At 39.1% G+C, this 288358-nt stretch overlaps 2 protein-coding genes across 6 annotated transcripts; one reads left to right on the forward strand and one right to left on the reverse strand.

Moving 5' to 3' along the window:
* Positions 1 to 65268: 65268 nt before the first annotated feature.
* PRR16 (proline rich 16) lies at positions 65269 to 238426 on the reverse strand. 5 transcript variants are annotated; one of them, XM_054809380.1, is made up of 4 exons: positions 237971 to 238103; positions 131083 to 131264; positions 117601 to 118360; positions 65269 to 68962 (listed from the first exon to the last, which is right to left on the reverse strand). In XM_054809380.1, exon 3 carries the CDS (start codon positions 118307 to 118309, stop codon positions 117602 to 117604), a length of 708 nt encoding a protein of 235 aa, XP_054665355.1. In that variant the 5' UTR covers positions 118310 to 118360; positions 131083 to 131264; positions 237971 to 238103; the 3' UTR covers positions 65269 to 68962; position 117601. The 5 variants fall into 5 exon arrangements, 4 of the variants coding, with proteins under 4 accessions (XP_054665355.1, XP_054665353.1, XP_054665352.1 ...); XR_008574633.1 differs by lacking the exon at positions 131083 to 131264 and having other exon boundaries at positions 117466 to 118360; positions 237971 to 238426; XM_054809378.1 differs by lacking the exon at positions 131083 to 131264 and having other exon boundaries at positions 65269 to 68875; positions 237971 to 238426.
* Positions 145310 to 153241, forward strand: LOC129199237 (uncharacterized). The gene has a single exon (XM_054809376.1). The coding sequence runs from the start codon at positions 148097 to 148099 to the stop codon at positions 149261 to 149263; it is 1167 nt and encodes a 388-aa protein (XP_054665351.1). The 5' UTR covers positions 145310 to 148096; the 3' UTR covers positions 149264 to 153241.
* Positions 238427 to 288358: the final 49932 nt, after the last annotated feature.

Here is a 288358-nt window from a genome sequence, read left to right on the forward strand (position 1 = left end):
AAAAAATGAGAATGAGAAAGTCTAATGGCAATGATAGTAGACTGAATGTGTGAACTTGCATACTCATAATCAAGGAAAAAAAGTCAGAAGTTGCATAAAGTTAGTAACCAAACACCCATATATACAATGATACCTGCTTCTAAGATTTATCACATAGAATTTGATTATTACACAAGTTCTCAAGAGAACTAAAACTGACAATACATACAAACAATAATCATGTGCACACAGTGATTCCAGTGGGTATAGAACCACTTCATGAATAGAAGCAATGGACTTGAAAGAAAAATACCATGAACATAGTACATATGCACTGATATATTTTATGGACTGACAAAAGCTAACAGAATAACCCTTACTCCTTAATATATTTAAATAAATATTATTTAAAATATGATTTGCAATGATACAGTTTGCAGAATATTCAATTCTCCCTTTCCCCCCACTATGTTTTACCAAATATAACCCCAAGCCTTTAGTAATTTTCTGTAGATAAACTAAAGATCAAGTATAAAACGATAAATGGATGATTAGCTGAATGAGTAACAAGTGAGATGTCACTAAGTCCAGTCACTGTCATGGCATTTTGCACTTTGTTGTAATTAGAAGTCTTGTTGTCCTTAATTTACCTGTATTGATAAAATTGAGTGGGTGTGGACTTAGAAGACTGGAGATTGCTTTGGCAAACAAAAGGTGGTTGTTTGCTTCGCACAAGCAAGATACTATGAAAATACAGCTCAAAGTAAAAACAAACAAACAAACAAACAAACAAAAATCCACAAATCAAAAAACAACCATGCACAACTTTTGCATATTAAGTTTCTGCTAGCTAAAAAAAAGCTTTTTATCTCAGATAATCAGTGGACTTAAAAATATTTAAAAAAAAATTAGAAAAAAACCAGTAAAACCCCAAACAAAACCATTTACAACCAAAAAGCTCTCCTCATATGTATATGATATCAAACTTTCTCTGCAAGAATCATAAAGAATAAAGCTTTTTGGGTTTTTTTTCCTTTTATTTTCTCTTTTTTTTTTTTTTAATTTGACAGAATGAAATTCAATTAAAGGACTGATTAAGCTAAGTTAAGTCTATGTACTGGTTGGAAAAAGAAATAAAAAGGCAATTTTTTTTCCCAAACACAACAGCTTGAGATCCAAAGGACTCCTAATCCTCCCAGTTTACCCAATACTGCTTTTTTCTTCATCATAAATATTTTAGCCATGTTCCTTTCAGATTATTTAGCGCGAATAGAAAAATCTGTATATGTGGAAGAATGCATCTCTCTAGAATGCTCTTTCAGGTAAAAATTCTTATACATTTTCTTTTTTTTTTTATTTTAAATATGAAATAGTGGAGTATTTTGTGACACAGATCTTAGACTGTGTCTTAGTTGTTTATGAGGAAGGATTCTGGGACAGAACTTAGAAGCTGGGGTCTGTTTACAAGAGACAAAACACAAGTTAAGGAAACAGTGATAAAAATATTTATGAGGTAAGGCATGTGTGTCAAGTTATTGGCACTAGCTGATGCTAATTGTTTCTAGCTCAAAGAAGAATGTTTTCTTAAGCCATTTATGTATACTGTTTTCTGCTCTCCTTAAAGTAATATTAACTGCAGCATTGTCAATTCATTAATGTATTCAGGAGTCTGCCGCAGTCATGATATTTAATATTTGTAGCAATACAATCATCTTTGTTACCATCTGTCATTACCACTTTTGATTTTCCTTTGCTATTTCTACAATTTAATTTAATGTCAAGTTTTTTTAATGTATAAATTTTCTTCCAGTTTGTATGGTTCTGACCCTAGCACAACTTTCCTCAGTAAGAACTATTACTTATATTATTTATAACTAACTTCTTTTCAACCTCAGAATAGATAATATCTTTTCTGATACTTTATTATTATTATTATTATTATTATTATTATTATTATTATTATTATTAAATTTAGATTTCCTTTAGAATTACATCTAACCGGCAGATTTGGTGTGCATTATTGCCCAGCAGAATGCTAGGTTTTCTGTCTGGATATAATCAAGAGGATTAGATTTTTCTCTGCAAATACTGTATTGTGTTTTCAGATATCTCATTCATCTTTGCACCAGAATCCTATTTATGGGTAGTAAGAGAGTTACTGTATTCAATGTGATATTTCAGTCACTAGCTGTGGGATTCATTTGTCTATCTGAACATTTGTCTATCATCTGATTCATTTGTCTGTCTGTCTATCTAAAAACCTCATTTACACTACAGATGTGTACATCTGACCAATTCCTCTAGGCTACCTATAATCTCCCCCTGTCATTAATGTAAACTGAAGAAGGGTTCTAGGGTGATATTCATCTCAACATAAGGCAGAAGTCTGAACACATGAACTATTGTTTAAAATGACAATTTTTCCATATTTACTATAGAGAACTTTTAAGGGGAATACCTTAGAATTACTTTAGGTTCTTGAAGTCAGGCAGTTTTTTGATAAATAATCTTTAATTTTGATTTTTGCAAAATAGCAGATCTGTCTGAATATTGGACTTGGGTTTGGTTTGTGTTTTCTTCTATGACAATGAAGTGGTTTATACCACATATTTAAAGCAATTAATTCAGCAGATTTCTCTACAGAGTCTCAATTTTTACTTATTTAATTTTCTTACTTGGCGGATTTGTGTGGATTTGTGGTTGGGTAAATTAGCTTGCCTTATTATTGTCTTGCTTTTCTTCTACCATTTTCAGTATGTTCAATTTCTGTTCCAGAGCCATGTACATTGTTCTCTCTCATCCCAGAATTCTCAAAATTTTTCTTTTTCAGCTTTAAGATTAAACTGTGAAGTCCCATTACAGATTCACAAACACTGTACAACTGCATTAGTGGCTCAGAAGTTTCAAACCTGTTACAAAACCCTCAGCTGCTTGTTCTTTTTGTGTTTGTGGTATTTGTGTTTGGGGGGTTTTGTTTGGTTGGTTTGGTGGGTTGGTGGGGTTTTTTGTTTGGTTTGTTGTTGTTGTTTTTAAATATTAAAACTAACATCTCTGAAAAGCCATAAAGTTCTTTTACTAGGGTAAAAGAGTTTTTCTTCCTGTATTATAAAACTTTTCAAATTTCTTTATTTTGTCTGCTAGGTGGTTTGCTCTTCTTCAGTCATCTAGAAAACATGAATCCTATCTTCAGCTGCTGACCTAGAGGTCTTCAGAACAATGAGTCCTTTCAGGACGCATGAGAAAGACTGAAGAAGAGGCAACCTTTGCCTGGGCAGTCTGGTCAGTCTGGTCTTTCAAATGTCTTTTTATTTTAAAGATAGATATATGTCATTGAGTAAGATAGAATAAACATAAATGTGTAATCTCATGTAAAGTAATATGTAAAGTAAATTGTAATCCTTAAATGGTAAGTACTCCTTCAGTAATTCTGAATCCCTAGATCTCATATACCTGTGTCTTTCAAAGTGCTTTCTGTTTAATTTTCCATTTAGATCATCTTTCCTTATTAATATCACTAAATGTATCCACTTAGGGAGTTTTAACTTTTTTTCCCCTCATATTTTTAGACAGTGAACTATTTACAGTGTAGTCCTTATTAATGTTTCAAGCACTGTGAAGTCTTCTCTAGAAAAGCTACACACTGTATAAAAATTCACTTTTTAGGATGAGTTATCAGAAGTAGAGAGTCATTTACTGCACTTAAGTTTGGAAACGAGCCTCAGAAGGCAATACATCAAAAAACTAATACTACTGACATTTCTAACTCTTTTCAGAAGCAGTAAAAGAAATGCACTTTAAGTGTTTTCCATTGTATATAATACTCCAGTCAATTTATTTGCACTTGGGAAAAAAAACCACAATGGTATTTGTTCCAATTAGAAAAGAGCAGAGATTCAAAATGTGAGAGCAAACACAAGTGACCAAAACTTTCTCATTTTGGTACTTCTTAATTAGCTGGGCAATCTCCTAGAACAATATTTAATACTGTTATTATCAATTGAACTAAGATGTATAATCTCAGTAAATAATAATGTGAGATGAAACCTTCTCAGTAAGTGTAGCTTCTGTTTAGGAGTCTGTTTCTTGAAGATTCTAATTACCAAAAAATTATTTTCAGGTCAGATAAATTTTATTTTAGATAATCATCACTTTACCACTTAAGATATCTGAATTTTTCAACTGAAATTGTGGAAGACATAGTTACATTAAACCAGGATATTTTCTTTTCTTTTTCTTTTCTCCTTGCTCATTTTTTCTTCAGTTTGATTTTTCCCTCTCTCATTGATTAAAACTTTATGAAAGCTTAGTGAAAAGAATAATTTGGATACCGTTATGTCCACTCTAAAAAGTTACAGCTAATGAGTAATGGTTTACATTGACACAAAAAAAAAGAGCGCGTAGAAGAGGTAGGCATCCTACCAACTCACCGACATGTGAGTTACTGATCTCCTGAACGTGGAAACAATGCATGTATAAGATCAAAAGAATTTCAAATTTGCACAGTCTTTTGCAGTCCAACTCCTAAGAAGATGTCTTAATAACATTTCAGACTGTGTATGCCTTGCTCCCCCAAAATGTGCATTTTTATAAACCATCTAAATATAGCAAAACATAAGCCTAAATAATAAGATTGTAATATGAACTGATTTTCTTTTTGAGCACTTTGAATTATTTCTTACCACTTTTTCACATTGTATTTTTTTTGTTTATCAGAGAATAAATTAAATAACCATTCCTTGGAAATTCTGAAGAAAGCTTTTACTATGAATCATGGTTGGCTATGACCAGGAATAAAATATTTATGGTTGTCTGGAGAGATCATTCAGTCTTTCATGGCATACTGTTCTCTTATTTTCTCCTATAAAACTTTTAAAACCATTTTTATCCAGTAATTTCTGGATGCATTAATTCATTATACTCTCAAATTGCATTATTTCATGGCTGGTAAGTGCTTTTTATTAGTTATTGCTTGCATATGTCTAAACTGCACACTTATTCCCTGTCAAGGACATAGCAGTTTGTAGCAATAGAATGCTTAAGTAAAAGGAGAACTCCCAAAGGAAAAGCATAGTCATTGAATTAAATCAGTTCACAGAAAGAACTATTTCACCCTCTTGTTTCAAGAAGCTGAGACTGATATTATTATTATATCTCTAGGACATAATTTCAAAAGATGTAGTTGCAAAGCTAATGAGCTAGAATCCCGGAGAAAAATTAGATTGAGGTAGGCTTTCTTTACTTCTTTCAAAGTTTATGAATGTCACATAAATGACCTATTTTCTTATAATAACAAAAATATATCATGCAAATGTGGCATTACAGTGGTAACAATTTGTGAATGTAATTCTAGTTAGAACTTTGGGCTGAGTCCCAAGCCCCTTCTTTGTTTCATCAATTATCTAAGATATTCTTCCTCTCCAAGCAAACCCACTAAATTTAATTTTGAGTCTCACCAAACCCTAGCTAACATGCTGAGCTGGCTGGTCAGCACTCAGCCTCAGTAATATGTGAATTGCTTTTCCAGGAAGCAGTTATCTTGAAAACCCAACACCTCCCATGTGCCAAAGTCTCTAGGACTGCAAAGAAATCAACTTGCAAATACACAAAAAAGAAATTCCTAAATATATGCTTAACAAAGAAGTCCTAAAACACTGCTCCAAGACAAATAATGCGTACATCACAATTTCATCCTTTCCAAAGCTATAACATGCCAAACTTTGTTATTTTAGTCATACAATAATGACAGATTCTGACTAATATCTACATTTGTAAGCATATGAATTGATTCTAAATTTGGAGTGAATATATATATATAAAAGCATTATAAAAAATAAAATAAAATAAAATAAAATAAAATAAAATAAAATAAAATAAAATTAAATTAAAATAAAATAAAATAAAATAAAATAAAATAAAATACACCCCCACCCCCAAAAATGTTAAATAAGCAATCCAAGGCAGTATCCTACTTTAGATAAGTACCACTCCTACAACCATTATAAACCACTGGTAGGCAGATGCATTGAATGGTCACAATTTTTTTGTGAATTTTCTAAATACAAAAATAGGTGTTTGACTAGGTGACTGACACCAAGAAAATAGAAAATTTTTAATTGATTCTTAGTATACATTGGTCTTTTTGTAATTTTTCCTCCTATATTCCACAAATATCTCTGGAATAACTTCAAGTTCCAATAGAGAAGAAACCCCTACAACGGTGGTCAGGTACTCCTCTGTTCAACATAAGGAATTGCAGATTTCTGTTTACTCAGTAAAGAATGGATAATGGATGTTCTCCTGGGTTCTTTGAGTTCCAGGCATAAATGAATACTGGATTCATAAAACAGTGCATTTTGAAATAAATCTCGTTCATTCCCTACCAGACTTAAATTAGAATTTTTTCACAGAGTAACTAGAAGCATTTGCTTCTAGAAAAGATCAAAACTTAGGCCCAGGAAAAGTAACATAAAGAGATATTTTCTTACACATACATTTTTTAGTCTGTTCTCGTATGTCCAATTTTTATTTTAAACCGCATGACTTCACCTGATGCATTGTTTATAGACATAGAATTGCTCCCCAGCTCTCATTTTTGCATCTGCCATAGCTCAGTTTGTATAATCAGTGTCAACATGTGCCAACACATTTATAACAACTAACATTACTGAGAATAAAGGAAGAAACAGACATAACTGAAACCCACACTATTATTCATTATGGTTCTATCTACTTTATGAAGGAGTGCTGTGAAAAAAATATTGTGCTATTGCAGGCTATGGAAGCAGCATAATCACCTTGCCCAGATTCGTGTGTCAGCTTCTCCACATGACACTGTGCTTTTCTGTAGGTACATCTGTTATGATTTAACCCCAGCCAGCAACTAAGCCCCACGCAGCCGCTTGCTTACAGCCCCCCTGGTGGGATGGGGAAGAGAATTGGAAGAGTAAAAGTGAGAAAACTCATGGGTTGAGATAAAGACAATGTAATGGGTAAAGCAAAAGCCATGTGTGCAAGCAAAAGAAAGCAAGGAATTGATTCCCCAATTCCCATGGGCAGGCAGGCATTCAGCCATCTCCAGGAAAGCAGGGCTCCAGCACGTGTAACGGCAACTTGGGAAGACAAACACCATCACTCTGAACATTGCCCCTTTGCCCCTCGCTTCCTCTTCCCCCAGCCCCTTATATGCTGAACATGACGTCATGTGGTGTGGAATATCCCTTTGGTCAGTTGGGGTCAACTGTCCCGGCTCTGTCCCCTCCCAGCTCCTTGTGCACCCCCAGCCCACTCGCTGGTGGGATGGCATGAGAAGCAGAAAAGGCCTTGGCTCTGTGTAAACACTGCTCAGCAATAACAAAAACATCTTTGTATTCAACACTATTTTCAACACAAATCCAAGCATATCCCCATGCTATCTAATATGAAGAAAAATTAACTCTATCCCAGCCCAAACCAGCACAACATCCTAATATAATGCCTTCATTTACATAGTGACACAGAAATCAGTCAAAAAAAAAACCAAAGAAAAGGAAGCTTTTTGGATAAATGGATACCAGTTTTTAAGATTCTGCTAAAAGCCTGAAGTCCATGACATTTTTAAAGCCAAATCGTAAAGAAGTGACATCAGAAGATTTATAAACTGATTAACACAAGTGGGTTTTTTTTCTTCACCTGTTTTGACTCTTCTATTCAGAAAGAAATAACTACACCAACAAAACATCATGTTTTCTTTACTGCCTTTAAAGATTCTTGGAACTTAGTAATTTAAGGATGGGTCTTCAAATCCATTTGAATGAAAAATTTGAGCATATCTCTCATTTTGAACGATAGCCCACTCCTACACAGAGAAAGTGTCTTTGATGTGACCATATTCCATTAAAGGGCAATGAGATTTGGAAGCCTAATTCTTTTAGACCTTTGGAAATCTCAGCCCAAAGGAACAGAAAGAGATTAAAAAAATAATTCTATGATCTACCACATACCTTCTGGTTAGTTTATGAGATGAAATCTGCTTCCCCAAAATATCTCATGGAATACAGAGTCAGTACCTACTCGGGCCTGGCTTCTACTCTTCATTTGTAATTAAAAATAGTTACATGTGTTGGAATCTTTATGAACCAAGGGGACATAGATGTTATCTTATTGGTCACATGCATAGGGATGCAACAACACTCATTCTGCAATTTTACTCCCAAGAACTGGATTTTCTGTGCAGGTCCTCTGACTTTTTTTCTTTTTGTGGCAAAATCAGCTTTCAAAAGAACCTGAATTATTCTTCTCCCTTCTAAACACTCCAGCTTTGTTGGCCCACATGATGATGTTGTCGATGAATTGCAGACATTCAGTGGTATCATCCTATTCCAGTGCAGATTGGATTATTCCATGACAAATGGTAGAATTGTACTTCCACTCCTGGGGCAGTCAGTTCCAGGTGTATCGGACACCCCTCCACGTGAAAGCAAACAGTGGCCTGCCAAAGGAATTGAGAAAAACACATTGACAGTATCAGTTGCAGCATACCACTTGACTCTTCATGTTGGCTGTCACCAATCACCTCCTTATTTTCCATGTGCCTGAGCAGTCTCCAGGAGGATCTGGTCCATGATCTTGCCAGACACAGAGGTGAGACTGACCGGCCTGTAGTTCCCTGGGTCTTCCTTTTTACCCTTCTTAAAAATGAGGTTTGTGTTTCCCGTTTTTCAGTCAGTGGGAACTTTGCCGGACTGCCAGGACTTCTCAAATATAATGGAGAGTGGCCTGGCCACTTCATCCACCACTTCCTTCAAGACCTGCGGATGCATCTCATCAGGTCCCATGGACTTGTGCACCTTCAGGTTCCTTAGATATTCTCAAACCCAATCTTTTCCTACAAGGAGAAGGATTCTGATCTGCTCCTACAAGGAGAAGAATTCACAAGGGTTACATGCTTGTTCAAGTATAAAATCCCAGGCTATGCAAGGTGATAACTGCCCTAGGCACCTACCCAAATACTTCCACACACCCTGCCACACAGGCACCAGCTGCCTCAGGGCATATTTCAGTAACACCTCTCCCCAGAGTTTTCTCCTCTTACACCAGGATGACACCGGATTCCACAAACCTGACGATAAGCTGACAGTGTTAGTAGTATTAAACAGCTCACATAAGAGTGAACAAGGACCTCAGGAGCTTGCACAACAAAACCACCACATCAATCCTATATGAGAAGAGGAAGGTATATTCTCTCATCCTCTCCACAGCATAGTTACCTCAGCACAGTAAGGGCATCAATGCCAGGGCAAAGCACGTTGCCATTGTTTGTATTAACGTGTCTCCAAGCTCAGCAAAATACAGAGCTGAGCAGTGCAGCAAATAAACAGTAACCCTCACAGAAGCCTGCCAATTAATAACTACTATAGCTATAGCATACTCAATTCAAGACTTCCATTGTCTCAAGCCTCACACTGTGTGCCAAAAAGGACTGTGGTGGGTTGACCTTAGTAGGCCACCAGATGCCCACCAAGTTGTTATCTCATTCCCCCTCCTCAGCAGGACAGGGGGGGAGAAACTAAGATGAAAGACAAGATAAGGGCAGTTTAATGAAGAAAAGCAAAGGCTGTGCATGGAAACAAAACAAAGCAACAAGATTTATTCTCTACTTCCCATCAGCAGGTGATGTCCAGCCACTTCCTGGGAAGCAGGGCCCCAATACATGTAGAAGTTGCTTCAGAAGACAATCAGCTTAACAGCAAGTATACCTCTCCACTCTTTTAGCTTTTTTTTGAGCTCAACACCATATGGTATGGAATACCCCTTTGGTCACCTTGGGTTAGCTGCCCTGACTACGTCCCTTCCCAATCTCTTGCCCACTCGCAGCCTACTGGCCTTTTGGGGTTGGAGAGACAGAATTGATGCTGTGCGAACGTGGGGCCCGTAGGGTGACAATTTTTCAGATCAGGTCTACAAGCCGATCTGCTTGTAGACCCTCTCCTCACATGATGAGTGCTGTAGCCCTGACCACATCAGTGGCCATCACTTCAGTTATATATATTATGTCTTTCCTGTGTTGGAGGCACAAAACTGGACACAGTATCTAGAAGTGGTTCATTTATTGCCATTTGATTATTTCACTAGCTTTTCTAAATCCAGTGTCTTTTTCAACAGCTATTATATCTATTTTCACAAGTCATTATGATAATAATTAGAAAAACAGTGCCTTTCAATTCTATTCCTATGTACCTAATCATGAATCAGAACATTTTCAACTTTACTTTTTTTTTTTGTCTACCCAAGTGTGCCAGCTGCTTAACCTTGCCAAATACATTAATGACTCACCAGTCTTTAGGATAAAAGTTGGCTGGCAGTTATCCTGGTCAGCTTGCACCTTTTGAATGGTAATATAGCATTAATTTTCACCTAGACTTCATGGATTTCCTCAGTGTTCCAGGATTAGAGAAAGTTAATCATAGACTTTGTCAGCCGTCTCTTTCAGAGGCCATTTCTTCACATCTTCTGTTTGTAGATGATGTGTAACATCATTCTTATTTCATAAAAATCTCCAAATTACTTTTTAATCCTCACAGCAGTATGCTTAATTCCAAACATAAGACATAAATAATTAATAATTTAAATAATTTCAAAATTTTCTTTCCAATTTTGCCATCTTTATCAAAAACACGTATGTGAGTGGTATGATTAATTTTTACCACAATATAACTTTAAAAAGCCTCAATAGCCACACAGTAGCAACTACAGTCAACTATTCTCTAGTGCCTTTACAATAGCTTATGAAATTTCTCAGCAGCATGACTTTTACAACATCATTATATATTTCACCTCTTTTTCCCAATTAGTTATACATACTTTTTCTGGCTTCGGGAAAACTATTAGTGAACCAGAATGAAGTTTTAGACGTGTTTATTCCTTCTTATTCTTTGTTGAATCATGGCTACCTGTCCACACACAAAAAAAACCCCAAAGATTTTTGAGTTATCATCTATATTTTTCCACTTTTCTTTCCCTACTGACAAATCCTACTCATGTTTTAATGTAATTTTATTAATTCTTTATTTGAATTAGTTCTTGTGTAGTTTTAAATATGTGTTTTCCTTTGTGTATATGTACAGTTTCACTCATTCTTTATCTATCTTGAATATAAAGGAATCATGATCTCTAAGCAGCAAGCAACTTTCAGTTATAATATTTCTACATTGTTATAATTGTTAACATAATACTGCATACACTAAGTTCTTGTTAGATATAATGTAGAAACTTTCAGAATCTTTAATAATTATTTCCTATTGCCTACATGAAACCTACAACGTATTTCTCTTTAAGCTGAACTTTTTTGTAATGACAAAGTTCTCTTAAAATGTTGAAGATCAGGTCTGGAGTAAAATATTCAATCAATATTCTAATTGCCAGAATACTTTAAATGAAGCACTTGACATTGCTGCCATACACTTAAACACATACATATTCAAGATCCTTTGACGTTAAAATTATCAACACAGTTAAAAAATATGAATTTCTAACACAACTCCATTACTGCTGTCTGCAGTCACCTTATTCTATCCAAATAGAGATAAGAGCAGATATTCTAATAAACAAGTGAGATTCAAGTGAGATTCCATCAACTTCTTAAATTGTCAATTATAGCACATTTATCCTCAATGATGAGAAGACTCAATGCCTCTTGCTAATTTACTGAGACTCCAAACATTGGACAAAACCAAGAAAATAAGGTCTTCTCTTGAAATTTCTTACCACATTAGTTGGATGGGTTTGCAAGACCCGAAGCATGTACAACATTTAAAGCTTACATTTATGTTTGTATATATATATACATTTCTATGTACACTTATGGCTAAAACATGTTGATGATTTAACTCCCTCTTTAATGTTAGTGTTAAGTTGCTTCCTCCCTCCACCTGTGAGAATGCCTATTCTCATACCATAATGAATTCCAATGTTCTATAAACCCAAATCCTCAGTGTAACTCAAGCTGTGCCATCAATTCTTTCCTATATTTACTGCTTGCTTGTTTTTGCTGACAAAAATAGCCGTGATAAAATCATCTAGACTTTTGACTTCTTCTATGCTCTTCTAAATACAATCTTTGAAATGCCCCATAATATGTGTATTTAATAGTGTGTGCTGTGACCAATGCAGATTTCTCAGATAGCTCAAGAGAGTTTGATGTTCTTACTGTGAGAAGACAAACACACTATTATTTTTGTGAGTGTACATTGCCAAACTCTCTAGATGTTTTTTCTGATTACATAGTGACTACTGACATTTAGTTATCTTATTAGCATGGCTGAGGAAAAGAAATAGTCAACATAACAGCTTGCAATTAATATTATCTGTATTTACTTGTTGGTATTAATACCTACACTTCATTAAAAGGAATAAAAGCACTGCAACCACAATTATCATTTACCCAAAGCATATGCTTTGTATATACTTTAATAATGGAGGAAAAGGAAAAGCTTCAGGTAGATCGTGGTCTGTCAGTTCAAAGTCTTGTCAATTCAAAATACTGTTTGAGGGAGAGAGATAGGAACTATTATCTACTTCATAGTGACATCTGTTGGAGGGACAATACAGCTGAGCACAAGCAATCCAGGCAGTTCCTGGAATGTGTCAATGACAACTTTCTCCTCCAAGTGATAGAGGAGCCCACGAGGAGAGGTGCCGTGCTGGACCTTATTCTCACCAATAAGGAGGGCCTGGTAGGGGACATGAAGCTCAAGGGCAGCCTTGGCTGCAGGGACCATGAAATGGGGGAGTTCAGGATCCTCAGGGCAGCGAGGAGGGAGCACAGCAAGCTCAATACCTTGGACTTCAGGAGAGCAAACTTTGGCCTCTTCAGGGATCTGCTTGCTGGAATACCATGGGACAAAGCCCTGGAAGGAAAAAGGGCCCAAGGCAGCTGGCTAATATTCAAGCATAACCTCCTCCAAGCTCAGGAGGAGCAAGTCAGGCAAAAAAGCCCAGAGGCCTGCATGGATGAACAAGGAGCTCCTGGGCAAAGTCAAACACAAAAAAGAAGCCTACAGAGGGTGGAAGCAAGGGCAGGTAGCCTGGGAAGACTACAGAGAAACTGTCCGAGCAGCCAGGGAGCAAGTTAGGAAAGCCAAAGCCCTGATAGAAATTAGTCTGGCCAGGGATGTCAAGGACAACAAGAAAAGCTTCTATAGGTATGTCAGTGATAAAAGGAGGATGAGGGAAAATGTGGGTCCCTTCCAGAATGAAACGGGTGACCTGGTTACCCAGGATATGGAGAAGGCTGAAGTACTCAACGACTTCTTTGCCTCAGTCTTCACTGGCAAATGCTTGAGCCACACTGCCCAGGTCACAGAAGGCAGGGACTGGGACAATGCAGAACCGCCCACTGTAGGAGAAGATCAGGTTTGAGAATATCTAAGGAACCTGAAGGCGCACAAGTCCATGGGACCTGATGAGTTGCATCCACGGGTCTTGAGGGAACTGGCGGATGAAGCGGCCAGGCCACTCGCCATCATATTTGAGAAGTCCTGGCAGTCTGGCAAAGTTCCCACCGACTGGAAGAGGGGGAACATAACCCCCATTTTTAAGAAGGATGTGGTGGGTTGACCCTGCCTGGGGGCCAGGTGCCCACCAGAGCCGCTCTATCACTGCCCTCCTTCACTAGACAGGGGAGAAAAAGTATAATGAAAAGCTTGTGGGTCGAGATAAGGACAGGGAGAGATCACTCACTAATTATCATCACGAGCAAAACAGACTGAACTTAGAGAGGAAATTCATCCAATTTATTACTAAGCAAAACAGAGTAGAGGAATGAGAAATAAAATCAAGTCATAAAACACCTTCCCCCACCCCTCCCATCTTCCCGGGCTCAACTTCACTCCCGGCTTCAACCTCCGCCCCCCTCAGCAGCACAGGGGGACGGGGAGTGGGGGTTATGGTCAGTTCATCTCACGGTGTTTCTGACGCTTCTTCATCCTCAGGGGGAGGACTCCTCTCATCGTTCCCCTGCTCCAACATGGAGTCCCTCTCACGGGGTGCAGACCTTCATGAACTTCTCCAACGTGAGTCCCTCCCATCAGGTGCAGAGCTTCAGGAGCAGACTGCTCCAGTGTGGGTCCCTCACAGGGTCACAAGTTCTGCCAGCAAACCTGCTCTGGCCTGGGCCGCTCTCTCCACGGGGCCACAGGTCCTGCCAGGAACTTGCTCCAGCATGGGCTTCCCACGGGCCACAGCCTCCTTCAGGTGCCTCCACCTACTCTGGGGTGGGGTCCTCCATGGGCTGCAGGTGGAATCTCTACACCCTCTCATCCTTCCTCCATGGGCTGCAGGGGGACAGCCTGCTTCACCATGGTCTTCACCATGGGCTGCAGGGGGATCTCTGCTCCGGCACCTGGAGCACCTCCTTCCCCTCCTTCTGCACAGACCTTGGTGTCTGCAGAGTTTCTTACATCTTCTCACTCCTCTCTCCGGCTGCAAAAGCTCTCCCTAACTTTTTTTTCCTTCTTAAATATGTTGTCACAGAGGTGCTGATTGGCTTGGCCTTGGCCAGCAGCGGGTCCATCTTGGAGCCAGTTGGCATTGGCTCTGCAGACACAGGGGAAGCTTCTAGCAGCTTCTCACAGAAGCCACCCATGAACCGCCCCCCTCCCCCCCGCACCCCGCTACCAAAACCATACCATGCAAACCCAACACAAAGGAAAAAAAGGAAGACCCAGGGAACTACAGGCCGGTCAGTCTCACCTCCATGTCTGGCAAGATTATGGAGCAGATCCTCCTGGAGACTACGCTCAGGCACGTGGAAAATAAGGAGGTGATTGGTGACAGCCAACACAGCTTCACGAAGGGCAAATCGTGCTTATCAAATTTGGTGGCCTTCTATGATGGGGTTACAGCATTGGTGGACAAGGGAAGAGTGACAGCCGCCATTTACCTGGACTTGTGAAAAGCATGTGGCACTGTCCCGCATGACATCCTTGTCTCTAAACTGGAGAGACATGGATTTGATGGATGGACCACTCAGGGGATAAGCAATTGGCTGGATGGTCACACAAAGACTTGTGGTCAATGGCTCAATGTCCAAGTGGAGAACGGTGACGAGTGGTGTTCCTCAGGGGTTGGTACTGGGACTGGCACTGTTCAACATCTTTTTCAGCGACATGGACAGTGGGATGGAGTGCACCCTCAGCAAGTTTGCCAATGACACCAAGCCGTGTGGTGGGGTCGACATGCTGGAGGGAAGGGATGCCATCCAGAGGGACCTTGACAGGCTGGAGAGGTGGGCAGTGCGAACCGCATGAAGTTTAAGAAGGCCAAGTACAAGGTCCTGCACGTGGGTGGGCACAATTCCAAGAACGACTATAGGCTGGGCGAGGAATGGATTGAAAGCAGCCCCGAGGAGAAGGACTTGGGGGTGTTGGTGGACAAGAAGCACAACATGAACAGTGTGCGCTTGCAGCCCAGAAAGCCAGCCATGTCCTGGGTTGCATCAAAAGAAGTGTGACCAGCAGGTCGAGGGAGGTGATCCTGCCCCTCTACTCCACTCTGGTGAGACCCCACCTGGAGTACTGACTCCAGCTCTGGGGGCCCCAGTACAGGAGAGACATGGAGCTGTTGGAGACAGTCCAGAGTGTTAGGGTGAGGTTAACTTTTTAATTCTCTGTGCGGTAATCAGAAGTAACGACAATTACTTTAGAGGTTCAAACCAATCATAAATTTACTTAAAACTTGGTGGAAGTACAAAAGATAGAGGCTTGGCAAAAGTCATAACAATGCTCAAAATTTAGCAGAACTATGAAAGGTGAGAGTTTAGCAAAACATGTGACAATATTACCCTAATGTACCGAAAATTAAGTTAGAGACAAAGAGAGTGATAGAGAGGAAAAGAAAGAGAAAGAAAAGAGAGAGAAAGGGAGATAGAAAAGATATCACTGCCCTTGGATCCAGCGATGTTCTCTGCTCGTAGTTGTAGTCTTCAGGCGGTGGGCATGTGCCGAAAACTTGTTTCCACTTTTTATAACCCGATGTGCCCGCCCCATAGGCGGGGGTCTGTCATCACTGAGCAGGCACAGTACATGCTCAGGAATGTTCATAAAAGTTCTAGAAATGAGTCGGTGGGTTGTGGGGGTCCTGGGGACTCATTGCCCCCCCCCCCCCCCCCCCCCCTTCAGGGCTGACCAAGTGAGTGGTGATCTGTCACAGGCACATGGTGCACAGGGCACAGATGGTCTTTGTTTACGTGTTTTAGGAATAGAGGAGTGGTCTCACAAGACGTTATCCTGCCTCTGCAGGCTCCGTTCTTGTTCAACACTCCCGGGTCATCATCAGCCCATCCCTGTCCATGTCAAGACGGGTGTTTGCGACATTCACTTGTTATCAGGGCCTTACGCAGAGGAGGGCCACGAAGCTCATCAGAGGGCTGGAGCACCTCTCCTATGAGGACAGGCTGGGAGAGTTGGGGTTGTTCAGCCTGGAGAAAAGGCGGCTGCGGGGAGATCTAACTGCGGCTTACCAGTACCTGAAGGGGCCTACAGGAAAGCTGGAGAGGGACTGTTTATCAGGGAGTGTAGTGACAGGACAAGGGGTAATGGGTTTAAGCTGAAGGAGGGTCGATTTAGATTACCTGTCAAGAAGAAATTCTTTACTGTGAGGGTGGTGAGGCACTGGCACAGGTTGCCCAGAGAGGTTGTGGATGCCCCCTCCCTGGAAGTGTTTAAGACCAGGTTGGATGGGGCTTTGGGCAATGTGGTCTAGTGGAGGGTGTCCCAGCCCGCACCAGGGGGCTTGGAACAAGATGATCTTTGAGGTCCCTTCCAACCCAAACCATTCTAAGATTCTATGATTCTATGACTTTCAAAACCAGCAAGTCCATAGTAGCAGTAGTAATAATTGTAGTCATAATAGTAGAACCAATCCAGAAGTACCTTGTAATACAGATTGGAAGAGTGTGTCACTCTTACTGTTAGCATAGTCCATTATGGCAAGAATAGTACTGAGCAAAGTCACACAGGTCTGCTTTTTCCTGCATTTGAAATTAAGATCTTTCAAAAAAGAAAAACCAAAACAAAACAAAACAAAAACCAACAAAGAAAAACCCACAAAAACCCTCAAAGGCACCCCCCCCAAACAAAGAAACAAACCAACCCCTCCCCCCCAAACAAACAACCCCCCAAAACCCAGGCATACAAAAATACGCAATCTGTATTATTTTAAAGTATGAAATAATTCAGGAGTATGGATTTTTCTAGGTAAATGCCACAAGTTTGTGCTGAAGTAGTCTGTAGCTGTGAATTTTCACAAGAGATAATCAGTGGGAGATCAGCTGAGGAGGATTTGGGATAGGTGCTAGCAGTGTTATAAGGTTTTTGAGAAAGAGGCTACTGAAAGTCAATAGTGTTGCAGGGCTGAAAGTAACATTTCAGTTTTGTTACTTCTTTTTTTGCTACTTATCACTGGTTTTACATCTAAAGCCTGATGAAATCAACTGTTAATCAAATGGTTAAGAGAAAAGTTATTTCCAGTTACTCCTAATCTAGACTTAATAGATCTTTCACCTTAATATAATGCTTCAAAATTTGAATTGCTACTGTATCATTCTTGTAACAAAGACCACAAACCATAAAATCCTTATTTCCCCTATGAATTGTCTTTCACAATCCAATCACTGCCCAGATTAAATAATAACAACAACAACAACTATGACACCTACAACAGCAACACCCACAACCACCACCACCACCACCACAACAATATCATAGAACTAAGAGGTAAAAAAATTAGGTTTCTTGACAAGATAAATTGACACAGTATAGACAACTTCCCTGCATTTCAACTATTAGTTTGAAATACATCCTAATGCTCAGTTAATGTATTCTAGACAGCATAGTTGCCCTGTTAAGGTAAACTGATTTCTCTTAATATAGAGGCAGTAATACAAGCAGAAAATAATGGAAAACCATAAAATACATTGGTGACGTTGTTCTGTCAAAAAATTAATGAAAAATAAATGAATGTAATAAAATATTACAATTTGCTTCCAAGTCTAATTATGGAATAATTGTGAAATTCATGATGCCTATGTTGACACCTGCACCTGTTTATTCTGATAAACACTAATTAGCTATAGAAGATGTCTCCTCCTTAATACGCAGGATTACATACTTTTGTGAAAGCATTGTCATATTTTTCCATTTATTTCATCTTTTATAAGTACATGAGATATGAATAATAGTTAGATTACCCACTGTTGAAGCAGGCAGTATTTCCATGAGGACGGAGAATGTTCTATGTTTAATGCATATTAATTTCCTTCCTGCAATATGCTTTATTGGTAACTTGAATAGCAAATCTCAGTTTAATCTTCAAGCTGTCGAAGGTTTTCTCTTTAAACTTTCTTTTGCTCTTCTCCATAAATGCAAATGCCTAAGGGACAATGCAAAGCATCATTTTATAGCCGAAGCCAAGGATAGATCCTTCTACTATTTACTCAGTAGCAGAGCTGAGCTGAAAAATAAGAGACAGTGGTTTTGACCCTACTAGTAAGTATTGTTTTACTTGAAAGAATATAGTGGGTTATCAAGCCACATACCTAATGTTTTCATTGCTTGAGACTTGGAGTCGATCCTACTCTTGAAAATTACTCTTTAAAAAATTCCCAAACAACTCTGGGTCATTATTTTCAGTTAGGTAAAATAAACAAAATTATCAGAACGTTAAGAAGAGAAGGATGTTTAAAAATTACGCTTTTTATTTGTACCGCAGATGCCAGGCAACTTACTTTGACGTTTCTTATAAACACTTTTCTTTCTGCAAAGAAAAACAAGCACGAAACCAATGGAAACTCTGTAAACTCAAATCAGATCTTGCCATTATTACCCATGATAAGCAGTATTTCACTTTTCTGGTCCTTCCCTTCACCATTTTTCATAAAGAAGAATTGAAAAGTGTTTTGCAATATTTCACAAGCAGCACACTGCTGTTTGAAGGTGGTGATTTTGAGATTACACTTTGTATTGATTATCATAACAGATTAATAGAGGAAATTAATATGATTCATAATGCTGAAACTCCACCTTGTATCCATAGGTAATAGAACTGCAGTATCATAAAAATGATCATTGGGACTTTTGGATGTCATCTAGTCCAATCTCCCACCTGAAGGAGAGTAACAGCCAACAACAAATCAAATAAGCCATGGTTTTGCTGAGATGAGTCTTTCTAACTTCCAACAATGGAGAGCCCACAGCCTCTCTGGGTTACCTCGTCCAGTGCTAATTAGGCCATCACTAATATGATGCCATCCATACATTTTCTGGGAGTACCTTCTGCCTCATGACCAGGTCATTATTGAAGATATAGAGCAATACAGGCTGTATCATGGAACTCTGGGGTGCTCCCACTTGCAACTGGCTCCCGACCAGTTAATTGCTGAGCCAGCAATGACCTTTTAAGCATAGTGGGTGAGCTACATGTCAACCTACAAATAGTCCATTCCTCTAGTCTTTACCTTCTCAGTTTTCAAATGAGAATGCTGTGGAAGATAGTGTCAAAAGCCTGACTAAAGTTATGTTACATCTACTGTCCTCCTGCCTATGTAACCAGTCACAGAAGACAATCAGGCTGGTCAAATATGGTCTTCATAAAGCCTTGCTGACTGCTCCTGATTACACTGTTATCCTTTGCATGTCTGAAAAAGAAGGAAATAATTTGGAGTGATAAGCAAGATAGAAACCCAGCTTTTTACTTTTTCAACACATTGATAATTACCTACTATGCTTTATAAACAAATAAAACTTTTTCTGAAAAACTATTTCAAATTTCCTCCAGAGCCCCACAATGGCTGAAGATCCTGAAAATTAACTGAACTTCAAGGAATTTCTAAATCAAGAGTAGGGTCACATTGTGCTCAAAGTGGTTTCTAAAGGCCTTAAAACCTTCAACTAAAAATGATACAAACACAAGATTAAAGTGTTTCATTTTGGAGAGCAACTTGTGAAAACATTATTTGGAGCTAGGAGAACATGCTACTACTAATTAAGGGAAGTAAAGAGAGCACCAGGATGTGGTCTCCACCACTAAAGAGAACATTCACAACTAAAGCAGGTGTTATGCAAACTAAGTTTATCATGGTTAAGAGATTAATTACACAGACTATACAAATATTTCAGAGAAATATCTGAAATATCAGATGAAAATTTGCAAAGTTAAACTGCAAAAAAAAAAAAAAATCAAACCAAAACATTTCAAGAAATAAATTGAATTATGAAAGGCAGAGAACAGAGTTTCTGGAAATGGCGAGGTATTTATATAAACTATCTAGCCCAAATTGTCTACCACTTTATCTGTTAAGGTAAAATGCAATTACATCTCATACTTTCCCAAAGGTTTTCCCATATCTCTGACTTAAAATTGGGGTACCTGGAATACCCCAAAGTTCTCTAGGCTTGCAGAGCCAGGAGAGGATGAGTTTGCACTGCAGAGGAATTCGACTTGTGTGAGGACCCAAAGCAGTCATCTCAACAGAGTATGCTTTTGTGAAGAAGTAAAAGAAAAATAACCTTTATGCATTAAGTTATGCCAGAAATGCTATGGTGTAGAGGTCCTGATAACAAGTGAATATCGCAAACATCCATCTTGACCCAAGCAGGGATAAACTGACAATGCAGGAATGCTGAGGGAATGTCGAGGGAATGGCACAGACATCCGTCTCAGCCCAGGACAGAACCTGTGGAGGCAGGATACCATCCTGTGAGCCCCTTCCCCTATTCCTGAGACATGTAGACAAAAGACCATCTGTGTCCTGTGCGTGCGTGCCCAGGAAAGGCCATCATTCAGTCAACCCCAAAGTGTGGGCAGACAGTGAGACCCCCAAGACCCTCACAAACCACCAACTCATTTCTGGAACGTTCCTGAGCACACACTGCACCTGCTCAGTGATGACAGACCCCCGCCTATGCGGAGCATTTTGGGTTACAAAAAGGGGAAACACAAGCTCTCGGCACACGCCCACCACCTGAGGAATGCAACTACGAGCAGAGAACATCGCTGGATCCAAGGGTGGTGATATCTTTTCTTTTCTCTTCTCTTCTCTCTCTTTCTTTTCCTCTCTCTGTCTCTAACTTCATTTTTGGCATATTAAGATAATATCGTCACAAGTTTTGCTAAGCTGTTACCTTTCATAGTTCTGCTAAGTTTTAAGTATTGTTATACCTTTTGCCAAGCCACTGTCTTTTGTAGTTCCACTGAGTTTTAAGTAAATTTGTGATTTGTTTGAACCTCTAGAGTGATTGTCGTTACTCTGGATTACCGTGCAGAGAATTAAAAAGTTAACCTCACCCTAACCCACTGAGTGGGATGGGACACATGGGAGGCAATGGAAGAAAGCTTAATGGAATATGGTCTAAGTGTGACCAGAAACAACAGCTGTTTTTCTCTGCATACAGTAGTGAACATGTAGCCTAGAACAGCTCAATCAACTGAAAGGTACATCTTTTCATCTTAAGATTTGTGTATGAACAACCGTAAAGGAAATCAGAATATTAGGATTGTTTCTGCGAAGAAATAAAATGGAAAAAAAAAATTATATTACTACATAGGAACATCTTGAGTATCATTCCTCTCACTCCAAAAAACATATAGAAGAACAAAGAAAGGTTCAGAGAACAAGGATGATTAAATCAGTTGAACAACTTCTATATGAAAAGCTTTAGACCACCTATGACACTTCAGCATGAAAAAAAGACAACTGAGGGAAACGTGTCTGGCACAAAGGTAATAGGGAATGATTCCTCTCTGATGCTTCTGATACAAGATAATAAGACATTAAATTAAGCTAACATATACAAAGTTCAAAACAAAAAAAGCAGTACATAGTTCAGCTGTAGAAGTCTTTGCTACAGGAGACTGCCGGAGTTCAAATTTTACACGGGTTTAAAAATCCCTTTAAATTCTAGTAAAATAGAGTCAAAAAGCTCAGGGACTTCAAAAAGTTCTCAAGTCAAAAATCACTGGAGACTGGGAGAGTGGTAATTGGCACATGCCTCCATTCTATCCCTCTTTGTGACTCATGATGTTTAGCTACATTACTTTCTTTTTTTGGCTCAAAATTCTAGAATTTGACACTGTAATTTTAATTTTAGTTCTGTTTCAAAAAATTTTGTGAGCCGAGGCTCACAAAACCTGTGTGCATAACTTCATTAACTTCAATGGACCTATAATATTTGATTCTAAGTGCCATTTTAGTCACAAATGTCACATCCCGTAAGAAATCTTAACTTGCATTCCCTGTCACTTTTTACAAATCCTAAGAAACTTTTATTATTGAGTCAAAATAAAATTTCAAACTGTCCTCCAGTTTTACGCTACTTTGTTAATGACATCAGTATTGTATTTTGGTTTATATTGCTCAGCTAGATTCCAGTGGTCACAGGATCAATCCTCTATCTGGAAAATCTAACCTCATCACAGTATTCCAGAAGTTAAAGGGCAGCTACAAAGAGGATGGAGCCTCTCTTTTCACAAGGAGCCACATGGAGAGGACAAGGGAAAACAGGTACAAGTTGCAGTGGGGGAGGTTTCATCTTGACAGAAGAAAGATATTTTTTTACAGTAATAACAATTATTCACTGGAACAACCTTTCCAGGTATATCCCCATTGCTGGAGATTTTCAAGATGCAATTAAACAGGGTGGTAGGTCATTTTATGTAGGATCCCTTTCCCACAAAAGGCTGGACTGCAAGATCTTTTGAGGTTCCTTCCCAACCGGGTTGTTCTGTGATTCTATGAACAAACATCAGAAAATACTTTATTGGACTTCCAGACCTGAATTAATTGCCATTATCTTTTTTATTTTTTTTTAATTGAAAAGAAGTTGAAAACATGTGTTCCACAGCCAAAAACAATGGGTTATTGTTCTGTGCTTCATGATACGAATTTCTATGTAAACTCTCACAGATTATTTCCAACATTAGACTGAGTCTGGAAAATAATAACAGAGTATAAAAATTAATAAGAATTCAAAAGTAAAAACAAATTCAAAGGAACCTAATGTACTTATCAAGCAATTAGTAAAATGAGAATTAATCCTGCAATGCATTAAGCAACCTGAGTAACAAAAGTGTGGAAAGAAAACAGATTTCTAGCCTTCTGAATATTCTTTTCAAAATAAATTATTATGTATTCTGCAAGTCACATGTTTAGCTTATTACCTAACATAAATCCTTTACTACCCTATGCTGCATGCAAATGAAGGCAAAAAATTCTGTCAAAACATTCCATGGCTGCAATTTTTAAATGTGTTCATTAGAAGTGAATTGCAAGCAGTCTAAGTGAAAATGTCTGCATTGTTTCGAGGAATTAAAAAATGACATTCCAGACTTGACTGAATTCCAATTTCCTAATCAGTAGGCCTGCTTCAGGGTTGTGTCTAATTTTAAACACGGTAGTGAGCAGCTCGAGCTTGACATGGATATAGCAAGTTTCCTTGTTTTCTGTGAACAAATGATAACATTAGGCGTAAGGTCAGTGCAAACATTAATTCTAAGGTGAGAGCCAAGTTCCAAGCAATATATTGCCATCTATATTATTTTTCTTTTTTGCGTGTGTGTAATTCTGGTCTTCAGATTTTGATCAGAAGTAGGAAATATTTAATAAGAATAGGATCCATAATAAGATAGTTAGCCTAGTCTCTTTGAACTCAAGGATGGTATCTGAAATCTTGACTGAACTCCGCCTTAATCTGTCACCTACTAAAACTAAGTAAAAAATAGTTGAGTGCTCATGCCTAAAAGAAAAATGTTATTTATCTTCATTATGTCTGTCACCTACTAAGGAAAAAGAAGTAAATTCACATAAAAAGATACTGAATTGCTCAATAAACCATAGATTATGTGTTTATGTAGAGTATCTTGATGTATGACCTATTTTGTGACTCAAGCCTTGTCCCTTAACAGCTAGAGCTTTTGCTGGAAAGCGAAAGAATTCAGGAATTGATTTGAGACATATCAATTGCTTTAATAAAATGTAAAAAAAAAAAAAAAAAAAGGGACACTTCTTGCTAATAACATGGCCAGTGTTTAACTTTTATAATATTTCTTTTGCTGCGTTGCTGACATTCTCCTTACTATCCCATCCTGTGAGCCCATGTGGAAATTGAAACCTAACAGGACTCATTTTCTTTGAACTTCACATTATTTTACTTTTGTTCTACTATCACTTTCATATTTTTTCTTCTCATTTTGTCTATACATTCACAAGCTCCTATTTTCTGTCTCTCAACTTTCTATGACTGTTGTTATTCATGTCATATTAACACGCTTTATGGGTTTCTGCTAGGTGATTGCAGAAACCAGAAAAAAAATTTCCCATCTCCCAAAGAAACTTTATCCACTTCGTGAATGAATAAAGAGATTTTCCTTTATACTCAGAATACCAGAAATGGATAATTTTCCTTACTTGTCACTTGCCAGCCATATATATGCACAGGTATAATATGAAGAACTCCTTCCTGATGTAAAAAATAATGTGTTTCTCAGAGTAGTAATGATGCGGATGTTTGTAAGGATAATGATTACTGGGAAGCATGTGACTTTTAAAATAGAGTAGGGTAAAATTTTCAAGTATCTTCTGCATGAAACCACTTCACAGCAATTATAAACAAATTCAGTTTCAAAAAGATTCCAAAATAAAAATTGCTAAACTGTGCTACTCTAGTTAGAAGTAAAAATTTTGGGGGCTTAATAGTAGTGTTACTAAATAATAATAGTTTTTATTTTCCATAGACTTTTTTTTTATAAGAAGCAAGAATAACAAAAAATTGCTACCTCAAACTACCTCTGATTTTATTATTATGGTTTTATTTATATGTTTGATATAAAATATTATTTTATCATAGAATTATAGAATTTATCATAGAATTAGAGAATGGCCTGGGTTGGAAGGGACCTCAAAGATCATCTAGTTCCAACCCCCCTGCTATGGGCAGGGACACCCTCCACTAGACCACGTTGCCCAAAGCCTCATCCAACCTGGCCTTGAACACTTCCAGGGATGGGGCATCCACAACCTCTCTGGGCAACCTGTGCCAGTACCTCACCACTCTCATAAAGAAGAATTTCTTCCTAACACCTAATCTAAATCTACCCTCTTTTAGTTTAAACCCATTACCCCTTGTCCTGTCACTACACTCCCTGATAAACAGTCCCTCACCAGCTTTCCTGTAGGCCCCTTCAGGTACTGGAAGGCCACAATTAGATCTCCCTGGAGCCTTCTCTTCTCCAGGCTGAACAACCCCAACTCTCTCAGCCTGTCCTCATAGGAGAGGTGCTCCAGCCCTCTGATCAGCCTCGTGGCCCTCCTCTGGATTGGCTCCAACAGCTCCATGTCTCTCCTGTACTGGGGCCCCCAGAGCTGGGTGCAGTACTGCAGGTGGGGTCTCACCAGAGTGGAGTAGAGGGGCAGGATCACCTCCCTCGACCTGCTGGTCATGCCTCTTCTGATGCAGCCCAGGACACGGTTGGCTTTCTGGGCTGCAAGCGCATATTACTGGATCATGTTGAGCTTTTCTCAACATGTGTACGTAATGTGCCATTATGTATTTTTGTATTTCTGATATATAACCATATTTGTATCACAAATAGAATTATTTTAATTATTTCAATTTATTTATTTCAGAATTAGTTTCAGATCTTTATGAAGATATATATTATATTCTAACTTAGAAAAATACATGAGATTTATTCCGGGCAAATTTCATAGTGCATTCATTACCACTTACCCAGTGGTTTTGGAGTTCAGGATAATTACGTGTGCTTTTTTGCTTCACTTGTGCTTTTACTGGATGCACACTCAGACAAAGGTAGTTCGATAATTCTTCATTACCAGTTTTTTCATTGATACACAGAATCCACACAGAAGTTGTAATGCATCAGGCAGATTTTGTTGCATTCCAGGACAGTTTCAATCAACTTCCTTGGGTTTTGGATCAAGTTTTATTTACTTGTCATTGTGAGACAGACACCTGCAGCTACCTTATGTCAAAAGAACATTGACGATTAATTTTTTCCACTGTTAACTAGTTTTTGATCAGTGTAGCACAGAACACTAACAGTTAGAGAGTGAAAAAGGTATTTTTTTTCACATAAAACTAGTGAGCTACAAGTTAATCCAGCCAAATTTAATCAAATAAACCAAGCTACTTTTACAGCCAGATTGTTACCTTTGTAAAGCATAATGCTACCAGAAAATAAGTAAGTAAATAAATAAATAAAGGCAGAAAATCAGGGGCAGGATTTTTGTTATTGTTTTGATGAGATACAGAATTATGTTTCTAAAATATTTTTCAGAAAACTAATGAAATAAAAATTGGCAGTCAGTGTTGCCCTTTGCTGCTTTGCATCAGCTATGTCACAATGCGATGAGACCTTGTCTAATATGGATTTTGTCACCTTTTCTAAAATGCCAGCACCATTTGCTGTGCGTTATGATAATTTGCCTTGGAACTGCTGTCCCTTCCATCAGCCTTTTCTGTATTTGCCAATGCACATTTATTTTTTCACTTTTTTGTGTAAAAAGATGCTTGCAATTGATGTAAGCTGACCAAAGATGTCAGATTGCATGGGGCAGCTGCATTTTCACACAATATTTTTGTGAGCTTTTAAAATGGCAAATTGCTCTTCGTAATTCCTTTTTACATAACACAAAATTAAAGCAGAATAAGCTGAGGAAAACAATGTCTCTAGGCAGACAAGACATTATAGCATTTATTAGTGCAAATCTCATGAGAGATCGTATTACATTCTAATGGTTGTGCAAATTAAGCTAGTCCCATCATCATTTTTTACATAGGAGATAAAATAACTTAACAGCTACACCCATGTTCTAACTGCCCTCCCTGCTTCCTTTTCATTTTTCTTGAATCCCAAATACACATTGATACATTAGTATTTTGTGTGTCACACTTTTCTTTGGTACATCTTTGACCAAAACAAACAAACAAACAAACAAAAAATAAACAACAAGAAAAAAACTTAGCTTCTCTCTACAAAGAAATGTTCTGAACAGGAAGATCTATGTCAGTAAGTACAAATTTCCGTTCGACAGATTTAACATTTCAGTGTGGTCTCATGTATGCCCAGAGCATAATAAAATCACATTATTTCACTTTTTTTTTTTTTGATATCTCCTCTCAAAAAGCTGCAGGCATGAGGTTTCTAGAGCATAATCAGTACTTAAGATCCAGCTGTGAAAGTTGTTTGTTTACCTATCAGCAGCACAAGTGCACAGCCAGGGTCTTACTAGACATCTTGAACACCCAGTACAGTTTGATAGCTGAAATCCAGTTACTCCAAATTTGATATCCACAGATTCTGAAGGATTTTCATAAGTTCAATACGCTAAACCAGTCTTTGTACTCATTTTGCTCTGTGTGAACTCTCTAGGGATATTAAGAGTCCGGGGACTGTTGATCAACGTATTGAGCATAGTGCTGTACACAAAAGGGAGAAACTGCAAATAAAAACAAATCAAATAAGATATCTATCAAGAAAAGTCTTGAAATATTGTATTAATTTATTCTTGATAATTATTCAATTTCACACTTGTTTTTTTTCTTGGGGAGGAGAAACAGAAAGATGTTGCTACCTTTCTTCAGCCATTCAACATAATACAGGAAGAGCTTGCTATTTTCTTGGCATACATTTCATCAGTAAAATTTTTCATTAGTTCCAGCTGCACATTGCTTACCAAGGAAGGCAGGAAAGACGGCATCTTAGATAACTGGTCAGAGGTAGGTATTTTGAATACTTAAGACACTGCTGATATTCAACATACACTATGCTTTGAAATAATAAATATGAAATCCTCTTACTCTATGCTCTTCTTATGCAATGACTTTCAGAGCAGAACTTGCACTTTAAATAATAAGGTTTGTGTGCATAAATCCTGAATTTCTTTGAAATGTGCCTCTAAGGAACCACTGGCCTTTTCTATGTAGCTCTGCAACTGTAAAAGACTAGAGTCAGCCTCAGGGCCTCTCTGAATAAACATATTTTATTCAGCCTCTGGGATTGTGGAATGGAATAGGTGTTTTACTGAAAAGCAAACAGCAGTGACCCACTTCTCTTTACTTCAGTTTGCAAACACTGATTTATTTGAATCGATTGGTGTTGGGAGTCTTGATTTCCCCTATGTGGTTCACTTAATATGTTTTTCTGTTAAGCTTCTTATGATGGGAGCATTCGACCTGTTTCCTCCAAGAGGATAAACACGGCCTGATTAATCAGAACACAGTTATCACCAGGGCTCTTTACTCAGCAGCAGAGATGCCTGCACAGCTTCGTGACTTAACTCTGAGACCCATGCTTTTTTTTCTTCTCTGCTCAAGCCTATCTACACCTGTATATACTGGACTGCACGACAATTGTACCCTTATCCAGCAAGGTACCTCAGCCCCAGTGAAATCACATAGTAATAAGAGAAGAAATCATATGGTTTTTTCCATTGTACTTATTTACTAAAGTTTTCCTATCTACCCTCATTACTATGAACACTGACATCAAACAACAGAAACTGCACTCTATGAAGCTATTTTCACTTTTTGTATTTTTGCTTTTACTTACATTAACACTGGAGTTTTCATGTGTGCTATGAACCTAATGAAACTCAATGTATTTTACTATCAAAAAATACTCAAAGTATTTTACTATTTCATCTGGTGAGTGAACTGTGCTGTGTTAATTTTTATTTTGCTGTATAAATAGTACAGTGGAAAACTGTTCAGTTCATAACATTTTTCTCATTATTGTTATAATGTACCTTACAGTCTCATGCTGAAACAAAGGGGATTTCTTTTTTCTGTTCTTCAGTTTGAGGAACAGTTCTTTTTTCCTTACCAAAAAGATGAATGTCCTGAAAAGGCTGGGCCACATTTCAGGAGACTAAGCAAAGATTCTGAGTTAATATGTTAAATCTATTGAAAATATTATGTTCTTATTTCCCTTATACAAAAAGCTAAATCACAATAAATGGACTGGAATGAACTAGATTTTCTCTTAGGAAGCTCTACTTTCTAACTGACCCTGAAAATAAAAATGGTTCCTTTCCTTCCTATCTCCCTAAAACAGAATGCGTAAAAATACATACAGCTGTTTTATATTTTGAGTCAAGTCTTTCCCAATTTATTTATATGAGTTTCTGGCTTGTATAAATGGACAAGAAGACTAAAGGGCAGAATGCAGGCTCTTTGGCTCTTTAGTAGACTCAATTTATGTCTTATACTGATGAGCAACATAAAAAATTCTCGAAGTGCTTGGGTTATTTTTGGAAAGGAGAACCTCACACCAAAAGTAGTTTTGCAAGTTCACCATAAGGGATGGCATATGTGCATTAGAAATTTCTGCATAACTATTGAGGTTTCATCAGAACTTTCCTTCCTTCTTTCTGAAGCACAATCTTCCAAGTAAACTTCCAGAATTAACAATTCTGGGCTAACAACTGAGTTTCCCAACTCGCTATAAACAGGAAAAGGGATCCATTTAAAGTTTTCACATAATTTTAACCACATCACAAGAACGAATGAACTGGAAAGCTTTACAGAATAACAAAGAGGTCAAGGTTTGAGTTTGTGTCATTTTCAGTTCTACTGCTGATACAATTGAGGCTTTGTTAGCACCATGGATGGATGTACTCAATGCTCTTGCTTGTGTTATGCAACTTCTTTGACAAGAGAATTTCAGCCTCTGTCAGGTTGAAGGTACAGTGCAGGTATCAAGTATAGTGAAAAAAATCAAAAGACATATATGCAGTGGCAAACTGGGACTTAGATACTACCTTTATGATTAAACTAGCCTCAGTTTGTCAGCCACAGAAGATATGCCATGTGGACTTTAGCTACTTTTTCTTGAAGAGGACAGCACTTTATTTTACCCAAATGGAGGTTATCCGTCTTTAAGAGGAAAAAAAAAAAAAAAAAGAAAAGAAAAAAAGAAAGAAAAAAGAAAAAAAAAGAGAAACATGACTATAATTCTGGAATTACAAGTGGCTGGCATAAAGCAAAAAGTACGTACAATCTATATATTATGCAATGTCTCTAATTGTGTTAGAAGATCCTATACACACAAAAATTGTCAAGATAATCTACTTGAAAGCATATTTCTGTATACCAGGCCATTAAGTTGTTCATAAAAAAAAAAAAGAAAAAGAAAAAAAAGGAAAAAATAATTGAGCATTTTTAGCCCACCATCTCCTAGCCACTGTTGAGGCAGTGTGTAATCTTAATAGTAAGTATGCATTACAGCAAAAGAAAACTGGAAGATTACAATGTCATGCTTTTGCATATGTGTTGTTTAGATTCAGATTTTTTTAAGTCTTACAATATACTTTAATTTTTCAGTGAAAATTAAACACAAATTTAAGATTTGAGAATCTGAGCATCAATACCTAAAACACATTTTTCCCCCTCCTTTTTTCTCTTCTTTCTTCTTGGGGACATAGACCTAAAATTAAATCCCCTTCTGCCATACAAGGTCATGAAGAGGCCATCAAACTGTGAATTTAATACAGTTCAGCTGTTCACAGATAGTAAGATAATGGAATAGACAAAGTGAGCACATGCCCTTCTAAGGAGTGCAATCCAAATGTGCAGAAGAGTCTTCATATGCCATGCCCAAGGTTTCTGTATGTGTGTGTGTGTGTGTGCGTGAGAGAGAGAGAGAGAGGAAGGAAAATATGCCAAAGAAGAGAGCTAGGCTAATCTTTGCGTTCATAATATGAATCATTACCACCACGTAATTCAGTGACTCAATTCCTGCTCGATATTTGGCAGAAGTATAAGTACTTCATTTTTTAAAATTTTTTTTTCTTTCAAAATTACCAGTTTTTAATGCTAATTTCCTTAGGATAAAAGGTTGGGACATGATTTACCTGCATAGCAAATAGTATGGCCAAATATCATGGTTAGTTTTTCATCTTAGTTTAATTGCACTCCAGGACTTGAATTTGTCTTTAACTTGCTGATGCTGCTGTAGTAGATATGGGGTGAAAAAAAAAGGAGTTGGTTGCACTATTAGGTGTGTACAGCTTCAAAAGATGTATTGAACCAAGATTCATTTACCTCTACCTGCTGTTCAGACAGAATTTGAAGAGACTGCATCTCTTGTTAACTAACTCAGAAAACACTCCAGTGGTTTGATTTCTTTGTTTTCTGTTGTTTAAAGCTGAAGAAATCTTCTTACAACTGAGGTCATTTACAGACATACACACTTTAAACTATTGCTTTCAGACTACTTTAGTATATGTAAAGAGTATGAGATACGACACAAGCCACTAATATACTTGAGATTCAACAGAATAGCTCTTCTGTGTAAGGCTCATCACCAGTAATATTATTTAGGTAAGTGTCATCATTGAAAACCGTTGAATGAATATCTTGTGACTTGTTCACTTACCTTGCACAAAGCAGTCTCCTTTCCCATCCCAGCAGAGAGTTCAGTGTAAGCAATGAAATTACTACAGGCGTTACCTTTTTTATTTACTTGGATAAAACTGTCCCATGTAGTTACATGAACATAAGTATATGAGAATGAATATGTTTTTCTCAGGTTCAACTTATGAAAATTTTAGTCACTTTACTACTAACATTTTAGAATTTAGGAGGCAATTTTAATCACTATGTCACAGCATGGTAGACTAGATAAGCTGTTTAAGGAGGTTTGTTGATTTTGGGAAGACCTTTTTGGATATATTGGCTGACATCGCAATTATGTTGCAATAGATTTTGTAAACAACTGCATTGGACCCTCTCCCAGTGGAATGTCATGAATGATATCGCTCACAGTGCTTGTAGCTCTACAGACATATGACAGTGCTGAGATTAACATTATGTTTGCTTAGATATTATGATGATTTACAGTGATGTTCACCCTAAGATGAGCAAATGAAGAAGTTTCAGAGGTTACAGGGGTCACAGTAGTGACATATGAGGGGGAAGAGATATTTTTCTAGAACTAACTCTGCTATTCAGGTTTTCTTCTTTCTTTCTTTTTTTCTTTTTTTTTTTCCCTTCATGGTGTGCGTTTGGCCTATTCCTTTCTGGGAGCTGATCCATCAAACAAGTAATTTTAATTTAGATTAGATATTAGGAAGAAATTCTTTACTGTGAGGGTGGTGAGGCACTGGCACAGGTTGCCCAGAGAGGTTGTGGAGGCCCCATCCCTGGAAGTGTTCAAGGCCAGGTTGGATGGGGCTTTGTGCAACGTGGTCTAGTGGAGGGTGTCCCTGCCCACAGCAGGGGGGTTGGAATTAGATGATCTTTGAGGTCCCTTCCAACCCAAACCATTCTATGATTTTATGATTCTATGAAAAATCAAGGAGAACAAAAAAATACCCAAAAAATCAACCACCCACAAAGAATTTATCAGAAAGGGGAACCACAGGCAGAAGACAAGAAAAATGTAGGGTATAAAAGGGAAGGTATTTTTCTAGGCCATTAGAATCAGTCCCTTGATATATACAATCTACTTAATAAATGTTATCTGTTACCTTGCTATACTAGAACACTGTCCGAGGCTGTTCCAGCTTTTTATACATCACATGCTTTTATTCTGAATTCTTATAGCTGGTAGTCAGTAAGAGGGCCATGGAACAGGATTCTCTGAAGGTAGTGTGTATACAGAAAAATAGATACATTTTTGTAGAAACATGAAATGAAAGGAGCTCTGTGTAACTTAAACCCCAAATTAATATTCTATAGAGTTCTCTTTTAATAAGTCATTGCCACTGTATAACCTGCTGAATTAATGTGAGAATCTGAATGGTTTGGTGCATAGAAATTTATTGCCAAATTAAGAGGAGTGAAGAGACGAGCTAGAAGTATGACAAAAGCTCATTTAAAAAATATTTAAGACACTAATCTCAGCATGAAAGCAAGAAAGTACAAACGTGGATAGAACCAGATAGTTTGGGAATGAACTGAAATATAGTTCAAGGATGAACACACAGGGCCATAAGAAGTTTGCACACAAAACCCAACCATGATAAATACTCTAAGATAACATTCAAGAGTTAAAATATGCAAAAACTTAAATTGCAAGTTCAATTTTGACTTAGCTTCTTAAATATGTATATAACTTACAACACACACTGCAATAATCTTCACAAGTGAGCTTTTCTTTAATTCTGATTATCTGTAAATGTTTTGCTTGATCTCAGATGAATATATTGAACAAATTTAAGTCAATCATAAATACATTTTAGAATTATTGTTGGGCTTGGTTTGGTTAATGAGCCGAAAACTTATTCACAAATCTCCAAGAAACATGTTCAGTCAATCCACCTACCCAAAGAACTGCTTTTAGTTTGACAGAATGCAGTTTTCTACAGTGGAGTAGCTCTCAATTCCATATGTGTGATGAGAACTTCGATTTTTTCTAGGAAAACTGAGTACACAGCTGCCTTCAGTATTTTTAACCCCAAGAAGAAATTTATTTTACCTCTGCTTTTTCACCCACAAGCACAATTAATCTGTGCACCTCTGTTAAAAAGTACTACTTATTTAAGTGGCTGAGGCAAGAGCAGATGCGTTCTACAAAGTGTTAAATGGGGGGTATTTCTGCAAGAATACCCTCAGCTTCTGATCCAAGTATTGTATTTTTAGGTTGCAAAACCCGCCAGTTTGGCCATTCCTACATTTTGTGACGATATGAATATGAAGATATAAAGTGTTTCTTAAAAGAAATAGAAACATTGTTCTTAAAAATATGTGAGATTTTCTTTCACATGTGGGATTTTAAACAAATGAAGCCTGTAGATTTCACAGTTTTGGTTACTCTGTAGTATCATCACATACTGATGAATAAGGAGATAAAAATTTGTGTAGGCGTGTGGTTTCCTGGTTTTTACCTACATAGGATTTTTTTAATCAGTGACAGTGCTGGATTGTACTTCCCCTCTCACCACAAAGATGAAGAAGGAGGAAGGCTTCTGAGAAAGATTATATACAAAAAAAATTCCAGCAGCTGGGAGATCTGCCAGTGTCATTCCCTTGAAGTCAGCTCTCCAAAACACCTTAACAGTGTTCTGCTGGTCCCAAAAAGCAAGACATGAAGACAGAAAAATCTGGCTGTGTCTGCAACCCAGGCAACACGAGGGGAGTTCAAACAGCTGGCTGGCAAACAGTTGTAGATTACAGGATCCCAAAAATGTGCCTACTCACTCTCAGAGTGGAGGAAAGTCTTTTTCTCCCCTTTAAGTTAGGGCCTGGCTGTGTGCCACTCCCACCAGGGCCAACAGGACCCCATGGCGAAGGGGATGGGATGGTGGACTGCAGATTGTGGTACCCAGGCTGACTCATGTCCTGGCAAACAGAAAACTGAGGATGCGCGGGTGCCAAGATTGTGTTATCTCATTGATGTTTGCTGGCCTGCACCATCCGCAGCATCACTCACCATGCAGTTGCCAATCCCTGTTTACCTCTGTCTGGCACAAACAACTGAAGCCTGGCTTTCAAAGAGGGTTCTACTCCTGTATCAAAAATGAAAAATTGTGTTCAGAGTTTTAAAAGAAATTAGATGTTATTTGCTGGACAGTATTGGGTGAATGTCGGCTAGCTCAATGATGAAACCAAACCTGGAATCTTTGGAAAGCTTTACTGAGCTGTTATTGCTTTTTATTTAAAGTCTGCTTTGAATCATAACAGCAAGTTGTATTATATTTTGATCCTTTTTGTTTTTTTTTTTTTGAAAGCTTTGCAAAACTTCTAACACAACCTCTTCTGTCAGTTTGGCAGTTATCTTTTTTGAAAATGAATCAGCCTTTGATTTATTCAACATTAATCTAACCAGTGTTGTAGCCAGAAATTGTGTAAACTTTCAATGGATTTATTCATAATATATGCTCAGACACATTTAGCATCTCTTCAGACTAAATATTAATGTTTTAAATAATACCAAGATATAAAACTTTTGGAAACCAAACATAAGGAAAGCACTGACAAGGATTTGCTGAGACAGGAGTACGTTAAATAAATAAAGAGCAAAGTGTGTGAGAGAAGAATTATGTGTCACAATACCAACTGGGAAAGAAGGGAAAACTAATTCAGTGCAGATATAAGTAAAGGACAAGAACTGATGATATATGCAGTGATAAGTATGAGAACACAGCTAGTCTTCACCAGAAGAAAGCTGGTGTGGTCTCAAGTGGGTTGAGGGAGGTTCATGGGAGGACAATACGTCTGCTATGCTTCTGATCACACAGTGAGCTAAAATAACCAGCCCAAGAGAAAATGTTTCATTTTCTTGCTTGCTTTCCAAGTTAGTTTTCTGCTCTTTTGGGGAGCTGAATCAAATTATTCTGTGATCAGATAAGTGCCACAGGGAGGGTAAAGTAAAGTGGGCAGGAGAGAAGGAAACAGGTCATGCATCTTTCAGTGGAGAAGAATTGTTATTGTAACACAAGTTATCTTATGAAAATATACCCTCAGGGATTTGCTCGCAAAACCTCTTCACAGAAAAGCCAGTCTACTTCTGATATGCTTAAACCAAGGAAGGGTCTTGTTCTGCTTCTAATAGTGTCGGTAAATAAAACTGCCATGTGTTACTGAATATCACCTCCTGATAATCCAACAAAACAATCGTACCATAGATATCTCTCTGCCTAAAAGGTAGGATGACCCTTCTGGGACTGTTTCTTCCAGACTCCAGAGTATACACGTGAAATGGCAGATCTGCTTTTCAGTTTCTCTTTGAGAAATCAGTCCATGACCCTCCTCTAGGACTGTCTTAATTGGTGTATCTGGATTATTTTTCCCTGACTTTTAGCTGTAACACGTTGCAGTTCACAACAATGTGGCATTTCCAAAGGTTTTCACTGAATATGCTGTGAATGGCAGTTGGAATGTGAAGGCATAGTAGCAACTTTTTAAAATAAAAAGTGGGAGTGTTGGCCAAAAGGTGTACGCTCCTCCAAGACAAAATGAGTTTCGTACGTAAACTGTCTTACCTATGCTTGCTTTTTTTGTTCCATTCTTTATGCAAACTTGCATTGATATTTATGCCCTTGACTATTTTGCAAGTCAAGTGATGGACCACTTGCAGATTCAGTACTTGATCTTGCAGAATCCCAAACTAGCAAATCCACACAGATCAAAGCAATGCCATGTCAGATCAGATCTAGACTCAGGAAATGCACATTAACTCAAGAATTACATCTGAACTAATAATCCTGAAGTCTCAACAGGGCTCCAGAACTGTAACATCCCTGCACCATGTCTGGATTTAACCTAGATTACACCTGACAGCTTAGTGCTTCTGCCTTATGTTGATGTGTACTTTCCAGGCTAGGGTTAGGACAGATGAAGTCCATACCTCACACAAGCCCTCACTGACATTGTGTTATCAGTTTCTCTAGGCTTCATAAATCTTCTTCCCATATTCTAGGTTAGAGGACCGTTTCTGCTCAGTTATGCTTAATCTCTTTTTTCTACCCCTTGCCTGTATATCTCCTTTTATGACTATCTGAGTAGTAAATAACCCACCAAAATGAATATGCACACAAAAGCAGGCATCACGTTCATTAAAATAAAACTGATATTTCCCTGTCTGTCATCACACAAATTTACCATTGTCATCATGATGCCTTCCCATTGATGAAATTAATCCACATTTATAGTAAAGAACCCTTATCTTTTAAGGAGCCAGAGGCAATTTTTTCATTTGTCCACCTTTCTCACTGAGGAAAGCTGATGCAGGTATCAGTCATGGCAGAAAGACATAAATTACTCATGCAACAGAATGTGTCACTCATTTGAAAAACAGCATCATGTTGGCCTCCTAAGGCAAAAACTTTCCTTGTGGGTACTCGTACATACAGACCATTTGTGGCTGTATAGGACAGGTAATTCTTAGTAAACTGAAGCTCAGCTGCATTTTGAGAGCCCAAATTCTCTGTTTAACACTGTGGAGAAATGTGTTTCTGTATTTCTATTGGACTACTTGCACTGCTGGAAGCTACACTTTACAATTTAGAGTTTTCTTCTGGCACTTCTATCTCATGCTGCACAATTTTATTTTCTCAGAGACCACTGAAAGATACAAAACATTCATTTAGGATGGTGAGTTAGTTTAATAACATTGATCAAAGGAATTTCAGTTAAACTCAGTTTTGGCAACAATTTAACATTAACCCAGTCACGAGTTTCCTCTAGAACACTACAACATCTAATCTCATATAAACCAGTGACACTCTGACTTCAACATCTGGGAAACATTTGTGATATCTGATGCAGTTTCCTAGAGCAACAAAGACTTTGAGAAGGCAAAGGGTTCCTCAATACTTTGATATTGCAACATTGTGATTAAATGCCTTCAAATATTTAATACAACATAAGGATGTGACAAGACAGCATTCATCATCTTTCTTCTCTCGCCCCTTGGAGCTAACTGTGTTATCTGTAACCCTAAATCTTGCATTGGTTGCTACTTGAAGTCTAGGGGCTCTATGACCCTATTTGTTTGGTCAGAACACTTTTTTTATGCCTCATACTTTGCTGTCACTTACAATGTGAAAAGCTCTTGCAGAATCTGGTATATTTTATTTTGCTGCACCATTGTAGCTCAGTTGTAATTCAGAGAATATAGCCCATTCTCTTCAGGATTGTGTATCTATCAGATAAATGTAGCCTGCAAGTCCAACATGATTTATGGAAAGTTGCGGTTATAATGAATAGTCCTGCTAGAGAAAAATAGATTAAATTGTGCCCTAAGTTACATAAAAACCTATGAGTTTATGTCTGTAGTTCTCAGAGCTACTCCAAGTATAATTTAGGATAATTTGGGGCATGACCCTTTGTATAATTCAACATCTCTGTACTGATCTCAAGTCACTGTTTACAAATGCTCATTACATTAAAATATACTTCAAATAAAGGAAAATTACCATATAAATAACTTCCAGTCCTCATTCCCTTTCCTGTTTCCTACCTACCTAGACTTTTTCTTATTATATTTTCATACAAGAAATCATATGAAACTTAAATATATTTTATTATTATTTATATGTGAACTGATTTAATGCAACTTGGCTAAAAGAATAGAAATAGGTAATGAAATAGGCTGGTAAGGACACTCTCACTGAAGAGTCAAGTTTGTCTCCATTTCCATCTGAGCTCTGCAGTGTTTTGATGTAGAAGTTTTAAAAGTGCACAATAGCATCACACAATTTTGGCAATTGTTTTGTTTACTTATGGGACAATAGAATTTGACTTGCATGCCAGGATTTTGTCTACTTACTGTAACACTGAAACTGTAGTGATGTCAGTGAATAAAAAGAGGCTAGATACTGTAATTAATTAAAAAATATGGCATAGGTTATTTGTATTGACAATAACATACTGGTATTCTACCACCTTAATTTCTTTTGGGATACACTATTTGTACCATAGTCACACTGCAACCTTCACAATTTGGGATGCTAGGAAACAGGTTGATTCCTAGGTAGAGAAACCAGCAATGAGTAGTTTACAAAGGATGCCTATCCTTTTTCTCCTTACTCCCACCTCCTTCTCTACCTGCCTGGCAAGATATTTGCAGCACACACTACGTCTCAGCTGTGTTCCAGGCTGAGCTACACTTTTGGTCAGCAACACAAATGTCGCATTTCCCTCTCTACAGTCCTTGGAAACTTCACATCATTGAGCTCCTTGCCTTATGTCAGATTTGGCTGATGGTGGCCAAGAGTTCAAAAAGTGAGGCATGGAAGCAGATAACACAATTTCATAGGCCTTGCTTCCTCAGGGAACAAGGCAGGAAACCAAATGAAGAGCATAAATTTCAACTGAAATAAAATATCCTGTGGAATCATAAAATCTGTATGAGAAAGCTGATTCAGTGGAGACAGACTTTAAACAATAGATGAAGAATATAAACAATAGATCTGTTTTTCTCTCAAGGTTTCAAGAAAAAAAAAAAAATTAAAACTCTATTCACTTAAACCTGCACAGATTAGCACATCATTTAGAGGGCCAGACCTGTATTTTTCTGAATTTCTGCTAGTTGCTTTTTAATCTATGGTGTTTTAGGCAGAGATTTAACAGATGGTTTGGATTTTATCTAAGCAATCACAGCTGGCTTCTACATTGAAACCAACTCAAAACCTGAAATAAACACATCTGGATTAAAAAGATCAAACATTAAGTAAAATAATCTGAACTAGTGCCTGTTCCGCTTGGTTTGCTGAAAAGCGTATAAATAAAGGGAATGAAGGGCCTTTGATTACAAAGTCAGGACTAGCTACCTGATCCACTGTGACAACATCTGGAAGCCCATCTTCCCTTTCCTATGCCCTCTCCTTCTCTATGTCACTTTCCCTCCCCTCCTGGCATACACCACATAATCTAGTACAGTAAGAGATCTATTCAGAGCTCTCAATAGGAAGACTAGCCTCGTTTTATTGATTTACAGGCAGTAAGTTTGGTCTTAAAAGAAGACAGATACAACAACATTGTTTTTACTTCATTCCTGCTAAACATTAAATTCCAGAATGATATATTTTAGGTTGTATTAAGATGTAGAATAGTCTTTTGTATTAAGATATAGAATAGTCTCAAAAGCAATATTCTTCACTGAAATACACTTACTAATAAATAGGAAAGGGGAAAAAAATTATCTTCCCAGCCCTTAGTATTATTTTAAAATCCATGGTATAATTATGAGGTTCATTCGCTATTTTAACAGAAAGAACTGAAACAGCTGACTTCCAACATTTTGGTTCAGTCTCCTTGTAAGTGGATGAAGGTGTACTTTGCCCTGGCCTGAAAGCACTAGCACATTGGGGAAAATGGAATTTAGGTGCAATGTTCCAACTCCTTGCCATAAGGAATAATTGCATTCTACAGATACTCGAATTTTGGGATGGGCATTATTGCAGGAGACATAGTGACCACACAGAATACAAAGAAACAAAACTGCTTGGGCTGAAAATATACCTTGATCATTGCTCAGTGGCCAAAAGCTGAAAAGCTGCAGCCATATTACGTATTGCCAGCTAAGCTGCTGCATGTTGACATTCAAAATGAACGGTATAACCACTAGCAGAGCTAAAATTGGGATGCAGAAGTCCCTTGCTCCAAGAATAATACTTGGACATATCTGGGAAAACCTCTACTGTAACAACTACAGAATTAGAAGTTAATAAAAACTCTTTCCAAAGCATACTATTAGCCTGACAGAAATAGTATGTTTTGGGATGAATCATTCATCCTTTTAACAAGTCTGGTGCCTATTACATAGTGAACCAGGTGATTTATTTTGTTAAGCATTTTGCCAACAACCTCTTCCGAAGCTTCTGTACTCAGGGAGAAAAGAAACATTTTAAACATTTTCATTTTGGTGGAATAGACCATTTCATAAAGAACACAACAAAATGGATGGGATGAATGGTTTTTTCTTAAAAAAAAAAAGAAAGAAAAAGTTAATATACTACAAATATGGTAGTGGTGAACTGCAAAGGCTTTTTTTTGACAGTCCAGATCCCAGAAGGGAGACTACTTGATGGACACTCCTTTTCCTATTTGCATCTTCAAAAAGGCTAAGCAATTTTTAACATGAAAAGGAATATTAAGCAAGTATTCTATATTGCTTAAGTTATCTTAAAATGCAGTGCTGTAGCTGAAAACCAGGAAGCATGCCAGCATCTTATAATGAGATAACATTGCACAAACCGCCAGAAAATACTCTATGGATCACTTGTTTGAGATGTTATTTCAAAAACAGTACACTGTCCGAAAACATAGGCTGACTTTCATGCTCTCACAGCATAGCAACTGTCTCTGCTTCTTTTCTTATTACAGTGGTAATACAAAGTATCTTGGCTGCAGACTGAGATGACATATTTTATTATAGCTCCATTGTACACTTACTGCAAAGTCACCAATACATTATGCTTTCAATTTTTTTCTATGTAGAGGGATATGATTTTGCAGTTCTATTAATAATCTGTTAGAGAAATTAAGGGCTCAAAGCCAAAGAAAAGATAACCATTGTTATTACACCAAAAGATTTACGTAAGAACATAATGGGGTTTTAACATGAAATATACACTTTTTAACAGAAAGATTATGATGTTCTAGGTTACTGCAGTAGTGCATTTAAGAAATACCTTGCAACCACACACAATATAATTTCAGTATTAATGGCACTGTCAGACTGCTTAAAAACACTGTTGGAAGGAAGGAAGGAAGGAAGGAAGGAAGGAAGGAAGGAAGGAAGGAAGGAAGGAAGGAAAGAAGGAAGGAAGGAAGGAAAGAAGGAAGGAGGAAAAAAAAGAAAAACACTCTTTAAATATTTTGTAAGACATGCATTTGACTGAGACAAGAGATGCCTGAACCTTTTAGAGCTCTCTGCTAATAGCTGCCTGCGGCTTACAGGTAGTCAGTACAGATTCTTATCTGAAGCATACTTTTCTTTACCTACTTTATTCAATATAGGTGCAAGATATTTTGATATCCACTGTCATCAAAATATCACTGATATTCAGGTCAGTTAAGCCATTTTGATTACAGTCTTTTTGCTTCCTGTAGCCAACAAGAAAAAATACTTTTCTGGGATTTCTGCCGTTGAAGGCAGTTGTAACAATTTAGAAAAGTAGAACATGCATGTCCTTTACTGTCAAGATGGTGCATTATTTGGGGCTCTAGTGGAATGATTCCTGCTTCCAAATCTCCCAATGACTGTGGAAATGTCACTGACCCAAAAAAGCAAATGTTCAACCTAGACATGGTTTTCTAGCTGTGCATTACTGCCAGGATAAGTTAATTTTAAAAAAGGCAAATTCAGAGGGTGACTTTGAAAGTCTTCCAGAGACAAAAACAAATTCACGAGACAGCCATCACTCATTTAAGTAGACAGACAGACAAGAACTCATTTCTACTTAGGCTGTAACTTAAATTCCCAACCTGGCTCATATGCCCAAATACGTAGTAGGTATACTACATGCTGTAACTCTGCAGCTAGTATGTAGCTGCTATCTTGATGAAGCTGAGCAAAATGCATTCTTGATTAAAAGCTTTTCACTCGATAAAGTTCAGCAATAACCCAGGGCTCAAATTTTATTACTTTGGAGACATTTTTTCCCCGACAGGATGTAAGGGGGGGGGGGGGAGCGCTTTTTCTTGCAAGGAACTGATTAGATAGAATCAAGGGAATGGAAGAAAATAACTATTTTCTTGGTGGGTAATTTGTAAATATGCAAAAATTCCAAATTCTCACAATAAACTCAATTTGCAAAATAACTGATAGCAACAGTTATGTATGTCGCACTTATCAAGACCTGCACCAGACAAGGATCTTGGTATTTTAATCCACATTCTCATATGTGGATTAATAAAATTAATCTTGATAAAATTTGTCTCTAAATATTTTAATGTATCATGAAATTATTTTGATGGTATACTGAAAATAAGCTCTGGAACAGTGAGAATTTGTTCTTACTTACATCAAGGGCCTGATGTTCAACAAACCAGAGTACAGGATTCTGTCAAATTTAAACTGTTACCCGTAAACCCAAATGTATATGGTTTCTTGAAGATGATACATATAGAGTGACATGCTACTTAGTGGTGCTATATTGCTGGAAGGCTTTTGTGTGCATTTGTAACAACTGAAGTCAAATTACTTTTACAGCTGTGTTAAAAGATTGAGCACTTTTTAAAGAATAAAGAGAAGTAACATTCAATAGTATAAATACAACAGAGCTAAAGCCAGAAGGGTTTTTCTTCGACCCGGTATTTCTTTATCCTCTTTTTATAGCTAGGTACCTGAGATTCAGAGTTTATCTTATTTAAGCTTCTATAATTAAGACAGATGGAGTCAATACTTCCTGAATAGCCATCTCCTGTGTTGCAGGATGTTTTAAAATGCTGTTGGGGTTTTTTTTGCAGGTTAAGAAAGTAGTAGTGATCAGTGCAAGTGTCTTAAAAATTAGTGATGCTGATTGCTATTCCTCTGATAATCCTCTCTCTTATTTGGCGTGTAAAAATACAGCTTTAGAGTTATATTACAAGAATAATGAATCACAAGAATAACAAAATCTGGCATCTAGCTGTCATTGTAAGAAAGCTGAATATGGGAAAGCAAATAGTACTGATTTATTTCCAAACAATAATGGCACAATCATCCTCATAAATAAAATTAAATATTCTTTGCCTTCAGTATATATGTAGCCCTACTGAGTCGAAACCAGCAGCCTAACTCCTATATGGTATATACATTGTGAAATCAAATATGTATATTTAGGCCCAATACCAGACTAACTGAGCTTTAATTATCAAGTTAAAAAAATAACCTAACCCTGTAAACAAACACTGGGGTGTCAAAAGCTTTTCAATAAGAGATAAATGTGATGGTGCCATCAGAGTTTTTTCCAGTGGAACTGAGATTCAAGAAAAGTTCTGTTTGTGCAAACAAGCTTGCCTTCCCCTCCTGCCTCTTCATTAGCATTCTAAATGTAATTTATTAATTTAATTACTTTTCCCGCTTGGCCATATATCAGTGCTGCCTAAGTCAGTCTTCCTACTCTGTTTCTGGATCCTATTACTGCTCTTCCATTTAGTTTCTTTTGCATACACACCTGTGTGCATGAATTCAAAGCCTTTATATCCAGAGTATTTAAAGTCATGAACATTTTCATGTTTGGCTTCACTTTAGACTTATTTTTTCTATTAGATTTGCCATAAATGAAGGCTGTTAGCAAACTGACCCTCTTAACAAGGTTACCTCAAACTAAAATAAAACTCACACTTCACTCAGTGAATGCTTAGTGATGGCACTGAGCCTTCATAATTACCACTTAGAGTACTTATTTCAATAGAGGAAGTTGGAACCAGGGAAGCAAAGATGTAACAATTATTTGCAAGTATTCTTTGAGCCTTCCATATTCTGGACAGTCAGCCCATTCTACTGCCAGGTAGACCATTGCAGGTACGTATAATACGTATGCTTTATGAGTAGACCTACCTTCATCAGGAGAGCAGACTGCTGTGACATAAATAAGGACTGTGTTTCAAATATGTAGCCCAAATTTACTGTAGTAGACACACACAAAGGACTGTTTAGTATAAAGTCTGCCTTCTGAGAGCAGGTGTCGCTAGGCAGGAAATTCTGTGCAATCTCTTTTTCTTTCAAAAAATATTTGTTTTGTACAAAGTGAGGCTGTCTCAAAGATCTCTCATCTCCTAAGAAATAAAAACCTCCCTGCTGCCTAGTCACTTTTCTCAGAAGGCAAGGAAAAAAGTTGAAACTAAGTTTTCTACATCCTGCACATAGCCATAGAAATTGTGTATTTTCTTTGCAAGATTTATTCTCCCTTTTCAAGAAAGTATCTGTTTTCAGGAAAATATTTGGGCATAAGCAAGATGCTCCTTCTACCAGTAGATTGTCAGGGTACCAGCAGGACTCACCCTTGGTAAATAATCTGGATAATACCACCTCTTCTGTTAAGAGAAGAATGCTAGCATAAATAGTGTGTATGTGGATTGAATGCAAAAAACTGAACATGTTAAATGGCACAATAACCATCAGCTGAATTAAACAGTAAGGAAGGAATTAGAAACTTTAGACATGAAGAGAGAAGTACAAGAGTACATGAAGAAAGAAGTACAAGCCTGAAAAGAAGTACAAGAGAAGCAAGAAGATACCTAACCGTAGGGAGACACTTGGAGTGGAAAGAGCAGCAATCAAAACTCAATATGTACCTGGAATTCATATATTATCACCCCTATATAAGGCATGCTCCTGAGTTGAATATTTCTGTTAGATTGCACCTCATTGTGTATTTTGGCTTCCATGGTCCCATTCTGAAACAGCTGCCTTCTATAGCCTGCATTCATCCATTAAGTTATATATTATTGCTCAGACTCAACCAGAGAGGTTTCTTTCTATGTCTATAGAAGATCCTAGTTACTATATATGTAATTTTCAATAATGTCCTAATATTTATCATTACGATATACTATCAAATAATTTGCCTTTGCCTAGAGCTTTGTTTCTCAAAAAGGATTTATGGTTTTCCCTGAGGTTCTTGAATTCCAGCATGCAAGACATAGGAAAACATGCTCTGCAGAAACTGGATGTGAATTTAGAGGCATAGAAATCTTTTAAGTGTGGAATATGAGGTCTATTTCTGTATTTGAACTTCTATTAGCTTCTGAAAAGTTACTACAAGTGGTATTTAAGTCACGTCCTTTCTGCATGCATAATTACTAGCTAACAGAAAGTTACATTTTCTTTGTTGCTGGGAGAAGGGAATCTCAACCCTTCCCACTCCTACCAGTTTGACGCCAGTGCCAGCAACAGAAACTCAGAACTGGGAGAAGGATCACAGAACACCTGAAGTACAGCACAAAGGAATTCCAGCCAGCAAGTCAACTTCACTGGGGGCCCAACCTAAATGCCTCTGTGCAGACACACATAGCATGGGGAATAAACAAGAGGAGTTGGAGACATGTGCGCACACCTGCAGGGCTACGATCTCGTTGGCATCACGGAGTCGTGGTGAGATGGCCTCTATGACTAGAGTGTTGGAATGGAAGGATATAGGCCTTTTAGGAAGGACAGGCAGGGCAGACGAGGAGGGGGTGTCGCCTTCTGTGTCAATGACCAGATGGAGTTCATGGAGCTCTGCCTGGGGATGGAGGAGGAGATGACCAAGAGCTTAAGGGTTAGGATTTGAGGGAGGGCAGGGACAGGTGACGTTACAGTGGGGGTCTGCTACAGGCCACTTGAACAAGCAAACAGAGGATAAGGTCCTATGTAGACAGATAGGAGCAGCCTCATGTTCACAAGCCCTGTTCCTCATGGGCGACTTCAATCACCCTGATATCTGTTGAAGGACGACACAGCAGGGCACAAGCAATCCAGGAAATTCCTGGAATGCATTGACGATAACTTGCTTCTCCAGGTGATAGAGGAGCCAATGAGGAGACGTGCCATGCTGGACCTTGTTCTCACCAACAAGGAGGGGCTGCTGGGGAATGTGAAGCTCGAGGGCAGCCTTGGCTGCAGAGACCATGAAATGGGGGAGTTCAAGATCCTCAGGGCAGCGAGGAGGGTGCACAGCAAGCTCAATACCTTGGACTTCAGGAGAGCAGACTTCGGCCTCTTCAGGGATCTGCTTGGTAGAGTGCCGTGGGATGAAACCCTGGAGGGAAGAGGGGCCCAGGAAAGCTGGTTATTATTCAAGGGTCACCTCCTTGCGATGCATCTCAACAAAGAGGAAGTCAGGCAAAAATGCCTGGAGGCCTGCATGGGTGAACAAGGAGCTCCTGATGAACAAACTCAAATGCAAAAAGGAAGCCTACAGAAGGTGGAAGCAAGGGCAGGTAGCCTGGGAGGAATACAGAGAAACTGTCTAAGCAGCCAGGGATCAGGATAGCAGAGGTAAAGCCCCAGTAGAATTAAATGTGGCCAGAGACATCAAGGGCAACAAGAAAAGCTTCTATAGGTATGTCAGTGATAAAAGGAAGACTAGGGAAAATGTGGGCCATCACCAGAAGGAAACAAGAGACTTGGTTACCTGGGATATGGAGAAGGCTAAAATACTCAACAACTTTTTTGCCTCAGTCTTCACCAGCAAGTGCTCTAGCCACACCGCCCAGGTCACAGAAGGCAAAGGCAGGGACTGGAGAATGAAGAACCACCCACTGAAGGAGAAGACCACGTTTAAGACCATCTAAGCAACCTGAAGGTTCACAAGTCCATGGGACTTGATGAGATGCATCCGTGGGTCCTGAGGGAACTGGTGGATAAAATGGCTAAGCCACCATCCATCCATCCATCCATCCATCCATCCATCTCTGGGGCGACCTAATTACAGCTTTCCAGTATCTAAAGGGGGCCTACAGGAAAGATGGACAGGGACTGTTCATCAAGGAGTGCAGTGACAGGACAAGGGGTAATGGGTTTAAACTAAAAGAGGGTAGATTTAGATTAGATATTAGGAAGAAATTCTTTACTGTGAGGGTGGTGAGGCACTGGAACAGGTTGCCCAGAGACGCTGTGGATGCCCCATCCCTGGGTTGGATGGGGCTTTGAGCAACCTGATCTAGTGGAGGATGTCCCTGCCCATGGTGGTGGGGTGGAACTAGATGATCTTTCAGGTCCCTTCCAACCCAAATCATTCTATGATTCTGTGGTTCTATGTTTCTATGATTGGTTCTTTATCTTGAAATTGCACGAAACTGTGATGCTTGGAAATATATTCAGTCTGCAGTTTTAGTTGAGATGCTGCAGGAATTACATTAGACTCATTTTCAGTTGTGAAGGGCATAATATTTGTCCATATAGAGGTTCTCTGTTTTTCTCTGTCTCTTTTTTTCTTTTTTTTTTTTTCTTTTTTTCTTTTTCCTTTCTTTCTCCTTTTATACTTTTAATAGCATCAGAACATTCTGTGAATATCTGGTCAGAATCACCCACATTGTCTCTGCAGGAGATGAAAGGAGTAGTGATAACATGCCTGTAGTGATAGCAATAATGTATGAGGCAGGTACTCCAAAAGATCATGTGTTACGAAGAGTAAGATGAAAACTAGTGTACTTGCAGTGGACTTAAACCAGATGGTTTGCAGTTACTTCTCAGAAACTCCAAAGGAACTTTGCTTTTTCAAACAGAAAAATTAATGATAGTTTTAATGAAATATCTAAGAAATAGTACTGGTACTTTGAGACTCAGCTGCCATTATTATCCTGGGCTTTTTGAAGTCTCATGGTAGACCTATGGACACACTTTAGAAACTAGGGCTGTGAGAGTTTATGGGGAAAAAAAAGCAGGGGGGTCTTCTAAGGAACTACGTCTAATTCAGCAAACATTATTCTTTCTGTCAGATCCTAAGGCAGTCCGTAAAACAGGGGCCTGTTACCATAGCTATTCACTAGTATATAATAGCACAGACTTCCAAGCAGCAGCACACTGATCTGGAGGAAAAAAAACTGACTAAAGGCCAGTCAAGCAAATAAGTTGTCAGTCCCTGTACTTGCGTTAAAGGATGTTACAGTACTTACATGAGACTAGCATTTTGCCGTTTACAGTGAATGTAATTTTTTCTTTATGTGTTCAAAAAATACATTTTCATATTTATTTCATTTGCCACTTACATTTTAGCAGTGCTTTAATAGTGGTAAAAAATGCCTCTGAGTAGTTTATATACATCAATAGCTCACTCCAAAAAACATCCTTATCAAAAAAATAACTATTATGGATTCCAATGAGTAAATTTCCAGGGATTCAGTTGCTTCACAATCATACTGAGAGTCTCAATTCTAACTGATATTGAGCATATTCTATCTTCAGATGATCGCAATTTATATACAAACACTCTCTTAGAAGTCTTTATTTCTGGATCTGCAGTCTCATGAAGGCTCAATGAACACCCTTAGCATCATTTCTAGATTGGATACTGGAAATGGACAAAAAACCTTCATTATATATTCTAAAGGAAAGTCATCCTAAATTTTGTACTCTACAACATTATTGATTCATTAATGTTGCCTGAGGAATACTCCTTACTGCAGTATGTATCATGTCTAATACTTGAGTCCAATACTTGTTGTCATTCCATTCTTCAGCAAGACATGAAACAAAATGAATCGCCCTTGGCAGGATGACAATGAAGATAAATGTCAAAACGGCTTCATCCAAAACTAAAAAAAAAAAAAAAAAAAAAAAAAGTATCTAACTATGCAGGCTCTGTGCCTGCAAACTTTGTGGCTCTAAATAATATATTATCTAAAAATTCCAAACATTAGAATTGTATTTTTGTGCAACTACTCCAGCACAAAATACGTTCATATAAATATACATCTCCATAAAAAGATTAAATACTGGTGTAACAAAAACCATCATGATGTTGGCTTGGTGGCCAGCTCTTAATGGGGAAGTAGGTGATTCAAAATGGTTGAGTAAATAAAGCTTATTTTGGTTTAAAAAAGAATTTTTTTTAAAAAATGGATAAATGCAAAAAAGAATCTGAGATCTGATTAATACCAAAACAAAAATAATAGACAAGAATTTATATGGATAAAGCTGTACATGAACACAAAGCAGGAGAACAGCAGGTGATGTCTATAGTCTTTATCCTTCTACATCTGTGTAATAAGTACACTTTTTTCAGAGACATGAGTCCAGAGGGTACAAGAACACAATGTATTACCTCTGCAGTTCATGCATTTGAAACTCCCTATGTTCTTTATGTTTCTGCCTGGAGCTCCAATCTTTCTGTCCTTAGAGACATCATTAAATTGCATTTCCTGTTTCAATCAAAATTAAAATATCACCCCTCAAGGATTATACCAATGCCCATTTCATACTAATGGGTCTCTGAAAAGATTTTGAAGACATCTTTTTTCTTAGAAATATTCACACTTAAATTACATATTCTGAGTAAAAACATCTGTCCATGTGTCCTCTTTGTCAATATGATCCCTCCAAAAGAAAAATATACTAGTTGCTAGGGTAGGTTCTAGAAAGACCTATTTAATATTAATATAGGCAAGTAGAGATGATAATCTTGTAATATTTGTTGGAATCTAACAAATATGAGAAGCTATGAAGTTGTTATCTTCTATTCATCTGGGTAAAGTAAACTTTTATCTTTGAGCATTAGTGCAGTTTCTGATTATGGCAAATACGACAAGGTGATAAAAATAAATTATTTTTTGCCACTATGTCTTACAATAGTCCTGGTAAAAGACAGCTTATCTTTTACCTTTACTCTTTATGCTCAGTGAATCTGGCTGTAAATTACTAAATTATTTTTAAACATGACCATAGATCACTGGTCAAAACTTATTTCAGTGACCTTCATGAATAAAGAAGAATTCATCTTACGTAGTTTCAGTTAACTTAAGGTTAAGTATCTAATCTAAATCAGCTTCCCATTTACTCATGCTTCGTTCCAGTAGAAGGATGTATATCCAGAAGATAAGTCTAATTCTCACATAATACATCTCAAATAATCAGAAATAAACAGTATTTGTTCTTAGCCCTTTTCCCATTCACATCTCACTGACATCCTCCCAGCAACCAATGATCCTCATTCTTCTTTAATTCAGGAGCTACCTTACTTGCAGCCAACAAACAGACATTAACTACTCAATTTGCTGTTGACTAGAATAGAACAACAGTGGTGAGGAAACAAGGTCTTGTTTTCATTTAAGTAAATTCTTGTGCACTATGCTGTCAACAGAAAATAGAATTAAAGGGAGAACAAATTATCTTTATACCTGTGGCAGGACACGCATATTTTCACCGTGCTACGTATCCACATTAAGTGGAAGGGATAACCAAGTCCCAAGCAATTTAATTTCTTTCTGCCCTTCACGACAATTTTGTCCACACAGATAATTATCTACTTTCATATGGATATAGGATGAGCAGAAATGAATTAAAAGCAAATTCAGATAACATGTTCAAAGGGGTTCTGTACTTGCCTACGTGACAGACTATTTTGGTCTCAAATCATTCAGCAGAACAGGCAATACTCAATGTTTGCAAATTTCACATTCTTTTAAGCTTTTCTACAGTGTTTTGATTATAACTTTTATATGTTTTGTAAAATCTGACAACCAAATATTTTCTGTTTGAGTCACTTTGCTGTGTCAGGTAGCCTCTTTGGTAATATTCATGCGCACCATAATGAGCACAACACAGTTCTCCGAAACCCTGACAAGTACATCAAAAGTGACCCTTTCACATTCACTCTTGGGCTCTCACCCACCTTCTTTTACCATGATACTCGCTCCAAGTTGATTACTAAGTAATATTCAAATTCTCAGCCTCATATTCCATTTGACAGCTTCTCTCCCATTTATAGAAAGGTCATCTAGGTCACTCTTCTGCCTCTATGCTTGAACAACCATGCAGAAATCTTTCCTGTCAGATTACTTCAAGACCTCTAAAGATGAAGACTGTGAGACATATTTCAATGCTTTTCTTTCTTAAGCTTTCTCTTCATATCCAACTTGAACAGGTCTTCATGCCATACTTAAGCTACATTTTTAAAGACTACTGAGGGAAAGTCGGCAGTAAAGAAGCAGCAGAGGTTGTGTGTGTTATGCGGAGATCCTTGGCTGAGCAGAGACCTGGTGTGAAACCAGGGAGGTGTCTGTGGAAACTCCCTGAGTCTATGTCAAAGAGGATGCAACACTGATGATGTTGTGATGGAAGTCTGTTTCAGCCCACCTGACTAAGATGACATCTGTGAGGCTGTCTACAGACAATTAGCAGAAATCCCCTGATCACAGCTATTGGTCCATATGGAAGATTTTGATCATCTCGACATCTGATGAATAGCCAATAAAATTCTTAAAGTCACTCTAGAAGTGTCTAGAGTGCACTGCTTATAACTTCCTAATGCAAATGCTAGAGGAGCCAACCAGGGAAATACTCTGGCCTGCTGCTTAACGAGGAGGAAATAGTTGTGAATGTGGTCACAGAGGGCAGTTTGGGTTTCGGTGACTGGGAGAAGATTGAGATCAAGGCTTGGAGAAAGGCTGAGAAGGTAAGCCATGGACTTGGACTCTAGACTTCAGGGACAGCAGATTTTGGCTTATTTAGAACACTTGGAGTCTCCTACAAGGGGCACCCAGAATAGGTAGCTCAGTTTTAAAGAAAACTTAGTTAGAGCTCAGAGGCAAACCATCAATTTATGCAGGAGGATCAGGAATTTAAACCAAAGACCAAAACAGCTAGGTAGAGAACTTCTTAAAGAAATGCTAGAAGAAATCATACAGGAAGTGAAAACAAGGACAGGAAATAAAGGAAGACTATGAAAGTATTGCTCATGTTGTTAAGTATAAAAATCATGAAAACCAAAACCTGGTTAGAGCTAAAATTAATTAGGGACATAAAAAGTAACAAGAAGGGTTCTTACAAGTATGCTAGTATTAGGAGGAAGTTCACAGAAAATAAATGCTGCTGAATGGGAGAAATAATTGACTGACAAATGATACGGGGGAAAAAAAAAAAAGATTTAATACCTTTTTCCACCTCAGTCTTTGCAGACAAAGCCTACTTTTTAACTTCTGCATTTATCAGCCTGGTTTTGGAAGGAGGCAGACAGGAGATTAACAAGTTAGAAACAACTGCAGTGAGCACAAGGCTACTACCATCTATTAAAATCATAGAAATCAAGAAAGGTCCTCAACAACTGGAAAAAGGCAACCATGTTCATCTTAAGAAGGAAGGAAGATCAGGGGAACTCTAAACCAGGCAGGCTCACCTTTGACACTGGAAAGATCACAGAATTCATTCAGAATTCATTTCCAAACACAAGGAATACAAGGCAGTCATCAGGAACAATGCACACAAATTTACGAATGGCAAATCATGCTCCACCAGCCTTAATGACTTCCATGATGACACATGGGATCAGTATTGGTGTCCCTTCATCAGGGACCTGGATGATCACACAGAATGAAAACTTGACAAATTTTTGCATGATGTTAAGACAAATAACTGACATAATGAATGCTAAAAAATCAAGACAATGGGATCTTGGGAAATTTATGGATTGTGCTGAGAGATGTCTCATGAGGTTTACATGCAGAAGGGCCAAGCTCTGCACCTGGGGTGGAATAGCTGCGGCTGATGGGGACTGACTAGCTGAGCGGCAGCCAGGCTGAAAGGACTTGAGGGTGATAGTTGACCACAAGGCCAACAAAATGCTCTTGCCCTGAGCTAGATGAACTTTGCAGAACGCTCATCAGAGGACTACAAGGAGCCTAAAGCGCATGACTGCCATGGAGAGATTGAGTGAAATGAGCTGTTTTTAGTTTGGCAAAGTTAAAGCTAAGGGCCATACTTGAAGTACAGCCGCAAAAATAGCAAAACTACTCTTTGCAGCAGTAGCAGACAGTATCAAAAGGACTACACAAGGGACAGTGGCCTTGAAGTGTGAGCTGGGCAGATCAGCTTGTATATAGAGAAAAATTTCTTCACAGGGCAGCACTACACCAGGATATCCATAGAAAGTGTGTACACACTGTCAGAGAAGGTTATGAAGACAAAACTTTGGTCAATCACCTCCAAAGGGAAACTGTAACTGGTTATATCCAGAAATCCCTTCTAACCAGCATTTTTATCATCCCTTGGACTCTCTGTGGACACAGCTATGCTAACGGCAGAAGTCTGAAAGTCTGAAGACAGAGTGGTATGTTTTATATTTTACCATTTATTAATTCACATTTTGCGGGCATCAGTTCCAGGAACTTAATATTCAGTATGACCTTTCCTGTTACTTTTCTCCATGTCACAATTTAGTTCTTTTAGCTGTGGGTCTTGTAATGCATTTTCAGTTCATTTGTGACTGCATCTTTCCAAAACAAATGGATTTTTCCTACTTTTTTCTTTTCTTTTTACTTTTATAAAGAGCTACCTTTTCCAACTCTACATTTTATCATTCTTTCTTTACTGTTCTCTGCATACAATAACAAAAGATAGAGAAACTTTAAATCTTAATTAGAACCTTGTTTTAATGTAAGCTAAGATCCCCTACACCGTCAGAAAAGTAAAAAAAATTGCAAACTAGAAACAGATTAGTTATATAGTTGTGATTTTCTTCAGTTCAGTTTATTCCATTCAAAATATCACATTGTTAGTCGTAACCAGGTATAGAGACACTTCTCATCCATTCCCAAGATATTACAGATTAGCTTTTCCTTAGAAAAGTCTGTTTAAACAGCCTACAGCAAAGACAGTGCCTTTAGTTAGGTTTTTCCACACAAATATTGAGTGTTTACTTTTCCATAAGATACAATCAGTCCAAGTTACATTAAACTAAGTCTGTTAGCACAAGACCAAGCTGCAATATCTACTCCTCAGAGAGAATGACAGGGCATATGATCAACAAGGTAACAAATTCCCAACAGATGAATTAAGGTAGTTTTATAATGTCACAGATGACAATTGTAGTTTGAAAACAGAGGAATGAACAAACCAGAAGCCTCCGTTAGCAATATGAAAGCAGATAGCCTTATAGAGGAAATGGAAAAGAAGCAAGCATTTCTTCTAAAAATAAATAGATGAAAACCAGTTTTAAAACCAAAGATATTGTCTTATTTCAGCAATAGCACCACAACTGTAACAGTGATACACACAGGAATAGTCAATGTTGTATTTATTAAATTATAATAAATAGAAATTATTTACTGACTTTCCGAGCTACAACATTCTAAAAATGTTTTTCTCTATGAAAATGAAAAAAAAAATCATTATACAATTATTTTTGCACAACCTATTCTTTGCTATTGCAAAAGTTCTTTAAATGGAAACAAATAATAGGCCAAATCAAATAAATTCTGTAACATTCCACATTACATACAGATTTTGGTTCATTTTAGAATTTTATCCAGTCTAGCCATTCAAAACTAGTTTCAAAAGTTTTAAATTCTGTTGACTAGGTCTTCTAGTAAGATTAATTTTAATTGTGAATAACTCTAACAAAGTAAAGTGCCCAAGTGAAGTTTTCACTATAAAAAACAGGTTTGTCATATGCCTAACTGCTGACAATTTGGTGTAAGTGTATAAAAACTCTAGTTATTCAAAGGCAGGAGATTCAAAGGAAATTTGTCCAATCAACATGGGTCTCAGAAATTATAAGCTCCTCATTCTGATTATTTGGATGGTTTCCATTCACAACTTACCAGTCAACTGCATTTATCCATAGATTATATTTATACCAATGACAAAATGAAGGAAATAAATAACATACACTTTTACTTTAAAAAAAATATAATCATGACTAATCAATAGATTGTTATGTTAAAAAGGGAACATTTTACTTTCTGAAGCATGCATGTCTCTGCTGGGCATTATTGTTCTTAATTACTATACATGCCTATTTAAACCTCAATACCCAAACATCAATGCAACAGGTTAATGAACTAATGCATAGGTGAATTTTGAATCATGACATAACTTTCAGAACACCATTCCTTACCTGTCACAGATTCATAGATTGGTAGGGGTTGGAAGGGACATCTAGAGATCACCTAGTCCAAAGCAGGATCACCTAGAGCAGGTTGCACAGGAGCACGTCTAGGATCTCTCCAGAGAAGGAGACTCCACAACCTCTGTGGGCAGCCTGTTCCAGTGCTCTGGCACCCTCAGAGTAAAAAAGTTTTTCCTCATGCTGTCTGGGTGGGTTGCGAGGGAGGTGAATCTTTGCATCCCCCAAAGGTGCGAGCCCCTCCCAGTGGAGCCGCAAATTGAATGAATGCGAGTAATGACTCAGAGGAACAATGTACCAGTTATATTAACAATCTACAGGCTAGGCATCAACAACTGGCAACTGTGCTGATAAACGGGTAAAACACGCCACAAAACACAAGTACAACCAACCACCAGGCAAATTTATCTGGAAAACGCAACAACCGATTTTATAATGCATAAGTTTCTTAAGAGGAAAAGAGAAGAAGAGAAAAAGGACAGAAGAAAGAGAAGAAGAAGAGAGGCTAGAACAGGTATCACCACCCTTGGATCATGATGTCGTCACAGGAATAGTGTCTTGGTCCGCAGGTCTTGGTCTTGGTCCACAGGTGGTGGATCAACCACAGTGTGTCACATATGCTTGCCTTTATTCTGTTCTGCCCCTCAGGGACCACCCTTGGGGTGGTAACATGCAGATGTTTTGCACCTGTGCAGTTTGATATTCCAGAGAGTTCTGAAAGTGGGTTGGGGGGCTCCTTTGGGGTCCCAGGTGTCCGATGCACACCCAAAGAAGCTGCAAAGAACCCCCCCCAGAGCTAGGGGGAGGCAGGTCACTGCCCCACCGCCACAGTGCCCATGCTGCCCCACACACTTCAACAGCGCCCATGGCTATGAGGAGTTGTTTGAGAAAAAGCAGGGTACTTGTGGCTCTTCAGCAGCCTGTGACACCACCCTGTGAGACAAAACAGGATATTTGTGGCCTTTCAACAGTCTCTGACACATGTTCAGGTGGAACTTCCGCTGTTCCAGTTTGTGCCCATTGCCCCTTGTCCTGTCACCGGGCACCATTGAGAAGAGTCTGGCCCCTTTCCCTAGACACCCGCCCGTTAGATATTTATAAGCATTGATGAGATCCCCTCTCAGTCTTCTGTTCTCCAGACTAAACAGTCCCAGATCTCTCAGCCTTTCCTCATATGACAGATGCTCCAGTCCCCTAATCATCATTGTAGCCCTCGGCTGTACTCTCTCTGGTAGTTGCCTGTCTTTCTTGAACTGGGGAGCCCAGAACTGGACACAGAACTCCAGATGTGGAATCACGAGGGCAGAGTAGACGGGGAGGATAACCTCCCTTGACCTGCTGGCCATGCTCTTCTGAATGCACCCCAGGATAGCATTGGCCTTCTTGGCCACGAGGGCATATTACTGGTTCATGGAGAGCTTGTTTCCAGCAGGAGACATGAGATGTTTCCACATGTCCTGAGGAAACTGGCGGATGAAGTGGCTAAGCTCTCCATCATATCTGAGAAGTTATGGCAGTACGGTGAAGTTCCCACTGAATGGAAGAGGGGAAATATAACTGTCATTTTTAAAAAGGGAAAAAAGGAAGAGCTGGGGAACTATACAGTGGTCAGTCTCACCTCTGTGCCCAGTAAGATCATGGAGCAGATCCTCCTGGAAACTATGCTCAGGCACATGGAAAATAAGGAGGTGATTGGTGACAGCCAACACGGCTCCACTAAGGGCAAATTGTGACTAACAAGTTTGGTGGCCTTCTGTGATGGGGTTACAGCATTGGTGGACAAGGGAAGAGTGACAGCCGTCATCTACCTGGACTTGTGAAAAGCATGTGACACTGTCCCGCATGACATCCTTGTCTCTAAACTGGAGAGACATGGATTTGATGGATGGACCACTCAGGGGATAAGCAATTGGCTGGATGGTCGCACTCAAAGAGTTGTGGTCAATGGCTCAATGTCCAAGTGGAGAACGGTGACGAGTGGTGCTCCTCAGGGGTCGGTACTGGGACTGGCACTGTTTACCGTCTTTGTCAGCAACATGGACAGTGGGATCGAGTGCACCCTCAGCAAGTCTGCCGATGACACCAAGCTGTGTGGTGTGGTCGACACGCTGGAGGGAAGGGATGTCATCCAGAGGGACCTTGACGGGTTTGAGAGGTAGGCTTGTGTGAACCGCATGAAGTTCAAGAAGGCCAAGTGCAAGGTCCTGCACGTGGGTTGGGCCAATCCCAAGCACAACTACAGGCTGGGCAGAGAATGGATTGAGAGCAGCCCTGAGGAGAAGGACTTGGTGGCATAGAGTGATGAAAAGCTCAACATGAGCTGGCAGTGTACGCTTGCAGCCCAGAAAGCCAACCATGTCCTGGGCTGCATCAAAAGACGTGTGACCATGTGTTGGGTTTGCGTGGCAAGGTTTTGGTAGCGGGGGGGCTACAGGGGTGGCTTCTGTGAGAAGCTGCTAGAAGCTCCCCCTGTGTCTGACAGAGCCAATGCCAGCCAGCTCTAAGACAGGCCTGCCGCTGGCCAAGGCCGAACCCATCAGCGCCTCTGTGATAACATATTTAAGAAGAAGAAAAACACTTAGAGCTTTTGCAGCCGGAGAGAGGAGTGAGAAGATGTAAGAAACTCTGCAGACACCAAGGTCAGTGCAGATGGAGGGGGAGGAGGTGCTCCAGGCGCTGGAGCGGAGATCCCCCTGCAGCCCGTGGTGAAGACCATGGTGAGGCAGGCTGTCCCCCTGCAGCCCATGGAGGAAGGATGAGGGGGTGTAGAGATTCCACCTGCAGCCCGTGGAGGACCCCACGCCAGAGCAGGTGGAGGCACCTGAAGGAGGCTGCGGCCCGTGGGAAGCCCACACTGGAGCAAGTTCCAGGCCGGACCGGTGGACCCGTGAAGAGGGGAGCCCACGCCAGGGCAGGTTTGCTGGCAGGACTTGTGACCCCATGGGGGACCCCACGCTGGAGCAGTTTGCTCCTGAAGGTCTGCACCCCGTGAGATGGACTCCATGCTGGAGCAGGGGAACGATGAGAGGAGTCCTCCCCCTGAGGATGAAGGAGCGGCAGAAACACAGTGTGCTGAACTGACCGTAACCCCCATTCCCCGTCCCCCTGTGCTGCTGAGGGGGGGAAGGTTGAAGCCGGGAGTGAAGTTGAGCCCGGGAAGATGGGAGGGGTGGGGGGAAGTGTTTTAAGAGTTGATTTTATTTTCTCATTCCTCTACTCTGTTTTGCCTAGTAATAAATTAGATGAATTCCCTCTCTAAGTTCGGTCTGTTTTGCTCGTGACGATAATTAGTGAGTGATCTCTCCCTGTCCTTATCTCGACCTACAAGCATTTCGTTATGCCTTTTCTCCCCTGTTTAGTGAATGAGGGGAGTGATAGAGCGGCTCTGGTGGGCACCTGGCCTTCAGCCAGGGTCAACCCACCACAGACCAGCAGGTCAAGGGAGGTGATCCTGCCCCTCTATTCAACTCTTGTCAGACCCCACCTGGAGTACTACATCCAGCTCTGGGCTCCCCAATACAAGAAAGACATGGAGCTGTTGGAGCGAGTTCAGAAGAGGGCCATAAAGATAATCAGAGGGCTGGAGCACCTCTCCTGTGAGGACAGGCTGAGAGTGCTGGGGTTGTTCAGCCTGGAGAAGAGGTGGCTTCAGGGACACCTAATTGTAGCCTTCCAGTACCCAAAGAGGGCCTACAGGAAAGATAGAGAGGTACTGTTTATCAGGGAGTGAAGTGACAGGACAAGGGGTAATTGATTTGAACTAAAAGAGGGTCGATTTAGATTAGATGTTAGAAAGAAATTGTTTACTGTGAGGGTGGTGAGGCACTGGAACAGGTTTCCCAGAGAAGCTGTGGATGTCCCATCCCTGGAAATGATTAAGGCCAGGTTGGATGGGGCTTTGGGCAATGTGGTCTAGTGGAGGGTGTCCCTGCCCACAGCAGGGGGTTTAGAACTAGATGTCTTTAAGATCCCTTCCAACCCAAACCATTCCATGATTCTGTGATTCTATGATTCTATGACTCCCAGGTCATTCTCTGCAGTGCTGCTTCCCAGCAGGTCAACCCCTAACCTGTCCTGGTATCTGGGGTTGTTCTTCCCTAGGTGCAGGACTCTACACTTGACCTTACTAAATTTCATATGGTTCATCTTTGCCCAATTCTCCAGCCTGTCCAGGTCCCACTGAATGGCAGTGCAGCCTTCTGGTGTGTCATCCACTCCTCTCAGTTTTGTATCATCATCAGCAAACTTGCTGAGGGTACCCTCTGTCCCCTTGTCCAGGTCGTTGATGAATATGTTGAATAAGACCATACCAAGCACTGACCCTTGGGGCACACCACTAACTACAGGCCTCTAATTAGACTGTGCCCCTTATCACAACCCTCTGGGCTCTGCCGTTCAGCCTGTTCTCAGCCCACCTCACTGTCCACTCACACAACCCACACTTCCTAAACTTTCTAATGAGGATGTTATGAGAGACAGTGTCAAAAGCATTGCTCAAGTCAAGGTATACAACATCCAATGCTCTCCCTTCATCCACTCAATTGGTCATGCCATCTTAGAAAGCTATCACAATGGTCAGGCATGATTTCCCCTTGGTGAATCCATGTTGACCACATAGCCGCCTTCTCCTCCACATGCTTATTGATCACCCCCAGAATAAGTTGTTCCATCACTTTTCCAGGGATGGAGGTGAGACTGACTGGCCTGTAGTTTTCTGGATCTTCCTTCTTACCCTTTTTTGAAGACTGGAGTGACATTGGCTTTCCTCCAATCCTCAGGAACCTCTCTTGTTTTCCGTGACCTTTCAAAGATGATTGAGAGTGGCCTAGCAATAACATCTGCCAGCTCCCTGAGCACTTGTGGGTGCAAGCCATCAGGGCCCATGGCTTTGTGGATGTCGAGATTGCCTAGATGTTCTCTAATCCAATCCTTCTCGACCAAGGGAAGGTCTTCCTTTTGCAAGACTTTCTCTCCTACCTCCAGGGTCTGGATTTCCTGAGGGTTGGCCTTAGCAGTAAAGACTGAAGCAAAGAAGGCATTCAGTAATTTTGTCTTAAGACTTTTTTTGTTGTGCTTTCCACATAAATGCTTTTGGATAGTTGTATCAAGTTTTTTTGAGTAATAACTGTGCCTCTATAAAGTGTACGGTAAACATTACAAAAACAGAATTTTCTGACTGAGAGTTTCAGCTTATGTAAATGGCATAGCTGGGCCACAAAAGCAGCTGACGATGATCACAAACATGCATGCAGAAATTCATCTTCATTATACTTTCTCTGACACCAATGTGTAATGATTGAGCCAAAAATAGGGTAATATCATTTAGTAGCTGTCAATGACTATTTTTGCTTTGCTTCTCACAGCCTCTGCTGGGTCCCATAAACTTTCAGCATATGCAATGTGTTGAGTGAAAGAGTTCCACAGTTTCCCCCTACATTGCTTACATAACCACTTTGTTGTTTTTGAGCTTGCAAATGGCTAGCTTTGTTTGATATCCCCTACCACTGCACACTTGATGCCACTCATGATTTTATCACTTTCTGTTGTACTTCCCTTTCACACCTCTCCTTTGAGCAGAAGAATCATTGCCTTCTGTCACTCCTCAGGCAGAATCTAATCCTATCATTTGACTACCTTTGTCATTCATTCTCTCAAGCTTTCCCAGTTTGATTAATTTTTTTTTTTTCCACATGAGGATTAGAACTGCACACAATATTTTAAAAATTAAACATATGGCCTACCACAAATCTGTCAACTGATACAATGATATTCAGTTATTTTGTCTGTTGCTTTCCTAATAATTCTTAACTGCGTACTTGCATTTCTGTGACCTCCTAAGCACAGGACTGACATTTTCATAGAAATATTTAACTGCTAAATATCAAACTAAGTGAAATATGTGAAATAAAAATTGGTTTTCATATAAATGAATTTCCTTTTATCTTCACTGAATTTCATCTGCCATTTTAATAACCAGTCATTCAGGCCACTCATATTTAATATCTTTAATAACTTAGTATGATCAGCAAATTTACCAAATAACAATTCACTAGTTTTCCAGCATATTCACATGTTCATAGGTATTTCGAGAAGCATGGATCCCAGTACATAACCCCTGGAACTTCACTCATGGCCTCTTTCCACTGTGAAAACTGACCATAAAACCCCACCCTTTTCTCCCATATCTTAACATTTTTTTTTATGAATGCAGGAACTTTCCTCTTAGCCAGCTGCACTGTTTCCTTCAGTGTCTGGTGACACTGACACTGTGAAATACCTTCTGTTCATTTTGTTGGGGGTTTTTTGTTTGTTTTTTGTTTGTTTGTTTAAAAAAATATTAGTATTGGTTCAACTGATTTTCCCAGTACTGACATAATGGTCAATACTCTTCTTTCAACCTCCCTCAAATTCACTTTAAAATTGGCAACATATTTTCAACCTCCCATCTCAAAAGCTATCAAAATAGTTTTAAAGAATGAATTTCACATCACAGTTACTATTTTCACTATTTCACCCCTGAGTGCCTTTAAAAAGCTTAGGTGTATGCCATCTGATCTTGATATTCTCTTAACTTCATTTTGTACCACCTCGTACTGACAAAGTATGACTTCATATGAGTTCACCCATAGAGAAAAAACTCATGTGTGAGAATCTACCAAAACTTTTTACAACAAAAGCAGAATTAAAATGTTAAGACAGCTTTTTACCTATAGTTTCTAAGTGCTTCCGTTTTCCTTGATTATCTTTTGGCACTACAGACTCTCTGCCACACTTCCTGCTGCTGCTACTGTAGAAATAGAATTTCTTAACTCTTATGTTTCTTGCAACTATTTTGGTTAACAAATCTCTTATGTATCTTGCTATTATTTTGATTTGCCTTGTTGTGGATTTTTTTTTTTAACTTATATTTAGTCTTAAAAAGTTTACAGTCCTTACATTTTCTTTAATGATCCAGCTATCTGAAGGATGTCTTTTTGCTCTCAGCAGTCTCTGATACCCTGCTGCTTAGCCATGTGCGCTCCCTTTTGCCCTTTCTCAAGCCTTTCTTGCTAAGCAGGATGTATTTGCTCTCTGCCTTCAATATAATATCTTAAATAGTCTCTGTGCCATCTGCCATGACTTAAGTCTTCTAGTGATTCCTTCCAGATTCTTCTTTACAGGAATTCTTGTTTATAATTGTAAGCAAGAGGAGGGCCACGAAGCTGATCAGAGGGCTGGAGCACCTCTCCTATGAGGACAGGCTGAGAGAGTTGGTGTTGTTCAGCCTGGAGAAAAGGCGACTGCGGGGAGATCTAACTGCGGCTTACCAGTACCTGAAGGGCCCTACAGGAAAGCTGGTGAGGGACTGTTTATCAGGGAGTGTAGTGACAGGACAAGGGGTAATGGGTTTCAGCTGAAGGAGGGTCAATTTAGATTACCTGTTAGAAAGAAATTCTTTCCTGTGAGGGTGGTGAGGCACTGGCACAGGTTGCCCAGAGAGGTTGTGGATGCCCCCTCCCTGGAAGTGTTTAAGACCAGGTTGGATGGGGCTTTGGGCAACGTGGTCTAGTGGAGGGTCTCCCAGCCCGCAGCAGGGGGGTTGGAACTAGATGATCTTTGGGGTGCCTTCCAACCCAAACCATTCTATGATTCTACGATTCTATGATTGTCCTTTCTGAAACTGAACACAACTGTGGGGAGATTTCTTGGCTTCTGCAGCCCTGCAAGGATATTGAATCTAGAAAGAGATTCAGCTGAAGTAGATTTTGAACCAAATCCATCTGGTTTTTGCTTCTCTCATGGAATCTTCAGCTATCCAGTCCATGAAAATCAGCAATTTAGTCTCAGTAGCCTTCTAAGGAAACTTACTGTAATGTATGTAAGTGTCACCCTGTTCAATCTAATTTTGTCTTGTCCTTCCAACTTATTCCTACAGTTTTCCCCCAGTAAGTGTGTCATCTCAAACCACATGCTTGACTTCACCTATTGCCTTTTCTCCACTTTTTAGCTTGGCTGACTTCTGATCTCAATTTAACTGTCAACCCTTCTTTTCAGTCTTCCGTACTCGCAAGGTCTCCTTGGTTCCACTTAACAATGAACCTTGTCCTTACACCGTTTTTGCAGTTATACATGAAAATACTCCCTTTCAGCTGCTCTGTAACTCAGGGAAGGTCACTGCAGCGATCCTGGTCTGCTGCACCAATGCTGCCAAACCGCTGCTGTGGACACTTATTCAGTAAATTCCTCTTAAAGACACAGAAAGGTAATGGTACTTAAAAGCAGTCAATATAAACTGTCCTTTCCCTCCCAGCCACTCCGTAATTTGTCATAGAATCATAGAACAGTTTGGGTTAAAAGGGGCATCTTCAACTACATCAGGCTGCTCAAAGCTCTGTCCAGCCTGAGCTTGAATGTTTCCAGGGATGGGGTGTCTACAGCTTCTCTGGGCAATCTGTTCCATCATGCTAATCATAAAAAATTTCTTCCTTATGTCTAGTCTGAAACTACCCTCCTTTAGTTTAAAACCATTACCCCTTGTCCTATCACATTATGCCCTACTAAAAATTTTGTCCCCATCTTTCTTATAAGCCTCCCTGAAGTATTGAAATGTTGCTATAAGGTCTCCCCAGAGCCTTCTCTTCTCCAGGCTGAACAACCTCAACTATCTCAGCCTGTCTTCATAGCAGAGGTGCTCCAGCCCTCAGATCATCTTCGTGGCCCTCCTCTGGACTCGCTTCAACAGCTCCACGTCTCTCCTGTACTGGGGGCCCCAGAGCTGGATGTAGTACTCCAGGTGGGGTCTCACAAGAGTGGAGTAGAGGGGCAGGATCACCTCCTTCGGCCTGCTGGTCACATTTCTTTTGATAAACCCAGGACATGGTGGGCTTTCTGGGCTGCAAGTGTACATTGCTAGCTCATGTTGAGCTTCTCATCAGTCAACATCCCCAACTTCTTCTCTGCAGGGCTGCTCTCAATCCCTTTATCCCCCAGCCTGTATTGATTCTTGGGAGTTGCCCCAACCCATGTGCAGGACCTTGCACTTGGCCTTGTTGAACCTTATGAGGTTCACATGGGCCCATTCTCAAGCTTGTTCAGGTTCCTCTGGATGGCATCCCATCCTTCAGGCACGTTAACCACACCACTCAGCTTGATGTCATCTGCAAACTTGTTGAGGGTGCACTCAATCCTACTGTCTGTGTCATTGGTGGAGATATTAAACAGTACAGGTCCCAATACGGACTGCTGAGGGCCATCTCTCACCACTGGTCTCTACCTGGACATTGAGCAGTTAACTACTACCCTCTGGATGCAACCATCCAACCAATTTCTCATCCACCAGACAGTCTATAAGTCAAATCCATATCTCCAATTTAGAGAGGAGGATGTTGTGGGGGACTGTGTCAAAGGTCTTACAGAAGTCCAAATAGATGGCATCTGTATCTCTTCTCCTATTCACTGATGTAGTGACTCCATCATAGAAGGCCACTAGGTTGGTCAGGCAAGACTTGCCCTTGGTGAAGCCATACTGGCTCTCTCAAATCACCTCCCTGTCATCCATGTGCCTTGGCGTAGCTTCTAGGAGGATCTGTTCCATGATTTTCCCAGGCACATAGATGAGGCTCACGGATCAGTAGTTCCCAGAGTCTTCCTGGGATTTAGATCATGTTAAGCCCGCAGCTTCTTTTCCAGCCTCCTTTAAATTTTGCCCTAGAAGCTCCTGTCTACTTTTTTTCTGCCACAGACACCCAGCAGGTCCATGTCTCCTGATTCCTCCTCACTGTTGGCTAGCAGAAGTGTCTGATACTGGATGATATGTTCTACCTCACAGCTGGCAGGTACATAATGGTACAGTTGTTCCCTGATGGGCTCTGGTTCTGCCAGATGCCTGAGTAACAGAGTCCTACCTTCAGCGGGAGCCCAGGGTGACGCATTGGCTCTCTCCTCTGGCAACACCATCCCTCACCAAAAGTGGCATGGTTATCTTGTGGACAGGTTTTATTTACAATGTCATTGGAAAGCCTTGTTACGGACTGAGCACATATCCCATTAGAGCAAAAATCTGTCCCTTGGGAATATTCATGCCATGTGACACTTGGGGCAATTGTTTGTATCAGGAGAGGGACACTTTTATAACACCATGGTGATCACCACAATTTTGCAATCTTTTGCTTCCCCTTTATAAAACAGCTATTTTAACATATCCATATTTCTGTCATGAATAATGGTGGTCTTTGTCTTTTTAAAAAACTCAAGTGCTGAAAGTATGTCTTGTAGACACATCCAGAACTGTCAGCTTTTTGTTTTGCACACCTCATCATTTCAAGCATATTGGTTGCTCCAGATAGCTTTTCAGATACCAGATAATGAAACACTGCACTATTCTAGAATCACTTCTGCAGGCACTTCTTATACACAGAACACCCATAAACCTACCAAAGCACCCATCGGTCTCTATAATGTCACCTTAGTTGAAGAGGTTCTGCTGGTCTGTGTCAAAATATTTAACCTAAGACAATGGAAAAACTACAAAATTTTGTTGTTTAATGAGATAATCTAATTGTCCCCTCTGGTTTTAAACTTTATGAAAAAATATTTCAGTGCTAATTATTTGCCAATAATTTCTGAAATTCCAGTAGAGTCTTATTATCCTGTGTTGAAGTGTTATCTCAGGGGAGTATCTGCATGGTATATAGACATTAGCTCAATTTAGATCACAATATTGAATACTTACCTAAATATCTAATTATTTAAATCCTTAAAAATCAAGAAATCCAAATTTACCCCAGTGTCACAGGTAGTTGAATAAGATGTGATACATGTGGGTGTATGTGTGTGCACACATACTGAAATTTACTTTCCAGTATAAAACTCCAGTTAATGCAGAACTGTAAGCAACAGCATGTGATTGATGAGAACCATGATTCACAGTGTCCTCTTCCAACTACATTTTTCACTTACATTAGGTCTACATGTTGTTATATATTTATTATTTTTGCATTGCATATGTTCTGTAAAACCACTCCTAGGACCAGGTCATTATTTTTCATATCTGCTGTATTTTTCTGAAGAAAATTGTGCATTGTTCCAGGTGTTTTTTGTACAGCAAAATTTTCACACACAAGGTGATCTAGAACTCAGTATAGCAGAAAAGTATTTGCAAGTAGTAACAAATTATTTCACTAGATTTTTATTGGGCTATTTTCAAATATAGATGAATGCATTCTGTTCACAAAAATAAGAGCTTTTCCAAATATTATTATTAGATAATAATGGAAGTGCTCAAATTAGCATTTTGAAATTTTCTTATTGTTTCAATAATGTTGTCCCTTCTTTAAACAACTCTGAATATTAGTCTCAAAGAGTGAGCTCTCCAATTTTAAAATATACGTTATCCAAAGAGGGAACAAAACCAAGCCCATGCAAGTTGTGTGTCCAAATATGTTATTCTAATGACACAGAAACAAAATCACAGTTAAAAGACTGTAAGCCAACCATAAGCTAAAATGTACGGGAACAAAACACAGCCATCATTCTTCAACAAATACAAAGGTTTCATTTAACCATTGCACCAGTGGAAATTGACCGCTAATCTTCTTTAAAAAAAGTCAAACCATGAGACGATCCCAAGTTTACCAAATAAGGGAGGCTAACATTCACTTAATTATTTCATTTTGTGATTTCCTGACAAACTGTAAAAGCTATTTATGGCTTCAGAGTCACAAGCAAAGACAGAGCTCAGGTCTTTCTCCAAAAAATACAATAACATGAGCATCTTTTGCAGTAACAGGACTTGTGGCACTTACTTCAGCAGAGCTGGCATTTCATTCATCAGCAGGGAAGGGTGCGCATGCGTACACACACAAAAAAACACGCACGCATACACTAGTTAGTACATTAGAGCAGAGCAACACATTTTTAAGTTATCTGCCCTTTACAAAGTTAACCCACAGATTAAAAAAGGCTTGAATTTTCCATTTTTTGTTGTTGAAAGATCATTTTTCTGTTAGTGAGCACTTAATAGGTTCCATAAAGTAATGAAAATAAAGAAAAACTTATTCAGCTTTACAAATCAGATATATATGACTGGATTTAAAATGAATGTTTTAAGTGAGCTGGGAATCACATGCTTTACTTTTCTCTTAAAATTACCCACAGGGTAATGGACTAAGAAAAAAGGAAAAAATATATTTTTATTCAAAACAGCTCTAGCATTGAAATGTTCAATAACTTCATAACAAAACACTGCAGTAGGTGGATAACAATGACTCTTCTTAACTGTAAACTGCTGATAGTTCTAAGGAAAAACCTCTTATTCTGTAGCTTCTCAAATTATTTTTGATCAAATATCAACTTCATGGCCTTGTTAGCATGCTAAAACAAACAAAAACAAAACAAAAAAGTCCTAGCACACACACACACCAAAAAAAACCCCAACTCCCAAAAAACCTAAACCAGTTTTTGAATAAAATGAGACAGCTGAGAAAATGTCTCTGTATAATTTGGGAAACCGCCATTATTAGACTACATTCCTTTCATTCTTAAACATCCAAATCTTCACTTGCTAAAACTCACTGATAATAAAAAAATCTATCCCATTATATAATTAGATTTATTTGTGTGGATATTAAAATAAACTATGTTCTGAAATTAAGAGTTAAAATACCTCCTCTTGTTTTCCATACATATTTGCCTGTATAAATATACTTCATCATTTTACAAATTACAGTATTTATATTAAAGCTTTCGGTCAGCAAATCATTACAGCTTAACACAAACAAATAATTCCTGTGTTTTGGTTCTGTCTTTAAATCATTTTTGGAGATAACGAAAACCAGCCAGAATGAGTGACTGCAAATAATATAAACAACACATTTATTTAGAAAAATAAACTGAAAATGCTGCTTGTCTGTTAGATTGCTCCATGAAGTATAGACAATGGCTAGAAAAAATTTATGTCAAATACATATTACAAATGACTTCTTTAAGGGTAACTGGGACTATGTCAATGTTCGATAGGAACATTTTGGATGTATAATTCAATAGACTAAATTTCTTTGCTGCTAATATGATAAAAAATGGATGCTATTAAAAAAGATTATATCCCCTTTTTAAATACACCTTATCACATTGATGCTTTTTCATATATATACATATATATATATGTATGTATATGTATGTATTTATTCAAACCTAAGAAAGGACCGTAGTCCTTTCTGTGAAGAGATCCCCATAGTGAAAGAGAGCGCAAATGTTTTTCTCCAGTTCTAACATTTTAATTCCTTTTGGAGCCCCGGCAAAATATAGATTGTTGTGGTTCAAAAGTCTCCTGGGGCCATCTGTGCAAATGGTGGCACACATCATTACCCTGAATGGAAGTGACAGTGCAAATACTAAAAGTGCGTTGAGATGCAATCTCTAACAGCTGAACTTCTTCAAAGTTGGGTAGAGGACAGGAGACAGCATCCTTTTAAGCAATTTAACATTACCGATGCCCTGTTCCTGTATGGCTTTGAATATGTACAAGGGATGACAGAGGTCTTCTTTCTCCACGGACGGTAACATTCCTCTGTTACAGTAAATGCATTCATTTTCTGCTATCACTTAAGTGCTTCTTTTCTCCTTTTGGCTACATATTGAAATATTTTTGGATGCTGGCTGGACCCATGAAAACCTCATTGTTTGTTAATCTGGTTGCTCAACACAGAACTCAAGTGTCAGGCTTGGAGAGAGCCATTTCTGCAACGGGGCAAGACATTTAGTCCTTTTTATTCTTCTTTTCCACTAAATGGAATTTAAGGCTGTGGCTTTTGCCGGGACTCAGCTTGTAGCTGTCAGATCTGAGAAAGATGATTCAATGCAGATTATACTCGTGATCAGTTGTGCTCTAACTTGAAGGGCTTTTCCATTCTCCATGGAGGGTCAGGTTCCTAGCTCCTTCTCAGATCTGGCCTGCAAGAAGTCACAAAGACGAATCTGATATGCAAGAAATTAAGTGATGTGCCTCCAGCTATAGATATTCCTTCAAGCCTGAAGGTGCTGTTAAAAAGAAAAGAAAGAAGACAAGGACAAAGTTATTAAAATGCTACTTTAAATAGACAATGTTAATAGCAAACAAAACAAAATTTTGAATGATCTTTCCATCTTTCATGTAAGCAAGAGTTCAAAGAATTGTGATATTTTGAAACTTGAACTTTATTATTAATATTATCCTTGGTTCTCTGCTGGAGCAAATGTGTTTAATTTCAGTGGTGTCTTTGGAATCACATTATATTATAACACTGAGAAACTGATCATTACTATCCTAGGTCTCGGAGTACCTGGTGATCCTGAAATTATGATTTTTTAATTTTTTTAATTATTCTTTTTCAGAAGATTACCTTTTTTAAAAAAAAAAAAATTATTATTGTTCAGAAGATTACCCCACCTAACATAACAATTCAGCTTAACAACGTGCCTTAGGACACAAAATGAAACAAGAACTCCTGAGATCTTAAAAATAAAGAGCTATACATCAAGCATTTGAAAAAACCTCTACGGATCCAGGTCTAATTTAACCTGAGAATCTGGATTCTAATCTCTATTCTAAAATTAAATAGAAAATCAATTCAGCAGAAGTTTCTCGCCTGACAGGTAAGTTTCCAAATCAATAAAATACTACATAAAATTTTGATGTGGATGTTTCATATTCATTTTTGTGAAACTGCTTTAATTTGTATAAAACACTAAAATAGTCTTAGAGTCAGTGAAAGAGAGTAATGCTCCAATCTAGTGTGGTGGCTCACTGTCTCACTGAATTTCCTTACTTTATTTATTAGACGAGATAAAGCAGGATCAAAAAGAGAGACCTTGGCATACTTACCTGTTGGTAGCTAGGGCACTAACTTGTGTTAAATGATTAAATTCACACCTCCGGAGGAAAAGAACGAGAACTTCCTCTTCTAGTGTTGGTGATTTACACCCAGAGCTACATACTGCAAGGGGGAGGAAAATTACTTCTTTGCCATTAGTTTTATGAACTATTCACATTTGCTCTTATTTCACATTGACTGGAATGCTTTAATTTGATAAAAATCATCAAGGGATAGGATAGAATTTCACTTTGGCAGGAAAGAAAAAAAAGAATGTGAGGTTGGTGTACTGTGAACCCTTTTTATTTTTTTCCCCACAACTAAAACAAAATATCAATTATTCATGGAAACTTAACATTCAAGACTGTAACAGTGTCCCCATGTAACCGAGCAGTCTAGCAAACATGGTATAATAAATTTATGACAAAATTGGCCTGGAAGGAAATTTTTTTCCTAGTCAACTATTTATGTTTTGGCTCACATTATTAACGAAAAAGATGAGTATCTTAAACAACTGTTAGCAGCTTATTTTTGAACTGAGGAGTGTCTTCGTATCACTAGAAACACACAACCCTTTTTTAGTTGTCACAGTTTCTTGCTTCAATTACATTTGGGCTAATGATTTGTGTATGTTAATACCTCATAAAAATCACAAAAAAAAAAAAAAAAAAGATGGTATTGCCCTTGAGCTCAACTTAATGCTCTTGAAACAGGATGAATATGGTACAACAAACATATATTTAAAAGTAGTAGTAGTAGTAGTAGTAATAATTAATAATAATAAAATAGTACAAATAGTACTCGTTCTTTATCAGAAAATAGTTCTTCCTTAAACTTATTCTGAATACAGCACAATACAATGCTAAGCAGCTGTAGGCATGAAAAGCAATATAATTCTTTTCTTTTCCTGTGGCTTGCAATTCATAAACATATTCAATATCATGCCCATAAAACCATTGCTATGCAGAACACTGCAGATGGAAAATATTAAGGGAAAAGGCTACTAAAGGGAACCACCCTTTTACCTCAGACCTATGGGATGCCTATGCATACACTGGTTAGCATAAATGGAACAGTGATTTACTGCTTGGAACAAAACAGGAAAAGGATAGGAGGGGACATTTATCCAAGCTTACCTGAATGAACAATAAATTTTGCTTTAAAGATACTCAGATACAGAGATACTCAGGTTCAACTTACAGTATTTAAAGAATGATAAACACAGTTTGATTCTATAATGACATGACAGAAAGACATCAAACAAATTATATAAAAGACTGTGTTGGGTTTGCGTGGCAAGGTTTTGGTAGCAGGGGGTCTACAAGGGTGGCTTCTGTGAGAAGCTGCTAGAAGCTCCCCCTGTGTCTGACAGAGCCAATGCCAGCCGGCTCCAAGACAGACCCGCCGCTGGCCAAGGCCGAACCCATCAGCGCCTCTGTGATAACATATTTAAGGAGGAAAACAAAACAGTTGGGAGAGCTTTTGCAGCCAGAGAGAGGAGTGAGAAGATGTAAGAAACTCTGCAGACACCAAGGTCAGTGCAGAAGCGGGGGGAGGAGGTGCTCCAGGCGCCGGAGCAGAGATCCTCCTGCAGCCCGTGGTGAAGACCATGGTGAAGCAGGCTGTCCCCCTGCAGCCCATGGAGGAAGGATGAGGGGGTGTAGAGATTCCACCTGCAGCCCGTGGAGGACCCCATGCCGAAGCAGGTGGAGGCACCTGAAGGAGGCTGTGGCCTGTGGGAAGCCCACACTGGAGCAAGCTCCTGGCCGGACCGGTGGCCCCGTGAAGAGGGGAGCCCACACCAGAGCAGGTTTGCTGGCAGGACTTGTGACCCCGTGGGGGACCCCACACTGGAGCAGTTTGCTCCTGAAGGTCTGCACCCCGTGAGAGGGACTCCATGCTGGAGCAGGGGAACGATGAGAGGAGTCCTCCCCCTGAGGATGAAGAAGCGGCAGAAACACCGTGAGATGAACTGACCGTAACCCCCATTCCCCATCCCCCTGTGCCGCTGAGGGGGGGAAGGTTGAAGCCGGGAGTGAAGTTGAGCCCGGGAAGATGGGAGGGGTGGGGGGAAGTGTTTTAAGAGTTGATTTTATTTTCTCATTCCTCTGCTCTGTTTTGCCTAGTAATAAATTAGATGAATTCCCTCTCTAAGTTCGGTCTGTTTTGCTTGTGATGATAATTAGTGAGTGATCTCTCCCTGTCCTTATCTCGACCTACAAGCATTTCGTTATGCCTTTTCTCCCCTGTTTAGTGAATGAGGGGAGTGATAGAGCGGCTCTGGTGGGCACCCCAGCCAGGGTCAACCCACCACAAAGACATTTATCAATTTTGAACTGATGAGTGCAGTGGTGACTGCCAATGATCACAGAAAAGCATAATTTAAATGCAACTTTCTATGCTGGATGTAGTGTCTTTTATCAAGAAAAAGGGGAAAACCACTAGGAAATGCATTTCACATTCAATTGAAAAAGAGAGATTTAATTGATTAATACTAAGCTATATAATTTCCACACTATTTTGTCTGATAAAAGCACCTGAAAGAGTAGCCTAATTAAGATCTCCACTATCTGAGCTATTTTAGCACAGACGGCATAATTTAGACCTATGTTGTTACCTGTCATAAGCACACTAGCACTCAGAGCACATGCCAAGCTATTAGTTGTACATATCTTTTAATAACAAAAAATTTATGGTAACAAAAGCATGTAATGAGTGTCAGGAGCATCAGGTTTGTTGATATATGAAACTCATAAAATTTCCTATTTGTTACTTATAAACTGATCTTTTAAGATCCATTCAATACTTTTAATCTACATGGAATCATAGAATTGTTTTGGTTGGAAAAGACCTTTAAGATCATCAAGTCCAACCGTTAGCCTAGCACTGCTAAGTCCACCAATAAACCATGTCCTTAAGCACCACATCTACAAGTGTTTTAAATACTTCCAGGGATGGTGACTCAACCACTTCCCTGAGCAGCCTGTTACAATGCCTGACCACTCTTTTGGTGAAGAAATTTTTCCTACTATCCAATCTAAACCTCCCTGGCACAAATGAGGCCGTTTCCTCTTGTCCTATCGCTTGTTACTTGGGAGAAGAGACCAACACCCACCTGGCTACAACCTCCTGTCAGGTAGTTGTAGAGAGCGATCAGGTCTCCCCTCAGCCTCCTTTTCTCCAGGGTAAACAACCCCAGTTCCCTCAGCCGCTCCTCATCAGACTTGTGCTCTAGACCCTTCACCAGCTTTGTTCCCCCTCTTTGGACGTGGTCCAGCACCTATTTACATGTTACAAGTTAACAGCATTTTATTTGAGACAATCCTTTTCACTCTCTACAGGCTTCTGCTTTACCTTTTCAGCATATAAGTACTTTGAAACACTGAACCTACAATCACAAACACTAAAACAAAAGAATTTTGATGCTTGTTGAGGGGTCTCTCTACTCTTGAAACAACAGAAACAAATAAACCCTAGACTGCTAGTGGTAAACAAAAACTTGCTTCTTGAAGCATCCTTCTGCCCTAATATCAGAGGGGTGGAGATGCATGGCTAGACAAACCTCAGGCCTACTACTGCTTTCCCAAATTTGAGGTTCTGTATCTGAGATGTGCAAAGAGAATCTTCTATAGTGATATGAGAAAAAATATGGTGCAGGGAACCTGGCTATTCATTCTTACTACATTTTTTTGGTTTAAAAATAGGCTTTTAAACATAAGAGCTAGATAATATATGGTACTATATTAATCTTCCTGCCCTCATTTTTGCCCTCCTTTTCATTCTTAGTCAAAGCAAATTTCATTAATTATCTTGAATACACATCTGTGTCAAATGGAGGTAGAACAAAAATTAGGAAACAAAGAAATACAAAAGACAGCTAAGTCCCTAACAGAAGTAACTTTATTTCTAATGCTTAGTGAAAAATTAGCTAATAATACACTTGGGGAGTTGGTTACAAAGTCTATCTATCCAGTTTAGCACTGGCAATGCCATAGCAAACAAATAATGACACAAAAATATTAGGTATGAAGTAGCTTTGCATTAGTAATGAGTTGCCAAAGAATGTAATATCTATTGCTGGGAAGTTTCCTACCAATACTGTACCTATTACCTCTTTGCTTAATCTAAGGACCTTGCCATCATTGCCTTCTCACATTCTAGTTGTTGTTGGAAACTAAAAGAGATGGAAGGTCTAACAGGTTAAAAAAGGCACCACAACCTCATACCCCATTATTGTCAGTGTTTTTTCTGTAAAAAGTCAGATATCCTGTGGTTTACATGTAAATCAGTCAATCCATGATGCTACCTATATAACAGAAAAGAGGATAATAATACAAATCCCTGTGAACCTACACTCACTGTATAAAAATAATTTCATTGAGTATATGACATAATCTACATGTCAATGGAAAAAAAACTTTTACCGGTTAATGAAAGGGGCATTAGTCTCAGGACAAGTGAAAATTCACACAGAATATTTAAATGCTTTAAAGGACTTGTATCTGCTATTATTTAAACATTTCAAGTTTTATGTTTCGATTTTTAGAGTTCAGAGGTTTTTGTATAATTACATGTCTTAAAGTGACATGTGAATGGTTTGAAAATCATTCTCCCCAGAGTACATCTTCCAGTTGACAGGTGTAACCTTTTCTTATTCAGCCCAGAGCTAGGAAGGATGGATGATAAGTGAGCTGGCAGCCCTCCACTTGCTTATTTAAAAAAAAAAAAAAAAAAAAAGTGGGTAAAAGAAGCCATGTAGTAGACAATGTAACTATCAATATTTCTGCTTTTTTTTTTTTTTTTGACATTTACTGAGCTTTCACCTATTTCAAATTACTCAAGCAATCCAGCAGCCTTGTAGGATTAGGCCTACTTTGTAAGCCAAAAGGACTTAAAAGACATCAGAAAAGATCTGTAAATACTTTGGTGCAGCCTTTCTGCAGGTTTGCCTATTGAGGCATAAAATAATTTACGATTCTAGCTGACAACATGCTGTTCGTTAACAAGTGCTTTACAGGATTTACTTTTTCCTTTATCATTTGGCACAAATATTTTGCCACACAAGAAAAAAATTAATTTCACTGCCAGCAGACATATGGAGATTACTGAAACCGCATTACCCTGTTCTCCCTTAACGTGCCAATGTGACAAGGCTCACAATGATTCATTACTATTCTGGTTAGTCAACATACTCAAATTCAAATGTTTTCTTTACAAAAGAAAAGGGTTTTCTGTGATGCTTCTGGACACTGGGAGGTACTGTCTTTGTAGCTAGGAATTTTTAGCTGCTAGAAATTATTGAGTAGCTCACAGCTGAATCTTGGGCAGGTGCAAGAGAGGCCCTGAGGCCATGCAGCAATGGGACCAGTGTTTACTACAGGTCTCCACACTTCAGCAGCCTACTGGAATCTTCCTGACAACCAGCTGCAGCCCTTTTCCATCACACGGCACAATAGAAAGGGTTGCATCTACTGCTTGAGACTTCATGCACTGTGAGAGAAAAATTCTGAAACTTCTACACATTCATTTACCAAGACTTAACCAGCTACTTTCCTGAGCTGCCAAGGAAATTATGGTATCAAGAAGAAATTGAATGGAAACAGCAAGAAATATTCTAAAAATATAACTGAATATATTCTTTGATCGGAAGGTACAAGAAAACCCATAGCTAAGCATCAGAAAATTACTTAGCATCTTCATATACCTTGTATTTTCAGCAACAATATGCACAAAAGAGATCACCCTGACGTGACATTTACATTGAAGACATATGAAAGAATCTCCTCATAGAAACCACTATGTATTTTCTGGGAAAGTTCAAATGCAATTAATATAAACCTCAGTAAAGAGTTCTAATTTGTGAAGTGGTACATACTCTACTAGAATGCACTTGCTTTCTAGATTATAAAAATAGACACAGTAAGCTAAAACTTTTGCAAATACACAATGGTTCAATGCAAACTTTCATTTTAAGTGATGCCAGCTTCTGTTTCAACAGCTTCTTCAAATACCTGTATACAAAACAAGCAATGCTCTTATGCATCCTCTCTTAAAACCTGCTTATTAGCTGACTTACTCCCACCTATCCACCACTCCAAACAAAACAAACCATATGCCACTGATGTTTAAAAGGCAGAAATATCAATTTATCAGAGATATCAGTATTAATATTTTTCTTAGGCTTTTAGAATAATACCTTTTAATTTATTTTGAGTAATCTTAAAAATCTAAAAATGAGCTTCCAGAATTCTCTTATGTTGGTGTGACATAACACTGTTTGAAACAAACACGTAATTTTGGAATATCTCTGGAAAAAGCAAAGAAAATGAGGATCAACATTTCACCTTCTCATTTCAAAGCTCTTGACATGGATCACTTTACTTCTGTAACCTGTTTAACCATTTTAAGCTGAATGCCCAGAAGTCTAGACTTGAATGAAAAAATATTTTTTGACAAATTTAGTGATCCCTGTTTTCGTCCATCCAGCTCTAATGATGTATAATGTGATATAAAACTGGATGGGACAGTCAAACACGAGCTCAACAACAAATCTTGCCTCCACTTAGCCTTTAAGGAAATTAATTTCTCTCAATTATTAGCACAAACTTCCCTATCAAAATCTACACATGTGAAAAATGTAGTAAAGAACTACTTCAAGTGCATAGGTAGCAGCATGTGGTGAGCTCCAGCAGGAAAGGGGGACAATTACACAGGCAAAGATCTATCCCAGTTTCAGGTCTCTTTTCTTATTATAGGAAAAATTCAAAGCCATAAAGCATCTTTGCCTTAGACCTTTCAGAATGTCAATCAAATATGCTTAAAGGCTTGCCTCACAATGAACATAAAATCAATTTTTTTTTAATTTTTTTTTTTTTGTTGTTGTTGGTTGGTTGGTGGTTTTGGTTTTTTTCAATATAAACATTTGCAAACCTCAAGACCTTTGCCAGTGCAAACTGGCTTGCTGACTGTAAACTGCTGGCCATCCCTGCTTCAAAACAAGTATCCATGCTCATCTGGCTTTGGAGTGATTTGCTTAACATAAAAGATATTTGGGCCAACAAAAGCAGCTCGGAATTCAAATACAGCTCATTAAATTCTCCTGCTAATGCTATTCAGGAAAAGGTTACTAGCAAAATGTGCAATCCAGTGCTTTGTACATTAAGCACAGGCCTCAAATACAGTGTTTGGCCAATAAAATACCACAAACTATTGGGCCAGTAATTCTGTGAGCTGTTCACCAAAGAGGTTAGTCATTTTGATGGACTGCCTTGAAGTTGAAAACAAGAATAAAACCTCTGGATCTATTTATCTAAATCAGTTAGTCAGATATATAAGACAGCCTGCTGCAAAATCCTGATTCCGATCAGAATGGTGGCACACGCTCTGGGCTATGTGGATTGGAATTGTGTTTGAAGCACTGAATCTACTGTGTGCCCGCTGAGTTGGCTAAGGTCCTCTCCAACGTTGTTTTTCAAGCCACAGTTCAAGCTAAGAGAGTTTGCAGCTCTTCAGATAAGTCACAGATGGTCCTCTGCATATTTGGAACACCTCTTTAAACATTTCCTCCTCTGCATGGGACAGAAGGCCAAAACCACTGTTAATTTTTTTTCAGTTAGGATGGACTTTCTATCTGCCATGATATACAGCAAAGACACTTTGCTTTGTTTTCTGTAATTGGTACATCCAGAAATGGTTTTCTCCTGCTGAGTTAGTCAAAATTATTAGAAGAAAGTACTTAATCTTGAACAAAGATTCCCAAATCTTATAAAGTCTGTGGTTACAGTTAAAGTTATATGCATAAATTTCAGATTTCCTGAATCTACTGTATTTTGTACAGCATTGTTCTTTAAATCCTACCCTATAGTCTCTTAAGTTTCAGTTTCTGCTGTTTGAAACCAAGTAAATTCTCACACATAGTCCCAATGCCTAACACAAACCTATGTTTGCTACTGTGACCTTGCATGGGAAGGCAGTCTCTTCTCTTGAAGTCATGGGAATTCACCACTGTTTTGATACTTCTACATGTGCTCTGAGAGGTGTCTCTGTGTCCCCAGTGACTTCTCCAGTGTCTCCCTTTCCTTTCCATGGAACAGAGTGTAAGAGTGAGTAGCAAAATAAGAAATAAAACTGACAAAGACATGAAGTCCCAGAAGCTCTGTGGGCCACCTCTGTCAGAGCCTGGAAGAGTCTGGAGGACAATAAGCTGCCACCTATCTATCAGAAAGATGAAAGATAAAAAAATAAATAAATATATATAACCCCGACAAGTAGATCATCTTTGATTTCTCATAATTATACTCTTTTCCAATGTTCTTTCTTTCCTTTTAATACTAGAATATCCAAAAAAGAATTACTAGTGTTCTTTTAGACAGACAATAGTGCCCATCTAAGGCACTGACCACGTACATATTAGCAGTTTAAAGGATCAACTTACTTAAGCTGGCACAACTTTCAGGAAAAGGAGAATTGCCTAACACATATGAAACTACTATATCAAATATGACGATGGGACAAATTAAATGTATTTAATGGAAAGCAGGAATTGAGTCGCTACAACAAAATTGACTAAAGGAATTTACACATTGGGTTCTCAGTCACCCTGATGGTGCAGTAAGCCAGATACAAGAAAATAAAAAATGCAATACCATAAAACTTACGTAAATTAAGTCATAAAAACATGAATTCATTCTTTTATGAACTTTCTTGAATTTTTTTGTAGACACCAGACATAATTTTAGACATCAGTGAGCAGAGCCTGGTAAAGACAACATGCACCTTTTGTTAAGCATTGTGTTGCCAAGCAATGGACCCAGAAGCAAAAGAGGAAGGAAAGCCTGCCGAATCCATAATTTGGATAATTCCCTTGCGAATAGTTGAAAATCAACTCTGCTCCAGTCAAAATGCACCTTGTTTGTTTTGGAAGGTTTTAGGTTTGTTGGGGTGAGGGTGGGGGTTTTGCAAAGAATTGTGCTTTGGACAGCACAATGGAGAGGTGAAGTACTTATTGGAAATTCTTAGCTGATAAAAATAACAATGAAAAATAAAAAGGCTTTGTATTTCCCTTGCAAACCCAACAAGAGAAGATGGAACTTTAGCCTGATGAAACTTTTTTCTACAGTTAATAATGAAAAATGTATTAATCCTTAATCTCACTTCTCCTTTTTAAAGTTATCTAAGAGCCTCTTAACTCTTAAAGCCTGAAAGAGCCTCTAATCAAGAGCAGTCCAGAAACTTTTAAGTTAACCAGAACAGCTTGCTTTCATTTCTAATACTTGTGTTTCATAGCCACAAATGTGTCCTGGGAAAATAAACTGGGGTAATAAACTGAATCAGCCATATCAATAATTAGAAGTGTATGCTTACTGCTTACAAAGAAATACTTAACTTTCAAAATACATTCCCTAGATTAAAAAAAAAAAAAAAAAGGAATCAATATGTAAACATCACTAAATGTAAAGATGTTAAATTTACCTTTGTAAACAGTTTTACCTATATCATAGTGATTTTTCCAGTAAGAAAACAAGGAAATAGAAAAACTGGAAGAAATATAACAAGCTTTTGCCATGTGGATATATAAATCACTGCACTAACCACAAGTGTAAGTCAGCAATCAGCTGAAAGCTCATTGCTGATGCAACAAAATCTTCACGTACCATGTCAAACCTGAAAAGTATTTAATGGACAAATGACAAGCTGACAGCTCACTTCTGAAAAGCCTTTTTCCACAACACCAGCCTCCATTTTGAGTGAAGTCTTACCACTCCTCCCACCAACACAGAGTATGTGCTGAACAGTAAATTGCTAGCTGCATCCTCCTGCAATCTTCTATTAAAAGTCTCAGTATAACTGTGAACTTATTTTTCTTTAAGAACGAAATTCTAGACTATTTTAGGGAATGTCTAAACATATTCCAGCTGAGAGCAGGTGAAGAGACACTCATCTGCCTTTGTTGCTACAATGAGCATCAGGTAACTGAGTCATCAAGAGAATATGGCTTTTCCTTAAAGGGATGGGGAGATAAGAGGGGTAAGTTAAAAAGAGTCAGAAGACTTCACCCCCTCTTTTGGCTTGGGAAATGTCAGCTTCTGGTGTGGGACCTGAGAAGGAAGGACAGGAGGACAGAATTTGGTGAGGTTTTTTCTTGCTGTTTTTGGTATTTGTGGCTGTTGAGAAAGGGGGAAAGCTTGCACAAAGCGTGACCTGGCTGGTGGTCATGCTTGCAGAAGCAGCAGCTCAGAGCTTGGAGGAGACTGGGAACTGCAGGCAATGGGGAGGCTTTAGATGTGATGCCCCAAAACAAGGTGTGTCCTTGACAGTGCATCCATAACTGTTGGACAAACTGAAAAGGGTATGTGTTTGTGGAAGTTGCAGAAGAGGAGTTCAATCCATCAGGCATAGGATACAGTAGATGAAAAAGGGATGCTTTGTCCTCTCAGTGTAGTGCTTGTTGCTTTTCCAAAACACAAGAACCATCCCAGCCCTGACTGTCTGCTCTCTCATGGCACCTTCCTCTACCAAAGCCTCAAAGAATCTAAGGGTGAGGTGGAGCCATGAGCAACTGAAGCCAAACTGCTCCATGCAGAAACACAGAGTATACTTCCGACACAGGGAAACTGCAAGTTTAAAATGCCTCAGGCAGAGGAAGCAACTCAATTTGGATTTCTCTTATCTGTAGCAACAGAGGGCAAAAAAAAGGCAAAAACCTTTTCCTTGGTACAAACACCATCTCCTTCTCCAGGAATTGGTAAATCTAGCACATCTGTCCCATGCTTTATTTATGAGTGAATGAAATACAATTGGATTTGTGTCAGCTAGAATATCTAAATGCTGAAAGGAATGACAGATTTCAGTTTTTCATTTTGGCCATACAAATACATAGTGCATGCTTTACTTTCAGTGTGAGTCAAAATACACTGGCTTTCCTTCCAGAATTACAATTAAACAGGATGGATACAAATCAACACTTTGGGCACTGCTGGCTTGCATTACTTGAAATAATGCAGCCTAGAGGCCACCTCAGATGGTGATGATAGCGGAAAAGTAAAACTGCCACCTTTTCTTTTCTCTTTGATGACTTTGACTCTAAGACCAGTACTGTGTTATCTTTACTTCTCATTTTTCTAATGTTAATAGAAATATAGCAGTAGGGCTACAGATAGCAACCAAAAAAGCAAATCTTCTCTCTCGCCTGTGGGGTGAATTCAAACTATACACTAGTTAAAGAAGGGAATTATCTTGTACGCAAGGATTTTCTACAGTAGAGAGTAGAGGTGAATAATTCTTTTCATGTATCATCCTCCCTCCTTTACCCCATGAATAGCTCCCATAAAGAGGAAAGCTCAAAAAAAGTGTGAACTGATTAAGAGGTTAGCTGAACACTCTAGTAACTTATAAGAATGCATCACCAGTAACTAAAACGTGGTTTCTGTCTTAGAGGTTTTAATTGAAATACAAGTCTTCTGCTGTTCAGATAGTAATTCTTTAATAAATCTATGCATAGAAGCAATTAGTAATAAATTTATTTTATTGCAGCTGTCAAATAGTAGCAGTACAAAAACTAAGTAGAATGATGGTGTCTCAGATTTTTTTTTTCTTTTAAAAAACAGGCAATTGGAAAAAAGTAACATAAAAGCTTTTGGAGGAGGATCAATATGCTCTTGATCTTGATCAAGACTATACCACAAAGTTATCCCTCAGAAAATTGCAAGATTAAACAGATAAAAAACCTTTGTTTAATAGGATTTTGAAATAATGGCCTGTTAACTGAGATTAGAAGGAAAATCCAAGGATGTTATTTACTTCATCTGCATTAAGTAAAATGTAATTCCTTATGTTGGATTCTATAAGAAATAGCCACTATACTAACCATGTTTAATAATATTTAAATTTCTCATTTAATTTTTCAACAATTAAGAAAACTATGTTTAAAACTCCCCTAAGGTGACATATTTTTAGTAATTTTAAAATCTAGCTTATATTCAGAAATCACACTTATTCATACATATATTGGCTACCTTTCAGTACTTGCAAAAATATGTGGGTACTTAAAAAACTATTTCCAAACAAAAATCAACTGAAGTATTCACCGCTTGATTTAATGCTCTTACAATAGACTTTTCCTTTCATTTCTTCTGTCATACATTACTAATGATAAATTGATGGGTTTTGATGGAAGTTACAAAAGTAAAATATGTATTAATCACATAATTTAATCTTTCTTACTGCTGAATCAGTTATGCTCCATGTGGTGTATTGCAGGTTCACTTGCACCTTTCAAATGGGACTGTAATATAGCAACTACGTGCAAGGCCACTGCATCTATCTTTTGTTTGTTCCACTCTATTACTTAGGCTGATGTCTCACACTAGGTGGACCCACACGCATAAGCCCTTCAACTTCATTGGCAGTACAGCCTGGACCACTAGTGGGACACCTACCTCAGCAAGGAACCAAACTACACGTGATTTGCAGACATACCTCATGGTAAAGACAGTGATGACTTGTACTGTCTCTTAGTAGACACCCGAGAGCGTGTCTACACCCACCGCTGCTGGGTACACACACAATGGAAGGTTGGGGTGCGGCATTCCCATCCCAATAGCATCTTGTATCCCACCTGCCTGGTGAGTCTCAGCTCCTGTGAGGGCAGAGAGACTCACAGCCAGGGTGGAGCATTTTAATTATAGTACATGTTTTTACTTGGGAAAATGATCATCTGAAAAATCCCCAGTGTAAAATAATAAGTAGTGATTTGTCATTTTATTTCTTCTGGTATTGGCTGGAATACTTCCATCAAGGCATTGTTTAACAGATCATATTGTTGCCACATGATTCTTCCTATTTTACTTTGTGAAAAAAGCAAATATTCTCTCCATGGAAATGTATACTGATGCTCCTAAAACCCTGCCAACCTGTTGATTTTTTCCGCTACTCTTCCATGACTACTTTGAGTGACCAGGAGGCACTCCAATATTTTGATCTTTTCCTAAAGAAAGAGTTTTGGGGTTTCTCCTCTTTAAAAAAAAAAAAAAAAAAAAAAAATCTGAGACATGCACAGAAAACTGTTTCTTTTCTGAAGTGCAAAGTTCACTAGCTGTAACAACACAATTCCCCCTTGGTGTCAGATGGCACAGCATTAATTATTACAGAAAATACATAAAGCAGTGATACTCAAATCCTAACGGACAAAAGAGTTATCCATTAATTTTAAGAAGGCTATAGCAAGGAATCCTAGGTTGAACATAGAAAATAAGACGAGATTTTAATGACTATGCATCATTAACCACTTTAAGGTGTATTTCAAACTCATAAAGACATCATATTTTGTACCCACTGCACAAATCGAGGGCCAGAATTTGTTAAATAATCTATTTAATAATTTATTTATAGAATATCTAAATGCAAAAAACTGCAAAGGATTGAAATAGATGCTCTGATATTTAACCCAGGGTTTAGTTAAAAGCTTGTGTTACCTAAAATTTCAGTGTTTTAAACTCACTTTCTATAGCTTTAGCTGACCTACTGAGATTAATTTTTGCAAGTTTCACAGTACTTTCAAAAGATATATTTTCTTTATCTAGTACTGTATTTCATTAAACCTGTTAAATGCACAACTAACAATTATATTGATGCATTTTAAAGATAATATGAAGATAACGTAAGACTTTTCAAAACAAATAGCAAAATTATTAAATTTGCTTAAGCCCTCTACCTGGATTGGGTATAAAAAGAGCCACTAGTCACCTTGAAACTTTCCAGTAATTGTATTTTTGTTTGGACACTATGCTTTTTACTTTATTGATGAGATTTCTATAAAAGATAAATTTCAACTAGCTGAAGTGCCAGCAACATGTCTGAAGATAAGAATTTGTAGATCGCACAAGATTTGTGCTATCAGAAAGAAAACATAGGCATAATAACATGTCTGTAGTCCTCTGTAAATGTTACCATTTATGACCATGAGTATAGCAACAGCAAAAATTCTATGTTTTCTTATATCCGACCTTCAGTTATTCACATTTTCATAATAGGTATTTTCTTAACAGATTTTTTTTTTTTTAATTATACAATTCTGATCATGGCCACGGGGCTGAAATTAGTTTGTACTTACCTCAGATGCCCACATTTTATACAGCTAGTGTCACGTTACACATTACACATTACATCACGTCTCTGTTTTAAAGATGTTCTGGGCTACAAACCACACGTTTCTCTGTCTGCATTAGAGACACATGGAGGACAAGTAATGTATCACACGTAACTAGTTCTCAGCTGAAAAGAAAGACTTTATTTTAAACTATTTTCTTAGTAATTAAAAAGCTGGAAGTCATCCTGCAACTTATTCTGAAGAAAACTGCAAGATCAGCTTCTCGTTCAGGATCCCAGTGTACTGCCTGAGAGGTTTCTGGGCCCCACAGAGGTGAATACAGCACCCATATAAATGTTGCACAGTGTTTTCACAGAGATTTCTAATACAAAGTGTTTCAAGGCAAAATTCTCTGTTGAACTTGCCCACACAATTTGTGGAGAGAAATCTTGGGTACCTTTTAGACTTCAAGAGTGTTGACCTGCAGGGACAAGCTGCAGAACTGGCCCCAGCGGCACCCATTTATCCCATCTGCCTGTGTGGTGCCAAATAAGCAGCACCGGGCAGACACCTTTGCTGGAGGACCCTCTGGGACCAGTCAGGATTTGTAAAGAGAATGAAGCCATCATTTGGCTATGACATCAATTGAAGGCAGCGATGATCACCTGAGCACCGTCTTTCCCAAAACTCTTGTTGCTGAATACTTCTGAAGAAAGCAAACTGTTTACACATTCTTAACTAAAATTCTCAAGACACAAGGTAATGTATGAAAACAAAATGTCACATCGCGACTTCATTTTTGCTTTTATAGGCAGGTATAAGGTATCAGTCAACTGAAAGGATAATCTTTATGACCCATTTCCGTGAAAAGTAATTTCAACTAGACTATGCCAAATATTCAAGAAAAAGCAATCACTTCCAGTAAAACTGAGCAGTGAGAAACACTGCTCTTTCAAAGTGAAGAATGGCAAAAAGAAAAAGGAAATATGCAGAGTTTTGTTCCTAGACATATCTGAAGTTTTCCAAAGTTTTCCAAAATTTATTAGGGTTTCAGGTAGTGATGCAGTACAAAACCACTAGTTTATCTTAACAAGGTCGTTTGAAGTTCATCCAGTCCTATCTAACATGTCACAAGTTAAACCTGATGGCACAGATGCCCAGAAAACCACACAAGTAAAAAATTCAAAATTACTGTCTTGAAATGTCTATGTTTAGTGACTACTGAATCCTGGAGATGCCTTTACTTAATAAAAGCTGCAGCTTGCAACCTTACATATTTTCCATTTTGTAGATATGCAAAAGCATTTTGCAGGGCTGAGCTATTTTGCTCAGCTGACATTCATGGTTAACTGCAACTCAGAAATATGCATTCTTGTAGCTAGTTTCCCTGTGAACATAGATTTTCTGAGTAAAAACTGACCAGATCAGGTCCGCTCAAAATGAAGTGATTACCTTTTTTTTCCTTTTCAAACGCATCTAGAGCAAGCATATAGAAGAGAGAGGGAAGGCAGAAAAGAGAGGAAGAAAGAAATGAAACTAGTAGTGAGAAAAGCAATGTTGATTTCCCTCCTGTGACTGGATTTTAACCCCAGTCTTCTATTTAGAAGACAATCATGATTCCCAGTTAAAAATTACTCAGAGTATGGGATTTTCCCCCATTGTTTTCGCTGAAACCATGCAACTTTTGCAGAAAATAATGCATCAGTCATTCAGCAAGAGAGAGCATGACTGCAGTTAATGACTCACTACAAGTGATGGGAGGATTCTGGTGAAAGAGGATTATAAACAAAGAAACAAAGTTTATGCTAAACCTAGAGTTGCTCCCTCCTCATTTCTCACCTAATACTATGCTACCCAAAAGGATTTTGACAGCTACCCTAGGGCACTAAGCAGAGAAATTATAAGGAAAAATGCTCTCTCAGGACCTGAAATGGGATGTTTTCAGTGGATCTGCCAACATCTTCCTTAAACTGAATATGCTTCAAACACCAAAAGGTCTTTCAATTTTTAATATTAGGTTTCAGTAGGACCCCTGAAATACAGTAACATTTGGAAAAGGCAATCTGGCAGTTGTGTGAGACTGGATCAAAATGAAAACAGTTTTGAACATATCTCCCCTTGGCCAGGACTTCCCTCCAGGCTTTCTCTACATTCAGCATCTTTTGGTGGCTTCCTACAAGTGAATAATCCTCAAAAACCTACTTTTTTGTTTTTTATAAATGTGTCTTCCTTGGAGCCTGCCAGTGCAACAGTGCTAAATTTTCTCTGCCCATTCCAAAATTTCCATCCACATGCCCAAACATCTTGCTCTGCAACACCCTTTGCTTTTCTCCCAAGACGCATAGTCTACCCTTATTACCTGCTGTAACTGCAGTACCTACACAGTGCCCAAAAACTAAAATGAAAAAAAAGGACAGACAGAACAGTTATACCAGCTGTCACACAGACACATAAGATGGTTCTAACACAGTCACCGCAATTTACCCCATGAAACTAAACAGGACGAAATGACAGTCTTATTATGAAGTCAAGCCCAAATCATCCATATCATTGCCTCCTCATTTTGTATTCTTCTTGGCTGCTTTGACTGGTAATTTCTTGAGCATTTGCAAGACACAAGGAAGATTATTATTTCTTGTAAATGCCTAACTTTTTGGTATACAGCAATATAAGACAGCAAGTAATATTTCCCAGTTAGATACTCTTCTGGGATCTATTGACCACTAATAAAGAAACAGATAGATAGATAGATAGATAGACAGACAGACAGACAGATAAAAGAAACATACTCCTATAGATGGGAGCAATAGAAAATGCCAGATAATATTTTTCTCAGGTGTTTCTCTGGATATGTTTTCCAGGTAACTGGATCCCTGAAAAAAGAGTCAAGATTAGGGAAGCAATCAGAAACTAGGTTTCGTGTCAATCAAGTTACTGCAGTAAGAGACTTGGGAAGCAATCAAGTGCTGAGATTTCACATAATTTCCACCTATTTGCATTCATCTATACATGTAAAGAGCCTGAGATGCTGTCTATTGCCGTTTAATGACCACAATTCTCAACCTTTCATCTAGCCTGAACATTTTATGAGCTGGCTTTGGGATTATCTTATGCACTTGTGATTTTCCCTCTCTGCAAGACAAATGAGAGTGCAAAGTAAATGAAAACTTCCATGAAAAATTATCCTACAAGATCTGCTGTTACTTGAGAAATTACAATAATTTTGATCTGTAGAAAGAACACACTGCATCACTGAGTTGCTTTATCACCTGTGATATTCAAGACAACAATGACTGTCGGTGCTATTGGAATGCCGTGGTAATATTTGCAAAGTAATTCTAAATGTCCAACACTTTTAAAAAATGTTGAATTGCTGTTGAAACAAATGAACTCAGCGGTGACTAACTGAAATGTAACTTCATGTGTTCTGCAACTTTCCAACATAGGCAGAGGTAAAGATGGTTTTGGGGGTTTGGGGGTTTTTTTTGTTTGGTTGGTTGGTTGGTTTGTTGGGGTTTTTTGGGTTTTTTTGTTCTGTTTTGTTTTTAAATGGAGACATGATGTTTTACTCAAATCTTGTACACTGGTATGACAAAACTATACTCTACAACTTTTATTAGTAAACTAAAAAAGGAAATATTTTTTATAGGCAAAAAATAACCCAGAAAACCAGCATCTTCTTTGGACCAAATGACTTCCTACGTAGTATCCATGTCTCAAAAACTACATCCAGTCATTAACTTGGCGCACTACTAGATGAATTCAATGGGTCAGAGCATCTACAGGCAGTACACTGACACAATATCAACAAATACTGGAGCAACAGAAGGCACATTCATATGCTTTTGTGTTAAGGAATGGAAAGAAAGGCACTATTATGCTCAAAGACATTATTATGTGATAAATCAAGGAAGCAAGTGAATGTTAAATTATAATACCACTGATAGTGTCATTAACTAAAACTAATGAAAATTCTGATGGTTATAGTCTCTACTCCAACTATAAACAACAGTGACATATGGTACAAATAATATAGCAACACGGTGTTTTCATTTCAATTCACACAGCAACAAAATTAAGAATGGATGTGGTGGTGGGAAGACTGAATCAATTGTGGGAAGCATTCAGTGAACAGCCTGAAGGGACAGACTCACTTAGAGCAGGAAAAAGAATGGTGCTAAACATGACTTCAGACAATACTCAGTGTTGACACAGAAAGACTGAAACACAGTCTGCAAATTTATGAGAGAAATTCAGACTCACAGAAACATACACTTCATCTTCTTGCCACTTTTCAACTAATTCAAGAAAATTAAGACCAAACCATCCAGAACCACTGCATACATGAGGGAATTTTAATATAGCTTTGGATTGCTAAATCCGAAATAGCCCATGGCATACACATGCATCAATACCTACCTTTCATGGTACATTAATCTCTGAGCAAAACCAGGCTTAATACATGGTTTAGAAAATATATATTAACGCTCTCAAACATATCTTCTGGAGAGAATTTCATGAGTAAACTAGACATTACTATTAGTATCTGTCCATTAGTGAAACTCCACATGTTGACGGATGCTGCAATAGGCAGCAACTTTCTAAGCCAATTTCTTCAAATCATTTTAGTTACCTCCAACCATCTCACAGAGATAACAAAATCAGAGAAAAACTGAAGCCGGAAGGAATAGGTGGAGTCCAATACAAAGCAGAGCAGGCTTTACAGCGGACCAGGTTTCTCTGGGCCTTGTCCCAAATTAATTTGAATGTTTACAGGGACGGATACAACATGGCACTCTGAGCATCTGCCTCCAGTCTCTACCTGCTCTCTGCATAAGAAGTATCTATACATACCTCTGTTTTCTGATGCTTGAATGCATAACTGTTCAAAATTCTCAAAATCTGGAAGTGTTCAAGGCCAGGTTGGATGGGGCTTTGAACAACCTGTTCTAATGGAAGGTGTCCTTGCCCATGGCAGGGGGGGTTGGAACTAGATGAGCTTTAAGGTCCCTTCCAACCCAAACCATTCTATGATTCTATGATTCTGTAATATTTGGATATCATTAAGCCAGTAGTTATAAAATAAAATTATTAATCTAAAAAGGAATCTGAAACAAAGACTTTGTATGTCCACGGTCTTCAGAATAGGGATTTTGAACATAACTTGATGGGGATTCTATATTTACTGCTTCTTTGAGAGTCTCCGCAATGCATATGTCTACAGTCAACCAAGCAGTCAAGAGTTTCTTCATAAGTGAACCTGTTGTTTTCTTGTAAAAAGTACCTTTTTAGAGTAAGATGATTTCAGTGTTCTTTGCTGTTGAAGGATATGCAAGAAAAGGAAGCCTTTTCAGAATTTAATATCTTTATTTTTCACAACAGAATTCTTAATTTATTGCTTAGAAAAAATGCTAAAGGCTCTTACAACATCTTAATTTTCTTCTATTCTTAAAAAAAAAATTACTCTTTTATTCTTCAAAAAAACCCTATCTATGATAGGAAGTAGCCTGCCTGTTTGGTTCTTTCACTGTCTATGTTAAAATGTTTGCATATCTTTTGATTGAAATTACGCTGTACCTGCGAGCACACATAGCTGAAAGACACCAAATCTTAGCCTTTCCTAATCATGTCTGTTTTCTACCCAGCCTCCATGGTTTCTCTACCTACGGGTCACTAAGCTATTTTGCTGATCCTTCCCCTTTTCTTAATTTTTCTTCTTCCTCAGATTATGAATTTCAACATAATGGGGGGGGGGGGGGAGCGGTGTCAGGTAGAAGCAATGTTTACAAGCATAAACATCTAAAAGTGTACAAATATGTTTTCTTTACAATATTATTATCTAGAAAATTAAAGATAATTTTCATTAGAAACACAGATGTCTGCAGAATTCACGTGAGAATACAAGAAGAAAAATTCTTTACAGCAACATTCTTTTGGAGATGTTAGTAAACTATAAAAAGGAAAAACATAATAAAACTCTTGGAAATGCAAAATTATTCCTAGTTCTTTTAAAAACAGCTATTTGGCACAGAAAGGATTCTAGATACTGTAGCAAGTCAAATTTCAGGCTGTCTTCACAAAATAAAGGTATCAAGTGGAGTTACATCACTGAAATGTATATAGTTTTGTAATTCTCAACATCTCTTTCATTTTTGCTATGTGCATTTGTAAACAGATCTCTGTTCTGAGAATAGACACTTCAGTGTATTTTTCAAAATATATCTGTATCCCTGAAATTTTTCAGAAGATATAGGAATTTCATCAATATGAAAATACCTAAGAAATATCTACTGGTCTGCATTACAAAGCAATACCAGTTATATGTTTCTTTTACCTACTATGAATATGGAGAATAAATCCCACTGACAGAAGTGAATTGTTTCTATGCAAAAGCCTTGGTAATTTACAAATCAGTGTGAGGTTTCAATCAGCAATACAGTGCTAACAACCCTGGAGAACTGCATATCTGAGAAAAATCACTATGGTCCAGAACAGCGTATGTGATTCACTGCAAATCTGCTTTGGAAGAACAAGTGTTTTGATAAAGTGGTGTAATAGAGTTTATGAATTTATCAAAAATGTCTTAATCTTCCCAGGTGGGCTGGAACAGATACTACGTTTTATTAATTTATCCTTGGGATTAATCTTAGAAATTTCTGTGGCGTTAAGTCTCTCCACTTGATTGCTGCAAATCTGTGTGTACTCACACCTGAAAAGTCTGGCTTAATTCTGAAGAATAATCTCTTACAGACTTGCCAGAACATATTTTATCAGGAAAGAGCAGCGGGGCACCTTACGCAATTGCTGTGAGAGGCGAGGCTCTAGGAGGAGCTCTCCCTCATTTCCCAGTGACCGCGGTGGAATACGGTTGTGCAGCACCTTTCTGTGATTCTAAGAGATGCTTGCAAACGTCCGTGTTTCAAACTTAGGAACTATGCTGCAGGCTTGAAGAGTTTTCTTTAAACAGGAAAAGCTGATTTACTCTGACAGCTCTGCTTAGGAAGTCTTTCCGTTTAAACAAACAACATATAGTCAAAATTTTATTATGCAGATTACAAACATGCCTCAAATATTTTGAAATATGTGGCATTTGATTGTAGCTAGTCTCGATAATTTATTACTTAAGTAATTTAAAACCTTACCATCCCATTCCTCAGCTATACAATTTGGCCCTCTTTTCCTAATTATTACATAAGCTGTTCCAGATAGAACTTATAACATGAATGCCTTCATTTTCAAGAGATAATTGAATATAATGATAGTTCTTGAAAAGTAATGGGTTTATAACTGTGCACAGAGCTAAGATTTCTGTCACAAAGACAGTAGAATAAACAGTTTATTCATGTTCTCCTTTTTAAAGACACTAACATTTTAATTTTTTTAAATGAAGCAGGTTTTCTAATTTTTGTGAGTGTACATATAACCAATGTCATTGATCTTCACCTTAACTCTAGAAATGCAATTTTTCAGTATTTTGCTCTAGTAAATGTGAAATTTTGACTAACAGAAACATTTCAAATAGGATTCATTGCTGCTCCTAGAGACAGATGGCAGAGGAAACAGTTTCATGTTAAGCCTTTAAAATTTCAGACAAGTAGGCCTAAAAAAAATATTTAAAAGCAGTATCCTTTTAAACCAGTCCAGGTGAACAACTGATAGGAAGTACCTGAACTGGAGGAAAACTGCAATAATTAATCTTCAAGAACTCTGATAGACTTTCCCATTGTATTACAAGAGAGCTAAGACACTTAAATTGTGGAAAAGTTGAGTATAGTTCTCATGGTTTTAATAGACCAAAACCACTGTTTGTATAAATGGTTACGCTTACACTGGTGAAATCTGCCTGCTTCTTCTGGTGCTGAATTTGGCTACAGGTTTATAATCAAGAGTTTACCCTGAGCTACAGTCATGAACAATTCAAGATATAAAGGCAACAGGCTGAAACTCACTGCAGACTTTACAGTGGAAAGCATTTTCACAATGAAAGACAGTCATTAACCTCTGTTCAAAGTGCAGGGTGCAATTACAAATAGCAGGGCACAGTTATTTGTGTCTTTAAACCTTAAGCAACATTTACAGCAGAGCAGAGTGAATATAAAATATTATTCTGGCATACACTAGCACATGGATTTGAAGTTGCAACCATTATAAAATTAAATTATATTTTTAGTATGATTCATGGTGGGTCAATTGCAATTCCACTTTGTTGGACGTTTAACTGAAGCATGCAATATTTTGGAAAGAACCCATGAAACTATGGATTCATTTATCAGCCTCCAATTTGGTCCACTGCTTGTACACATTGCTACACAACAATTTCCAGCAAAAAAAGCTCAAAACAAAACAAACAACTCCTCTTCAATCAATTAAAACCAGCAACAATAAAAATCCCAAACCCCAAACCAAACAATAATATTAACTTTGTAATATTTTCAACTGCTTATCATTAGATTTCAACTACATTTAAAATACAGAATCTGTCACTCCCCATAAGTATTTGCACTTTTGAGCCATAAATCGAAAGTACAAAAGGAAACATTAAGATTTCATATTCCTTTCTTTCAAGATGTAATCTTGGGGAAAACAAATAAAGCAATGAATGGTACCCTAAGAATAAATTTCCAGAATAAAAGTTCCTCTTTCTGGAAAACCAGAATGATACTTTTATTATCTTTGAACAAAACAATGGTAACAGGAGGTGTCTATATTGAATGAAATTTAATATATCTGATCAAAATATACCATAAAGAATTTTATGTAGGAATTGCTCCTAATTTTTAAAAGTCCTGATTTCAAAGATAAAATAAACAGATATATTAAAAAAAAAAAAACCCAACAAAACCCAACAAACTATAAATGGATGGAATAGAAACTGAAAATGAACTATTAAAAATGTTCAGGGCCTTCAGAAGTTTCATAGGTGAGGAGGACCAGGTGAGGACCACCTCCCCAAGGTGAGTGGGACCCATTTCCTTCAGCATCATCAGAGACAGGATAGCAAGTTGGGAAGTGACACAGTTCACGCACACACATTGAATATCTGGCATTTTTGTTTTTATTTCCTTTGGAATGGCAAAAAGCAGCAGGATTTTACTCCCAGCATATTCATAGCTTTGAAAAATTCAAATCATACATACTATTTCACTGAATGTTGCCAGTTGTGCTATTTTAGTGATCAAAATGCAATTTTCCTTGTCTAATGAAAAGTAGAAATCTCAGTTCAGCCAAATTACATTTTTGGTTATATGGTATGTGATTTAGTGCTTAGATCAGTCCTGTAAATAGCTTTCAAATGGTGCGAGTCGAACCAGATAAGCAGGCAAGCAGGTCCTGTGAAAGTTTATATGATATTCTCCTGCTACCAAAGAGTTACTTGAAGTACCATGGAATTGCTCACGTTTCAACTTACTAGGGATTTGTGCTTCTAACTTATGCACAGACAGATCTGTCACTATGCATGAACCTCAGAATCCATATGATACTTTTACACACCTGGTCGTTGCCACTGTAAAGAATCCTTGAATCAATATCTCATGCTGATGTTTCTGTCCCTACAGAAAATATCTGACATTTTTGTGAGTGCTTATCCTTTTACTAGATTATTACAATGTGGTTTAAATGCCAAAAGATTTGGATACAGCAAACGTTGTTTTAAGTCTTATCAGAAACATTATCTAGGAAAAAAACATTTCACACATTCTCACCATAGGCAGTTGGGCACATAGCCTCAAATATACATGAAAGTCTCAGTCCCATTTTGGATGATCTGGGTCATCCTGAAATAGTGATGATTTACCTAGAACAGCCCAAAATTGAAAGGTAGAGGATAAAGTCATTTAAAAAAAAAAAAAAAAGGACAAGGAGAATTTCTACTGGGTGACCAGTAGTTGGTGCTTTGTGTTTGGTGACAAATAATCAAGAGCTATTGCCAACAATGGCATCTCTCTATATCATTCTCCTTACAAAAGGAGAAAACATTGCTAGAAGTGGAGGAATATCACAGTTACAGAAGGTATACCATATATGAACGCTAGTATGAAAGAAAGCACTCAAACCAACGTGAAAAAGAGAAATAACTGGACAAATAAATCCCTCTATCTTACTTTCAGACCCTGAAAATAGAATAGTATTTGAACTGATACTAAGGTTATTTAACCTTGGTTTTAGGCGATCTCTAGAAATACTGGTATAAAACTTATGTATTCATTCTTCAGAAACTGCTACGTATCACTCCAATATCTGAACACATGATGCATAGCTTCTAACTCAAACCCCCCTCATTTGTCTTTTAAAGTATAAATATGTATATATACTTTATATGTATTTACATGTATGCTAAACCCCACTATTTCCACATCTATAATTTCCTAAGCAATACAACATCTTTATGCATACCCAAATGTATGTATTTTACAGATACATGCACTCAGGAAGGCACATATTTTATATATAACAGTGCTAATGTCTTCCATGAAAGGAGGCAAGGAACCTCTGTAGGCAGCAAGGCTCTCTTCCCCCATGGTTTTTCGCAGTTTGTCTGTGGGACATTCCACATTACCAAATCCATCCTTTTTACAAATACTAAGGACACACGAGCTGGACTCCCGTTTGTGCCACTCATCTGATGGCCATCTGATAACCTGTGCTGGCAAGTATCAGTATTAGATACATTATTTACTGTAGTCACTGGTAAGTACCCCTTAGAAGTACTCCTGTGACAAGTCTCCCAGCACTGGAGGATTGCTTTGGCTTGGTACACTGTGCAAGCATTTAGCTTCCCTGAAGTTCTGTGAGCACAGTCTTTTTCAAGCTGGAATTATGAAAAGTGGCTATGAAATTACTTCCATAATCTTAATAACCTGGCACATGCTGAATCTTGTAATTAATTGCTGTGAAGTGGGTCTATGCAAACCTCATGAGGTTCAACAAGGCCAAGTGCAAGGTCCTGCACATGGGTTGGGGCAACCTCCATTATCAATACAGGCTGGGGGATGAAGGGATTGAGAGCAGCCAGGACGAGAAGGACTTGGGGGTATTGGTGGATGAAAAACTGGGTATGAGCCAGCAATGTGTGCTCTCAGCCCAGAAAGCCAATCATATCCTGGGCTGCATCAAAAGAAGTGTGACCAGCAGGTCAAGGGAGGTGATTCTGTCCCTCTACTCCGCTCTTGGGAGACCCCACCTGGAGTACTGCGTCCAGCTCTGAGGTCCTTAACATAGGAAAGACACGGACCTGTTGGAGTGCGTCCAAAGGAGGTCCACAGAAGTGATCAGAGGGATGAAATACCTCTCCCGTGAGGAAAGACTGAGAGACTTGTGGCGGATTAGTCTGGAGAAGAGAAGGGTCTGGGAAGACCTTCTGGGGACAGAATTTTTAGTAGGGCCTGTTGTGATAGGACAAGGAGTAATGGTTTTAAACTAAAGGAGAGTAGATTCAGACTAGATATAAGAAAGAAATTTTTTATGATTATCATGGTGAAACACTGGAAGAGGTTTGCCCAGAGAAGTGGTGGATGCTCCATCCCTGGAAACATTCAAGGTCAGGCTGGATGGGGCTCTGAGCAACCTGATTCAGTTAAAGATGTCCCCGCTCATTGCAGGAGGGGTTGGACTAGATGACCTTGAAAGGTCCCTTCCAACCCAAACTATTCTATGATCCTATGATTCTATAATTTGACTGATACATAAAGCAAGAATTTAAGAGAAAATATTAAACAGGTTTCAACATTGCCAATTTACACCCCAATGTGGCAGTGAATAAAAAGAACTGTTAGGGACATCAGACTTCACCTGCACAGATCTTTTTTATCCGAAGCAGCTACTAAGAGATGTCAATCTCTCTCTCACCCTCTCTGTCTCTGTCTCTCTCCCCCTCTTCTTGTCCCCTTGTGTTTTTCATCAACTGCTTTGCCCAGTAGCTACTTCATAAAAGCATGATTCTAAAAATTCTTTCTGACATCTGTTTCCAATTCATCTTTTTTCATGCCCTTTTCAAGCTCCATACCCTATCATCAGTACAATGGGCCCAATTCACTCCTGATGTAACTAATCTAGCCACTGGCTCTAGGGATGGTTTTGGTCTTTTCTGTTCAGAGGGTTAATTTCTGTCTAAAGCTATTTAAAATGACATTTTAGTGCAATTCCCTCTTAACTGTCATGTTCTATAAGATGCATCTGTACTTCTATAATTTTCATTTACTCCCAGGACCACCTCCATGGCTTTTATAAAATGTTACCTATTTTGTTACTTCTTTTATTTGAAATGGTAGCAATACTTTTAGGTTTCCTGTGGTTATGTTAGTCAGAAAAGTGCAAAAGAAAAACTTCCTCTTCAGCCACAAGGATTTCCAGGCATTATATGAATAAAAAATAAAAATAAAAAAATAATAAAAAAGAAGTATCAAACACCTGCCCACTCCTTACACATTTAATAGAAAAACAATAAAAGTTAAATACTTCATCATCTCATGCCATGTGGCCTTCAGGAAAGAAATTTTGTGAAGAAGCCACTTAAGACATTACCTGTAAAACTAATCTCAGCTGGGATGTCAGACAGTGGTGGTGCAGTCAGAAGATTTTCTAGGTGGGCTTCCTGTTATTGTGTCCTTCTTTTACCCTTTCTTTTTCACCTTTACTTCATACTCTACTTTCCACTTCAGTGGGGTCCTTCCTGTCATTGTCTCTTCATCTTGCCCGTTCATCCTCTTCAAAGCTCTCCCCTTTTCAGCCCTGCAATGCCATGCCATGACTTTGACAATGGTCATTTGGCCAGCATATTGTCTGTTTAAGGTTTGGACCTTTGGAGGGGTGAGTAGTAGACAACTTCCTGCTGTTCTGTGCAGTATTTGCTGCAGTCAGCAGCTCCTCAACAAATGTAACCTGCAGCAATGCCCAGGTTCAGACAACGGATGCTTAATAATCTTTGACAGGTACTAAAGAGACTAAAATCATAACGGCCCAATAAAATGTTATGTCTTAATAAAGGCATGAAATAACAGCATAAGCTTACAGTTATTTGCTATGACACTGTTATGTACAGATATGCACACACAGAAATGCCTACAAATGTCTTTTAAATTTTTCATGTTTGAAACAGTAGCAAGCTCCTCCATTCAAGTTGGAGCTTTGGCTTTTATAAATAAATTATTAAAGAAGCATTCTAAAATGATGTGCCAGGAAAGAAGTCTCATATTTTGACATCTTGACCAAAGAAGCATTTTTTCCTAGTTTTTCTAATATTTTGTTAGCTACATTTAAATATTTGCTTGCATATAAACAGAGGCATGCCACAATAGCTGGGGGAAAGAAAGTACATTTAAAATTTCAACAGTATGCCAAAATATTTGCTATTGAACATGTTGAAAAAGATTCTAATGTAAAATGAATGTGGTACCTGCACAGTTTGGGTGGCCCAAAAACTCTGACAGTAAGCAAAAATGATGAAAAGTGAGTAGGCAAAAATTCTTATTTTTTGATAACGCAAGTCACTTTAAGCTCTTGGGTTCAGAAAGGCATGAATAAATAATGAAAAATGACCGAAAGGTTCTCCAAAGAAAAGAGGCCAAAAATCTTTTCACTGCTTTACATCACATGAAACAGATGGTAAGTGATAAACAAGTTACCACAATAAGTTGGATCCAAACCAAGAAACTAAGGAGTAAAGTGAACCACTAAATCCCATGTGCCTGTGGCACATGAGCTACTCTGTTCACCCAATAGCTGCATTTCTCTTCGGTTTCTTCTTGGGAAATAGGACAGGGAAATCATGCTTCTCATCACCCCTTCCCTGCACTCCTCCTCCTCCTCATTCTTTGTGTCTCACTGCTTCTTGCCTTTAGGTGGATCAAGATTGACCCAGGAATGAATTCTACAGGGCTCATGCTGCCATTTACTACCAGTCTTCAAAAAACCAAAAAGAGCCATGAGAAAGACTATACTCAATATCTCCATCCACATATTAAGTCTACAATGGTTACATACATCAACAATATAGTTCTGTTTATAAACTTAGTTTGTACTGTAGTATCTGCTCCATCAAGAAGCAACTACACTTGATTGCAACCAAAAATCACGTTTTGTTTGCTAATATTCAGTGCAATTTGTGAGGTTTCTCTGCAGATGTAAAAAAACCCAAAACACTTGCTTACCTCATGTATCACCTGGTGATGGTCAGTCAGCCCTATGCTGAAAAATTTTGAAGCAAATTTGTCTTCAGATCCCTTATTTAGAAAGGGAAGAGGCAGCTGTATCTTTAAAAAGCCTTTGTTACTGCACCACAAATAAGAGATTATATAGTATATAATTTCATAATCAAGCCATACATATACTGAAAGTTTCCTAAAAAACTATTTCTGGTGCTCTGTGTTCCTTCTACTTAGTTCCTTTAATATAAAATAAAATAAATTGAAAAACATAACTATGTGAAATTAAAACATGAAGAAAATGCTTCTTTGATTTTGTTCATGTAATATATTTTGAAAACACATCCAGTATAAACTGCTTCTCTGATAATCAGAAAATGGCTGTCAGTGTTATGGTTTGATTTTAATAATTTCTCCCTCATTCCTGATGGAAGCATACAGGATTTATGAAAAATCAGAAGTGGTCTAACAAAAGCGTGGAATCTAGACTGCCAGAATACTACATAATTTACATTTTGGGTATTATGAGTGCATATGAGATGTCACTCATGTTTCTACTTTGTATGAGTTTTTTCTTAACTAATATTAAACTTCTATTTCTTGGAAGAGGCTCCAAGAGACTTCTTTACCTTAGATTCAGCAGTATTGAAAAAATATGTTACATAGTGCAAGAATGGCAAAAGGTAGGCATAGGTTCCACTGTAGTGTGGCAGGCTGACCCGGGCTTGCTGCCAGGTGTCCCCCAAAGCCGCTCTCTCGCTCCCCCTCCTCAGCTGGACAAGGGAGAGGAAATATGAGGAAAGTTCATGGGACAAGGTAAAGACAGGGAGATCACTCATCATTTACCATCAAGGGCAAAATAGACTCAAATTGGGGAAATTAATTTAATTTATTGCTAATCAAAGGTCAGAGTATGACAGTGAGAAATAAGGACAAATGTAAAACCACTGTCCCCCCACCCTTCCCTTCTTCCCAGGCTCAACTTCACTCCAAATTTCTCTACCTCCTCCCCCAAGCAGCACAGGGGGATGGGAAATAGGGGTTACAGCCAGTTTGGCACATATTGTCTCTGCTGCTCCTCCCTCCTCATGCTCTTCCCTTACTCCAGCAAGGGGCCTCACCTACGAGAGACAATCCTTCATGAGCTCCTCAGATGTGGGTCCTTCCCACAAACTGCATTTCTTCAAGAACTCCTCCAACATGGATACCTTCCATGGGGTGCTGTGCTTCAGGAATGGACTGCTCCAATGTTAGGTCCCCCGCAGTGTCACAGGTCATAGAATTATAGAATCATAGAATCCCAGGTTGGAAGGGACATCAAGAGCAGCAGGCAGGAACTTACCCAAAATGGCCCAGAGGAGCCCTGGCAAGGGGCCATGCTCTGTGCTGCAGAGGAAGGTGAAAAACCCCCAGCGCCAATCTGCCCCAGAGAGGGGGAAATTCCTTCCTGACCCCAGAGCTGCCAATCGATCCGCTGTTCCCTGAGCACGTGAGCAAGACCTGCCTCACCATGGGGTGGTCACTCCTAACAGCGACGCCACCACTGCCCGACCCCTTCCCTCCCGCAGCCCAGATCCATCTCAGGGCCTTCCAAGAGCGGCAAAAGCCCCCAGATGGATCGACCTCAGGGGTGAGAATCCTTCCCGTGCCCGGCAGGACACCAGTGGGTGCCCCAAAGCACGGGGGGAGGTGCTGACTCTGATAGCCCTTGCAGCATCTCTGCAGCCTGTTCCTTAGTGCCGCTGCCACTGGCTCTGCAGGGGATGAGGCTGGCGAGCTCTGCACTGCTCCTCAAGCGCCGAGAACACATTCCCATGGTCTTGGCAGGCCACCCAGCCAAACTTTGCCTCTGCCATCCAGCCGTGGGCACCTCCAGGTGTCTGGGGCGCTTCTCCTCTCCCCAGGAGCTTGTCTCCGTTCCCGGAAGGAAGGAAGGAAGGAAGGAAGGAAGGAAGGAAGGAAGGAAGGAAGGAAGGGTGAAGCAGGATTTCCACCCATCCACCCAGCAGACGCAGCTTTGAATGTGGCCCTGCCAGGAGCTGGGACTGCAGCAGAGAACCTCCAGCAGCCTCGTCCAGCCTCGAGTCTTCCCCCCTCAGCCCCTCCAGTTAATGCCACTGGCCCCTCAAAGACGTCCTCTGCCACGCCGTGGGGCAGCCCCTGGCCAGCTCAGTCCTGATGGCGCAGCCCGGCAGGCCGGCGGTGGGGCACAGGAGGGTGCCCCTTTCATCCTGCCCGGGCACGGTGACGCGGTGTTGCCGGGATGTGGCCCTGTGACGGGTCGCCGTGTCACAGGGGAGGGCCACACAGGAGGAAGGTCCCTGTGCCCAGGGCCAGGGGCTGTCCCTGCCCGTGGTGGCCATGCACTGGGCGCAGCTGGGACAGCCTGCTGGGCTCCTCCCTGCCACCCTCTGCAGCAGGCTCCTGGTGTCACCAGGGCAGGGCCAAGAATCAGGGCACAGCGCAGTCCTGGCCAGGGGCTTCTCCTGCTGCGCCACAAGCAGCCAGGGAGCTCGTTAGCTGAGGGCCACATTGCCTGTGCCCTCAGCCTGGAGGAGTCCAGGGGAGCCCTTCCCCTCCAGGACCTAGGGAGATCCCCTTCATCAGCACAAGGCTTGGGCATTCCTTCTGCAAGCCACGCTCCCTCCCCAGGGCTCACGTGAGCAGAGGATGTCATCCAAAGACGTGCCGTGACCATGAGTCCTTGCACTCATCTCCTGCTCTGCTTGTCCTGTTCATAAAGCTCAGTGGCTGGACCAGGGAGTGTGGGAAACACCCTGTCCAGTCTCATACCTCCACAGAGTCACCTTCCCAACCAATGGCCATGTGCAGGAGACGTTAGCCAGTGCCTCTGGCATGTGGAGGGCTGCTACACTTCAGTGCAATGCTTCAAGCAACAGACCACAGTGTGTGCCACTGTATTGATGCTTCATGCTGTAGAGCCAGCTGGGACCTTGGAGCACCTGCTGTACCATGCAAATGCCTGAGCAGATCTGGATGGGTGTATGGAGCACCAGGGCTGGAGGCAGCTCTTAGTGCATCCCTGAGGCTGAGCTTGAGTAGCTAGGAGGCAGCAGCTGACCCCCTGAGGCTGAGCTTGAGTAGCTAGGAGGCAGCAGCTGACCATGCCTTGCATTCCAGCTGCTGCAACACCTTGACCCAGGCAAGGCTTGGGCAGCCAACGAACCCTCCCAGCTCTACCAGGGCACTGCCAGGCCCATGGTGTGTCTTGTGGTGCGTTTACCCTGCTTGGCCACTAGTTGCCCACCAAAGCTGCTCTATCACTGCCCTCATCAACTGGATGGGGGACAAAATATGATGAAAGGCTCATGGGTCTACATGAGGACAGGGATATCACTCAGAAATTACTGTCACAGGCAAACCAGACTCGACTTGGGGAAATTAATTTAATTTACTGCCAATTCAAATCAGGGTAGGACAATGGGAAATAAGGAAAATATGTTATCACAGAGATACTACCAACATTGCTGACAAGCTCAGCTTTGGCTAGTGGTGGATCCGTCTTGGAGGCAGCTGGAAATTGCTCTGTCTGACATGAGGACAACATCTGGCATCTTCTCCCAGAAGCCATCCCTGTAGCCCCTCCCACTACCAAGACTTTGCCACATAAACCCAATCCATGTGGTTACTCAGCCTATCTAAATTTCGGGCCCTAGGAGCAGTCCAAGTTTCCTAGTCCAAGACTGTGTACCAACTATGCCAAATCACTATCTGGCAAAAGCCAAGATAGCAAGATAGCCAAGAGTGCAGCAGTGCCCCTCCTCTGTCTCCTATTCCCATGCGCCAGTTTCTACACAAAACATAGGATGCATAGGTTACAGCTGACTATCTGTGGTCTTATCAACACAACTAGGAGACCATCTTCTTCCACACCAAGGCACAAACTCACAGGTCAAATTAGACAAGGGATGACACTACTTACAAGTATAGGCAATGGGATCAGATCCAGTTCTTCGTTTTTCTAGTTAATATAGAGGAAGCAGAGTGGTACAAGGTTGGTTTATCAAACAGGCCATTTCCTGTTCAACAAAAAAATAGTACAATACCTTCCTACCCGTAGTAATTTATACTATTCATCTTGTGTCCTAGAATCTTACGACACTATGATAAAGTTTTCCGCTTTGTATTTCAGACATTTAAAGCTTCCTCACATAGATCAAATTTTCCTTGAAAACACACCACACAAAACGGTGTTGCTGAAAGCTCATGAAGTAGTCACTTGAACATGATTTAAAAGATTCATTGCATGTCTGAGAGAGAAATAATTAATCTCCTCAATGTATGGTTAATGAGTGATAGCGAAACAAACTTAAGATACTAGTATATACAAATGGTTTTCTAATAGTTTTCCTGCCTCAGCCTGTGAATTCAGACTATAAGATCATCACTGAAGCTTGTTACATTGGCAGTCTTCTTTACAGAAATCAATGAGATAGTTGTAATTTATTATACAACCTTATTTCTTGTTCCCCTAGCCTTAAAAGAAGTGACTGAACAGCATGTCTGTACAGCTGGAGCTGAATATCAGGAAAAAGAAGAGGCAGAAAATGAACAATGCATGTAAAATGCATTAATAGTACAAAATTTGCATGTTGAGTCTTAGGTTTATATGAAGTTTTACTTATCATATTTACTGTTATGCTTCAACTCTTCCCTTGCTTAATGTTTTCTCTGCCTCAGCAATGCAATTCCGACTCTAAAAGCTGTTTCCCTGAAGAACAGTGAACAGTTTTAGTAAAGACTTTCTCTCAAGTGTGAATGTGATCAGAATTGACCTTGGATTACACCGAATTATAAACTACTTGGAACAGTCTTTCATTTTCTGTACTTTTGCATTGAACACTGGTGTAATTGGTTTGTATACCACTGTGACAAACTCAAACCTAAATGACAATAAACTAAAATGTAAATATATGCTTTTTAAGGTCCCTAACAAGGTGAAGTCAATTTTAATTACTGGCCTTCAGAGGAAGACACTGCATTCTTATTTTTCTAACATGAGTTTCTCATCTCTTCCTGCCACTAAGACACAATATCCTTTTCATGTACATACTTAATAATTTATTCAACATATTGTAATATTTTTTTTCTAATTAGAACGATGTTTTGTAATATAAGAAAAGGATTGTTCAGTATTTATGACTGTTCTCCACGTTTTGGCAAAACCCAAGTTCAAATATTTTTCAAATAGTACAGCTAGTATCCAACCAGAGTATACTTACAAGTCTGCAACATAGACATACTCTTGAAATACTACTCTTGTATTTAAAAATCAGATCACCACAGGAAAAAAATAATTAAAATCATCAGTCTCTAAAGTATTCAGAATCATATTCAGTTGTTTATACATATTTCAAATATATAAATTACAAATTATGAATCATCACAGCTGTTTTGGTTTTTTTCATTTATCATTCAGGAGGTATGATTACTGAAAAGGTTTGAAGAAATCTGTCACAGAGTGATATACTTTCATTTCTCAGTAACATATTATGACTGAGGTTGCAAAAACTATTAACATTTATCATGTAAATTAATTTATTATGAAAATTTAATATGAATTATGAAAATAAATGCGTCATGAAAATTTGGCCTGTTAGCCTACACAAGCTTTCCCATAGAGACTCTTAACCAATGTTGTCAATCAGTTACTATCTCAATGCAGGTAAAAGCACAAAATATTCTGCATAAGCTGTTGGAGAAGTCTCACAACTTCTTCTTGTGAACCATGAACTTTTTTGTCAAAAAACACAGAAGCACTGAATTTTGTCAGATGAGTCTCTTGCCCAACCTGTTCAGTAATTATTGATATTCCATATGTTTATAAAATTTTAATTGAATTTATTATTCTGTTGATGGCTACTCTCATCTTTTTGTAGGTCAGTTTTTCACTACTATTTCAATTGTCAGAGTTTCTCAGGAGAAGACAATGTGAGAATTACTGAGGTATTTAAAAATGCCTTAGCATGCTGTGTTATATATCATAAAGAAACTAAAAATATCACAGATATTTTTTCTCTCTCTTTTCTTTCTTCCTTTTTCTCTTTTTCTTTCTTTTTCTTTCTTTTTCTTTCTTTTTCTTTCTTTTTCTTTCTTTTTCTTTCTTTTTCTTTCTTTTTCTTTCTTTCTTTCTTTCTTTCTTTCTTTCTTTCTTTCTTTCTTTCTTTCTTTTCTTTCTTTCTTTCTTTCTTTCTCTCTTTCTCTCTTTCTCTCTTTCTCTCTTTCTCTCTTTCTCTCTTTCTCTCTTTCTTTCTCTCTTTCTCTCTTTCTCTCTTTCTCTCTCTCTTTCTCTCTCTCTTTCTCTCTTTCTTTCTCTCTTTCTCTCTTTCCCTCTTTCCCTCTTTCCCTCTCTCTCTCTCTTTCTCTCTCTCTCTTTCTTTTTTTTTTTTTTTCCTGGTTGGTTTTAGATGGAAAGAACCTAAAATGAAAGATTAAAAATATACTTGGCAGGACAAAAAATCGCCCAAGAAGTCCCTAGCAGAAAAAAGCTTGACTATATCTTATTAATGCAAATATGAGCGGTGCTGTTTCTGTTGCTAAAAATCCATTTGTGTTTCATGCATATCTGCAGGGATTATGTTTTAGAAAATAAACACCCATGAGAAGCTCTTCCTTATGTATTCATTACTTTACTGGTATTATGACAACTTGATGCAGAAATATGTTATAAATTTCTTAGTAGTAGTGCACTAGCTTACCTTAATTCTTATGAAAAGACATATTTTACTAGAAGGATTACTGAAATCACATCAACACATAACTCAAATTCCTATTTTGGTTTTATTTTCTCCTCCATTACACTGGTGAAGGCCAACCACCTATTTGAAATACATCATGGTATGTATATATGAAAACATTTCTCCTGCATCCTTACATGGTTTTTAGATACTAGACAAGCCAAGACAAAACCCCACATCTGTGTGACAAGGTTGATTCTTTTCCTTCATTTAATAGTAAAATCAAATAGAAGTACATGGGCTTAGATGTCTGATTTTATTTAAAGGATTCATTAGGTCTTTGCTTAACTTCACATGGACATAATCTAAGTGCTGAAAAGCAATCCACTCTCTCCTCTTTCATAGACTGTCTCATTGACTGACTCACCAATTTTGGGGATAAACATTTTTTAAGACAGCTTGGGTCACCTGTCTGGCTCACTGCTTCACTGTGAAAATGTCTGAAGTTGACTTATTGTAGAGATGACACAAGAAAGAGCAGCAAAGGTGGGTTAGGATGGTTTTCCAAAAAGCAGTACAGGGTTAAATGTATGCTAACCCACGTTGGCACTGGGAATTGAAGAGCATTTGTCCATTGCTGCATCCATAAAAGGGTTCTGAGGCTGATTCCTGCACAGCCAACTAGCACTTCAGCTGCCAAAGGACTTGTCACGACAGTTGATCTGGAGTATGCCATTCTGTTGTAGATACGTACAGATACAGATTGTTTGTTCCAAAATCATAATACTAAAAGGTGGAGAGCTACTTCCATACATATCCATAAAAGGCATCCAACGCCTTTATTTCAAGCCACCATAAAAGTAGAATTAATTCATTAACACTCTGCACAATTTGTACTGAGTTTTGCCTGTTTATAAAAAACTGAAGTTCGACATTCGAATTTTCCATTGCTTCTGGCATGCTTACCTGCTTTTTTTTCATCTCTTTTCTTTGTCAAGTACAAAATTGCACCTGCTGGAGACATCAGAAAGGTATATTTTTCATATCTCTTAATGACAGGTGTATCAGCTCTTTAATGGCTAACAGGGAGCATTAGGGTAAATTACTTTGCCCTCCTGATTACCACTGTAGATCTTCAAAGTGATTTCCTCAGACTTAGTGTTTCTCTTTTTTAAGACACATCCAATTTTAATTTGAAAACTTCATAGTGTGAATTACTAACTGCTTTTCCAAATAATTTGCTCCAGTAGCTACACGCCTTACTGTGACAAATTTTTAGCTTATTTCTAGTCTGATTTTATTAACTTAGGCAATAGTACATTGCGTTTTTACTATATTAATGGGTCCTCTGCTGTCGGAAAACTTCTTTCCACTGAATTAATGAATAAGCTTTCTTCTAAACATTTTATTTGTTAAGTTAAAGCAATTTATATCCAGAAAACTTTAATTTCCAGGGAAAATTTAAGATTATGAAATAACTTTTTATTTTTTCATTTTTTCCTGAATTTTTAATGTGCATTATCATTTCTGAAGATTGATTACAAGAAAAGGATGTTTTCTAATAGCTGCCTCACTAGATCTTGGCACTCTTAGATGCTTCTTTTTTCTGTTCAGCTTGCTCATCAGGACTAGTAAATCTCTAGGAAACACTGCTTCAACATAAAGCCACTAGAGCAAGTAAGTTTAATTCAGGTGGCCAGGCATGTGGCCTGACCTGCACTTTACCATGCTAGTTACACTAGTTGTTACACTACCAACTACTATATTACCACTATACAAAGACATCACTGTGGCTATACCATGACTCATGTAAGATGGCACCAAGATAGCATAGAATCATAGAATAGTTTGTGTTAGAAGGGACCTCAAAGATCATCTAGTTCTAAGACCCCTGCCATGGGCAGGGACACTCTCCACTAGACCAGGTTGCCCAAAGCCCCATCCAACCTGGCCTTGAACATTTCCAGGGAGGGGGCATCCACAACCTCTCTGGGCAACCTGTTCCAGTGCCTCACGACCTTCATAGAGAAGAATTTCTTCCTAATATATAATCTAAATCTACCCTCCTTCAGCTTAAGGACATTATCTCTTGTCCTATCACCACATGCCCTTGTAAACAGTCCCTCTCCAGCTTTCCTGTAGGACCCCTTCAGGTAATGTAAGGCCACAATAAGGTCTCCCTGGAGCCTTCTCTTCTCCAGGCTAATCCACCACAAGTGTCTCAGTCTTTCCTCACAGGAGAGGTATTCCAGCCCTCTGATCATTTTTGTGGCCCTTCTCTGGATCCACGCCAACAGGTCTATGTCTTTCTTGCACTAGAGACCCCAGAGCTGGACGCAGTACTCCAGGTGGGGTCTCACCAGAGCGGAGTAGAGGGGCAGAATCACCTCCCTCGACCTGCTGGCCATGCTTCTTTTGATGCAGCCTAGGATATGGTTGGCTTTCTGGGCTGCAAGTGCGTTTCTTTGGGTGATCACCTAAAGGACTCTAAAGAGGAACTATTCACACCTTTTCAGGGACATGAGCCAGGGCATTTATACCATGCCCAGAGAAGCTCATTTCTTCAGGCTTCTGCACCAAACTGATCCTTCCTATGTCTGTCAAAGTTCTTAATCACAATTAGCTGCCTCTCCTGTCATCACACATCAAGTAAAAGTGCTGATTTGACTAGATACTTCTAGCAGCATCTAATCAAGTCCCTGCTTTCTGAAGCATGAGAATTATACAGTCCATCCTTAGGGACATGCATAGACCAAAGGGATTATAGAATCATAGAATTATAGAATGGTTTGGGTTGGAAGGGACCTTTCAAGGTCATCTAGTCCAACCCCTCAACTCACTCTTTCCTCACAGAAGAGGTGTTCCATCTCTCTGATCATTTCTGTAGCCCTCCTCTGGACCTGCTCCAACAGGTCTTTCTTGTATTCCAGTGCTGGACACAGTACTCCAGGTGGGGTCTCACTAGGGCGGAGTACAGAGGGAGCAGAATCACCTCCCTCAACCTGCTGGTCACACTTCTTTTGATGCAGCCCAGAATACTGTTGGCTTTCTGGGGTGGCTTTTGTTCAACTTTTCATCCACCAACACCCCTAAGTCCTTCTTGTCAGGGCTGCTCTTAGTCCCTTCATCCCCCAGCCTGTATTGATTCTTGGAGGTTGCCCCAACCCATGTACAGGACCTTGCACTTGGCCTTGTGTGAACCCACTCCTTAAGGTTGTCCAAGTCCCTCTGGATGGCCTCCCATCCCTCAGATACGTAAACTGCACCGCTCAGCTTGGTCATCTGCAAACTTACTGAGGGTGCGCTCAATCCAACTAAGTCACTGATGAATGGAATTGATTGAAAGGAATGGATTGACAGCAGCCCCGAGGAGAAGGACTTGGGGGTATTGATTGATGAGAAGCTCAACATGAGCCGGCAGTGTGCGCTTGCAGCCCAGAAAGCCAACCACGTCCTGGGCTGCATCAAAAGAAATGTGACCAGCAGGTCGAGGGAGGTGATCCCACCCCTCTACTCCGCTCTGGTGAGACCCCACCTGGAGTACCGCGTCCAGCTCTGGGGACCCCAGGACAAAAGAGACATGGAGCTGCTGGGATTGAGTCCAGAGGAGGGCCACGAAGCTGATCAGAGGGCTGGAGCACCTCTGCTATGAGGACAGGCAGAGAGAGTTGGGATTGTTCAGCCTGGAGAAAAGAAGGCTTGGGGGAGACCTAATTGCAGCCTTCCAGTACCTGAAGGGGCCTACAGGAAAGCTGGAGAGGGACTGTTTATCAGGGAGTGTAGAGACAGGACAAGGGGTAATGGGTTTAAGCTGAAGGAGGGTCGACTTAGATTAGATGTTAGAAAGAAATTCTTTACTGTGAGGGTGGTGAGGCACTGCAACAGGTTGCCCAGAGGTTGTGGATGTCCCATCCCTGGAAGTGTTTAAGACCAGGCTGGATGAGGCTTTGGGCAACATGGTCTAGTGGAGGGTGTCCCTGCCCGTGGCATGGGGGTTGGGACTAGATGATCTTTGAGGTCCCTTCCAACCCAAACTATTCTATGATTCTATGAAGATATTAAACAGTACCTGTCCCAGTAGGGACCTCTGAGGGACCTGGCAGTTCCTGAGTTAGTTCCTGACTTTACTTTTCTCCTAACCCATATCCCTTAGGACTGTGAAATCCAACAGTGTATGATCACTGCCTCCAGTCCTGACATCACCGATTAACTCACTTATGTTAGTGACCAACAGATCCAGTAATGCATCCCCTCTAGTAGGGCTGTCTATTGCCTGGCTTAAGAAGTTATTCTCAATGTGCTCCAGGAGTCTCCTGCACGGCCTACAGTTCACCATGCTACTTTTCCAGCACATGTTGGGGTTGTTGAAGACCGCAGTAGGATGAGAGCCTGTGAGCACAATGCTTTCTGTGCCTGGAATAAGAAGAGTTCATCAATAGGTTCCCCTTGATTTGGTGGCCTGTGGCAAACACCAACCACAAGGTTCCCTTTGTTGCCTCAGTCTCTAATTCTTGTCTTGTTCCTTCCATGAGAAGCTTGGTTGTGTTCAGCAGAGAGATAGGATCTGACAGTGACTGGAATGTTCTTCCAAGACCTGCCACTACTGCTGGGGAAAAATGGGCCGTGGGTAGCACCTGGTGCACCCAGCAATGGCAACCTGACATAGACACCCAGAAACAGAGACTAATTCAACTGAATGTCACCAGGTCTGCACACCTGCACCAGACCAGTGCTGTACAGCTGTAAAGCTGCCTGGTAGATGCACAACTACAAATGATCATGGAACAACAGCCAAAAGAGCAGCACCTATCCCAGTGGAAAAACCCACGAAAGTAAAAATGTACCATCTACTTTCATTTCCTCTGTCTAGTTCTGTTGCACAGGGTTGACCCCAGTATGTACATCTACCTCTACCATCTATCATGCAGTAAAACACAAACCTTTGTATTTGCAAATACTATTGCAAAGCTAAAATAAATTCTGTGGTTTGGCCAGTTAGTAAAATGTTTTTATGTTGCTTTTAATTTTTCTTCCCACTTTTGACACCTATTCAGCAGCACTCATTAATCTGTTTCTCTTCCAAACCACTTGATTTTGCCTCAATACCAATGAAAACTGAGCTTTAAAATCATTGTATACATAGCTAAATGTGAGATGTCTGTAATTTATTTCTTTGGTATCCTTTTATTCCTTTTGGTCCCTCTAAGCTAAAAATATATTTTATTTGAGAACTGCACCCTATACAGTCCATTCAGTTTTAATACTTTCTTGTTCCTAAGTCAGCTAGTATAAAATTAGCTTGATGGCGTCAGATATTTCCTGAATCTAGACTAGTAAATTCTCTAGAGGCAGAGGTTGTCATCACCCATTTCTATCAGGAGTATTACACACTTTGAGGTTAGAATTTGGACAAGTGGAAACCTTGCTGAATGAAAGAAACCCTTTTTTTTTTTTTTTTTTTTCTTCCCCTTGCATTTTAAAATAGAGGAGTTAGGATATTTTAAATATGTGATTCCTGGTTTCCATTCAAGGGAAGTTCTAAGTGTGTTTAAGCCCTATCAGTGAATATATTTTATCAGATATTTGTTGATCATGTATTTGGACATTTGAAGTACACAAAGCTTGCTTTCCTACATTTTACTGCTTGGCATGAGCCACACATTGAATATTACAGCTCTTTGGGAACAGATGAAAAAAATAAGGGCTTGATTTCCAATACAAAAAGAAAACTGCAATTCCAAATTTGTACACAACATCTTGTTAATATCCACTGGGGAAATAAGGGCTGATATGGCAGCAGCAAGCAATCCTATGCTCCACTAAACACATGAGACAGTTCTTACATTTGCAGCAGATATTCTGCAAGATATTCTTGTCCATGACATATGCTGCCTGAAAGACTTGACTGGACACAAGCTAGGACTATTTGTTTTGGTAGGGAATTATAGCATTTTGATAGAAGTTTTATTTCACTTCAGAACAATAGTTATTAAAAAAAATCATGGAAACAAATATACTATTAAAATTGTTTCAGGAAAGAAAGGTTTTATTTCAGTCTTTTGATAGATTTACTACTGTGATCTTCCAAAACAGACCTCGTGAGCTACCAATACTATGGGAAGTTGAGAGCCCCAGGGAACCTCAGCCTTTTAGTCTTCAGGCTAAAATCAGAGTCTAGAAGGCCAAGCCAGTTCTGACAAGAAGCTATATAGGTTTCTGATGGAAAGCTTTTGATGTTGCTCGAAGAGATGATAAAAAATGCCCACTCTCTTCTCTCCTCCAATATTCAAGCATGAAGGATGCTGTCAAAATCTTTATTCTGAATATCTAGGATGAAATGCTGTGAATATTTTCATCTGTGACAGACACATCAAGGAGCCCTTCAATCTGTGAAATACAACACCTTTAGTTTGTGACAACCACAGAGACCTTAGTTTCAATTGTCTGCTTAAAAGTAAACTCGGTGGTAGCATGGGGTGTAAAACCGGCTGTCTGGTATCAGTCAATGTATGCTAAGGCAGGGAAGGTAAATTGTTTTCTCTCTTGTTCAGTTCCTAGCACTGAATGTTGATGATTGGCATGTTTCCAGTTAAAAGTGAACTGAGAGTTTCTGAATATCCTTTATAAGTACTTTGATTGTCACATCTAATAAATTTTAGTAATATTAATCCACATTAAATCTAATATTTACCAAAGTAGATGGCACTGTGGAATGTTTTTTATAAACAAAGAAGAAACTGCAACTTACAGACATACAAACAGCTTTTTATGTAGTACCAGAAAGATTCTGCAACAAATCCTTTTGCAGTGGGTGTGAGGAAAGTACACTGACTTCATTACAAAAGTCAGCTTCCATTGGTGTTGGCCCTACTTCATCGTAATGACTGCTAATGTTTTGTCTCACAAAACATGGTTCTGAAGCCCAAAATCAACATTATGAAGTTGAACCATATAATCATGTTGAAATTGTGAAACTGAAGGAAAACAGTCATCCATTAAAATTACAGCATGTTAGTTACTCCATAGTGACAGAAGATAATGTAATTTGTAGATCCAGTACACAGTCATCACTGAATTTGCAAAAAAATGAAAAACAAAGTATTCTGTAGGCATTAGAGATTTATATGAAAAGATATTATCATCATGTTCTGTTTTTCACATGCTAATTTATCCAGGAAAGAGACTGACATGCATTAATAACTTTTACTTAGCAAAGTCAACATTGAACTTGAAAGGAAAAAAACACTTCTGTGAAAAATTCTGCCACTGACTGGCTTTTTTCTTGCTCTCTTACACTTAAAGTGATTCAAGATTAAGTTTAAAGTAATGATAATAACCCTACTTAAAGAAAAACAAACTCTGAGATTGATGTAGTAATCATCATGCAAGCACTGTTGAAGAATATATTTAAAAATATTTGTTCAAAGTTCCTTTTTTTCATAATATACCTATTATTTTCCCTTATGTAAATTATTTTTTCTACTGTTGCTTGCAAGATTGCAAAAGAAGTCAGTCAAAAGATCAGGTAAACAACATAAAGGGATAGATCTGAGATCAGAAATTTCTTTTAAAATATAATTTCTTATTATGAACATAATTTACAACCAACAGTGAAGCAGACTCTACTCAGTTCCTTAAAGAGTCTTAGTATATACATACAATATTTCAGGATGAAAGAAAAAATCTCCTTTCTTGAGGAGAAGATACAGCAATTTCTGGAGCTCTGCTCTTTATGTTCCCCAAGCAAGGCAGCAGAATGGTCCCAGGCTTACTCATTGTTCAGAGCACTGCTGTTGGCCGGCTATTGGTTGCAATTTATGTTCTAATTCTTTTACTGAATCAGACCTGACTTTTTTCTCATCTCTCTATAGAAAACATTTTAGTACCACAGACAATACCGCATGAAGTTCAACAAGGCCAAGTGCAAGGTCCTGCACACGGGTCGGCGCAATCCCAAGCACGACTGTAGGCTGGGCAAGGAATGGATTGAAAGCAGCCCCGAGGAGAAGGACTTGGGGGTGTGGATTGATGAGAAGCTCAACATGAGCCTGCAGTGTGTGCTTGCAGCCCAGAAAGCCAACCGTGTCCTGGGCTGCATCAAAAGAAGTGTGACCAGCAGGTCGAGGGAGGTGATCCCACCCCTCTACTCCGCTCTGGTGAGACCCCACCTGGAGTACTGCATCCAGCTCTGGGGAGCCCAGGACAAAAGAGACATGGAGCTGCTGGGATTGAGTCCAGAGGAGGGCCACGAAGCTGATCAGAGGGCTGGAGCACCTCTGCTATGAGGACAGGCAGAGAGAGTTGGGATTGTTCAGCCTGGAGAAAAGGCGGCTCCGGGGAGACCTAATTGCGGCTTACCAGTACCTGAAGGGGCCTGCAGGAAAGCTGGAGAGGGACTGTTTATCAGGGAGTGTAGTGACAGGACAAGGGGTAATGGGTTTAAGCTGAAGGAAGGTTGATTTAGATTAGATGTTAGAAAGAAATTCTTTACTGTGAGGGTGGTGAGGTACCGGAACAGGTTGCCCAAAGAGGTTGTGGATGTCCCATCCCTGGAAGTGTTTAAGACCAGGTTGGATGAGACTTTGGGCAACGTGGTCTAGTGGAGGGTGTCCCAGCCCGTGGCATGGGGGTTGGAACTAGATGGTCTTTAAGATCCCTTCCAACTCAAACCATTCCATGATTCTATGATTCTATTATTCTACAAGATACATAGTCCTGCAATAACAAGAGCAGTCCTGCAAAACATGAAAGGTTCTAGTTCCTCTTGGTCATACCTGTATGAGAGATTCTTACCTTGTTTTTATAACCTGACAGGACACTGATTATCTCAACTATAACAAAACTCTCCCTCAAAACTTCCAGAGATTTAGCATCACAAAAAAATGGGCAACCTAAATACAGCCATGGTCTCACCTGCTTACACCACCGAAATAATGCAGCCAGCTGATGGATACAGTGCATGGTGCAATTTCTTAACAAAACCCTCTAGCCACGTAATAGCTTAGGCACTTTGCCATACATGAACAAATGTGAAAAAACAGAACAGTAGCAGACTTGCGCACAGCACGGGCAACTATCCTGCAGCAGGATACCTGGTCAAGTCCAATTTTCCCAGCAGCTCCCGTCTCAGCTAACAAGAGAGCTCTTTGGCCAACATGAGGTAGCCAGATGTCAAATCATTTAAGACCAGAAATGAAAGTTAACTTGCATGTGCTCCCCAGAGCTATCCCAGGATGGACTACTACAGATACCTGGTCGAAATTATGACTGAGAGAGAAACTTGCTCTCTTGGGCTATTCTCCACCACAAGACAGGCCAATGAGATAAAATCCCTTCTAGGTTTTCCCATTTAAAACCACTGCGATGTAATCACTACATGTGTAGTGTAAACACTACACGATGAAGCTGAACTGCAATTTGTATGCACTGCGTTGCAGCATGCTGAGCCAGTAGTAACACCAGTGCTGCTCCTAATGCTTCAGTTATGAGCTGCATGGTCTGTGCTAATACATTCAGAAACGCTAGGCTGCAGTGTGTAATTATTGCATGCTATATATCTCATATTACCCTACAAAACACAATGTGGTTATTCAATAGGTGCCACATATTTTTCACATTAAGTATTCTAAACGTTGTACTTACCATGGTTTACCATAAGAAGACATTTCTTCTACCACATGCCTTTGCGCATATCTCACTTACAAGGCCTTAACTGCAGCTCTAAGCCCGATACTTTCATTATTATTACTAGTTTGAACAGTGGATAAGTATTTTGTTTCTACACAGTCACACCTCTCCTCTGAAAAAGCATGGATCACAGCATATATACAAACCAGGAATAAGAAATGCTGTCTTTGTAAAAATATGTGCCCAATAATCATGCCTACTTTAAAAGTAAATCAGATGACTGGCGTAGCAACCATAACATGATTTTATCTCCACATGTAAAATTACTGTTCATGGTATCACTGAAAGGAAAGCCATAATTAGAACATGGAAACGAAGAGATCTGAGCAGGTCCAGAGGGCATACAGAAATCCCTCTGGTAATTAAGGAATTCACACTGCACTTTGTTTGCTTCAAAACCAATAATCAAGTTATCTGAAGGAAGTTAACAAGAGCTGTGGTCTACTTCACTTACTTCACATAGCATTTTAAATAAAATACTGATTTAATAATAAAAACTGTGGATGAAGATTTGGAATCTTTTCTTGTTTCTATGAACAATGGAAGGTGTGATGAAAGGTGTAACAATTCCACAAGACAAGAGAGAAGGAACAGTGACTTTTAATAGGTAATAAAAAGATTCATGATCTTTTTGAAGGTTCTTACCTTAAATCCTTAAAAAGGATTGTTATTGGATTTTAGTCTCCTGGTCTTCCTTTCTGAGAAAGCAGCCATATGCTAGCTTTTATTAATCAATGCTATTATTAAAAATTAAGCAATTTTCATTGCTTACTTCCATTTTCCAAAGCTCATGCTCTTCATTAATTTGATAGAGACCACCTTCTCCTTATATTTGTATTTGAGAAGTCTAGATGTGGACAATTCAGACTTTAAAATACCTTTGGGGAATCAAAACTGAGCACCAGTCCAAAATGATGGCAAATGTTGAATTGCAGCTCTGTGAGTTCTGTTACTGGCCTTTCAGTTTTTCAGGTATTAACATCTTTTCAAAACTCTAAATATAATCTCAAAGATATTACATTTATGTTTCAAAGGCAGAGACAATTCCTGTCCAGTTCTGATTAGTTTATTGTGTTTTCCTTAGTAAGATGTGAAACATGCTATGTTTATAGGTGTTCAAAAAATACTCCACAGAGATTACATTCTTAATATAAATGCAAAAAACAGTGCTGGCTGAATATAGTATTGCATTCTTTCTTAATGTCATTTTTATTAAAATCTTCCAGACAGTGCCGCAAAGCTTAAAATTAATTGTTTCCCAAGCTTTGCAAGTTTACCTGTTTTAACTTGAATTTTACTCTGTCATGTTAATAATGTGAAATTGTTATTCTGATAAAAATACCTTACAATAGGACACAGGCCAGATATTCTCATTAAAACAGAAGAATTGATTCAACACAGCATGATTTAACAGAGACCGTGGAACACTTTGCATTAAAGAAAGCCTCGGTTAGCAAACTTTTCTTCATATTCTTCACAAAATTTCCTTCACATTTGGAAATTGCATTTCTGGCCAAAGGCAGCATTGCATTTGAAAAACTGCATCTTTTGTTTGTATAGCACAGCACATTTCCCCCCATGAAAACGCACAAAGAAGGGCAGTAGTTTGTGAAAGGGTGCTCAGGAGTCATGGGGAAAGAGAAAAGAAAGTGCCTCTGAAGGAGAGGACAAAGTGCAAGATGAAGATGTACACCAAAACTGAACATGAAATGCTGAAGGGCAGATGCCACTTAAACTTTCCAGAGCTGAGAACTGTAAACTTAACACTACAACAAAAATGAAATATACATGTATATCAATGCACATCTATAGAGTACAGCATGTAATTTGGAGGTACTAATATGTTGATCAGACTCTGGCAAGCCCAGGGACAGAATCCAGAGGAGAAATACTGTGCTTTGCTATAAGAGATGACTTTATACTGGAAAACTGAACCAAGTGATGCAAGACATGTGCATCCTATAATTTCCTGTACGCTTTTTACTAAGGAAAAAAATATTAAACTAGCACATAACAGTTGGTACATGATCTCCACAGTACTGATAAAGTCAAATGGAAATTCAAATTAAAAATCTATTTTGTCCAGTTTTGTCTGTTTTGCCATAGAGTATGTTTTATGTTTCAGCTGAAAAAAGCAAACTTCTTTTATATAGCATCTGCTGTTGGGTCATTTGAGATTAATTTTGCACAACTTTTGTAAATAACAGATTTATTATCAGATTTTCTCCTCTGATTGGATGTTTTTTTAACTCTAGGCCTCAACAATTCTCGTGTGAGAATAAAAGAATGTTCTCTCATAAAATAATTAAAAAAACCCAGGACTTTTGTTTCAACCAGTAAAAATATTAATTAGGTTCACCATCAAAATGTGATAACATATAAAATATCTTGTTTTCCATGTTAATGCTTCATAATTGCACACAGCTTTTCAACTTCAAAGCTCTTTACATGAATTAAGTTAATATCCCTGAAGGCATTAGGCAAAATTTTCTTTGCCTGCAAAAAGAGATTTGCACAAGACAAAAGCTTTGTGAAAAATGCAGGACTGTGCTTTGTTGTTTTAATCTACCGACATTGCTCATGAGAAAAAATATTACTACCATTTTGCAGATGGAGCAGTGCAAATAGGGGAAGCTGAATGGGAATATCCCTGCTCATTTGAAAACTCTGTACTTCACCTTGACTGTGGCACACTGAGCAAGTGAGAAACAAAATGTGAGATAATTCAGTTTTCCAAAGCCATGTCAACATACCTTTCAATTACTTCTTTACTTCCCCACCAAAGCTCAAGCTGCCTGAAAGTCTGATGATTACCTCCTATTGCACCACTCCACGCACAGTGCCCTTGCTCAAGCAGTCAAGCAGAGAAAAATACATTTGCTAGAATTCAGTCAAAAATAGTTATCTAGTACTCCACTTTGCTTCATCAAATGACATTTTAAAAGGTACTTACTAGAAACAGGAAGTTTCCCAAAATTCAGGAGCAATGGTTATTCCTTTATGTCAGATAGACCAAAATCTATCATGAATCACCACTTTGGTGACCACAAGATCTACAAGCATCCCTCTTTGTACTTACCATGTGATTTCTATGCCACTTCACTGGATACAGGGAGTAATACATTGGGTCTTTTTATTGCTCAAGTAGAAAGTGCTCATTACCTATTTATGTTTATATATAGGAAAGAACAAAGAATTGTTTCAAGTGGCATACATCACACTGTTGTAGTGGTTGATTTCCTCAAGATGGTCTTCTGGGGTTTTGGTGCGGTTTGTGGAGGCACAGTCGCAGGTCTCGGAGGAGGAAAGCTATTACTGGGACTTATCCCCATTCCTCCATTTTCCAGAGGAAATGGAGGCAGCGGAGGTGGTGGAGGTGGCAGAGGAGGGCACTGGTGTGGCAGCTTTCCCACAACACGGGCAGGCTCACTGTGCAAGTGCACCTCCCTGTTTTTAATGTTATACCGAACATCACAGTCAGGGCAATAGCCGTGGTACTGCACTTTTTCACTAAATCGTACCCGTTCCCTTGCTCCCGGCTGAGGACATCGCTCTTTCTCAGGTCTGTGCATCAGAGGCTGCATTGCAACTTTCTCCAAATTACTGTTCGGTATACAGCATATATCTCCATTTGGGATGCGGTTGGGTGGGACTGGCAAGCCCCCATTTCGCAGCAGTGTACCATTCGTCTTGACAGGGTTTGCTGAAGGAGACAGCCTGGAAGGCTCGTCGCACTTGACGGGCGTCAGTCGCGGCGGAGGCGGGGGCGGATTCGGCTTCCGCAGCACGGTGAGGATAGCAGAGGGGTGTGCAGGCGGCTTGATGAGTGGTGTGCTGCCCCGCACCTTGACTTTCTCCAAGCTGGAAGCTGTTGTGCTGCTGGAGCTGCTGTTCAGCGTGTCTGTTTTGGAACTATCTGTCATCTCATCCTCCAGCTGCAGATCAGATGTCAGCGTGTCGATCTGGTCAACCACCTGCACAACAGCCAGAGTGAAAATGGTGAGAAAAGCTTGCCCCATTGAAGGCACAGAAAAACAAAAGCACTGTCCACTATCAGTTTTGTCCTTCCCAGAGCTGAAGCATCCACATTTTTTTTGACCATTGTTTCTTTTTTCTTGCCAACGTAACAAAATAATACCAGTAATACTAATAACATTTATAATACTGATAGTACTACTAATAATAGAGATGGCTAGTTTGCCAGCTCATCACCTGAATACAAAAGAAATATAACTTGAAACACTCTGGAATGAAATTCCATTTCTTTCTCTCTAGGGTTTACTTGGCGATATCATTGTAAGTGAACTGTACTCCTTCAATATTATGCTTTGTCTTCCAGTGCAGGAGGAGACTGAATTATTTAACTTTGGCTTCTACATGACAGCTTCTGAATCCAAATTGTCCGCAGAGTATCTTTTGGCTCTGACCTTTCACAAAGTCTAGATTTAAAAATGCATCTCCATATAGGTGATATCATATACCTACAAACATAAGTTTGGTACCGTCTTTCCTGACAATTTTTAAACATAAATAAGGTACTGAGAAGCAACTTTTCTCATGTATTAGACTGCACTAACTCCCTTTATGAATATTTTCCTTAAGATCTGAGATCTTCTGATGCAATCCTGAAATAGCATTTGCTGCAAGAAAAGAGGAAAAGTAGCTTGGTTTCCAAAGTTACAAGCATTTATTAACTCATGCACTTTATTCCAAGATTTTCTCTACCTCCCATATTTCTGATGGTAGTTTCTACAATGCTAGATCTCTTCTAGTCTTCCTAATTTTTATTTTCCTCTATTTTCCACCATGATAGCCCCCTCAAATGGTACCTATAATCATACAGGACCTCAGCAATCAACACTGCACATGTGAGGAAAAACACAGCTACAGACCACTGATGGGGTTATTTCACAATTAGCTATGGATAAATCTCATGGAGATTATCCAAATAATATACTAAATCTTTCTTGCCTTAATAAAATTCACTCACAATTTCCAATATCCAATTCCCAATAAAGAAGAAGAAAAAATAACAGAAATGCATTTTAATGTTATTTTAAGACATACACAAAATTCTAATCATTTTATGCAATTTTTTTTTCTGCAGAACCAGATACACGGCTTCTTTGCTTTAGGCCTCATGTGCAACAAAGATGATCATCCCTGTTCCACACTGTACAAAATAAATGTACTCCCATGCAATGTAATTCTAAAGAAACAATACCTAGTGTTCATTATTTTCAGACACATAAATTCAAGGTGATATTCCACTGGTGCTCTGACGATATAGCTGCAATTATGTAGCACATGTGTGTCATAAAATGGCAGACCCTGGTGATAAGAAAATTAGCATCCATTCAAACTGTCCTTCTGACAGTGCAAAAATTTTCTCAAGAGTAACAAGAGTTCTGTTATGAACTGTCCTTGAATTTGAATGACTAGAGTTTATTTCTTGCCCTCTGGGCAAATGTGTAGTCCACATTGGAATTTTTTTGTCACCTATCCATTTTTAAAACATAAAACCAGCATGAAATGGTTCTGACATAACAACACAGTTTATCTGTCCAGATTCATTCCCACCACAAGTTGTGATTCTGTTTACTCTTATTTTCTTTTGCTTTTTTTGTTTCAGAAGGAAAAATTCAAATAAGGTGAAAAAGTGACAGAGAACTGGTGACTAACACAGTGAAACTGATGTAGTTAAACAACAAAAAAAAACCCAAAGAAAAAAAGTGAGTTGAAAAAAAAATAGCCTCCATTTCACAACACACTTCCTGTGAAAGTAATACAGAGAATATTTAGAAACAAAAATGCTGCTCTAGTTGTGCAGAATCTGTCCATTTTTCAGTTCTGGAACAAAACAATACTTGATTCACATGTACAAGCATCCTGTTACTGCCTGAGGAGCTCCTTAGCCGTTAACTGGATTTGAGCTCTGCAGAGATGCCCATTTCTCCCCCGCCAGCAATATCCTGAGACTTCAAGCTCTGTAGGAGCCGGTGTGACACTCCCAAATGAACCAGGACATCGGCTCATACCTACCCCTTTTCTGGGTTGTTACTGCACAACATTAGGTGCCCAGTGGGGATGGGGTTGGATTTCTCTAGCTGGCCCCAAGAAATTAATCAAAGTCTGCTTAATGCATGTACAGAGCCAAAATATTTTATCCTGAAATCTAAATCATTCAACTAGTCAAACCTGTGCTTATAGCATCATTTCATCCTTAGAAATATATGTGCAGGTTTTGGATGGGCTCCTTGTTGAGTACCTAACCACAAGAACAGCTTCAAGGAAAAAAAAAATCAGTGTTGTATGACTGTAGGAAGGTCACAGATCTTTGCCAAAGCAATTGAATACTACTGCTGTTGAGTCCTTGCATGTCAATGCACTAACCTTTTATACTTTTAAATACATTTTTTTAAACTTTTTTTTTAATCTCTATTTCAAAAGGCTTTCTCAAGCTATCTAAACTAATATCGTGAATACTAAAAGAGCATCGAAATATATAATTGAAAAGATGATAGTTAGTAATCAGGGGTACTTTCCTCATATCAGCAAAATCCAAATCTTTAGAGAATGTCATAGATACTTGATATGTTTTAGAGACAAGCAAAGTTACACATTTCTCTCTGCTTCAAGACCTTTCAGGTTTGGATTAGACACAAAAAACTAAAGAATGAGAATAAAATGAAGCAAAAAAGAAAATGAGAGATCTGTGATAAATCTGAAATTTGTGTTTAATGTTGTTAGATAATTTTAATGTTAATCTTCTGCTAAATAAATGCTATGAATAGGATCCCCCAAAGAAGTACAAATGAAAACAAAATAAAAAAAAATGGTTAGAAGTTCATCAAAGAGAACATGTGGAAATGAAAACTCCACACTCCAGAGAGGACACCCTGCTAACAAACAGCCATTGGGAAGGAGAAAAGCAAACATGAAGTAACCAAAGATCGCTTTGTGCTGACGACTTGCCAGGTCATACTTACTAAGAGTAGGCAATGAGGCAAGATCACTAGATTTTAAGATCAGAGTGCACAATAAAACACTCATTGCACTCTGGATACAGTTGAGAAATACAGCGTAGAAGTTGAAGAAGCCAAAGTGAATCAGTGGATGAATGTTGTAAACATGATTCCTGAGAGTTAAAGAATAGTGTAAAGAAAGCTAGGAAAGAAAAGGCAGCTGTGTAAAAGCACATCTCCTAAGGAGCGGACAAAACATTTGAGTTAATGGCTAAAGTTCTAGGAGCATTTGTGAGAAAGACTGCATGCAGAAGTTTATAGATGTAACTTTTAAATTTATACAATATGTAAGATCTATAGTAACATTGCATGAGTTTTTATTCCCACTTCACTAAGATTAAACATGAATATGATTTGTGTGACATTTGTAAGATATAGCCATAAGTAAACTGATTACTATTTGGAGACAACTTTCCTCCCTGTTGTCTCTGTGAGTGCACAGCATATTAAACTGTTAGAGAAAATGTAAAGCTTCTTGTTGTAGACAGAGGTAGGATTAAGTTATGTACTACTGAAAAAAACCATCTTAACAATATGCATTTAGACTCAGAAGTTCTGTGCTGCAACCACCAGTGTATGGAGAAAGAATCTGTAGTTTCAAAGCAAGGAGGTCAAAAGGACATAAAAACTAATCACACCCGATAAAAAAGAAAATAAATAATGGAAAAATACAGATGTTGAAGTTGCAAACAAATTGCAAGATATCCTACAATTAACTCCATCCCTCAGCATTATCAAATGTGGAGAACAACCCTTTAGCGAACAAAGACGGCGTGGGAAATGTGCGATTCTGACCTGTGTGCTAAAGCAGCGAAAAACAGTGGTTCAAAGAAAAGATATGCACAAAACAGGCCTTGCATTCTTCAGTAGCTCGTAAATAACATGTGACTGGCCGAATCCAGGAGATAAGGAGCTGAGAACAGACAGCCAGGCGCCTGCCAGGTGCAAGAGAAAAACAGAATAACAGATCTTGCGGGGAACACAAATCGGGTGATGATTGGGGAATAAAAGAGCCTCCCCTTTCAACAAGAAATACTATATAATCAGAAAATTCTGTAATAAAGTGGATTCTGTACTTGAACCCTACGGAGTCCATGCCTATCATACACCACAATCAAACTCTTACTTTAAATTGCTTAAAAATATAGAGCTAGCATAAAGTATTGCTTTTCCATGGTGATCAAACTGCAGTCCCTGTTTAAAGTAACTGAGAATCTTGCTGAAGAAAATGTCTTGTGATTATCAAATGCAGCTTATACTGACCTAATATTTCCATTATTTGAGTTCTTCTTCTAAGTTTTGTCTGGTTTTTACCTCCTCTGCTAAGGCACTTTTGTGGGTGAATATCCTAACTTGATTAACCCAATACTCAAAACTCCTTATTTTTTACCGGATGCCAGGATCTCATTATAAGAATCTAATTTAGGAACAACAAGACTAAAACATGACACAGAAAGTAGCAGTTTCTTTTACTTCTTAATTGTGTCCCTAAACTTCTCTGAAAAGAGTATCTACAATTAGTTACAAGCACTTTTTGCAGTGCTTCCCTTTGTGTAATTATGCAATACACATCCACAAATGTGTATGTAATCTATTAAGAGTTTTATCATCTCCTTACAATAAATGTTTTACCAGGTTTGTTTTTCCTCCTGTTTAAAGGCAGTGGGAAACAAAGCAATTCAATGAATATATAAATCGCTAGCTGCACTCAATTCATCACAGACAACTGTGCTTTTTTAAACGCTTGAATATAGAGGCAAATTGCTTTTCAGAAAGAAAAGTAATCCTCTTTTAACGACTCATAAACTTTTAAGCTCACAGAACTTCAAAATTATATTTTTTCCAAAGATGTCCAGCCATTTTCACTGTTTTGTATGTTTTTCAAAGTTTCATGTGGATTTATGAGTAAGATTTCTTTTTTAAAATGACTTGCTTCTGTACAGGCTAGTACCTCTCAGAAAAGCTGCATAAGCAAAATGGAAATGGTACTTAGCTGTGATATTACTTCTAAGATGGAATAGTTATAATCCATATATTACTGTTTAGTACTACACCACTGCAGTGTGCAGCTATGAGATTTGATTTAACAGTTTGCTGGAAGTTTTCTAGAAAACAAATAGTTACAGATAGATACTGATCTTTATTTTAAATCAACCAAAATCAAGTCAGGTCATGAGACTAGCACAAGTTTTTGATTTCTTTCTTTGAACTAAAAAAATTACTGGGGAAAGGAACAAAATCAGGTGGTATTCTTTAATTAGAAATAACTGCGATCAAAATGTCTTAATTTCATTATTTTTGAAACAGTGCCAAAAACTTGCAAAGTTTGACACGGATAAATTTTGCACTATATGTGCAAAAATTCACTACATGACAAGCCAGAAGAAGAAACATGTAATTAAAATCAAAACAGCAATCAGCTCTATCACAAAGAGGCTACTCTTGCCTTTAAGTAAGGAACTGGCAAACATGCTATGTCAGTAGCTCTAATATCTTATGATTGCATCTCTGTTCCTACAAGAAATTGTTCGCTTGCTATAATTACTACAGGAATCTTTAAGACAAGCTGTCATACTATTTACCTATCCGTCATCTTAGCTCATTATTTCCTGTAGAGTTACTAGTCTTTTGTTGACAAAAATGACCATTCAATATAACTAAGGACACATATGAAGCTTTTTCCCCACCAAGTCTTTGCCTGTAAATCCTGAACCACCACAGAGCTAACAACAAATGAAAGGGAAGTCCCTATTAACAGTGAGAGTGCCAGTATTTGTCTCTTCAGTTTAAGCTGCATAACATCAGAATGAGACCCTGTTCTCAGGTGCTTATATCCCAGCTTCAGTCATCCAGCGTCATATCTTTTGCATTTGCCACAGCTAACTTCTGTACACTGCACTGCCGTCCTCCTTCTCCTCATCCCCAGTGAATACAGTTTCCAGGTCAAGGAGAAAGAGAACAAAATTTAGACTAGAAACATGTTTATAAAGTTGTGTAAGCCAAAAAATTGCAAAAAGAAACCAGAAGAGCTGTACTAGAAGACACAAGTGGTCTACTTAAAAAAATTACAAAAAGCACATGCCCAGACAAGAACGCAAGAATAGAAAAGTCACACAGAAATATTTCTGTGGAATCTTATCCCAGTCTCAAACAATTTCTCACTCAAGGACTTCTTAAAAGATTTTGCATTAAGCAGATCTTGAAATCTTTATCTACCATGAACATGCTTATTTCTGTTTGAAACTGTATAAGCTTCTAGCATCAGCAATATGCTGCAGTTTCCTCACCTTCATTATACCGATATACCACCTACTCCTCTTTCTGCTTGAGAAAAAACAGAGAAGCTTTTATACACAAAGTGCTTCCTGGACTTGCACAATACTTAAGCTGTAGCTGTTTTGTAAAACCACAGCTATGCAAATGCTCTCAGTCTCGGATTTTTTTATATATTTTTTAAATCAAATACATGATAAATATCTGTAGAACAAAGAGTAATAACCTTACACAAGGAAACTGCTGGCTACACCCAGCAGTCCTGCCACCACTAATAAGTTATAATAAAAGTTTTACAGTGTATCCACCAGCATCTTTGTATCTGAAGCTGTATTAATAATCATGTCTGTTTATGCTAAGATATTCTAGCATAGCACTAGGGATGAATCTGATATTTGAGTTAATACATACTTCCAGGCAGATTCAAAGTTCAGCTTTCAGGAGACAACTCTTACAGTAGTGTCTCAGACAGCTCAGTCACCCACCCTGCAGCACTGGCAAAGGGCAAGGTTAGCATGAGATCTGTCAGTGTTAAGCTATCTAAAAGATCAACACCATTCTAAGCAAACTTACACACATCCCAACTCGATAAATAAGTGAAAAAAACCCCACATGCAGTTCTTGTTGCCACCAGAAAGTTTTTGCTAAAGAATACATTAGTAACTTCAGTGAACTAGTATTACCCTTTGCAGTACATTATACAGCCATTGATTCAACCTTACCCTCTGTATATAAATGAATTCAGAAATACATTGCTTTCAGTGATAGGCTTTACTAAACTGTACTCTGACATTTGGAAGTAGATGGAACACCAAGTTAGGCTAGAAATAAACATATAAATAGAAAATTAAGAATATGCTAGATTCCTGAGAATCTAATACGGCCGTGAAAGCTCAGTATCATCATCCATATTTAGCATTTCACAGAAAGCAAACTGGGAAGACCTTATTAAAATTCTTAAAAGAAAAAGGCTTCTTTTACATGAAGGGATAAAAAAAGAAATAGAAAAGGTAGTAAGCTGTTTTCTGTGTTCCCCTTTAAGAACCTAACATAGCCGTAGTAATTCCTCTGTGTACCCTTTTGGATGAAGTCTGCTAGGGACACTGCTTGGAGATCAGAGAGAGAGATGAAGGCAGGTATGTGGCAGGCATTCATGAAGAATAGTACAATTATAGTTCCTGTCACACACAAAAGAATCCTGATATAATAAACAAACAGAAACCCTGAGAAAATAAAGTAAAACAAATAAACAAAGAATCCCTTTCTAGAAAAACAAGTTCAAAGAATATTTGTAACAAAAAACTAGCTGTTCTGAAATATTAGCTGAAATAAGTCAGCATTCCTTATGAATGCTAATAGAATTTCACACTTTTAGTGAAATACTCACATTGTCTTTTATTTGGCAATATAGGAAAGTAATTAATTTCACAAAAGTAAAGGGGATTAAAGCTGGTTTTATGTCACATCTAGAGACACAGAGATATGACACTGGTCTTAACTCTGGTAAGACAGTGCAGTGATTTCACACATAGCTCATTACCCAGGCTGAAAGAGAAACTGAAACTCAGACTCAACACTAAAAAAGGAGTCTCACCCCGAGTTATCAGTCATGCCTTTCCTTTGCTCTCCTCTCTTGACCATAATGATGGAGTCACCCAAAACTGTAGCAAATCAATCCACATATTTGAAATAAAACAAATACAATGCATATCCCTATGGGCAGCAGTGTTAACTGAGAGTTCTTCAAGAACAGATTCCAAGAGCAGCAAGTGAATCTGGCACAGCTTGTTCTGAACACTGACAACAGACTCACAACTAGAAAAAAGGGCTTTTAAGTACTGGAGAAATGACTGAGGTCTACATAATAAAATATAGAGAAAGTTTAATTTCATATGACTTACAAAGAAAACTGCAACTTAACAGGAAATCAGCAGTTTTCCCTTTGTCGTTATACTGAAGCCAATTGTATTTTTTTTTTTTTTTTGGTACTCTTCAAGTTTAGGTTTGACAGTGTAGATATAGCCTGTGTGACTATTTAAGCTCATGAAAGTAATGCAAGCATGAAAGTAATGCAAGAATGCTTTTTTTTTTTTTAGGGACACTGAAATCTACTCTTCATCCTATCTCTGAAAATGACTAATGTAAGACTATAATAAGGACAGTGTACAACTACTTTATTATTTGGTTTTTGTACTTTTTCTCCTAAATTTGTGGAATTATAAATTACATTTTTGGAAACACAAAGACTGCAGATCTCTATTTTTATGCTATTAGATAAGAAAAGAAAAAACATAGAAAAGGATGAAGCTGCACATGGTAAATATGCATTGGATCAACTATTTCTGCATATATAATTTTTTAATTCATTGGCACAAATTAGGAAATTTAAAAGACAAATTGCTGATCAGCATTCAGTGTTTAAATGCACATGTAAATACAAGTAAAAAGGCTTCCCTATAAAAAACTCAAGAGAATTAATGTGGAACCCTTGTGTACATGTTTCAGTAATACTCCCTGACAGTGGACCTCTTTTGTTTAATATAAGGAGACCAGAGAATACCAGAGCTGTGGGACTTTCATGTCTCTTCTGAATCAAATGTATCTTTCTAGATCAACATTTTAGAAGCTGTGGCTTACTACTGCTTTTCTCTCCCAAAACAGGTAACAAAACTGAAAATTGCTGCACGCTGACAAAAACTAAGGAATAGTTGGTTTGTGCATTCTTGTTATTTCTAGTGTTTTCTGAATAGAAGTGTTGTAAAACAGCTGAAAATGCAGTACCATAAAATGTTAGAGATTTTAGTCCCTACATAACAAACTTTGCTATAAACATCAGTTTATAATGACTAGAAATGCAGTGATTTGCCTAATCAGACATCATATTAATTTAAATGAATGCTAAATATTTGTCTGCGCTCTTAACCATTAATGTGAACAGCATGTAGAAGTTCCTTAAAGTATGTACATCCCCAAACTATTAAGTCACCATGGAGACTGAAAATTCCTCCGCAGGATTAGGAAAAAAGGTCCCACTAATCACATAAATAGTTTTCTAGGTTCACTCTTAAGATATACTAATGACACCTATTGTGAAAAAAAGCCCTCATAACAATATAGCTCTTAAAAATTATTTCAAATATTTAGCACATCCAAAAGACTTTTCTGAGAAGTTGGTAATGAACTCTATTGCAATTCCTTTGTGTTAACTCCAGTCTGGGTATACTTCTCCAATTTTAAATAAATCACTGCTCTAGGCAGAGTATTGAACAGCATCCTTCCTTTTCCTCTGACAGTCTGAAAGAGACTCCAGAAAGAAATATTTAACATCTTTTTGTTCTAAAAGGAAAAAGACATTCCCCAAGAACAGCCAGTATATCTTTTTGGAGACCACACGTTGGGCTAGTGGATTTTTTGATTGAAAGTGTTTTATTTGTGAAATACTACTCTGAGTCTAGATGGCCTCCATATTTTAATATTTCAGCACCATTTTTATTACAGATCCAAAGCCACATTTAAGCCCAAATGAAATGTGCAATGAATTTACATTAATCTGGAAGTACTAATTCCAAGCCTGTTGGACACATTAAAATACAGTTTCAACAGAGCTGAACAGAACTGGAGGATTTAGCTTAGTAGACACATTTTTAACCCATCCTTTCAGCTTCAAAACATGACCCCAAAATTGCACAATCCATTAAGTTTCATTCTAATTAAAAGTTTGAACAAATCCAAAGTTCAAACCAAGTTTTAGATGAACCAAAAGCATCATATGCTTTTTACAGTGAAAAAATACTAAAGCAGTAGCCTTTTTTTTCTTCAGATATACCTGCAATACTCTTTCTGTTGATATAGTTTCATGGAAAGAAAGAGCTTCTGCTTATGCAATAAGTTGAACTATCTGCCTAGATAAAAATAATGGTAGTGATAATGATTATTATTATTAAAAAGCTGTATAACTCCTGCTGAGAAGTCTTAAAATGGGTAAGCTGCCTTCTGCTCCTCGCTCTCCCAGTGAGCCGCTGGCAACACCTGAACCTAAGTGTGCTGTAGACATTGTTCCAAGAACAAGAGAACAAAAAAAAATGTTGTAATATTGACCCTACTGAAGGCTTCTTGGGACTCAGTTTGACTTTCTCCATCTGGATTTAATGGGTAGAATACATAACAGGAGATAGCCCATGGTGAGCTTACACCACTAATAAATAATAGTAATGAATCAGCCAAACCCTGCTACTAGAGAAAGTAATTGCTATGAACCATGTAGGGTTGAAATGAATACTTGGTTGCTTTTTAATTATTAGTTGCTTCAACTTAAACAACTTCTGCTCACACTGCATCACATCATATTTAAGGAATTTAATTAAAAGTCACAGAATATTCTATCTTAATATTTATGGATAATATTTTTTTTCAGATTCATTTAAATAAAATGCTACATGTGCACAAGGGAAATATAAAAATAAGGAGTTTTAACTCATTCTTGGTTCTATATGTGTTATACAGGTCAAAATGCTACAAAACTTCATTGAGTCTCGGCTCTCCATGGCTTTGGCACATTTTTGATTCAATATGCTAATTATCTGAAGAAAACTAATAACAATATAATCTAGTAAAAACTTTTGTTAGCTTAGGCAGATATCTAAATCTGATCCTTTCCAGTCATTAGTACAGCTTTATATGTATTTCAATCAGTAAATAAGAGCAAACTGTAGCTAAGGATTTTTTAAAAGAAATAATTAATTGATTTAGCAATAATTACATAATTCACATTAGCATAATGTGAGCACTGCCAAGACAGCTGTTTAAAAAAATTCAAAGTAAATAATGTAATCTAATATCACATGTTTACATAGATGATTGTTTACATTACAGTTAAAGCTGATTTTCATCAAAAACGCTTATTTCAGAGCTTGAAGAAAGCTTTCTATCTGCCTTCCAGTCAAAAAATTCCCAAAACGAAAACAAACAAAACCCCTCAAAATACCATAATTTGTTGGGATGCATGGGGAGCAAAGGTGAAGGAGCAGAGTTTACAGCTAGTATTTGCAATGAGATACACAATCTATTTCCTAAGCCTTAAAAATGTTTATCTAACATCTTTAAGATGTCTTTAAGATTTAGAAGGTCTTCTGATTTCAAATCTAGTATTTGTACTACTAATTGCTCCAACAGAAAAAAAGCAGGAAATCTGTAGCTCAGATATTTCCAGCACTTTTGAAGTAGATAATTGTGTGTGCCAAAATACAATACCATTGATGTTTTTTCAGGCAATGACTAAAAAATGTTTGTCCTTATAAGACCATTGGCTCATGTTTTTGGCACTGTTATCTGCTTTTCCAATTCTATTTCTGGTTACACATCAGGTAGGTTATAACGTAAGAAAACCAGAAAGTTTTTCTTTGCTTTTGCACAATCTGTAACGTACTTACACTCCCAGCGCTACTGAACTATTAAAAGAAAATTTGGCCATCTCATATGGTACATGGTGTTGTACTTAATATTACGACACTGTGGTTTTACTGCTGGTGGTCCAGTCCCTCTCTTGTGTATTCAGTTCAGATGCCTCTTCATCTGTGTCATAGGTTTTTCTTGGGTGTAATTACTTTTGCTATTTTTAATGCAAGAGAGAGGCACAACTTATCAGAAGTATTAATTAAAGGCTGAAGGTGCAATTCAAGAGGTCTTTTTCTCTCAGTAAACGCACAGTTGCATTACAGCAGGAAAGTGCAGTAGTAGACTGCATTGATGCAGAGAGTAGAAAGCCATTTCCAAGCAGCTTTGCAAAACACAGTGGTTTGTGGGGTGGGGGAGCAACCCCCTGCCTCAGTCATGCAGGGTAGTGAACTGCAGTCAAGATTCAGCACAGCTACTGCAAATTTCCAACCAAAGATAAAGTCAAAATGATTCACTCCTTGAAACAAATTGTTGATACTTAGCCTTTGAAGCTTTGTTCTGTTTTTTGGCTTCCCTACAAAGCATTTTGAGTTAGTATGTTGATAAAAAAGCTATGGAATATTTATTTTGAAGTTATGTGTATTAATAATTATTTCTGTACTGACTATGACAATACAAGGAAAATCTGATCCAAACCTCATGGAGAGAAGAGAAAAAAAGCAATTTTCTATGTTTGCTGGATCTTCCTTTCACATTGTCTTCTGGAATTTACAGGACATGAATACTTCTTCCTCTTTTTTTTTTTTAATATATATATACAATATGCAAGCAGCACAATTTCTGCTGAGGTTAATTACACAATCCCTCAAGTACTAAACCATTTCTTTGATTGCCACCCACATTACTAATCCACTTTGAAGAGTCCTCACATACAGTCCTTATAATTTCCAATCCCTTTCTGATAATTGCAGTACTCGTGGCAGCAGGAATGAAATGTTTTGTACCTATTATGTTGAAGTGGTCCTTAGATGTACGGAGTGGAATTTTTCCAGTGCTCCTGGTAGGATGCACAGAGAAGCACTAGGAAGATAGATCAAGTGCCCGCTTCTGCTGCTGTCCTATGGAGGTCATCTTGGTTTGCTTTATTTCAAATAAAAATGCAGTCCTATTGTTCAACAGAACACAGCTGGTGAAAAGAAAAGACGTTAAGTACAATAGACCTTTGGTATATGCATTGACTTTTTACCAGAAATATCATCTGTTATTGCTGTATACAACATAATCAGATAGCACTCAACAAATAATAATTTTGTTTTCTGGGCTATTAGTGCAAAGAAAATTATATAGGTAAGCTTTATGGCTATAATTCATATTTTAATACTGAGAGAAATTTAAAGCCAAGATTTACCCTTTTAGAGAAGTAAGTATAAACTACAAATGTAGATACTTGGGGTTCAGATACATAAAACAGGCTTGTATACAAAGGTAAAGAGTATACACATCTAATACAAGAAAGTGCTGCAAACTCTGAAAAATATCATCTGTACTTGAAAAATAAAGCAAACCTGAAAGTCTTAAAGAAAAATTAAGTACTACAAATTATTTTAAAGTTTTAAATGAAAATTATTTAAAATGCTATGGACTTGCATTTAGCTTTTTAAAAGGCATAAGAGAGGTTCCTAGTTTTAGTCAAAACAATGATATTTATTTAAGATATTAGTGTAAGATCAGACACATTTGGATCCTCAAAAAGAGAACTCTCTGTTCACAGCTAGGTAGGTTGTATCTTCCTGGTAGGAGTTAAGATGTTTCTTTGGGGCTAGATATAACATATTCAAGATAAGAATTCAAGGATGAAGAAAATTAAAAATTAAATAACATTTAAATTTAAATTACCTTTTACAGACTATAATTTTGTGCATTTAAACTACTACTAGTTAATACTTTATTGGTACGACATTAGTACTAGGTACTAAATACTGCTATTTAACATCTGTGTCTGATTTCATCGTTTATTTCTGTGCACCATGACTGTGACACACCCCAACTATCTTCTTGACAGAAAGTACTAGAGAAAATGCCAGGAGATATAAACCACACAAATTGAATGTACAAACAAGGATCATAGTTATTTCTGCTATGCTTAATGCCAGAAAAGTTAAGACATATACATATTTTGCCCTTGCTAGCAAAAATTTATAATATATCTGGTTAACTTGGTGATCACTGGATTTTGTTTGTTCTTTTCATTAGGTTAGTAGCATACAAGGGCTGAATTACATTTTTTAGCCTAACAGTTACAATAGTAGCCTTTTTGCATTGATAAAACCATTGGGAAAAAAAAAAAAAAGTGTCCACTGATGATTCCTATCCCCATGATTACAGCAGGTAGTTTTGCTGCTCTTGATCTTACCTTCTTAAATATTTTTAAGGTCAAAAATTTCCTGCTCCTCCAGATCAAGAAGTGTAAAACCAACATAATTATATTGCAAAAAACCAACAGCATTAAGTCCTTGAACACACTCCTATCGAATCAGAGGTATTGCAGCAGAATAAATAATTTGTAACATATTTTTCCTCTCTTTTTTTTGTTTGTGATGGAAAAATAAAATCACAATTGTTTTGAATGTAGTTGCTACCCATTCAAATATGTTATCTACACATTATCTTACAATAGATCACAGGAAATAGATGGGTGCCCAGTGGTTTCTAATTTCTAGCTCTGCTACTGCCATAACTGTTGTGTTAACTCAAGAAAGGAACTTCATCTTTATGTGATGACATTTTTCTCCTTACTCTTTATCTCATTCATTTACACTGCACACTCTGGAACACGAGTTACATTTCTCTTGTGCGCAACCCTCCCTGCAAAATATGTGCTACTTGTTACTATTATTCAGCAGTATTCCAGAGCAGAATATTGCTGGCTAATCTCACTGGCTAATTTTATTGGTTCCCTCTACAGCAGGATAAATAAAACACTTACAGTCAGGTTTCAAGGGGAGATGTTTCAAAATTCAAATATGCCTTTCATTAACATTTCCTTGTAATATATGCCCTAGAACATTTATTGAAAAAAACCCCCACTCTCTAAAACACTTGTTCTAGAGCCCAAATTTCAAGGATAAAGCAATACCACTTTTTTTTTTTTTCCCCCCCAAAAAAAATGCTAAGAAAATATACTCATTAAATGAAAGATTAAATACTTCCGTGCATGAGTAAGGAGTTGAAGTTCATACAGGAATGGAGCCTATAAAATCTGTTACAAAAGGTGGATAGAGAATGAGAAGAAGATACATGAAGTAACAGCAAAGCAGCAGTGAACTGTCTCAGCAGTTGAGCCATGTTATCTTTGGTATTCATAGATAAAAATTTCTAATCAAGTTTCAGAAGAATTTCAGGCTTCAGCTTCCCATAGGATTACCCATCTCAAAATCACCATGCTTTGAGGGAAGAGGACAGCAAACTATGAGACTGCAGAAGTTGTCATCACCACTCTTTTCATATTTTCTTTTGATCTTCCAGACTACTTTTGCTTTGTTACTGTCTGGCTTGGTGCTTCAAGTTTCCATGCAGTACAAGCAAGTTATACAGCAAGATAATATAGGGATACACAATTTATGTCAAAATCACTTGGACTTTCTGAAACTGTTATGTCTCTATACTCACTTCATTGTCCATTTGCAAGGTTACCTAAATTATACACTATGAATTCTCTGTCCCTGCTTGTTCCTAGATCTCAGAAAACTGTGAATGCCTCTGGTATCCATAACTGTTAATAAATTAGGAGTAATAAAACGATAAAAAACCTCTTAACATAAAATTGTTAAAAAATTCTCCGTCAACTAAGCTTTTCTTTACATGTTAACCAATAAATCTCACCCATCTGAGGATGCGGTCATAGGCTTGCCAAGGTGGTGAAGAGGGTTTTAAAGTTGCCAGGGGAGGGGAACCTCAATCCATCTCACTCCTACCAGTTTGATGCCAGCAATAGAAGCCCAGAAACTGGAAAAGGATCGCAGGTCAGAAGGAGAACACCTGAAGTGCAGCACAAAGGAATTTCAGCCACTCCGGCCAGTCAGTCAGCTTCATTGAGGGCCCAACCTAAATGCCTCTGTGCAGACACACATAGCATGGGGAATAAACAAGAGGAGTTGGAGACATGTGCACACACCTGCAGGGCTACGATCTCATTGGCATCACGGAGTCGTGGTGAGATGGCCTCTATGACTAGAGTGTTGGAATGGAAGGATATAGGCCTTTTAGGAAGGACAGGCAGGGCAGACGAGGAGGAGGTGTCGCCCTCTGTGTCAATGACCAGATGGAGTTCATGGAGCTCTGCCTGGGGATGGAGGAGGAGATGACCAAGAGCTTAAGGGTTAGGATTTGAGGGAGGGCAGGGACAGGTGACATTACAGTGGGGGTCTGCTACAGGCCACTTGAACAAGCAAACAGAGGATAAGGTCCTATGGAGACAGACAGGAGCAGCCTCATGTTCACAAGCCCTGCTCCTCATGGGCGACTTCAATCACCCCGATATCTGTTGAAGGACGACACAGCAGGGCACAAGCAATCCAGGAAATTCCTGGAATGCATTGACGATAACTTGCTTCTCCAGGTGATAGAGGAGCCAATGAGGAGACGTGCCATGCTGGACCTTGTTCTCACCAACAAGGAGGGGCTGCTGGGGAATGTGAAGCTCGAGGGCAGCCTTGGCTGCAGAGACCATGAAATGGGGGAGTTCAAGATCCTCAGGGCAGCGAGGAGGGTGCACAGCAAGCTCAATACCTTGGACTTCAGGAGAGCAGACTTTGGCCTCTTCAGGGATCTGCTTGGTAGAGTGCCATGGGATGAAACCCTGGAGGGAAGAGGGGCCCAGGAAAGCTGGTTATTATTCAAGGGTCACCTCCTTGCGATGCATCTCAACAAAGAGGAAGTCAGGCAAAAATGCCTGGAGGCCTGCATGGGTGAACAAGGAGCTCCTGATGAACAAACTCAAATGCAAAAAGGAGGCCTACAGAAGGTGGAAGCAAGGGCAGGTAGCCTGGGAGGAATACAGAGAAACTGTCTAAGCAGCCAGGGATCAGGATAGCAGAGGTAAAGCCCCAGTAGAATTAAATGTGGCCAGAGACATCAAGGGCAACAAGAAAAGCTTCTATAGGTATGTCAGTGATAAAAGGAAGACTAGGGAAAATGTGGGCCATCACCAGAAGGAAACAAGAGACTTGGTTACCTGGGATATGGAGAAGGCTAAAATACTCAACAACTTTTTTGCCTCAGTCTTCACCAGCAAGTGCTCTAGCCACACCGCCCAGGTCACAGAAGGCAAAGGCAGGGACTGGAGAATGAAGAACCACCCACTGAAGGAGAAGACCAGGTTTAAGACCATCTAAGCAACCTGAAGGTTCACAAGTCCATGGGACTTGATGAGATGCATCCACATGTCCTGAGAGACCTGGTGGATGAAATTGCTAAACACCTCTCCATGATATCTGAGAAGTCCTCGCAGTCCGGTGAAGTTCCCACTGACTGGAAAAGGGGAAACATAACCCCCATTTTTAAGGGAAAAAAGGAAGACCTGGGGAACTACAGGCCAGCCATCCCCACCTCTGTGCCTGGCAAGATCATGGAGCAGATGCTCCTGGAAACTATGCTGAGGCTGAGGCCTCCTGGAAAATAAGGAGGTGATTTGTGACAGCAAACATGGCTTCACTAAGAGAAAATCATGCCTGTCAAATTGGGTGGCCTTCTACAACAGGGCTACAGCGTTGGCAGATAAGGAAAGAGCAACTGATGTCATCTATCTGGACTTGTGCAAAGCATTTGACACTGTCCCACATGACATCCTTGTCTCTAAATTGGAAATACGTGAATCTGATAGATGGATCGCTTGTTGGATAAGGAATTGGTTGGATGGTCGCACTCAAAGATTTTTGGTCAATAGCTTGGAGCCAAGAGGAGAATAGTGATGACTGGCATTCCTCAGGGGTTAGTATTGGGACCAGCATTGTTTAACATCTTTGTTAGCAACATGGACAGTGGGATGGGATGCCATCCAGAGGGACCTTGACAGGCTTGAGAGGTGGGCCCGTGCAAACTGCATGAAGCTCAAGAAGGCCAAGTGCAAGGTCCTGCACATGGGTCGGCGCAATCCCAAGCACAACTACAGGCTGGGTGGAGAATGGATTGAAAGCAGCCCTGAGGAGAAGGACTTGGGAGTGTTGGTGGACGAGAAGCTCAACATGACCCAACAATGTGTGCCTGCAGCCCAGAAAGCCAACCATGTCCTGGGCTGCATCAAAAGAAGCATGGCCAAAAGTTTGAGGGAGGTGGTTCTTCCCCTCTACTCTGCTCTGCTGAGACCCCACCTGGAGTACTGCATCCAGCTCTGGGGTCCCCAGTACAAGAAGGACATGGATCTGCTGGAGGGAGTCCAGAGGAGGGTCACAAAGATGATCAGAGGGCTGGAGCACCTCTGCTACAAAGCCAGGCTGAGAGAGTTGAGGTTGTTCAGCCTGGAGAAGTGAAAGCTCCAGGGGGACCTTAGAGCAGCCTTCCAGTATCTGAAGGGGCCTACAGGAAAGCTGGAGAGGGACTATTTATCAGGGAGTGTAGTGACAGGACAAGGGGTAATGGGTTTAAGCCGAAGGAGGGGAGATTTAAATTGGACGTTAGAAAGAAATTGTTTACTGTGAGGGTGGTGAGGTACTGGAACAGGTTGCCCAGAGAAGCTGTGGATGCCCCATCCCTGGAAGTGTTCAAGGCCAGGTTGGATGGGGCTTTGCGTAACTTGGTCTAGTGGAAGGTGTCCATGCCCATGGCAGGGGGTTGGAACTAGATGATCCTTAAGGTGCCCTCCAACCCCAACCATTCTATGATTCTATGCACAGCTCTTCTCAGACATCACTCAGCTCCTGGCACTGAGTTCCAAGGTGCAGTGAGACCCATGTACTCATTGATTACACAGCACACAGATGATGCAGTTCTAAATTAATTAGCTGGTGTTAAGTCATAGGAAATACCACTTTTTCCCACAAAGGACTATCAGAATTTGTAGTGAGCATCTTTTCCAGTGAATAAAAATATACACCAATATAGTGTCACAGTGGCTAGCAGAAACAATTATATGCTGCACAAACATGCATTCATTTCAAAATGTATATTACATCAAATATTGTAAAAAATACACATGTTGCATCCTGATATACAAACAATCACAGCAGAAAGGTAATGAAAGAAATGAAGCATAAAAATTGCTCAGCTTATTCATAAGCTTGCATTGTATGGGCTACCTTATGCATAGGTATATAAAGAATTCAAAATTTCTAGAACCTCTGACATACAAACATATAAATCCCAGAACCAGTACAGTCTAATGTACAATAAAAGAAAAATGCTGGAGTGCTACTTCCAAAACCAGAAAAACATTTTCTGTTTTTATTAAAAATAAATATAAAAAAGCAATTGAAAACTGGGCACCAAGAAATATTACCTGTGGGATTTTTCACTTAGACCTTTAAGTAGAACAGTTTCACTATGAAAACAGGAAAAAATTAGCTTTACATCTTTGAGATGAAAGTGATTGGGGGAAAAAAAAAAAAAAAAAAAAAGATGGAGAGTCTCCCAGTAATGGACTCACTACTTCAGGGATATCTAATAACATGACTCTAATGCATGCACCAGTCTGAGACTGGAAAAAGTATAGCCTGCAGATCTAGGTAAGCATGCTAGCATCAAATAAGCAATGAGTATAAGACAGATTTTTAGGTTTGTGGGTTTTATGTTTGTTTGGGTTTTTTAATGATAAAAGGGATTGAGATAAGCAGTAAGGATGTTCCTTCTCTAGTGAGGCAGCCAATATTCAGGACTTTCAGAAGCTTAGCAAGGACAAAGCACATTTGTGTTCAGACTATCTTGTTGCAGTTTACAGAGTTCCTAGAATTATTAGTATAAATGGAGTTAATAGGCAGAAGAAAGTCCTGACAGCTAAAAGATTGAATCTTTTAAGCATTGCAACTGTAGTATTATTTCTGTAAAAAAGAACACCCACATTACACATAATGAAATAAGAACTTAGCTCCCCTCTTAATTAAATCAATGTGTTTCTGTTCACTGACACTACATTGTGGTTCCACAGATAAAATTAGGTTTCTCACAACCAATACGTATAATCTGATATGGTAGCACTGTTATCTAAAAAAAGAGAAAGAGAATAAAGAAAACATCATGATGATACAAAGGAGGCAATAACAAGGGGAATCCATGAGCCAAGATATTGTGGAGATATAAAACATGTTCATTCATGCTGACAGTTTTTACTGATGAAGTGGAAGAGGGAACTACAGACCATAAGCATCTTTTTTTTCTTTTTTTTTTCTCATTGAGCTGTGGTAAAGGGTGAATCCTAATTGGAAAAAAACCCCAATAATACAGCTCTTTCCATTGCTACTAAAAGAAGTAGAGTTACCTTTAATCCTTCTCTCTAACGGTAGAGTTTAGATAAGAGAATTTATGAACATATAAATTAGTAAAACCATGCTATGGAAATTAAAATTCTGAATAACACGTATTTAAGGCAGGCTGCAATTATTTGTTGTATTCATAATAGAATAGGAGACTGTACTGAAAGATATACATTAGACTTTATTTTTTTAAAACAAACAACAAACCACCTCATCTTAGCTAGAGACCCAAGTACATCTCACTCTCAGATTAATATATTTACTTACAAAAAGAAGCAAGCAGTAATATCTTTATAAGACCAGCTGATGGCTGGAACAAATCACTGTGGCTTTCAAACACACAGGATCTTTACCAAGTGAAAAAAAGAAAAAGTGTTCTAGGTCTAACTTCTTTCCAGCCTTCTGTCCAGTTCATCTCCTTTATACATCTATGCCTTTCTCTCAATAAAATGAAAAATTTGAAAAAGAAAGAGGAACAAAAGCAGATTGGCTGATCCAAATTCTTTACTAAAACCAGACACTATGCTCCAACTTTTCATTTTGTGGATTCTACCAGAAAAGGAGGTGAAAATTAATTCTTGTGATCTCAGAAGTCAGGGGAGAAATAATTTCTTTCCATTATAAAAAATGAAGACATAGCTGTCTTTAATACATGAGCTATGAAATATTTTGATCAATGAAGCAACATTCAATGACAATCAAATTAAATTTGATTTTCTCTTGACTCACATTGCCTTGTCAAATTTTTTGACATCTATTATTTGCAGATATTGCAACTCTCTATTACACTGTCCACTTCTATCATACTATTTTTAATCCTCCACTTTGTTTTGATTAAACATATGAACAAAATTTAACACGGTTTTCATTATCTCAGTGTCTGACTGTTCAGACACCTATTTGCTCTTCAGATATTTCACTGTTATCTTTTGCAAAACAACTTTCCTGCAGTCATGGGTCCAGTACAAAATATTTAACATTTGAGCCACAGCAAAAGTAAAACCATGTTAGTTGAAAGCATAACTGACATTTTCATTGGTCAACTCTTAAAGCAGCTATAGCTAAACTGAATAAAAATCACTCCATTAATATGCAGTAATAAAAGAAAATTAATTCTTTTTCCACCGAGCTCCTGTTCTGGCTGTTGGCACAAGCTACTATGTTCACGTTCATAAAATCTGAACATGGAGATTTGCTAATTGTTACGATTGCCAAGATATCAGTATTCGGGATTGCACCACTGTGAGGTACCAACATAACTGCACTGACAGTATTAAATTAGCCATTAAAATTCTCATATTCAATAGTACCATGCATGTGAAATGTCCATGGAGCAAGTAAAAGTGTAAGAACAATTCAGACTCCTCAAAGCTTAGTAATCATTAGGAGTACCCAACTCACAAAAGAAATTTGCTGATTGTCCTGATACTGCTCCATGCCTCAAAGCTACACAAGCCATTACCTTCAAAGTAGTGACTGTATCACTGAACGATAGATAATATTCTTGGTTTCTAATAGGCAGTAAGAAGAATATGCAAGAATGCATCTTTGCATGAAAGAGTGTAACATACCTGCTTCTCTTAGATGTCTGATATATAGAAATACTGAAATATGCAGAATGATTGAGGGGAGAACACTGTCGTACAGTGATTACAGCCATATGAAAGTAATGATACTATACAAATCAGCCAGTTAATAATATATCCATATAACCTCTTTCTCACTTTTGCCAGTACCTTACCAACAAGATGATAAAAGGAAGACTTTGAAGAGCAAAACTTCTACAAGACATGTTAATCTTTAAATATAACTTAACAAAAACTCTCCTGAGGATTTTAGGAATCCATTACTGCTAGAAATGGAAAAAAACATTCACCACCTGAATGTAAAGTGGCTGTGAAACATACTGCGCAAACCTTACAGACCAAAACCTCCACGTTACCTTATTCACTGCTCCTGTACCAGCAGCACTGAGATCTGTCAGGTAGCACTGTCACCCATGCAATAGCCATGTCCGAGCACTCTCCCTGTGCTGCCCACCCTGCAGCCAATGGTTAGGCATCATGTTTCAGACCAGCTGCATGCCATAAAGTCTTGCTGGCCTAACCACATTAGCTAGACCTTGAGGACAAATCTCCCCCTCTCTGATCTCTTCTGCCAGCAAAGCCATAGATCGAGCAGCACCATGCCAGTGAAAGGGAGCTCTTGTTGCCTTGTGGTGGTCTCTGCTGTGCAGGGTGTGCAGCCACGCCTGCAGAAACGCCTCCTCCGTTGGCCTGTGCTGGGATTGCAGTAGAAAAGTCTCTGCTGCCATCAAGATACCAGGCATAAAGAAGGCAGTAGACTTTACTACAGCTTTGGAACAACTTCAGATATCAAAAGCTCATTCACATGAACTGAAATGAAAGTAGGCAAAATCTCCAGTCTCCAGGGTTCATGCTGGATATCAAGAGTAACGTAATGCTTGCAGATTTTTGCCCCTGACCCTGGAAGTCCCAGCTTTGGCCACCATCCTGTGTCTTCCATTAGTTCTCCTGAGATACCCAGGAGGTGGAACTGATAAGACTTACCAACTGGTACCCTACTGAGGAACAATACTGCAGCTTCTCTTGCCTCATTGGTCTATCAGGTTTGGGGACAGAACAGTGAATAAGAAGTTACTTTGTCCCTTACAATCCCATAGCTTAAGCCCAGGATTTGTTCTGAGGGAGGATTCTATGAACATGGTTTTTACTAACTTCTGAATCTTAATCTGGCTGCCTTGAACGACAGAGCTGTTTATTTAAGGGCAAGGAAAACTCTAAAAATACAGTCAGTAATTAAGAATATTAAGTCTTCTAACTCGATTTTGTTTGCCCTAAAAATTATATTGTATCAAAATATAGTTATATAGGTTTGATGAATAGTCATCAAAGAATTTGAACAATTACAATTTATTGTGTTTAACATACAAAATAACTTTTCTTACTTTCCTCAAGAGAAGAGTAGTTGTATTTCCATTATATTGGTTTACTGGGTTCAAATTCAGTATTGTTTCTGATTTCTCTTCTTCAGATATATTTGCACTAAATACTATTTCTGACAAGATATTAATTTTTTTACTAACTACATTAACTTCACCGCTTCTTGCTTGTAATTGCTTGTAATTCTTCTTACTACTGCACAAGTTTGTTTTTTAAGTTTATACCAAGTTTAATGACAATATAGTGTGTTGGGAGTGATACTGTATTACAGAAAGCAAGCTAGTAAATACACGTTAGGGAGATTTTCTGTAGATAGACAAAATGTCTCTAGAAAGTTGGCTGGACTATGTAAAAGGTGTTATATTTGCACTGTTTTTATTCACCTTCGAGGAGTGAGTAACCGCCCATAAAGAAGTCACAGAATTATGCAGGTTCACACACCAATGAAAATATTCTCAATGTAAGTGTTTGGCTAGATACTTTTCTTAGAGAATGAGAGAAATATGATCAATAGAATATTTTACTTCTACTCCTAGAAACGATGGCCTAGTACTATATTGGAAAATATTATGATCTGGGTTTATTTCTCTGCAAAGCTTCTTATGCGTAAGAGAAGATTTACGTGAACAAGACTGAAGAGTACTCAGAACAGTGATTACTATTTCCTTTGAGAAGGAGGTATAGCCAAACACACATTAACTTTTTAACACTTTTCATTAGTCAAATGGCATTTGTGAGGTGACTAAAAATGAAAGTTATTATCCAGGGAACACACAGAAGCATCAGGGTGCTCGCATAAGTCTGAAAGCCTGTTTCACAAAAAAGGCCCCATGGCTGAGGAAGTGTTGACCGGTTGTGCATGTCCAGGGATACGGTCAAATCCTGGGAATTTTAACTGCCATTAAATTCAGTAAAAGTAGGAATAAGCCATTTAGCGTATTTTATTCTTATTGAATGCACTGCCTCACCTCAAAAACATGAGCCTGTACCCCATATTTCTCCTGTGTGTGATAAATGTACCTTGTCTTCAGACAAGCTTATTTTTCAGTTTATATACATTATATATAGTTTATTATGAACATTCACACAGACAGACATACATACATATAAAGACATCAAGTATTCTGTTAATTTCGTGCAAGTAATTGCAAAGTCACAGTCTACAAAAGACTAAAATGCATATAACTCTGCCAAGTAACAAAGAATGAAACATAAGGAAAAATTTAGTTGGTGGTAGTGGTGGGAAACATATGGTCTCCTAGAAATTATTTTACTTCATTAATGAAAAATAAAATTAAAAAACATCTTCTGAAGATACACAATCTTTTCAGAGTATAGTACACGTATAATGTGCTCAATGAGGCAGCATATTAAATCATTTGAGAATGCCTAAATTGTTTTTAGAAATTAATAGCTTCTGAAAAGTCTTTAAATTATTAAAGCACCAAATAGATCTAAGAATCCTCTTATATAAGGCACCCCAGGTCTGATTCCGAGATCTCATCTGTAAGGGCCCAGGCAGTTGGGCGAGCCCAAGGAAAGAATCAGTAGATTTGGAGAGAACAAGGTGGTAAGGGGGATATTGAAGTGGTTGGAGCAGCACCTGCTCCACGGAGGACACCCAGGCTATCACACGTGCTACCTGTAGCACCTGCAGAGGTTCCCCAAACACTGGAAGAAACCACTACAAATCTAAATAATCACCAGAGAACAAAAAATCCTGTCGTGCCTTTCAAATTTTAACAAAAAGGGAGGGAGGGAGGTGGAAGGAATCAGGTACTGTGAAGAGATGAGAGGAATGTGGATAGTCCTAGCCCAGGAAACAGGAAAATGGGATTGGAAGTCCCCTGCCCTGGAGAAAAGCTAATAAAATTAGGAAGTTTTCTGTGTTTCTCTATGTGCATCTCATAATATAGAAAAAATTAAAAGTGTATGCAGTGAGGTCAGCTGAGGGGAACGCTTGTAAAAAGCACAGCAGATTGGGACATTTAAAAAAGAAGCTTGACAAAGCATTAACAAGATTTTATGCAGTAAAATTTTATGCAGGAACATCACAAATGACTTAATAAGCCTGATTTCCATAGGCTGAGGTCAGAGATCAATGTTGATTATTATATGACTATTTTTATGGTAACAGCATAAATTACTGCAATTCCATGTTTAGATCAGTGCACCGAATTCAGAAACAGGCATTTATTCATTCATAAATACTTGTGATTATAAATGACCTATTTACTCATGAAAGTTTAGGAAAAGAAAATCCGATTAGTTCATCTCTAGAAATACTAAGAACATCAGTACATACATTTTCCAAACCCAGAATAAAATGTCTTTGTGGCTCACAATCAATGATAAAGTATTGCCCACCATGAGAAAGACAACTCAGACTAATCTTTTATTTACTTTCGGTGTTCCTTATTGCCACCTTCCAGCTAGAATGACAGGCTGCGGCACCAATTTTTCAGAAAATAGCTAAGGTTTACACTAAGACAGACCTCCACACAAAACTGCTTAGTGTGGTGTGGCAGGTCTTCCTGGCAGAAACTTACTGAGGGTGGAATCTTACCTTACAACAATTTTTTCTTTTTTGTTTTTACCCCTAGGAACATTCAGCAATGCCTGGCATCTTCCCAGAATGGTTAAAGAAAAAGATAACTAAAATTTCTACAGTTTTTATGTTATAAAAGGCACCACGCTGCTCTTATTTTTTTCTTCACTAAAATTGAAAAATCAGAATCAGAGGAATGCCCCCCACCACTTTTTGTTTTGAGATGAATAAACTCACTATCACAGTAGCTATTTTCCAAATAAACTCTAATTGTACATGTTACAGAGAACATTAAACTCCCTGAATGCTTCATTATGACTGCCCCAAGCTGAAATGCACACGTTTACCCCTCTTCTCATTTCCTTTCTTCTCCCTCCTCTTTCCCTGAAGAGATGTCAGAAATCCAGTAGGGAGGCTCCCAGCACAGGATGAGCAAATCACCCAAACAAGTGAGCTAACCAGGCAAAGAAGTTTAGCTGCAACAAGAAATTAGTTAGTGGTAGTGTTAATTATATCTTGACAAAACAATCAAAAGTTGATTATATAAAAGTTAGGATGATTTGATTATATTTGTAACTCAAAGTTATAATGTAGCTATAGAATCAGATTGGGAAAATTAGTTGGTAACCAAGGTAATAAGTAATGAAGCTAACTGACCATGGCAAGGTACAATGCTGCTATGTTCCTCGTACAGTCCATACCCAACCGGACAATAGGCCTGGGAATATTAATCTTATGAAGTAAGTCGTTATGGCCGGGTGCATCCACAGCAAGGATACTGCGCATGCCTGCATGAAGAAGGTCATCCAGCGGACACAGGTGCAAGACCACTGACGACCACCAGAGACCTTTGAGGACCACTGACTCAAATCACTGAGCATGCGTGACAAGGAGGAGATTATGGAAATGATTTCCCAGAAATGATTATCATAGGACTGCCTTTTCTTGGAAATATAATGAATATGTATGTTTTGATCCTACATAACCTGTGTGTTGGTGATCACCTGGCATGCACGTTGGGTGGAGCTATCCCCCGTGCATCCAGCGCTGCAATAAAGAATGCCTGCCTTTTAACACTACATTGGTGTTACGAGGTTTATTCCCGGATTTCGGTGACAGTTTTGGCGACCCAGATGGGACACTGCTTTTGAACCTTGACGGATCCGTGGGATCGCAGGACCTCCAGCTGGCACCGGGGAATTCTCGGGGAGAACCTCCGATCCCCGGACCGAAGAGCTTTGAGCAAGACCCCTGGGAGAGGTAAAGGCATTCTCATTTAATTGAAGTATGTGAAGGTACCTTAAGTAAGGACCCCGTGGCTCCGGGACAGGCCCGTATCGGGAGAGACCCGTATCGAGACAGGCCCACACCGGGACAGGCCCACGTTGGGACAGGCCCACGTGAAGAGCACGGGAGGCCTGCTCGTAAGGCGCGGTGAAAGCTGCGCAGAGTTGGGCTGGAGAGATGTCTCAGGTAAAAGTCTCTGCTAGGCGAAAGCCTGTGGAGCAGGGCCCAGAGGGGAGGGGAAGCCTCCAAGGTTGGGATTTCTGGTGGCAGGAGAAATCCCTGGGATTTCCGGTGGCAGGGGAAATCCCTGAGGGAGCTCTAACATGGGTTGGGGTCCCTCTGACTAAGTGCTTGTGATAGTGCACGATCACAACCACTAAGTCCCTGGGAGATGGGCACTTTTCCGAGTAAGAAACCAATCCCACGAAAAACACCACTGGGATGCATTTTGGAGCACTGGAAAGATCTGGGAAATGTTGATCCTTTGACTCGGAAACAGTTGATTGAATATTGTAATCATTGGTGGCCACTATACACTTTAGAAAATGGGGAAAAGTGGCCAGAAAATGGGACATTGCAATATAACACCATTTTGCAATTAATGTTATTTTGTAAAAGGGAAGGTAAATGGAACGAAATGGCATATGTAGATCTGTTTTTCACATTGCGAAATCATCCGGAATGGCAAAGGCAATGTGAATTGGTTTCAGCTAGTTCTGTGGTAATGGCATTAAAGGGGCAGGAACCTGATAAAAATTTGGAAAAGGTTGCTCAGCTTATGATATTGGTAAATGATGTTTTAAATGTGTGTTTAAAGAAGATGATGTTAAATTATTGGTTAAATATTGGATATTTTGTTGGAAGATACTGAAAGGAAAATGGTATTAAATACGGCCAGAAAACAAGTAGAAGGAGCTCATGCTCATACAAGGGACAGTGGACCAGAATTTTCCATCCACAAATCCTGAGTGGGACCCTAATCAGCCGGGACCCAGAGGGATGCTGACTAGATCTCAGAAGTGGATTTTGTTTGGTGATAGATATGCAATGCCAAAAGCAATTAATCAGTCTAAACTTTGTGAGACAAGAATTAAATGAGTCCCCTTCAGCCTTTATGGAAAGACTGAAGGTGACTGCTAGAAAATACACTAATTTGGACCCAGAGGAAAAAAACCCAAAACCAACACCAAACAAAAAAAAAAAAAAACACAAACAAAACCACAAACAAAAAACACCACGGAAGAAGCTATACAATTGGCCTCTATATTTATGGGACAATCAGCCCTAGAAAAAACTCCAGAAAATGGAAGGGGCTGAGTCCAGAGACTTAGGTAAAATGCTTGAAGTAGCCTGGACTGTGTATAACAACAGAGAAAAAGAAAAAGAAGTCAGACAAATGCAAAGGGATGGAAAAATTCTGGCAATCTTGACTGAGAATAATAAATGTGTAAAGTGAAACTCAGCCATAAATCAGCAGAGGGTGTTGGTGCGACGGGGCGGAAAGAGAACTGGCCTTTCTTGAAACTGTTAAAATTTAAGCTGGGAAAATAGTAGGTAAAACACATCAATTTTTGTACGTGCCCAAATGTCCGTTGCCCTTATTGGGACAAGATTTATTAAGCAAATTAGATGCACAAATAATTTTTAAAGATGGAGAAATCAGATTACTAATACCAGAATCAAAAGCCATAGAGGCGAGGGTGTTTATGTTACAGAATTCCTCCAAAGAAGAACAAATTCCAGAAGCGGTGGACAATGCAGTCACTCCCTTGGTATGGGCAAGTGAAGTTCCAGGATGATCCAAACTGGCAGAACCGGTAAAGGTGACTTTAAAACCTGGAGCCAAGCCGGTAAGACAAAAACAGTATCCTATTAAGTGGGAAGCCCGGAAGGGATTAGAAGAATTAATTACAAAATTTCTAGAGTATGGGTTGTTGGTAGAATGTGAGTCAGAATACAATACCCCTATATTACCAGTAAGGAAATCGGGAGGTAAGGAATACCGATTGGTTCAGGACCTGAGGGCCATAAATCAAATAGTTCAAGATATACACCCAGTAGTGGCCAATCCATACACTTTACTGACATCTTTAAAGGAGGAACATAAATGGTTTACTGTACTGGATTTAAAGGATGCCTTCTTTTGCATACCTCTGGATATAAAAAGTCAAAGCATATTTGCTTTTGAATGGGAAAATCCAGCTACAGGACGAAAGATGCAACTAACATGGACTGTACTTCCGCAAGGATTTAAGAATAGCCCCACAATATTTGGAAATCAATTGGCAAAAGAGTTAGAAATGTGGAAGAAACAGAATCAAGGACAAGGTATATTATTACAGTATGTGGATGACATTTTGATAGCAGCAAAAGCAAAGAAACATGTTTTGAAATGACCATCAGTTTACTGAATTTCCTGGGCCAAGGAGGATACAGAGTTTCCAGAAACAAAGCCCAGATAGGGAAAGAAGCAGTGATTTATTTGGGATTTGAGATATCTCAAGGACAGAGACAATTGGGAAATGAAAGAAAAGAAGCCATTTGTCAGATCCCTGAACCTAACAGCCCAAAGGAATTGAGAGCCTTTCTGGGAATGATTGGGTGGTGTCGACTCTGGATTTTAAATTATGGACTGTATGTGAAACCCCTATATGAAGCCTTAAAGGAATCCAAAGACCGATATTTGATTTGGACACCTGAGTGCCACAAATCAGTGGCAGCGACAGTGCTGCTGATTCAGGAAGCCTGAAAATTAACCATGGGCCAAAAGATAGTGGTATATGTACCACACATGGTTATAACTGTCTTGGAACAAAAGGGGGGTCACTGGCTATCTCCTAGCAGAATGTTGAAATACCAGGTTGTCCTATTGGAACAAGATGATGTGGAATTAAAAGCCACAGCAATTGTAAATCCGGTAATGTTCCTAACAACAGAAAATCCAACTGAGAAATTGGAACACGATTGCTTGGTAACTATTGAACAAGTTTATTCCAGCAGACCGGACCTGAAGGACGAACCTTTGAAGGATCCTGATCTGGAATTGTTTACGGATGGAAGCAGCTTTGTGCAAGAGGGAAGGCAAATAGCCGGATATGCTGTTGTTACCATCGACAAGGTATTGGAGTCAGGGACACTACCTGCAAATACATCAGCGCAGAAAGCAGAATTGGTGGCACTGAAGCAGGCTTTACGGATGGCAGAAGGGAAAAGGGTAAACATTTGGACGGATTCTAAATATGCATTTGGTGTGATCCACGCTCATGGAGCCATCTGGAAAGAAAGAGGACTGTTGTCAGCCCAGGGCTCACCTATAAAGTATAAAGAGGAAGTTCTTCAACTTTTGCAAGATGTACAGAAACCAAAGGAAGTGGCTGTAATGCATTGCAAGGCTCATCAGTTTGGTCAAACTGCTATAAATATAGGTAATCGATTGGTGGATAAAGCTGCAAAAGAAGCTGCAGAACAAGGTATCCTTGCATTAGTACCAGTAAAACAGATAAAGATTCCAAATTTAAAAGCAAGATACAGTAAGCTAGACGAACAACTAGCAGAGAACTTAAAGGCATCCCAAAATGTGAAAGGATGGTGGGTAACACCAGAGAATCAGGTAATAGTGACCCCACAAGTTATGACAGAACTTGCAAAGGAAGAACATGAGCAGACACATTGGGGTGTGGATGCTATGGTTACAAATTTGAGAACATCTGTAGTGTGTGTAGGAATGACAGGAATAATTAAATCAATAATAGCTAAGTGTCCAATTTGTCTTAAAAATAATCCCTTAAACCAGAGGAAAGCACCTTTAGGAGTAACAAAGCAGGGTAATTCCCCAGGAGATTACTGGCAAATCGATTTCTTTGAGTTACCTAGACAGAATGGGTATAGATATTTGTTGGTATTGATTGATACGTTTTCTGGATAGCCGGAGGCTTTTCCTTGCCGCACCAACAAAGCAAGAGAAGTGGTCAAAATATTACTGAAAGAAATAATACCGAGATTTGGGGTACCATTGGGCGTATCTTCTGACAGAGGACCACATTTTGTAGCGGAAATAGTCCAACAAGTAAGTAAAATCCTGGGGATAAATTGGGATTTGCATACTCCCTGGAGACCGCAATCAAGCGGGAAAATTGAAAGGATGAACCAGACCTTGAAAAGACAAATGAATAAAATTTGTCAAGAAACATCTTTGAAATGGCCACAGGCTTTGCCATTAGCTCTGTTGAGAATAAGAATCCAACCAAGGTCTAAAGATGGTGTAAATCCATATGAAATATTATATGGCAAACCCTACCAAACTCCCTTAATCCCAGGGGACATGAGGGTAACAGGGGAAATAGATTTAAAAACATATCTGATTTCTTTAGGAAAGACCCTCGAAGCGCTTAGAAGATATATTGTGCTGACCAGGCCGCTTGCTCTTGATACACCTGTACATCCATACCAGCCGGGTGACCTTGTGTATATAAGGACATGGGGTTCTGAACCACTCCAGGAGAAGTGAAAGGAACCTTTTCAGGTACTGTTAACAACTTATACCGCGATCAAGGTAGAAGGAGTGGAGCCTTGGATTCACTATACTCGAGTAAAGAAAGCGCCGCCGGATTAGTGGACATCTACGCAAGAGGGACCTTTGAAACTTAGACTGTGTAAAAATTCTAAGGACCAGTTTCTTTAGCCTGTTATCTATTGAATTATGAATATTAAGAATTGTTTGATTAGACTGATAACACTTTTTTTGTATTTCATCACTAATTTGTAGCCAAAGAAATACAGAATGGCCATGGTCCCAAGCTATTGTCCAATATACCTGGAGTGTGGGACCATATCCCAAAGACCGTTCCCCAAATTTAGCCACTGTAGTAATGCATGAATCTGAAGTTTACCACCCACCTGAGTGGGAATGGGACAGAAAGGACTGGGTCCGTGTCTTAACTGGAACAATTGGAGAAAGAATTCAAGTAGGATGCAGAAAGATGGAAGGATCTCTTCATGAGAAAGCTTCTTCAATTACCATCTCCGAAAATCTATTAGACCCTAGTTCTAATATTACAATGAGACTCTGTCCCACCACTGAATGGAAATGTTACAAACAAGATTCTCTCATTACGTGTTGCCGCCAACAGAATGTCGGTAACTACTCCTTAGACCCTAGTACCAATAATGTTGAAATCACCAAATCCTGTATTAAGGAACAAGGAGATTGTTGGCATAATTTTACTTTAACTAAACCAGTTTATGTGGTGTGCGATTGGTGACCTAATCCATTGACAAGAGGACTATTAGGCCTTACATTTAAATTCAAAATAAATGCTGTAACTAAACCCCTAGTGATGCTTGTTGCAGTAGTCACGCATGCTGATACAGATACTCTCTTTACGTTAACTAGTAAAGGTGAAGTCACCCCCTCTTTTATGGTACCACAAGGAAATGACATCACAATAAGATGCAGATTAATCACTGAATCTCGCATTGAACCTATAAACAGTTATGAAATTGGACCACATGGCCCTATTTTGTGTAAAAATCAAAATTTAGACTGTTGGTTAAATTTGACTGCTGTACAATACTCCCATAAAGTAATATGTGGTAAAAATAACACCAAATACTGGGGAGAACTTAAAATAGATGTCGTAATACCTACTACCCAACCAATTGTTGCTCTTAATTCGAAAATCTTTGAAATTGGACCGTATGTGATTAGAAATACAGGCTTGCAACAAATGTTGTTTAACCCGGCATGGTCTCTCAAACAAGTTGAATTGTCAATGCAAAACAATGTTTCAGATATTCAACCAGCTTGTTCACCTTTCTTAAAAATTTCATATGAGGGATGGACAACCTGGCTGCAGAAACGAACTCTTACTATGAAAAGGACACGGAGAGACTTGACCGGTGTTTTGGGAACAGGATTGGGAGTTTTAAATAGCATTGATTCAGAAGTAATAATGAACAAATTGGCAGCCTCAATAAGTGATTTGGCTAAATTACAACAACCCTTACGATCTTCTTTATTGGCTCTAAGAACTAACCAGTGGCTGTTGTCAAATATATTGCCAACATGGGAAAGAGTAAATGTAAGGGACCACGAATTAGTTACAGACACACTTGGGGTGGTCCAGAATAACCTCTCTTTGGCTCTTAGTTGTATCCAGGCTCAATTATGGATGCAGTCGCTAGCCGCCTCAATTATAAGAGAAGGTGAAGAAGGCACTCTCCCCACTGAAATTAGGAAAATAGTTTGGGACAGTGCTACTGATTTTGAGAAACAACTCCAGTCCTGGTGGAGCCTGGTAAACTTTACTTATGATCCCGTTACAAACACAGCTACAACTTTTGTGCTCACTATATCTAATGCTACTATATACTCAATTTATCCCATTGTTGCATTAGGGTTGAACCACAACGGAACTATACTCTATCCTTCCGAGCATAGAGTATGGGCCCGAAAAATGAATGAAAAATGGCAAACTGTTAATTTGGAATCTTGCATCGTGCAAGAACAACAAGGATTTGTCTGTGAATGTAATGCAATTGAGGCACAAGATATTTGCCTGGATAGTGAACGAAATATTTGCCATTTTGAGGTCATCCTAACGAGAACCCTAAAACAGTTATTATATATATTGGTAAGGGCTGTGTATGTTTAAGGACTGTTTGTGATTCTTTATATGTAGATAAGGTAGTCGTAGAGATTAAAAATCATTCAAATTTTTGTGTTTGTAATTTTACTAAGATTGATGGATGTGACTTTTCTTATTCGACCCCAGTCACATCTCACCAACTTTTGCAGTCCAATTACATGTTGATTCATGAATTATTACCCATACCCATTGGAATGAATCTCACTTTAGTGAAACAGTTATTACAACACAAGGATTTGATTGCAATTCCGGAAAAAATTAGGGAAAACGGACAAAACACCCTAATAACTGTTCATCACAATGTGAAAGAAATACACCGAGTTTTTGAAAGAGCGCAGAGAGATGCAGAACTTAGATGGTGGGACACACTTTTCGAATGGTCACCTACTGCTACAGGCATCCTAAACAAGTTGTGTCACCCCATCGTGATTCTCTTAATATTGGTTTTGATCAGTTTGATCTTGTCAGCAATATTATATGTCATAGCCTGGAAAATGATGAATCGGTTAACATATCTGAGAAAGCAAATTACTTGTGAAGCTTCTTTCACTCATATGATCGTCCAAGCTGTTGCAGAACAGCAAAAGAGACAAGCAATCCCAGAGTTTCCTCCAACATAGAAAATGATTAGTATAGTGAAAGTATTGAAATAATTTTCAAAACTTTCAAAGGGGGGAAATGTTAACTTATATCTTGACAAAACAATCAAAAGTTGATTATATAAAAGTTAGGATGATTTGATTATATTTGTAACTCAAAGTTATAATGTAGCTATAGAATCAGATTGGGAAAATTAGTTGGTAACCAAGGTAATAAGTAATGAAGCTAACTGACCATGGCAAGGTACAATGCTGCTATGTTCCTCGTACAGTCCATACCCAACCGGACAATAGGCCCGGGAATATTAATCTTATGAAGTAAGTCGTTATGGCCGGGTGCATCCACAGCAAGGATACTGCGCATGCCTGCATGAAGAAGGTCATCCAGCGGACACAGGTGCAAGACCACTGACGACCACCAGAGACCTTTGAGGACCACCGACTCAAATCACTGAGCATGCGTGACAAGGAGGAGATTATGGAAATGATTTCCCAGAAATGATTATCATAGGACTGCCTTTTCTTGGAAATATAATGAATATGTATGTTTTGATCCTACATAACCTGTGTGTTGGTGATCACCTGGCATGCACGTTGGGTGGAGCTATCCCCCGTGCATCCAGCGCTGCAATAAAGAATGCCTGCCTTTTAACACTACATTGGTGTTACGAGGTTTATTCCCGGATTTCGGTGACAGTAGCAGGAGGCCAGTGAATAAAACCAAAATGTACTGTGTTTGTACTGATGTGCTCAGCTCTGGCCCCTCATCCAAAGATGACACAGTGGCAATAGAAAAGGTAGCTAAAAGGGTAACAATGGCAATGAAATGGCTTTTGCACAGAAAAAAACAAATAAACAAACAAAATCCCCCAAACAACAACAAAAAACCCCACCAACCCCCAAACAAAAAACCAAACCCCAAATAGACTAAGATTCTTCAGCTGGGAAAAGCGACAGCTGAAGGAAGATAGAATCAAATCATAAACTGCTATTCACCAACACCTTAGTATGAGTGACTAATCTTTTTCCTATTCACCACTACCAAGGTACAGATTAGTCACTCACTCTCATAATGCAGAACATAAGGAGCATTAAATGAAACTATCAAGATGTAATTTCAAGACACAGCATAACTGGAATCCTTGTCTTAGCTAAAATCAGTCATTCTTTTATATTTCCTACACACTTCTTCAGTTCAGAAAATCCTTTAAGAAAATTGAACTAGAACTTGAATGTTTTCAATAGATTATATATTCTCCTCCGGTAAATGTTTTTAGGGGAAAAAAAAGACACCTACAGTATTATGATTTAAGGAAACTGTTAGGTTTCCCTGTTCACTTCCAACCATGCACCATCCCCTGCCCCTTCCCCCAAAAAGGAAGAGCCATGAGTTACTGAATAAACCTGGGTATTTGCGGTAATTAAGGACATAGAAGCCAAAGCTTGATCTAAGAGTGGGAGAGTCACACTGTCCTCTTATGTGAATAAATGTTAAAACATGCAACAGGAAGGATTAATAAAACATGAGAGGGAACATAGCTGCAGATAACAAGGGTGAACTGCAGATGAGTATCTTCCAGATTACATCCTTCTGGCATTTTCCACAAAAAAGAAAAAAATAAACTGCATTGTCAAGAGATAAGACAATGTTAGGATACTTACTGATTTAACTGATGTGCCCAGCAGCCCCCAGCAGCAACTCTGCTTGAGCGCATGCAGCCTAGAGACAGATGTCCATCAGGATAAATGGGAATAACATGTTTGGCTATACATGAAATATATTTGCATGAAATTAAAAAGTACCAACTGGTATTCTACTTTTGTTCGGACATGAGCTCATCGTGATGAAGTTATGTGCCATTTCAATTCATCTACAATACCAGCACATTCAGAAAAACATCTTATTATATAATTACTCAAAAAAAAGCAGTTCAGATGCAAGAGCAGCACTACTTATAGTACATTTGCTTTATTTACTGTAACATTCACTCATGTAAATTAAGTCACGTCTTAAGGGAATACAATTATTCTGGGTTAGCACAATGAGGTGAACATATGTTTTTATTTTTCACACACTTTTTGATTGGCTGCCTTCAGAATAAGTCACTTCTTAGCACAAACCCATCTAATTTTCTTGCTTTTTTTCCCCTTTAATGGGAAGGAAGTAATGGTAATAATAAAATAGTGAAAGAAGCGTTTTATTAAAAAAAAAAAAAGCAGGTTGTTAAACACAGAATACCAAAATTCAAGTTATAGGTACATGCTGCTTGCAGAAGATATTTGCTAATTTACTTAAACCCCTATGCACTTTCCTTTCAGGTTTCTAATTTTTCATGTCTCTCAGGGAAGACTTTAAATACAAAAACAGGCCTCAGATTAATTGAACACTGGAAACCTAAATCCAAGGCACTGTGCTCGTTGCACTCATACAGCTCTTACTTAATTAAGGGAAATATTTAAAAAGAAAATGTCCTGGTTGAATGAAGACAAATCAGTCCAATTTGAGACCCTTTAACTCTGCATAGTATACCCTTTGCCTGACATTCGAACAGACCTCAGACAACAACAAGCCAGAGATTATTTTATGCAATGTTTTCCTCTACTCCAAGGCAATGCAAACACAGAAAATTCTATTGCTGAAAACTCTCATTTCTGACAATTTCTCATAATTAGGCAAACCCACCCCATCATATTAATCTTAAAGCATCAGCTATTTACCAGTTTCTTTCAAAATTACTTTTTCTTCTTCCATAAATAAACTAAAACAATACCTGCAAGTGCATTAACAACCATTCCTTTTGTAAGGGTGGGCAAAAGCCATGTGCAGATTCAATTCCAAGAAACATCAGCTGGCACTATTCCCTTAGTAATCATAGTATTCTTGATGGAGGTCATGCATGTAAAGCAATAAGGAAGAGGGCTTAAAAATTTTAGCGTTGCTTGAAACATATGTCAGGGAGTAACAGTTGAAATTAAAAAAAAAAAATATTTACTTAGAAATATTGAAAGGCAATATTGTACTAGGGATGATTTTAAAAAGAAAACAAAGGAAGGCATCATATACAAAGCCACTTTTTTGAATATTCACCCTTTGTGATTATGTATTTCCTCTATCTAAATATATACAGTGAAATACAGTATGTATATCCCTTAGTAAATATCTCAGGATTTTAATTCACATGCAAAAGCCATACACATCAAGCTCCAGAAGCGTTACTGAAAATACATTCTTGCATATACATTGCATAAGATATTTGTGGAAAGCCATGTGGTTTCCCATTTAACCAATACTAAGTACAAATCAGAGCCAGTTTCAGCTGTGCAAGGGAAGGTTGACAAGTCAGCAGCATCTTTACAAACTTATGAACTGCGTTGGATTTAACACTGCGCCTGCCACACTGGAACTTACAGAACAGTTTCAGAGAAGAGCAAAATTTTATCATAACTCTTTCCTTGTTAGATTTTGTGACAGAAAGGACATCAGTGCTCTAATTGCCTATTTTCTAATGCATCTAAATTAAAAAGTAAAAATAGCAAAACTGAATAGTAATGATGAGGTGCCTAGGGAAAACTAAGGGAGCAGCCACCCCAGTTTACTCCTCTATATTTTTCATTGTGTGCATTTTTAAATGCTAGGGGTCTACAGGTTGAGGATACAAGTACTAAGGAACAATTTGCAGAGATCATAATGTGCCCTGGGATCATGTGATGAGACTTTTGAAACACTACTAGAAAACTGCTATTTTATAAAAATTGATGAAACTCAAGTTGATGACATGAAGAGATAAAGACACTGTAAGCATCAAGTACATTTAATTTTCTTTCCTAGGTGTCTTCTACACTTTGCTGAAAGGGCAATAATTTCCTAGTCTTCATCTTACAGCTGATGAGACTCAAGCTACCCTCTCCACAGAACAGCAGTTCTACAAACACAATTTCTGTGCTTCTTCCACTTCCCCTTTATGCAACAAAGGGTAAGAAAAGTGCTCCTCCTGAATCTTTATCTGTAAACCCTTGGGAAGATGAAAAAAAGAAAATAAGTTTTTTCAATTGACATTTCCTTTTATTCTGAATTCACATCTGCAAAGCCCAAAGATTCTTTTCATAATTGCGTATTATGCCTTTTCTTGCCTAACTTGTCCTGAATTAGTAAGCACTTTGCAAACTAGATTTTAAGAAAAAAGTTATTCATCTCCATTTTAAATGCCATAATTGAGTAATACTATGTTCTGGGAAACTTCTCCATGAAAGGAAGAACAGGGTGCCTTGGCCTCAATCTACAGGAGTTATCCCTAGAGATGATTCAGATTACAAGGCAATCAAATAAAAAACATTCAGATTTTAACTATGAAGTCCCTCTGCCTCTCATATGGAAAAATAAACTTTTAAACCCTGCATTTTGATGTTTAACATGTACTTTCTTTCGTATTTGGGAAACATACAATGAGTATCACTGATATACAAACTACACCTGAAAGCAAATATCACAAAGCTTGATGAAAAGAAACACAGCATTTAATGCATTTGGAGGCTGATATTTTGACCATTGTGGTCTGTAGTAGAAAAAAAGTGACATGTTCAATAATATGAAGAGCACTGAAGTATTCAAGCAAATAGAACAGATAACTTCAAACAGTACAATCTTTGCTTAGATGGACTGACTGAGTTTACGAGCATCTTACTCCTTATTCACATCATGTTGATTGTAAGATAACAAATGTGATGTCTGCATGGCTGAAACCTCCCAAGAAAGAGCTGGTCTTTCCCTATTGTCCCAGTTTGCCTGAAGCATTCCTTTCCTTATATCATTGCGTATGAAGGCAAGATTTATTCATTTATTTTTTTAATCTTTTAAAAAGAATGTACTTGAACTCAGGTTTCCAAAGTGACACTGATTGGAAAGTAGGCTAAAGAGCTTCTCAGGCATGCAGCCGCTTCTCAGAAGCTGCCTGTACATTCAGAAATGTGGATATCCACGTAAAGGACTATCAGAATAAACAGGAGTGCAAAAATGAAGAGTTGGAATTTTGAGTATATTCAACACTACAAAAGCCAACAATTCTTAGCTTACATTAGAATCAACAATCTTTATATGCCATTGTAAAATTACCCAATTAATTTCTCATGCATGGAAATAAGATGCTCCATGAATCTCTTTACTGAAAAGGCATTTCTAATTTAAACATTTCTAGTGATGTTAGTGAGCACATATATTTATAAATGGGAGCTGATAGCAATTATCATCCTTCATATGATTTATTATTTGGCATTATGTATTATTTGACCTCTACAGAGAGGTTAGCTATTCCAGCTTCTGGAATTAAAGGCATGAATTTCTCATCAAATAACATTAAAGAACTTTAATTTCTCCTCATAGCTGCAGGCTACCCTAACAAATGAATTTAGAAGAGTAGAACCTAATTTCAGCCAGATGCCACAGGAAAACATGCTGTAATACAAATTCAGGTTATTTACTGTTTGCTGATGTTAAATTTTACATGACTGGAGAAGCTTATTTTCAAGCCATAGTAGATCTCCCCTCAGCTAATAGCCACTGGGGTTCTGTACTGCGGTGGAATAACCCACATTTCCTTTCATCCAGCAACCTGTTACTTTGTTACCCTTCTGAGAATGGAGTCTTCAAATCCGAAAACCTCCTTGGCCTGCACAGTAGCCAACATTGTGACCAACAGCACTTCCAGTTGCACAGAAAATAAATAAAATTTAGCAGGTTTTTGTGAAATCTGAAATATTAGTCAAAGACAGAAAACCAAGAACCAATGCACATAACCAGGTTCACAGACTGACAAAGGGAGAAAGTCTCAAAATCACAAAAAGTAAAATTTTGCAAAGATGCATTCACAATTATTGCTCTCAGAAAACACAAAGTTCGACCTGCAGTCAAAAAAGCAAGTGTAAGAAGATAGGAGAACACTTGAAATTTCAGGTGCAGGGTCTTAAACACATCCTTCATCCTTCTTCAAACTAGTATGAAAAACCAGCATCGGTCCCAGCCTCCTAGGAGGTGAAGACAACAGGGAAGTTTTATCGTCAGAGCACCTGCAAGACGTGTGCACTCGTGGACCATCTGTGCCACAGAGAAAGTCAGCAGCCTGGACAGCATCAGAGGTGACAAGAAAAAGATGTAATGTATCTCCTCCAAGGCCCTGTGACAACGCAGGCCTGAATGTCCAGAGGTAGTAAAGGAGGAGCAGGCAAAGCCCAAGATTACCCAGGTGGGAGTCCCATGAGGAAGAGGGCTGGAAGATCATGACTTCCGGCCCAAGTGGCTAAGTGGCAGGAAAGCAGCTTTGCAGAAAAGGACTTGAGGGTCTTGGTGGACAGCAAGCTGACCATGACCAAGAAGTGTGCCCTTACAGCAAAGAAAGCCAGCAGCTTCCTGGGAGGTCATCCTTCTCCTCTACTCATCACTGGTGATATACATCTGGAGTTTAGGGCCCCGTGCTGGACTCCCAGTACAGCACAGTGGGTCTTGCTGTTGATTTTGCTTTGTTTTGCTTAACTGTTATTACCAAGGATTCACATCAATATGGCAGGAGATGTTGCCTCATTGAGCAGTAACTTGGCAAATGATGGAATTCTGTTTCAGCTGTAAGAACAGAAGATTGTTAAAAAAATAATTCTGCTAAATGCTTTATTCTTCTAAATCAAGTTTTAATATTAACAGTAAACATTCAAGAAGCAATGTTGGTAAATGGAAGGGTTTCCATGTAAGTTTCGAATGATGGTACTGTGCTGCAATAGTTAGGAGCAATGTGTCCCATGGCATTATATATACATCCTTCCCTGAAATACAGTGCAGTAGGGTCGAAGTGACCTAGATCCAGTGTGCCATTTCACACAAGATCCTAACCAGCTCTGATACTCACAAGAGGAGAGCTCAGTAAAGATAGCAGGGGACAAGCCTAGGTTTCATTTATACTACAGTGAGAAGAGATGGAGTTACCAGCAGAAAGGCTGGCAAGGGTAAGGCATGGCTGGCTGAGTCTTGCTACAGGAACAAACCTAATACGATACCTAATCATTCTTTAACCAACCAAAACTGACAAAACTCATTCTGATGGACTGGAAGGAGCTATTTTTTTTCCTTTTTTTTTTTTTTTTCCCCTAGGCTTACATTGCCTAGAAAGTTTTCAATACTGGACTATACATTTATTGGACCTAGCACGATTTCTGACTTTATTTCCTTATTTTTAAATGATTGCTAGATTCATCTTCCTTACAAAAAAAACCTGGTTTCACTTAAGACCACTAGGCAGAATCCAGGAGACAATCAAACCATAGGGGGGTCCAGAAATGCCAGAAGGAATCTAAATTCTGTCATAGACACAAATTAGACTCCAACATTGCTTTCCACTTGATGAATGAAGTACCAAAAAAACCCCCCAAAAACCAAACCAACAAAATATCCCAAACTTTCTCTAACATCAATGCTATTTCATTTAGCCTAATCACAAGACACTGTACACAGCAACTGGAGATGAGACTCGCTGTCTCTTCTTTTAATTTTACTTATTTGTCTTCTGTGGTCTGGCACAGACATGTAATGTAGCCTCTAAGTATAATTAAGCATTAATACGAAGGCCGTAAATTATGTCTCAGCCCTGTGGAATGAAAGTAAGTGTGTGTGTGTGTGTGTGTGTGTGTGTGTGTGTGTGTGTTCAGAATTAAAGAGAAAAAATCTCTGGGAGTCTGGGAGTATAATTGTAGACTCACATTTTAAGATGATTAAAGCATCTTCTTCAAGTGCATGCTTGTACTGCTGTTCCTCAAAATGATCACATTCTCTCAATATTGAAATTGAATTCTTTACTATTTTATTTCAACAGCACAGAAACTCCTGCATGCATGGAATATATCCACAAGTTTTTAACATGTGACCAACATCCCTATTAGGACATAATACAAAAACATCTTTCAGATAGACTCTCTTCCTTCAAGTATGGTCTAATTTTGTCCTTATCAGAAAGCATTCAACAGGATTTCTATGATACAGGCTTTTTTGAAAGACTAACTTCATAACCCTAACTGAAAATCAACAGCCATAGAAAAAAATCCATTCTGTTTCAGAGTTACTAGTACACTTTAATAAAAAAGTTAACTTTTTTTTTTTAAAGAGAGAGGAGATGGAAAATGGATTCTACAGACTGAATTAGAAAGCCTCACCAAGCCTATTTCCTCATGAAAAAATGAAAAGAGTCTATCAATCACAGAACACAATCCCTAAGTATACTACTATACATACTGCAAAATTTTATTAGAAGTTGTCCAGCTAGATTTGTTAAAGATCTTTATCAAGGATCAATTAAAAATAAATTCTAAGTAAACCAAATTTTAAGTTAAAGTTACTGCTTGTTTGAGGTTGATTACAACATCCCTTAGATGTTTTTCATTTTAACAAATGACTTCTTAAAAATCTGTAAGCATCCCCTGCCTTCTGGGCTTCTGTTCCAGTGTCTCACCATTTTTGCTGCAATATTTCTTTTCCTAACACTTGACCAGAATCTCTCTTGCAATCCTTTTGTTATGCATGTCTGAGAACAGTCTGGCTCCTTCCATTAGGTAGCAGAAGACACCCACTAGGCAGCCCCTGCCCACCCGTAGCCTTCTCCTCTGTGGGACAGAGAAGCACGGTTCCCCCAGTCCCTCCTCACACCCCATGCAATCACCTGGAAAGCCTTCTGGGCTCTGTCCAGCTTGACAATGTCTTTCTTATACTGGGGCACCCAAAACTGGACACAGGAAGCCCAGATGTGCTCTGACACACACTGCAGCACTACTAACCACTTCGAGCTTCAACAGCACTATTCGATACTGTTGAAAAATCAGCTTCCCTTCAGATAGCTGGCTATGATGGGAATCTAGCATTAAATTTTTTAAAAAAACAGTTACAACTTGATGTATATTACCAGGAATAATTTGATAGAGTGAGAGAAGAGACTGGGAATGACGCCAGCGGTTGATTTTGAAAAAAATAAATCATGTATATAAAGGAGTGATAAATACAAAGACTCTTCCTCAAGCACACCTGCCAAACTGAATTTATCAAGCATTTGTCAAGGAAAAAAAGAAGAATAACAGTAAACACCAAGTGCAGGAGAACGAATGTGATTTACAGAGGCAGTCAGCTTTAGCCTCCCTCAGGTACAAGAGATGCGATTGCGAGAGCAGAATTCCTATGGCTTCAAATTGCTTTTGGGAGCAGAGACCTCAGAGAGCGTTACTGACCGAACAGATGACTTTTGGACATATTATGAAGCCAAAATGCATTTCAAATGCCCAGCAGCTTTCATAGTTTTACTAGATATTTTTTGTAACATGTTTTGCAAGCATTTGGCATATATGATTCAAATGCTGCCTAAATAAGCAACAATCCTTTGTCACATGCTCAGTATCTTTAAGCACCCCACAATACTGTAACAACAGGTGGAGTTCAGATGATGTTTCGAGAAATGCTGCAGCTTGCAGACATGCAGTGAGGTTCACCTATACAACAAATAATCTCAAGAGCAAAGAATGAACTTTCTCTGCATAAATATAGCAACCCAAAGCAGTAATCTAAGGGCAGCAGAGCCACAAAAGGATTTCACAAAGAGAAATTTCTAGATAGCAATGACAGATCACTACACTGGCACTCTGTTCATGATTTTTAGTAATATTATTTGATAATATTTCATTTTTCAAAAGTGTTTCTTGGGTTTTTTGTTCGTTTTTACAATAGTATGATTTTCTGGGTTCAGTACATTCTACAGATTTTCTGAAACTAAACTATTGACAATTCATTTCAATAATGTATTGAGTATTTAAAATATAACTTGCTGATACACTGGTTCATGTTCTATAATTTACAGTCTGAGAATTTCGTACTTATTATTGGAATTATAAAGTACTTCTAACAGCATGGAAATACCCATTTGCTCTTCTGTTTGCACATACAAGGTCTTGAGGACAGAAATAATTTTTTTTATTTCAAGAAACCAAAGCTTGCTAGGTGCAGCAAGTGTTTCAAATTTAATCGTTTATTGTTGATCAGTTACAATCTTAAACAATTAACACTGTTGACATAACAAAACAAAACAAAAAAAAGTCAGTGGAAAAGTATTTTCCTTACATTTCAAATATGAATCCATGCAAGTCATTGACAGGTCCCCCATTTGTGAGCTTTGTGATTTTTCAGAACAAATGAAAGTGATACATCTGCTTCTCATTTCACTGCCTGCATGTCTTTCACTTTAATACATTAAATATTTACAGTAAATAAAAAGTGTTAGTGTCCATGGTTGAAATAACACATAGTTTTGAATAGATCAGCTTCAATATGCCCCCTGCGAGTTAGTCTGAATGTCTTTTTCCTGATTGTCCGACAAATTTTATAAGGTCTCTAGCCATTTATATTCCCAGAAAAAAAGATAGTTTGAAACACAGCATTTGGTTTTCAGACAGATTCTATTAATACAGCTTCACACGATTCTGGTATGCTGCACAAAATTGGGTAATTTTAGTAAGAAGCAGAATGCAGCAGGTCATCAACAAAAACGTCTGTGTTCAAAATAAGAATTTTTACATATAAAACTCAAGCAAATACTGCAATATAAAATTACTCTGAATGGGGCAGGATACAAAACTCTGAGTTTTCAACTGAGATATACTTCTTCTCTTATGCTTTCCACTAGAAATATGCTCTATCCTTTCTTTAGTCAGAGCTTCTCATAAAATGTCAGGTTATCCCATGCTAATGTGATTCTCTGATTCAGTATCTTCTGTCCTGAAAAGCACATGCTTCATTTTTAGCAGATATAAGCCGTAACGTGAAATACATTTTTCAAGGTAATTAGCCTTCCAAAACTCTTTGGCTTTTCATGGTATCTAGAATATTATCCCACTTTAGCCTTTGATAGCCTTCCTTAGTAGATGCTGATTTGGGGGCAGAAAGTCTATGACTACCTTGGCTTCTTCATGTTTTGGCACCTCTGTTCTATCAGTTTCTATCTTTCCCAATTTACTGATATTGACACACTCAAGAAAAAACACTTATGTCATGAACATATTATACCTTCAGGATAAATTATTAAAATTTCTGTGATATTGAGGGATCTGGTATTTCCACTGAATTCTTTTAAACGTCTAACCCAGCAGTCCCTAATTTGGAGAACTCTCACAGTTTACCCTACCACCCAGAACAGTCTGTACACAATGGTACTTAAGTTTAAACCATGTTTAAAGATCTTTAGGAAAACTGTTACACATTTTCTCAGATCTCATAGCATTTAAATAGCTATTTTTTAATTTAATATCTGGTTTCCAAAGCTTTATAACCAAGTTCTGTCACGTTTAGCTTCAACTTTGGATAATTAACAATGACAGAAAAATGCTAAGAGAATACACAGGAATTCCTGAGGAAAGCTAAGACCTACAAGTCTTTAACTTCTGAGCCAGTTTTTGGTCTTACAGCAAGATTAGCAAAGCTTTTTTATTCACTGAACTTAGATGAGGAACCATTAAATGCTATTTCTGTCTGCTTTCCTTGAAATAAATTGCATATTTACAGCCAGTATCTCAGAAACCTAAAAATTATTTATCTAATCATGCAGAAAATGTTAGTTTCAGTATTAGTCTGCTTTTTTAAAACTTTCTCCACATTGTCTCCATATTAATATTTTAAGAAAGTGTTTATAAATAAAACAAACCCTTTTAAAATAAATGTTGAGTTATGATTCTGTTTCCTGTTTTTTTCTGAAGAAAGCCATGAGTCATAACAGCAAAACCTTTAACACTGGTGTCTCAAACACACTGAGAAGTCAGAACAAAAGAGTTCAGTCCATAGAAACTCAGGATGAATCACTTGCAAGACTTTCACAATTCATCCCATTGGTAGAGGAAGGAGTCAGGAGACTTTAGGCTTCCCTTCACCAGCAGGACACTGATGCAGAACAATATTACTGCATTTCACTAATGCAATTTGTTTTGTGTATTAGATTCTTCAAATCCATACTGAAGGTCCTGTGCTCCCATAAAAGAATCCATATATTTGGACAAAAGAAGACAATTTCATAACTGTATAATTGTCTAACTTGTCTGGGGAGACATACTAAGAGTCAATTCACAGGACAGCAGATAACCTAAAGAATACAGGCACATAAAACTGAGAGTTCTGGGTTAGGCTTTTTGAGATATGAGAGGTGTGAGTTTTATTTTTATGTGGTACCAACTGTCTTGTATGTCTGCCCCATTTACACTTGGGCTAAAATGTGACTCCTTTAGAGCAGTCTGGTTAGCTGATCCTCATCTGTAGGTAAAGAAGAAACACGTGGCTCGCTCTCCCTTCACCCCCTAGCCCATGGTGATAAGCTCTTTCCCATAATTTGTTAGTTGATCCACTGTTACACTTTAAATACAGGTTTAATGTACTATTGAATGCAAAGTTGTCCTATAATTATAGACCTCCTCCCAATCCAGACATGCCCTATTTTACTGAAAGCATGGTTTCACTTGAAGACTTTCAGAGAATGATAATTTTAACAATATGCCTTACCTGCTTTAGGACACTATCTTTAAATGGCTGTATTCATTCGAGAAAGAAAATTCTGGTCTTCTCAATGAAAAAAAAGGATGGAACCAAACATAGGGCTAGAGATACAATAGGAGGAAAACAATTCAGAACTTCTGTATGTTGCAAATGGTGAAATAAGATTAAAGTTTTGTTACATGGGTAGAAACTCTGGTTATAAAGGATAGGTAGAATAGAACTCCACAACATCCTGAGAGTTTGTAATAAGCATCAAGAAAACAAATGAAACAATTACCCACTGCTGTGCCTCCATGTGTGTGGGGATGAAGCAGAGACATGCACCACAAAAGCCATCAAAAGGGACTTCAGGCTCTTAGGGCAGTCACTGAAGGATTCGGGAGCGCATGTAACATTCTCCTCCCTCCTTCCAGTTAAGGGCAGCAATGGTGGGTGGAACAGGCAGATGCGGTCCATAAACGCATGGCTCCGTGGCTGGTGTCAGCACCACAACTTTGGGTTCTTTGACAATGGGGTGGCCTGCATGGCACCGGGCCTGATGAACCCTAACGGAATTCATCTCTCTCAAAGGGGGAAGAGGATCTTTGCCCAGGAACTAGCGGGGCTCATCAACAGAGCTTTAAACTAGGCTCGAAGGGGGAGGGGGATAACATCAGGCTTGCCAGTGACATGTTGTGGGATGATGTGCCCAGGCTGGAGGGACGGGGAGCTGGCGAGGGCCCTCGGCCTACTGCTGAGAGACGTGCTGGATGCACTACAGCATGCTTGAAGCCTAGAGGAGATGAGCCAGGGGCCCCGGATGCAACAGGAACCAATGGAGTAAAAATGGGAAGATACATCAAAAGAATCCCAGCCACCCCAGCCCATAAGTTAAACTCATCAAGGGCACAACTGAAATGCCTCTACGCGAACGCATGGAGCATGGGGAACAAACAAGAGGAGCTGGAGACGTGTGTGTGCCTGCAAGTCTATGACCTTATTGGCATTACAGAGACATGGTGGGATAGCTCCTATGACTGGAGTGTTGGGATGGAAGGGTACAGGCTCTTGAGGAAGGACAGGCAGGGCAAACAAGGAGGGAGCATTGCCCTCTGTGACAGTGACCAGCTGGAATGCATGGAACTCCACCTGGGGATGGATGAGGAGCTGACCGAGAGCCTATGGGTCAGGATTAAAGGGAGCACTGGGGCAGGAGACATCATAGTGGGGGTCTGCTACAGGCCACCTGACCAGAGTGACCAAGCAGATGAAGCCCTCTATAGGCAGATAGGAGCAGCCTCACGCTCACAAGCCCTGGTCCTTATGGGGGACTTCAAACACCCTGACATCTCCTGGAGGGACAACGCAGCTGAGCACAAGCAATCCAGGAAGTTCCTGGAATGTGTCAATGACAACTTTCTCCTCCAAGTGATAGAGGAGCCCACGAGGAGAGGTGCCATGCTGGACCTTATTCTCACCAGTAAGGAGGACCTGGTAGGGGACGTGAAGCTCAAGGGTAGCCTTGGCTGCAGTGACCACGAAATGGTGGAATTCAGGATCCTCAGGGCAGCGAGGAGGGCACTCAGCAAGCTCACTACCCTGGACTTCAGGAGAGCAAACTTTGGCCTCTTCAGGGATCTGCTTGGTAGAATACCATGGGACAAAGCCCTGGAAGGAAGAGGAGCCCAAGACAGCTGGCTAATATTCAAGGGTCACCTCCTCCAAGCTCAGGGGCGATGCATCCCAACAAAGAGCAAGTCAAGCAAAAACCACCAAGAGACCCCCGTGCACGAACAAGGAGCTCCTGGGCAAAGTCAAACAAAAAAAGGAAGCCTACAGAGGGTGGAAGCAAGGGCAGGTAGCCTGGGAAGACTACAGAGAAACCGTCCGAGCAGCCAGGGAGCAGGTTAGGAAAGCCAAAGCCCTGATAGAAATTAGACTGGCCAGGGATGTCAAGGACAACAAGAAAAGCTTCTATAGGTATGTCAGTGATAAAAGGAGGACGAGGGAAAATGTGGGTCCCCTCCAGAATGAAACGGGTGAACTGGTTACCCAGGATATGGAGAAGGCTGAGGTACTCAACGACTTCTTTGCCTCAGTCTTCACTGGCAAATGCTTGAGCCACACTGCCCAGGTCACAGAAGGCAGGGACTGGGAGAATGCAGAACCGCCCACTGTGGGAGAAGATCAGGTTTGAGAATGTCTAAGGAACCTGAAGGTGCACAAGTCCATGGGACCTGATGAGTTGCATCCGTGGGTCTGGAGGGAACTGGTGGATGAAGTGGCAAGGCCACTCGCCATCATATTTGAGAAGTCCTGGCAGTCTGGCAAAGTTCCCACCGACTGGAAGAGGGGAAAGAAGGAAGGGTAAAAGGGTAAAAAGGAAGACCCAGGGAACTACAGGCCGGTCAGTCTCACCTCCAGGCCTGGCAAGATTATGGAGCAGACCCTCCTGGAGACTATGCTCAGGCACATGGAAAATAAGGAGGTGACTGGTGACAGCCAACACGGCTTCACTAAGGGCAAAGCATGCCTGACAAGTTTGGTGGCCTTCTATGATGAGGTTACAACATCGGTGGATAAGGGAAGGGCAACCGACGTCATCTACCTGGACTTGTGCAAGGCATTTGACACTGTTCCGCCCGACATCCTTTTCTCTAAATTGGAGAGACATGGATTCGATGGATGGACCACTTGGTGGATAAGGAATTGGCTGAATGGTCACACTCAAAGAGTTGTGGTCAACGGCTCAATGTCCAAGTGAAGAACGGCAACGAGTGGTGTTCCTCAGGGGTCGGTACTGGGACTGGCACTGTTCACCATCTTTGTCAGCGACATGGACAGTGGGATCAAGTGCACCCTCAGCAAGTTTGCTGATGACACCAAGCTGTGTGGTGTGGTCGACATGCTGGAGGGAAGGGATGCCATCCAGAGGGACCTTGACAGGCTGGAGAGGTGGGCAGTGCGAACCGCATGAAGTTCAAGAAGGCCAAGTGCAAGGTCCTGCACGTGGGTCGGCACAATCCCAAGCATGACTATAGGCTGGGTGAGGAATGGATTGAAAGCAGTCCCGAGGAGAAGGACTTGGGGGTATTGATTGATGAGAAGCTCAACATGAGCCGGCAGTGTGCGCTTGCAGCCCAGAAAGCCAACCGTGTCCTGGGCTGCATCAAAAGAGGTGTGACCAGCAGGTCAAGGGAGGTGATCCTGCCCCTCTACTCCACTCTGGTGAGCACTCAGCAAGCTCACTGCCCTGGACTTCAGCAGAGCAGACTTTGGCCTCTTCAGGGATCTGCTTGGAGTACTGCCTCCAGCTCTGGGGGCCCCAGTACAGGAGAGACATTGAGCTGTTGGAGTGAGTCCAGAGGAGGGCCATGAAGCTGATCAGAGAGCTGGAGTACCTCTCCTATGAGGACAGGTTGAGAGAGTTGGGATTGTTCAGCCTGGAGAAAAGAAGGCTCCGGGGAGATCTAATTGCGGTTTACCAGTACCTGAAGGGGCCTACAGGAAAGCTGGAGAGGGACTGTTTATCAGGGAGTGTAGTGACAGGACAAGGGGTAATGGGTTTAAGCTGAAGGAGGGTCCATTTAGATTAGATGTTAGACAGAAATTTTTTGCTGTTACAGTGGTGAGGCACTGAAACAGGTTGCCCAGAGAGGTTGTGGATGCCCCATCCCTGGAAGTGTTCAAGGCCAGGTTGGATGGGGCTTTGGGCAACGTGGTCTAGTGGAGGGTGTCCCTGCCCGCAGCAGGGGCGTTGGAACTAGATGATCTTTGAGGTTCCTTCCAACCCTAACCATTCTATGATTCTATGATTCTATGAAATCTATTCCTTGAGGAAGTTAAAATTTCAAGAGTACTCATGTATATAAAATGGGAAACAGTATTCTATGAAGCATTGCTTTTGTCCCTGCGATATCATTATCTACTCTGAAGTTCAGACAACCTTGCAACAAAGGTGTTTATGCTATTTTATAACAAATTAACTTAGCATAAGAAGCATACAAGATTTTCCAGCTACCCAACAGGAATTTCCTGCTCATTGCTATGCCACCTCTAATCTCTTCTTTCCATGGCCTCTGGGTTCTCCTTCCCCACCAATTCAAAATAACATCTATACATTGCAGTACACAAAGAGAAATTAAGCCTACAATTACACAAGACACACTTAAGATTACTTCCACTAGAGCCCTAGTAATTTAATTTTGGTTTAACACACTTGTGAAAAGACTGCAGCTGAAAATAAGTTCCAAAAAAACCTATAAGGAAGATTAAAATGCTGAAAGTCACAAAGAATGGAGACATACACATAAACCCATCATCAATACTTGTAATCCTTCTAGGGTATTAAAAAGATAGGGCTATTTAGGATTAGAAAATGTAGGGCTAATATGAGTATGACACTTGAGGGTTTGCTTACGACTGCAAGGCTTTCTCTGTGCTATCTGCACACAGTACAAAAGACTCACTGCAGGACAGAGCTCTTCTCAAAATTCTAGAAGCACAGATGACATATTAAACTTTTCAGCAGAGCAGGCAACATTTCTGCTCTGGATCCATTTTCTCCAAACAAGAATGCCCATAATGATCCCACTCGGATTCATTTGCAGTTTGTTGTGGTTTAACCCAGCTGGCAGCTAAAGCAACCACACAACCATTCACTAACTCCCCACCCCCTGCCCACCCCAGTGGGATGAGGGAGAGAATTGAACAGAAAGAGGTAAAACTCATGTGTTGAGATAGACAGTTTAATAGGACAGAAAAGGAAGATATTATTATTATTGTTATTGTTATTGTTATTATTATTTTTATTAAATATACAAAAACAGTGATGCAAAGCACACAATGGCTTACCACCCAGAACCAATGCTCAGCTGGTTCCTGAGCCGCATTGCCTACAGGCCAACTTCCCTGGTTACATACTAAGCATGACATCATATGATACGGAATATCCCTTTGGCCGGTTTGGGTCAGCTGTTCTGGCTGTGTCCCCTGCCAATTTGTTAGGTGCCCCCCACCTTCTCATTGGCAGGCCAGTATGAGAAGCTGAAAAGTCCCTGACTACTTGGCAACAACTGAAATATTAGTGTGTTATCACAGAATCATAGAATGGTTTGGGTTGGAAGGAACCTCAAAGATCATCCAGTTTCAACCCCCCTGCCATAGGCTCAAGCAGGTCCATGTAATAGTGTATCAATGTAATTATCATCCTAAATCCAAAACACAGCACTGTATCAGCTGCTAGTAAGACAAAGAACTGTATGCCAGTTGGTTATGCCAATTCTAACCAGGACAAGTTTCAGACAAACTAAAAAGTAAAAACAAAGAAATTCCACAATGTTCTAAGGTTAAGCTTCAATTATAAGAATGGAAACAGCGTAACAAAATAATATGTAAATGCAGTCTTCACCTATGTTTTTGTAGCATTAAGGCTCCTACTTTCTCATATCTAAGGTCTGGCAGATATGGACCGATCACCAGATCTATGATTTTGTCTGCATATCTACAAGCTTTTTCTGAATCTTGTCCTAAAGCTAGCTTGAAAGCTAGTGACCTAGTCCCCATGCTCTGCTGTCCTGCCTTCAAGCATTTCTAGTCTCTCTGTATTCAGTTTTCTATTCTTTACTCCACTTTTGTCTTGGTGCCCTACTTTTGAGCCAATATTAACAGTTTTTAGATCTACTTATTTTTATATCAAGCAGGGTGGTTGCTTCCTGTTTAATAAAAGCATAACTCTGATGATGCGTATCTCCTCTGTTTATTGCCTTTGAAGTTGGGTTGCAAGCTGGAAAATGGCAGAGTTTTTGAGCCCCTCTCTTATTACCCTATCTCCATCACATTTTTCAATTGCTTCACAGTTGGCTTTCATAGTAATTTAAAAGATCTCCTGACTGCTAAGAATTCTTTAAGACTGTTATACAACAAATTACTCATCGTATGAAATATGCATTGCATATGCTTTGTATGCTTTGTCATTCTGTAGCCTTGTGACTACAGTATCACCATTGCTAGTAATAGATTTCATACTGACTCTGAAAGGCATTCGGACTTGTCAGGCTTTGTCTGAATACGTTTTGGCTTGCACAGATTTTTTTTCGCTAGTTTAGCTGTAAAAGCGTAAATGCCTAGTGTCTATTTTGTTTTACTTTTAATTATGTTTGCATAATCCTGTGGTATAACCATAATTTTTATATAGCTCATAGCAATAAGCAGTTAGACTATAGAATTAAATATTTGTGACCCTGCTATAATGATGTCAGGGGGTGGGGGGGGAAGCATACTGTGAAAACAGCAGCCTCAAAAGCAGGGAAACGTGATGATGAAGTGCAGAGAAGTATGGGCACTCTATGATAAGAAGGGGAGGGGCAGAGGATGACAATGGCGATCCTATGGCTATAAGCAACTCCCTAGCCATCAGTTAAAGGCATTGAAAACCCGGGAACTGGGAAAAGCATTTTTATTGGGGACAACAAAAGGAACAAAGAACAACTACCAAACATACAGAAAACCCACCACATACATCAAATTCCAATGTAAAGCGAAGTTACAGACCAATGAAAATGAGCCTGGTGTAAAGTGTGGTGGAAGCCTCCCTCAGACTCTAGAGGGAGGAATACAATGTCAATAATGTCATGCCTCCCTCAGCAAAGACGAGGGAAAAACGTGAACTATCAACACCGTATTCATCCTGGCACATGACAAGGATGCTGATAGCTTGCTTATATCTTCACCACCCACCCAAAACTGAAGCCAACCACCTTAGGAACCACCCATGCTGTGGTGATAGAAGTTGAGCATAACACCAAGGAAAGGAGCAGACAGGAGGAAGGGTGTCTATAAGAATTTTAATGGTATTGTTAAGAAGGATATATGTCTATTGTACTGGCCTGTTACAGACCTCAAAGTTTATTTCTCCTACTATACTGCAGACTGAGTTTTGTTGATTTTGAATGGGCTAACTGCAAAGACAACTGTTTTTGAAGAGTTTGCGTGAAGTCATTCTCTTTATATGTGGTTCCAAAATCTTTAAACTGGGGAAGAAGGTTGTAGTGTTTCTGAAAGATGTAAATTTGTTAGAATTTAAATAAAACTGGCAGCTGGACTTGTCAGTTACCACACAAAATTTAACCACAATTCAGGTTCTCAGTTGCAAAGGCTACAGCAGACACACTATTGCTCTTAGTCAATCTTGCTAAAACTCTCCCCAGATTGTTGCATTGTGTGGGGAACAAAAGAGGGCCTGGCTGAAAAGTAATTTTGAGGCTGTCAGTCACAATACTAAATGCTAGCTTGTCAATGCCAAGTTTAAGGCTATATTTTGTAAAAGATTTTCACTAATCATCTGACAGCTGCACAACTAAGGAAGAGGCCCTTTGCCAGCTAAGAACTACCCTGTGCTTAGAATCTAAACATAAGTGTGATCCTTCAGAAAGGAAAAGATTTTGCAAAAAAGCATGGTCTGGCATACTGGGACTGGGATATTTTCCTATTCAAAATACATCTAAAAGATGGCGGAACAAATCCTTGCCAGAAAAAGTAGCAAGACATAACTTTTATTACTGTATAAGACATAGTAAGAATCACTAACAAACAAGGGACTCACTCTGAATGACTACTGCACAGCCAAAGTCTATACAGCCATACAAAAATGAGTACTCCCATGAATAACCAGCAATTCAGTTCTATTGATAGACTTGATAATGGAAAAAACAATGCCAAGGACACATACCCCACCAACTGATGGGTCCAAAGCTGTTTGGAAACACAGAAAAACAGTCAGCAGTTGAAGTAGGGTGTCCCTCCCTCACTATACAAATCTGGCAGCGATTGCATCTTTTGAACACTTTTTTCCATCTGTGCATTTCAAGTGTCTCTGAAAGGTGGTCAAGAGTTTGCAGATAGTATCTACCTATGTACAAAGCAAGCAAACTCACTTTCAGTATACTACGACAGGCAAAGACAAGTTTCTCTTTAAGAAGCAAAGAATAGTCCTAATGAAAAGGCTGAGAGTCAAAATAGGTCACTTTCTTCCCTATGTACATCTAAGGCTCTAATTCAGAGAGGTTCTTGGGCAGGATCCTGCAGCTAGGAATAATGTCTGTGAACATGAGCCGGTTTGACCACTGCCAGTCTTAAAATCAGGCATATGAAAACGGGCAGGAACTAAAATATGGTGCAATAAGCATTATTCTTTATCAGCACAGCTGCAGGAGACCAGGTATGTGCAGGAAAGCACATTACAATACAGACACACAGAGGTGAGGCAGCAGCAGCAACTTGTCACCTAGAGCAGAAAAACGTGTTCATGTGAAATTTCAGAATTCATGGGACACAAACTGTCACAAAACATGCTTCTTCCCCACCTCCAGCAACCAGGAGAACTGAAACTAAACATTTTTATCACTGTTCATTAAGGAGCTGGATAAAACTGGACTTAAGATTAAGGAAAATGAAAAATCTCATCATCTCCCCTTCAGGGTATTCTTTCCTGCAGTTGCTGCAGCTCACATGGATGTACCCAATCCAGCTAAAAGTAAAGTTACTAAACAGGGTCTCCATGGTAACACACAGCTCAGCCTTTGTGAACCATCTCCATAGTTAATAAACTGGTTACATAAAACTTCTGTGGGTTTTGCATGTGCACTGCTCTCTGTACTAGTATGGTGATGCTGCTTATAGAGCCCAAACTAAAGCTAGTGCAAGACAAGAAACTTCTTAGACACTTACTAGGATAAAACCAGGAGAGTTTAGATGATGTCACATTTTAAACCATAAGGAAACAACATGCCAACATATTTTTGCATGACTTTTGTTTGTTTGTTTGTTTTTGTTTTGTGATGCCATGCAGCTCTGCCCTGTGAAATTGATGAGACTGCAGACAGAATGCTGTGGGAGAGAATGAAGTTTTGCCCCACTGTGTGTTTTCCCACTGCTTCCAGATTCTATCAGAAATCAATCCAAGATTGGTGTATGCCTTCAAGTTATTCAAACTGCCATTTCCAGCTAAAACTTCTTTTCTCTGTATCATAAATACAGTAACTAGATGTTGCAGATGTGGTAGCCTCACATGCTAACATGCTACCAGACCATTCAGTTCCCTGCTGCACCTCCCACATCTTGGGCATTTGCAACTTCTCCTGACCTTCCTCTTACACTCTGAGACTTCACACAACAGAAATCATTGCATGGCCCCAGCAGTAAGCTTCAGCTTCATCTGCAGAATAAGGTCACAGAAAAAGGAAGAAACTGTAATGCTTCACTGTCCTGGAAGCTTAGCCACACTCGGAGGACAAAAGATGTATTTTTCCAGACAAAGACACACTGTAACTGCAGTTCCTCTCTCATTGTGTCATTTGCTTAACACACATGCTTCTCACATGAGCCAATACATCAGTCTCGTGTATCAGCTAGAAAAAGTGCTGTACCTTGGATAAGCATCTGAATGCACTACTAATAATGTTTTATGATATTTTATACAGACACTGACTCTTTTGTAAAAAAAAAAAAAAAGAAGGGCTATTTGATTTGTATGCAAGAAGCAGATTAATCATAATCAATCCCCAGTACAAGACAGTTATAGACTTACTGGAGCAAGTATTTTTCAAATAAGAATTGTAACAGTTATACTGGAAATATCACTTGAAAAAGACTGGTTTGGCTCCCTTCAGAAGAGTGTGCATGCTGCCGATGCACAGAAACATCCCCCACTTTAAATATCGTACATGCTTGAATGACTAGAGGGTCACAGAAAGCATATGTAACTTTCTAAGGAAAAGCTGCTGCTGGGTTTTTTGGTTTTGTTTTGGTTTTTTGTTTTGTTTTTTTGTTTTGTTTTGTTTTTTACGCTGAAGAGCTACATTTCTTGCCTTCTTGTTTAGCAAAAGCAGTACCATTTGCTTCAAACATTCATTTAGTCTTCCACAATTTCTTAAGGAAATTTACATTAAGCATTATTACCCCTCATGCCTTCTTTCAATTACAGCTAATTTTTTTAAGGTAATACAGCAGAACCTACAGTGAAAGAACAGAGATTTGAAAGAAATTAGTACAGCTACAGCTTGACAGTTAGCTGGTCTTTAGAAAATCATTAATCTGAAATTATTTTAAATTTCATTTTTCACTTTTACATGGAAAACTATGATTTTGGAGGAAAAAAACCCAAAATATTAGTTATTTAATATATGACAAGTTGACTGCACTGTAGATAAGTACAACTTAAGAATCAGATTAATCTCTTTCAAGGAAATAAAACAATGTTCAAAATCGAACTGTCTGCCTAGCTAAATCTACTCAACTTTTTTTTTTTTTTTTTTGTAGGAAGGCAGGCATGCTTGTTGTTTTATACAACAAACAGTACTCATTAATTAATCTGCAAGATTTATTGTCAATAATAGAGCTTGGCTTCAGAGCTGAATGAAATTTGGAATTTTCCCTTTGTCTGAAATTAAAATTGTGAAAAAGTTTTCAGTCCATCTCAGAAAAACTGCAGTTTCTTCTAGTTTCTTGGAAACTAATTTATGTATTTTTGTAAGACTATCAAGCCATTTAGTTCAATGGTTCAAACACGAGACAGAGTAAAGGCATGAAGCTGAAAAACTGGAGCAGATGTCTTAACTACCTGACTGAGAGCCTAGAAACTCTTCAGCTTCATTGTAGGATTTTTGGTCTGATCCTAACAGTCCACAGGCTAGGAATGCAAACTGCTACAGCAGAGTTTATCAGACAGCTCTTACTCAGAGAGTAAAACCATCAAGTTGCTAAATATGCTGATGCCAGCTTCCACTTTGTGTTAAAATAACTTCTGAAGCATTATATATCAATTTGGATACAAGGATACTGACTGTACAGAAAAACTATTTTCCATCTGGAAAACCTTTGGTCTACTTCTACGGTTATATTTTCAACTCAAGGGTGAAACAATTACATCTAAACTAAGTATTTTAACAACTATTTTAAAAGATCAATTAGCCATGAAACATCAGACTTGTACATCTGACTATACACATAACCATGCAGTTGCATTCATGTCTTCTTTATGTGTGTGAGGACTCTGAGGTGTTTGATGCCTGGCCTGTAATTTCTTATTCTGGTTTGGTGTGGGGTGTTTTTTCATCCTTGACACAAAACATCAGCAATTTCACCTTCAAAAAATTCTTAGCATGAACTGAAGTGACAAAATAAAGAATATAACAGCTGGCTTGGTAAGTAGTAGTTACTGCCAAAAATGGTGGACCACCATATGTAATGCACAATTTATATCTGCTGAGAAAAGTCTGACCCTGGTGTCTTGCCTCTCATGAATTATAACTTAATCTTTCTTGACTAGAAATAAATAATATAGCAACATACAGCTGTCTACTGCATTTTGCTGGCTTTTGTTGTTTTTTGGTTTTTTAGAATCATAGAATGGTTTGGGTTGGAAGGGACCTCAAAGATCATCTAGTTCCAACGCCCCTGCTGCGGGCAGGGACACCCTCCACTAGACCACGTTGCCCAAAGCCCCATCCAACCTGGCCTTGAACACTTCCAGGGATGGGGCCTCCACAACCTCTCTGGGCAACCTGTGCCAGTGCCTCACCACCCTCACAGTAAAGAATTTCTTCCTTGTATCTAATCTAAATCGACCCTCCTTCAGTTTGAAAACATTACCCCTTGTCCTTCCACTACAAGCCTTTTGTTCCCCTTCTGTAAGGCTGCCACTGCAAATATGCTGTTAGTAGCAAACAAGTGGCCATAAATAGGAAGCCGAGAAACATGGAAGAATGAAGAACTGTATTTCCTAGCAGGAGTATGTGAATCCTGGATCACTGTAGGTGAGTATGTTTGGTCTGCTAAGTTGGTTGAAGCTTACGATATGGTCAGGGCAGTGTTTTATAGCACATTAGAAACTTGCTACCTGGGTAATTTAGGTAGTGTGACAATTAACAGATGAGATTATTAGCATGTCTGGAAATGGATACAGAAAGATAGAGCATGTTCAAGAAGGAAAAGCAGGAAACAAGAAGGAAAAGCAACAAGGCAACATCTTAATACTACACAAATCTCTGGACAGAAGAGAAGAAAAAGTGCACTGTCCAGCAATGACTTGCAGTCACCCCAGAAAGCGGAGAGGCGTCACAGAAAAGGCTTTTCTTGAGTCACAGACAGAACTGTCTGGACTGTGGGACTTGGTTTTAATCGTTTAATAGCATCTTTTCAAAAAGAATATAGCAATGCATCCAGCATCTTCCTGGAAATTTTTGACTGAAAATAAAAGATAGAATGGCTTTGCTAGATCTAACTCTGAATAAAAGGGAGGAGCTGCTCAAAACACAAATGGCAACTCACACAACAGGGAATATGTTATTCTTAAGAAAAGAAATAACCTCATCTGAGAAACCTGACTGAACTTTGAAACTAGATCTGTTTAGAGCCTGAGGTTAAACTGAATGGCCTCCACAAGCCTTTCAGACCTTTTGTTTGGTGGGGCTTTTTTCAGGGTTCTTTTGTTTGGTTAAGGGTTTGAGGTTTTGGTTTTTGGGAGGGTGAGTTAAGCATAAGGACAATCATCTTCAGCAAACAAACTTCTATAAACTCAAAGAATTGATAAGCAAGATCCCATAGGATGAACATATTAAGGAAAAAATATTCTTAATTTCTTAAACAATATAAAAGGTTCGAACAAGCACAATCTAGCCCAACAAAAGGAAACAAATTATAAAGGGAAATCAAATGGACTGGAGCATGATTCTTTTATTCAGCTGTTAAAATCCTGTTAAAATGTGAACAATAGATCAAATGATTGTGGACAAATACGAAAGCTATAGCAATAGAGGTGTATTGATCAAATCACATAGGCTAAAGATTTTAAAAAACAAACAAAACAAACATTAAAAATTCCACAACTGCCATGTAGGATACAGTAAATAGAAAGAAAAATAATTCCTGGAGAACACTAACATAAAGACGACCAAGGAAATAGTTTATCTATTAGGCAATAGCAAAAAAAATTAGAAACATGTGACCCTGAGAAGGCTAACATACTTCATTCTTAATAAATGTAATTAAACAAAGAAAAAAATCAAAACCCAAGGAGTAAGAATCTAATTTAGACTAGCTACAGAGTCTGGAGTCTACTTAGCTAAACTACGGGTTTTCGAATTACTTGGGCCTGATAAAAAATCACTCTAGAGCATTTAAGGATTTGCCTGCACTAATAACATAGCCCTTTAATAACTGTTTTGAAAACTTGTGACCCAAGATGACTAGAAGGGGACAAAAAGAATACCTACCTTTAAAAATGTACAGAACAGCAATCCACAGAATTACTGAAAACCCTTCAATTCCTAAAAAACTACTGGAAGAAACAGTCAAACCAACTACTTGTAAACACAGACAAAACAACAGGGAGATGAGTAATAGTCAATGCTGGCCTGTCAAGAACAAATCATGTCAAAACAAATCTAATTTGCTTCTGTGACAGGGTACCAGGTATAATGGATGGCAAAGACACAAGGATGCAATAACTCTTGGCTTTTTCCTCATGTGTCATCTTCCTAAGCTAGTTAGGAAAACACAGTCTGCAACAGATACAGCTAAGTTTTATTATTTTTTTATCCCCCATGTGCCTACTTGGGACTAGACTAATAAAGGAACTCAAAACTAAACTTTTCATTAACCAAGGAAGAGGGATACTAGTATATCTCAGGAAAAGAAAAATCCAGATAATGTCTATTGCATGACACTGCCACATGTGTTGCAAATACACCCAGTGGTACAGACTTTGTGCACAATCTTTTCACGCACAATGCATCAAGGTCATGAATACCCACTTGATACTGATCCTGTAAGCCCCTGAGTTATGCCTATGCTGTTCTCCCCATTCTTCTAGGAGGTCTTCAATGCAGGCTTCCCATTTCAGAGGCTGCAGCCCTAAGTAAGATGTATAAGACACGAAGGCTTCTCCATGTCAGAAATACAGCCGCAATCCTAGTGCCTTAGAAAATCCTTCCCACTCACACCTGCTCCCCCTATGCAAGATGAAATGTAGGATAAACCTGAATACCAGACAGACCTGGGAAAACGATCCTTGCACCCTATCACCGCTCCCAAAGCATGCTGCCACAAGGAAGCTTGCCCACAGGTATTTTACAGGCTCCAAACCATCTCATACAGGGATCCCACTACACCACCAGGAAAACTCACTGGACACAGTACCGAAATAGCACCTGCCAACAGGTTATTGTCAAACTGGAAAAATTGACCAAATGAGACTGTTCAGGTATGTGGCTTAGGTCTGCTGCCATTCGGCATATTTACTAACAACTTAGAAAAAGGGAGAGTATCCTTTTTAAATCTGCAGACACTAGCAACTTGGTTATTTTGTAGGAGAGGATTAGAATTCAAATCACAAGCTTGAGAAGTGATCTGAAATAGATACAATGCAAGCCAAGTATGTGCTGCCTCTAGATAAGAATATAATCAGCTGGACAAATACAAGATGGGGAAGAACCATTTAAATCTGAAGAAAGGATCTTGGATCCATAGTAAATCATATATTAGTCATCAAAGTAGGTTTTTTACAAAAACAACCAACCAACCAACTCACAAACAAAAAAAACCCAGTCCTCTCCAAAATCCCCAACATATCACAAAAAGATTACAAAAAAAGTGTCTCCACTAACAATACAAGAGACTTTATCAAAGCTACAGGAACTCAATGGATTCAACTATTTAAAAAATTCTTTCCCACTTTCTAACACTAGCCAGGTTACAGATACCAATAAAAAACTTCTTGTCAACAGTTCCTGAAGTAGTGAAGCTTCACCTTCATAGGACACTACACCTCTAAGCACACCCCCCACACCCCCCAAAAAACACCAAACCAAAAAACCAACAAAAAAAATTGTCTTCAGCATTTAAAATACATTGAAGTGGACAGGAGATTTAGCAAAAGGATAAATATTAGTATTTTGCAGAAGGTGTTGTTGGACCAAAACCAGGACTGAATGCAGTGCAGAGATAGTAGCAAAATTTACGTAAGAATACAGTGCGTCTTTATCTATGAAAAGTATGTATGATTTTTTAAAATTTCTATTTCCACAATAAGATACAGAAGATGCAATCTCCAGATATATACAGAAACAATAACCCCAGTTACCTCACAGCCTAACCAACTTTTAGGTACAACAAGCTTTCATCAATGCTTAAAGATAGTACAGCATTAAATAATACAAGAAATTTTGACATATAGCCATGCTGTATGAAAGATTCTTCTCTGCTGTATATTCACTATTTCTGATACATAATAAGTCATGCTAACTAAAATAATTCCCTAGGATACTGTGATATTCTGTCTTTTGCTGAGATTACCCTACCCTGGCAGACAGATTAAAGAGTTAAGAAAATTTCTGTACTAATCCTCTGAAATTCTTGTTTCCTGAAATCGGCTCACAGATCCTTGAATCCTGTTGCAAATTTCAAGCCAACAGAAATATTAACATTTTATCTTATCTGACCTGGTTAAGTGCAGATTTACATTGTCTATATGCAGAGGGCTTTAGAAGATTCACTGAAAAAAAACAATTTCAAAACAATCCAGGAGACTCTAGGCTAAATTCAGAGACTGTAAGGGATGGAGCACCAGATGTGAAGGAGGGCAGATGGGTAGAAAGAGCTTACTTAGAGGGTCACAGGATGTACAGCATTACAGCAGGGCAACTGAAAGAGTTCACAATGAAAAGATGAAAGTGTGCTGCATGGACTGAAACAAAAAAATAAAAGCTATTTTTCATTTGGCTGACTTTGTTTCAATTTGAAACAGAAGAGGACAGGAGTCTCCCTTTTAGCATGGGAGTGCCGTGAGGTGCTGTGTAGCTGGTATATTCCCACAGTGTCAAAAACCAGTGCCTGAGTCGTACTATGCTCAGTTCAGACAATGGTTTAGCAGACATAGCAAAGAATTTTTGCCACCAAGTAGCCTCACACAGAGCACAATCACCATGCTTTGTCCAATGTTCCTGCGCACAGAGGGAAGCAAGGGGTCTGATCCCAGAATTGATTAATATATTCCAGCAGCATGTCTGTGTTGTGGGTTCCTCCTTCCAGAAATCAAAGTAAGCTTCAGAGGTCACACCTGAAACTTAACTTTCTGTTCTTGATAGTGATGTTGTGCTTACCAATTCTGCAGGAAGCACGGCATAACACTTTAGGTGCTGCTACTTCTCTCCCTGTCCCAAATTCAGGACAGGAAAGGAGATAACCCAAGATTTTGTAGATAAGAAACTAATTTTATTTAGGCATTGCATCAGCTATAATTTTGTTTCAATAAAAGAAGTGAATGGATGGAAAAGCACATTCTCATGTCAGCATCTCACAAATCGAATACTGTTTCCTTGCATGTCTGTATACACAACCTCCACAATGACATCAGCAGAATATTACATTTTCAAAGCCAGAAAAGACTGATATCCTTAAGAAAACCAATCCAGAGAGATTGTTAGAGAGAACAAGAATTATTCCCAGAACAGAGGCACAGCTATCAACTAAAATCATGCTTATTTAAACAATTTTCAAAAATTCTGTATAATTATTTTTTCTAACTCCCATGCAATCAATAACCACATGGTGTCTCAAATAATTGCATTTAATGTGCAGCACCATTCTTCATATGTGTCTTTTCTTTATACGTGGCCTTTTTTAATTAACAAGATAGAAAAAACACATGGAAACTTAATGATAAAGAGAGATTTGATCCTTTCATAGACTGCAGTCAGCTCCTGTCATTTTGCTATATAAATCTGCTAACGAATATTTTTTTTTTAAATCAGTGAAAAATAAAACAAGCACAGGTTGCAAGGGGTCAAAATGACGCATCTACTGGAGATACATCCTTCTGGTGTGGTTGTCTGCATACTACATATTATCTTAAAAGTTTTAAGAACATCTACAGCTAACAGTAGTCTAACATAGCAAGAAGGAAGGAGAAATTTGCTACTCCATCTTAGAAAAGAAATATGGCACTTCTGCCACAGCTGTAAAATTTAAAAAGTGGGATGAGTGTAAAATAGGGGCTTATTCAGAAGAACGTGTCTTGCATTTCATTACCTCTGAACGGTGCATGACTGACAGATCCAGAAACTATATTGTATTTCTGCCCAGTACAAGTTTGACACAGACAGAAGACGTGCCCTAGAAATTTCACTGCCAATGTACTTCAGTCCTTACCTATGGAGAGGCCAATTCAGTCTTTAATCTGCAATGCTTTATTATCTTCATTAAAATTGCCAAAAGGGGAACAAATTTGTACCAAAAAAGACCAAATTCTCAGATATGGCCACCTGTCCATAATAAATCAAACAAAAATCTTTAGGCTGTTTCACTAAAGCAACAGATAACAATTTCCAATCAAGATTAATCTAGATGTCATCCAAAGTACCAATCCTTTATGCTGAATGATGAGTCAGTAAACCCAGTAAAATTGTAATCTATATCTCACCATCTTCTTTAAGCTTTTCTGCTGCAGACTTTTCTTTTTCTTTTCTACAACTGTCTTTCCTACCAGTCTTGCATACTCCCAGTGCATAGACCCTTGCATTCTCCTACTGAGAAATAGAAAAAAGGTACCAGAACATTCGAGAACAGTTTTTCAAAGTTGCTGCAATATGTCTCCGCAAAGAAAACTGGAGTGAATAAGTGCCGTTTGCATCAAAGAAGTAGAGAAAAAGTAATCAGCTTAAAATGCAGCAAAGAGGAGTCCATCAAGAAAACCTTTGTAATGGTAAGGACAATGGAACACTGCACCAGATCAGCTGGGAATTTTGTGTAAGCTACATCATTTGAGATATTCATAGAAGACAAGATTTTGATCCAGCCTTAGAGCATAGAAAGGGGAAAGAATCATCTCTTAATTTCCCTTTTGATTACAGGATTGGAAAGCTAAATTATTTCATTATTTGGGCAGAATGGATCTGAGAAAATCACTTTAGAGTAGTAAAAAACTTTTTTTTTTTTTTTTAAAAAAGAAGCCTACAATTTTGCATCTTACTACTTGTGCTATGCATTTTATCATTTTGTGGGAATGTGTCTGTATGACATGTAACAAGTATATCTCACAAACTTGAGCACATCAAGTTTTGGTAAATACAGCTTGATATTGATAAATATGCAGACTTGCAACATCTTAAAGGTACTAAGAATAAGGACTAAGGAAAAGAAGCACACTAACAGTTACCCATCTTTAACAATGCAAAAAGAAATGCCTTGCTGTTTCAGTGATCCTTAAACACCAACAGACATGCAACTCACTGGAGTCCTGTATATTACTGTCATATATGACCACTTGAGCCAAAATCTCCAGTTTTATTCTTCCAGGCACTAACGCATAAAAGATGTACTAGGCTAGGTAGACAGATAGGTAGATAGTTGTAATCTTGTCTATTCCTAGCACTGGAGCAGTGCAGATTAGTCTCAACCATTTGTCCTGTAATCCTGTAGACTAAAACAGGACACGTTATCTCCTGATTTACCAGTTTTCCACCCACTCTCCCCCGCAACATGTCCAATAAATCTACCTTCACTCTCCAGTACCATTTGGGGTTTTTGCACTGAACATTGCTCAGCACCTGACAGCAAGCTTCTTCCCTGCCAACCAGCACTATCTGGCCTCCAGCTTTACGGCAAGGAAGAGTGGTGATTTAAACAAAGAATGGCACAAACATCTCATCAGAGGCTGGTCAGCTACCTGTGCTAAGAAATTTTACATCAAGTACGAATGTAAGCAGTCAGCATTGAAACTATCTGCAGTTAACTGAGAGGTAACAGCAAATGGAGGCTAAAGCCTACTGCAGTTTCCCTTGGCTGCAGCCTTTCCATTCTTTCCTCCTTTCACTCTGTTCCAAAATAAAACCTCCCACAAGCAGAAAGCAATTATCACTGTTATTTTTAGATACCACCTCCCATACCCTTCCTGACATTTTTTATAAAAAAAGTGACGCCTCTGCTGTTTATGAAAGGAAGCACTCACACTAGGAAGGAGTTGGACATCCAACCTGTGATCAGAGGCAAGATTAAATCACATGCAACATTAAAAAAATTTTCTCCTGACCAGTTCAGCTGCCCTGTCCTGTCTGTTGATTGTTGCAATTCCTAGTTAAACATACCTAAATCTCCTGAATTTTTACACAAGGAGCTTAAGTACTCATGTCTGTGGTTTCTCCTGTGTTGCAGCAGCTTCCTATCTACACTGTGTAGCAGTGCAGTGCGCAGAGATCCTGAGGCTTCTTGCACATATATAAGCCCTACTTCTTCACACGACATGACAAAAGCTGAGATCAAGGCTTACATTTCAGCAACAGTCAGATGCACACAAACAATTTTTTTCCAGACCTCATACAGCATCTGTGGTGTGCACGGTCTCCACATCTGTGAGATCTTTAGTGGCTATATTCTTACTCATTGAAGTTGTATCTATACCACATTTCTGAAGATGAATGCTTGCATGCATAGGCAGAACACCTTCACAGACAATAAAATGTAAAAAACAACTTTAAATTTTCATTTAAAATCACAAATAGTGCAATGTTTTTAGATGGGCATGCCACCAAATAGAAAAGCAATCAGTCAATTTTCTAAAGAAAAATTGAGAAGTTTATGGCCAGTATCAAATACATTGTCAAAATTAACAAAGCCACCTTTTCAAACCATAGTTTGTGAAGCCATTTTTTCCTTTCCATCATCAGTCAAGTGACAGATAATACCAATGCTCCTTGAACAGAACCAGGTAAATCAAAAGGTTAATCAAAAGCACCAAAATAAAAATGAATCATGACATCATGCATACAGAGAGAAATATATTTGTGCACATAAATCTCTCCACTCCTTTACTTATGTCAAATTGAGAATTTCAAAGTATTTCTTTTTAAAGATAGAAATAAAATATTAAGCATCTTCCATCTTCCAAATTTTAAGTGTCTTCCATCTATGAAAACAGAGACGTAAATTCTAAATAATGTTTTCCCTGTAAAGTTTACTGTAATAGAATTTGACTCGTCTTGACTATCGGTGTAATTTGAGCAAGATATGAAACATTTTTAATTCCTCATCTTTAAATGTTATTCAATACAGACCACAAAGATACCAATAGCTGTTTAAGGGTTTACTGATCAGGGACAATTTGCTCAATCAGGCTGAAGTGAGGCAGTGACAGACAGCAGTTTTTCCTCCTGTGCTAAAAATAAAGAGCCAAACCCCTCCTCTCCCAGCTTGAGCAAGCAGCTTTTCTCCTCAGCTTTCTTCCCTTCTCAGCCAAGCCTCCTTCAGCTGTTTCAATCTCCTTTAGCCAGTCTAGCAGGAAGAATAAATATGTCTGCTGGTATAGATAACTAACCTGGGCATCTATATTGTTCTAGCTAAAGCCACACCTCAGAAGCATGCGTGTACTAATGCATTTTTTTCCCAGGTGTTCCACTTTTAGAACTAGGAAGGGCTTTAATGAAGGACTAGCAAATGCCTTGACACTGACATTCTTCTTTCTTTTTAATATTTATTCTTCGTAATTTATATTCTTAAGTACTCTGCACCAGAACGCACAGACTGGAAGCTGGCAAAAAGGGATACAAAACCCTACAGTTTTTGAGAATGGCTGTGAAATGTGGATAAGATCACTTATTCCACAAGTTGTGCCCATTATCACACTCCAGCAGTTAATAAAGATTAGAAATTCCCTCCCTTCATTAAATTTGTGAAAGTTGTTAGCTTGCTTTCTGGGATGGTGATGGGGGAGGGAGAATTAAATATGGGTTTTGTGTTAAATTTAGACTTTTGAGCAAATACAAAAAGAAATATCCATTTCAATGACATTGCATTATGAAGAAAATTAAGAGAAAGAAAGTTTCCCAAGAGAAAGGGAGCATCTCAGAAAAAAAACAGGTAGGAAAACATGAGAGGTCTTTGTGAATAATGTTAAACAAATGATGGAAACACTTTTTTTTTTCACTTGTTGTAAAGTTAAAATTCCATATATGAAGCAGATGGCCTGAATTTCCAGTACAAACTTAATTTAGCTATAGATACTGGTCATTCGCTGGCAGACGGGACATCTCTAAGGATAAAATCAAAACTAAAAAGGATACTCTAGCAAAAATGTAAAAAACATCCTAAGGAAATGTATTTCTAACTTGCTGATCCAATTTATGATTTACAGTAGTATCATCTCCTCCACGTTACGATTATCTCTGACTGCTCTTTGTTGGTGTCCTGTTTTGGCGTCTGTTCATAGAAGAACTTTATTTTGCCCCAGTTCTCACCCATGCCTGCTGCCTGTGACCACCTGATGGAGCTGCAGTTCAGCTGATTCTCTGCTAGGAATGCAGGATCGGCTTGGGTTTGGCCAGCAACTCCTACACCGGTTTTATCTGTATTTCACTCCTGTATGGGGAATAGACCCTGAATGAATGAGGGCTCCCATAATTTTGTAAGATCTTTTCAACACTGTTATACAGAACACTTTGTTATGCTATATAGAAAGGGCAGATCCCAATTTTAACAGAAAACTGCATTTCATACCTGCGGGAAGAATAAGAACTTACCCACATTGTCAGATTTCTCCCACATGTGCTTTTTCAATTTCATATTAAAGTTTTCACATGATACCAAATCCTCACCCGATTTCTGGTTAGGTTGCTTAGAAAAATCTGCTCACCATCCTAAAAATGTCATAACTTACTATAATTTCAATGTCGATTTTTCATAGGAATGATCTGAAACAGACCAAATTACCATATCTTTCCAATTAAGATTAGAAAATGTATCTATCTTTGAGTCTCTAACTAGCTGAAGAATCAGACTAAATGTTCTGATTGCTAACCTCAGTTCAACATTCATAATTCATTAGTAAAATACAATGCATTAATTTCTTTTTGAAAAACACTTAAACTTCTATATAGATATATCTACACCTGTAGAAGAATAACATGAAGAAATTACCTCAGTTATTAGCAATGAATGCCTTGTTCCTGCAGCTGAATTCCTATCAGCTGTCTCCCAAATGAATTACAGTTCTTAAAATATACCAAGCATATAGCCTGGTTGTGATATCAGTGTATCATTTTTAAAATTCCAAATTATTTTCAACCAGAAAATGTGTAAAGTTACTCTTTTATTCCAGAACATTTCTTAAAAAAAAAAAAAAATCCTTTGATTAGCAGGCTCTTAGGAACAGGAGTAATAGACTAGTAGAATTAAATAAATTGATTGGTTCTACTTTAATTCCCTCTGCACTTGTACTAAAAACCAGAATTGCCTTGAGAAAGCAGCAATTAAAAAAATCTATATTAAACTCATGGAAATCAGTTAAAGATGCAAAGATACAACATGGTGTCATTTCTTTAAATGTTCATTGCATTTGTTCACTGACAAGCGCAAAATATTCATTCTAACAAAAATAGTTCTCCACTCTCACTTAGATCTTTTCTTAAAACAGCAGTTCATGCTTTAACCATTTTAAAATAACAATTTTACACATTTTAGGAGGAATTCAATTTGCAAAAACAAATCCAGAGGTTTTGTTTGTTTGTTTGCTTTAGAACATCTACATCATTAGTCCTAAATGCTGGCAACAAAGTTAGCCACCTCTCAAAGAGAATTGCCCTTTTTTGAGTAAATCATAGCCATAGTTTCACTCCACTGGTGTATTTGTCCTTAATAAATACAAAATGAAATTCACCACCTCTGTTCTCTTTAACTGCCTCTCAGTAGGAATTTTTCCCTTCAAGCATTATGGCCCTACATATCACTTATATTGACTTTCAGTCAGCCCTCCCTGAAGTTGGAAAGATCTGTCTGTCCTTCATGCACGTTTGCTAGAGCAGATGAACTGACTGTCATTATCAGCAAGTTCACGGAGTGAAACTACAGCCCGAAACCCTACTCCATCACAGCAAACCCTCCACAAACTCTGTATTAAACAACAGCCCATTAGAATGTTTTCTCTCAGGTCCATTAGACCTCTCTCAGCCCATTAGAATGTTCTCTCTCTCCATCTCAGGCTGAGAGTGCATTTTCCAGGTCCACCAGTTGAGAGAATGGAAAATAACAGCCTTCCCCACTGGCTAAACTAGAGCAGGACTATCTGGTACCCCCATGGTCTGTGCTGTGCAGGATCTCCAAGTGAGTGCTTATTTTAGACTGATCATGCTTGAGACAGATTTCAGTTTGGTCAAAAGGAGTCAGACCCTAACTTCAGTGCAACTCTACTTCATGAGTTTCACCCTCTTCTGAAGTTTCATTAGGATGGACAATTGCTTATTTGCCTTCAATCCAGTTCTGCAGACTCAAGTGCAGGAAAATCAGTTATTTAAAACTTGCCTCCCACAAACTGTTTCCTCTGTGCTTTTTGTCCATAAGGGCATGCCCTGTTGTTACACAAGAAAAAACAGGTTATCTTCTCCATTGCCTCTGCATCACAAAAAATATTAAAAGGAGCCTAAGAGGAGAAGAGCATTCACCACTACTGAGATTCACATCTGCAGGCTAAGATTAGGATCTACAATTACCTAGGTTGCACACTGAGAATACCAAGCTTTTGGAAAAAGTGCAGACCTCTACACCCAGCTGCAGTTATGAATTTCAAAGCCCATATCCTGGTCCTGATTTTGTTTTTGTTTTGGAAATGTTTTATATCCTACACACATCAAGACTCTTGAAATCATGAAATGAATGAGTCTGTGTTTGGTGTTCCTGTATTTCATTTCTGCTAACATCCTTTTAATTATGCCTATCACCTATTTTCTGGCAATGACCAATCTGAAAGTGCAATTTAGATGGGTATAAACAGCAATCAGCTAACACAGTATTGCATTACATGGTCTGCATCTTCTGCCAGTGATATTTGCCTGTCAAGAAACCCTTAAATCATAACTTTCTTCTTTCTGAGAAGTATGGCATCTGTTAGAGCATCTGTTCATACTAAGGCTCTATCAGCTAAGCATGTGGAAGCTCAAAAGGTTCTCAAAGCAATTTATGTTGCTTTAAATCTTCTCCTGGGCAATGGGTCAGTTCTCCTATCCAAAAACAAATTCTTTGTGGTTACATGATGAAGTTATCAGGGAAGAAGAGGTTGAGTTAAATTACTGTAGACTTTTAGATCTGCTTTCCCAGTCCCTTGTCTATGACACAGTAACTTTGTTATAACTTCACTAGACTGTGAGTTGAAGAGGATATTTGAATTCCTGGATTCTAGGGATATATTTTTCAGCTCTTGCACTCAAATACCTGGTGGTGTTATTCATTTCTAGGACCCCCATAGAAAGGAAAAATCAGTGAATCTATCTGCCATTCAGACATGAATTTGCACAGTTCAGAGGAGGTTGTCTGTTTTGTGGGAAGGAGACAGCTAAGAGCAGAACTTACATGTGAAATCTAGCTAAATCCTGGTTTTTGCAAGAGAGTCATCTTGCCTAGGTCACCAAAGCCCCAAGAACACCAGCCTAACGACTTCAGTGAACTTCAGATCAGTCACCTTACCTTTATTTCTCCAATACTAAAATACAGGTACATATTTCACAGAACAGACATTGCTGCAAATAAGTAAACTTTTAAGTACTTTCTTACCAATAGAGGGGTGAGGTGAGTAGCAATTTAAGTTATGAATTTATTACTGTGTTCAGCAACACCACTCAGGGATTTTCATGAGAAATATTTGGAAGTGTAACAATATTCTGTCAGCTCAGATACTCACAAAGGAATTAGAAGATGCTGATTCTTTTTCCTTCCCTACCACATACGCTCAACAGCCAGAGCAGGGTGTCCCATGTATCTAAGTGTCCTTTCCAGGGGTATCGGCTCCAGCAGCAGCATGTAGCCTATTTCCACTCTGCTGGGGAACTGAAATATGACCAACATGCTCTCTGTGACCTTGAAAACCAGAAGTATTCCTGAATCACACTGTTAAAACTTATATGCACATGTTGATCCAGATTCTGATCTAGATGCTGCTCCACAGCAAAACTCATCCTCAGCCAGCTACAAACAACGTCTACACCACATCTGAAAAATCACAGATGTTTTTTACAGAGACTGAAGCTATTGAGATGCCCAGGTACTACAAAGTCACGTAAAACTCCAGAATAAACAGATGCCCATAAAACATGCAAACCAGAGTTTTGCTTTTTATGGCTTCAGATGGTGGCGTATGAAACACTGAAATGCCAACATCCAACTCATCATTTATATCAAACAGCTTCCTACTTTCCCATAACTAGTGAATATATATTACAGAGGTTTAGTCAAAACCTCCCACTACATCTTCTCTAAAGCTTTGTGTCTACTACACCAAAGTATTTCTCAGGCTTTGCTGTCTGCGACAGATGCTCTTCAGATTTCAGTCATGAAGTTTCTTGTTTCATAAGTATCAAAAAACTTTGCTCAAATTATGAGATAAATATAAGCCCATAAACAGATTTAATCAATCCATCTGATTTTTTTATGTTTTTTTTTTCTTTAAATTGCCCAAGGAACTCAAGTCTTAAAATTGAAATTGTCACAACATTGCCTTAAAAAAGCCATGTATGCTGATGCAAGCCTGACATTTTCAAATAACTCAACAACTATCTCCTACTGTATCACTTAGTGCAATCATTAGTTTAAATATCTTTTGAATTTTGTATCTGCAAGAGATGATGAGCAGAAATGACAGCACTTAGATATTTTTTTCCAAACAGCACCTATAATCAGTTACATAGATGTTGATATATTATCTAACTTAAAAGTGCAATCTGCAGATTACAGAAGTAAATGCTATGGTTTACATTTAAACCATGTGCCTTCAACATCTAGTTTCTCTCTGAAGTTACTGGGGTTACAAATACGAACGCAAGTTGAACTTTCACACAGTCCTCCTCCCATTTTGTTCTGCTTAGGTACTGCAACAGTTTGAGATAATCTTAATTATTTTTGTTAGAATATCAATCAACATAAAAGCTTTATTTCTTGCAAAATAAAATACATTTCTTAACAGATCATATACACTCAGTTAATGGTTGCAAGGTTGCAAAATACCTAACAGATCATTTATCTGGGTTTGGTTTGGTTTTTTTCCTCAGTAACTTACAGAGGCTTTGCTTATAGACAATAATTTTTCAATCATCCTGTAAAACATTTTCCCCCATGGACACAAAACATATGCTTAGCAGAAAATGACAACATAAAATCTATCTGCAGACCACTAACATGATGGTTCAACCACTAAGTTCCTTCATACCAATGTGCACAAGATCTTAGGGACCCTTAAACCACGGATTACTGGCAAAACAGACTACACCAGCTTGTGTCAATTCCTACTTATGTTGCTTTAATCAGGATTACCAACACAGGCAGAGCATCAGAGCTTCAAAATACCCATTATGTTCTATTTTGTAAATGAAACATTTTCATAAATCATAATACTGCAATGTGATATCAACACACATTATGCTTCACTGTCCCCCTCCAAACAGAATGATTGATCCGTATGAACAATTATTGCTATAAATATATTAAATAATTCTAAGATACAGTATGTTTGTTTTTACTTAAAGCAGTCACAAACATGATCATTACCTGAAAATTACTCATGAGCAGCCTTCACCACTTTATAGAAAAGAATGTAGGTATCTTTTACCACAGAAAAAAAACTCCAGCACTTCACTTCCTGGTTTAAACTTCATAATTAAGTTAAAAGATATGGAAATACTGAAATGGAATTGAATATGAAAATGGAAAGTGGAAATACTGAAACTAGTTTATAAATGTGTAACTCAGTTGTGCATTGTCTTTGAACAAATAATGAGCAGACCAGATACACCAATCTGCATTTTCTACAGTATCTGGGAATGCTAACACAAGACAAGATAGGTGACCGCGCTACATATAAAATTATATTAAAATACACATTTGTGTGCCTTTAATGTGAATTACTGTAAAATTCAGAATAATGTACCACTTTGATCTTAATATCACTAAAAGAATTAACAAAAGGTAGTTTGGGATCGTGGTTCTAGTAGCCTAAATTTAGAAATATCCTCTGGATGCTAAATTGTTCAAAATTTCAATTTTACCTCTGGAAACTAAATCAAAACTAGTGAATCTGTCATGGCTTTAAAGTCTCTACTCAAAAGAAGATAAACAAAACCATTAGAATTGGCCAATACTCTAATATTACATTCCATTTTTTTTATTTTTAAGTCTTTCATTTAATTAATCCTTTGAATCCAGCTCCACCAAGGGTTCTGTTATCTTTAATTAACGACCCTACAAAACTTTGAACGTAGAAAAATCTAATGTAAGTAATGAGCATTATCCTCCTAGAACTAAAGAAAAGGTAGTCAACTTCCATCAGAATAAACACTCCAACAATTTAAATATATTAGTATTTAATATTCAGAGGAAAGATCTCAATATTCAGAAGAAACACCACAACCAAGAAAGTATCTTAAAGATTCAGAGGAACAACAAAGACAGCAAAGGTTATCTTAGTATTTTTATTGCTAGCTTTTGAAGCTTTTATGGGTTTCATAGTTTACTGAAATAATTTATTCAGTGACTCTTGGTACTAGACAGAGACTTTAAAAAAAAGCGGGTCTGGCCTATCAGCAAGTCTGGCTCCCTGTCACATCTCTGCTGCAGAGACTCACATGTTTCTTCTACTTTTTTTTTTTGTCACTAAGCTCTCCGATACTGGTACTGCACCTTTCCGATTAATGAGCTGTAAATCAGAGCACCTAAAGTAGAAATCACATGTTTTGCTGCTATTTTTTACATCAGCCCCCAAATCCCCACAATTTGTAACAACCACAGATTTCTCATGTTTGGGGTTTTTCTGTTGTTTTGGGTTATTTTTGTTCTATTGTTTGTTTGTTTTTTAAAGCTAGCTGTTTGACTAGATAACAAATTCTGCAAGAAGTCAAATTCAGTAACTACTCCAGTTCATTCACATTTTCATAGCATCTGGGAAAAGGCATTTTCTTGTATATAAAGGCACATAAGCTATAAATACTTTCATCATAGAAAAGGTGGTATGCAGTACTCAACATCTGAGACCTCAACAAAAGGATCCCTTTGACTACTAGTGAACAACTACTATCCTTTCACTACTAATGAATGATACTTTACTGTAGATCCTGGTAGAGAAGCACTGGTTTGTCACGAGTCAGAACAGGTAACCAAAATTGTTCCCTCAGATGCTGTGGATGCTGCCCAGGTAATCAGCTGGAAAGCTGCAAGATTGCCAAATCTGAGTTCTTTGGTTTTTATTGATACTTTCAATAACTCAAGTTGTGGGGAAGCTTTCTGGTGGCACCCTCCCAAAACTCCAGCTGACCTCAGAGACTCTTACAGAAACAATGATCTTGAATAAGGGGGTTGTATTTAGGATACATGATTTTCACTATGATAACTTTTCTTACTAGTTAGAGATCATGCTGTGCTGGTAAATGATGTACAACATCTACCGCTTAAGTCCAGTGCTTAATGTAAATCTTCAGCTGAAATGTAAATCTTCAGTGCACCTCTAGGAAATACTACTATTTAGCAATGGTTTGGATCTGAAGCTTGAACCAGTGAGCATTGAAAGCCAGCTGCATCTCAGGATGTATGATTAGAATGGTCAGTAAATCAGAGGATGGGATTTTCCCGCTGCTACTCAGCACTCATTAGACAACATCTAGGTACTGTGTCCAGTTTGGGGCCTCCCACCCAATAAACGACAGTAAGCTCAGTAGAGGGCCACCAACATGGCTGTGGCTGGAGCAGTCACCCTGTGAGGAGAGGCTGGAGGACCAGGGCTGGTTCAGGCTGGAGAAGGAGCAGCTCCAGGGGCACATAACAGCAGTCCCCATTGCGTACAAGGGGCTGTCAGGGAGCCGAGCTCTCCTTTGCGGGGCATGGCAGAAGGGTGAGGGACACAAGAGACTGGGACTGGCTGTAAAGAAACCTTTCCCCAGGAGGACAGGTGAGCAGTGGCACAGGCTGCCTGGAGACCGTGCAAGCTCCCTCCCTCCCTGAGCAGCCTGGCCTGACCATGAGGCTGCAAGGCAGCAGGCACCTCCTGAGCTCCCTCTCCATAGGCTATCCCATGACCCCGCAAGAGGCAGCCAGACGGGTCTGCAGGTGAGAGGCAGAGCTACTTGGACACAGCCAGAGGATACAGCAGGGAAAGGCAGCACCCAGAGTTGTTTCACAGACTTCACAGGTTTTATAAACGTGCAAGAGCCCAGAAGTGGATTCCCTGGCAAGTCTAGCAAGTGTCAACGTGACATGCTTAGCTCAACATTGGCGTAACGGTTAAAACATACATTTGTGCTTTCATTGTTGTTAAAATATGCAAAAATATTTAATGTTTATAACACTACCCATCTACAGTGCATTATGCTTGTGACTCATACTACTTTACCTGATACTCTGCTCTCAGACACAGGTTTTGGAGAACTTCAGACAAACAGAAGAGGAAAATCCTGTCTTTGGAGCACCTCAACTTCTCAGATTACCCCACAATCTTCAGTTTATTACATGGGTCATAGAAACTGATAAACCTAGTTGTTTTAAACTTCAAAAACTAGTTGCATGGTTTAATACAGAAAATAAAATACCTATCTGCAAACCACTTTTCAATGACCAACTGTAGCAGAGGCTGTTACAGATCAGGAGTGCAGATAAATAATTCTATTCCATAATAATTTCAGTTCTTTATACAACAGAAGAAAAAGGAGCCATTCGCTTTCACAAGCATTTACAATTTGAATGCTTTACCCAAATCCTGATTATTTTTTTTCATTTATTTGTAATCTCCACTTTCATATGCAGTAAATCTCACCATGCACTAGCCATTCTAATCTATCTTACCTGATCCTATTAAGTCTGGTTTTTTTTTCCCTTTGAAAAGCAGCCTAAAATTGGACACAGTGTTCCAAATGAATAATTTCTAACATATCGCTTTCACATTTTTTAGTTTTGAACCCTCTCTTAACACATCTAAGAATCCTACTTGCATTGTCGACTCCTGTTGCTAGATGTAGTTAATGCTCAGATCAAGCTGTGATGTCTTCACTGCAGGAAACAGTGACCTTGTAAGTATTGCAATTACATCATCGGTATCATCACAGAGCATGATGCATGCATAGAAGTGGATGTCAATGCAGAAAGAAATGGTTTTGGTTGAATACATTTAATGCATTAGGTCCAGTTAATAACAGCCTGGGTTTGGTAATATAAATACTGGATTCTCATTATTGTTGCCAAACTATGTTTTTCAGTTACAATATAGGCCACATAGACAACCAGCAGGAATTGGGACACAATAGGCTAGGACTGGCTCTAAGAAAACCTTTCCCCAGGACAACAGGTAAGCGGTGGCACAGGCTACCCGGGGGCTGTGCATCCTTGGGGGGGGGTCTCAGGCCTCGACAGAACAAAACCCTGAGCAGCCTGGTCTGGCCCAATGGCTGACCCTGCTGTGAGCAGCTTCTTGCATCACATACCTCCCACACTTCTTCCCTGATGGAATTGTCCTGGTTTTGTGATTCCTCTTGCAGTGCTGGCATGAGGGAGAAGCTGCCGTAACATCTTTTCATGCTTTCAGCAGTAGAACACCACCAATGACTTCCCTTACAAATAATGGATTTCCACTGCATACTGTGATGCCTAGGTTGTTTTTCTTTTACCCATTTAATAAAAACTTATCACTATGGCACTGAAATACCATTCCAGTTTACCACCATAGTATGCCACCTCTGAAAGCATGACCTCATTATTTTAAATTAAAAAAAAAAATCAGATGCATTTTATGATTACATGAAGAGATTTGTCTGGGCTGAAGATTTCTCCTGTGATACTCAGTTGAGGTTTATAACTAATTAAGAGTTTTCACCGCCTCCTAAATCTCTGCACTGCACTCCATTTTTCCATACAACAATGTACTGTCAAGAAAGACCTTACTGTATGCCACTGCACTCCTCGAATCATCTATACTTACATATACTTCAGATTACATCTAGTATGTCACAAAATGCTTCAAAAACAAAAGAAAAAAGTCTTACAATGCTATTGACTTGGTCTTTAGATAATTTATAAAAAGTTTTTGTAGAGGTGTAGAAAAGGAAAAATATACAAATCCAAAGAGTATTCTACAAAAATGGCTGATCTATTTTCATCAAGTATTGCACCAAAAATTTCTTCAGGAAGGCTGTTGGCTAGATGAAAGTCATCAAGTATTAAAAAGAACAGAGTACAGCAGTTAGAAAGGAAACAAACAAGTAATTTGAATTATGATTACCCTTGGCATGATATTAATTAATTATCATCAGCGTAACATTTTGCTTTTTTTATAGAATCATAGAATTGTTTAGGTTGGAAAAGATCTTTAAGATGATTGAGTCCAACCATTAACCGAGCACTACCAAGGCCACCACTAAACTGTGTTCCTAAGAGCCACATCTACACATCTTTTAAATATCTCCAGGGATGGTGAATCAACCACTTCCCTGGGCAGCCTGTTCCAGTGATTGACAACTATTTTGGTGAAGAAGTTTTTCCTAATATCCAGTCTAAACCTCCCCCAAGTGCAGGACCTGACACTGAGCCTTGTTAAACCTCATACAGTTGCCTCGGCCCCTCAATCCAACCTGTCCAGATCCCTCTGCAGAGCCGTCCCACCCTCAAGCAGATCAACACTCCCACCCAACTTGGTATTGTCTGTGAACTTACCGAGGGTGCACTCGATTCCCTCATCCAGATCACTGATGAAGACATTAAACAGAACTGGTCCCAGTACTGAGCCCTGGAGAACACCACTTGTGACTGGCCACCAACTGGATTTAACTCCATTCGCCACAACTCTTTGGGCCTGGCCACCCAGCCGGTTTTTTTACCCAGCAAAGAGTATGCCCATCCAAGCCATGAGCAGCCAGTTTCTCCAGGAGAATGCTGTGGGAAACACTGTCAAAGGCTTTACTAAAGTCCAGGTAGACAACACCCACAGTCTTGCCCTCATGCACTAAGCAGGTCACCTTGTCATAAAAGGAGATCAGGTTAGTCAGGCAGGACCTGCCTTTCACAAACCCATGCTGACTGGGCCTGATCACCTGCTTGTCCTGTACGTGCCGCGTGATGGCACTCAAGATGAGCTGCTCCATAACAGACATGTAAACATCAGCTTTCCAAGTGTATGCCTTTCTTCCTGTATTTGCAGCAAACCTTCCACTTTTAAGACCAGCTTTCATCCTCCTTGAACTCCAGTTTTCTAAAGGCGACAAGTCCCTATTATCAAATGTAAATAGAACTTATATTACACTCTATGGAGCAGAAAAATAAAGGAACTAGCACTGCTGTGCTGTTATTTCTCAAAACATTTGAGTTTCAAATACCTTCTTTTATATGCACTTTAAGCACAGACAGGTTGACAGGGACCTCCTGCCTTTTACCTAAACCAAAATCAATATTTTAAAAATTCTGTCATTCTTGTTAGCAGTTGGGGTTTTTTTTAAGAAGTGCAAAGCAAGTGACAGAGCAAGCACTTTATTCACTCTTCTGAGACATTTGCATGAACCTGCATGACAGAAATTCCCTGACTGATCCAATTCTGAGAAGCCAAAGGTTTATTGTCATGCAATGCATTCTAATACAGTTATGCATTAGTATCTTTTCTCTATTACAATTATTTTTTGTTAATATTTTGAATCTCACACTCTGTGTATACAGCCCATAAAGTGCATAAATATACTGTCCTTTTCCTGCTGCATTTTAGGTGCTTAGTTAGTGCACAGTCAACTTAGTTTTATGCCTCAGTATAATTATTAATAAAGTATTTGCACAAGTTTCTTTCTGATAAAAACAAGAAAACTAAAAAGCTATGGAAATACAATTACTTCAGGCAGAACTTAGTGCCTTATGCATATGTGTACACATATAGTTATGTGTACATGATGTATAGATTTTACTTGAATAGATTTCATCTAGATTATTTCCTATAAATGAAAAATTTACCAATGACTAATACACGCAGAGCATTTATCTAATTGTTTTGTTTGTATAGCATCTCTGAGACAAAGTCTTGTAAATCTGTACTAATTGATTTATAAGTCAATACCACGTCTACATATATGGAGCAATTGTACAAACTGTATATTCCATACTCATTACATGGACAATTCTGTTCAACGAGGCTTGGTTTATGATTATTTTTGGGTAATAGATGCAATCCGTACTTTGTTGTATTTAGAGTAAATATGGAAAAGTAATTAATGATAGAATTTAGGAACTCTACTACTGGTAAATGAGGAATGCCTGCTCTGCAAGCTACAAGCTACAGCTGCAAGTCTATCATCTGCTGTGCTAGTAACTGCCGTGCTATTGTGTGTGCTAGCACTGCTGTCCTAGATACAAACAGATGTATTTGAAAGTAGACAAGAACTTTTTTCTGTTGAAAGTCCACATTTTAATATACATATTGAACACAAACCTCTAAAGTAAGAGAATCACTCTAGGATGTGAAAAGATATCTGATTCATTTCTTTAACAAATTGGGGGGTATGGGTATATTTATATTCATCTAAATTGATACTTGTCTTGGCAAAGGTATCATTTAGAGAAAAGATAAAATTGAGTAGTATCTATTTTAAGAATTATTTTAGTAAATCACAATCCAAACAAAACACTGGGTAAAGCAGGTCATCTAAATCCTTACTATATTTTTCAGGCTAGCCCGACATGACCCACTTTCCGTCCCCAAATCAATCTCATGCTCAAGCTGTGGCATGGGTAATCCATTCAGATACCTGCCTCAGCATAACAAAAAGGCATAAAGAGAAGCATCTGGGGAAAGACAAGTTGTCAAATGCAGATTTAAACTGAGATAAGTTGTGTAAGGGTTAAAGGAAATCAGATTATAAACAAGAAGGTCATTAGCAAAACCACTACCTGCTGAAGACAAAGAATAAGTGAGGAAGTTGCAAAATACTGTACCTGTTCATTTTTAATTTCTTTGTCTTCTACCATTGCTAAGTGGAATAATGCTCACAATGTGGATCTTTGTGAAACAGCAAACTAACTCTCGGAAGATGAATCAACAGGAAGGAAATATATCGTGGAAGAGATGTCTAAAAAGATGGTAGAGGTAGGTGTGAAATCACCCACACGGCACATTTGTATCTCATTTTCTTTTGCCACAAAGAGTGAGCCTGGAGCAAGCATCATACACCCATGCCTGAATCAGGGTGCACTCCCACCAAATGCATCATTTTCTCAACTCCTACCTCAATGGGTTGAGTGCTTTCAGTCTCAGGAAACTATGCTTTAGTGCAGTACAGAGAACGCAAGACATGGTTATCTTGTACCAAAGACTGCAACATTTGGCTTAAATCAGCAGTATCAAAGAGATGCATCCCACAGAGCTGCTACATCTTGTTTGGAAAATTCCCAGAAGGCTCAGAAGCAAGCCAACAAGACACTCTTAAGTGGTGCAGCATCACATAACTATACCTGCTTCAACCTGGACTTGGTCTGACCTTGTTCGTGTGGCACCTGCATCACAGTTAACATGTTCTGAGAGACTCAGCTCTTCCGAGTCCCTAGTGTCACTTGAGCCAATCTGAAATAAAGGAGAGGTTAAAATGAAATACAAGCGTAAGTAAAAATTTTCCATGTGTTTGACACGAAGCAGATTCATTGCAAAAAAAACCCTGGTTTAGGCAGGAAGTTCTACTTTGTCTCCATAATTTCTTTCACCCATTGCTGTGTTTGAATGTCCTCATGGGTTAAGGCTGAGGAAGCTGTGTCAAGAATCCAGCAATTTGCACATATGGGAATGTGCATTAAATTTTCCAGTCACTTCCTCACTTCCCTTTTATTTTAAGATAAAAAGATGTATAAATCCATCAGAAAACAGGACTCTGAGGTCTGAGGTATTCAACCCCAGCTTAAATGTAAACAAAAAAGCCCACATAAAAAGCATTTAAAAATAAGTTCCATATCAAAAAACCCAACACTCATCACGGAGCTCATCATGGAGCAATTTTATTTTGTTGGCTTTGAATATATTATATGTAATCTAATTTTAGATTTGCAACAGAGTGGGTCTTTTCACTTCAAGAGGCATTCACATCTTGGAAAGCAAATTAAGTTATGCTTGTTTGCCAAGCTTCCCACTGTCTCGTCTTATAAAAAACAAATGGGACTGAATACGTCACCAAAAAAGGCTTGATACTTCATCTTTTCACACAAATACTCCAACGAAATGTTTTTGTTTACAGATATTTCTGAAGAATGTAACATGCCAAACAAGACATAAAGAGTAAGAATTGGTAATGAAATTAATTCACAAATATATCTGCTGAGTAAGAGGAGTGGTAAGTACTCAAATCTATCTGCAAAATTGGATCTTCATTATGAGTGTCAAACAAACCCTGAACAGAAGGAATTTAAAATATTTTGCAAATGGCATTATGGTTTGCCCATTTATATTACCAAACCACTAAAATGAAACCACGCTGTCTTTCCAGAAGAAATAGTACTTATTTACAGATCTCACCTCCTATTAAAAATAATAATAAATAAATAAATAAATAAATAAAAATAGCACACTTATGAAGCCTATATCCATTTTAGAGCTAGGAGAGAAAAACGCTGGCTGAAGAAGCAAAGCAGTGCATGAGATAAGCAAGCTTCAACAGTGAATGCTACTTACAGTTACCTTCTAATAAGGATATGCAGGTTACGAAAAAACCTAAAGAAAGTCCTGTCACTTGCTAAAAATATCTTTTAATAACGTGTATTTTGAATACGAACCTCCTCCCTCCTGACTTCCCATTTTGAAATAGAGAAAAATGGAAGGGGAAACACTGCATCGCTTACAATGGGTGGTACAGAATGAATGACACTGTCACCACAGACAAGTCCCAGGGTTTCTCCCAAAAAAATTTCCATGAAAGACTTTGTGGGATCCTCTCAAATGCGCAGTGCTATAAAACAGCAAAATAGTTTCCTCTTTTCTCTCAGGACATTTTACTCCCCGTCCTTTACAAAATCACTATAACCTTTTGTCATGGTTTAACTCCAGGTGGCAACTAAGCACCATGCCGCCGCTCACTCATTCCTCCCCTGGTGGGAAGGTGGAGAGAATCAGAAGACTTAAAGTGAGAAAAACTCATGGGTTGAGATAAAGACAGTTTAATAAGTAAAGCAAAAGCCACAAGCGTAAGCAAAGCAAAATGAGGAATTCATTCACCACTTCCCATGGGCAGGCAGGTGTTCAGCCATCTGCAGGAAAGCAGGGCTCCAGCATGCGTAACAGTTACTTGGTGTATTCCATTTTCATGGCAAGTTTTTGGCAGCAAGGGATAGGCTGCAGGGGTGGCTTCTGCGAGAAGCTTCTAGAAGCTTCCCCTATGTCCGATAAAGCCAATGCCAGCCGGCTCCAAGATGGACCCACTGCTGACCAAGGCCAAGACCATCAGCGGCAGTGGTAGCGCCTCTGGGATAACAGTTAAGAAGGGATGAAAAAAAACCAAACCCAAAACCAAAAAAAACCCCAACAAACTAGGAGCATCCAGAGAGAGGAATGAGAATATGAGAGAGAAACAGCCCTGCAGACACGCAGATCAGTGCAGAAGGAGGGGGAGGCACCAGAGCAGAGATTCCCCTGTAGCCCCTGAAGACCACACTGAGGCAGGCTGTCCTCCTGCAGCCCATGGAGGTCCATGGTGAAGCAGATATCCACCTGCAGCCCATGGAGGACCCCACGCCGGAGCAGGTGGATGCACCCAAAGGAGGCTGTGACCCCATGGGAAGCCCACACTGGAGCAGGCTCCTGGCAGGACCTGTGGCCCCATGGAGAGAGGAGCCCACGCCAGAGCAGGTTTGCTGGCAGGACTTGTGACCCCGTGGGGGACCCACGCTGGAGCAGTCTGTTCCTGAAGGTCTGCACCCCATGGGAGGGACCCACGCTGGAGCAGTTGGTGAAGAACTGCAGCCCGTGGGAAGGACTCATGTTGGAGAAGTCGGTGGAGCACTGTCTCCCGTGGGAGGGACCCCACGCTGGAGCAAGGGCAGAGTGTGAGGAGTCCTCCCCCTGAGGAGGAAGGAGCGGCAGAGACACTGTGTGAGGAACTGACCACAACCCCCATTCCCCGTCCCCCTCTGCTACTTGCAGGCAGGAGGTATAAATCAGTCTTGAAGTTGAGCCTGTGAAGAAGGGGCGTGTGGAAGGTGGTTTTAGTTTTGTTTGTATTACTCACTATCATACTCTGTCATTAAAAAGCAACAAATTAAATTAATTTTCCCCAAGTTGAGCCTGTTTTGCCCATGATGCTAATTGCTGAGTGATCTCCCTATCCTTATCTCGCTCCACAAACTTTTTGTTGTATTTTCTCCTCCTGTCCTATTGGGAAGGGGGAATGATAGAGCCGCACAGTGGGCATCTAATGGTCAGCTAAGGTCAACCCACCACAGTCAGGGATTAAAAATGCCTTTTCCATTCAGGAAGCCCCTCTGTTGAGATGCTTCTTGTTTCACCTTCAATACGCAGCCAAGAGGCAACTGGGAAATTATGCTGTTCCCATCACACAGGACCACAGACAGCCCTTCAGACCAATGGAGCCCCTCAGTTCTTCCCTCTAGCATGAACTCTACAAAAAGAAGGATTTGCTCATAGATGATACAGACTTAGAACACTTCTGAACTCTAAATATTTGTGAATTTTAGATTGTACTGACCCATACTTGAACAGGTTAGGTATTCAGTGCACAGGTGAAGCCCTGCAAATTAAAAGCTTAAGGTAAATTAGTCTTTTTATTTTTCATGGTCAAAGAAGAGAATAGGGAAAGGAAGGAGTTAAAGGTTACTTTATCTAGGATCTCTAGTTTTATGCCTTTTGAAATTTAACTAAGGTAAAGGTCGTTCTCTGAAGTGAGATGAGCAAGTTGATTTTTTTTTTTTTTTTTTAAAGAGCAATCAGGTTTGGCTAAAATGTGATGAGAATGACGATGATGTAAAGACAGCTCACTGAAAGCCATCTCATTTCCCAAACCTTAAAAAAATACCCCACAACAAAACCAGTCTCCAGGCATTCAGGCGTTAAAATACCCTTAGTCAAATAAACCAGGACGCTAGCCTTAAAATGCTTAGTAAGCTAAGAAAAAATAACTTCTTCTCCGAAATGATTATTAACATTTCTATCTCAGAAACTACCACCATTATATATGATTTAAAAAAAGAAGGCAAATCACACCTAGCTAGCTTTGAGAAATACTAAGCATCTGAAACATGCCTCCCTTTTACTTAATAGAAAACTGAAGGTATTCAGCACCCCTGACATAAGGTCAAAGGAAGGAAATGAAGATAAAACAATGTTCTGAAAATAAATCCTTTTTAATTATTGCTTCTATCCTTTTCCTCTCTAACCTTCTAAATCAAGCACTGAACATCTGCAACACTGTGAAGAGATTAAATAGTAAGGCACACATGGGTAGCACAGACAGATGTCCTTCAGTTTGTATCTGCTAACCTGCCTCTAGTCATATTTCTGAAAGAGAAATGTATGTGTAAGCATATTTTCCTTCACCACCATCCTGCTCACACATACTCCATAACATAAGAATTAAAGAATCAGTGATATCATCTGGAATCTCTGTCATTTTCATTCTACTTCATTTGCTAAAAGAACCAAAAAAACCCCCAAAAACCAAACCAAAACAAAAAAAAACCCCAAACTAACCCAAACCCAAAACAGCACTCCATGAATGATAATGTGACACACTGCTTCTCGGTTTATTCATAGACCTGAGAAAGAAATGGTTGCAGGGACTTTCAGGTAAACCGGCAGCTCTATGAAGAGCAGCAGTTTTGGGTAAACTCAAAGAAAGTGCAGTGGCTGGCCCAGGGAGCAGACTGAAGGCTAAGCAGAACCTACTTATGTGCATGTTTTGTAATGTTTGGAATATTTCTACCAAAACAACTTACACTGTGAAGATGGAAAACTATAATGCTTACAGCTGTGTTGAGAAAAACGCAGGCAACCAGGAGACCTGGGAACCCACCAGGACATACATTATGCAAGGTCTGTCTGCTTTTTTCTTGTATTTGCAAGGCAGAAATTCCACATAGGAAACCCCCTATGCAACTCCCTACAGATTGGGTATGTCATCACATCCTTTCCAAATGAACAAACTCCACTAGGGCTGTTGAAGGACACTGATAAGCCAGGTAGGTAGGAGGCAGATGACAGCCTTAGGAACACCAGCCTGACCCAACATCATCTTCTCCAATAGTGAACTGCAGTTTGTTATGGATGGGACAACTTAATTCCTGGAAAAACTGAATACTGTTTTTATGAACATCAGGTCACACTGTTTATCAGTTAAGCTTAGACATGGGATGCAAAAGAAATACATTGTACAGCTGCTTACCTCAGCAAGCAAAAACTCCTCCTCTCAAATAATACTCGGTTTCTTTAGGCCTAATTACTTACCTTGTATATTGTGAGTTTGGAAATCTTGCTCCTGGAGTGCTAAGGACTTTGCATAAGGATCTCTGCCTCAAGATAAATGCTTTTAACTATCACAATAATTTAGCTTTTTTGAGTAATGGAGAAGTGTTTTTCAGACTTCCATTTTTTAATGTGTTTAAATGAAATTCAGCACAGAAGAAAATAATAACATTTTAACAGAAAAAGGGAACTCGGTGATCACCAATAGGTTTCCATAATCTTGTTACAGGAACTTGCAACTTACAGGACTCAACCACCTCAACATACCAGAGGTGCACTCACCAACTCCAAAAATAAAAATTTAGTACTACTCAGCACTGTCAGTCATGTTAAAAAAAAAAAAAAAAGAAAAAGTTGCATTGAAGTAATTGGTTAAGCACTCCCAAGAGATCTTGCATTTCCCAAATTGCCCAACCGATATGCAGATGTGAAAGAAAACAAGGATGGAAATAAGGAAGTGATAAGACTAAGATGGTAGTTTACATGAATAAGATAGGTAGCTTCTACGAGTATTTATCTACATTGTCTGAAAATAAGTTATATACTTGCAGATGGTGATGGTGCCTAGTGAAAACACTATTTATTACAATATTAAAATTGTCAAACCACTCCAGCAACACTTGGACCAGTAAAACACTACAGTTGTTTTCAAAACTGTGTTTACATTTTAGTCATGTTCTTCCATCTGCCCTTTCTTTTTCTATCCCCACCTCAAGCTAGATGAAACCTTTGGGGGAAAAAAAAGCCATTTTCCACATATATATTCTGCACAGAGCCAAAATACAATCTGAAAAAGAACAATCACACTTCAAAATACTTGAAAAATAAATATTTCTAGGTGACACATTTTTATAGGTTTATGTTTTTTAACAGGGCTCTTAAAAGTATTTTTCTTCAGGAGTCACTGGCTTGACATGTTGCTGATGCTTATTTCAAAGAGCCAAATAAAGCTGGCTATAATGATGCTGAGAAGTCACAGAGAGCTCAGAAAGCAACATGTTCATAAGGGTGAAGAGTAGCTGCCCGAACTTTCTGAGCTGCCAACTACAAAACAAGGAGCAACACAGCCAAAATAAAATGTATCTTCCAGCTGATTGATAAAATAAATAAATCAAATCTACTACAATACTGGAAATAGAAACAAATCAGTGGGATTTTTTTAGCATGCTCTGATACATCCACACTGGGAGATTCCTTTCTAGGCTTCTACTAAGCAATGATCAAATGCAGCCCCATGACATCAGTATGCAACTTGTTTCATGTTCCCAGTTCAGAAGTTATTGACAATAACACCTTATACCTAAATTTCAGTTAGCTACATTTTCCATGTCATTTACAGAAGATTGGCTAAACATTAGCCCAAATGCATCCCATTTTATTTATACAGTTCAATAAGATTTCTAGAGCTGACATTCAGCATTTGCAGTATGTAAGTCAAAGGACCCATCTGTAATATCAGTTTGAGATTTATCCTTAATAACTCTGAATCTATTTAAAGCTTCAAGGAAATTATTAGCCAATAATACACTAGAACTCAAAAAAAAAAATTATAAGCAGCTGGCAGCTTTCATTAACAAAATATATGCTTACAGAGCAAGAATCATATGCATTGAAAGAGGTGACAATTTTTCCTGATGAGTCACATGCCTTTTAGGATATTAACTTACTTTGAATTATTTCAGAAAGAATTATAAAATAATAATAAGCCAATTTCTTTTAATTCCCCTAACCGGTAAATAACACATTTAAATTATAGCACAAAAAGGAAATTGAACTGAAAACTATTTCTAATATAGACCCTTTTATTAAGCTATGTCTTAAGTTTCCTGCTGTTCTTCATCTGTAATTGAGTGGCAACTAAGAAATATACAATTATACACTTTACAGTTAAATATATAATTCGAAAATGCTGGTGAGTGATAAGTAATAAAAATAATTTCTCTTTTTAAGTTCAGGCTAGTAAAGTCCAAACACATGAATTTTTAAAAATACAAAAAACCCAAACAAACAAACAAAATTTTACTTCAAATACTTCTCTCGCGATCCAGTGACAACAAATGTTAATGCAATCACAGAATGACAGAATAGTTGAGGGTCAAAGGGACCTGTAGAGGTCATCTGAACCAAAACCCCTGCTCATTTGTCCCCTGTGCCCATTGCATCTTGAAGGGAAGAGAAATTTTATATATTCATAGTGTATGATCCACAAAATAAGATCATATATTAGACATATAATAGTGTTGGTCAGTGAATTCACGCTACATCTCTTTAGGTCTCCTTTACAGCGGTTTGTTTTTTCATGCTGGTAGACTTGGAGACTCACTGGGTCTCTCCTCATACTATCTCTTCCATCCTGAACTGAAAGTAGCTTGGCTAAAACAATATAGCACTCACTTTGAAGTCATGCTGTTACATATCAGTCTCCTGTCAGTGGCCCTTGTACTAGAATCCTACTTTAGTTCCCGCTTTTGATTGTGACATTAAAAGCAGAAAGCCAGCAAAAATTATATTGAATACTAAGGACTAGGGCACAGGCTGTGTTTTGAAACATGAAAACAGATGTTAAAGGTTTTGACTGCATTAAAGTTTCTCTCTTTAAACATTGTGAGTCCTTGAAATAACTTCAAAAATGCTCCAAATTTGTCTCCAGTATAATTAGCATTCAGAAAAAAATCACTATTACCAAGTTAAATACAGAATTCAACTCATTATAGACACCATTTAGCAATCCTTTTATCACTGTCTTCTCATCCTGCCATACAAGAGCTTAGCATTACAACCTCAGTAAACTAATTATGCTCCTAAATATGTATAAAATGATCAAATATTTCTATTTGACTATAGAGAACATATTCTGATTAGTGCTTTATTTTTGACTTTCACAAAGTTTATTAGCCGGAGAAGAACAGCCATAACAACAGAAATTAGAAAATTAATTATAAAAGAAAATAAAATTTGAATGCTAGTAACACAATCTTGAAAGGCTAGGCTATTGCAAATGAATGCTTCCAACCTTCAAATTACTGTAAGTGAACACTAAGACTACAACAGCATTTAGAACCTACAAACTTCACAGTTATTTTGCTAATTACTAGCCTTTCTCCCCTATTAAGAGATTAATGTCATCATGTCCTGTCCCCCCCGAGAAAATAGCCAAAGCTCTTTTTTCCTTTGCCTGATCACTAGTAAACAACCTCCAAATACAAGATCTTATTTAATAGTTTACTATTTGCCAAGTTTCTATTAGCCAGCTTTTTTTTTTCTTTAAGTGGAAAGGGAATAAGAAAAGAGAGAAGCCATTCTTAAAAGCATGCATTTTTCTTGCTCTGCCCTTAACACTGGTTTTCTCTGCATTAGCTTCCAGGAACTTGCTTTTGTTTTCTCAGCTTTTTTCTGATGACAAGTCATGTTGTGATAAGTCATATCAGGCTGCATCAGTCATGCAGCAAATACACTGAAATGCTGAAAAACACTTTTCTCCTCAAAGCCATACTTAACAGCAGTAAAGAACTTATGAAAGTTTCATAGGAAAAAATCATGCCTGCATGGTCTAGAAAAAAAAAAAAGAAATGTACAGCATTAATGGCCAATTTAATCCTATGTTAATTCTGGTTATTCATTGGAGTTGAATATAATTAATTTCTGATGCTTGTCCAAGAAGGAAATTTCAGTCTTCTTTTTTTTTTGTTTTGTTTTGATATTTTAAAGTCTTTGGCTAAAGAGGAGGAGATGCCTCAAAACTGATCTGCGAAAGGCAAAAGCAATACATTTCAGCAGCAGATATATGTATACACAGAAGTGAACCCAGAAGATGTACAGTTCTGTACATCACATACTTTAAAATATTTTTCCTGCTAGCTGACTAAAAGTAATACCCCTCTACAGCCACAAAGCAGAGCTTTCAGGGCTAGTAAAAGTCTCCTCAAAAAAAAAAAAAAATCAGGAGTGTAATTAACACACAGGATACTTTTAAACTTGGAGAACTATGATCAAACAATAACAGCATTCATACAGGCAAGATGGCAGCAATATGTTGGAAGACTTTATAAAATTAGGATCAGTAAAATGCAGTCTTCCTGAAATAGATACTGCATACAAATTGATACACACCGGGAAAGGGAAAAAGCAGAATTAAGGGGGCTTACACCTCCAGAAAACATAGATGATGCAATAGGCATTCCTATGTGTGACATATTACCCTGTCTGGAGGCCAGGTGCCCCCCAAAGCTGCTCTATCACTGCCCTCCTCAGCTGGACAGGGGACAGAAAATATAACAAAAGGCTCCTGGGTCGAGATCAAGACAGGGAGAGATCACTCACCAGTTACCGTCACAGGCAAAACAGACTCGACTTCAAAAAATTAATTTATTACCAAGCAAATCAGAGTAGGGTAATGAGACATAAACCCAAATCTTAAAACACCTCCCCCCACGTCCCCCTTCTTCCCAGGCCCAACTTCACTCCCCAATTCTCTCCCTCCTCCCCCACAGCAGCACAGGGGGACGGGGAATGGGGGTTGTGGTCAGTTCCTCACACGGTGTCTCTGATGCTCCTTCCTCCTCACGGGGAGGACTCCTCACACTCTACCCCTGCTCCAGCCTGGGAGCCCTCCCACAGAAGACAGTCCTCCACCAACTTCTCCAACATGAGTCCATCCCACGGGCTGCAGTTCTTCACCAACTGCTCCAGCGTGGGTCCCTCCCACGGGGTCACAAGTCCTGCCAGCAAACCTGCTCTGGCGTGGGCTCCTCTCTCCATGGGGCCACAGGTCCTGCCAGGAGCCTGCTCCAGCACAGGCTTCCCACAGGGTCACAGGCTCCTTTGGGTACCTCCACCTGCTCTGGCATGGGGTCCTCCACGGGCTGCAGGTGGAATCTCTGCTCCACCATGGACCTCCATGGGCTGCAGGGGGACAGCCTGCTGCACCATGGTCTTCTCCAAGGGCTGCAGGGGAATCTCTGCTCCAGTGCCTGAAGCACCTCCTCCCCCTCCTTCTTCAGTGACCTTGGTGTCTGCAAAGTTGTTTCTCTCACATCTCACTCCTCTCTCTGGCTGCAAAAACTGCTGCCCAGTTTATTTCCTCCCTTTCTAAATACATTATCCCAGAGGCACTACGACTGCCGCTGATGGTCTTGGCCTTGGCCAGCAGCAGGTCCATCTTAGAGCCCTCTGGCATTGGCTCTATGGGACATGGGGGAAGCTTCTAGCAGCTTCTCACAGAACCCGCTCCTGTAGCCCTCCCCTCGCTACCAAAACCTTGTTATGCAAATGCAATACACCATGACACATGACCACGATTACAGCTGCATATTCTCCTCTTGCCCCATCTGATCAGGTCAACTCTGACAACTTCATCCAAATGGCACTGCTTTGACAGTCTTACAACAATCCTCCCAGAAGCTGTTCACCACCACAAAAGGAGTGCCAGGAATGCCAGCATTTCACACTGGATTTGGAGATTTTAAGAAAAACAGACAAACAGGAATCACAAAACATGGTATTGCAGTGCAAGCTTGTAAACTGGGGGAACTGACACTTCACCAATGCCGAAAGGGAGCTGGGGCATTTGGTGATGGAATTGCTTTTCAAAAACAGAGCAGGCCTGGCTGAGAGAGAGAAGAAGCTACTTATAATAAGTTTCTGTAGTTTATAAACTTATGGTGAGTAAATAGTGTGGGGGGGGAAGACACAGTGATGTCATCTGTCCACTAGGATTTCTGACTTCCCCAGTGAAGGCTGTAATTAATTGGGAGCAGGTGAGCCATCAATACTACTTCTAGCATCCAGTTCTTGCTGTGTTGCAATCACTTGTTCTGCTGCACATGACAAATACAGGCTTCCATTCCTCAAGACAGAGTGATTACTGATGGAGAAAGGGCAGCTGTACAAGAAGGTACTTATTCTGTGATGTATAACATCTGTGTATTGTGCTGGGCACTCTTACTCATACACCCAGCTGAACAGTTTTCATAATCATTACAGGCCAAAAAATATTGTTATGCTCTGACGGTAGAAGTCTTATGAAAAACATCAGTGACTGCTGAGGCAGAGGGTAGTCACCAGCAACTGTACAGATTATTGCAACATCCTTCTCCCAGGCCGTGAGAAAGATAAACTTGCCTCATCCAGAACTATCCAGAGTGTTGTTGCAAAGATTCTTTCTGAAAGAGGTTCCTCCTGACTGGAACACCTTTTCAAGCATTACCTGTTTTGTTTTCCCTTCCCCATCCTCCACTGTGTGCTCTCACTCAGCCTTGCAGCAGGAACGGCAATAGTATCCATGATTAACCCACAGCATTAAATTTTCACAGAGGTAGGGTGGATATTTCTGCAGAAAACCATTATCTTCCTTCTATCTTCTCCTACAAAATATGTGAAAAGCCATAACTGAACTAATCATATTGATTAATACTGTTTTCTTGTGCTTCCAGTTAATACTCACCCATTGTTTTTTGTCTTACCCTTACACTGCAAACCACTGGGGATATTCTTGTACAGTATCTGGTACAATATGGTCCTGATAAGCAACCAAATAATATAAATAATTTTGAATCACAAGTACTTGTGGAAGCAACCTGTGGATTTCCTTCCCTTCACCATCCAATTACTGACTGACTCTATTCCACTTTCCACCCTGAGATATTTTGTTCTAAGCAGCAATGTGAATACTTGCACAAAACCTAGGAAGCCTGGTGGCAGGTTATGGTTGTCCCTTAGGCAAAATTAGACAGCTGTGTACAGACCCTCTCAGCTGCTGTTTTCAGTTTTGCTTTTTCCTCCTGAACTAAAATATTTCACATATAGAACTTAAAAAGGCCAAGTTTATTTCACTTTACTCTCTTCATCCCACATAGTTCCTGCAATACTTCAGTACTTCAGATCTGCACTCCCCCCAAGGACATGCTGCAGCATCCACCTGCTCAAAAGATAAACACGTTAAATGAGTAGGAAAACAGCATATTTGTTCAACATAAAACACTTTGTGTATATTTCTCAAGTGAAGGGACTCAAGGAGTCACACATAAGGGTTTATAATTGCCATTTCTTGTCTATTTCTGAATTTCTGCATTGTACTTTTTTGACTTTGTCTTAGGTGCAGGTTCTCCCCACCTCTGCTGCCCCAGGTACTTGTCCCTTACAATGCTGATGTTAGGGGTCTTCAAAAGCAGCTAATTATCAATCAAATTCATTCTGGGTAGCAAAAATAATTTTAAAATCATCTTCTTGGAAACAAGCTGCAGGGCACAGCTGAGCCCAGCAGCCAAGATGGTGGCATCTCTATAAGAACATATTCAAAAAAGGGTAAAAAACGCTGCACAACAGCAGCTGGGAGAGAGGAGTGTGAAAGAAACAGCCCTGCAGACACCAAGGTCAGTGAAGAAGGAGGGGGAGGAGGTGCTCCAGGCATTGGAGCAGAGATTCCTCTGTAGCCCAAGAAGACTGTGGTGAAGTAGGTTGTCCCCCTGCAGCCCACGGTGGACCACACCAGAACAGATATCCAACCTGCAACCTGTGAAGGACCCCACGCTGGAGCAGGAGGATGTGACCTGAAGGAAGCTGCAGCCCATGGAGAGCCCACACAGGAGCAGATTTGCTGGCAGGACCTGTGACCTCGTAGGGAACCCACGCTGAAGCAGTCTGTTCCTGAAGGACAGCAACCCATGGTGAGGACCGAAGCTGGAGCAGTTCATGAAGAACTGCAGCCCATGGGAGGAACCCTACACTTGAGCAGCGGAAGAACATGAGGAGGAAGGAGCAGCAGAGACGAAGCGTTAGGTATTGACTGTAACCTCCATTCTCCTTCCCTCTGAACCACTTGGGGGGAGGAGGTAGAACAGTCAGGAGTGAAATTGAGCTTTGGAAGAAGGGAGAGGTGAGGGGAAGATGTTTTAGGTTTCTCCTTTATTTCTCACCAGCCTACTCTATTTTAATTGGAAATAAATTAATTTCTCCAAGTCAAGTCTGTTTTGCCCATGACAGTAACTGCTGAGTGCTCTCCCTGTCCTCATCTCGACCCACGAGCTTTTTCATCTTATCTTCTCCCCTGCCCTGGTGAGGAGAAGGAGTAATAAAGCAGCTGGGTGGGGGTCTGGCAGCCACCAAAGGTCAACCCACTGAACCTTGTTTTCTTTTGCTGCCAAGTAGCTATGCTGTCATCATAACAATTATATCTGAAAGAAATCCTGCAGAAAAACATTTTAATAATATTTGTGGCATTTTAAGCTTTAAAGAATAAATTATTGTGTTTTCAAAGGCAAAATATTTTATAAAGCATGGACTCAAGTAATTTTAGTATTTCTTTAAAATTGAACTGGCATTAAAAAAAAATCAGAAAGCCCTAAAGCCATTGCAATTCTCCTATCTCAGGCAAGAGCCAAAAAAGAGTAAGAATACATCCTAAATCATCCAGGCAGTTAAATGGTCACTAGAGACAAACTTATTCAGCGCCTAATGAGATAAAATTAGGAAGATTAAATCTAATTAAGGATCTCTTAAAGAACAGTGCACAAGTAAATACCTCTTCACAAAACTTATGGTTATCATCAAAACCAAACAAAGAAACACAGATTTTGAACCATCAAAGATGACTTCTGGCTGTAAAACAATTTTACATTTTTAATTATTTTATCCCGAAATTACTCAAAATTATAATAAAAAAAATATGAAGCAGATTTATACCTAATAAATTTACACTACTAAAGAAAAGGAGAATGTAGTCTTTCTACTAGCAGAAACCCAGCCAATTCTAGTACCGCCATTAAACTTTCCTTAGACTTAGTACCACCTGTTTAGCCTTTCCTATGCTGGTGGGTCTAGTCAGCTTTTACAGACTTAAATTTAGGAAACTGTGTCAATTCCTGAAACATACCCAGCTACATATCAATACTGAAACATATCAATTACTTTGATTTTACCTGTAAGATTAAAATTCCACATGTGACAAACTGCAGCATGTTACCACTGTAAGAAATCATTCCTGATAAGAACCATAAGCTGTTTCATATCTTCATTTGAATTAAGAATGAACTGCTTTTGAACCCAGCTTCAAATAAACTGCAAACTCATTTCTGAAACAGTAAGGGGTATGGTATGGAATTAAGACCCTTCTGCATGTCCAATGTTTCTTACCATAGAAGAGAATCCTACTTTCCAAAGACATATCACAAAATCCTTTGTGTACTAATGGCAAATCAACATCTAAAGTCTTAAATAAGAGAGTGTATACAGCAAATTTGCTGGTGTACTCCTGCTCCCCACACACAGTGCAGGAGAAGTGGCAGAGCAGTGGCATTAGCGGATCTGATAATGTACAGGAGGATCTAACGAGGTCCATGAATTGAGAGCCTGGAACTGAAGGGGGTACCTTGGACTACATCCAACCATGGACAGCGATCACACAGTCAGGATTTTGTTCTGATGAATGAACTTTTACATGTATCAACATTCAGCAATATTGTGTTAATGAATTACGAGTTATGATAAAAGACAGCTGTTGAGGACAATCCCACTACTACTCCCTGTGCTAGCCATTTAGCCCAACAGTCAGATGTTAATGGGAGTTCTGGATTAAGTGGTTATAAGATGTAGAGTGACTTATAAGGAGTGTCATTCCTTGTCCTCAGTGTTTTTCTTGCATCTACCCATTTTGATAGCTGCTGGTTGTTTCCTGTTCCATGTTTCTTGTTCATCTATTCTTGGAAAATGGTATTTTTTAGATTTGATCATTTTCTCATGAGTCTTGCACAGGTTATTCACATGTGTTTTAACCACCTGTAGTAGTTTCTGCCACTATAAAATGAGGAAACAGGTCAACTTAGCTACACCCAACTCTGATGGTAACTTCATACAGATGATGTTTCTGCCATCCTCCATTTATTCCAACTGTTAAGAGTGTTCTCCTTTCCCTGAAAGCCTCTTCTCCCAGTGCTGCTTCTGCCCCTTCTCATCTATTCATTTTTCTGTGCTGTATGAATTACTAACTTACAAAATGAATAAAATACTTCAATACAAGCTGATTAAAGTATTGTCATTCTGGAAAGGAGTTCAGAAAGTGCAACAAACCTTGTAACTTGTAGTTTTATTTATTTAAGTTTCAGGAGAACAACAAGATTTTTCATCATGATTAAAATCAAAAGGAGCTGCAGTTTTAAACCCCTTGAAATGTGTGAATGAATGCCATATGAAGTACTGTAAGTGAAGTTTGTGATACTGCCTATTTCATCACCAAGTCACAATGACTGGAAAGAGATGGCTTGGAAGGGAAAGGTGATTTTCAGAGGGGGAGGAGTGTTGGGTTTTTTTTTAAATGACAAGCATAAAGAATGGGAGAAAAAAGCAGTGGGTAGAAATTAATGCAAATCAACTGAATGGCTGTAGGGAAAAGAATGAGCATACACTACATTATAAATACATTATCCTTATACACTAAAAAGATCTTTTTAATGGGTCTCCAAGTAAACATTGCTTCAATCAGGTTTAACAATTACTAATGTTATTTTTTTAAACACAGATTGCTTCCTCTGTAATCATAATTTCATATCATAACTTTATATCTTTATCATAAATTTATCACTTTAGGTGTATAGATTGAAATTATTACATATAACACAACATTAAGAATAAAATTCTTATAAATATTACTTCAAATATAAACATTTTCTCCCCCCCTTTTTTTTTGCTAGTGGTTAGACAATTATTCCAGTAAACACTTCAAGAGAAAAAAGCTTTGTCCAAATTCAGGTAAACTTTCAAACAGGACCACGCCTGTCAGAGGGGTATTTTAGAGCCAAATGTAGGAAAAGAGTGAATGTAAGACCCACACACACTTGAGTGAACTCTGCATCAATCCCCATAGAGGGGATGGCTTGGGGCACACTGTCCCTATCTGCCCAGAGCACACCAAAACACTCTTGGATTTACATATACCTATTATCTGAAGGACCTTCTGATAAACTACCAGAATTTGACCAACACAAGCCCTCATTCCCTTTTAAATCTGTAGGTCTTATCCTTCAAGAAATCTCCTACAGTTGAAGAACTGATATTTTACTCTGTAGCCAATGGGGAATACTGAAGACACAGTGGGGTTTGCAGCCAAAAATGTTAGTGTTCAGCCTAACTCATTGCCACAGAGAAGATATGGCATATTGGTTTACAAAGTATTATGAAAGATGAGAGTTACATTAAAATCCCAATGAACTGTAACAAAGCTTTGACAGAAGGGTGAGGTAAGACGATGCCAATACTGTTTCAGTCCAACTGCAATGACACGCTCATCTTTTAACATGATTTAAAGTTTATCATCTTACATGGATCTTACCTTTCTGAGACCGTTCATACAACAATTTATTCTTTTTATTTTGAGCACAATATAAACACATAATAAGAGAATGAGTCATTGAAAGGGTAAATCCTGGAAACCTTTAGAAACAGACACTGGCAAATTTAGTGCATTAAATCCTAGCAGTCCTGTATATTTATTCAGCATGGACATGAGGCTTCGTTTCAAAAGCTCTGAGTACAGTGCACAGTCCTTACAGATGCGTCTGTTATGTAACATGCTGTGTAGAAACACAATGCATTTGAACAAGAAAAAGCAATGTGTTAATGTGTTATTTGTAGAAACTATCTGTTCAGTGAGGGAGTAGGTTCTAAATGGTATCATTTAAAAAGCAGACAGGGATAGTATAAAGCTACAGAAGACAACCTTGCACGTGCTGTAATACTACCATTTATCTGGAAGACAGATCTGATGGATGCTGTAAGAGCAAACTTTCAAGCTCCTGGAAGGAAAAAAATTGCAATAATTATCCATAAAAGCTTAGTGGAAAATTTTGTTCCATTGGTTCTATTAAAAAGTAATTAGTGCCTGTGCAACTGCCAAAAATTGGCAATTAACATTGCTACATAGGAGAACACTGGCACTTAATCTGGTTAGTGTTCTCAAGGAACCTTCTAATGCACTAATGCTATCTGTCTATCTATCTATCTTAGGTACTTACATGGCCCCTATTACCATAATATATAGGCGTTTTACAGTCTTCAGTGCAGTTATTTTTACAACACCCTGGTGAGGTCAGGGAAATATAGTCAAACCAAGTGCACAGATGTGGAGCTGAGTTTAGGCTATAATGTTACACAGCATTTCATTTTCAAAATCTTTTGTCAGGAGGTATTTCTGGGTGCATTGTACTTGTAATAAAACCTACAGATAGGTCAACAAAGAAAAAATAATTAACTTCAGGGTTTTATTTCAAATACAAAATCTATTTCAAATGTTAAAATGATTTTCAAAAAGAATTTACTGCAGCCCAAGTTTAAAGCCTGAACCAGGTCTTGTTTTGGATGTTTGCTGCAATAACCATCCCCAATTCCCAGTGAATTTAAGACTAATTCTCATTCAGCTATTGAAACTGCAAAGATGGTCTTTCTAGCATCTGAACAGATGCACATTCAATGGAAGGACAGCAACAGTTGAGCAACAAAGTTGATAAATGGGCCGTGAACATGCCAGACCTTCGACACTGCTGCAATGATCATCTAGAGAGGTGACTAGAAGATCTGAGAGAAATCATGTTAAAAAAAAAAAAAAAACACCGAGTAAGATAGAGACTGTACTTGTGCATGGGTGTGTGTAAAGGACAGCAGTACACTCAAATCAAGCTAAACTCTGTTTTACTTGAAACCCCAACCTAAAACCACATAGGCTATATAAAAATCTACAAAAGACCAACATCAACCTTTTCAGTTTCAACTGCTGACTCAGGCATAATTTTAGCTACATGTAACCTCACAATTTATCACCTCTAAACGTAACAAAAACATCAAAAAAAAAATTCCACTTTCCTGTCTCTCCAAGTTGTGATGAGCCTTTCAACATATGTGAAACAAAATACACCACCGACTTTGGGTTTATGCTGCAACACAATTTAGGAATGAAAAACATTTTGAAGCAGTAGCTAAACAGTGTTTTCCCTAATGGTGTATTATGCCGGAAGCTGTATTGCCTTTATAATAAGAAATAAAATGCTGACAATATCCAGTGAAAGAAATAAGGGAACACCAGAGATAAAAAGAGTGAGTATTGTAAAAGATTCATATCTTGATTTTCAGTGTCCTTTCACTACATAAAAAGTACACTACAAGAAAGTTAAATGTGCTGTGGAAACAAAGAAGAGTGTATTACATAGTTTACCTATGGGAAGAATTTCCTTTTTGCAATATGGCTAGTTTTTTATGGATTTCAATTTACAGTTTTAAAAAGCATCTACCCTAGTTTCTTGATGGCTTTGCTTAATTAAAATTCCAGTGAAAAAATGTAACCAGTCTGTTTTCACAGTACATCTTATAATAAAGAGGAAGAAAATTCCACTTTTCTTTAAAAAAAACCAAAAAACCCCCCCCAAAAAAATCCAACCAAACAACAACAAACCACCCCACTTTCTTCTGAAAGTAAGATCATCCATAAGTAAGGAATAAAATATTCTGAGTGTCATAGTATCTTTAAAGGTGATTATTGATCAAGCTAACATGGTAAAAAGAGTGCACATTTCTTCATGAGCATGACTAAATCTTTAATGAAAATAATTTAGATTATCTCTGAGCAATGAGATAAAACAGGACGGAAATTTAAACAAGGAAATTCATATAAATTTAGACTATAGGAGAGAAAATAATATCTCATATCGGTAGTACAAAATGTTGATTTAATAACACTATGCAATTCAGATAATTTAAAATCAATGTTTACAGTTACTTCAATCAATCATGAGTAAAAATATTTCCATAGACTGATTAGATTCCACAGATCCTGAAATACCTTTTAAATAGCTAGCTGCCTGATGCCTTTGTGATTAGTGAGCATTACATGAGCACTACAAGATCATTCTGCAAAAGATTCTGCAAAAGCGATACTGAGAACACAGAACAATGACAATACAAGGCAGAAATTTAACAGTTAACAGACAGACACACTATTACACTTCTTCATAATTCAGTTAGTTAATTTTGGCTAGCTGTTGATTCATTTAGCATAAACTATCTCAGAACTTATAATTTTAGTGGCCTCATTTCAGTCAGGGATTTGGTTTTAGATGTTGGGTTTGATATATATATGAGTAAGTTTTCCTAGACCACTTAAATTAATGCAAACTTTACATCCCTTTGGTGTCCTTTCTACCAAAGTCTGAAGCTTAAAAATTAGGGTCACTGGGTCAAAATTGCCCCTACAATTTTAGTTGGAGAGCTTAGCACATGTACTTTATGGTCCAGACTTGGACTGCACAGTACTTTCAATGTAAGTCCCACCCAACTGAATGGAAAAGGTCAAGCTGGCTTGAGACTAGACCAGTTTCATTTGGTAAAAGAGCCCTGGACTACTGTGTTGGAAGGTACAAAAATAACAGAGACTTAAAAAAAAAAAAAACCCACAAAAAACCAAGGGGGAAGAGACAATCCAGTAGCTAATTCAATAAATGAGTTTCAAAAATACCCTGATTCTACCCCCCACCTCTGCCACACAGCTTGGTGCAACTGTAGGAAATCACTGCCATCAAAATTGTACCTACCTTGCAGATGTGTATTCCTTATTTTCTGACCTGAAATGTTCATACCTGATTTGCTAAAGATAAACCTGTTACAGCTGAAGTCAGTGGAGCTTTAAAGTGCTTAATACACTGAAAAACGAGGTTTCTACTATTTCGCATTTGGCACCCTCCAGTCTTGTATCTGTGAACTGAAGATAACTCCCTCACCTCATAAATGTATCATGAAAATAAATTCATGATACATTTATGAGACTTTCCAGGACCGTAATGACGCTTATCACATGAAAGCCCAATAGGAAATTAATTCTTCATTCAGAAAAGCTCTGAACATCATACTATGTATAAGGCATGGGCTACCACACCAAATAATTACAATGACATATCACACAGCTAATTAGATAGCGAGCATGAACCATCATAAAATACTCTAAGTAAGGCAGTCTCACATAAAATGGTTATAAGAATGCAACTGAAAACTGCATCAAAACCAATATAGAAACCATTTTAAGAATACACACCCTAAATTTATGTTGCATCTCCTAGTTTAAAAGCAAACCAAAATAGAGGAAAAGATCAACTCCATCATTTGGCATCACACTGATAGTTGAGTCATGCAGATCATTATAAGACCCCTGGTACACAAAGAAACAACATAATTGACAGCCATGATATGAAGGATCTGAGGGAGTGATGGACCTTTTACTACAGGATTTCACACATTTAGAGATGAAGGTGGGAGACAGTCCGAGATCCTGGGAGCCTTTTCACTCAGCACTCAGAAGAAAACGGACCTCAGTACACAGATTCGGCACAAAATCCTCAAACTTGATGTTTTCTTTTTCCCAGAGCCCTCAAACATGCACATCTCTGGTCACAGTCTTATCATCATATCAGTTTTTCATGTACTGTCATTTTCCCATCCTCCTCTGCCAACCTTTCCTTATGCAAAGGTAAACTGTACATGCAGTTTATACGCATCACAGCATTCTGACCCCAGTTTACCCTCACCTGCTGTTCAACGTTCTCCTTTCATTTCAGGTATGCATCTCTTCACCAAGTTAACTCAGCAGAGTGGCATGGTTTACTCAGGGGAGGAGGAAAAAAATCAATAATAATAATAAAAAAAAAAATCATCCTCATTTACAAGTTGGAATCCTGGACTCCAGAGGGGACATTTGCATTCCCTGGTCATGTCATACAGGCTTCCGTGATAAAAAAAATTCTACCCTTGCAAAGGCTAGATTCCTTTGCTAGAGTAGAAAAAGGAAGAGGGGAAAAAAGCTTTCAAGCATGAAGATGGAAAGCATAATCAAAACAATGAAATTTCCCCATGCTTACTGCTCTGAAGTAGATCAACCACTTAGTCTAAAATAGTTAAAAAAATATAATAATAATATTAATATCAGCATGATGCAGAACTCAGCATTGAAAATTTCTGCCTGAATTATTTGGCCTTAACAAAAAAGTTACAAACTGAGGATGGATTTTATAATGGGGAGCACCTGGCAATCTAGCGATGTGTTACAGTATCTGCAACATTACATTTGTCTGCAAAGCAAAACAAAGCAAAATTAAATGAACAAAACCAAGTAAACTCTTCAGAATGGCATTTTATGCCCTTGAAAATGTACCCAGCCATTTTGGACAGGGCTCCTTTGACATTAATACACAGCATGCTATAGCAAATTAGTCCTTCAGACATTATTTAACTTCACTGATAGAGCAGATTTGTAACAACATGCAAAGACAAATGCTTAATGTCACTCCCTCATAAAAGAACACCACTTAAATTGCTATCTTCAGTTGCTACTACTCTTGCTTTTAATTGAGTATCTTGACATCACATTTCCCAGAGCCTGAAGAACCTTACCAGAAGTCTACTGACTGGAGAGAAGGGAGGGGACAAAATCTGCTAGAGAGGACACTCCAGTTCCAACAGGGTGTTAATCTTTGGCCATGGTTTCACAACAGATGAAACCTAACTCTCAAGGAAGACAGGAAACGCTGAGAAAGTGCACTACGCTGCTGAGAGAATTAAGGGGTTGCCACAAGAAAACCAGGCCAGAACACCTAGCGGTAGTTAATTAGAAGCATCACTTTATCTTAGAGCATGGACAGAATTTAAGTGATGTAAATAGCCTTCCTTTCCTGTAGGACATAGTAACAGAAGAGGAAAAGATATTTTGAAATATGCTTTTAGAAAATAATCATGGTCTGAGAAAACAAGCAGATAAAAAGCAGAACCACAACATATGCTTTCTTAATAAAGCACAACACAAAAATACTATGGTGTTCTAACTTTCAAAGAACAAAATATTAACAACAAAAATCGCAGAAGAAATAGAAACATGTGTAAGTCTGTAAATAACAATAGGAGAGTACCATTGTGGAAAAGTCATAGTGGACATATTCCTTCATGACAGTAAGAGCTGCAGTTGAAGGTGACTAAGAGGAGGCTTTTACGGGAGGTGGGAAAAAAAAATAAAATTAAGAATAGCAAGGATAAAGAATAGCGAAGATAAATTTCAGTGCCAATCCCTCCTGAATTTGTACTCCTGACATTTCAGATTTCCTTGCCAGACTGCACAGACGTTACTCAGACTCTGAAGACCAACATCAGTTTCCTTCACTTTTTGTCTTGCCTTTTTCAGCTTGTCTCTTTGCAGTCTCAACTTCTGTCGTTTAAATTACTGTAACAATAATTTAATACTACTACACCACTACAGTGGTGTAACCATTGCTTCATAAAAATGTTTGGTAACTATTAGTCTTTGAACCTATTGGACCAAATAAACACAGAGAATCTACTTCATTGTCCAGTACAATACCCATTTGCTGGCATTTGCACTTCCCATCTCCTCCCAACTCAAGTATGTCCAGTAACACATGCAATGTTACTATCGTTAATGGTAATACACAAGTATTCCTGAGGGTGAAACCAGACACATCCTTCTCAACTAGTAAGCATCAATAAGAGATTATACCATTTCAGACCTTTCAGGCCCTGTAGGAAGAGCAATCAAAGAAATAACTGCATATAATGACAGTAGATTAAGACATTAAGTTTAAAATAAAACAAACAAACAGAAATAGGTCTTGAATTTAAAAAAGATAGATGTTGACAGAATACAAGGGACTGATTAACAAGGTTAACTGATAAGCTCATGTATCTGGATACAGAGGACTGCAATTTATTCAAGTACAAGTACAAAACCAAGCAGAAGTATCATAGCACTTCACTTCCAGAACCAATTTCCTGAGAAACTACCTCAAAGAGCACACAGAAATAAACAATCCACCAAGACTTCATGAAAATAAAGACACTACAGTAAAGAATGTATTGTTAAAGAGATAATTAACATCCTGAATTAGACTTTGCCACTGATATTAAGTAGTGAAAGATTACTAGTGCAAGTAAGGAATATGGCTGCCAGTATAATTAAAGACAGGTGGCCCTCAAATTTTAATTTGTATTAGTTTTCAAGAGTGCTGGTTGAACTACTTGGCTTTTATTCCTACATTGAATATCAGTCATGCCTACCCAGCAGCAAGATGGCCAACGGAAATTAAACTCCAAGCATCAGAGACAGAAAAAGCCCAGAAACTCAATGCACCGAAGTGAGCAGCATGGGACAAGCTCAGCTGTGCTGCTCTAGAAATGCTAACAGAGTTATCTCCAGGGCCAGTAGCAAGACTTTTTAATCTTCACAGTCAAATGAGATACCAGGAGATGGAGAATAAGTATTATATTACATTTATATTTAAATGGATGGATGACAGCTACAGGCTGATACAACCCCTTAACTTTGGAAATGCCTGTGAGAAAGAAATAAAGACAGTAAATAAGATTGGCTAAACTATGATAACCAAACTGTATAAAAATGGCCATACTGTATGAGATCAAACCTCTATTTATCCCATCATCTTGTCTCCAACACTATCAAAAACAGATGCGGAAGAGCACAATGAATAATCTGCTTAAGCACTCTCCCAGGCTACAACCACCTGAGGGCCAGGATTTTCTTCAGACATGTGCTTAATTATTTACATTTAGTCAGCTTCTAGACTTTTCTATGCATTTAGGGAGCTCCCTCTCATTAATTTTGTCCATTGTCATCTTCAGTGCATGAAAACTCATATACTCCGTAATGTATAGAGGCAAGATGTTACATACGTTAACTGCATACTGTTTGAAAAGCCACCTCCAGGTGGATTGCTGATTACCTTATAGTTAACTCTTTTTCCAGACATGCAAGAAAACAGTAGATTTGGGTCAGAAGGAAACAGCTATGAAACTCCTTAACCAGACTTTGGCTGATGTCATACAATATTTTTATTAATTACCTTGTCAAAAATGTTGTAAATGCTCTGAAGAAATCTGCTGGTACAGCAGAGCTAGGAGACAATACACAAGGGATGAAGTAAATCTCACAGATGCTTAAACTAAATAGCTTTGCTCTACAGCCTGAAATTCACTAATTCATAGACCTGTGTGGAAAAGACCCCCTGTGTACAAGGTGACCATGGCATGGCTCTCAGCTGCCAATCTGACACCAAAATGGAAATGCAACTTCAGGGTGTAGCAAAAGAGATACTTCCGGTAAAGACAAGCAACACTGCAAAGCTCTAGTTAGACCTCACCTACAGTATTGTACACATTTCTATGAAGATAAACTCAATTGAAATACAGATAGAAAGGCTCTCTTGTTCATCAAATGGAGAGAGAGAATCTATGAAATTAATAAAAGAAGTAACGCTTTCATTACTAATGTACCAACAGAGAAGTACAGGCAGACAAAGAAATATTCAAGAGCTACCTGAGCTAAGTGGCAACACTAGCAAAAAAACCCCTGGGTGTTAAATAAATAAATAAATATTCCAACTTGTTACGTCATTATAAAATAATATTCCAATGGGAACAGTAGGATGAAAAGAATAACAAAAGAAATGGATATATTTAAAATAGAGCTAGATAAACGCACACAGAAACATGTGATCTGCCTCCAACAGAAGGGTCCTGGATTCAGAAACATGGTTTGCTATTTCCAGTTGTTTAAATAAAACATAGACCACCACACAGAAAAGTCATGACATTTCAGATAGTATCATAAGCTGAGTTTATGGCTGGAATGTCTTTTACTCCAATTTCATCTTCCTTTTCTAACTGGAAAAATTGTCAGACAAAGCTTTTTTTTTTCTGCCACCTGTTTTCCTTTGCCATCAGCATCCCTCCTTTTTCTTTCTTTCTTTCTTTCTGCATTTTCTCCAAGTTCTTCATTCTATGTCAACAGTTCCAGCACCTGTGACACGCTGAAGTTTTACCAAGGATTAAAAAAAATCACAAATAATTCTTATTCCTACTTTTTGAAGTTATGATTTTCTCTACACCTGTAATGAAAATTACCAATCTTGCTATACAAGGCAAGGATAAGCAGCAGAGGCTGAAGAGCAGTCTGCAAATCAAGATGATAACACTGTGTCAACATTCATCCAGAATGTATTCTTTGGAGAGTAACAACACAGAACCTTTCTAAAAATGAAACTCTTAAATTCTTGCTGAATTTAATGCAATGCGTTTGCCTTCTCATTTAGAAGACTATTCACTTTCAAGATTTCTTTCCTGACAGCGTACACACTGCAATGATACAGAGGACTGTGCTATCTCATCCTGCAAATACTTCTACTTAGCCTGCAAGTCTCTACAGAGCTCTTAGAGTTTCATTATTCCTCAGATGTGGTTCAGAAAACACTAAGGTAATTTGTTCCCCTTTGATGTGAAATCTCTTTCTACCGAGCTAGAAACAGGATGTGCATCCTTAAAAAAAAAAAAAAAGAACGCCTTGTGTATAATCTGCAAACACTTCCACCAAAGGACATACATGCATGAACAGAGAAAATTATGTAAAGCACATGTCTATGTCACAGGAGACAAGTTCTGCAAGTAGTCTAGCCACAACAACATAGTGCTCTGTGTATGTTAATTTATCATACATATACTTTGCATCTCAAATAAATGCTACACAAAAATCAGAACCAGAAGGAAATCAAAGATAAGGGTACTGCTAAAGGAAAAAGACTTTGTGATAAACCTCCTCCTAATCTGTACTATTACTAAAATTTTAACAAAATTTTATTGTTATTGTTTATTTGTTTGCCCGTTGGGGTTTTTTTTGCCTAAAGAGTTTACATTCACAAAAACATTGTGCTATGCTTATTATGTCTGTATTACATAGCAGTCTGCAGTAGGAAGCACATGAAGACTCCAAGAACATCTTCATTGGAAGAAAACCTTAAAGCCACATACACTTGCTACTGCTCTATGTTAGAAGTAAGCAAGATGCTGGTGTCTTGTCCTCTAGTCATACAGACTCCCAAAGTCTAACACAAAGTTCTTCAATGAAAAATTGTACTGAAGTGTTGCAAGACTATAGTTACTGCATAAAAAAAAAAAAAAAAACAAGAAAACAATTTAATCTGTTGAAAAGACATTTAATTATCATAAAATCCATTTGATGAAGATTTAATTGCAGTATATTAGCATTTGTGTAACAGACAACTTTGTTTCATTATGTACAATAAACCATGCATAGAAGGAAGATGTATCATATCTGTAATTCACAGTGATAACAATGTTGCCTCATTCTTGACTAATAAATTAAGCTGAGAAATAATAAATGAACATGGGAGAAGTACTCTGCCGGTATAAAACAAGCAGTTAGTAAAAGAAGAATTTGATTTTTAGAAAATTAAGGCTCAATAATGTTCCAAACTCCCTCTAAGCCTTGCCACTCTTTCAAAAGATAGCTATAAAAGACACAAAAATCATTTGAAAAGCTGTCATATAATAGTAGGACATTAAGGCTATATCATGGGAGGCACTGTCAGAAGTGGTAAAAATTAAACAGAAATACGCTTCACATTTAGCAAATGATCCACAAGATCTACAGAAATATAGATCCTTCCTTCTTTTCATAATAGATTATTATTAACTACACCTGACTCCATAATACAAAGCATCAGGTCAAGGTTGTTGACATTTTTCCCAAAGAAAGAATTCATCCAGAGGGTTATTTATTAACTTTTTCTTTTAGTATTTCATTTTATGCCCTTGGTTGACTAATATCTGTAAAACATTCAATCTCAGAAATAATTTAAATTCTAAGCCAGATGTAAGTTTGCAGCAGACTACCAAATTATGGAGAAAATAACTGACTAGGTATATTTAGTATTCTGTTGCAAGTATTATAAGAGTGTCCCCTATTTCTAAGGTGGTGTACACCGAATAAACTTTGACTTTGATAGAGCTGATGCATTTTTTTTTCAATTCGTAAGAAACTTGAGTAGAGATTCACAATGCTAGCCAAGTGTTCATCCCCTAGAAAGAGTATACAGCAGTCCTTCATTAAGATAGTTAGGTTTTCTACTAGGACGCTACTTGTAATACTTACAATCTTGCAACAAACACTCAGAAAAGATTTACTAGTGAACAGAAGATTTTAAAAGTCCTTAAGGACTTTTAAGATTTGAGAAGACATTTTAAGTGATTTTTAAAAGACATTTCCATCAGTTACCTAACATTAAATGTAACATTCCTAAGTATGTCTAGTTTTAAACAATCTTAGACTATAATTCTTGAGTATGCAATTAATTTAAGCCTTAGATAAAAGAACTGGAACCTCATTATTGCAACTCATACACATTACTGTCTGTATCACATTACCATCTGTACGAGTACATGGGTTCTAATTTCTCCTGAAATGAAGAACATGAATCACATGAATCAGACACCCAGTTCACACACACACAAATATATCAAAACTCCAGAAAGACTGGCACTGCATAAGGACAACAGGCCAGTTAATACAAGATGGCATAGCTCTATCACAGTCAAATTAAGTTTATTCAGTGTACACCACCCTAGAAATAGGGGGGGGAAAGTCATTCAAGCCACTGTTCCAATTGCATTATAGTGTCCTCAGTTTCACTATATCCTTCAAACCTTCCTCAAAGACAAACCTGAATATTTTCAATGTATCATTTTTTCTGTCTTGTTCTTGCTGTTTGAATTTGAAGAAAGAAACAGACTATGTAAAGTCTGTACTAAATAAACAGCTCTCACTCCTGTGCAGTAGATTTTTTTTGTAGTTCCACATCCTCAGCACCCGAAGTACTATGACTTTGTGTTGTGCAATTCATCCACCCATCCATCCATCCATCCTTACTTTAAAGATTACTAAGTGTAGAAATATATTGGCTTGGGAGTTGGGGTTTTTTTGTGCAGCTACATTGTCTCATATATCTTTGTAGTACACTATATTTTCCATGATACTCATCAAGTTAATTTAAAGTCTCAGTTTAGTCGAATACCTTGATGGTTAAACTGTATCATATCAGGAAAGGCTCTGCTTGCTAAGATTTAAGACAGCTAATGAAAATAATAAACTTAAGCGTCTGCTCATGATTTAAAATGCTTACAATCCAACCATTCAAATTCTATGAATTGTTTTTAATAGACGGAACCAACTAACCACCATCTGAAAAACAAGCACATGCAAATCAATTGTCAACAAGTAACAACAAAAACTAACAATCACAACCTCCTCATTCTTTTCCCTCAACATAAACCTCCCAGTTTGGTCAAACACTAGTTTGCTGTAAGCCTTACAGTTCACCGTACCATCTGTACTTTCATTTCAAGAAACCAAAGTTATTACTTCAGCAGAGGTACATATACTTGTATAGTTTCCTATTCTTAATAAATTATGCAAACTACCAGACACTGTGTCCATACACATTTCTTTATCCAAATGCCACAGCTTTACTGAACCGTAAAACCATCCCATAATATTACCTATACACAATGAAAGTCAAATAAGCCTAGACTGTACCACTCCAGTTATCACAGATAAAACTCAGTAGCACTAGCAGAGACCACCTGCTGTCATAAACTTATCCCATTCAAATGGTCTCTGCAATCATCCGTAAAAACACCTAGAGAATAAAGTGCACTCTAGTTGGCAACTGAAAATCATTTATTTAAGAGAGTGGCGCTGTAGTATTTTGAGAAAGGATGGAGTGAATTTTAAATATTCTGGATGCTGAACTGGAAAGCTGGAAAACAATGTTAACTTAACCTATCATGGACTTTAAACAAAAAGCTTTTGCTTGTAATAACAACCCAGATAGCTTTGGAATCCAAACAACACAGCTTTCAGTTGCTATACAAGATCGGAAATTGAGCTGGAAAATACTAACGATGCTTCCAGACCCTAGACAGGAGATGCATGAGGAGAACACTTGTGTTACTAAGATGAATGTCAGACTCACCTGAAACTCTTAAGACCAATATTAAAACTTTAATGTTGACTTTCTTGAGTCAACATTCAAGAATGGAGAGCCAAGCACTCTCATGTTTAACAAGCCAACAGTGAGGTAGATAAAGTTGCAGAAGCACCAGAAACTGTTATGAGGGAAAAGAGGAAAAGGGCTAGGAAAAGAAAACAAAAAGCCTTGTAGAAATGGAGGGATTACTATGATGCAACAGGAGATGAGAAATCAAAGTGAAAATTTACATCTGCAGAGGCTGGAGCAGAGGGGCAAAATTAATCTGAATGGTTCACAAAGTTAATTTGAGTAATTACATTTGGTTTGCCTGGACAATTTCTTTTGGAGGTGGGGAAAAGGATATACCGTAGTTTCATGGAGATACGTTACGGAGGAATGGCATTCCTGTGAAAGCAGAAGGAGCTGCAGCCCTCCCTTCCTGTCATCACTGCCTAAGGTCACATACGTGCTCTAGTGGCTGCACTCACTTACAAACACCAGCTCCAAACCCTTGGTGTATGCATCCGTTATATTCATATAGGGACTTATACTGCAAATCTGTTATTTATTCTTCTGTCTGAAAGTAAGTAAAATCCAGATTCAGATCACAGGCAGTGAGAAGTCCATAACCATTTATTACTGTAACTTTAATGAAAAAGTAGAGAATAGGTTTTTCAGCTAATTTAAAATTTTCAGATAAAGAAATATTTATTGAGGGAAGGTAATGTTTGTAACATAGCATTTTTACTGAATATATACCTGATTATTTGATACCACGTCTGGAGCATTGTGCGCAGTTCAGGGCTCCCCAGTACAAGACAGATATGAGCATACCGGAGCTAGTCCAAGCACATGGTTGGGAAGATGACTAAGTGGTTGGAGCATCTGTTATATGAGGAGCAGCTGAGAGAACTGGGATTGTTTAGCCTGGAGAAGAAAAGGCTCAGGGGAATCTTATCCTAATGTATATAAATACTTGATTAGAAGGAGTAAGAAGGCGAAGCCAGACTTTTCTCAGTGGTGCTAAAGGAGAGGGCAAGGGGCACATATTGAAATATAGGAAATTGTACTCAAATACAAGACAAAAGATTTTTACTGTAAGGGTGATTCAACACTGGAATAGGCAGTCCAAAAAGGTTGTGGAGTCACCATCCTTGAAGATATTCAAGAACAAGATCCTAAGCAACCTGCTCTAGTTGACTTGAATGGGTTGGACAATTTCCAGGGTCCCTTTCAATCTCAACCAATCTGTGATTCTATATTTAAAAATAAATATATTTGTTCCAATTATTTGTCCAATAACTACTGAACTTTCAGTAGTTAATGTAGCTGGACAATTAATCTCTCATTAGCACATGCCCTTACAAGAATTCAGAGAACTAACACTGAAAAAGTGTTCTTTTTGCCCTGTTTTAACAAAAAGGCAAGAAAAAGCAGAAGGCACATCACGAAAGAAAAAGAATCTCAATGACGAAGCATGTAAAGAAAGAATTATACTTGTTTTTTGTTACGCCACTAAAGAAAAAACATACTGACCTTGATTTTTCACATTTTCATTTTAATTTTATACAGAAAGGATACAATTACATGGGTACAAACCATTAAATTATAATAGAGAAGCAAGCCCAAACTGTTCATTTGTTAATGTCTTCAGTTTGTGGTTTTTTTTAAATTTGCATCTTTCAGGCCACATACGCTGCCTGTTTTAATACAATGCCATTTCCAGTAAAGTATAACATCTTATTAGATACCAAAATTTTGAATATTTTAAGCATTTCTCCCACTTTCCGCAGCTGAATAGAAAGCTCAAATTAGTTTTTGTTTCCCCATCAAAGTGCTGGAGCCCCATGCAGATGGCCTCACATTAAACAAATAATAAATTTCTCACACAATTTTCAGAAGTATTAAATTATCTTCTTCTCTTACAACACAAATGATTACAGTGCAAGTAAGGATATCTTACTCTGCTTCTACCTTGAAGCTGTTCACTGAAAGAACTGTAAACAGACCACAATACAGAGAAGATCATAATACCATCACGGGTGAAAGACTAAAATAATTACTGCAGATTTATCAAAGAAGATTTAAGGAGAAAAAAATGAAAGGTGTTTTAAAATTGCAGGATTTTTCAGATTACTGAGAAATAATCTACAATGAAATCTGGAAATGATTCAACATCAGTGCTCTCAGTCTTCAATAATGCAATGTGGCACATGCTGCATGAAACAACGGATGAGTTTGTTAACCTTTAAAGACATATGAACATACTATAATTTTTGCAAAAGCAACAACTGACGGTACTAGTCCTGTTTGGAGGCAGTTGCTCCTCACTACTCCCATCTGTAGCGCAGTAATTTTAAACCAAACCAGAATGCCAGCGGCTCAGCCACCAAGCCCTCCCACCTCAGTCATTCAACACACACACGACCTGACACAGGGAAGCTGTAGTGAGAGATCTGCTAGAGGATTTTCACAGCCCTTCCACACTGAAAGCGGGCTCTGCTTTTCTTCTTCCCCTGAGTAGAATAAGAAAGGGTATTCTGAAGCATTGCAGGTAGCTGCAGCAAGAACGACCAGAGTCAATGATGTACAGAGCTGGACATGAGCTGTGAGAGAAAGAGGCATGTACAGGCTGCAGCCCTTATCATACATTCGTGGCTAACATATTAAAGGTTCAGTAAAACAGATAACATGCACTCGACATTGAAATTTGAGTGAAATGCTACCTCAAGACCTTTACCTTAAGAAAACACAGTACATTAGCTGCTATTTACTGCATCTATTAAAAAAAAAAAAAGGAAAAGAAAAAAAACACAAACCAAAAAACCAACCAAAACAGCAAACCCAAACAAAACCCCTATCTACTAGCAGAATAAAACAAAGCCCTATCTATGTATAGGTAACTAAACTAGTGTTAACCTTTATGGCTGAATTTCAGCCACAAGTTATTTGGCAAGGGCAGCAGTCCATATGCAAAACAGACCTCTTCACTCTGCCTCACAGCAATAACCTCTCCTGAAGGAAAAAAATGGGGACACCTTAGCAGGATATACATGAGCTACCTGTGAGGTCACTGACCAGTTCACTTGCCTTTCAGACAATAGGTATAACATACAGAGAAGACTATGAGGCACAAATATTTTGCACCTCTAAAAGAAATGAAAACTAGAAAAGGATAGTGATGCTTTTCATAAAGGTGTTATGAAACAGGGACGATGGGAAAGTAGCCTGTAGAGTCAGGGACAACATTTGCACCTCTTCCTGCACCTCCCCCAAGAGGAGTATTAATTAGTTGTGTACAAATCGACTGTGGGTAGTATAATTTAGCTGGAAGTTTTTGACTGGAAGTGGGAAGGCTATTCCAGAATTTTGTCCAATGTGAGTAATGGGAACAGAAGCATTATTCCATTTCCAGAGGAAATTGGCAAAAACCTGCAAAACTTCAATGATGGTGCTCAACCATCATCATTGTTTTTTGTATGACGCATTCATACATATACACAGCAGCAACTGATTCCTCTGAATTATGAAGTTTAAATAAAAATGAATCAGACCAAAACTAACTTATGTCACCCTTAAACTTACTTTTATTCCTACTGAAGTCAATGGCAAAAATCTGACTGCAGCAGACTGAAGTTCGTGCCTCACTACTTTTGTTTTCTGTATCATGGTCAGCAGCGCACAGACAGTGTGAAGTTCAAATCTTAGCACAAAGATACATATTTTCACTGTGGTACTGTTTTATTTGAAAACTGAATTTATATATGCTCTATTTAGCTCATGGTTGCACAATACACATTACTACCAGGAGCTTAGTATTGCATAAATGGAATGAAGTAGCTGACATGAGTGTTTACAAAAACAAAACAACTAGCATAAATTGACAGCGTGCTTCCCTCTGTCAAGTTTCTTGATATTAACAAGCAGTGCTCTATATGTACACTAGTTATTCCTTTCATTGTCTTACACAATACAATTACTAAGTCTTGGTAGCTTTGGTTACAAATCAGATGTGGAGCAACCCTACCTTGTCATATATCGTCATATAATGTTCCCGACAACCTTAAAACATGTGGGGTTTTTAGGGTTCACAGTTACCTTTTAGCTCTACCAGCTTTACTGACACTACTGGTGTGAGAATTTTATCTTAATACATTTGCACTTTTTGATTCTGTATAACTCTATGAATGCTTCATAGACCATAAGAAGTAAAAGGAAAAGAAAATTATGATTCAGTTACCTGCAATGACTACTTATGGCCCTGTTTGGACCCCTGGGCAGATCACAATAAAGTTGCTGTGCAGTGTTTCTCTTACATAATGAACCATACTCTGCATTTACAATAAACATGCAGATACAGTTCATGATTGCAATTATCACTAAGGACTGCAATAAGAAATCAGAAAAAAATCTGCTGGAGTGATTAGCAGTTTTTGAATGGGCAATGCCAGTAGTCATACCACACCTGCCTGAACTGGACCACAACCCCAGCTATAGCAATAATAATCACAAGAAAGCTTCAGTCCCTCTCACATCTCACTGGCCAGATCTACATATACAGAGAGTGTATCCACTGAAGAAAGACTCCAAGACGAATGCTGTTAAGAGGGCCAGCATCCAGAATCCATACATAAGAAGGGTATGTGCATTTTTTGGATTTCTAATGGTAGGAACAACTATGCTCAAAAATCTCTTCCTTCAATTGCCACTACCTTGCAAAAGGAGTGGCAGGTCCTTGACATCTGGAGAGAGCCCAAAAAAGAAGAGGCAGGGATCAGCAGGAAAAGAAGGAAAGGATTAAAATGTTTTGCTATTGTTCTACCTACTCTTAGGTTTCTATATAGTATATTTCATACCTATGCTTTAATACCTTCTCCCCCTTGCCTTCATGCAGCAATATGAACCCAAAATATTTTTCGTATTGGAGTTTGTATTCCTGCCTGAACATTAGAGATACTGATACATGATTGTTGCTGCTCTAATCCTCTTGGTGGATACAAACTGCAGCTTCCTAGTTTCTGGATTAACAGGCAAGAACCTGACGTGCCTTCCTGCCACCTGGATCATTAGCTGAACACAAAACCAAAAATGGAACAGAAAACATGGTGTTGAAATTGAAATATGCTCCTGCAGGCCTGATCCAGAAATGAAGACCATGGGATACATGACCACCCTCCACTTAATGATGACTGGCCTGGTTATGGAATCAGGTCATCTACCCCATAAAAAATTTTGTCATGGTGTTTGGCATCTGCTAAAAAACATTATTTTTTAAGTCATGCCCAAATTTTATAGATCATATCTTTATGGAAAATAAATGTGTCAGTTAGATGAGGGAGGATTATTCACTTGTTCTGTCAGCAAGACATTTTTGGAGGATTTAAAGCAATGGAGGTACACTCAGAAAGACTGGAAATTTACTGATGCACGTGCAATGCCTGTGAGGGCTTCTGTTTCTCCTGCACCTCCATTTTGGATTATTCTAAACATTTGCAATAGCTACACAGCTGCCTCATTTCAATAAAAGGTTGAAGCGTGTTTAGCCAATTAAAAGCTATGCAAATGTTTCACACATAACTTCCAGGAATTTGTTCTGCATGATGAATTTTTATTACTACAAAAAGTATTTATCAAATGATTTAGTTAAGTATTTCCTTAATGTAAACAAGTGCAAGGCTGCCAAAGTGTGCAACATTATCATAAAACGTGAAAGCAGGGAAGTCTTAAAAATTATAATATCGGTATTAAGATGATACAGATATCTGTGCCCTGCTGTCCACTGGTGCACATGCACACCCTCTACAATCTCTTCTGAAGTGGTCAGAGAATTAGCACTACATCATGTATTTCACATTCAAAATAGTTTAATTAGCACACATCTCCTGGTGTCCAGTAGTGTTCATCACCTCATTATCTGGGTACCAGACAGATAAATACCATCTGCAAAGCAAGACTTAATAATAACCATCTTTCTATACAGATTCCAGAGGAAAAGGTCTTTTATGGAGGAGAATCAAAGTTTAAGGCTTCACCAACTTAATTTTGAAATAGCCTAGACTAAAGGAATAGTCAGTGTTACTCAATCCTCTGGCACCCCTTTGATTTTTCTTTGGAATATTCATCAAATAACAGCCACTCAATCCATTTTAAATCCATTAATTTCTTCCAGCACAAAAACACATCTCACTGTTGGTACACATCCACCCTGTGTTTCTTTTTTAGCCAGGAGACAAAAGGGGCCAAGTCTCTCCCAGTTAACTGCACGCTAGGGACGACTAGCCATACATGAGCTCAGACTCTGGACTTAGCACCACTCCATCCCAACATGTCTCCTAGTCACGCCCTCCCTCCCCCTCCCCCCCCCCCCCGCTTAGTCTTTTGTGGTTACCTTAGTCTAAGCAAACCAGACCAATAAATACAGGGGGGGAGGGGGGGAAAGACACAGATGTTCCACTTAGACACAGTAACGCCTAACATGTACTTGTTTTAATCCACATGGTTTAGTCATGTGTTTTTACAGAAAATTTATAAGCTTCATGGTTTGTGCATCTGGATTTAACACTCCATCCTCTCCCCACTCCTCCCTTCCCCCCTTTTAAATGCAAAAAAAAATAATAAAGCATCAATTAGAAAAAGCTTTGGAACAAAGGGCAGATGCAAATACATTAATGTAAGTAAACTATAACAAGCTAACTGTAACAAGACATTCAAGTCTTGTACAGCCATACTCCTTACTGTTACAGAACAGTTCACTTTGAAGCAATGAAACCATCTTTCAATTTGACAGTACTTTGAATATAAAATATTACAAAAGAGGACTGAAAGATGCTAGGAGAGGACATCCAGTCTATCCTAATATCTAAAATGCTACAGTAAATATAATCTAATAAATAATTTAACAATTTATATTTAAGAGTAACAAATAGGGAGAAAACGGAGAAAAATTCAGTGTTCTACAAATGCTGTATTTTCAATATCAGAGCTAAATATTACTGTAACTGCACAAAGAAAAAAAAACTCTCGTGCCCTACCACTATAGCAGAATTGAAGTCTTTTTTAACACAACAGTAATAAAAAGAATGAAAGGCTATTTTCAGAATGTTTTAATTAGGAATATAGCAAACAAACAAACAAAAAAACCCCAAACAACGAATGAATAAGAGAAAAGGTTGTGGCAAAACAATCAGACTGCAGCAAACACCCAAGGAAAAAAAGAGAGTAGCTGAAACATTTCCAGAATAACACTGTTTGTAGTGAAAATGGAAAGTGCAAACTTACATCCTCTAGTTTATCACTTCGCCTGGTCCTACAGTAAGGAACCACAAATGAAGCACAGGTATACTTGTATGTGTAATACTGGCTATAGACCAACTTCCTATATGCTTCAGTGAAAGATCTGTAAATGCTTTCTAACACCTACAACCTGGGAAAGAGACTCATTATTAGCTTTTATCATCATCAATTAACTCATTTTCACATAAAAAGGTATACATTGCAGATGCATCAAGAGATCTTGTACAGATTTAGTCCACACTACAAAAGGCATACAATTGGAGGTACTCAGATGGCAAACTTCTGAATTTATTTTCAAAATAAATGTCATACAAAGTGTACTTAACACATAATGATAACATTGCAAGCAAGAAGATAATTGCGTATGCAACCCTTGTTTGTCAGAGTATTGCAGCTATCATCTTTGTAAGACATATTTAGAGAAAAGCATTACTCAAAAACTCATGTGTGGTTACGAAGAAGATTTAACTATCCTTTTTACAAAAATACTTTTCTCAAAATAGATGCTTTTGGCAATCTTTCCACCCTTCAACAGGTACATAGTACCTAATAGAGTTACGGTACCATTTCTCTACAACTTCGCTTTTACATTTCACTCTATTTGGGAAAATGAGTTACAGACAAGCCATTTCCCCATCAAGCAGAGGTAAATCCAGTTCTCTTTCACAGTTGCAGTCAACCAGAACAGATAAGTTTGCTTAGATAAAACATGCCACAGTAAATGATGACATACGACCTCCACCTACAGAGATCTTGTTTGCTCACTAGAGGAAAGCTAGGACTGATTATGTGCAGAGAATGATTTACATTCATGGGACAGATCACAGTACATCCTCTCCAGGTCCTGAAAATGTGCTTCTGCAGCAACAGAAGCCAGTTTGCTCTATCAGTCTTTAAAGCGTTGAAAGAACTGCCCTACAAACAATATTTATTTCCACTTCAAAATACCTCAAAAAATTACAAAGCAGACAGAGCAGCACGCTAAGGAAAAGAGAAATTATAGATATATTTTCAAAAAAGACAGAGAAATCTGGAATTGTGGGTGAGAAAGAAGTCTAACAGCTGTGATTAGTGAGCCGTGTGTTTACACATCTTTCAACATTATACAAAGCACTGGGTGAATTTCAGACTGCCTCAGATGGCAAAAGTCTGTTGAATGAAACTTGTTGACAATGTTGTTAAAATAGAAAACTAATATTTGATAGCAAAAAAACACAGCCTGTTATAAATGTCAAATACAGGATTATAAAGCAATGCACAGAGATTCTGGACTTGAATTTCGGTGCATAATCCAACCATCTGTCGACCAGTTGTGTAGCAAAATCAAGATAACATAGAAATCTCCAAAAGGACAGCCAAATTGTCTTCCTTCAGCTACAGCATTTGCCTGCTTATGAACATGCCAGCGGTAATCGCACCCCGCCTGCAGATTAACCTAGGGGAGATGACACTCGCCACCGGCAAAAGGAAGATTGCAAAGGCAATCTTGCCAAGATAGGCAAGATAAACAGGGCGCTCAGCTCCCGGTAAGCAGAGCAGAGGCAGAGGCAGACTTCGCCGCGCCGGTACCGCTGAGCCGGGCAGGGTTCCGGTACCCACCCCCACACGCCCAGCCCTCACCGGCTGGGAGATCAGAGCCGGGCTGCTGCCTGGGGGTGAGCATGGGGCTGCACCGTGCAGTCAAAAAGTTAATCATGCTGGAGCAGGAGTGGAGCTGCTCCTGATGCCGTTCCCACCGTCGGGATGCCGGCGCAGCCCGGGATCGGGCAGGGCTGCAGGTTCCTCAGCTCCCCCAGACACCCTCCTCACCCAGCAGCACCCCGCAGAAGAGGCACCTCGGCATCCCGGGAAAAAAAACTCCAAGAGGTTCGCCGAGGTAAGAAGTCCCCGGGAAGAGCCGCCTCACAACCTGGGGGAGCGCGGCCGGCTGCTCCCGCGGGACACGGTGCTCCAGCCGCGCCGCCCCGTCCCGTTCCGGATCGCCGGGCGCCGCACCACAGGCACAGCCGCCCGCACCGGAGCGCGGCCGGGGGCCGCCCCGCGCCCAGCCCGGACACCAGTTGCTGGACCTGTGGTGAATAAGTGCTGAAAGGAGTTTTGGGGCGGCAGCAGAGCCCCGGGGGGAGCAGGGCCCCTTGCCCACGGGCGAGGGGTGCTCGCCCACCACGGGGCAGACCGGGGGTGCGACCGCGCAGCCCTCCCCTTCTCACCTCCTTAAGTTCCTTGGCCACGTCTTTCAGGTCCCCCAGGACTAATTCCAAGTCCTCCACGATGATCTTGATCTGCTCCTTCACCTTGGCTTTGGAGGCTGCCGGCGGCCCCTCGGATGGCGACGAGGAGGAGGATGCGGTCCCCTTGGACTGGGCGGACATCCTTCGGGGCAGCCCGGCGCGGCCAGGGGGGCACGCAGGTCAGGCGAGCTCGGCGGCCGCCGGCCGCCCGGCCCCGTCCCTACGGCTCCCGGAGCTGCCGCTGCCGCAGCCGCTGCCGCCGCTGCCGCTGCCGCCGCCGCCTGCCCGCCCGCGCATCCCGCGCCGGGGGCGCCGAGCCGCGCCGCGCTCCGCCGGGCGGCCGCGCTGTGCAGCTGCCATCGACTCCCGGGAGCGGCGCGGGGGCCCGGCTGCAGCCCGCCGTGCGTCGCGCCTGCGCCTCGCCCCGCCCGCGCCGCCGCCCGCCCCCGGCCCCGGCCCCGGCTCCGGCTCCGGCTGCGGCCGGGGAGAGGGGCCGGGGGAGGAGCGCCCGCCGCCCGCGCTCCCCGGGGGGCGGGGGAGGCTGGGTGACTCCTCCGGAAAAGGCGCTCTCCCCCTTCGTCCCTGCTCGACAGCCCGCGGGGTGACGGCACGGCGCTGTGTCACCCCGCAGCCCCGCCGGTGGTTCCCTGCCGCGGGGGGGTGGTTGCACCAGCTCTGCCGGAGAAAAATGTTTACCCGCCAAAACAGCCCCCCAAAAATGAAAACACTTTTAATGGCTGGCTTATTGCAAAATTCCCGTCGAAGGAGACAACAACAGTGCCTGTTTCTGGTGGAAAAAGTCGCATTTGGGAGATGACACTAGCACACCTCTGCACTGCAAAGTAACCCTTCTGGCTCGCTGGGGTGCAGCACGCTCGTTTTGGACTTTGCTGCTGTAAGGAGGCTATAAGAAGGACGATGTTTTGTAAATGCCACCGAATTGGTAAAAGGCACTTAGATATCTCTGCCCACTCCTACATACACACAGAGATCAGTATACCCTATTCTAGTTGGGAAGTAAAGGCTGTGCATCTCATCAGACAGAAATAAAAATGCGTGTGAGCCAGAATAGCTTTTAGAATATGCTACCTGGCTCTTTCTCTGAAGTAGAGGCCAGTGCTGCTTTTGAACACGCTTTCCCTAGCATTATTCAGAGATCTATCTGTGGGGCAAAAGGAAGAGATTGCTAGATATCACTCATCTCTGGTGGTTTTTCATCTCACTACAAAAAAAAAAAAAAAAGTGGCACATTCAGGTAAAAGGAATTGGTTTAGGTATGTCTGCCTCCCACTAGCTATGAACAGCAAGAAGAGGGCATGCAGCCAAGCCCCGCTTCGAGGATCAGCCTGCATGGTTGCAACTGACTTTGATGGTGAAAATGCTTCTGAGAGTTTTGGCAGCCTGAGATGTTTTAACCCAGCTAAAGCAGGAGGGGAAAAGCAGAAACCTTGCCCAGAGTGGTGTGTCTGCACATGGTAAAAATCTCACTTGGGAATGAACAGTTTGTCTCTAGGAAGGGTGTGGGACTTGGGATATGAATAGACAGGGGCTGACTGCACCTCTTACTGTTTTGGGTTAAGTGTAATTATCTTTCCACTTTTTACCACTATAAAACCTTCAGTCTTTGCCTGAAATCATTTGTTACTGGGCATATATTTGATTTTTTTTCCCCCAAGTGTCTCACAGACCTTTAAAACAACTTCTAGGAGGCCATGTTCAAGAAGAGCCCATGTCTTTCCTCTTGACTTTCCTCAAGTCTTATGGTACATTTTTTTCATCTCACCAAAGCAAAAGCTCTTCCAACATGGACTTTTAAGAGCATTCCTGCTGGTTATTTTTGCTTAACTGTTTCTGTATGAGCAACAACATCATGTGATTTCTGAAGCTAGCTAAGTAATAGAGTCTGAATTTCCAAATTGCAATCATCACTAAATTAGGAAGAAAGCAGCCCACAAGTTGTTGAGTAAGTTTTAATTAATATATTTGAATACTATTCCTCAAAGGCATTGTATGAACAGGAAAAAAGAAAACATTTATGAAAAGCTATCAGTGGAATTATCCATGTAGAAGCCAGCACATATCCAGTTTATAATTGGAGAAAAAAGTATTTTCTGACAGAAGTTAAGGATACTGTATAACAGTGTACTGTACATACCTATACATAATATGGCTTAAATATGTAAGAGACGGTTTCTACTACATTTCTGCAGAAATCACCAACATTGTCACAAAATTACTATCAGATTTGCTACAGACCCTCCAAATTTTGTCTAGCCTAATTGAGCATTCATGGTTAGACATAATTTTCCTACACAATTACTTACCTTCTTATTGTCTCTGTATAAAGACTTGGCACCTCTCACTGCTAAATATTTTTAATTTAAGAAGCGAAAATTGATTCCTGTTCTATCTCATCAGTTAAAGTCATGACAATACTTTACCCATAATCCTGTTGTTATCAAATTTCTTTAATCCTGTGACCACTTTTGGAGACTTCCCAAACTTTTGAAGATATAAATCATGTCCACTTCACCAATCCCTCCACTTTTGTAGTGACATTCTTCTAGACCTGTGCAGAATTATATAGTGTCTGACATCTTGTATTCATCCAAGTATCTACTGCTTATCCTTGGAAAAAAAAAACAAACAAGCAAACACCAACAAACTACAAAACCCAAACCAAACAACCCCACCCCCCCAAAAAACCCACAACAAAAAAACCCAAACCCACAAACCTGACAGCTTTTCTGAGTCCTAAGTTCATTGTCCTGTTGGTCCTGAAAGCAATTCTATGCCTTTAAAAAATGTGGTATACTTTGCTAAACTGTGTCTCAGTTAACTAATAAGTAGTGTCCCATAGAAAAGTTGTCTACTAGTTGTTTCATTTCTTTTGCTTCTGTCTCTGCAAGTAAATGTTGTTTGTCAGTGCGTTATCAGTCTATTCTTTCTGAAGTCTTTCTGTCTGTACCTTCACCAAATCTGAAGTGGCTAATCAGGGAAAAGAGGAGTAGCTCCTTACTGGAAGTCTGATCTCTGTAGGCTGTTAAGGGATGCAGATACGCAAGAAGTCTCCCCAGAAATCCCGGGGAAGGAAGTTTTTTTGGAAGTAAAAGCTTAAGACCTTCAAAATGCAGTTCACTGATCTTCTGCTAACACTTTTCAATCCAGAAAAAAGCACCCAAACAAAACCAAAACACACATTAAATGAATACTTAGTGAAGTAATGTGGCACTCAGCCATACCGTTGCCAGCTGTCATCTCATGAAAGCTCACAAGTTGAATAAGGCTTGGACTGATCAGTAATTGGAAATGACATCTCTCAGGAACATCTCTCAAGATGCTGCACAATTTTGTTCTGGTGATTCAGTAGATGGCACTTTTCCTTTTGGAAAAAAGTATCCTATATATCAGCCTAGTATTACAAATAAAATTAACTGAACACACACACAAAACAGTGATTTGATCATGCTGGTTTATATATGCTATTTATTTTATGTGTGGAGTCACAAAAAGAGTTGAAAACTATGCAGGAAATCATGAGTAATCATAAAATGTACATGAATCACAGAAATAATTTTTCATGAGAATCAGCCAGACTGTGCAGAACTACATCCCACTTTCCCCAAGTCATTAGTATTTCAGATAGACAAATTAAAAATTAATTTGCTGTTGCCTGTTGAATGTATTTTGTTTAGGGTTTGTGCTGTTTATCAAAGGTAAAAGTTGAACAAAGTCTTCTAGATCAAACAAAACATTTTTAATCGGAATGTTCTGATTTATTTTAAACCTGTTCAATCTTTCCAAACAAAATTAAAGAATTTACAAAGCAAAAAGATACCTACCTGAACTAACTGATTTTAGGAATGATAAAATAAAATCTTAATTTATTTTCTACCACTCTTTTGAATTTGTCCCTAAAAGCAATATTCCACATACAAGGTAGGGAAGCACTGAAACAGTAAACCTGTCTTTTTCATCCCAAAAGAAATTGTGGAAGAAAGCTTAATTCAATTGCCGCAGGCTTGCATGTTGGACATACGCTAATTAAAATATTCATTGAAATAGTCAAAATTAGTCATAAGTTAAATTAAAACAATGAGTTAAGCTATAGTTCAATGCCACTAACTTACATTCTACGTACTTGTTAAACACAGGTTTTCATCTTTATCTTTTCTATCCTAAAAGAATAGTGGGATAATACATCTTTCCAAAATGCTCCCACATTTAACCAAATATGGTATTCTTTTCTTAATTCTTAAACAATACTTTAACAGTTATGCTGAGGAAGTCACACTGGCATCTTGTGCTCCAAACTAGAGAGTAGTAGTTCATTTGGGTAGAGGCTGAAAGATTCTTCAGTCAAAGGAAAAAAATTAAAAACACTTTCTAAAGTGTGTTATAATTAAATGATGTTATTTCACTTTTTTAAAAACAGTAAGTTATTCCCTTAAAAAGAAACTCAGGATCTCACAAAATAAACTACATACTTCTGAATTAAGTTGTTTTGTTTCCAAATGGTAACTAGCAAATATAATGGAAGTCAGGATTAAGGCAAAGTCACCCCTTGCACCAAGTTCTTGTCGTACTTCTCCAACCTTTTTCTTCTTGATGTTGGTTTGTAATCAGGCATACCACATGTATAGTAGGAAACTAGTCATATTGTGCTTTCAGTCAAGTGCACAATCCACACATATTTCTCTTAAGGATTTACGTATTGGTAAAGATGGTACGGGGCTGGTTATTTGTAGACGTCTAAGCATGGAGCTAAGCTTTTAAGAAACTGAACAGACAGCTTAGAGCACATTATTCTCCTTTAGAAGTAAAAGCAGAGCAGAGTTTTATGGAATCCAAATCTAAAGTTCACACTGGCTTCTAACATTCTGTAAATAATTCTCTGTGCAATGCTTTGACTTGACAATGACACCCTGGATAGGCAAGCAGAAAAGATATCTATTAATTTAATGTGGGAGAATAAGAAAACTGAACTATATGCATACACATCCTTGAAAGATGCAGAAATGTATTTGCTCTCACAATAAACACTCAGTCCAATGTCCACTCTTTTGGTGGAGAGAATTAACAAAAATGACTATATTAATGCAAATCAATAGAATTTTATGTATGACAAAAAATAAATAGGAAATGGGTCAGGGAAGGAAAAACATGATTATACCATGCTTATTGCATCTCTCTTGCAAATATCCATCAAAATGTTTTTTAAAGTATAGGAATAATGGGAGATAATTATTCTTTTTCTCTGTGAATACATTCTGCATTATTGATTGGAAAGAGTAGAAATTTCTTTTCTTCCCTTCAAAACTGAAAAGGAAACAAGTTATAAGACTGAAAGGAGAAATGTGGCTGAAAATGTTTCTGCAGGAATCCTAAAGCAATAGTTTATATTAGTACTTTCTTATGCTTGTTTTTCAAAATCAGTTACCACAAGTTATTTACTTAATCTAATGTTACCAAGATTACTTTTTTGTTTACTGGTTAACTGTCAGCTAACAAATTGGTGCCTTTTTTTTCCCCTAAGGAGCTATTGGTTGGTGTCAGATGCAAACTATTTCCTGTGGAAGAATATCCCTTTACCGTTGGCATTCACTCCAGTAGTATGTTATTGCAAACATCTGGAGCACACAAGAAAAACACTGTCTGGATTCTTTCCTAAAGCACCTCAATCAGAATAGTCTGAGCAAGAGAAATGCCAGATTAAATGAGTAACTCAAAAGGACTAGAGTATAGTAGCAAGAATACAAAGGTAAAAAGTACAATTCTTTAACTTGCAGGCCTACAGTGGATTTATACATCTCAAAGACCATTCCAGCTACGGCAATTATAAAACTATTTTTTCTGTGTCATACACGATAAAGCAAAGGTGAACATGCACACATTCAAGACTTTCATTTTAGATTGATGAATTATCTATCGACAGACAATGAATCTCTGTGACTTCCTCCCCTACTCCCCAGATTCAAATTATGTTAAAAGCCATGGTACAAACTAAAAGAAAGAAGCCAGAAACATAAATGGGAAGGATCCATTACTCACTGATGAACATACGACTGGATTGTGTGAGTGCCAAGTAGTCTCTTGAGGTACTGACTGTTCTTCAAGTGATGGCGTGAGAACATGCTGGTTGTGTCCATGCCTCGTGGACCTGAGCCCATAATGTTACAGACCCAAGCACCCAGGGGCATCAGTCAGAATCTTCCAAACTCTAGAAAAATATTCCCACATTCCACTCCTCAGTTCAGATGATTGTAACTGAAAATGTGATCTTTCCATTATTCAGTGTTCACTAATTGTTATATAATAATGTTATCTGTTACTAATTTGGATATTAATGCTTTTCTACTACACTTTTTTATTATTATTATTTTAAACAATATTTTCCATGAAACTATCTCCTTGCAACTTCCCACAATCAATTTACTTGGAATCAGTCACCTCATTTCTAGCAGTCTCTCAGGACCTATGACCTGTCTTTAAAATGTCAGTTGCACAGTGAAGCATACTGGTATGCACATTTTATCTAATGCTTCTTTGAGAAGTGATGCCAGGTATTTCAAGGAAGTAATATTTTCAGTGGATAAGCGAATGTCTCATCCACCAGTCACTCAAACAAAGTGGCTGTTCTTGCTTACCTCAGCTTTGAATTTGTTCTGGAGAATTTGCAGTTCTCTGCAGCTGTTCTGGGAAAACTCACAACTCCCCTTCTCCCTAGGTAAGAACTATTACTAACAGAAATCTTCAGAATCAAGTGTGTGCTGTTTGCTTCCTTTGTAATTACCACCGGTCCATTTTTAGCTACTGGTTCAGAAAAGAAGAGCTGTAGAGCCTATTGACTCTGGATTGTAATCCCAGCTAAAAGGTACAAAACCCACATAGTGATAGAGCTTTAAGTTTGTCATGACCTTGAATATCTGTTTTCTTTCAAAACAGTGGAATAGTTTATGATCTTTCTAGCAAGCATCAGGAAAAATTATTAGCACTCAGGCAACAGCAGAAGGCAGTTCTATCTTACTCTTTTTTTTTTTTTTTTCCTAAAACAAGATGCAAAAGCTTAGGAAGAGAATCTAGATCAGACTGATTTTTTTCCATTAAAATACAGTCTGGTTGTTCAACAAGCCAGGTCATTAAACACTTGATTAGTAGGTAACATGCAGAGAGAAAACCAGGCCAGTACCACTTTCAGAAAAGCCCCCATAATTCAATTTATAACTAACATTCTTGACTTATATTACCTGAAGGCCTGACCTATAGTCTACAAGCCTCCTTTAAAAAGTGAGAGAATTTGGCCTAAATGTCTGTAAAATTGTTTTGTGACACCTCTTCAGTATGTCCAATCTTATCTTTTAGCAGAAAGATACAACTTCTGTCTAAGAAAGTCAGATCAGAAGAAGACTCTGTATCTTATTTTCCCTGGGATGTGCTCTGTTTTTATACTACTGTCATTTGGTTTTATGGTAATTCAGTGCCAGACACAGGTTAGTGGGCTAAAAGGACCTTATGTCTTATGCAATACACAAATGCTTCTGTTCCAAGGTCTCAACCCACACAGTCAGTCTAAAATTGTATTGCTGAATACTTATACCTAGCTAATAACTACACCTGAATACTTTTGGTACAGGTGTCAAGTACCATATTTAGTAAATTGCCATATAAATCTCCTATACTGCTATTTTTTAACATTGACAAATGCTGAATTTATTTAGCATTGAACATTCTTACTTCAGAAGATCTTACACAGAATAACTCTACTCTGAATATTGCTTTAAAAAGTGTAAGCACAATGAATGAAAAGAAAAAATCCCACATATCATTTACAGTCTGAAATGTGGGGAAAATCCTGTTTTTTTTCCCTTGCTTTAAAATATATATTATTTTGTATAGGCTGCTCTGATATCCAGAGATTAGTAAAGGAAGAACAATCTGAATTTTCTTTGGCTCTTGCCATTGCTCAGGTGGTTAACATTTGAAGATACCTTGTTTGTGTCATTAGCACCATTTTGTAGTTTCTTACACCAACTGAGATTTCATCTAGAGATAAAATGGTAAAGATCAGAAGGCTTAATATACACAAGTTAATTTGTGTTTCTCTGATAATTTCTATTCTTTTCTTCTTCAGTTGAAAAATAACGCATCAGTAGTGTGCCTGACAAACCCAATAAACCCTATTTAATATCATTTACCCTTGTAAATTTGTGACTTCAACAACCTTGTCAGTATTTGAATTAAAAACAAACAAACAAACAAACAACAAAGAAAGAGCTACAAAGGATTCTAGAAACTTATTAAAACTCTACTCAGTTTTGCAAATTGTTTGGAGTGAAGTGTTGATTAAAATTTCCATAAATATTTTACAGCACTGACCTTCTGCTTTGGAAGTTGCTTAAACTAGACACTGAAAGCAAATACAATCTTAAACCTGTTTAATCTGATAAAATGGATTATCAAGCCAACAGTTTAGCCAGTTTACAGCTAGCTTGGACTGCCTTAGCCCACTACCGAGAGCCTCTCTTCTTTCTCTGTGAGGTTCAAGGGAGCTGTTTTCTTGCTTTACATACACTGGGATCTATAATCCCACTCCTAAATTTCCGTGGGATCATGTCTTCCCTTAAATTCACATGTAAATCCAAGTTTTACAGAAATTGCTGGACTGATTACTGGCATTTGTGATTTTGGGATCAAAACATTTTGCGATTTTTTAATCATTTGCTATTGCACAAAGCAAATAACCTAGGTACAAAGGAGAGATTCCTTCAAAAAGTTCAGGTTTATATGCTCAATCCTGTTTGTATAGGAGCTAAAGGGTGACCTGAGCTTTCAAGGTCCATCAGGTGAAACATCCTTTCTCCAAATTTATAGAAGGGGTATACTCAGATGCTTCACTGTTCTCACAGAGCACGTCCAAGTCAAGATAGAATTTCTTTTACTGTTCTGCAGATTGTGTAAGGCAGTTAATTCATCTATGTAATTTTGATCAGTAGAGTGAGAAACAGAAACTTGTAACTTTTGCCGTGTTTAAGATTTTTGACATTCAATTCTGTTTTCTGCAACAGAAAGGATGTAATTACTGTGGATGTTTATTCAAGAAGTGAGGAAAAATACATCCCCATTTCCAGGATCCTCTCCAATGATCATTTATTCTGAAATGCTGAAATTTTTATCAAACTTTGTCTTTTATGTGATGCCTTTTGAAGTTGGTAGACTTTCTGATTACCTAAGATCTGTTAAGTGCAGCAGTTTATTATAGGCGAAACATTTTTTACATGTCACAGATTCTAAGTCTTTGCACTTGCCAAACTAAGGAGTAAAAGATGAGTATAAGCTGTACAATAATCAGAGGTAAATATAAAAAATCATCTCTTTGATTTGGCATTGCCTTTGACAGGACTTCATAGATTTACAGATACAAAGGTAAGAATCTCAAATCATGGTACAAAGAGGGTCTGTGCAGAATTAACTGCCATGGCTTGCTTATGTATCATTTGGAGTAAGGTGACTCAGCTTTTTTTTTATTTTTACATCACTGCCAAATCAAGCATCAGAAGGCTTGGTAAGCCAGTTTATGTTTATCTTTTATCTTGCAAAAGATACACATAATAGGTCATAAGATTCAGAGTTCTAAATTCTTATATTTGCTGTTGCTTTTACTTAGTACTTGTTAAAATATTTACTATTGTAACAGTGCTTTAACCATTGGAGTACATTCACTATTAGTGGGTGAACAATCCAGACCTTGGTGAATTTGTCTTGTAAAGACCTAGCTATTTTTAAATTCATGAAAGGAGGAAGCATCTTTGAAAAATTATTTTATTCTTAAATCTTTATAATAAGAAATGGAACAGTATGAAACTAAACAGTCTGTATTTTTGTCATTTGTCAAACATTTCAGATACTATTGCCACACTGATAGGTTCAAAAGTTGAGAGGACTAGTCTCTAAAGTGAGAAGAAAGTCTGTCAATCCAATCAGTATTCTTAAATATTTGGTTGACACTCTTTATACTAAGTGATAGGAACCATATGAGGACCTAAAAAAATAGACATCACTCATTCACTTTTGGCTAAGACCAGGCTTGCTTCCATTCTTACACTTCGATTTCTCTTAGATACAAAACGGTGATTTGAGGGGAAAAAGTGTTGGCTCGGTTGTATGGCAAGATGGGATACTTGGAACTTTCAATATCCTGGCATACAATTCTTTGGAAGATGTCCAAAGTACTGTGTTTTATTCCAGCTGGCATGTAGCTTACTCCTGCCACAGTCAAGACCTGAAAAGGTTTTCTCAGTAAGTGTATAAAGTTTTCTTGCATCAGCATCAGACAGAGTTGTCGTGGGGTTTTTTTTGTTTGTTTTACCTATTACAACAGTGCTACTGTCTCCCAAAATTCTTTTATTCATCTGGTTCTGTTCCTTTTGACTTCTTATTCAGATTTTCAATCCTTAAGGAGAACAATAAACCTTGAGGTTGTGTGCGTCCATAGTGTAATCATTTTTTGAGACTTTTTGTACATTATCTTTGGTTGAGATGAGGTAATACGTCAAGAAAAAAAAAAAGATTGATCACAGGTATAAATTTTAATCTACACTAAAAATTGAATTCATGCAACCACAATGACTAAGCTATAATCTTTAACAGCTTTATTGAATAAAAGCGTATACTTTAAATCAAAATTATTGGCAATCTATGAATGTATTATATCAAATATTGAATAATATATAGAGCAGTCCTTTGACAATGAGGTCTTAGCCTTACTCTTCAGGCTATAAAAATCATACTACTATCTCCTCCTTATGACCTTACAAATTTGAATTTTTTTCTGCTCAATATCGTACCTTCCTTCTCCAATTCCTTAGGACATTTCCATATGCGGCAAAAGATGTATATCGGAATGTAGTCAGGAAGCTTTTATGGTCTTCAACATCTTAAATGAATTCTCTGATCACTCGTAGCCAAAATGCGCAACAGCTCACTATGTCTAACAATGTTTTAAATTCTAATAGGCCTGGGTTGCTCTTGGAAAGAAAGATGCAATGGCATACCTTCTCGAGTGGTTCTCCAGCAGATAGTAGCCCCCGTTGGTTATTCTCATGGGATACAGCCCTGTCCTTAGTGTTTTCTTTTGGTTAGCCTTAAGCTGTTCTGCTGGGAGCATGGTTATGTGCTTTTTCTCTGTGAAACACTGAAGAGCACCCCTGCAACTCTCAGTGACTTCTGGTCTCCCTTCCACAGATCACATACCTTGGAGTTGATGTCACAATGCTGAAACTTTTGTTTCTTCACATTTTTCACAGGAGTTAGACATATGTTTAACAGTATCATTGGATATGTCTATTGTGTCACTAGGGTGAAAGGTAGAAGCTGAGGACAGACAACCATTACCAGCATAGTCCTCTGGCCTGTGCTCTGCTCACTACCTGCATCAAAGGGCACTCAGATGAGATCAGGAATATCTTTGGAATCTGTTTTGATGGAGCAGAGTTGCCTTAAAGTCCATAGGGGTGAAACCCCATTAAGATATTAAAATATATCATATAAACTGTTGGCTGTCACACACAGATCAAGTTTCAGGTCTGCTGTTAGATTATAAAAAGGTCTTCAGAGAAAAGTTGTTGTTGCACATTTGTCTGACTTCCTAATACTAAAGTTAATTAGACACTTTACTGTTAGACATATATCTGGAATTTCTGATATGATATCAATGTCTGAGGAGACTTGAATCTGCATCTTTGTGGAGAATTCCTTAATCAAGGATGTCAGTGGCAGTGGTCCTCAAGCTTTCTTCCATTTCAAGCCACAAAATCTCTCATAGATAAATTTGGGGCCAAACAGACAGTAAACCTTATGCCCTGAAGATACAGGTCAAGTGTACTGCACATGAAGAATCAATGATGTGCTGCACATGCAATATGTTCAACCTGATACAAGCGTTTACTTCTTTTTTGTACATGCATGCACATGGCAAAGATCCTCAGTAACAAGCAGGTGTAGATAGAAAAACTAGGGCTGCCCACACTTGATCTCCTCCTTTCATAGCTGTGAGCTGTAGACAGGCTGCAAATCAAAGAAAATGTTCTGTTTCTGGTAGCTCGTTCCCATCTGCCATCTTGTTTCAGGTTTCATGAGTCCTTTCCCACAATAATTATTGTTTTGTGCTATTAATCCTTGTCATACGGTCAGCTAGATTGTACTTGCAGTCTGGTATAGATGTTCACATACTACCGCTCACACACAAGCAAGCATTAATAGCAAATATTAAATAATCATATCTCTCGCTCTCTTTTTGTCAGGACTGCAGACATAATACCTTAACTTTGTTGGCCTATTCTTCTGTAAGAGATTTATCAGTCACAGTTTTGTGGTACCTAATTTGGTGATGTTTTGGGCAAACTCAACAATGCTCCAGGAAGGCGCAACCATCACAAGAAGTGAGTTGTGTCACTGGGTGGAGGGATAGAACCATAGTCTCCAGGAGAGAAAGCAGCTGGAAATGAGCTCCTGCTGCCAAAGGAGTTCTTCCAACCACAGTTTGTGCCTGTCCACACAGAGAAAGCCCAATGAATTGTGTGTACTGTTGTGCCAGTGGACCCTGCATACCACTGATCTTTGAAATTGTGGAAATCATACTGTGCTTTCTTTTCTCTTAAATCTGTTTGAACACTTAGAATAATTGTAGTTGTTACCTAGAGAGAAAATCCAGGACTAAGAATTACACGTGTGTTATGATAAAAGCATGTATTTGCAGACAGGCCTCCACCACTCATTTCTAATCTTAGAAATATTATCCTTAACCAGACAGGACTTTAACACAGGTCTCATCTTTTACACAGTCAACTACCCTAGCTGTTAAGTTACACACAAATGATTTAAGCAAGTATATTTAAGTCATAGCCAGGATTTAAAGACACAAAAGCTAAGAAAATTCAGTTAATGGGTAAATTAAAGGTTATTTTTTGAACATGTTACATATAGTGTATGTGCATTGAGTACAGTGATGTGTATTAAGAAAAGACAAAAGTGAAGATAATCTTGAATTACTAGTGGGTCTCAACCTTTCTAATAACACTATTATTTTCAACAAGTGCAAGAACATATAGTTGTGCTGGGTTGACCCTGGCTGGAGGCCAAGTGTCCACCAAAGCCGCTCTATTGCTCCCCTCCTCAGCTGGACAGGGGAGACAACAAATAACAAAAGGCTCATGGGTTGAGATAAGGGCAGGCAAAGATCACTCACCAGTTACTGTCACCAGCAAAACAGACGCAACTTAAAAAAAAATCTAATTTGTTTCCAAGCAAAACAGTAATGAGAAATAATCCTTTGGAAATAATAAAAAAATAATGAGACATATTCTCCCCCCACCCTCCCTTTCTTCCCAAGCTTAACTTCACTCCGAATTTCTCTACTTCCTCCCCTACAGCAGCACAGGGGGACGGGGAATGAGGGTTGCAGTGTTGCGTAAAGGGTAAGAGTCTGATTTGTGACTGAGGGAGGCCCTCCCGTTGAGTCACGAGGTTCAGAAAGGACCCCCCTGCTTTCTTAACTCCTTCTCAGAGAGGAGCCTAGGTGCATCTAGGTCCAGTCTTAGTCCCAGACTTGGTCAACGGTTTATGTCTAAAAGATTATATATAGCCACATATCAGAGTCAATGTTTGCCTGTCAGAACCTCCAAAGTAATTTCATTGAAACAGTTTCACAAAGTTGAAACTAATAGAAAGTTTATAAAAGTGACAGATATAAAGAGTTCAGAATTGCCATTGATAAATGCACTTACTGCAATAGCACTAATATATGATTGTAATTACAATGCCAGCAAAATACAATCCCATGTATTCTCACCAAAAGGTGGAGTTGCAATGCTTACCAAGAAGACATCCCTATCTTGGGTGGAGGAGAAGGAGCACAGCCCACCAACTGCCTCTTCTGGGTCTTCAATTTCTTCTCTTCTCCTACAGGGGTAACTTCCTCAATATGCTTTATACCCCAGCCTTAGCTGTTCCCTCCCTGGGGTGATTAACATGATTTGGGTGGAGGGTCGAGTACTATAGTCATATATGTTTAGCATGTACTTCTTTTAGCTCGTTATCATACTTAGGGGTGTCAACTTTAATATTCACTTCACGAATAATAAAGCAAAAGGTCTCACTCCAGGCACCATGGCCTTCAAGATTCTGTGTAGAAACCATCTATCTGTTTATTCCGCATTGTCTAGGCAAAACAGGCCTGTCTTGCTGCCGTAAGACTCCCTCCTTTGGCTGCTTCTTACACCAGCCTTGCGTATCTCCATCCACAATGTATTTATAAGACACAAGCGGACACCAGGGTTTTTAACCTCTTATGTGCAATTCTCACATGCTTCACATGTTGTTTCTGCTGTTTCTGCCTCCTCAGGAGGAGGATTCCTTACACTCTTCCTTCTGCTCCAGCGTGGGGTCCCTCCCATGGGAGACAGTCCTCCACCATCTTCTCCAATGTGAGTCCTTCCCACGGGCTGCAGTTCTTCACCAACTGCTCCAGCATGGGTCCCCCACAGGGTCACAAGTCCTGCCAGCAAACCTACTCCGGCGTGGGCCCCTCACTCCACGGGGCCACAGGTTCTTCCAGGAGCCTCCTCCAGCATGGGCTTCCCACAGGGTCACAGGCTCCTTTGAGTACCTCCACCTGCTCCAGCGTGGGGTCCTCCATGGGCTGCAGGGGGACAACCTGAGTCACCATGTTCTCCAAGGCCTGCAGGGTAATCTCTGCTCTGGTGCCTTGAGCACCTCCTCCCGCTCCTTCTTCTCTGATCTTGGTGTCTGCAGGGCTGTTTCTCTCACATCTTACTCCTTTCTCTGGCTGCAAAAAACTGCTGCTTTTTTTTTTTTTCCCTTCTTAAAGAAATTATTCCAGAGGAGCTACCACTGTCACTGATGGGCTCGGCCTTGGCCAGAGGGGGGTCCATCTTGAAGCTGGCTGGCATTGGCTCTGTCAGGCATGGGGGAAGCTTCTTGCAGCTTCTTGCAGAAGCCACCCTGTAGCCCCCAGCTACCAAACCTTGCCACGTAAACCCAATACAATAGTTCATCTTAAGGTGATGTATTTATCTTTTTAGACACCTCCTTGTTGTCTGCCCTCTGACAGATTTTTAACAGGTAAAGCTGGTGCCCGAAGGGTTTTTTTAATTCTTGTCAGGAAAAGGAGATAGCATTTGGTTACTGTGGGGACAGCCAGTAAGGACACGATGTTGCAGGTTAAAAAGCTGGCTTAGTTGACCTCAGTAGCCAAGGATAAAGTGGCAGTAAGTGGCAGCATCCAGGGAGTGTGCTTGCAACCCACATCAGAGGATCTGAAGGCCTGTACTGTATCTTCATTCTGTGTTTCTGCACACAGCAGCTGGAAGGTTGCAAGTAAGCCCTGGGGGTCTCTGATGGAGATCTGCCAGGGTACTTTGGCACTTTGGGGCTTGCAGCAGGAGAGGATGCCGCAGGCTCTGATGTGAGTGCTGAGGAGGGCAGGGGAAAAGACTGATACGGGCTCTGATAGAGTAGCTTTGGGAAAGCAAGTACTGCCATTTCTGGAGGTGCAAGTGATAGGGCTGTGGAGCACTTTCAGGTAAAAATACATAGCACATAAGATTCCTCCCTCTTTCCTGTCATTACCGCCCTCCATTCATTACTGTACTGATTTTAGAGAAGGAACTCTGCCTGTTCTGTTTATATCATACAAAATCAGACCCATTTCAGCTAGGGATGTGTGAACATAACTGCTGTAAACTCTTTTAAAACCCAGCAGAAGCATCATTCACTCAAGAAATTGAAAGACCTGGCTTCCAACACCTGCCCCAGAAGGACAGATTGGGTTTAAGTATCCTCAGGCAGAGAGACAGTTTTAATGAATGAGACTTCTCATACCTCTGAGTGAATGAAAGTGGGATAAGCATCTTGCGTGTATGCCTTTCTTCCAAAAGAGTTCAGATTTTGGATTTCTGTTTGAGAGAAGTGTTGCCTGGAGCAAATCACTGAGAGATGATGACTAAATATCTCCAAATTTAGCAAACAAACTGTTGAGGACTAGCCTCACAAATGCTTACGTAAATATTGAATAGGGAGTTTGAACTCTGAACCAAACCCATCAGTTTCTACAGCAGAGTTAAGAGCCTTCTGTCAATTTCTGCCATGATGAGGTTAAATATTTTTTGCAGGCCTACTTCTGAGCTTCATATTTAAACAAGCTTTTATTTAGATAAAACCTTGGTTTTTATGTCTTGAATCTTGATTTCAGACAGCTATATCACCAAATATTCTACTTACAAAAATGAAACATTTACTAAAGAGATTTAAACAGATTAGCTCAAATTTAAACAGTTAAACTTAGAACATGTTTAAAAAAATACTGAAAGCATTAGTAGGTCTTTAAGGTAATACTTAAATAGCTGTGTCATGCCATTATTACCGATTGAATAAATGTTGTTAATTCCGGAATTAACAAGGCAAGGTCTTTTGCATTTGAAAGTCATAGGTTATCTACTTCCTTACATTAAAATATTTTAAGCAGTATTATATAAAATATTTATGTGTCATGGTTTAACCCCAGCCAGTAACAGCACCACGCAGCTGCTTGCTCACTCCTCCCCCCTCTACAAGGGGATGGGGAGGAGAATGGAAAATAAACCTCTTGGGTTGAGATAAAAGCAATTTAATAGGGTAACAGAGGAAGAGAATAATAATAATAACAATAAGAAGAATAACAACAATAATACAAATGATGCACAAATGCCATTGCTCACCACACACGAAAGGAAAATAAAACAACCAGGTGCCCAGTCTGTTTTCAAGCAGCAACCCCGCCTCCCAGCTAGCCTCACCAGTTATATCTGGAGCATGACATTACATGATAGGGAGTATCCCTTTGGCCATTCTGGGTCAGCTGTCTTAGCTGTGCTCTCCCAGCATCTTCTGCACCTGGCAGGATTGTATCGCTTGATTTTCCCAGAGGCTGGGGCATAATAGGGGATGCCCAGGTGTCTATGAGGTTGTTTCAGAAGTGAGTTCTGTTGTCTAACTCAATTCTTTCTGGGGTGCTATGTCACCACAGGACTTGTTTTTCAAGGCCCAGGATAGTGTTCCAGGCAGTGGCATGGAGCACGGGATATGTTTCCAGCCATCCAGTGGCTGCTCCCACCATTGTAAGCACATGATGCTTGCCTTGGCGGGTTTGTGGGAGTGTGGCGTAATCAATCTGCCAGGCCTCCCCATATTTATATTTCAGCCATCGTCCTCCATACCAGACAGGCTTTACCCGCTTGGCTTGGTTGATCGCAGCACATGTTCCACATTCATGGATGACCTATGAAATAGTGTCTGTGGTTAAGTCCATCCCTTGATCATGAGCACATCTATATGTTGCATCCCTTCCTTGATGGCCTGAGGTGTCATAAATATAAATAATTCACCTTTCTGTTGCCAGTCCAGAGCTACCTAAGCCACTTCGGTCTTAGCAGCCTGATCTATCTGCTGGTTGTTTTGATGTTCCTCAGTGGCCCAACTCTTGGGTATGTGGACATCTACATGAAGTAGTTTTAAAATCAGGTTCTCTAGCTGGGCAGTGTATTGGGTTTGTGTGGCAAGGTTTTGGTAGCGGGGAAGGGCTACAGGGGTGGCTTCTGTGAGAAGCTGCTAGAAGCTTCCCCTGTGTCTGACAGAGCCAATGCCAGCCGGCTCCAAGACGGACCCACCGCTGGCCAAGGCCAAGCCAATCAGCGCCTCTGTGATAACATATTTAAGAAGGAAAACAAAACAGTTGGGAGAGCTTTTGCAGCCGGAGAGAGGAGTGAGAAGATGTAAGAAACTCTGCAGACACCAAGGTCAGTGCAGAAGGAGGGGGAGGAGGAGCTCCAGGCGCCGGAGCAGAGATCCCCCTGCAGCCCATGGTGAAGCAGGCTGTCCCCCTGCAGCCCATGGAGGAAGGATGAGGGGGTGTAGAGATTCCACCTGCAGCCTGTGGAGGATCCCACGCCAGAGCAAGTGGAGGCACCTGAAGGAGGCTGTGGCCCGTGGGAAGCCCATGCTGGAGCAAGTTCCAGGCCGGACCGGTGGCCCCGTGGAGAGGGGAGCCCACACAGGAGCAGGTTTGCTGGCAGGACTTGTGACCCTGTGGGGGACCCATGCTGGAGCAGTCTGCTCCTGAAGGTCTGCACCCCATGGAAGAGACCACGCTGGAGCAGTTCATGAAGGACTGTAGCCCGTGGGAGAGACTCCATGTTGGAGCAGGGGAACGATGAGAGGAGTCCTCCCCCTGAGGACAAAGAAGCGGCAGAGACAATGTGTGCTGAACTGACCGCAACCCCCATTCCCCACCCCCCTGTGCCGCTGAGGGGGGAGGAGGTTGAAGCCGGGAGTGAAGTTGAGCCTGGGAAGATGGGAGGGGTTGGGGGAGGTGTTTTAAGACTTGGTTTTATTTCTCATTCCTCTACTCTGTTTTGCTTAGTAATAAATTAGATGAATCTCCTCTCTAAGTTTGGTCTGTTTTGCTTGTGACGATAATTAGTGAGTGATCTCTCCCTGTCCTTATCTCGACCCATAAGCTTTTCATTATACTTCTCCTCCCCATCCCGCTGGGGGAGGGGTGAGTGAGCGGCCGCGTGGTGCTCAGCTGCCGGCTGGGCCTAAACCATGACAGGCAGCAATATCTTGCGACGATGGGGCAGCCCAGATAGGTTTGCCTCTGTGCTGCCAGTTTCTGTGCTTCTATTGCTGTAACCACCCCATGAAGTATTTGCCACCATCCTTGAGTCAATATAGAGATAGAGCATCAGCCACTTTTCTTATTCAGCAATGTCTAAAGCCAGCTTGATGGCTTTCACCTCTGCAAACTGACCCGATTCACCTTCTTCTTCCAAGGCTTCTGCATCTCATCATGTAGGACTCCACAGAGCAGATTTCCACCTTCAATGTTTTCCCATAATGCAACAGGACCCATCAATGAACAGGGCATATTGCTTCAGCACGTCACCTCCTCCTCTGGTGATAGTCCAAAATCTTCACCTTCTGGCCCATCCATGATTACTTCCAGAATTCCTGGGTGACTGGGGTTTCCTATCCTAGCCCACTGTGTGACCAGTGCAACCCACTGACTCCACACAGCATCAGTTGCATGATGTGTAGAGGGGACCCTCCCTTTGAACATCCAGCCCAGCACTGGCATTTGGGGTACCAGGAGGAGCTGTGCTTCAGTACCAACCACCTCTGAAGCAACTCAACCCCTTCATATGCTGCCTATATCTCTTTTTCAGTTGGAGCATAGCAGGTCTTGGATCTTCTGTATCCCTGACTACAAAACCCCCCCAAACTTGACCTCGAGTCTCCCCTGGTGCTTTCTGCCAGACACTCCAGGTAGGGTCATTCTCCCCGTCTGTGGTGTACAGCACATTTCTGACATCTGGTCCTGCCCAGAGTGACCCAAGGGCTACTGCATGAACTATTTTTTGTTCCATTTGTTCAAAGGCTTGTCGTTGCTTAGGGCCCTGTTTGCAATTCTTCTTCTTCCAGGTCACTTCATAAAGAAGGCTTACAATCAGACTGTAATTTGGAATATGCATTCTCCAGAAAACCACAATGCCTAAGAAAGCTTGTGTTTCCTTTTTAGTTGGTGGAGACATTATTTTTTTATCATATCCATTGGGATCTAATGGCATCCACCTTGCCATTTTATTCCTAAAATCTGGATCTCCTGTGGAGGTCCCTTGACCTGACTTTGTTTTATGGCAAAACTGGCTTTCAGAAGGTTTTGGGCTATTTTCTTCCCTTTCTCAAAAACTTCTGCTGTGTTGCCCCATACAATGATGTCATCAGTGTATTCCAGGTGCTCTGGAGCTTCACCCCATTCCAGTGCAGTCTGGATCAACCCATGGCAAGTGGTGGGGCTGTGTTTCCACCACTAGCGCAGTTGGTTCCAGGTGTACTGGACACAACTCCAAGTGAAAGCAAACTGTGGCCTGCACTCTGTTGGCAAAGGGATTGAGAAAAATGCATTAGTGATACCAACTGTGGGGTACCACTGGGCTGCCTTTGACTCCAGTTCATACTGAAGTCCTAGCACGTCCAGCACGGCAGCACTCAGCAGCAGCATGACTTCAGTCAGGCCACGATAGTCTGCTGTCAGTCTCCACTCTCCATTAGACTTTTTCACTGGCCATTTGGACTGTTAAAGGGTGAGCGGGGTCTGCTGATCACTCCCTGGCTCTCCAGTTGATGAATCAGCTTGTGGATGGGCATTAGGGAGTCTCGGTTGGTATGGTATTGCTGCCAGTGCACTGTTGTGGTAGCTATCGGCGCCAGTTGTTCTTCAACCCTGAGTAACCCCACAACAGAAGGGTCCTCCAAGAGATGGGGCAAAGTAGACAGCTGTTCAATTTTCTCTGTCTCCAAGGCAGCTATATTAAAGGCCCACCGGTACCTTTTGGGTCCTTGAAATACCCTCTCTGGAGGCAGTCTATGTCAAGGATGCACGGAGCCTCTGGGCCAGTCACAATGTGGTGCTTCCGCCACTCATTCCCAGTTAGAGTCACTTCAGCCTCCAGTACAGTTAGCTGTTGGGATCCCCCTGCCACTCCAGAAATACAGATGGGTCCTGCCCCTTCATGGCTTCATGGCATTAGGGTACACTGTGCACTGGTATCCACTAGAGACTTGTACCCCGGGGGTCTGACATGCCAGGCTATCAAATCCACACAGTCCAGTGAACCCAGATGTACCTTTTCTCCACCTCGCTGCAGGCAGGGCCCCTCTTGTCCTGGTCATAGTATTCGTTACCAACAAATATGTTTGTGTGGCACATGAGGGTTCAAATCTCATCCTTGTTACTCACTTCTTGTAAGTACAAATCAGAAGCTCCATCCATAAGATCAAAAGTAAGATCAGTCCTCCTACTCTGCGGAACTCCCACTGGAGACTGGAGCAGCAATTTTCCTGGAAGAACACCCATCTGAAATTGTTCTTCCTTGCAATTAACATACTCATGCCTCTAGGGTTGAGTTAGGTTTTCCACCCCACTTCCTCATGTCTTCTCCATGGTCACGCGGGTAAAACCACAGGGTGCCTCATGGTGTGTACCCTCATATCATCTCTCTTGAGTGGAGGAATACTTACTCCTAATAGCTCAGATACTGGTCCGTACAGGCAGGGACATATTCTCTTTGATTTGCTGGATCTCCTGAGACAGTTTCTCAAACAGGTTTTTAGATTTTTTGGACAGTCTTTCCACAGCTGAGACACAGGCTCATAGGGAGGAAAAAGATTTTCTTCATATTGCCAGAGCTGAGCAACCGCTTCGTTCACTGTCGGTGCCTCTTCATCTTTCCAGGCCAGTACTGCCAATGATTTGACATACACTGTTGCTGTGCTCTGTACAAACCTCCATCACATGGATCAGGTAAGTTGGATTTCACCTGGATCTGTGGGTAACTGCATCTTGTCTGGGTCATAATAAACCATCTCCACACAGCTAATTCCCTCAGGTACTGGATAGCTCTCTCCATTGTGGTTCACTCGTCTGGGTGACATGTAACATCTTCACTGAAGAGATACATTTCCCTCATGCCTGACAAGAGTCGCCTCAGAGGCTGAGGGCTTGTGTCCCTTTTCAAACTGCCTTGTCAATGACCCTTTCTGGGACAGGGATCCCAGCTGCTTGGCTTCCCTACCCTCTAATTCCAGACTACTGGCCCCGCTATCCCAGCACTGGAGCAGGCAGATAATGATTTGCTTGCCTGGATGGTGGCTGAAATCTTTTTGCATATCTTGCAGCTCACTCAGGGACAGGGATCAGGTGGTTATCTCTGGTTCTGTCTCTTCCTCCAGTTCTTGTGATCACCCTGTTTCATCATCCTTTACTAAGTGAGTTGACTTTTGTGTCCATTTCTTCTTATGTATAGGAGTGACTGACACCAGTATGGGTTCATTCTCTGGTCAGCTGCAGTGCTTATCACCAGCGTATGAGTAACCACAGTGCCTGTCACCAGGATTTGAGTAGCCACAGTCTCTGTTGCAGGGGTTAGAGTAGCCACGGTGCCTGCTGCAGGGGTTGATCTCCGGGTGTGTGGTGGGTTGACCCCGGCTACAGGCCAAGTGCCCCCCAAAGCTGCTCTATCATTGCCCTCCTCAGCTGGACAGGGGACAGAAAATATAACAAGACACTCCTCGGTCAAGATAAGGACAGGGAGAGATCACTCACCAATTACCGTCACAGGCAAAACAGACTCAACTTAGAAAAAATTCATCTAATTTATTACCAAGCAAAACAGATTAATGAGAAATAAACCCAAATCTTGAAACACCTCCCCCCACCCCTCCCTTCTTCCCAGGCCCAACTTCACTCCCCATTTCTCTCCCTCCTCCCTGCCAGCGGCACAGGGGGATGGGGAATGGGGGTTGTGGTCAGTTCATCACACGGTGTCTCTGCCGCTCCCTCCTCCTCAGGGGGAGGACTCCTCACACTCTGCCCCTGCTCCAGCCTGGGGTCCCTCCCACGGGAGACAGTCCTCCACCAACTTCTCCAACATGAGTCCATCCCACGGGCTGCAGTTCTTCACCAACTGCTCCAGCGTGGGTCCCCCACAGGGTCACAAGTCCTGCCAGCAAACCTGCTCCAGCGTGGGCTCCTCTCTCCATGGGACCACAGGTTCTTCCAGGAGCCTTCTCCAGCACAGGCTTCCCATGAGGTCACAACCTCCTTCAGACGTCTCTGCCTGCTCCACTATGGGTCTCCATGGGCTGAAGTGGGACAGCCTGCCTCAGCATGGTCTTCTCCAGGGGCTGTAGTGGAATCTCTGCTCTGGTGCCTTGAGCACCTCCTCCCTCTCCTTCACTGACCTTGGTGTCTGCAAAGTTGTTTCTCACATCTTCTCTGGCTACAAAAAAAAATGCTGCTCCTTTTTTTTTTACCTCCTTCTTAAGTACATTATGCCAGAGGCACTATGACCATCACTGATGGGCTCGGCCTTGACCAGCAGCAGGTCTGTCTTGGAGCTGGCTGGCATTGGCTCTGTCAGACATGGGGGAAGCTTCTTGCAGCTTCTCGCAGAACCCACCTGTGTAGCCCCCCTCCCCCCGCCCCCCCACTACCAAAACCTTGTCATGCAAATCTAATACATGGTGATAATCTTTAGTTGTTTAACCCTAAACAAGACCTGAACCACATTCAGAAGACCTAGCAATAGAAATATGCTGGTCTGAACATCCCAAGGATATTCAACATTCTGAAGAGCTCCCCACATATTGGCTCTCTGAGGAGAAAAAATAAAAAGTATAATTATTAATAGCTTCTGACAGATGGCTCCCGAAGTGCAGAGATGAAGCCATCACTGTTGCTTTGCTGCCACTGAATACAGATTCAGCCACCTAGTACAAATACAAAACTGGTCTGACTAACAATGATTTTATCATACCATAAACCAGTAGTACACTGAACAGCAGAGCGATAACCTTAATCCAATGCTCAGAGGTGACGAACCACACACAAACACTGGTAACCAGTGCCTACAGCAAGTAAGGTGTTACATGACACAACTCTGAAAGTAAATAAAACAACATTGTGACCAGTGGATCAATGAAAATTAAATCAATATAATAAATACTTATAACAATTTTGTTTTAACATGCTCTGGGTAGATCTGTCATTATCTCAACCATTCATGCCCCACATTGGACACCAAAAAGGGCTGTTGTGCTTTAGCCCCAGCTGGTAACTGAGAGCAGCACAGCCACTCCCTCCCCCCTCTCCCCCGAGGGGATGGGGAGGAGAATGGGAAAAAAACCTCTCTGGTCGAGATAAAGACAGTTTAATAGGGTAATGGAGGAAGTGAATAATAACAAGAAGAACAATAACAGTAATAACAAAACAATAACAATAATAAAAGTGATGCACAAATGCAATTGCTCACCACATGCAAAAGGAAAATAAAACAGCCCGATGCCCAGTCTGTTTCCAAGCAGCCATCCCACCTCCCAGCTAGCTTCCCCAGTTGTATCCAGAGCATGACATAGTATGGTTGGGAATATCCCTTTGGCCAGTCTGGGTCTTCTGCACAGAAGCTTCTTGTGCACCTGGCAGGGTGTGAGAAGCTGAAAAGTCCTTGACTTTGTGTAGACACTACAACTACCCAGCAACAACTGAAAACATCAGTGTGTTACCAACATTGTTCTCATACTAAATCAAAAACACAGCACTATACCAGCTACTAGAAAGACAATTAACTCTAGCTCAGCTGAAACCAGGACAGTATCCACACCTTACTCCATATCATCTACGTCATGCCCATATCCTATACTTCGCAATACAGTCTTGTCGCAAAATAACAAGTTCCAAAACCTCCAGCTTTTCTAAATCACACTTAAAATGATTGAAGCCATCTAATTTGCACAAAAGAGCAGTGTAAAATTAATGTAAGAACACATTTGGTTTCACATATGTTTGCAATAAAACTGTTGTTTTAAATGACTTAATTAGAACAGTTTGTCATACTTACTGGAAACTGGCATAATGGCATGATTGTGACCACAAAAGTCAGAGCTGGAATGAAAGGACCAGGAGTGGAAAGAAGAGAGCAAGTGTTTTAAAGTTCCTGAAGAGCTAACAGTTCCAGAAGAAAAACCAACGCTCAGCTCCAGTCACACATCCCTGTGTGTGAACACACATGTGTGTTTTCTTAAGGGCAGAATTGCAAAATTTTTTTCTGCAATGTATTTCATCCTCAGTAAACCGTAATTACTAAATCTGGTTTAAGCTATGCTACATATCTCACAGTGGTACCACACAGAACAAAGGGAAAACATACAACCACTGCCTTGGTTTTTCCTCCATGGGATTTTCCACTTGGAGCTTTAGTTACCAACAGCGTTCCTCAGAAGTCCTTCCAACACATTATGGAAGGAAGGTTGGTGGAAACATCATGGCATAACAACCATCAGTAGTGATGCTCAGCAAAAGTTTCTGGAATTCAAATGACAGTCATTTACTGTGACTTCTGCTGGTGTCCCCAGAACAGATTTCTCCTTTCAGCCCTGTTTGAATCCAGGCTCTGACCTGCAGGATCTCTGCACTCAGGTTCCTCGCTAGCCAGCAGTTCACCCAGAGAAGAATTTTAAAAGCTTGCCAGACATATTTCCATTCCCCTCCTCCCCCCCCCCCCTCCCCAAGCTCACTTTATTCAAATGCTTCATCTCATACATGCCCATTTCAGGTAACTTATTCCATGACATCAGCATTGATCTGGCTATACCACAGAGCACAGCTTCTTAGACAGACTCATTTAGATTTGCATCTTCCATTATAGCTCTCCCTTCTCTTTTAAAGTAACTCTAGAATATGAATATTATTCAAGTCAACTTATGAACAAGAAAAATACATCCATATTTTCCTTGCTCTTACACAGACTGAGAGGACACCTTCCACTAGCTGATTTTTCAGCATTTGCAGCTCCCACCTTCCCAGACCATTATTACTGGCTTCTGTCAAGACTGATCCCTTCAAACACATTGTCACATCAGCAGCATTTACACACAAAATTTTTGAGTTTGTTTTCACAGTGCTTTGTGTTCCTCAGATATCTAATAATATGAGCATAATATGGAAGTTTAATCACACTGATGAACAGACAGCAAAATAATGGATGTATCTGAAAGCATTTTAAATATCAAGGATTAATATACAGTAACATGTATTACTGGGCCAGTTTTAAAATATATTTAGATATTTTAAAAAAACAAATTGATGTCTCAGGAGATACTCATATACAATGAGAAAACTAATTAACATTGCAGGAAATGAAAGTTAGAGATCTAACGCTCATTTAGAGTCTCAATAATTACTTGAATGTTAAAGATGAATGAAAAGTGCAAATTTCTTCCCATTGGAAGTTTCATTACAAAGAAATACCCTGCAACTCAAGAGAATTCAAAACCGTGAATATCTGTGTTGTTTTCATGAATTCTTCCTTTAGTACCAGAAATCAAAAGCAGATTCTGTCCCCTTTTCCCCTTACAATTTCATTACCTTTGAAGGAGGTTCACAATCCATTTGTCTTAAGACCTCTTCAGTGCCACAACAATTAGTCTGATAGGCAGAGTGAGAGCTAGGAGAAAGCAAAGACTTGCTTATCACTAAGAATAAAATTCTACATGCTTCCCTACCAGACACACTTTCCCCTTCCCCTGTCAATGAAAAAAAAAAAAAAAAAGAACACTTTCTTGGGACAGGCTAGAAATTGACAGAAAATTCCCATTCAAATACAAGTTGCTTCTGTTATGCCTCAGTGGTGGGGAATTTAATGTTTTGAAACTTTGTATGGCTTAATTTTACCCCCTAACTTTAGGTTATGCACATTTTCTGTATCATACAAATGCCTATTGTGATCCATATTTTGATCTGATTTTTCCCTAGGTGTAAGAATACAAAATAATATATGAAAGTCAACAATCTAGAGCCACATGTGTCATTGTCATTAGTAAAATCCACACACAAAAAAATGAAACAGAAAAAAAATAATTAGGAAAAGAACAGCCAATATCAGCATCAGTGTCCCTCCCCTCCTTTTTTATGAGAAACTGAAGCTTTTATGATCCTCTCTGCTATAGATAATGACTAAAAAAATGTGAAGGTTTTTTTGCATAGTCCTCAGAATCAGCAGTGAGTTTGAATCACAGATGGAGTGAAACAGAGAGCTCTTGTCTCTGTCTTAGTTACATATGTCTTTGCTCAAACAGAAATTACAGTTATCAAGCCTGTAGTATGGCTTTTTTCCCATCAGTACAGTCTTTAGAATTAAACACTTCTGTGCTGAGGAGAGACTGTTGTATTGTTCCTTCCTTTCTTCTCCCCTTTAGTCTAAATTCCATTTAAAAAATCTTTCTGAAGCTAGAAGGTTACTTTGATTTTTATAGCCTCTGCAGAGAGAAGGAATTATATTAGAATTTAAGCGTTAGAGAGCACTGACAAAATTAAATCTAAAAGTAAGAGGCTCAGGAGAAAAATACTTAGAACATAAAAAAAAAAACCAAAACCCAACCAAAAAAGAAAAAACCCTCCACAAAAACCACACAAACAAACAAACCAAAACAAAACCAAGAAACATCCAGCAACAACAATTTTCAGGATAAAGTTTGGATTCTTGCATTCTTAAAAGCAGCTGTGTTTTCAAGACAATGCCCATTTTTTGTCTTTAAGGAATTTATGTGACACCAAATCAAGTATTTGTTTCTCCATTTCTGCTTTGGAGTAAAACTCACACAACTCCTGTTCAATTGCTGGGTATGAAAACAGCAGCAGTCTGTTAGGGAAGAGATGATGTCAAATGGAAATCAGTGGTCATTTATTCTTGAGCCTGAGCAGTAGGAAATTTATAGAATGAAGAATAAAAATAATGTTGTTTATGTGTCAGAAGGTTGTATAATCTGTCTGACATCGTTATTTATCTTAACACATCTACCCATGTTGCTGCAAGAGTTCCAAGCAGTGGGGTTGGTTAAAAAGATGAACTTTTCTGAGGAAGTATTTATACTCAGCTCAGTGTGCATTTCCAGCTTGTGAATCTTTGGCAGGGACACTAATGATTACTCAGCAAGTAGTCTAGTATAATTAGTGAATAATTGCAGTAATAAGGATTGTTTGTACAGTTAGAGAATAAACTGGCTATTCTATTGCCCCAGAATCATATGCACATATTGACTAGGCTGGAAAAAAAATTAATCTTTCCAAATCTGATACTTTTTACTTGATGCTGACCTAAGAGACAGTATATTAGCATGCTGTCTTTGCACATAAGCTAAGTAAGCTTCAGAAGTGCAATAAATGCCAGGTCCATGAAATAGAGAGGAGGCTTCACTGATATGAAAGATGTTGGTCCTTTCTCCTTCTGTAGTATGCTGTCTTTGAGATTCAGAGTTGTTAAAAAGAGGTGGAAACATGATGTGGTACTAACACTCCAGATGTCTGCCTAACTGAATAATAAACTAACATCAATAAACAGCAACTCTTCTAATTTTGACAGAGTTGTCACATGGAAATGCTTAAAGCTCTGGATAGATTTTATCGACCTCAAATACAAAAAAAAATTTTAAAGTTATTATGCAATAACATGCTGGCCCAGTAATCAGATATCCTGGGTTTTTTATTATTACATGCTATTAGACTTGTTGAACTGTACATTGAAATATGCCAGGAAATGTATATTAATGCAGACTAACAGTCATTTAAAACGGAAAAGGTCAGTGGGGAACTTTTGTTCACAGTGTTTGAGGTGGGGTTTTTTTGGGGGGGAAAAAAAGAATTATTGAAGTGTTGAAATTGCAGAGATAGGCCATGGGGTTGGATTTTTCTATCTTTTCAAAATGGGCTCTGAATTATCTTTTTCTTTCCCCTCTTTTTTTTTCTTTTTTTTTTTTTTTCTTTTTTTCCTTGCTGTAGAGTACTTGAATATACCATTGATTTTAGCCAGGAAGCTCTGCTCCTCTTAGAAAGTGCTTAGGCACCTGTTGCTGAAATGGATGATAAGCTGCAAGTCACTTCTGGCTGAGCGTGGGAAAAGAACAAGCTCAATTCATTATGATCATCTGTGGTGAGCTAAAAAACAACTTAACATCTTAGTAAAATAACAGACAAGGCACCAAATTGATCTTAGGTCAAATAAATATTCTACAGAGGAGTGAAGACCTTATAGCAGACATGTGGTAGTAGACTACTTCTTGCTTGTGTATAGTTTTTGTTAACTATTTTGTTTCCAGAGACAACAAGAAAAAAAATGGAGATGGTAGATCTAGAAGAAAGATATTTTGGACAGACAGCTACAGCTACTCAGAATAAAATCTTCTGAAGATGCTGGAGAGAGATAAATCTCTTTGGAGCAGAGTGAAATTCAAAGCGTTTTTCCTAAGCTTCCAGAGATGATTGACTTCTTTCCTCACACTAACAGAAAACAGAAAAAAAGCTGTAGAAATAAACCATACTTTGTTTTCTTATATAAGAATATAAAAAAACCTGCTTTCTACACACTTTTCAAATCAAGCAATATTTTACAGAAAATTGTACCTTTCAATGCATAATGATCAATTCCACTGCCACCAAGACTAGTGAAACTTTACACTTAACAGTGATAAAAACAGCAATTAGGTAATAGTGATAGGTAATTAGTGATTTTTTTTTTATGCATATGCATATGCAAAGAAGTAACCAGTCTTCTCAAAAAAAAAAAAAAAAAAAGCTTTAAAGAAAACTTCACCTCTAATTCCTCATTTGGCTTGTGTTTTCTGCCTTCCTGGATGGGAAATTTTAGCCTTCACAGCCCACAGCATGGAAAGTGCTATGGAAATATGAAATATTACAGTTCTGCAGTGCTTAAAAAAAGATTTATCAGGGTTATGAATCAGATCCAGCACCTGTTTTCATCACTTTGAAGATATATTTCAGTTATATGATTGAGTTATGGCAAGCAGCACCATGTAGCATACAAATGTTTCTTTGATGGATTGGATAAAACTAACAAACAGTTACAGGGTAAAGATGTTATCCCAACCAATAGGCTGACGAAGGTTTTATGTAAACTGCAATACTCTTTCAGAGAAAGCATCTGGCACTGTCTTCCAGAAAACATCAGAAGATCTCCTGTGAATGATTTTTTTTTCTGGTGGAAAACGCTGGCTTAGTTGAAAATAATATTTTTGACAGGAACAACACTGGATCACCTTATGGACAAAAAACGTTATGACTATTTTCCTAATATTATATGAAACCACTGCCAAATGGTTAGTAATTGACCATCTAGGACAGTGGAGTCCTCTGACTTGTCAAAAATACATGATTTTAGAGATAGTCAAATTATCCATGAGAGAAGGCTGATAAAGAGAAAGAGATGATGAAGGCATTATGATAGTTTCCCTCAGGTCAGACATGCAATTTGTCTTCACGTGGCAGTGAAGATATTAAAAGAAAAGCAAAGACATAATATCTCAGCAGTTAGTGGCAAACAGTTCCCGTTCATCTGCACAGACATAAGTCAGGACTGGGAACACACTGAGCTATGTCCTGTGGGTGAAAACATGTAGTGGCATTGTCAAACTTCTTACACTCCAAGACACAAAATCTTTCAGCACAAAGACGGATTGCTCAAGATCCCTATTTCTAAAGTGTTCCACATATATTCTGCCTTAATTTAAGTGTTTCTGTGCAAATGTTGTATTTACAATAACACAGTGGGTATTCATCCCAGACCCAACCAATTTGAACACAATGTGGTGGGTTGACCCTGGCTGGAGGCCAGGTGCCCACCAGAGCCGCTCTCTCACTCCCCTCATTCACTAAACAGGGGAGAAAAGGCATAACGAAATGCTTGTAGGTCGAGATAAGGACAGGGAGAGATCACTCACTAATTATCGTCACAAGCAAAACAGACCAAACTTAGAGAGGGAATTCATCTAATTTATTACTAGGCAAAACAGAGTAGAGGAATGAGAAAATAAAATCAACTCTTAAAACACCTCCCCCCACCCCTCCCATCTTCCTGGGCTCAACTTCACTCCCGACTTCAACCTCCTCCCCCCTCAGCGGCACAGGGGGACGGGGAGTGGGGGTTACGGTCAGTTCATCTCACGGTGTTTCTGCCGCTTCTTCATCCTCAGGGGGAGGACTCCTCTCATCGTTCCCCTGCTCCAGCATGGAGTCCGTCTCACGGGGTGCAGACCTTCAGGAGCAAACTGCTCCAGCGTGGGGTCCCCCACGGGGTCACAAGTCCTGCCAGCAAACCTGCCCTGGCGTGGGCTCCCCTCTTCACGGGTCCACCGGTCCGGCCTGGAACTTGCTCCAGCGTGGGCTTCCCACAGGCCACAGCCTCCTTCAGGTGCCTCCACCTGCTCCGGCGTGGGGTCCTCCACGGGCTGCAGGTGGAACCTCTACACCCCCTCATCCTTCCTCCATGGGCTGCAGAGGGACAGCCTGCTTCACCATGGCCTTCACCACGGGCTGCAGGGGGATCTCTGCTCCGGCGCCTGGAGCTCCTCCTCCCCCTCCATCTGCACTGACCTTGGTGTCTGCAGAGTTTCTTACATCTTCTCACTCCTCTCTCCGGCTGCAAAAGCTCTCTCTCTCTAAGTGTTTTTCTACTTCTTAAATATGTTATCACAGAGGCGGTGATTGGCTCAGCCTTGGCCAGTGGCAGGCCCATCTTAGAGCCGGCTGGCATTGGCTCTATCAGACACAGGGGGAGCTTCTAGCAGCTTCTCACAGAAGCCACCCCTGTAGCCCCCCCGCTACCAAAACCCTGCCACGCAAACCCAACACACACAAGAAACTAGGGAATCAGAGACATGGAAAGCCAGCTGTACTTATAAATATATCAGTTAGCAATAGAATTACAGTGGTTTATTTACTTTAGCATGTAATATTTGATGAAATTAATTTGTTTGATTTAATAACTGGCAGAAGTCACAGGAAATCCATATTATTTTCAACAAGCAAACATCTAAACAGTTTCAGTCTAACAAGTTTCTGCGTCATGTTTAATCTTGCAGAAGTCAATACGCTGGAAGTGTATGCTCCAAGCACCTGCTCTGCACTAGCTTACAGTACAGGCCACTGCACTGGAGCCAGACTTGGGGCCAGAAAGCTGATTTTTCCTTTTAAACATTTGAAGGCAGGTTTTGAGTAAGCCTCCAATTCTGTGAACCCTACACAAAAACAGAGTCAGAGATTTACAGCATCTGCACATTAGGCCATGTGAGTGCTCATAACTTACTGCACTCACCACAGGTTATCAATGTCCCTTCCAGGCTGCAGAGGAGAAAGGACAACGCAGAGTTCTGATCCAGGGCACAGACCTGCACTGCTGGTCCTGCCTTGTGAGCTTCAGCTGCATCCTGGGAGCCTGTGGTTCCAGGACATTCACTGAACAGGAAAACGCTTTTTCGTGACAGGACACAACCTCATTGCTATGCTTTTCAAAATGTGTGAAAATGAACCTTGGCTAAACCTTGGGATCAAGCACTCGTACATAGGAATACAACAGAGGAAAAAAGTTTTGAAGTATTTTGAGAATTATCTATTCCTTCTACTCCTAGTACAAGAGTGTTTTAAGTCACTCTGTGAGAAGTAAAAAAGATTTTTTCTGGCAGTTAAACATAATTTTTCTGCTCTGCATGTCAGATGATCAGTACTTAAAGTGATGTGTTTGAGGAATTTAAGAAGATATAGATTCCTTATCAATAAGAATACTTTATTGACTAGATCTTTTTTCTTTTTTTTTTTTTTCATTTTATCACAAGATCCAGATTGTGAAAATATAAAATTTGTACTTATTTAATAGTTACTACAAAAAAGATGTTCTTTTAAGTAAAATATTGTTTGGTCCATGAAACTATATGGAATTAATTGTCTTTTTTAAAAATCAGGAGATAAGACACTTAGAGTGAATGTCTCTTCTGGGGATAATGTAATGTATCTCACAGTTGGTAGACTTAGACAAGATACAGCTATAAAGTTATTTCTTTGGAAAATGTCCGAGTACATTTGCAGGGATAGCAACTCTTGCATATCAAAGCTTTTATTTGCCTTCCTGGAGGATGTTTACAAGGAAAAAAAGGAGAAATATTTTCCACTGTAAGTCTAACAGAAGGGAATGGGCAGGTATGAAGTAACATAACATTAAGCCAAAGCCCTGATAGAAATTAGACTGGCCAGGCATGTAAAGGACAACAAGAAAAGCTTCTCTAGGTATGTCAGTGATAAAAGGAGGACGAGGGAAAATGTGGGTCCCCTCCAGAATGAAACGGGTGAACTGGTTACCCAGGATATGGAGAAGGCTGAGATACTCAACGACTTCTTTGCCTCAGTCTTCACTGGCAAATGCTTGAGCCACACTGCCCAGGTCACAGAAGGCAGGGACTGGGAGAATGCAGAACCGCCCACTGTGGGAGAAGATCAGGTTTGAGAATATCTAAGGAACCTGAAGGTGCACAAGTCCATGGGACCTGATGAGTTGCATCCGTGGGTCTGGAGGGAACTGGCGGATGAAGTGGCCAGGCCACTCACCATCATATTTGAGAAGTCCTGGCAGTCTGGCAAAGTTTCTGCCAATTGGAAGAGGGGGAACATAACCCCCATTTTTAAGAAGGGTAAAAAGGAAGACCCAGGGAACTACAGGCCGGTCAGTCTCCCCTCCGTGCCTGGCAAGACTATGGAACAGATCCTCCTGGAGACTATGCTCAGGCATGTGGAAGATAAGGAGGTGATTGGTGACAGCCAACATGGCTTCGCTAAGGGCAAATCATGCCTGACAAACTTGGTGGCCTTCTATGATGGGGTTACAGTGTCCATGGATAAGGGAAAGGCAACTGACGTCATCTACCTGGACTTGTGCAAGGCATTGGATACTGTCCCGCATGATATCCTTGTCTCTAAATTGGAGAGACATGGATTTGATGGATGGATCACACGATGGATAAGGAATTGGCTGGATGGCCGCACTCAAAGAGTTGTGATCAACGGCTCAATGTCCAAGTGGAGAATGGCAACGAGTGGTGTTCCTCAGGGGTCAGTACTGGGACCGGCACTGTTCACCATCTTTGTCAGCGACATGGACAGTGGGATCGAGTGCACCCTCAGCAAGTTTGTCCATGACACCAAGCTGTGTGGTGTGGTCGACACGCTGGAGGGAAGGGATGCCATCCAGAGGGACCGTGACAGGCTGGAGAGGTGGGCAGTGCGAACCGCATGAAGTTCAAGAAGGCCAAGTGCAAGGTCCTGCATGTGGGTCGGCGCAATCCCAAGCATGACTATAAGCTGGGCGAGGAATAGATTGAGAACAGCCCCGAGGAGAAGGACTTGGGGGTGTTGATTGATGAGAAGCTCAACATGAGCCAGCAATGTGCGCTTACAGCCCAGAAAGCCAACCGTGTCCTGGGCTGCATCAAAAGAGGCGTGACCAGCAGGTCGAGGGAGGTGATCCTGCCCCTCTACTCCGCTCTTGTGAGACCCCACCTGGAGTACTGCGTCCAGCTCTGGGGGCCCCAGTACAGGAGAGACATGGAGCTGTTGGAGAGAGTCCAGAGGAGGGCCATGAAGCTGATCAGAGGGCTGGAGCACCTCTCCTATGAGGACAGGCTGAGGGAGTTGGGGTTGTTCAGCCTGGAGAAGAGGTGGCCCTTGGGAGATCTAATTGCGGCTTACCGGTACCTGAAGGGGGCCTACAGGAAAGCTGGTGAGGGACTGTTTATCAGGGAGTGTAGTGACAGGACAAGGGGTAATGGGTTTCAGCTGAAGGAGGGTCGATTTGGATTAGATGTTAGAAAGAAATTCTTTACTGTTAGAGTGGTGAGACATTGGAACAGGTTGCCCAGAGAGGTTGTGGATGCCCCCTCCCTGGAAGTGTTCAAGACCAGGTTGGATGGGGCTTTGGGCAACGTGGTCTAGTGGAGGGTGTCCCTGCCCGCAGCAGGGGCGTTGGAACTAGATGATCTTTAAGGTCCCTTCCAACCCAAACCATTCCATGATTCTATGATTCTAACAGTACCTCTTTAGTCATAGTAAGAAAATGTTGAAACTGAAAAGGTTGGTACTCTGCATAGTATTACACATGACATGATAAGCAGCTTCATCCTTTCATAATCTAAAACTTGGTCAGCTGCAACGACGTTTGGCAGGTAAACATACTCCTGTTTGGTGTCCATTAAAATGTCTGGAATTCCCTGAGCACATTATAATATCACTCAGGTGGATGTGGTCTGAAAGGTGCATATGAAAGTTACATACATTGGAATCGCTGATCATGGGAGTCATTAAACAAATAAACAAAAAAAATCAACTTCTAGCTTCTAGGATTTGACAGTGAACCATTTAGGAATAAACAATTGTTTCGATCACATTAGGAGAGAGGAGAGTGTTCAGAATATACTGCGATAGTCATACTGGAAAAACTTGAAAATGGAAAAGATGGGAAGATTAAATCTGGAAAACACAAACTGGTAAAGGGCATAGTTTCTGAATATCAGGGTGTTCAGAATTGGAGTAGTCTCCTTAAGAAAGCTTCATTAACTGCTGGAGTGTATAACATTTCTGCAGTATATTCTGTAGGCACAAAATTAAATTATGCAAATAGTTTTAATAGATTACTTAATCCAAAGGGGAAGAGGAAGTCCCATAGCACAAGCTGCCTACAACTTTGGCTTTGCCAGAAGTCCTCATGCATGTCACAGCACATTTACTAAGTCCAGTATTGCCAGATTCCATGATGAAAAGAAGATTTTTGTTATATTCTGCGTTAGGCAGGCTCTTTGTCTATATGCAAATATTTAACAAATAGCAACTGGAAATATATACTTTCATTCCTTGATTTTGCAGGATCAGTAAAATGTCTTGCTCTGTACTGAAGATGGTTCCTACTGCTCCTCAAGAGTGAGTGGATTTCCCAGGAATTGTCTACAGTCCTCTCTGGTGCAATCTTCAGAGGCAGGCAGTGTTTCAGATAGCACAAACACTGACCAAAGAGAAGTCCACTAATACCTAATTCGGAGGTTTGAGAAGATACTTTTGTACTAATAAAAATTCTATTGCTTAGGTTTTAATGTAGTAAAATGTTTTCCTTGGCATGCCCACTAGCCAATTCATTGACTGTACTGATCAAACAATTCTAATTTTAAATACATCTAATTATTTCATCCTCTCATTTGTGAAACAAAATGACATTAACAAATCCGCCGTTTCGTTGTCTCTTCTGCTGGATTTTCCACAGCTGTTTTACTAGTATTTTTTTCATTTTCTGCCTATTTTATTTTCCTTCTGCTCACAGCAAATATGCTTTATTCAAAGAAATCTTTACAGGTGATTGAAATATGCCCTTTAATTCCACACACACTGCTTCCTTTTGGTCTTCTCTCTTTTAACTTTTTTATGAATCCCAATGTTTTCCTTTTCCAGATTGTTTGTGTTACTTAAAAGCCTTCTGCTTATTGCTTATACTAACTTTTTATATCCTCTAAACACATTGGCCTCTATTTCCCAATTTCCTGTTTAAGTTTGAAAAGAATGACTTTCTACTATAATCTCTACAAAAGTATTTCTGTGTTTTCCAGTGTTCTGGTGGTGACTTCACAGACATTAAAGGATTCAGCAGTTAGTGCTCTTGGCATGAAAAACATCTCATTTTTTTCTTTTTCTTATTTTTTTTCCAACTTCCCTGAGTACATCTTCACTGTTATAAATCTATATAATATAATTTGTATCTGTCATGATCATTCTGGTCATGACATCTAGTAGGTACTGTCAGAACTCAAATTCAGTAAATTATTTTAGATTTTTTGTTGGGAATGGAAGAATGCAAACCTCACATCATATAAGAAACCAGACAATGTATCTAAATAAACCACTCCAAATAACACATTTATTTCCTGTGGTAATACTGACATTATTACAATAATAAAAACTTTTCAGTTGTCTTCAACTGTGAGAATTCCAATAGATTCACTATCATTATTCCAATTTCTAAAATGTGGAGTTTTGTCTGCACTATTTTTCTTACCCTGCAATCTCTCCATGTGTATCTACAGTTAAAAGTTACTTAAAGAAAATAAAAGAGGAAAATATTCAAGGGGTTTCTTCATGGTGGCAACCTGCCAAGCCCATGTGGATTATATAAGCTTGCTGTGAGTCCCAGCAGTGGAGTTAGAGGTGGTCTCTGACTCTCTGGTGCAGTTAATTACCAGTATCTGCTCACTATCTCTGCATATATGGAGTCAGAACATCATCTTAGTTTTTAGCTTAGTAAAACTTTTTGACACCTATTTTACCTGTGTCAGATTCTGAGGCTTAAATTCTCTGAATGTGGAAGATGCTATATTTTAAGGATCAAAAGAAACATGGGTTTAGTTTCCTGATGGAATTGATAAACTTGTCACACATTCTGTATATTATTTAAAAAGAAAACCTATGCAGGAAATCTCATTACTGTTATGTTATTCTTACCTGTCTGTTCTTTGTATGAATGTGTGTTTTGAGAGCAGTTGTTAGATTGACCTGAATTTATTGGGGGATTCAGTGATTTTTGGGTGCCATAGTTCACATTACTCATTTTTGAAATTCATTTAACAGAAATAAGAAGTATCATTTTGAATGAAAATTTGAGTCATCATTGTTGGGATATTTTAAAATTCCAGTAATTTTTTTAGACAGAAGATATGATCATTGTAGAGCATCCTGAGTATTTCCTACTTTGTTTCAGTGAATTTCACTTCAGTTCAGGGGCCAAAGAAAGGCCATTGCTGACGTATTGCTGTGCTATTATTGCCTTATACAGGGGGTTTCGGAAATTTAAACCTTCCAGTTCAGTTTATTGCTGGACAACTTCAGCAAATACTTTTAGTAATCCTGTGGAGCAGGCACCATCACAGTAACACATCAGTGTTTCTTGTACCACTCCTACACTTCTACAAAAGGCTGGATTTCCTGTTGTTTCTGAAATGTGAGCACAGGCAGAACTATTCCATGGCATTTGTTAAGAAAGAGGGAAAGAGGAGCACATATGTATAGATACCTTTCCATAGCCACTTTCCAAAACTCAAAATCATAAAACCAGAGACATAAATATGAGTCTTGACAAAAACACTCTGAGCACACCCTCCATACGTAAACACATCAGTAATACTAGGAAATGAAAGCAGCCACTGTGATATGGCAACTCTGAGACATTCTGAGATTATATTTGGAAAGAAGCAGCTTTGATGGAAAAATAAATTTACGTATATGATAAATATACTACAGTTCTGTGCTTTATGGAGGCATTTGCATGATAAAGCCTCAATTATTGTATTAATAAAGACTCATCTTTTACGAGTAGATGCTCCTGTTCTAATTGCACAGTGGCAGAAAGTTTACTGTGTATATTTTGTTACCTCTGTTTGCAATGACAGCTGCAATCATTTCAATAGTTTTGATTAGTTTGGAGCAATAGAGTCACAAAAGCCAAATAATTATGTATTAAATTTTCCATGATAAACAAGAACTTGTTCTGCATATTTGGACAATAACTTAAACACATAACTATGCATGATGTTTATTGTGAATGTCAGGAACTGCTATTTGGATAAATCCAGTTTCAGAAGCAAAACTTCATCCCTGTTTCTGAATGAAATGATTCATATTAAAAATTAGGAGGAATTGGACCTCCAGCAATAGTTCAGTGCTTGTCCAGCCCTACAGAGCCTTCAGTCCCTCCTTACATTCCAATAAATAATAAAACAAAGATGCTAGCTGTGAAAACTAAATGGATTATATTCTAAGGCAAAAAAAAATCCATCTCTGTCTAGTATTGAAAGAGAAAGAAAGAAAGAAAGAAAGAAAGAAAAAAAGAAAGAAAGAAAGAAAGGAAAAGAAAGGAAAAGAAAGGAAAAGAAAGGAAAAGAAAGGAAAGGAAAAGAAAGGAAAGGAAAAGAAAGGAAAGGAAAGGAAAAGAAAGGAAAGGAAAGGAAAAGAAAAGACAAGAAAAGAAAGGAAAAGACAAGAAAAGAAAGGAAAAGACAAGAAAAGACAAGAAAAGACAAGAAAAGACAAGAAAAGACAAGAAAAGACAAGAAAAGACAAGAAGAAAAAAGAAAAGACAAGAAAAGAAAAGACAAGACAAGACAAGACAAGACAAGACAAGACAAGACAAGAAAAGAAAAGAAAAGAAAAGAAAAGAAAAGAAAAGAAAAGAAAAGAAAAGAAAAGAGAAAAGAAAAGAGAGGGGAGGGGAGGCGAGGCAAGGGTGCAAACAGAGGCTGTTGGAGAAAGCAGGTCAACGAATATGCTAGCATGGAAAGAGGCAAGTCAAGGAGGCAGAGTTGGAGTGACAATCATCACATAACAATGGGGCCCTAAATCTTCAGAGAGAAAATAATCTTAGAAGAAAGACACATAATAATTCTGTACTGTCTCTACAAATGATAGCATCTGCATATATTTTGAGAACAGTACAGATGCCACAGATTCATCACTTCCTCAGATTAATGCCATCAGTGAAGCTGCGACCCATGTGGAACATGTGGACCCTACTCCTGGCATACAGATTAACACGCTATTGTGGAATAAGAACAAAGTGTCAGTGGCAAACATTTTTATACCTAGTCACCAACACCTAGTTGGAACACCTCTGAAACATCCTCTCTCAGGGATCTTTGTCATGTACTCAGGGGGAAAAAGTCATCTGCTTGAAAAAGGAATCTCTGTCATTGAATAAAAGGCTGGCAAAACAGTATTCCTCAGAGGATGAGTCTACCGCATGGCAAAAAAAGCTGAGGGGCTGAAGAAAAGCTTTTAGTTTTGGGTAGCTTCCTCTTGATCAAAACCTCATCTCCCTGTCTCATTAAACTTGTCAGGATTGAAGAGCTCAGCAATCTGCTTGGTTCTAAACAACCTCTAATTTTTCATTAAGGGACCTGTTAGAAATGACCATAATCCTTTATTTCCAGAAATGTGCTTTAGTTCTCTCCAACTCGTCCACATAGTTGGCCAGAATTCTATCCTCCAAAATTACAGCAATAAAACATGTCATTATGAACAGATACAAAATTCTCTAGGTCTGATGCATGAACATCTGCTGTTTGCAACCTAGCTGAAAGTCCTCTGCTCTCTGATCAATGACAGTGAAACTGTGGTACTAGACCTCTTGTTGTTGGGTGCCAAAACTAAAAGAGGGGCATGTGGATATGTGTGTTAGTAGCAGCAGAGTTTAGACAAGATTAACTAAAACAAACACATACCAAAAAACCAAAACTCCCACAACTCTCCTATTTTCCTCAAATATCAAACATTGCTTCCATTTCTTGATATTAAGAAATTTTAAAACATTTCACCCTAGGGTAAATTACCATACTGTCATGAATATGACCTTGATATCTGGATGAGAACAAAAAAGCTTGTTTATAAAAAGCTGCATATATCTTTTTCCCTCATGAAAACAAGATATCACAAGCCAAAGACAAAGAATCACCTATCACATTTTTTTCAGAACTGTTATGTAAATGTGACCGTTAACAGAGAAGAATGGGATAAAAATATTAAGAAGGCATCCAGATTAGTAAAGAGATGTTTCTGTGTGCATAAAGAATTATTTATAAATTGTATTTTCTCAAAAGAACATAAGATTGTCTTCATATGGAATCAGATCAGTGAAATGGAAATCTTTTCCTTAAAAGATTTAACCTTTAATGAAGCCTGTCGTTCTCTGTTCTGTACTCAATGCACTGGATCACCCTGCTCTTTAAATAGTCAGATAGGCAGGTCAGAAGGAAAGCCACACAGTCTTTAGTGTATCTCAAGACAGTCATGGCGTCAGTCTTATCCCATACTAGGAATCTGGGAGAGGAAGAAGATAAAAAATAAAACCCATGTATATCAGTACTGAGTACATCAAAGGCCAGACTTGAGTAGCTGTAAGGGAACAGTGCATTACTCTTAGAATAATCACCCAGAAAACTATTTGCTCTAGTAATTAATTTATATTTTGAAAGCTCTTGAGAACTAGAAGATTTGTAGCTTGGAAAACTGTGGAAACATTTCAAGAGTTCAAACGATCATCAGAAGAAATGTGACCCCATTAGGATATTTTCCCTCTTTCCTCTTCTGTCTTCAAAGAGGATAGATAGGAATGCTTATATAATCTCCAGCCTGTAACTCTAAACTCTGTACATGTTATATCAGACCTAAGTAAATAAATTCCAGATTAAGATAAATGTTACAGATATAAGTATAAATCATGTACTAAAGTTAGAGCAGGTCCACCTAAAGATTTATCCAGTGGGTTTTATTCAAAGATGAAGTAAAAAAAACCCAACACAGTGGTTAAATCTGCAGTGATGAATATTGTTAAATTACCATAGCTGAATATGATCAAATGCCAGTGATCAGAAAAGTCAAGGCTAGATACAGCATATCACAACTTCTGTTTCAGGATGGATTTTCATTAGGGAAAAACTCAGCAATTGATAGGGTAATTGCCTAAGACAGAGTAGGTTGTTTCTTTTCCTGTTAGCTTGTCAAAAAGTCTTAAATCAAACCTTAATTCAAAGCTATTTTACAGATTCTTATCTAATGCAGGTTTCAGATTTCTAGACTCCTTACTGCTACAATATCTTCTAGAAAGGAAATATAGGAGCTGGAATACTTTTCCAGTCTTTGGAAATATTCTCGAAAATTGTGTCTTTAAGCTGTTTTATGAGATTTTATTCCTAAGCTAGTTGGTTAACTTCTGGGATAATCACAAGTCTGAAACATATAAAACTTTCATATTGCTTGTGTGCCAGACAAAAGTCTCATAGCTAAACAAAACCAGAAACCTAACTTCAAATCCCCATAAAATGGGTCAAGTTTGCAGTGCTCTAATGCAAAGGATAAGAAGTCCTTTTTTAAAAAAGATCTTGAATAAATTGTTCACTTTCAAGACAATAGATACAAACTGAAGTGCTGGGGTGATTGATGATAGCAAAGTAATTGCCTGTATAGGATCCTGAAAGTGAATTTTCAGGGGAAAGCTGGTTTCTGACCAGCTTGCCAGTAATCTGCAAGGATTCCATATCCTCTACAAGTGAAAATCACAGACGTGATTGTTTAGCAGATTAGAAATGCATGGCTAGATAGGAACGTTGCTATCCCATTTTTGAGAGGAAACATGCACCTCTAGTGGCAAGTAGGCACCCAGCCCTGCAGGGTCAAAAATTGAACATAAACCCAACATTCTTCATTACCTAGATAAATGAGAGATAAACCATATTGTGAACACTAAAAGTAAAAGATATGAGCAAAGGTTTCATTTGGCAGTTTTACATACACCTGGAAGATGTAATTAGGCCCCTCCTTCACCATTCTCAGCTGAAGCCGAGAATGTAACTCCCCCACCCCCACACTGCACACATGTATATGTGAGAGTATAAATCTTAGTGTTCAATAATCTAAGAATCATCTTACATTTCCAAATAATGAGACAGAAACATTTCTTGAAACAGTGGAAGAAAGTATGTAACTTTTTCTGGGGTCTTGCTGTAGGCTGAGGTACAAATGACTTGAAACTAGCACATAGAGCAAGGCTATTTTATTTGTACCATCACGTTTTCAGACACTTGCCTCCAGGCTCCACGGATTTCTTTTTAGAGCTCTTGTTTTTGACTTGCCGCACACATATTTTTAACTGCACTGCTCCACAAATACAGTTAGATTCTTTGTGCTACAGTATAGCGCCAGAGTGCTGTAATTAAGTACATTCTTCCACTTGCAAGTGCTTCAAAGTCAAGACAGAAGTATCAGTAAGGTAATGTTCTTGGAACTGAATAATGGGGCAAAAGCCAAACAAGGCATCATATTACAGGGGTTACGATTTTGAATTCACAAATATTCAGATGTTCCTGAAGTCATGTTTTTTCCTCAACTATATCAGTGTAACCTGTTACTTAGAAGTAGGACTTAATGTGCATTGTGAAACAAGTGGGTCATTTACATAAATAACAGTCAACTAAAGAGAAAGAATACCCCCTTTTTTTTTTTTCAGAAAACAGGTAATTATTAGAAAAAGAAAAAGAATTTATTTATTTCTAGAGGAAGAAAATACTCATTCTTACAAAACCAATCTTCAGAATATTCTTTTAAAGGATGCTATTTTTACAAATACTGTTTGAATTGTGGTAGTGCTGTAGAGGTTTCAAATACTGTCTGGCAATTTTATTACTATCACGACGAAGCACAGTGTTAGGAAGGGTTAGCTGAATGGTTTTTTGCACTAAGCATATTTCCAGAGGGTGCATTTGAGCATGGGAGAAAGCAGAAAGAGGGATGATAGGAACTGATATTATGAACCAAGTGAAAGTGAGAGTCCATGAAAGTCATAGTTAATGAAAATGGAAAGGGAAAATGGGAGTTACACATTTGGGAACTCAAAAATTAAGAGAGTCAGATAATGCTAGTGAAATAGGTGTAGATTACAGGGTGAAAGTAAAAAAGCTAAGAAATTACTTCTTGTAGCAGAATTCTGAGTCATATGAGTAGAAACCAAAACATAACGTGATAAAAGTCTGGAGGAGAGTTTTAGCCATATGGCTACTTGGGAAAGAAATATCCGTAACGCCCACATCTTAAGTTATTTTACTCAAAAAAGCATCAGGATTTTAAGCACATTCCAGGTTTGAAAATATAGAAATTGAAGAGGAATGTCGCAACCACATTACAAATTTGAGTGATGGCCTGGATGGTAGTACTGTGAATGCCAATCAAGAAATAGAGAAAATGAGACAAGTAGTGGTTTTAGATTAGGTAAGAAGAGAGAGAAGAGAAGCAGATCTGCAACTTGTTGTCATAGAGATATTCATTAACTTCAGGCTTACAAATCAGATCAAATTTAGAAAGAAAAATTATAGGAATTGCCTGCAGAACCATTGAATTGCCTTCTGATACTGCACAGGTGCAAGGAATAGCTGTAAAGACTGGAAACAAATCAGTAGATGACAGGAGACTGTAAGCCAATAAAGGACAAGATCTTATAAGGAAGAGCACAGATGACTTTGGATGAAGATTAACAGTAGTTCTGAATCTTGTCAAAGAGGAAGAGTCTTGATAAAAATTGAGTCAGAGGAACTCAAAAAACACAGGGAGATAAAGTGAAGAAGTTCTGAAGCGGAAATGAGAAACTTGACAAAGATATCACTGAGAGTTTTAAATTAGCTGGTAGATGAAAATTAGAAAGAAGTAAGGTAATTATGCTATTGTAGTATATTATTTGTACAGCATTGTTCATACAAAACTGTTAATATTAGCAATGAAGTCCTCTTTGAGAAGACTTAAAACATGGAAGTATTAGATAAGATACCAATTAACAACTACCACTAAAAATATGCTACAATGTTTGAGCACTCAGAGTTGTAAAAACATTTAGTATGACACTATCCCAGGTCATATGAATGACATAAGTGAAAAAAGTAAGGACACAATATCTACTTTAAATATGCAAGTGTACTACATAACTTTTTTCGTAGACTACTATAATCTCAGAACATTTGTAGAGGAGTATGCTCAGTAGGCAAAAATCCCACTAGGTTAAAGTTCAGTGACATGAAAAACTGATACAATGTAAGAGAAAAAAATCAGGAGACAATTATAACATAATTCTTTCCAATACTCCAGTTTAAAGTCACTGACAGTGATTCCAAATCTAGAAACCTATCAATTCCAAATCCTTTGTAGTATTGCCTTGATAACCTGCCTGAGTCAGGAGAGGTTTAGATTGGGCGTTAGGAAGCAATTTTTTATTGAGAGGGTGGTCAAACACTGGCACAGGCTTCCTAGAGAGGTGGTCAATAACTCAAGCCTGTCAGGGTTTAAGAGGCATTTGGGCAGTGCCCTTAATAACATGCTTTAGCTTTTGGTCAGCCCTGAATTGGTCAGGCAGTTGGACTAGATGATCGTTGTAGGTCCCTTCCAGCTGAAATTATTCTATTTATTCTATTCTATTCTATTCTATTCTATTCTATTCTATTCTATTCTATTCTATCTGAATTAAATGTACAAAGGACATTAATTTTCATATCCCTATATGTTGACATGTCTGAAATACTTAGCTCCGTGTTCAGCCGCAGACAAAAAAAAAAAAAAACCCAAAACCCCAACCCACAAAATATTCTGCATCACTGGGAAGGGTAAGGTGAACAAGACAGAGCACATCATCTTGCCCTATAGAAGACCTTGCTGCACCAGTATTTTAAGTACTGTGTACAGTTCTGATTTCTGCATCTCAAGAAGGACATAGGGCAATTAAAAATGTACAGAGAGAAAACTAAAATGATCAGAGGATAGAACAACTGCCTTGTGAGTTGAAACTGAAAATTTTGCATCTCAAGAAGGACATAGGGCAATTAAAAATGTGCAGAGAGAAAACTAAAATAATCAGAGGATGGAACAACTGCCTTGTGAGTTGAAACTGCAAATACTGGGATTCTTCATTTAGGGAAAATATGATGTGGAATATGATCAAGGTTTACAAAATCATGAAAGAGCAGATAATGTGAGTAACATTCATTGATTTCTACAACAACTAAGGATCAGTCATTGAAACTAGAAGAAAATCAGTTTAAAACAGTTAAAGAAAAGTACATTTTTAAACAGACTCTAACCAACTTCTGCAGTTTATTCCTAATAAAGTTGCAGAGGAAGTATCACCAGATTCAAGTAGGCATTAGACAAGCTCATGAAAAATAAGTCCTTAAGAGCTAGGCACTGATGTACCTTCCAACATCCATAATGCAGCAGCTGTAGACACTGGCAGAGCTGAGTACTATGGACCACAGAAAATGGCCGGGTTTGAGAGGTCTTGCTAAAGAGCACCTCCCACTTCCACTGTCTAGCTGAATCGCTGTACTTGCCCCAGAGGGGCACGTCTATAATAGTTTTATTTTTAAACAGAACTAAACACACACACACACGCAGATGGTATCACTAAAATCTACAAACTAACAGGTTTTTCTAGTGCTAGCTGGGCTTTCTGTATAACCCCAATGTCTTTTCTTTCTGACAAGGTGAGTATCAAAAATACCCATACCTAATCCTTTAACATCTCTGATTCACACCAGCATTAGCATAACCTGACTCATCTTTTCTGAACTCTCTCTTCTTCCTCTTGGCTTGCTTTCTAGTAGTTTTGTTTATGGTGGGAGTATGGAAAATGACATTAGCAGAATAGGCCTTTGTTAAGCTTACCTTCTGTTACAAACTCATTCCACAGCTCTTACCGCACAAAAATGTGATCATCAGCACTACTTAGAAATAGACTGCCACATCGTTTCTGATTCCTTTATTACACAATTTCCTTAGTAAACAAAAATGGAAGCAATCATTCCTGAAAGATTTTGAAGATACTCAGATAGTGGTTGTATTTTGTTGGGGTTTTGTACTTACTCTTTCACAATGTATTTCTATGTGGTTTAGTTTGGATTCTTTGTTTTTCCAGCTGGATGGCAGAATGTAGTTTGAACCCTTGTTTTAAGGAATTTCCTTCTAGCACCTATTTATTCTGCCTTTCCTTACTGCTCATCATTTTTGTCTAGGATTCAATAGACCAGTTTTCACAATCTTCTTTTACAGTGATTTGGAAACTATAACCATATATCAAGACTATAAATCAAGCCATAAACTTTACTGATGTTGTACATTTTTACGTGTTTACCTACATGTGCCTATATTTTGATTTTAAAATTATGTAGAAAAGAAAATGTTCAGTCTTGATATCTGTGAGTTTATGCTGAAAATTTTTGTGCAGTTATTAGTGGTTACACTAGAAACAGATAAAGCAAATCATAGTTCATTTGAGTAAGTTTTCTTTGAAAACATTGTAGGTATAACAGGAATGAAAGGAAATAATACATTGTGATATGAAGTCTATAGCTTAAAATGCTTAAAACCAAAATAACCTTGTATCTTTAAATCTTTTAAATTACACAGAGTATTAAATCACATACAGCACTCTGTCCCTGATTCTGGTGTTGTGCATGTGAGGGACTGGCAATTCTCTGCAGAGGTCTGTAGAAATGCATGAGTAAAAGGAGGAAAGATTTACAGCTTTCTGAATTTTAGAACAAATGCCATCTGGACTAATTTGTGAATCCAGCAGCACTGCTTCAGCTGAGCTCAATATTCAGGGAAAACTCTGAGTGGGAGTATGGTTATGGAGAGGAAATCTATTGACCTATCGCTAATTTGTATGCGTTAGGAGTCCTCTAGTATTTTTAGGAGATTCTGTTCCACAGGTCACAGCACATTTGAATAAGGTGGTGCAAAACAATTTTTTTAGGGCATTTGTCTCACTGGAAATGAAGTCCCAGCTTTAAACAAATAACACGTATCCATTTGGCTTCTGATTTTGGGCACATAAAATAGTTGGGTATGCATGGTGCTGTGTGGATTGTATCAGCTGTTTGTCACATTTATGTGACTATAGTTTGGATCTGCTTGGATATTGCTACCATCTCTTTAAAATTTCACTTTCACATAGACTGTCCTTACTACTTGTTACACCATAGCCTGACTTGCCCAAAGTAGGAAGTCAAACCTTTCTGGGCCCTAAATAATAGCTGTCCTCTTTCTATCACTTACCATCTGCTGGTTTTGGACACAATGCAATATGTGATACTTCCAACAGTTCACATGTGCTTCCATTGTTGATCCTGGCCATACTAATTTTTTCCTGTAGTTCTAGAAATTACCTAATGAAGCATCCAATTATAATAGGTCACATACATTAACTGGCTTTATTTAATATAAATATTTGGTAATTTAAAAATAAACTTTTTAATGAAAGTCTTCTGGGAATATTCAGACTAACAGTTTATTGCGACTTTAGTTTTGATTGTTCCTGATTTGTAAAATGCAATGATGGCCTAAAGAAGAAAAATAATACTCTTTCAAAAGGAAATCAGTCTTAGTAATTCAGATAAAATGTAGACTCTTGTTGATAATTTCTTATGCCAAGAATGAATCTCAGCTATTTACAAAACATGAATCAAACAAAATGTACCTCATGGTTCTGATTTTGCTTCTTTGCCAATTAGAAAAAAACATACTTCACAGGAGTTACTAAAATTAGATTTTCATTAAAAATCTAAATTACAGCAATACCCAGAAAATGGGTAATAAACTTAAATTTATGGTTCTCACTATGATCTTATCATTCTTTGCGCCATATAAAAAATTCTGTTCTTAATTGCAGCAAACAAGTTACTGCAATCAGATGTCACACATTGCAACTGGGATTTCATTCACCTTGCACTATGTATAATGACAGCAGTGGTTGATTCAAAAAGAGGTATTGTTGGTAAGACAAAACCAATGCTTTTGAAGGTATTTGGAGGCTTGTTATGTTTCTGGGCACCTAAACATCTTTAAAAATCTGTATTCCATAATATTTTATTACTGTGGGACTGACTGAATTGACTCCGTGATTCTGATCAGTCATTAAACTTGACAAGGCACCTAGGCAGGCTTTGACTAACAACACATTTCATTACCCATTTCCTGTGGGAAAGTAGCCTTTTTTAGACTGAGAATTAAAACTATTTTGTGCAAGAGCAATATTTAGAGATTGCTTGGGGCCTCAGAGGTGCACTTTAGGACTTTACCCAAAATGTAGTCATCTACTACAGTTTCACTTAGCAACTGCCTAGCAGTGGAAGTGCCTAAGCTCATTAAAAAACTGTTTCTGGTCCTTGGGGCTATTCTTCCCTGGGAATAGGACTTTGTTAAATTTCTTCAGACTTCTGTCTGATGTCTTCTCCAGCCTGCTGAGATTCCTCTGAACAACACAATGACCATCAAATCTATCATCCCAATTTCTTCTTTTCTGCAAACTTGCTTAGAGTGCGCTTTGCCCTATCATCCAGATCATTAATGAATCATAGAATCATAGAATCATAGAATGGTTAGGGTTGGAAGGGACCTCAAAGACCATCTAGTTCCAACGCCCCTGCTGCGGGCAGGGACACCCTCCACTAGACCACGTTGCCCAAAGCCCCATCCAGCCTGGCCTTGAACACGTCCAGGGAGGGGGCATCCACAACCTCTCTGGGCAACCCGTTCCAGTACCTCACCACCCTCACAGTAAAGAATTTCTTTCTCACATCTAATCTAAATGGACCCTCCTTCAGCTGAAACCCATTACCCCTTGTCCTGTCACTACACTCCCTGATAAACAGTCCCTCATCATCTTTCCTGTAGGCACCTTCAGGTACCGGTAAGCCGCAATTAGATCTCTCCACAGCTGCCTTTTCTCCAGGCTGAACAACCCCAACTCCCTCAGCCTGTCCTCATAGGAGAGATGCTCCAGCCCTCTGATCAACTTCGTGGCCCTCCTCTGGACTCGCTCCAATAGCTCCATGTCTCTCCTGTATTGGGGGCCCAGAGCTGGATGCAGTACTCCAGGTGGGGTCTCACCAGAGCGGAGTAGAGGGGCAGGATCACCTCCCTCGACCTGCTGGTCACGCCTCTTTTGATGCAGCCCAGGACACGGTTGGCTTTCTGGGCTGTAAGCGCACATTGCTGGCTCATGTTGAGCTTCTCATCACTCAACACCCGCAAGTCCTTCTCCTCGGGGCTGTTCTCAATCTATTCCTCGCCCAGCTTATAGTCATGCTTGGGATTGCGCCGACCCACATGCAGGACCTTGCACTTGGCCTTCTTGAACTTCATGCGGTTCGCACTGCCCACCTCTCCAGCCTGTCACGGTCCCTCTGGATGGCATCCCTTCCCTCCAGCGTGTCGACCACACCACACAGCTTGGTGTCATGGACAAACTTGCTGAGGGTGCACTCGATCCCACTGTCCATGTCGCTGACAAAGATGGTGAACAGTGCCAGTCCCAGTACCGACCCCTGAGGAACACCACTCGTTGCCATTCTCCACTTGGACATTGAGCCGTTGACCACAACTCTTTGAGTGCGGCCATCCAGCCAATTCCTTATCCACCGTGTGGTCCATCCATCGAATCCATGTCTCTCCAATTTAGAGACAAGGATATCATGCGGGACAATGTCAAATGCCTTGCACAAGTCCAGGTAGATGACGTCAGTTGCCTTTCCCTTATCCACGGACACTGTAACCCCATCATAGAAGGCCACCAAGTTTGTCAGGCACGATTTGCCCTTAGCGAAGCCATGTTGGCTGTCACCAATCACCTCCTTATCTTCCACGTGCCTGAGCATAGTCTCCAGGAGGATCTGTTCCATAGTCTTGCCAGGCACGGAGGGGAGACTGACCGGCCTGTAGTTCTCTGGGTCTTCCTTTTTACCCTTCTTAAAAATGGGGGTTATGTTCCCCCTCTTCCAATTGGCAGAAACTTTGCCAGACTGCCAGGACTTCTCAAATATGATGGTGAGTGGCCTGGCCACTTCATCCGCCAGTTCCCTCCAGACCCGCGGATGCAACTCATCAGGTCCCATGGCCTTGTGCACCTTCAGGTTCCTTAGATATTCTCGAACCTGATCTTCTCCCACAGTGGGCGGTTCTGCATTCTCCCAGTCCCTGCCTTCTGTGACCTGGGCAGTGTGGCTCAAGCATTTGCCAGTGAAGACTGAGGCAAAGAAGTCGTTGAGTACCTCAGCCTTCTCCATATCCTGGGTAACCAGTTCACCCGTTTCATTCTGGAGGGGACCCACATTTTCCCTCATCCTCCTTTTATCACTGACATACCTAGAGAAGCTTTTCTTGTTGTCCTTGACATCCCTGGCCAGTCTAATTTCTATCAGGGCTTTGGCTTTCCTAACCTGCTCCCTGGCTGCTCGGACGGTTTCTCTGTAGTCTTCCCAGGCTACCTGCCCTTGCTTCCACCCTCTGTAGGCTTCCTTTTTTTG

Source organism: Grus americana, chromosome Z, assembly GCF_028858705.1.
Source record: "Grus americana isolate bGruAme1 chromosome Z, bGruAme1.mat, whole genome shotgun sequence".
Lineage (NCBI taxonomy): Eukaryota > Metazoa > Chordata > Aves > Gruiformes > Gruidae > Grus > Grus americana.

Coding starts and splice junctions, on each gene's coding strand:
- LOC129199237 (XM_054809376.1), top strand. CDS start 148,097: ATGGGCCAAAAGATAGTGGTATATGTACCACACATGGTTATAACTGTC.
- PRR16 (XM_054809378.1), bottom strand. CDS start 238,132: ATGTCCGCCCAGTCCAAGGGGACCGCATCCTCCTCCTCGTCGCCATCC. Junction 118,361..237,970: donor TGGCCAAGGAACTTAAGGAG/GTGAGAAGGGGA, acceptor GCTGTTGTGCAG/GTGGTTGACCAGATCGACAC.